Source organism: Labeo rohita, chromosome 23, assembly GCF_022985175.1.
Source record: "Labeo rohita strain BAU-BD-2019 chromosome 23, IGBB_LRoh.1.0, whole genome shotgun sequence".
Classification (NCBI taxonomy): Eukaryota; Metazoa; Chordata; class Actinopteri; order Cypriniformes; family Cyprinidae; genus Labeo; species Labeo rohita.
Window position 1 is genome coordinate 17,302,240 of NC_066891.1, and position 253,634 is coordinate 17,555,873.

A 253,634-nucleotide genomic window follows, 5' to 3' on the forward strand; every position below is an offset into this window, starting at 1 on the left:
CTTTTGAGTTTGTATTCTTTGTGTTAGCTAATCTTGACACTCCTGTGTAGGTGTAGGTGGAATTAATCACAATTAATGAATAAGAAAATGTGTGATTAATTAGTTGATTTTTTTAATCAGTTGACAGCACTAATATTTAGTAATGTTTTTAATCAGATGTTTGAACTCTTATTCTGACGCCACCCATTGATTGCAGCAGATCTGTTGGTGAGCAAGTGATGTAAAGTAACATTTTCCCAAATCAGTTCCAATGAAAAAACAAACTCATCTACATCTGGGATGTCCTGAGGGTGAGTAATTTCTAGCAAACTTTCTTTATTGGATGGACTATTCCTTTAACATGACTACGACTGTAAATGATTAATTATTATTGCCAAAGATTGCTCACATTAGTGCCATTTAGTGGTATTCTTCAGATGTATCACAAGGTATTTTTATGGTATATTTGTGATGAGCAAACATAGACAATTATTAAAATCATTAAGAATATTTTTGTGCCACACGTAGCATTTAATACCAAACAGCAATGCAAACACAGTTTATACGTTTTGACTAAAAACTTGTTTTCAATGTTTATACTTACAGAGAGAACATAGTTGTAGAATAAACATACTTTTAATAACCCCCAAACCTTTTCTTTAAATGGGTAGTTCACCAACCCAAAAATTGTTATGCAATCTTTTACTTATCCCCATGACATTACAAGCATGCCCTGATGAAAATTAACTGTGCTTTAATAAACCCCCCCCCCACCCCCCAAAAAAACATGGTTACTATAGTCAAACCATGGTAGTCACAAAACCATACAATAACCATAGTTTAACCATGGTATTTGTAGTAAAACTCGGGTTATACAAACAGTAATCAATTCGCCATAAAACCATTGACTTTTGCTTTTCTGCTGAACATAAAAGAAGATATTTTGAGAAATGTCTCAATTTTTCTGTCAAGTCAATGGTAACCAAAACTGTTACTAGCCAGTGTTATTACAGAGAGAAATACTGCCATCTTTTGGTAGTGAGAATAATTGTGGCTTTTTGCGTTTTAATATTTTAAACACTTTTATGTGACATTTCCGCTAAGCATTGATCTAAACAGAAACTAAACAAAAAATGACACATTCCTCTATTGCGGTTTGGTTTATTTGATTTATTTCCAACTATAAATTGATTATTTAGAAAAAGTAGGATACCCAGCAAGGACATGTCTTGGCACTTTTTTCTTGGATTTTATAATACAATTTCTGTGACATACTGAACAAAACCATATCTCATCTTTTAGGAAGTTTAAAAAAATTCAAAATACTAAGCACATCTATTAAAAAAATAGCAATGCTTTAGTAAACCTGAACCTATTTACATCCTCTGGATGAATGGCTCTATGTCAGTCTATGCCATGTTAAATGAAAACACTCTTATACATAAAAATAGATATATTTTTTACATAAGAAATATTAGAAGCCTGTTTCATACATAATGCCTAGCAATATGTGAAATAAATAGACAGGATGTGAACAATTATTGCACTTTTGCAAAATGAACAATATACTAAATTCTCAGCATCACACAAACATCAAACATTATGCACAATTCTAAAATATAATTCTTTATATCATAGTATAACAAATATATTAGTTGGGTTAATTTACTGAAGGTCAGAATAAGATTTGTCTGATTTGGAAAAATATTAAACCTCATAATATACGGAGACCCTAATTCAGACTTCTGAAAATGTAAATTTTAAATGTAAAAAACATTTTTTGAGGTTGTATTCTTTGTGTTAGCTAATCTTGACACTCCTTGGTAAAGCTACAGTTCAAGTATTGATAAAAACATATTATAATCTGACACCATAATGTTGCAATATGCATTTCTGATATCATTATACTTCATATAACGAGACATATTATATCAGAACTCCTCATGTGTTGACTGGACAATAGCAAAACTGTTAAAATGATTAAAAGTGCCAGTCTAAAAGAAAACCCCCCACCAAAAAAACCCAACATATTTAAATTGAATTGTGCGAACTGAATCATTCAAATGATCTAATAGTACACAAATGTACAATAATCTTCTTCATATGCATGTAAACATGCAGTAATTGTGATTATTATTTTTAGATACTACTCTCCATTTCAGAATGCGAAAACATTCTACGTACAATGGGAAAGTTCAAAATGGAATACTAAAATCCTGCATACTGCATGCTACATCATACTGTACACTACATATTATTGTAAAAATATAATATGTAAAAAGTAATAGTACAGTATGTAAAAAAACATTTATAATAGTATGCAGTATGCAAAAAAAAGTTTTTTAAATTGTAGTATGGTACATTGTTATCAAATTGTCGCATATTTTACATTAGAGAGAGTTGTCTGGTTACGATTTACAATGTTTAATACAATTTCGTACATAAATATTCACTTTTTGTCAGTCCAGTAACATAATAAGTAATTCAGAAGTAATCAGAAGTAGCATGTACTGGTCAAATATTGCACAATTTGGCAAAAGTAGTAAGTCATTTGAGTATTCAATGCAGTCAGTAAATATGCATACTAGTGTTGTCAAAAATATCGATTTTTCAATAAATATCGATACTGCAATATCTGAAACAGTTTCAATCATAGGCGGTTTCAAAACTCCTCTGTAGTATCGATACACTGATACCAGCTGTAAATTCACTTCATGAAGTCAGTGAGTGTTTGAAATAACGGCCACGTTCACACAGCAACAGAATACGGTTGTCAATACCGTATGAGTCCTTAATACGGTTACGTTCACACACAGTACGGTTATTTATGGGTGTGACAACCGCATTCTATAACCGAACTCACACCCGTAAATTTTCAGAACTCACAACCACATTCTTGGAACACACGCGCTGTGTGAACGGAACAGAACTGGACAACTAGTTGTCCGTCACGTCATTGAGTGCGTCTACCGTGTGCTGCGTGGTTTAATTTGTGGTTTCGGTAACTTACAGTGACGGAGAAATGGGCTGTGTGTCATCTGAAAGTTTATATCCAGTCTCCACCGGAGCCGCTCCCTCCCGCCAGTTTTGTATCCTGCGCTCGGTTCAAATGCTCCGCCCTCCACTCAAATTTAAAAGCTGCTGTCGGTTGATGATAATTTGATGGATGAACTCGCAGCTCGATAGGACTCTTGTCGTCAGAAAGCGGTAAGACTTTCAGGCTGCGTCCGAAGGCTCTAAAAGGCAGGGAGGCATCAAGGCACGTCCGAATACAAATTCGATTTCACTTCCTGTCTTCGGAGGTACCTTCTGATCGAATTTTGAAGGCAGCGTAGACGTATCCTTCGCTGCCTTCGATATCCCACAATTCTGTGCGTTCCATTCCGTGAGCGAAAAAAATAAAGATGGCATCTGAACGTCAGTTTGTGTGTAAATGTATATTTCTGACTAACTTTTTGCACTTTTGATGTTATTTCTAGCGAGAAATCAATATTATAGTATCTAAATATTTGTTTTGTTATCATCAAAACTCATTCTATTTTGTTGTAGATCATTAAACCGTTACGCTGCCTCAGAAGCCTGTCTGAAATCAGTTTTATGAGATGCCTTCGTGCAAAAACGTGGCCTGCAAAGTCACTAACTGATAAGTCAGCTGTCTAGGCTTTCGGACACAGCCTCAGTTTTACGGACGTCGCCATCTTTGATATTGCTTTGGTCTCTGTCGCTATGGTTACTAGTAAGGAATACGGGCTTGACTTCCGTTGCATGTAATACAGACAGTATTTGAAAAGCGACTGCTAGCTGCTGTGTGAACGGGACATTTTGAGAGTTACACCTGTAAGTAAATGCGGTTGTCAGTCCCAAAAACTGACAGTGTGAACGTGACCATTATTTCACAGTATTCTGTCCTGTATTAAAGGCTATGTTGCATTACTCATAATGGTATACAGCAATCCATAATGGTCACACCACCCTATTCTGGGTAATAAAATAGCAAAAATAATACTTGTTTTTAAAAAACATTTGAAGTAAACATGCAAATCCTTAAGCTTTTCTCCAGTGTACAGTGTAAGTTTTTCTCCAATGTTTTACCACCTCAAGAAGTTTTCATTATTGTAACAATATAGCTCATTGTCAAGTTAGAAATTCCAGTATCGTGACAACACTAGTGCATAGTGAACACTGCATAACCTACAGCAATCCTAGTAGGAGTAATATAGTAGTTTGCCATTGTGAACATACCCACCGTGCTATATCCAAAGACACTCACTTGGTTAGTCTACAGCATTACTGTATAAACGTGACGTAGCGCTCAGAGCTGGGAATCTGCCCCCAGTGTGTTCAGATCATCTCGGGTATATTTCTCTGCCCCTGAGCGGAAGCTCGCCGAGATCTCTTCAAATGTCCGGCCTTTGGTCTCAGGAACTTTAAAGTAGGTGAAGACGAAGAATATCAGCAGGAGGACAGTGAAGATGATGAAAACGTATGGGCCTGTCAGTTCCTATGAAGGGAAAAACCTGTATTAGAACCAATGTGATAAAAAAGAGAAATGAAAGAAGAGTTAATGTTTTCATACCTCAACATACTGGAAGCACATTCCCACCAAGAAGTTAGCAAACCAGTTGGAGAAACCAGCAACAGCGATGGCAGAAGGCCGGGGACCTTGACTGAAGAGTTCTGCTACAATGAACCATGGGATCGGGCCTGGTCCGATCTCGAAAAATGCCACAAAACTAAAGATGGCTACGATGCTGACATACGACATCCATTTCACTTGATCCTGCAAAGGATGATTAGTGAATATACACCATTAAACATCAAACAGAAATATAGTGCATCAAAGTAAGCATATACATACTAGTAGCGCCATAGCGATGGTCATGAGAACAGAAGACACAGCCATTCCCATCAGCCCAACAAGATGTAGTGATCTTCGACCAGCTCGTTCCACAATGAACAGCTAAATTAGAGCAAGATAAAAGCATTTTTATCCAAAACACTGTCATGAGCCTTAACAAAGGACAAATGCTCTTACTGACTTACCGACACAACTGTGAATGCTGTGTTTACAACTCCAGCACCAATGGTGGCATAGACCGGCTCAGGCACTCCTGCTTTCTCAAATATACCAGTGGAGTAATAAAAAACCTGGAAGATACAATTACATGCCCTTCAAAATCGTTGAACATCAACAGGTGCAACATTGGCCTACTGACTAGCTTTGTAATGCATTTATTTATATTAGCTGGGACAAATTAGTTGTAGATGCAAATAAGCATCTCATTAAAAAGCTTTCTCATTTATTCTCATCCATGTGAAAAAAAGCTAAATAAAACCCTAAAACACAGTTTAAAACAAAACTTTATTATTTGTAAGGATAGTAGCAGTAGCAGCTGTAATAAATATGCACACTGCCGGTCAAACGTGAAATTTAATTATTTTGTAAAAAGCCTCTTGTCTTATGCTCACCAAGGCTATATTTATTTGATGAAAAATAGAGTAAAAACAGTAATATTGTGAAATATTTAGAGCCACGTAGCGCTGAAACCCTATTGTATTTGCTGAAATGGCCAAGAATCAGCTATCTCTACATAAAACTGATTGTGCAGACCAAACCGTAAGTCATAGAAACTTGAAAATTGGAGGGATGGTAGTACTCACGGGCCTCATAGGTGCGCTACAGTGATCAAAAGTACGAAATCACTTAACCGTTCGTCGTAGGCTCAAGTGTTTGTGAAATTTTGGGCTATTTTGGATTTTTTGAAAAACTTGCGTACACTGTAAAAAGTTTTCACCAGTTTCAACTTAACTTAAGTTCAGCAGCTGCCTTAAAATTTTAAGTGAAGTCAACTTAAAACTACAAGTCATTTTAAGTTATTACCATAAAATGAGTTAAAACGACTTGTACTTTTACATTGATTTACTCAGAACACTTATGTAAAAAGCTCAATCTGAGAATAAAAAAATTGCAGAGTTTGGCCACTTGGTGCCACTATAAGAGGGGAAAAATTGCTATAACTACTAATTTGTCTTATCAACATGAAAATTGGTAAGCACGATCTTGGTCGAAAGCACCACAGTTGACTATAAGGACATTCACGTATCTCAAAAAACATGGCCGCCATTGGCCATAAATTTTGAGGTCAATAATTACCAAAAAAATTGGAAATTTGCCATTTGGAAATTTACCATTTGGGAAGCTATAATGCCTAAACGAAATCTCAAAACTTCAAGAAACTAGGTGAGCACATGCAACAGGTGATTCTAAAAAAGCCTGCAAAGTTTTTTTGCAAAAATGTAGGTGGTTATAAGCTTGCTAAATAATATGTAAATTCTTTTTCATATGTGCTTAAATGCGTTTAAGCACTTGAACCCTGGTAATTGGTGCTTTCAGCTATATTATTACAATTTAAAATGTGTATATATATACAATTCTATGTATTAATTTTTGCTTTACATAAAATAATGATAATAATTTTTTATCAGTAACAATAAAAATTATTATAATTTGATGGATAAGTAGATCGATGGATTGCCAATTAAATACTAGATAAAGAAATCAAGGAAACGTACAGCATTGATACCAGAGAACTGCTGGGAGAGCTGCAGCATGATGGCAATGAAAATGGGCTGACGGTAGAGCAATGAGCGGAAGAGCTCAGGGATGGTGACCGTCTTCTCCCTCATCATCTGCCTGCTCTCCTCCCTCATCTCCTGCATGTCTGCAGCCACATCCTCAGTGCCACGGAGCTTCTTCAGCACTGTGGAAATGAGTTAGTTAGCCAGACTGTTGAAACCCTAGACAACATCTTAACTTAGTATTAAAAACTCACCACTCTTGGCTTTGGCCTCCTCATTCTGGTTGATGAGGAGGTAGCGTGGGCTTTCAGGGCAGAAGGGCAGCAGTGCACACTGGAGTACAGCTGGGATGAAAGTAAAGCCAAGCAGGAAGGGCCACATTGTAGGGGTCCCCATGATTTCTTTAATACCAAAAATCTACAGAACAAAGCAAAAGTTCCCATCTATACAATGTAAAAGTCTTAATGATTACTAAAGGTGGTCTCATAGTAAAAGAAACACTTGAATTAACCTGTGCTATGAGGATGCCAATGACAATGCCAAGCTGATGAAGTGTCCCCAGTGCCCCACGTAATGAAGTTGGGGCGATTTCTCCTACATACATTGGTACAAAGCCTGTGGACAGGCCAGAGTAAAGCCCCACAATGAAGCGTCCGATAATAAGCATCTCCCAGGATTCGGCCAGCTTGGAAAAGCCCATTAATGCGGCAGCTATGAAGGCCAGAATATTAACAATGAGCATCGAGTTCCTCCTGTTAAAAGATCAGAAAGACAGAAAGAGAAAGTTTAAAAACAGTGAATTCAGGATAAAAGTGCACCATTTGTAAACTTCTGATTGGACAGTCAAGTTACCTGCCAAAGCGGTTTACAAAGAGCCCAACCGAAAAGGAGCCGAAAATGCCACCTACAGAGAAAATGGCCACCGATACAGACCAAAGTGTTGTTAGAGTGGTTGACGGCATGTAATCCGAGTACCTCTTATACCACGTCTCATTATAGAAAGCCTCGATGGTCTATGAGAGAAAAAACATACTCTTTAGGTTTTCATTTCAGATTTCTTTTAAGTCAAGAGTCAGCAGTTCTACATTGCATCAGCAGAGGGAGCAGTACTCCATACTGGCTGCAGCCTCAGAACAGACTGCATTAGATTGCTGCTTAATTAAGCTTGATTAAGTTAATCATCAAACGTACAAAACTGCAACAGGCTTACAATTTAGATTAAGCTTCGGCTTATTGTTGCAAACAGTTTTGTCCTCAGTATATATGAAACAAAAAAGAAATAAAATATTAATAGATTATTCAAATCTCTTCACTCACAAACATTACACTGAACATGTGAACTACCAAAAATCTTAATATCACAGTAGTACTTTACAGTAATGATGTCCTTACCATCCTTAACTTTTGACTTTCTCTCTTATCCTATTAAAAGACTATATTTAAACTATGGCACATGATCTCCACTCTATATATAGAGTTCTCTCAAGCATATGTGGGATTTATCCAGACCCCCTAGTTGATGTGACGTATTAAGAGGTCAAGGTCATTTATTCATTCATCATTAATGGCGAAAAAACACATATTTGTGGCAAACTACATGCAAGTCTAATACCTTTTTTATTACTTTATGTAATAACAGTAATCTTTTTGCCTTACTTTGTACTTTCCCTATTATGGACAGTAAGAAAGGCTGTTATAAGAATCTCTTCTGAAGAGTTTTTGTAGTGCTGGTCTATTATTAGCACGCTCTGCGCGTGTGAAGCATATCTTAATAGTCCATGCAAGAAGTCAGCATATTGTAATAGGCTATGCAAAAAAGAGGATTAATACGGCATACAGTTTACAGCTAATCTAAAATTAGATGCATTACATAATATACAAACATCAACAATACTATAATAATTGGAAAATAACCATTTAAGCGCTTATATATGACAAATCGTGTGTCGTGTCTGTTGTTACACATCTAAAATTGTTCACCTTCTGTGGGGCATTGATGACTCCTGTGTTGTAGCCAAACTGCAAGGAGCCGATCACAGCAGTCCCAACAGCCATCATCAGCTGAAGCGTCAACTGCTGTAAAGGTAAAAGAACAACATTTGAGTTAAACTAGAAAGAAATATTTTAATTTGGTTCTCAATAACTAGTTCAGTCCTTCTGATTTTTAAGGAACAATATAAAGATAAATTCCTGTTTATGCTAAAATATAGAAGCCTGTTTCTGCCACAGAATTTAAAAAAAAACTGAAAAGGTAAAAATATAGCAGAAATAAACTTTCTGAGAAGAAACGTCTGAAATGTGAGCTATAAACTCACAAACGTAAGAAAAAAATCTGTGGCAGAAACAAAATAAAAATTGCAGATGTAAACTCAAATGCAAACTGAGAAAATGAAATGCAGAAATGAGAAAACTACAAAAAGAAAATGAAGTCAAAATTGTGAAACGTAAACTTGGAATTCTAAAAACATAAGGTTTAAATTTAGATTTGTGATGTGTATTCATAATTGTGAGCAAAAAGTCAGAATTTCAAGAAAACATTGTGAAATACAAAGTTGCAATTATCATCTATCTATCTATCTATCTATCTATCTATTTTTCCATACTAATTTGATTAGATATTATATGCAGGGGAGTTTCAAGGTTGTGTAATAAATGTGCAGTTTTTCACTAAGTCAGTGATACAATAGTCAATTCAATATGGCACTTGCATTCCTTTCACAGCTTTACCGTATGATTTAAAAAAAAAAAGTCATTTTGACTTTTTTTTCTAACCAGCTTGTGAACAATGGTTCAGTTTATTCCACAGATCTGTGAACCCATTATGCAGCAACATGTAAGATGCTGAATGAGGGAAACCCAGTTGATTATCAAGCATGATCCTATTACCGATCCGGCAGCACCTGAACCAACTCACGCACATGTACCACGACTACTCCAGCCTCTTATTCCAATCCACTCAAACAACCACACGTTTTTACGTAACAGGCTCAACAGGCCTTCAAACGATAAACAACGACTTCATCGTGAGCACTAGCACGTAGGGCCAGATTAACTATAGACAATACTGCTAACCCCGGCATGTGATTTCATACGTGCTCCTAAGCATTCTTTCCCTTTATTATATATATTTAGACCTGAGTTTGATCTCAGCCGGAGTAAAACTTTACGAATGTGTAGTAAAAAGCCAAAACCTACAAACTAAAAGTGTTGAGAATATAGGCCTGAATATTATCTTGGGAATCCAACCCTCTACCTGTCATAGTTAGGTAGCAAACACTAGTTATTCTCAAGCTTAAAAGGGTTACATCAGTAGCCTTTTAATAGTGTTTTAATCTGCCCCCCTGCCTGTTGAAGAAACGCTGTGTTTTAACAAACATTCCCTGTAAGAGCCAGTAACTGTTATGGCAGGTTTGCTCTGAGACAATTGTGCCCTCTGGCTGTCATGGTCTGTGCAGCTCTAACCCAACCACAGCCTGTAGCACGTGTGTTTACATGTAACACTTAAACCTTGTTAAATATTATGTAACCCAGGTTAATACATAGAATTAATAGCAGTTGCAATCAGTGTTGGGGAAAGTTACAATATTGCAGTACTCCCTAAAAAAGTAACTAATTATGCTACTTAGTTACTTTTTATGGAAAGTAATGTGTTACGTTACTTTTGCGTTACTTTTACATTACTTTTTAAATCTGGGCAGTGCTTGCTTGTTTGTTTTTAATATAAAAAGTTCTATTTTTGGCAAATGTAAAAGCCCTTTCATACCAAAAAGTGAAATAAGCCTCAGGCTGAAGGAAAAGTAAATTAAATGTCTATACACAGAAAGCAGAAGAAAGTTCAACACACTTCAGCAATAAAAGAAAATGAAGCACAAATGTTAGTTAATCTTAAGTAAATTTTGCTTATTAGTATGCAAAAAAAAAAAAGAAAAAAAAAAGAAATCAGTTAAATTGGATCATCGAAGGTCAGCAGCAAAGACAGTGGTTAATAAAATTGGATTAAATACATAAAAGATATTTGTGTAGTTATTTAACATTTAATTATTGCAGGTTTGCATATTTAAACAAATAAATTGATGTGATTCACTGAGTAACACTGGCCTCAAGTCCTAGGAGAAGCTTAACATTCCTAATGACATGAACATATAGAAAATTAATAAGCAATGCAAGGTCCACTGAGCCACTGAATCAAAGTGGTTTAGACTTCAAAGGCTTTACAGCAGGGAGTCTTAATAATCTCAATTTATGAGCACTGCACTTCTAGCTCCCGGTTATTATAAACCAAATTTTATTGTTCTACAAAATCAGTTCGTTATAACACACATGCATATACATTATATTGACTGATTAATTTGACAGTTTTGGTGAGGAAATTTTTCTAATAGACAGATACAATAAAACATACAAAAAAACAGGTATCTAATCTTAAAGTGTCTCAAATGTGAGAAGTGTCTCAAAATAGGTTTTCTTTTATTCTGTAAATACTAATTATGCTAAGTATTGTATCTATTCTTCCTTTGTGTCCTTAACTAACCCTGCAGCTGTCTGGTTCTCCTATTCAGAAGAGGCTGTGATCACTTTTTTTTTTGTTTAGCCACTATCTCTTTCTCTCTTTCATCACTTTACTTTCCTGGCAAACAAGATAAATGAGATTTATGTCAATGACACAAAGTGTTAATGTAAATACTCTGTTTCTCCTCTAAACCTCTATGTAAGGCTGTGGTCTGAGAGGTCTTATTAGAAGGTTTTACCACATATTTGCATTACTTAAGGGTTTAACTCTGATGACAGGAGATCTTTGTTGCTGGAGACAAAAATAGGTTTTGTTTGATGAATGATAGATACATACATACATACACTTTCACTATTTGTTTAGGTACAGTTGCATACAGACCTTAGTTTAAAAATCTAATGAGAGTTAAAGAGTTTTACCAGTTCTGTCAGTCAAAATGAAGTGTTTTTTTTTTGACCACTCGAGTCACTACTCAAACAAGAACTTTATTTTTCCTAAATGACATAAGGCAAAACTAGTTTTGCTTTCTTGAATATTTTAAGTGTTCAATTTATACTCCTGAGGTACTACTGACAAACTATCACTACACTTGAGCTATAAAGCAGGCAATATGACATTACCTTTTTATTAGACTCCATGGTGGCAGATTAAAATGCTTTTTTTTTTTAAAAAAAAAAAAAGTATCGAATAATTATTTTCTTCTTTTCGTTGTGATGTAAAAACTGCAGTCCTGAAATCCACTCAACAAAACGAAAATATTACAGTTTTAAAATCCACAATGTATCATCCAATTTGTCATGTTTAAAGATGCCTTCATGTCTTCTTTTAGTCTATCTTGTATCGTCTTGAGTCTGTCAGGTGCGTTCAGAGAACTGCCATCAGTGGAGTAAAGCGCTTAATATAAACTCTCAAACACAGGCTGTGATTGGCTGTTGCTTAGTTACCTCAGTCCGAATGGCGATGTGTACACAGGCATGTTCGGAAATGCGCGCCACGATTGGCTGCACGTATTCTATAGAGTGACGTAAATGCGTCGACTTTTAATCGTTGTAATCTGGACATACCTGAGAGCGTGTTTCTAGATATCCATATATAATATGCATATAACGTATACATATATAAACAAACGACTAGTCAAACTGACTTAAGCATCCACTTGATCATTTTTTTTTATTTGAGTAATAAATGTAAGAAACAGCATTAAAAGCTGTGTGACAACGCTATCCACTCAAAAGGAAAAATATAATTGTTTATTAATAATTATTAATAATAATTATTAGTAATTTAAATGTGTCTATAATGACTGAGAGACTAAAAGAATAATTTAAATATTTAAATCCTGATGTTGACCAATTACACTAAGAATAATTTCTATAACTGCCCTTTTTGATTTTTATAATGTATAATTCTTTTTATAATTTCAAGTACACCAACAATGCTGATCAAATATGCCATAATTGACAAATAATTCAATGTATCCTAACTGAAACGAACGTAATCCTATAATATCCAGCATTTTCAAAACATCATGTTGATCTGAAAGATTCGGCTGTCTATAATAAAATTTAAATGATTAAATGCAGGAACAGGTTTGGTAATTTGGCAGTGCCGGTAGCTTTGTCATCGTTGTTTCATCCTGACACCATATCCTTAGCCTTTGTTCTTCACAGTAGGAAAGAGTCCGGTAAAATTGTATTCAAAAGAAAAAAAAAATCTTTCATTGTCTTCATTTCATATAAAAGGACTTTTCCTCAAAAAGAAAGGAAAGTTTCTGTTGACGTTGGTTCCTTAGGATTAAATAAATTTTCTTTGATAGGCACCGTAAACAATAACATACAAATGCTGGATCAAAGACAGGGTGGGTTTGGTGGGTGTCTGTAAGTTGGTATTGTTCATAAATCAAAGATGTGTCTATGCCATGGCTTATTTATTGCCTTGAATGTCATTTTCTTTTTTTAAAAAACTGTAAAAATACTGTAAAAATATATTGATGATTCTAAGATTCATTTAATAGGCCTACAGTGGAACGTGTTGGTCCACACATGACTGAGCCTGTGAAAGTTTGTATATATAGGCCACTACACGCTTATCTCTAGGCTATTTCTGAATGGGAGACTTATCAATGAGTGTTATTGTTTGCATGGCTATGATTGCCAACACCTCTCACTTGACAGCAGCGAACTGAACAGGATCAAAAGAAAAGGTCATTCGTTCTGCATAAATCATTTAAAATAAAATGAAAAAATGTTGTCATGTTAGCTAAAAATGAGTCATGTGGTGACATCTAAATTGACTGTTTTTTATAATTATCAACATTTATATCTAATTGAAGTCAAAACAATACTATTATTATGACTAAATCAACCAGACTATAGATTACACCAACAAAAGTCGTTTTTAGAAGGTCAACTTAGGTGGACTTAACGACTTAAGGTAACAATTAATGGTTGGCATGACATTTTCCTGTGAAGGATGAGTTTAAGGACATGATACTGTAATCCTCAGGTCATGTGACCTCTTGAGCTGAAACATGGCTCCATGCATCACTCTCTCTGACTCACCTTCGCATGACTGGAAATTCAATCCCGCCTCAGCTTTATAAGCGTCACACCTGAGCACGACAATCACAATGGCATTGTCTGATCACATGACTGTTTCACATTTAAGTGACTTTTAAATAATTAAATACTAAAATACAGCAGGTAGGCTACATTGGATTTAAGGGACTTTGTAGTAATTTTCTTGCTATGCTTAGGTAATCAGTGTTTTTAAACCCTGGGTTAAGTGTTTCACACTTGTGATTTTGAAAATGGGTTATTAAAATGTATTTTTAGAAACTTACATCACCGTTTGGTCAGTTACCTGGATACGCGGCCATATTAGCAATACTCGGATGTAAACAACAGCATGGATTGCATGGTTAATGTACTACTAAATACATTGTTCTGTAAAAACATGTGGAAGCTGCACAATATTTTGACAAACCTAAGTTAATAGGTGGTAAAGATATGTACGAGCAGTATTAATTAAGATATTAGCATAATATTTTACCTACCTGACTGGAAATGGTAAGAACAAACAAGAATGCTGTCAGGATTCTTGCACTGGAAATCCAGATTCAGTTTGGTCAACCACAAACGCCTTTTGTTCCTCAGTTTTTTGCACTCTCATCCTTGATTTATTATAACTTTTGGCAGTCTGTATTACTCCAAATGTTTTTCCAAGTCTGACTGATTAATACAGCCCATAACATGACAATAATTGACCATTTTCAGCAGCAATAATCAGCAAAATATGCTGTTTTGTTCGGTTCAGTGGCATTGTTTACATTCAGTGCTGCCAATATGGCCGATTGATGATGCGTTGTGAAAATCCTCTATTGGAGTAACCAATAAAGGAACCAATTATGGTCCAAAAATTCTATATTTATGGTACCATAAGCATATATATAGCAATGCAAGCCATTATTTATACAGGTCACAAGCTATGTTCATCCAGTCAATGATATTGACACCACAAATACACGAATGGACCTTTCTCACATTTCCGGGTTTCTCAAGTCGTCATAGTTGGGTAAAATCCTAGAGCAGTAAATGGGAGAGTACCACAAATATATTTTTTTGCATTCCTATTTGCTCAAATAGCAAAAGAAAAACTACACAATAGTGTTTTCACGACTTTCCATCAAAGGAAAAAAATTGAGCTAGACTGATATCGGCAGTCAAAAGAGAACAATGTCAAATTTACCGTCCCTCCCACAGACGCGGCATGAGAAACACCCTTGCATAGCGTTAACTAGTTTTTTTTGTAACTTGATGAAAAGGTGATATAATACAAAGTATAATGTTATAAATGTACATACATATTTTTAAAAATCAAGATATAAAAAACTGTAAAGGATTTATGATGATGATGACCGTTGAAACACGTCATTACAGGCTTGTGAAAAGGGTCCACTGGAACATTAAACAGCGGATTTTAATGTACACTTAAAGACCACCTATTATGCTTCTTTTTATAAGATGTTATGTAAATCTCAGGTGTCCCCAGAATGTGTCTGTGAAGTTTGAGCTCAAAATATGCCACAGATCATTTACTACATCATTTTGAAAATGCCTATATTGAGTGCAAGCAGAAACATGCTGTTTTCATGCATGTCTCTTTAAACGCAAATGAGCTGCTGCTCCCTGCCCCCTTTTCCAGAATAGGACTGTGCCTTGCAGCTAATACCTTAGATTCTCTGCTAAAAAACATGTTTGTTTTGGTTATTTTGTTTAAGCCATATTAGTTTACACTTCTGATTTACAGATTTCTGAAAGCACACATCCAAAGTAGAGGCTGACATTTTTTCGGGAATCCCGCGGGATGGGAAACAAAATCACTAATAATCACGGGATTGGGACGGGATAGAAAAAAATGGCAGTGGGAGTGGGCGGGACTGGGAATCGTAACGCTATGAAACCCAACTTTATACACAAATATACCTTTTATATAAATAAACTATATTGTAATTTTGAACTTAATTCTAGTTGACCTGTCTCTTTATGCTCTTATTCTGTATGCTTTGGTGTGGCAGGTTAAGCACGGACAGATCGTTAATGACTGGTAATCAGCAGGACATCCAAACGCTCACCTATCATTCATCGACCATATGGCTTTTCATCTGAAAGATGTATGTAGTAGCAACTTTACATGGCCGCTCAATCTAATGTTAACCTAATAAAAAAATTTGCGCTACTGAAGTGTCAGTGCGAGTGTGGAAGCTGAAACGTGTGTTTGCATGAATGATTTACATGAAATTTAATGTGTGTGCAATGCACACTGTGCATTTGTTTAAGATGGCTTTCAGTTCAATAAAAAAACCCTAAATTTTGCATTTTCATTAATGCAACTAATTAATTCAACTAATGTAAAAAAATGTTACGGGCATACTGTGATCTGTACTGTATTCTTTATTGTAACTGGCAGATTCCAGCCAAAAAAACATAATATGGGAGTGGGAGGGAATGGGAGTCATTCTTCCGGGATTGGGGCGGGACGGGATTTTCTCCCAGATTTTTCGTGGGATTGGGATGGGATGGGATTTTTTTTTGTGGGAGTAGGACGGGAGAGGTTTGAAAATCCACTCCCGTGTCACCCTCTAATCCGAAGCACACACACAGAAAGCGGTTGTCACAGGGCATGTGAGTACCAGGGTTGCCAGATTTTCACAACAAAACCCACCAAATTGCTACTCAAAACTAGCCCATAAAAAGGCCAAGTGCATTTTGAGAGCGGTTCCCTATTAAAAATTGCATTCCGGGAGGTAAAATACACATTTTTTGGCGGGGTTAGCATTCCAAGAGCTAAATATTACGTTATTGGGGTTGCTTCAACCCGCGTACATGGAAAACAACCCATGGCAACAGTGTTAAAGTAGCCCGATTTGGCAACAGTTGTGAGTACTAAACTAAGTTCTATTTCATGTCTTATTGCGCTTAAACTGTCAAATACACACAAGTTTATGTTAAAAACACACAAGAGTTACAAAAACAGTCGGTTATGTCTGTGACGGTAAACATCTAGGAAAGAAATGTTTTATATTAGATCTGTGTGGCAGCAGTGTAATACACAGTAAATAAATCAATAAATCCACTGCTCTTTTGTCTTCTCTGAGGCTGGGACTCTAAATAATGTTCTGTGCTTGTCTGTGCAGTCAAAAACCGCATAAGGTCATAAGGTCTTGGTAGTGCCTTATTATCATAAGGTCTTGCAACTCAAGTGTTTATTTAAATCCAGATGATATTTCAGTTTCAAAGAGCCCTTTGAAACATTGTGAATCTGACATGGGTAGACACAAGCACTGGTTTTGGGTCAGCCAGTTCACAAAGTTCAAACGGAGACAGCCATTGTCTGAGCAAAGCTTGACCAATCTGATCAAGCGAGCGTCCACATCACCATCTCTTTTTGTGTCCTCATCTCGGTCATTTTCATTATCTACAGTGACACTGTCATTGAGGTTCCTGGCACTGAATGAAAGAGCACCTTCTTGTGGATTAAATGGAAACTTTTACACTAACAATGATGGAACAATATGACTCAGACTAATAGAGAGGCCCATTCCAACTATATTGGTGAGCAGCCTCGTGTTTCTCCATGAGTAGCGCTGTACCCTCTTTTGCATGTGGTCCAATTAGAGACATGTCCTGTCTGGCCTATGAAATCTGTCAAACAGATAATGAACCATTTACAAAGCATTCATTTGGAGCCTGCGGGCAACTCGAAAGCCCCTGTGCAATGGGCAGAAGCCCCACTTCAGCCACAAGTTTGAATATCTACCTTGGTGGCCTGGATCAGTTGCAATGGCCCAGTAGTAGGTCTAAATGAAAGTGCTTTTTGTTTTGGACTTTAAACTGAAGGATTTGGATTAGGGTTAAAATCATTAATCCTTTTGAATATGCAGGATTACAGTAAATATCATATTAGGAGAGTCTTAAAAATGTGCATGCACCAAAAATGCAGATCTACCAAACAACATATAGAGGGTTTGCAATTACGATTTGGTCAGTTACCCGAATGTGCGGCCATACTGGTGATACTCACTCGGATTTAAACAACAGCATGGATTGCATGGTTAATGTACTACTGAATATGTCGTTCTGCTAATTTATGCTGCCTAAACCACGGAAATAAATGTGTGGAAGCTGCTAAATCATATAGAGAAGGACATAGTAAGCATGAAAGGGCGCAATATTTTGACAAACTAAAGTTAATAGGTAGTAAAGATGCGTAGAAGAAGTATTAATTAAGATATTTTCCCCTACCTGACCGGAAATGATAAGAACAAACATAAATGTTGTCAAGATTCTTACCCTGGAAATCCTAGTTCAGTTTGGCCAAACACAAATGCCTTTTGTTCCTCAGACAGTTTTTTTGCACTCTTATTCTTTATTTGTTATAACTTTTGGCAGTCTGTAGTACTCCAAATGTTTGTCCCGGTATGACCGATTAGTACAGCCCAAAACATGACAATAATTGACCATTTTCAACAGCTATAATCAGCAAAACGTGCAAGTTTCATTTGGTTCAGTGGCGTTGTTTATGTTTAGCGCCGTCAATATGGCCGATTGTGAAAACACTCTATAGTGTAGTTTGCATATTATGTTCAGTTCCCAAGGACTGTAAAAAATTACAGGTTTAACAAGGTTTCAGATACAAATTTGATGTTTTGGTTACAATTTTTTGGATTATACAAAGTAAACGTCCACTGGGAAGACTGGAAGAGTGATACAAATCATCCCACAAAAGACAAAAATATGATTAATTTGAGTATAATCGTCTATGACACAACTTCAATGAGAATATACTGTATTTAAGTGTGTATTTTACATAAGTCTTAAACTTACTATACATTACATTTAACATTACATTACACTTACTATACTATACATTCAGTTTACAAAATATATCATATTAAGAGTCAGATGACATACAGGGTTAAATAAAAGTGCTTAAAGACAACTCATGTATACACTACAAGTGTATGTTCACTTCATAATTAAACATTTTATGTAAAGGTACTGTTTACTGTTAACTCTTCATCTGGGTGGGACTGTTTGACGGAGGAAGTACGCAACAAGGGACAGATTACGTCTCCCCATCTATTGTTACAGAGAGAGTCTCGCCGGTCTAGCCATTGAGCTTCAGTCTCTTATTCGTAAGGAATAATATTTTGTACAAGAACCCTGCTGAGAAGAGGAGACAGAGAACAAAGCGACAACAAAAACTGGACTCGGAGATGTCAGGACTCCCCTCGAGCCTGGGGAATAACTGGTGACAAGGCAATGTTGTTCTTCCTCTTGGTAAGCACACATGCAAAAATAAACGCTGCTGTTCACATTCTAATAGACTAAACAAGCCTTCCTATGACTACCTCAGTCACAAAAAGACAGTATTTTTCGACTAAATAGGTAATTATAGGTGACTGTACTTATATAGCACTGTGTAATTCTGCCCTCTAGTGAACTTGAATGGGTAACTGCTACGAATTTGTTGGAGTGGGCAGTTAGTATAGATTTAAAGGTCCGAGTAAATTTTTTTTTTTCATTGTAAAAAAAATAAATCAAATGTTTTTTAAACGAATAAACAATTCTCACAAAATTCTTAAGGACTAAATACCTTAAATAACTGTAACCGTTATTGTTTATAGTAATCAAGTATTGTGTCACAAGAGCTGATTTCACTTGAGCAGTAATCACATGATTACTTTGAAACGTTCTAAAATAGAACTTCCTTTTTTGTGCAATGATGCGAAGTAATTTTTCCTTATTTACACTACCGAATGTGTCATCATTTCTTGTGTAACCAAAGCCATTTGAAAAATAGTAATCCAAAACAATCTGATATGGGTTGTGTGAGTTTTGACATACTGACTAAATGTGCCTCACATGTATTCAGACTTAATGGCTGTAATTTGGCTCAAATCTTTTATTTTATATTTATTACTTAATTTAACTTGATAATATGAACCCATGAAAATTGCCATGTCGCTTTATGCAGTTAAAAAAAAAACACTAATGGAAATTGTAGATTTTTCTATACACTTTATAAATTAAACATATTAGTTTTAATCGTGATTGACAGGAAAACCATGATGTTACGTCAGCTACACAAATATGGAAAGCGTTTGACCAATAGGATTTCAGAAGTTGACGCTAGTTGCTAACCGCACCTTGTATCATAGTAACATCTGAGGATGCGTTTGTCATTCTGTTTGCATATTGTAGTTATCTGTTGGAAGCTGCCTCGACCAAGTTAAGTAAATTAACAGACAGTGCATTCACCTTAAAGCGATTATCAGTGTAGGGATGTCCCGACCGTCTAACGTGAATATTTACAGTACCAGATTCTGGTAAGATTGCAGTTTGTGTTCAGTGGCGTCGAAAACAAAAGTAATTGTACCACAGTATCACTGGATGTTCAGGGCTATTAGTCGACACAATGTCAACACGAGCAAAACAGGTTTGGCAACTTACCTAAATAATTCAATATCATGTAGCCGTTTTGCAAATCCACTAAAAGTAAAATACCTGCTAAAATGTTTTGTTGTGTATTATCATTTATAAGTCGGCCTATAGTAGCCTATAACATGGAAAGATGTAATCAGAAATTTTAATAAGCTATTGTACTGTGTGATAACTAATTTGATAGCTTTTCCCCCACTAGTAAGAACTAAGGTGCTGATAGGAAATCTGTTTGCAGGAGGTACTGTAGGTGTCTCTAGTAGAACGAATATATTTACATTCTATTCATTCTGTTGACATATTTTTGTGAATATTATTACAGTTCTTTTTGCTGTCTTCCCTGGTGGCTTTGCATGCGGAATACTCTGGTGGGTTGGACATTTTTTCTTTTCACTTGCATGTGTCCATGTTACATTTATGATTAAACATTAAGGAATCAGTGGGAGATAATCATCACTATTCAAAGCTTCACAAAAGTACTGCAAAGTATTTGTAAACACCTAGTATAATCACAGTCACATGAGCAAAGTATAATTTTCTCTTGTTGTTTTCTTTCCCTACAGGGGATCACAGTTTGGTCATATATGTGATGTTTGCTCCTGGACATCAATATTTACCAAAATACTCATCATATGGCATGCTTGATGATTACAAAGTGTTTACCTATGACAGCACCTCTGATGAATTTTCACATCCATTTGGCCAACTGGAAACTCTGACCACTGTCTGGAGAGATCTTAGCGATTGCACAAACTTTAAAACGGGTTATTTCAATCTGTTTTCAAGATATGCAAATTTAACCCTGGGGTTGAAAGGTAGGTTTGGATTTCTCTTACTGGTTCTACAAGTAGTCTAAAACTATAAGCCAGAGGAAAATAAATATATAAGTACTTATTATACTAAAAAAGTATTAGTAAAAGTTTATACACATTTTGACTGATACGATTTTATGTTGTAAAAATGTGCATTGTATGAGGGTGATATTGACGTATGCTGTAGACACGTTATTGCAAATAGAATAAACGATAATGTTCCGCATAATCTCTATAGATGTCTAAGAATTTGCTACTTCAGTACACCAAGGCATCTATCCACTCATTTTAAACCTGATGTTTTAAACAGTAGGTGGCGTAGTGGCCTTGTGAGACAGCACCAGTCTTATCTGACAGCTATTAGGATTAAATGAGCATTTTTACTCATTTATTTTCATCTTATTTATTAAAACACTTTTGTAGCAATATTAATAAAATGACAAAATAATGATTATGTAAGGAAAATAAGCACAGAAATGTATGTTGATATTGCATAACCGTCATATGGAAGCCCATTTTCCACTCAATAATAATAAAACATTTTTTTTATTGCAACACTTTGTTACAATTTTGACTTTTTTTCTCAGAATTGTGAGACATAAACTCGTAACTGCAAGTTATAAAGTCACTTTTTTCTCAGAATTGCATGATATAAACTCACAATTGTGAGACAGTCAGAATAATGAGATAAAAACTCGCAATTCTGACTTTTTTTCTCGCAAATGTGAGTTTGTATCTTGCTATTCGGACTTTATAACTCACAATTGCGAGTTTTTATCATGCAATTCTGAGAAAAAGTCAGAGTTGCGAGTTTGTATCCCACAATTCTGACTTCATAACTCACATTTGCAAGTTTGTGTCACACAATTTTGAGAAAAAAAGAGAATTATGAAAATGTAATTGTAAGAATAAAACTCAGAATTCTGAGATGAAAAGTCGGAATTACCTTTTTTTATTCAGTGGCAGAACCCTTCAAATTTTTCAACAGTAAATAAAAAAAAGTAAAATAAAATAACTGTTTAAGGTCACAGTATGGTTGTCATACAAGAATTATAAAGCTGGAAACCCAGTGTTATCTAATTTAGTTCTCCATTGTAGTATATAATACTATATTGCATAGTAGAAATGAAAAAGATTGCTAAAATGACTCCAATTCTAATAAAATGACGATTTCGTATTTTCAGGTCCACTCTTGCAGTTAATGTATGGCTGTCAGCTGAGTCATAATGAAACGTCAAGTGGGCTGTATCATTTTTCAGTCAATGGAGAGTATAGTCTCTCTGTGGATATGGACAACCCCGAATGGTACTCATATTTGCCACAAGATCTGGACATTAAGAATATTCTAGACAGGTTTGAGCTCTGGAATCATAATAATCTCATATACATTCATCGTGATTGTGTTCCTCGACTCAAGAAGTTCTATGAACACAGTAGACCAATACTTGACCAGAGAGGCAAGTGCATTTGTGCATGTTTAAATGTATGCAGTGTTGTTGTTTACAGATATTCATGCATCCAACCAGGTTATATACAGCTTGATAAACCAGTTTTACATTTAAACAAGAACATATTGTACTCAGCCTAATTTATTTATGTAATCTTGTTGATTGTGTTTTATCTGTGCTTACAGTTCCCCCTAAAGCTGTGATCAGTTATAAGCGTTCTGGAGCTCTCAACTGTGTGGTGACGGGGTTTTACCCTAAAGATATCACTGTGGAGTGGATGGTTAATGGACAGCCAGCCTTAGATGGGATATCAACAGGCCTCCTGCCAAATCATGACCAAACGTATCAAATTCAGGTGTCAATTCTGTTATCTGACGCTACACACAACTACTCCTGTCAAATAAACCACAGCAGTCTTCCAGAGCCGATGGTCCTAACATGGGGTAAGAATAGATCTTAGGGGAAGATTTTAAAGGGAACCATGGGTATTAAGACTTACATTGCTTAATATAACATAAATTATCTCTTACTGAAATATCTAGTAAAAAACCCATGAAAGATTTACGCTAATTAAAAAATCCACATGGTTTGATACATATTTTGGACTGTGCAGGGCGCCATTATTGCGATTATGTGAAATGGTTACACTCGGTGAGCTACTAGCACAACCTGTTGCTCATTTTACTGCAACAAAACTCGGAATACACAACTTGGAAAATAAAATTCTGATACAATGCCACATTGTGTGGCTTTCGGTTGTAATTTTCAGTCAAAGGGCAACAAGAGAAGTAAGTCTTCACTGCTTTTTCCTAGTGCTAAGAAGAGGAGAAAAGAATGGGAAGATGAATAAAACTTCATCTTTGACCCATGTCTTTGTTTTCTCCACTTTAGCCCTGATGCCTTTGAGGCTTTTAGTAGACCACAGCTACTGAAAGAGCTTACAAACGGCAGAAACAAGAAACGCTAGATGCCATCCTGGAAGGACGTAAATATGCAGACGCTTGTCACGACGCCGCAGCCACTGAATTTTTTTCACACGGATTTCACTCGATATCTAGGGGCATTTAGACTAGTGGTTAAAATCGATTGTACGGTATTTTTAAGTCTACACTTATATCCATCGCCACCTCAGTAGCTCAGTAGCTGTGGCCATCGTATCAGTATTTTATTTTCCAATTTGTGTTTCAGTAAAAATAGCAACAGGTAAAAAAAAAAAAAAAAAACATTTCACATCACTGAAATAATGGCACACCCATAGTCCAAAATATGTATAAACGTAAAATAACGTCAATCTTTTATGGGTTTTCTACTACATATATCAGTAAAAGACATCATTTATTTTATATTAAGCCATACAAGTCTTATTACCCCGGATTCACTTTAAAGAAAAAAATCTTTAATTTATATAAAATAAGCATGCAGTTTGTTATGCATGATTGACATCAATATGAATTGACCTTTCTGCTGCTTTCCCTCATAAACAGATGCTTCCTCAAGTATGACTGATGAAAAAACTTCTCTGCACATTGGTTTTATTGCAGGACTTATTGCTATGTTTCTACTAATAGTAGTTCTTATGTGTTTCATATTGAAGCGTGTAATTTGGAAAAAAAATGTATATTTGTAATTTGTCTTTTCTTCCACTGTCATCCTTAAGACTTGCTGAATAAAGCTGCTATACATATGATATTTATATGATCAACCTTATATTTATATATGAATTTTTTATTTTCTAATTTATTATATAGTTTTGTTACTTTATTGTTGTTTATGTTACATGAGATTCATGATGACGATCTCTTTCTTAAAGGGATAGTTCACCCAAAAATAAATTCACTGTTATTAATTACTCACCCTAATATTGTTCCAAACCCATAAGACCTTCATTCATCTTCGGAACACAAATTAAGATATTTTTGATGAATCCGAGAGCTTTTTGACCCTGTTTAGACAGCTACGCATCTGACACATTCAAGGCTCAGAAAGGTAGTAAGGACATCATTAGTCGAACTCTACATGGAAGAGAAGAAATTGTTGAATAAATCATTATTTATGTTTTCTTTGTGCACAAAAAGTATTCTCATAGCTTCATAAAATTAAGGTTGAACCACTGATGTCACATGAACTATTTTAACAATGTCCTCACTATCCTTCTGGGCCTTGAACGTGTCAGTTGCGTTGCTGTCTATGCAGGGTCAGAAAGCTCTCGGATTTCATCAAAAATATCTTAAGTTTAAGATTTAATCTAACTTCTGTTCTATTAGAGTATCTTGTGTCTCTGACTGGAGCATGTCAAATTAGTTTGTTCCATTAACTGCAGTGTCACTGCTCTTGCACATTACAGAAAATGCATGAAAGGCTTCGGATCATGTGATTTAAAATCATCTGGGATAGAAATGTAAACATCAGTTGATGTGAGATGCCAAGCACTGATCATGTTTCAACCAAAGACCACTCAGACTACAGCAATAAAACTGAAAACTGCATGGAAATATTATGATAACAGGCTGGCCTGGGAGTATCGTTTGAAAGCTACAAAGCACATGCAGTCCTATCTAATAATCTGATTAAACCTCAAGCAGCACTTCCGTCCAGACCACTTTAGCACACTCAACACAAGATGGAAAGGGAAACCCTGCTTTAATCAACTTCTCTGCTTAGTTAAAAACACTACAAATGTTCAAGAGCGCCTGCAGGAAAAATCTTTTTATATATATTTATCTGTTTTCACCCAAAAAAGCATTAGGCACTTACATTTTTTAATAGGAAAAATTAACACACTTTTAATTTTTTGAGGCCTCTGTATAGTCCTGCATACACTAATATGGCCAGATATGCACAAAATAAATATAAAATGTATAGGTTTATAAACCATTAGCACAAAAATAGTATATATGTTTACACAAACAATTCTAAATCAAAATGTTGTTCGTAGTTAAATTAGCTTTTAATCAAATTACGAAGATGCTGTAAATAAGACTTACCTGTTTGCTGCTATCACTCGGCCTAACCAGGCTGGTGGTCTCGCTAGGTTTGGTCTTGTCTGTGGCGGTCATGCTGACGAGTGAAAGAGAGAGAGAAGGACACAGAATGAGAAGCAGCTGTCTGCTCCTCCAGCACAAAGGAAAAACACAAGCCACAACCCACATCTCATTCATCACATACATGAAAACACCCCCATTACATGCTTCTCATCACCTGATGCCTCTTTCAGCAACTGAGCAAATATCCATGTCATCAGCTTTTGACCACCATCTTAACAAATCACGCTGGAAGGACTCACAGATTGTTATTACACACATACAGTACTGTCTAATTCAAGCTACTGGAAGTTTCTGCACCTTGCCTATTCTGATCACAGGTTACCGTGACAACAAAATCTGCAAAAAATCTGTGTGTAGTTAAAAAGAAAACAAAAATAAAAAATCTGTTGAAAAACGAATAATGTTCGAAAAGTACTAGTGGATTTCCCAGGCATTTCTTTCAAACATAAAACACTACATAGTGCAATGCATAATTTAAAAAACGGGACCATGCAACAGTTTGGATCTGAATATAATAATAATACTGAGTTATAATATTTTGTTTAAATATGTTTATAATAAATGAACAAGGGTTTTATTTAGGTATTTATTTATTTTATTATCAGTTATTGATCATTTATTCTTCTAGCATTGTGTGTACTTTATATTTACCCGTGTCTTTAATGTAGTTGTTGAGTGTTTGATTGTCTATTGTGTTTTTGATATATGTACCATACTGGATTATGGATTATGGGATGAATGAAGTATTATCTAATCTAATCTATTATCTAATTGTGCTGCTTAATATTTTTGTAGAAACTGCATTCTAAAAAACACTGGGTTAAAAACAACCCAATTTAGGGTTATATTTAACCTGAGGGCTGGGTAAATACTGGACAGAACACACTGGGTTAATATTAGCCAGCAAACTGGGTTGCTTATTTAACCCAGCATAATGGGCTGATTATTTTTTACTATAATATCTTATATTTTACCTGATAAATGAATTAATATACATATATATTCACGTAATTATTTACGTCATATTTACAGTGTAGTGTATTTTGTATTGTTTTCTTGTAGGACATACATACTAGCGTATGTTTTTTACTTCATACATGAATTAATATATACAGAATAACTTATTCATATTTAGTCATATTTACAGTATAGGATATTTTATATCGTTTTAATGCATAGGAGATACATACTACCTATATTTAAACTTGTTTAACAAACATTAGAAGTAAAAATTAAGCATTTAGAAGTAATTCACTCCAGTCTCTGTCCTGTTTCCACCGTAACGGCATTGGTTCGCATTGGTGCCTGAGTTGGAATCGTGTTCGGCAGGGAACTGCTAACTTAAGACCGCCGCCCTGTGTTTCATTCATAGCCGAAATATGCTGTGACCGACTTCATAACCTGTACATAAACAAACAGAAAACATCTCTGGTGACATATTTTAACATCCAGAGTATTTATATTCTGTATTTTTATGAATAAAATCACTTATTTTATGCAAGGCATCTGGCCTTTCCATCAAGTGAAAATACAGATGCGACACTTGTTTAGGTGACTAACACTGCATCTCTTCATGTTGCTTTGCATAAAATTGAACGATATACTGCACACTAACAATTACGTAGGTGTACACAAACCTGTATTTTACCAAATTGATGGCACTTTCTGTCTCCTGAAGAGAGTGCAAAAAACTACCTAAACAATGGGTTGTAACTGGGTAATAAAAACTACCCAAACACAGAAGAAATAACCCAAGAGTTTTTTTTAATAAATATATTGACCGTCACTTTTGATCAATTTAATGCATCCTTGCTGAATAATAGTATTCATTTGTTCAAAAAGATTGTACTGAACCTAAACTTTTGAATGGTAAACAAGCAAACAAACAAATACTTTTCACTAAAAGTAACACATGAAAATGAAAAATCTACCATTTAGAAATCTAAAAAAAAATAGTAGTAATGATAGTAAAATTGAATTTAATAACCTGAACATTTACCTATGGCATTAATACAGCAATTCGCTTTTATTATTACAATCTATTGACAGCCATACAGTTTTAAGGTTTGTGATTTCTCTTAAGGATACATGTCGTGTTAACATACATGTAAATATGTGACCCTGGAACACAAAACCAGGGTCAATTTTTAAAAATCATAAAATCATAATTATCATAATAAATAAGCTTTTAATTGATGTATGGTTTGTTAGGATGTGACAATATTTGGCCAAGATACAACTCTGGAATCTGAGAGTGAAAAAAAATGATAAAATAAATATATAAAAATACTGAAAAAAATCGAAGTTCTTAGCAACGCACATCAATAATCAAAAATTATATTTTTAATTATTTACGGTAGGAAATTCTAAATATCTTCATGGAGCATGATCTTTACTTAATATCCTAATGATTTTTTGGCATTTTGACCCATACAATGTATTGTTGACTACTGCTACAACAAATATACATATGCTACTTATGACTGGTTTTGTGGTCCAGGGTCACATATGGCCACAAAACTAGTCTTAAGTTGCTGGGGTATATTTGTAGCAATAGCCAAAAAATACATTGCATGGGTCAAAATTATTGATTTTTCGTTTATGCCAAAAATCATTAGGAAATTAAGTACAGATCATGTTTCATGAAGATGTTTTGTAAAATTCTTACTGTAAATATATCAAAACTTTTTGATTAGTAATATGCATTAGTAAAAGCTTCATTTGGACAACTTCAAAGGTGATTTTCTCAATATTTGGATTTTTCTGCACCCTCAGATTCCATATATTCAAATAATTGTATCTCGGCCAAATACTGTCTTATCCTAACAAACCATACATCAATGGAAAGCTTATTTGTTCAGCTTTCAGATGAAGTATAAAGCTCAATTTCGAAAATATGTGACCCTTATGACTGGTTTTGTGGTCCAGGGTCACATCTATCTATCTATCTATCTATATATACACTACCGTTCAAAAGTTTGGGGTCAGTAAGACTTGTAATAGTCTTTAAAGAAGTCTCTTATGCTCATCAAGGCTGCATTTATTTGATTAAAAATATAGAAAAAAAACAGTAATATTGCAAAATGTTTTTACAATATAAAATAATGTTTTTTATTTTAACATACTTTAAAATAGAATTTATTCCTGTGATGAAAAGCTGAATTTTTATCAGCTGTTACTCCAGTCTTAAGTGTCACATGATCCTTCAGAAATCATTCTAATATGTGGATTTATTTATTTTTCAGGATTCTTTCATGAATAACAAGTTTAAGTACAATGTTTATTCAAAATATAAATATTTTATAACAATGTAAATTATTTATTATTAACTATTAACTTAATACATCCTTGGTGAATAAAAGTATTAATTTCTTAAAAAAAAAAATAAAGAAAAAAATAAACAATAAAAAGGTACTGACCCCAAACTTTTGAACGGTAGTGTATATGTATGAAATATGTAGCTATATAAATAAACCAAATATAAATAAAATATAACACCAGGCCATTCCTACACTGAAATGAACTTTCTGTTTTTAAAAGGGGTATGTGCAGAATAATTTGTGAAATAGTCATCCATTTTAAATACATTTGTAAACATCCACAAAGGCTAATGCTTGTACTGTGCTGTCCTATGACGTAAACTTTCACTAACTCGCCAGTAGATGGAAGCAGTAAAACACTAAGTTTGACATGTCTCTTCGCTATATTTATCTGTGTTGCACATGTTGAACGGCTTTCGAGTGTATGTGCGCTAATCCAAAAAGAATCCAAAGAAGTAGAGCAAATACCTCAGGGATATTCCTGTACTTATCATTAATATTTCAGTGGGAAAGCCTTGCATAATGGATCATGTTGATGGTAATTGTGTGTGATGTCATACAAACATTGATTATGACCTCTGAACCTTTGCGGTGTTCACTGCAGGAGATGAAAATGTTCTTTCCAGTGCAAGCCGGACTGACAGCATTAACCACAAATAACCTGTAAAACACACTGCACAGTATGAAAACATTAAATATATTAACTGGATATAAAAATCAGTTCTGCTATTACAAATGTTAATGTCTGTCTCCAGGGATGAGAATGAGCAGTAGGCTGTTCATGGCATGTGTGGGGCATGTGTGTGGATGGACAGGCAGCAGTCTGCCCCCATTCAGAGGAGGTGAGTGATTTACAGCTCAACACAAGGCAGATGGATGGGAAAGGGGTGGGCGTCTCGTATATATGGGGGCAATTACAGTGACGCTGAGGCTTTTATGGCTGATAAGGAACAGCGCTGAGTGGGAGTGAGCTCTTTTTCACCCCCTGACAACAGCTTTGTAAAGTGTGATGAATCCTGCTAATCCAGTATCAGTCTGTTCTGGAAATTGAAATGGGATGTTCTCATTACCCGGATACACAGATTGTTTTTCAACTCAGTGCTTCCTTCACTGTTTTCTTGTGGGAATCTTGCAACATCGGATGGTCGGGTGAATTCCTATGAAAATGACCAATCAGTGCCTTGTTGGATATTTTAAGAAGGAATGTTCTTGTGTGGTGGCAGCAATGACGTCAGTGCTGTTCATGTTGGTTCATATCAGCCATATATAGTGGATTCAGGTCACTGCATTGGCCTACGCTCTTTAATCCGTAAATGGATTTATGAGGAACCATCTCCTATTGCATCAGTGACATATTTTACATTAAAATGTTATGACAAGCTTAATGCTAATCAGTCACACATCAGGTTTCATCATGCGCCACTTTAATTTGATTAAGCGTATGAGTCTTTTGATAACTCTTTCTTACAAGAAACACTGTATACATATCTCTGTGTTTTCAATATTTAGATTTAGATTTAATTTATTTAAATAGATAGACAGATAGATTGATAGTCACATCGTGGTAAACTTGTCTTGTTGCTATGAAATCTAATTATGTTTATAAATGTACAAGCAAATGTCAGATTAACTTTTAATTTTTCAAAACGAATATTTACTGGACTGAAGCAACCAACACCGAATCAATGAAATTCAAATGACAAATTATTATACATTTTTACAACAGCAACAACTGAATTTGCTTGTAAACTTGTAAACAAAACATAGTTGACCCAGGGATCATTCGTTTTCAAAGAGTTTCACTACAAACGGCCCACGATCAAAACAAAGTTCAACAAATAAAACTACTGCATAACATATTAATAAGACATAATACACAACTGTGACCACACCTGACGAACTCACATTTGAATAGTATGGTCATGCAAACTTAGTTGCCTCGGCAAGTTCAAATGATATTTAAATAAAACGTGCCTGAAAACCTCAAACAATGTACTGCTATGACAAACCACTACTAACTCAGGTCTGATTTACATTTAGGGAAAAGGCTAAAATATCCGGATTGATTTCCTTGTTATAGTAGACTCCAAAATGATTTGAATTTCCATTTTTTCTTATGTTCTTGGCAGGTGTTTTCTATGGAAGTCTGTTTCCCTCACTGAATAAAAATTAAAAAGGGTTGTGACTTTTTATCTCACAATTGCACGTTTACAAGTTTAGAAGTTTGAGATATAAACTCGCAGTTGCAAGTTATAAAGTCTGAATTGCTAGATGTAAAGTCACAATTCTGGCTTTCATAATTGTGATATAAACCCACAATTGCAAGAAATAAAGTCAGAATTGCGAGATAAAATTTTAAATTCTTACTTTATAACACAATTGCAAGTTTGTATCTCGAAATTCATACTTTTTCTTGTAATTCTGACTTTTTTTTCAGAATTGTGAGATATAAACTCGCACTTGCGAGTTATAAAGTCCAATTTTGAAAGAAAAAAAGATGTATATGTTATCAGAATTCTGACTTAACTCGCAATTGTGTGTTATAAAGTCAGAATTGCGAGATAGCCTATAAACTAAAAATTCTATTTTTAAAATTTAATTTGACTTTTTTCTTAGAATTGCGAGTTCTGCAGTTTTGACTATAACTCACAATTGCAAGTTTCTATCTCGCAATAGTGAGAAAAAAGGTCAGAATTGTGAGATACTAAACTAAAAATTCTGACAAAAAAGTTACAATTTTATTTTATTTTATAACTTTACTTCTCAGAATTTATTTATGTCTTGCAGCTCTGACTTTATAACTCACACTTATCACACAATTATGAGAAAAAAGTCAGAATTGCGGGTTTATATCTCACAGTTCTGACTTTATTTCTCAGAATTGTTGAATTGAGTTTATAGCAGTTTTATAACTTTATAACACAATTGTGTGTTTATATCAAAATTTTGAGAAAAAAGTCAGAATTGCAAGTTTGTATCTCACAATTCTGACTTTATAACTTGGACTTGCAAGTTTATATCACACAATTCTGGGGAAAAAAGTCAGAATTGCGAGTTTATATCTCACAATTTTGACTTTATTTCTCAGAATTACGACTTTACGTCTCGCAGTTCTGACTTTATAACTCGCAGTTTTGAGTTTATATCACAATTCCGGGTAAAAGGGTCGAAATTGCGAGATATAAACTTGCAATTCTAAGAAAAAAAATCTGAATCGTGTGTTCATATCTCGCAAATCTGACATTATTTCTAAGAATTCTGAGTTTATGTCTCGCAGTTCTGACTCGCACTTGTGAGTTTCTATCACAATTTTGTAAAAAAAAAAAAAAAATTGTAATTCTGACTTTATAACTTACAATTGCGAGTGTATATCTCGCAATTTTGACTTTATTTCTCAGAATTGCAAGTTTATGTCTCGCAGTTCTGACTTTATAACTCGCAGTTGTGAGTTTATATCACAGTTCTGGGTAAAAAGGTGAGAATTACAATTCTGACTTTATAACTCACAGTTGTGAGTTTATATCTCGCAATTCTGACCTTTTTTCCTGGAATTGTTATATACACTCACAACTGCGAGTTATAAAGTCAGAAATGCGAGACATAAACATAAATCGTGCATTTTTATCTCGCAAATCTGACATTATTTATAAAAATTGTGAGTTTATGTTTGGCAGTTCTGACTTTATAACTCGCAGTTTTGAGTTTATATCACAATTCCGGGTAAAAAGGTCAGAATTGCGAGATATAAACTCACAATTCTAAGAAAAAAAGTCAGAATTGTGTGTTAATATCTCGTTTTTCTGACTTTATAACTCACATAATTTTTTTCTATCACAGTTTTTTTTTAAAAAAGTCAATTCTGACAATTCTGACTTTATAACTCACAATTGCGAGTGTATATCTCGCAATTCTGACCTTTTTTACTGGAATTGTGATATAAACTCACAACTGCGAGTTATAAAGTCAGAAATGCGAGTTTATGTCTCGCAGTTCTATCTTTATAACTCACAAGTTAGTTGCTAATGCAAATCAAGTACAAAGCAAGACTTCATATGGCTAGACCACATAGCAAGAATTAGATCAACAAGTCCGGTAGTGTATACACTTCCTCAACCACAAGTCAACTAAATAACGTGTTTTCAATCTGGGGTCCAGGGCAAGAGAGTGCTATTTGGAAAAATGTATAAAGTAAAACCCAGGTACGCATATGCGTGTTTAATTTTTAATTGCAACTGTCACTTGTAGCTTGCTCACTAGTTGAATGACCCCATTTTCTGTTCTTTCCTGTTACATTATAGCTGCTTTGAAACCATGTGTTATTAAAATTACTATGCAAATACATTTGAATTGAAAATCGTATACTGGGTTGAAAAGTTTAAATATTTGTATATGACAGCATGAATGTGAAAATAAAATTTAAATAAGCAAATATTTACTAGATAACATCAAATAACACTGATCATTTCAAACTACAACATGTTGTCTGTTTCAAACTGTTCATGTTATCTGAGTTAAAAACACTGATATATTTCCCTGTTTGAAATGGTTCTCACCTCTACTAAAACATAAAACACTGTACAGGCTCATTACGGGATAACGATCTCCTCTCTCTCTCTCTCTCACACACACACACACACGTACACATACAGACATAACAGAAGCATAAGGAACTTATTATCAGAGCAGAAAATAGCACAATCACCCCCTTCATTCTCCCGCCTGTCCTCTGACCTGTTTAATTATGTCAACGCTGCTTATGCACCTGTGTGTCCCAGACTATTACACCTCCCATCACTTAGCGGCTTTTAGTATCGTAGCATCCTGTTCCACATCCAGACACTTTATTGCCTCACGCCACAACCGAAACAACCCACTGTTTGAATCACCCTTGAGCGAGAGCGGCGCAAACGCGTACTCGAGGTGTTCAGCATTCAGCCATGATTGCTGTTTAATGCTCTTTGTTGAGGTGGGCTCGTAAAAGTCAGGGTCAAGCAACAGAGGTGTGCTGTAAGCTTCCACCCCCCACCGCCTCTAATGAGACACAGAGACTTAATAAGATGGAGGATAGTGCACACATGCAGACAGGACATTAGCACGCTGTTGTTAGACTACAATTCCTCCCTCTGCTCACCGCAGAGGCTGAACTGCATTCTCACAGCATCTATGACAGGAGACATGCATTGCTGCTTCACACTTTTTGCATTTATACCCTTTATACCCTTTGTGGCACCACTTTTGCATTGCCATTCATTTAGTTTTAAAGTTTTTCATATTAAAAGTATTTGCAACCCTAAATATGTTTTTTACTATACAGTATGTATTTATTTACCTTGATTTTTATTAGAATTTTGATAGCAAAAACACATGCATTGGTGCATTTACAAGCTTTTGTGTGACATACTACAGTATTTACAACCCTAAATATGGGCTTTTTATTATATTATATTCTTCTGTATATGGTATTTAATCACTCTGAATATGCTAAATCAATCCTTTTATATTATATTCTTTTATATATTTTATGTATGTATTTTGAATATGCAAACTGAGGGTCTGATTTTCATTATTAGAATTTTGATAGAAAAAAAGACTGCATTCTTGCTTCACTTTTTTGCACTGAAACCTTCTTTGTGATATAATTTTTTGCATTTTCATTCACATATTGCAGTATTTAAATGCAGGCTTTTAGTTATCCTATACTCTTCTATATGTATTATATATTTATTTTGAATATGCAACCTGAATTTTGATAGCAAAATGCATTTTTTTATATTCACCCTTTTTGTGAACAGTATTTGTAAACGTAAATATTGGATTTATTAATCTATACTCTTCTATACAGTATGTATATATTTACTGTTATTTTCAGTGTTAGAATTTTGATAGCAAAAACACATGCATTGCCTTTTGCATTTACAACCTTTTTGTGGCAACATTTTTTATTGACATATTACAGTATTTACAACCCTAAATATGGGATTTAATTATATTGTACTCATCTGTATATGGTATATAATTACTCTAAATATACAAAATCAAGGTCTCCATTTTTGCATTTTCATTCACATATTACAGTATTTACCCTAAATGTATATTTTTCATTATACTATTATACTGTATTATTCTTTATAATTAATGTATTTATTTTGAATATGCAAACTGAGGGTCTGATTTTCAAAATTAAGATTTGATCACAAAAGACATGCATTCTCTTTGTGACAATGTTTGCATTTTCATTCATATATTAAAGTATTTACAATCTTAAATGTGGAGTTTATATTATCCTATTATATTATATTCTTCTATATATTTTATGTATTTATTTTGCATATGCATAATATATATTTATCTTGCATTCTTGCTTCACATTTTTTGCATTTCCACCCTTTTTGTAGCACAATTTTTGCATTTTCATTTACATATTACAGTATTTATGACCCTAAATGTGAGCTTTTTATTATACTATATTCTTCTATATATTTTCTATATTTATTTTGAATATGCAAAGTAAAGGTCTGACTTTCACAATTAGAATTTGATTGCAAAAGTCATGCATTCTTGTTATTTTATTTTATTTTTTTTTTTTTGGCATTTAAACCCTCTTTGTGACATGACATCATTTTTGTATTTTCATTCATATATTACAGTATTTTTGACCCTAAATGTGGGGTTTTTATTATCCTGTTATATTCTTCTCTCTCTCTCTCTCTCTCTCTCTCTCTATATATATAGAATATTTCACATTATGTACGTCCCTAAATGTGGGATTTTTATTATACTTTTATACTATATTCTTCTAAATATTTTATATATTTATTTTGAATAAGCAAACTCAGGGTATGATTTTTAAAAAACAGAATTTAGTTGCAAAAGACATGCATTCTTGTTCACTTTTTTTTTTTTTTTTTTTTTTTTTGCATTTGCATTTGCAACCCTAAATGTGGTTATATAAATATATATATATATAGTTTTAGTTTGCATATAAAAATAGAAAAGACATGCATTCTTGCTTCACATTTTTTATATTAGCACCCTTTTATTTACATATTATAGTATTTACAGCTCTAAAAATTGGCTTTTTATTATACTATTATATGATACTCTTCTATATATTTTATATATATTTTTTGAATATGCAAACTGAGGGCGTGATTTTAATATTAGAATTTTGATAGCTAAAAGAAATGCATTCTTGTTTACATTTTTTGCATTTAAACACTCTTTGTGACATTTTTGTCACATTTTCACTGACGTATTATAGTATTTACGACCCTAAATGTGGGATTTTTATTATCCTGTTATACTATAATCTCAAAAATACATGCATTCCTGCATTTTTTTGCATTTAAAAACTCTATGTGATATCTTTTTTGCATTTTCATTCACATTTTACAGTATTTACAATCCTAAATGTGGGCTTTTAATTAAACTATACTTTATACTATACTTTGATTATGCATACTAATAGTCTGATACTAAATGTTTGATAGCAAAAATGGGTGCATTAACAGACCACATGTATCACAACCCTGTCAAAGGCTTTCTATAAGAGAGCGAAACAAGAGAGAAGAGAAGGGAGGAGCTAGAGGTGGATCATACCGAATCCAGAGCAGCCTATTGGTGCTTTGAAGTCACATGGTTGCTTTAGGAATGCTAATTCATGCTGTATTTTTTTCTCCTCCTCTGTGCCTGGTGTAGTCTGTGCCTGTCGGATAGAGCAGACCTCAGACATGGTGTAGGATATCAGGAAAGGAACAAGCGATTGAAGTTGAGACGAGGCCTGTGTTGAGGGTATGTAAAGCTTTATTAAGATGTGCTGTTGTTTTTGGCTTCATATGTGACTGTAAATGTCACTTGCGCAGGAAGCCCTACTTATATTTATATGTGTCTCTTTAGGCTTAGTGTCTTATATCAACAGTATGTGTGGTCTGTATGTTAAATAGAGTGCATAAATGCACGTATGCCTGTGCATGTCCGTCTCGGCACAATGAAAGCTGTTTACTTTGGAGAATTCCACCACATGTCTCCACTGCTTTCGGTACGGCTACTAACATCAGAGAGACCGACACAGATTGACAGATATTTTCTAGGCGGGCTTGAAGAACTTGAGACCCTCCTTTCATTATTTACTCACCCTCCTGTATGATTATCTCTAATAATGTTGTTTTATCCATACAATCAAAGTCAGAGGGGTCCAGTGTTGTTTTGGACACCATTGACTTTCATTGTATGGACAGAAATGTTAACATTCTTTAAAATGTCTTGAGTGAATTATTCCTTTAATGTGTCAACCTGATAAAATCAATAACTCAATATTGTCAATACAACATGCATTATGACTGAAGTATTTACGCTAAGCTGAAGGCGAATGATTTATGTGGACATGCAACATCATTTGCGATGTTTTAAGGATTATCGATGAGTTTGCTCTGCACACATGTACACAAGAAGCTTTTAGACCTCTCGTAAGACTAAATGGAGACAATGCATTCCCCGACAGGGGAGTGTTGCACTAGTAGACTGACTGATTGACAGCTAGTGCTGATACAATTCATTTAACCTATCGCCTCTCAAATAACAAGACCATCTGCACTCTTTCGGTACATGCTAGTTTGACCCAACGCTCTGTAAACAAAGCCGACGCTTGTGTGTAATCTCGATAGTGTCATCTTATGAATTTGACACTGAACATCTGGACAATTAATGTGGGGTAGCTTCATATGTGATATACATATGATTTCTTGTGCAGTCGTGCTGTAGAGTGAAGGAAGCAATAGTTAGTCGTTCATTTATTTCATGTTGTCGTGTAGTATTAAGGTAGCCTACTTCTAGGTTATTGCAGATGAATCAAGCAAAGCTTGTTGCTCTCCAACCGCCAATGGGCAGGTCACTTCTGTACGGTAATTGGGGTAAGACCCTCATGTTTTACACTTGCCTTTCCTGTGTCATGGGCCTCACAATGAGCTTGAGTAGTTCACCCTCACCCTCAGGTCACTTTAATAATCAATCAAACTGGAGGGACACAACTCCGGTCCCCCTTAAAGCACCAGGAAATGAGGGGCTTGCCGAGTAGCACGAGAGGCTCCTGCAGTAAAGAGAGAAATGACAGAATGGAATTAGCATTTAGCAATGCCTACATGCTAAAATACAGTCAACATATGAGGCAAAGAACCAAGTTTTGGCCTACAATCTGCTACTTGGAGATGTACATCACAATACAAAAGAAAAGATCTGTCGATACTTCCATTTCATTGCAACTTCTAGGCTCCCTGAAGATCTGGAAACACTTAAGTGTATTGAGAGTTTCTTCAAAATATGAGTTTCTGTACTCTTTCTAAAGCAGTTGAAGGATTACTGCAATGTTCTAGAAGAAATTTCAGTTGAGTCCAGTTGACTAGGAATTTTTCCATCTTGCTTCTCCAGTAGAGCAAATCCCTCCTGCACAACTCACAGAGCACTAAACACGATTGCTTTCACTTTTTTTTTTAACAGTCGGCAGTTCAGTTTAGGCCATATATCACATGTTGGTGATGGTTCTTTAGAGGGAAGAGGCACATGCAGTGACCCCTTGATCTCTAATGAGCTATACAGGACTCAGTAATACACATTATGTGCCATCTAGTAGTGAGATCCATCTCCAGTGATGAAAGCAGTGAGAAACAGTAACAGATGAGCTGAGATGTTTTCATACAGTGCTGTCCAAGCCCTCATGAAGATGAGACGCAGACTCAGCGAATGAACGCATTCACCTCAGCGCTCACCATGACATTCTTCTGTCATGGCTGATGACGCTCCCGTGTGACTCAACCATTAACACAAACTCAAAACAGACCGTATGTCAGGGCGCTCTCTTTCTTTTCTGACAGTTTCTGATGCTTATCTGATGTTTAGATACGTACACAGCTCTTCTCCCCTGTCTTTCCAGAGAATGACAAGTTTTGTCCTCAGAGAAATATTTGCAGAATGGGTGCATGCTTGTAATGGCCTGGTTCAAGAGTCAAAAACTGCCTAAAGTGATTAATGAAATTGAGCGCTGCACCAGCATGACTCACTGATAATTCTCAGTCGTTGAGTTCAGAAGGTCAGTACTACTAAATCTTAAAATATTTGCAACAACAAAGCCTTGTTATACTAGAGAGGTGTATTTTTCGTTATTTTCAATTGAATTAATTAAGTTTGAAAACACTTTGTATTCTATAAATACATTCTTTGTATTCTACTTTGTAAACAAAAAGTTAACATTGAGTAACTTGCACTTTAAGCACAATATGGCAGACATTTTCCTAAGTGAAGAACAGCATATTTCTTTTTTTTAAATTCTTATTTGTAAGTAATTAAATAAATACATTTGTATCCAAAAGAGAGGGAAAACAGAGAAAATGAATTACATATACATATACATATATATACATGTACATATACATACATATATATATATATATATATATATATACATATATCACTCACCTATAAATATACAGTATATGTCTTGTAAGATTCAAAATGTTAATATTAATCTACTTTTGATAATAAAAAAAAATGTTCTAAATGAAATCAAAGCAGGATAATTGTTTGCTTGCACACAGACACAATCTTTGTGTTTAAACAAATTGGTTGAGTAAATGATTCAATGACTTACTCATAACAATAGTCACTTCTTTAGTTCCTGAATTAATTGATTTGTTTGAATAAATTGACTGAATGAATGATTTATTGACTCACTCATAAGGATGCAGAGAGTCAGCAAAAGAGTTGCTGTCAAACAATTAATCACAATTAATCACATCCCAAATAAAAGTTTTTTACATAATATGTGTGTGTGTATACTGTGTATATTTATTGTGTATATAAATACACACACACATACAGTTGATATTTTGAAAATATTTACATGCATTTACACGTCTATATTTATATTCATAAAATTCATATTATATCTAAATATTTTTAATATATAAACATATTTTCCTAAATATATACATCTGTGTGTATTCATATACACATAATATTAATTACATAGTACACATACATATGTAAACAAAATCTTTCATTTTGGATGAGATTAATCACAGTTAATTGTTTGACAGCACTAGTTTGAACGAATTGGTTGAGCAAATAATTCAGACTCACTCATAACAGTAGTCACTTGCTGAGTTTCTAAATTAATCGATTTGTTTGAACGAAATGGCTGAATAAATGATTCAGTGATACACTCATAAAGATGCAGAGAGTCTGCAAAAGTGTCAGTGTGTTTGAACGAATTGGTTGAGTGAATGATTCAGTGACTCACTCATAACAATAGGCACTTGTTTATTTCCTGAATGAATCAACTTGTTTGAACAAAAAATGAATGAATGATTCAGTGACTCATTCATAAAGATGCAGAGAGTCAGCAAAAGACTCAGTGTTTGATCGAATTGGTTGAGTAAATGATTCGGTGACTTTGATGACTTTTTAAAAACAATCGTTCTGTCGTGTCAACTTTCAGAAGATTTTAGCATGGTAACGGATATGATAATGCTAATGTATTTGGTCTCAGCAGAATAGATCTGCTACGCTGCTGAATTGCTACTGCTGTTGGATATTGCTGTTGTTGTAGATTATTGCTGCTGCTGCAAAACAAGTACAAGAACATGCTACTGCAAATACATTCACCATTACAGGCCTGTGAGTATTTAAGACATACTGTTGCTGCACAAATAGCATATATGGTAACCCAAAGCAGATCTATTCAGGTGGAGCTGGGGAGGTGGAGGGTTTCAGAGGAACTCTGATCTACACGGAACCGTGTAGTGAATTCTAACCAGCCATTTTAATGTAATGCAGCAAGCTTATTGGCTGTGTATGCAACATGAACCAGTCAGCTTGTGCCAAGTAGTTTGCTGTGAATAGCATGAGTTTGCATTAACAATCCATCTAGAGATTCATGAGAGAACTTGGAATTCACTTGTTTAGATCCTGAATGAATCAGTGTGTTTGAACGAATTGGTTGAATGTATCCTACTGGTGTAGCAATGCAACCTGCAGAAAGAGTCACTGAAATATCTAAAAATCAAACGATTCAGTGACTTATAACAACAGTCACTTGTTTAGTTCCTGAATTAATTTGTGCATTGAACAAAATCCCCACCACTAATACACAGACTGATCATCTGTCCAGAATGCACTAGCGTAGACAAGCGGAGTGATACAAACACAAAAACTCACAGTGATCAGCACTCTGGTAACGCCTCTGGACCAATTAAATTTGAGAACCGGAACTAACTAATGTATAATGAGTGAACAGTTTTCTCAATATGCACAGGTCTCACTTTCCTGGCAAAGGGGGCATTTTTTCCCCAATGTAAAGCCAACCGGCATCTGAATGTGAATGTGTGAGAGCTGCTGACAGCCTGTAGTAACTGTTTGAGAGTGTATGAAGTGAGTGCAGACAACTCTCTCTTTCCCTCCACTGCTGCCTGGACAGATGAAAGTGATTCTAGCCTGCCTCTGAGCTCCATACCCAGGTGTTCTCTGTCCTCCTCTCTCTCTCACTCAGCTCTCCGGGCTCAGCAGCCGACAGCTACACAGCTGCTTGACATAAATCTCCTTTTTCTTTCCTTTTTTTTGGAGAAGCAAAGCTTAAGGCATTAATGATTTGGTTCCTCACCAGCAAGGGCAGCAACCACTGATACTTGGCCTATATTCCAACCTGTTTATCTTTAACTTGACTGGCTCGTATTATTAGGGTTATATATGTAAAAACATCCACATATAAATATTTTCCTTCTGTGGATGTTGACTTTGGGATTTCCCCAAAACGCCGAAATACAGTCCATTTCCTCCTCTGCATATCTAAAATAAGATATAATGTACAGTCAGTAGGTCAGTATTGCAACAAAACATCTTAACAGGGTGATCAGTCATTATTCCACATTAGAAAGCTACTTAATAAAATACATTTATGAACATAAAATACTGATTTTTTCGGACAACGGTCAAATATACAGTTTAGTGGTCATGGCTTGTTCGGTAAGAAATATCATGATGTTATTTTTTCTTTAAGTGCTAAATCCCACACAAAGGAGTAAAGCCCTAAAGTGGCACATTTGTCAATCAAGAGTCTTTAATTAAAATTGACACTGTCAGTTCTTATCAGATTTTGGAGGTTTTATCACTCGGGTTAATGGATTTTTTGAATGTTACATCTTTAGACATTGTTAGACAAATTAGAGTGACAAAGCTTCTTAAGACACATGAAAGCTTCATAGTTGAGGTTTTCAATATTTACAGTCACTTTTCATTTCTTGTGTTACACTTCAGGCTTTCCACCTTAGGACTGAAGTAAATCAAAGATCAGAGAATCTGTTTAACTCAGAGGGCTTAAATTACATACAGGATCTGTCATCTCTTCCTCCCCGTTTGCTAAGTACTGTCTGACAGCTTCACGCTTAGAGAATGTGGCTATGACAGGTGGTTGTGTTTCACAAGAACAAGGTTTGCTCAGGTGTTTTATTTATGTGTACAACTGGGAAACTACCAGTCACCATTTGCTTTGAAACTTAACCTCCACTAAAAGTATTTTATGTACCATTTCTAACTGGAAAAGAGCCAGTTTAACACTGAAAATGTGTTACTTAGTTCCAAAAAACATTTGTTTAAACAACATTTCAATCAGTGTAACAGCTGCATTGGCTGAGTTTGGGACAGGGCTGTCTGTTTATTTGGTCAACAGAGTGCAACAGGCCTTGCTTCTGGAAGTTCTTAAGATATATAAGCCATAAAAGATGTAAGTGGCCTTGGTTCAGAAATATTTTTAGGAGATATAAGCCATGAGTCCAACCAGACAACTGTGAGGTATCACAATATTACAAACTTTGATTTGAAGCAAAATCAGTGGCTTAACGGCTTTAATAACTAAAATAACTACATTCCCATGAAGCATTGAGAATGGCAAAATCAAATTAAAAACCCTAAATTTAAAACTATTGATTTAAAGATGCTGATTTTATATGTAGAAACAACATTTTATGTTTATTATATACATACGTCGTGGTACTCTCGTGAATAGGTGTCAAAGGTTGACAGAAGAGAAGAAATGATTGAATAAAGTCATTATTTTTCATTTCTTTAAACACAAAAAATATTCCCGTAGCTTCATAACATTACAGTTGAACCACTGATGACACATGGACAATTTTATTGATGTCCTTACTACCTTTCTTGGCCTTGAACGTGTCAGTTGTGTTGCTGTCTATTCAGGGTCAGAAAGCTCTTGGATTTCATCAAAAATATCTTAATTTGTGTTCCAAAGTTGAACAAAGGCCTTATGGGTTTAGTACGACATGAATTTTCATTTTTGGGTGAGCTATCCCTTTAGCAATCTCATATATAACAGGAGGTCTGTCTTTAATGGTTTGTTGTTAAAATTCAGTTCCCTTATTGAGAAAATAAAATTGGAAAATTTATTTTTTTTACCTCAAGAACCCAACTCCTGCACTCTATGGCAGATGGGGTTAGTGTTTAAGAAATCTGTTTGAAACAATCATATTTCTAGTCATGCCAGCGGCAAAAATGACACAATTCAGCTTTAAATATTGCTACTCAAAGAGAAAGTGCAAACTGATTTTCACCTGTGCTGTTCAGGTTCTGTCAGTAATAACTCATTGGATGGAAGGCTTTGAGGTGCTTTGTAAATTCTCTGGGGCATCTGTGTATCTGATTCCTTCCCTGTGGTAATGTAGTTTTATGGCTCTGGGAGTTTGCACAGAGAAGGCCACGTGTGCTGCTGGCTGCAGTCTTTTTACGCCGAGACAAAAGGGAAGAATACGGCCTGAAAAGCTCTCACTCTTTTGGCAGGAAGACGGTAATTTATAGTCCCAGTGTGAGAGCATCTTTGAGCTGGACTACTGACTCGATTTAGACAAACCAATCATTTCACGTTTCATTTAAAAGGATAGTTCACTCCAAAAATGTCTCATGTCACTTATTTACTCACCTTCATGTTTTTTGAATCCGATTTGATTTTCCTTTTTGTGTAAAGTTTAAGTGAACGGTGCCCATAGTTGTCTAATGTTTCACACCACTATTTTTTAGTAAAAATTACTTAAATTTGAATGTTTTTCTAACACAAATCTATCACATGGTTTCAGATATATATTGTACAAGTTGTGCAGAGTAATTTTGTTAAACTTTTATGGTGTTTTTTGAAGTTTTTTTTACAAACCTCCCTTTAAATTTTCATCTCCTTTTATGAAATCATACATGTTTCAAACATTCAGACTAAATAATGACAATTTTCAGTTCTGATTAAACTGTCCCTTTCAAAAACAAAACTTATGTTTATTTCCATATTACCAGAATGTATATTTTTATTTTCACTTACACCGTGTCACCTCATAATCCAGAAAAGGCACAAATTTAATAGGCTATAGTCATCTATCAGATTTAGGCATGCCTCAGGAACAGCTCAGGCCTCCCAAGAGTGCTGTTTAAATGTTTTAAAGTGGTTTTGTGCAACCAAAGTCTTTATTTTTTTTGATTGAGACATCATAATGAGATGGTGCTAACGATTGTGTGCCTGGGAGGCCTGCGTTGTTATAGCGAGGAAATGCGTTACTGATGTTCAAATTCAGGTTATTTCACGCTTGGACTCCACGTGATAATCAGAAATGATACACCTCCAGTTTGTGAGCAGTCGGCTGAATAAAACAACAGCAAAAAAGCCAAAACCATGCTACTGTTCCAATTTATCTGGCTCTGTGAGCACCTAATTTATATGTTAATGGCTCCATCTTAAATGATAGCTTTGAATGCGCAGAATTCCAAATCATTGTGAAATTGCACCGCATACTTGGCATTCCCATTCAGTTGCTGATGATAAGGTAGCTCTATGTTTAAACCGGACTATTTAAATATGCAAACACACGTTCTGGATATTAATTTCCCCTTTCATTTACATGCAACGTGGGCACCCTGATTTCTTTCAGCTGCCTGGATATTTGCATGTGCAAAATTCTGGCTTCTATGTTCAAATCCCCTCTGGTTTTGATGCCATAGAAGAAACATTTTGGGTTCTTCAGAGAACCTTTTAAGTTCTTAAAAGAACCATTTTTTTCATAGTGTGAAGAGCACTCTGCTATGAAGACCTTTTGTGTAAGGTTGTACAACTGTAAGGTTGTACACTCCTAAAAATAAAGGTTCTTTATTGGCATCAGTGGTTCTATGAAGAACCTTGAACATCCATGGAACCTTTCAAATGCAGAAAAGGTTCCATGGATGTTAGATTAGATTTTTAATGTTCTTCAAAATGGTTATTTTAGGAACTGTTCACTGAAAGGTTCTTCTATGGCATCACTTTTGTTTCTCGAGGAAAAAATTTCAGGAATTATCTCCATTTAGTGGACTTCAGTGGTGCCCCTAAGTTTGAACTTGCAAAATGTAGTTTAAATGCAGCTTCAAAGGTCTACAAACGATCCCAGCCGAGGAAGAAAGGTCTTATCTAGTAAAACGCTCAGTCATTTTCGAAAACAAATTGACAATTTATATACATTTAAACGCTTGTCTTGTCTAAGTCTGTGTGAACTCTGTTTTTTCCGGTTCGATACGGCCAATACCGTTAGGGTATGTCGAAAAATTCCCATCTTGTTTTCTTCCCCAACTTCAAAATCGTCCTACATCGCTGCAGAAGTACCGACCCAGTGTTTACAAAGTGAAGAAAACAAGACAAGAGTTTTTCGACATACCCTAACTGTATTGACCTGGATTACACAGACTACGCATGTGCATCGCAGAGAGGAAACAAGACGAGCATTTGAGGTTAAAAGGTATATAAATTGTCAATTTGTTTCAAAAATGATTGATCGTTTCGCTAGATAAGACCCTTCTTCCTTGGCTGGGATCATTTATAGCCCTTTGAAGCTGCATTTAAACTGCATTTTGGAAGTTCAAACTTGGGGGCACCATTGAAGTCCACTATATGGAGATAATTCCTGAAATGTTTTCCTCAAAAAAACATAATTTCTTATCAACTGAATAAAGACACGAACATCTTGGATAACAAGGGGGTGAGTAAATTATCTGTACATCCTTCTTCTGAAAGTGAACTTCTCCTTTAAAGGTTCTTCATGGGACCATCAATGCCATTAAAGAACCTTTATTTTTTAAAGGTGGGTCATGCAAACTACAGTACTTCTAAAAATACTGGTGATAGCTGCCAGACAGAGAAACCCCCTTCTGTCGGGCTCTTCACACTGATACCAAGGCGACTGGGGGTCATATTTCATGCTTTCTCAGTTCAACAACGATGTGGCCCTCGCAGACAAAGCCGGCAGTTTTATGGTGGATCTTAAGGAAATGAGGGCCACAAATCTCCTCTGCCTGGTTGCCACATAGAGGGAATGTGCTAACGTGGAGAATGATGGATACCAGAGAAGAGAGAGTTCTGGCAGGACAGATCAATGGCTTGTCAAAGTTAAGATAAATTTCTCACTTTGAACTATTTTGCGGTGGCTTTGTTGAATCACTGTATGTGATTGAGATAAATGAAGAAATAGAAGAGAATGTTATTGACTCACGCATGTTAGAGGATCTGCGCTCTCTATTTGTTCCAGCTCCTCATGTCTCTGATTTATGACAAGTATTGATGTATGCTCAACAGGCACATTGTTAAACAACATGTTTCGTCAAGGTGCTTCGCTGCAGTGAAATCTTTTTGAATGATATAAGCTCCATTGAATTTGACAGAATGAATTTCCAGAGTGTCAGATCTCGAGGTGACAAAACGTCTGACATATCCATTAACTGTAGAAGCTCCTAATTGCTTTACTGTTTACTCACACTTGGCCAAAGGTGTCAAAACTGACAACAAGCATCCTGTGGCGAAGCTAATATCCTGAGAGACTGTTAGTTTAACTAGCAGAGTGGTGAGCATGACATGTTAATTTCAGGTCTAATTTTAGTTTAAATGTGATTAGTTGTGTTAGATTATGTGATTACATGTGAATATACTACATTTAATTCATGCTAAGCTTACTACAAATACATTTACATATTTATGTATTTAATAAAAATACCCTGTAATTGTACTTTAGGTATACTAAACTGGTATAATTAAACTCTGCTAAATTGGAACAACTAATTTTGTACTTAATGGACTTTAATGGTGCAAAAGTAGTGCTGAAGTACAACTAAAGATTGTGCTAAAGCTGAACTATTGCAAGTATACTTTAGGTACTCTAAATATCTTGCATTTAAAGACAAATATTATTCAAAGACCATACAATACTTACCTAATAGTGACATAAAAACACAATTTGAGGCATAATATTAAGAAATGTGCATTGTGCACAAGTAGTACTCCAAATGAAGTTTAATTAAAATTTTGGTAACACTTTACAATAAGGTGTCATTTGTTAACATTAGTTGATGTATTAACTAACATGAACAAACAATGAACAATACATTTAATAAAGTATTTATTAATCTTTGTTAACATTAGTTAATAAAAAAAACAGATGTTTATGTTAGTTCACAGTGTATTAACAAATGTAACAAACACAACTTGTGATTTTAATAATGTATTAAATGTTGAAATTAAGATTAATAAATGCTGTAGAAATATTGTTCATTCTTAGTTCATGTTCACTAAAGTATTAACTAATGTAAACTAATGAAACCTTATTGAAAATTGTTACCATCATTTTTATATCAGTATATCATATCAGTATATTTTTATATATTACATAATTTTTATAAGTCTCGAGCGATATGTCATTAAATATGTTATTTTTTTTACCAGGGACCACTTTGGTTTATCAATTAATAACATTACAAAAAATCTAAAACAATATTACACACAGTAAAAATACATTATGCATTAATAACATTATTTAACGCATTGGTTACCATTAACTAACTATTAATAATTTTGTATACCATTTATTAATCTAGGTTATGTTTAAATATACTTTTGTTCATTATTAATTCATGTGCACTCATAATACATGAACAAATGCTGGATTTTATGTTTTTATAATAATTTTTCATTTTACATTAACTAATAGTTAATTTATATTAATATTAAAATACGTTGTCTAATAATATATGTCTAATATTATATATACACAGCAAATATACACAGTAAAATTTAAATATTTTTAAAGTTTCATATGCTCATCAAGACTGTACCTATTTGTTCAAAAATACAGAAAAAATATAATATAGTGAAATTTATATTGCAATTTAAAATAACAGTTCTCTATTTTAATATACTTTAAAATGTAATTTATTCCTGTGATGCAAATCTGAATTTTCATACATTTTCAGCATGATTTATAATCAATCATTTGGATTCTTTGATAAATAAAAAGTTAAAAAGAACAGTGTTTATTCAAAACAGACATTTTGTGTTACAATATACACTATTATTTAAAAGTTTGGGGTCAGTACATTGTTTTTCCTTCTTCTTTTTTTTAAAGAAATTAATACTTTTATTCAGCAAGGATGTGTTAAATGGAAAAAAGTGAAAGTAAAGACTGTTAAAAAAAAATATATATTTTGAATAAATGCTTTTTTTTACCTTTTACTCATCAAAGAATCAAAGAACAAGGGTATCACAGTTTCCAAAGAAATATTAAGCAGCACAAAAATTTCAACACCGATCATAAATCAGCATATAACAGTGATTTCTGAAGGATCATGTGACACTGAAGACTGGAGTAATGGCTGATGAAAATTCAGCGCTGCGTCATAGAAATACATTATATTTTAAAGTATATTAAAGTATATCTATCTATCTACACACACAGCCATAGTCTCTTAATTAATATGAGCTCACAAAAGCTAATGCATAATACATTATATATACAGCAAAATGTTGTTTAAAATTCAAGTATGTAACACTGCAGGACATGTGAATACATATTAATTAATTCTCTTCAGCCAAGCTGTCAATTTATGACATGGCAAATGCATGACAATACACACAACTGGTTTTAGCAGTTACTCAACATCTTTTGATTGCCAGGTTGCTGTGATCCTAGCGGACTGGTTTAACCTGGCTGTGGCCTGTCCAGACAGGCGCAGCTTGGATGTCTCATCCATCTGCAGTCATTCACCCTGAGGGTTTAGCCCTGATTGTTTGATGTGGCCTCTGCATTGTGCTGATAACCCATCTCTACCCGAACGCCTCAAACCTAACCTCGTCTTTTACAACTCCGGCTCGTTCATGCTAATCCTATTTGTATTGCTCAGTGCAGACTTTGCATCCTAGTTGCTACAGCAAAAGCACTTTGGTCTCCAATGAGTCTAACTCAATTTGGTGAGAGGGTTTTGCGGGAAGGACTCTCGGATGATGATGGCACTAGACGTTCGGTTAGCTACAGAGCTGTGTGGTGAGGAGGTCTCTAATGCAGACTGGAGAGCAAATTGAGTAGAATAATGTGTAGTGTGTTGTGTTAGCCAATAAAATAATGAGAAGAGAGGAGAGAGGGGGAGAACGACAAAGAGGGGACGAGTCTCCCTTTCAAGGTAATGGGGAATGGACTGTATTAAGCTTTTATATGTCCTTGAAAGATTCCACATCTAATGGAAGGTTAAGTGGGATCAAACAAATTCCACAAATGTATTCTGATGACTTCAACATCTAGGATTATAATAGAAAATCTCGCTGTTGTACCATGTTATGACTGCTTTTCTCTTAGCGTGCACCCCAGAAAATTTTAGGTCTGTCTGAACGTGTTAGACACATTACAGCAGGTGTATTGTACTACAGAAGAGGATCTCTTCCATTTGGTTTAGTTAGTCTAGCTGTTCTTCGGCTGAGTAAAGGAAGTGAGGCCAGGTCTATTTTGATCAACAAGTGTCCTCCCAGCCCCCCAAGAAGAAAAAGCCCAGCTCATTTCCCCCTGCGGCAGCCTTTGATGTGTGTTTGTATAATGACATTATTGGGTCCCAGTCATCTGTGATGGGAGGAGTTTTGGTTCAGAGAAGAGTCAGAGTTTGGATTCTGCTTGCTGCTAGTTGTATCCTGTCACAAGCTGTGTTGGAAGCTGTCAGATTGTCTGAGTGAGTACAGTGCAACTGATTTGGTTTTGGCCTGTGGACTGTTTACAACATTTTAAAGTTTGAGTTTAGATAGTAATTTTATGCTTTACAAACATGAGTTAATGAATCAGCTGTAGTTAAAACAAGTGTGGAATGTTCCCAGCTAATAATTGTATGTGCTTGTGTCTCCCACCTTTTGCTGTATCTCGCACATGTCACACATTCTAAAACATAGCACTTTTAAAACATGCTTAACTTTTAAAAAATGAGACGTTAATCAGTTCCTCTGCCTCTGAATGTACCTTTCAGTTTTTTTTTTCAAAAACAAAAGTTCCACCTTACATTATTTCTAATAATATTCTATCTTTATTTTAAATATTTTGCATTATGAAAGTGTTGCGAGTGCCATTTCATGTTGACGTTTAATGTTTAAGAAACTCCATGAACTTTCATAGTATTAATTTTCTCTGACATGTTTTATATGTTATTAGAAGATGCTATTAGCAGTAAATTTGATTCTTTTGTGATTTTTTGCAAGGATTTTTTTCTATTTTACTGCCCTGCTTCTCGCACTTTTAAATGCAACGTATATACGTATTGAACAGTCCCTAACATTCTCAATAAGTTTAAATATATATATATATATATATAAATAAATGTTTAAGGCCTTTTTAGGAATGCTTTTAAAAATTGAATGTTTAATGTTCACAGAACTTTCAGAAATAATAATGTTAAGTGGACAGCCATGTAATTAAAATTATATATATGAATAAATATGAAAATTATATATATAAGTTATATATATGAGTTATATATGAAGTTTTTAGACAGTAAGATTTTTAATGTTTTTAAAGAAGTCTTTTCTGCTCACAAAGCCTGCATTTATTTGATCCTAAATACAGCAATATTTTTACTATTTAAAATAACTGTTTTTTATTTGAATATATTTTAAAATGTAATTTATTCCTGTGATCAAAGCTACATTTTCAGTATCTTTACTCCAGTCTGCAGTGTCACGTGATCCTTCAGAAATCATTCCAATATGCTGATTTGCTGATCAAGAAGATTGTTTATTATTATTATCAATATTTAAAACAGTTGATTTTTTGATTAATAGAAAGCTTTTGTAACATTATACACAATACCATTCACACTTGTAGGCAGTATAATTTTAATTGGGGGGGTGCTTCAAATGGATCAAAAGTGATAATAAAGTCATTTCTAATGATACAAAAGATTTCCATTTCAGATAAATGCTGTTCTTCTGAACTTTCTATTCATCAAGGAAACCTGAAAAAAATGTTTTTTTAACATAACAATAATATTAATAATAATAAAAAATGTTTTGAGCAGCAAATCAGAATATTAATAAATCCAGGCTTGTTGAGCAGAACAGACTTTAAAAAAAAAAATGTTGAAAATCTCACTGACCAAAAAACTTTTGACTGGTAGCGTACAGTGCTGGGTGGTAACTGTTTACGTAATCACATTCCAAAAACGTAATACTTGTTATTAGAGTATGTTACATTTTAAAATGCTTGTAAGCAGATTACAGCTGCTTTTTATGGATTACATGATTACACGTTATTCACACAATGACACACAATGGTAAATTATTCAAAGTTAATTGATTCTGGAAGTCTGGAAAAAAATATTTCAAACCTGGAAGACTTTGGGCATGTCGTTTCACGTTTATTAATGTGCGTTTCATGCAGGGATTCCCAAACATTTTTGTCACCCCTTAAAATAAAATATTTAACAACTCATTTACATGTTTTCTGATGTTGGTTGATGGTCACATTGACTTGCAGGTAAACAAAAAAAAAAAAAAAATATATATATATATATATATATATATACTTATAGATATATAAAATATATGTTTTTTTCCTCTTTGCTTTTTAAGATCAATATGGTATGTTTAATGGTAAGTTTCAAACAAGTTTGATAAAAAGTAATCTAAAAGTCCTTTAAAAAGTACTCAGATTACATTACCTAAAATAGGTAATTAGATTCTGTTACTAATTCGTTTTCATCATGTAATCTATAATCAGTAACAGACTACAATTTGTAAGTAATCTATCCATCTCTCTCTCACTATATGTATATGTATATATAGGGACATTATAAAGACATGTATGTCTTTGAAATGTTTTAACTGCAGGTGGTACATTAACTCAATAATGTGGTTATTTTTATATCAAACTAAAAAATATTTTTTAACACTGAAAGAATGTTCACTCTCAGAAAACAGGTACAAAAGCTGTCAGCAGGCTAGTACTTTTTCAAAAGTTACACTCTGTACCTTATTAACCCCTAAAGGGTTTATATTAGTCCCAAAAAAGTTAAATATAGTACCTAAATGGAACATATCTGTATCTTTTTAAAAGGTACTGCCCCAGTGACAGATTTTGTATATTTTTTTTCTGAAAATGTAATCCAAGAATGTTTTGTTTTTACTGAACACTAACCACAGTTTTGAAAATGCAATCTATCTGTCATTCAAAATGCACCCTTTTTTGGCATACTATGCGTCATCTCATGTATGACTACCTCTAAATGAGAAAAATCACTATTTCAAGTGTGACGTTATCAAATGCAATCAAAAGACACAAAAGCAGTTTTACCTGAGTGGAAATGAAAGCATTAATCCTGCTTTCAGCATGTTATAGAGCCTGTTGATACATCTCTTTTGGTCTATGAGATCCCCAGATGGATCAAAGCCTGGGACTGCCTCTGGTGCTGTTGTCATGACTGCGTTATGTTGTTCCAGCCGATCAGTCTTCACATTTGTTCAGAGCTACTGGAGCTGGCGTGGGCACGTGGATCATAAATGAACTGAGGCCTGCAATTGTGAAAGGTGTTAGAGTTAGGCAGTCAAGAACCGCAAAGCGTTCAACAAACTGTGTAGCTGTCACTTTCAGTGAGAATTCAAAATAAGAGGATTTAGTGGTGAAAAGGACCTGTCTGCACGGATTAAATCGTGATCCTGTCAGATGGGACTCAGTGGATTTTAATACACAGCAAAGATTACTGAAAACAGGTTAAAGTCTGATTGGTTCAATGCTGATTTCCCCTCAGGGTAGCAGAGAGCTCGGTTATTTGGAGATTCATTTGAATGAATCTGTTCGTAGCTTTGGAAGTAGCATGTAAAATAGAAGTTAGCAGCCACAGGGTGAAAATAATTAATGTTTTTTTTCAGTATTATGACCAGAAATGTAAAATCACACATTCCTTTAAAATTTGTAATGAAACTATTGTGCTAATGATATAATTTGTGATTTAAAAAATTAATTTCCATTTACAAAACAAATGCATAAACTTGAACGTATGTGTAAATATGTGTACACAAACACATACAGGTTTCACTCAGCAGCGGATTACGGTTTGTAGTTTTCTGGCCTGTTCACATCAAGTACTATAACGATAACTATAAAGTTTTTAAGAATTAAAATTCTGTGAGAATAAGGAAAGTTCACAACACAAACATAGAGGGTTTGCACTTACATCACGATTTGGTCAGTTACCTGGGTGCATGGTCATACTGGCCATACTCTGATGTTAACAATAGCACGCTTAATGTACTACTTAATACGTTGTTCTACTCATTTATGCTGTCTAAACCACAGAAAAAATGTGTGGAAGCTGCTAAATCATATAGAGAAGGACTTAGTAAGCAGGAATGGGCGTGATATTTTGACAAACTAAATGAAATAGGTGGTAAAGATACATACAAGAAGTATTAATTAAGATATTAGCCTAATATTTTACCTACCTGACCAGAAATGATAAGAACAAACATGAATTTTGTCACAATTCTTGCCCTGAAAATCCTGTTTCAGTTTGGCCAACCACAAACGCCTTTTGTTGACAGTTTTTTGGACTCTTCTCCTTGATTTGTTATAACTTTTGGCAGTCTATAGTACTCCAAATGTTTTCCCGGTCCGACTGATTATTACAGCCCAAAACATTACAATAATTGACCATTTTCAACTCCAATAATCAGCAAAATATGAGTTTCATTTGATTCCATGCCATTGTTTACGTTCAGTGCCGCCAATATTTCCAATAGATGGTGTGTCGTGAAAACACTCTGGCCCTGTCCCAAATGGTACACTTCATGTGCACTTTCTGTCTTGTGGACTTACAATGGCCGCCGTGTACACGTGTCCGTTAAGTCCACCAGACAGTAGGGCAGGGTCCTCAAACCCTGCTCCTGGAGAGCTACCATCTTGCACATTTCAGCTCCAACCACACTCAAACACACCTAAACCAGCTAATCAAGGTATTCAGGGTCACTTGATAATTGCAGTTAAAAATAGCTGTACAGTAAAAAATAGCTGGACATCTATGAGACTGGATGCCACACCCATAAAATGTACAAATGTCCGCACCCACTCTTATGGAAAAATGAGGTGAATACTGTAATGTATTGACACAGAACAACAATATTGTTGTAGTCACTTTCAAAACTTTTGCTTTCACCTTATGAACCATTGAACCTTATGAAAACATTAAAAGCCAATCAGAATGAAAGAACTCAGCATTTAAAGCTGCACAGGATTAGGGATGGAACGGTTTGATGATAAATCATGATAATATTCCCCTCAGTATTACCGTTTTAAATTTGAATTATCATTAAAACCGTATTCGATCGCTATTTGAACAACTAATAGTGAATACTATCCAGCATTAAGCAAAGTTTAAATAACAGTCTCGTGTGCGCACAGCAAGCAGAGTAGTTTTTTTTTTGTGTGAAAGCATGGCGGAAATCTGGACGGTTTTAAAAAGGTGCTGAGGGAATTATCCAAATCAATATATGAATGAACTAATTAAATGGATGTACCTCTGAATGTTCTGACTGTCTTCAGAAATATTTAATGGCATTTTTTTTTTTATCTTCGCTCCATGTAATACCTAATAAAGTAGTGTTCTTAATCTCATTGCTGCTTTGTCCACGGTGACGGAGGTTACGGGAAACAGCTGTAATTCCGCTTGTCCATAAGCGCCACCTAGTGTCAGAGAGTGGATTTACAAAGACTTACATTTACATTCAGTCTGTGTGCAGTTTATGTGATCTTTACCATTTTCTGAAACCTTTTCAAAGCTTTATTTGAACATTTCGATAAACTGTGTTATTAGATAAACTGTTGTCAGCCATGTTGTCATTTAAAATCCGGACATCACTGGTAATGTTTTAGTGTTTATGCAAACATTTGTTGTTTGTTGGTTTTAAATATAAAATTTGGTGAAACGATTTATGTGTCAGTACTTTTTGAACAATTCAAGCACATTTTAACAACACCGTGATAATACTGATAATTTTGGTCACTATAATCGTGATGAGAAATTTTCATACCGTTACATCTCTACACAGGATAAACAAAATGCTATCTTGAGCTGGTGTGACCCTGCTGGAAAATCCAGCATATGCTGGTAGGTATGTTTTGATGCTGGTTTAAGCTGGTCCTTTGCTGGTTTATGCTGGTCCTTGACCAGCAACATGACCAGCAAAAACCAGCAAAGGACCAGCTTAAACCAGCAAAGGACCAGCTTAAACCAGCATCAAAACCTACCTAACCAGCATTCCAGCATCAAAACATACTTACCAGCATATGCTGTTTTTTTCACCAGGGGAATGCTAATATAGCTATCGTTCTTTGTGTGAACAAGTCTAAACCCCTCAATACAGTTACGTCCACACACACTCGGTGAGAAACTAAAGTGACAACCACATTGTATAACCGAATTGACATCTTTACATTTTTTAAAATTCACAAATGCAGTTTCAGTAAAACCTGTGCTGTAAACACAACCGCACCAGACAACTAGTTACATGTCACGTCATAAAATGCATTTTGGGTTAGTGTTGAGTGCTTCATGTGTGGTTAACTCACATAGACGGAAAAATACATTGTATCATCCGAATTAGATCAGGTCGCTGTCCTTGGCTGCTCCCATAAGTGTTGTCGTCCAAATGCTAATAAAATGCACTGAACGTAGTAAATTAAGTTTTTATAAATTTAACTCGCGGCAGCGCCATCATACTTACTTAAGGCATTGTTGATAGGTTATTGTGAGAATCGAAAAGAGAAGTCACACCAGTTATTTGTTCATACAGTAGTGGCTCCGATATAAATTGTATGAACAGGACAGTTTGAGAATCACACCCTATGGTGTAATTTTGTCTTAAAAAGTGATGGGGACATTGTTATGTGGTACTTTTTTATTACATCTGCTTTAAACATTCATAATACAACCTAAAATGACAAAATATTGTAACTCCATAAATAATATTTAAGTGCTTTTATGAGCAGAAGCAACAAAATTGACTTGGTGGAGACGTCCCGTCCATCCTATCCTCAAATTATGATCATACCTGCTATTAAATGTGACCCTGCACCACAAAACCAGTTTGAAATTGAGATTTATACATCATCTGAAAGCTGAATAAATAAGCTTTCCATTGATGTATGGGACAATATTTGGCCGAGATATAACTATTTAAAAATCTGGGGGAAATAAGTATATCATATATCGCCTTTAAAGTTGTCCAAGTGAAGTTCTTAGCAATGAATATTACTAATCAAAAATTAAGTTTTGATATATTTACTGTAGGAAATTTACAAAATACTGGAACATGATCTTTACTTAATATATTAATGATTTTTGGCATAAAAGAAAAATGGATCATTTTGACCCATACACTGTATTTTTGGCTACTTGAACAAATATAACCATGCTACTTGGTCCAGGGTCACAAATATGGTTGTCCATCCCAAACACTGACTGAACAGAGACCACAGTGGAACTACATCCAGCAGAAGTGATCTGTGCACAGTATGTGTATGTTTTACAACCCCAAAATATAAGATGCTGTCAAGCTCAGAATCTTTTCACAATGACATGTACTACTCACTGTCAGTGGTGTAAAAATAGCTTCCAGTGATGGACATGTTGCTGTTCTGTCTTTTTCAGCTGGAGGGGAGTGTGAAGGATCGATAGTAACCGTGGATCGGGCACAGGCAGGCGGAGGCCCCCCATGGAGAAGGAGAAGGAGCAGGGCAACGTGGCCTCCAGTGCCAGTGTTACCACCCCCAGCACCACCTCAGCCTCCACCGGCAGCAACACTACAACAAACCCCTCCAGTAGACAGCAGGCTGTGCCTCAGATATCAGTCTATGGAGGAATCACAGACAGACAGACCGTTCAGGTAGAAATAAATCAGCAGACTGCAAGTCCCCATAAATTGCATTATCTTCTGGCGCCATCTACAGGCCATATGCAGCAAGTACTTCTAAAATTAATCATTATTGTGGTGTTCTTTTTAGTCACTTGTGTTTAGTGTTGTTTATTTAGTAACACAGTATTTAAAAAAATATTGCCATAAAATAGATCCTTAACTATCCTGAATGATAGTCCAGAAGTGAATGAGAGAGAGTCAACAGCTGACCAGCAGTGATTGGCTGCACAGAACAGGATCTCTGATGTCAGCTGAATTTGAATGCTAGTATGTGTAACACTGAGCACATGGTCAGTAAGGGTCCAGCTGGATTTACTCAAGAGAGCTCAACATTTGGCCGTTCACAGGGTAAAATCAGTTTTTCTTTTGGCAATACATACATTGTTAAACACGTTATTCTCTAAGAGACGGTAAGCCACACAATCTTCTTTCTTAAAAATACTGTGAATGTTTTGACCATTTATTTGTTTTAGGATATCTCTCCTATCTGACTTAAGAAACAATAATGAATACACTTTATAATAAGGTTCATTAGTTAACATTAGTTAAATACATTAGTTAACGTGAACAAAGAATGAACAATAATTCTACAGCATTTATTCATTTTAGTTAATGTTAATTTCAGCATTTATTAATGCATTATTAAAATCACAGGTTGTGTTTGTTAACATTAGTTTTAATGCAGTGTGAACTAACATGAACAAACAATGAACGACTATTTTGAACTAACATTAACAAAGATTTATAAATAGTGTAATAAATGTATTGTTTATTGCACGTTTATGTTAGTTAATACATTATTGTTAACAAATGACACCTTAAAGAGTTACCACAATAATGTATTTATGTTTTTAGTTTGTCTTTCTATATTTCCTCAAATTAACCTCTCTTTAAATACACTGCAGAAATTAAAATTGTTATATATTATATCATATTAATAGCTTTATTTTAAAACATTCGTTTAAAATATTACTATTATAAAACACTTAATTTAACACTTTGGTAACAATAAAACTCTCCTTGTTAACATTAGTAATTGCATTAGCTAACATTAACCATTTTACAGCATTTTTAAAATCTTTATTAATGTTAATAGAAAAATGATTGTTCATGTTAGTTCACGGTGTATTAACTCTGATTTTAGATCTTTTGATTTTAGATGTGTTTTTATAAATGTTAAAATGAAGATGAACTAAGATTAATAAATGCTGTAGAAGTATAGTTGTTAGTTCTTGTTAAATAATGTAGTTAAATAATATTAACATATGAAGTCTTATTAAACAGTGTTACCATAATTATTAAATAATTATTTTTTAAATAATATAATTAATTAAAGATGAGATAAGAACACATATACAAGTGGAAAACAAGACAAAATACTGATTAAATTGTAAGAACTATTATCTGTTGCTGAGTGGTATGGCCAAAAAAAGTCCAAAAGTCCATACTAATAATTATGACACATTTTTATTTCTTTCAAGTTTAAAGTTAGATTTTTGCACTTATAGTGAAAGCTGTAGAAACCAGACCATTATTTGTGGTTTTAAACTACTTTTTATGGTCAGAACATGACAAACATGTCACATTCTTGAATTCTTTACACTTTTCCAATTCATTCATTTATTAATATACATTTAGTATAAATGCACAAGCACTCTAGCTTAATCACAAAAAATACTGTAATTATATTACTCATTTAGTACATCTGCATTAATAATATAATAAAATTTGATATGAATATATCACAATACTATGGCGCAGTTAGTGTTACTACAATAAATCCATGGTAAATTATGGTGATTTGTAGATTGAAAAGCCTTCGGACTGTATCTTTGCTCACAGCATTTCTCCTGTTTGTCAGCGCTGTTTCATCCAGCTTTAAACTAGTTTAAGTCACTGAGTTATTTGTGTTCATCACTGAATTCAAGCGCTTCAAACTGGATCTCACAGCGCTGTTTAGTGGTCGTGTTATTCCCGACGCTTATCAGGGAATATGGAAGGCCAAATGGTTCAAAAACACGTGAATTTTAATATCTCAAAAACACGTAAAACATGCATATTTAATGCATATTGTATTTTACAACACACACAATACATGTTAAATCCACATATTTTATTTATTTGATATGTTATAATTCACATGTTTTTGAACCATTTGGCCTTCCATAACCGAGTAAACGCATCTGTAGTAAACTTGCTGTTTAAACTTTGAGTCGAGTGGATAAACAGTCTGTGTGGTGGGCTTCATATGAGTAGTGCTGTTTCGTTCTTCTTTTGGTGCATAAACACTGCAGTGAACATTTATCGAACTCTGGTTATCATTTTATTAAGGAAAATTCTATCACAATAATAACTCTTATTGTTTTATCGCTCAGCTACACCAACCTTCGTTTATTTGTTTAGTAAATACTTTTATCCAAATGAAAAAAAAGTCAATAATTTAAGTGAAAGCCCAAACTGAGAAAAAAAAAATAAAAACAGTGGTTCTGTTATTATTTTCATAATTAAAAAAGGTGTATAGCCTATCCAGTGGTTGACAGTCCAGTGATTGCCCTGAGGACGCTGTGTACACATCATGTTACCTTAGCTGCAAAGGGAATGTAGTCATGCTGTCAGGCTGCTGTGATGGATGGCAGTGACCCCACATGCCATATCAGTGCACCCAGCGACCCTCTGTGTTCACTCTGGTCCTTCTTTCTGCATAGAACATTATGTGCTGGTTACACATTATACAACACGAATTGTTTTTCTTTACGCCTCTGCGGTGTGAAATACACCATGAATAATATATCCCCTAAAGGACTTAGAGGGCAGAATAATATTCACATGTTCATTTAATAATCCCATCCCGTCTCATCTTACTCAGGTCATCCAGCAGGCCTTGAACAGGCAGCCCAGCACGGCGGCAGCTCAGTATCTACAGCAGATGTATGCAGCTCAACAACAACACCTCATGCTACAGACCGCAGCACTACAGCAACAGCACCTGAGTCTGGCTGCAGTGCAGCAGGTGGGCGCACACGTCAAGAGACAGCTCGGACAAGATTTTTCTTGTTCGTCTCGCCTCAAGGTGTTTCATTCGGAAAGATGAAAGAAATAGTCTGTTCAGTGATCACTCAACATGTTAATGAAAGGGAAAATGTGCATGCACAAGCATGCTTTAGTGCTTTACTGTATGGGAAAACAGTGAGGTAGTGGTTAAAACACAATACTGTGTGACAGTAAAAGCACATAAGATCTAAAGAAAATCACTCAGGGCTCTTTATGAATTGTGCAGTCAGTAACTCATGTACAGGGTCATTCATCTCTTGTGACAAGTATTGATGTGGGATCCTTTGCAATGCCCAGAGGCATGTTTTGTAACATTTAACAAAAATCTGCTCTGGCAAAGCCACATCCTGTGGATATTTGAGAAAAACAAGAGGAACAAGCATTATTTAACAGCTAAGGAACAATATGATTTATATTTTTGGCCAGCGTGTCAAGCATAATTATTTGTTCAATGGCTTATTGCTGTGAATTAAAGTAATAGCGTAGAAATAAGCCATTGTTAAGCAAGTGACTTACTATTTGATTTAAATTCATTTTTATATTTTTAACCAGCTTTTCAATATTTATACTATCATACACATTTTATTAAATCTTTAAAGGAACACAAACCAGTTATTACAAAAAAACATCTCAGAACTCATCAAACCCATTGCTAGTACTGAGGTTTGTGCTTCTATTTTTAAACTAAAAAATACTTTTTTTTACATCTTACAATCTTTACTTTTTTTCTCAATTGCATGATACAAACTCGCAATTCTGATTTTTTTTAGAATTGTGATATATAAACTCGCAATTCTATTTTTTTTCTCAGAGTTTCATGATATAAACTCACAATTGTGAGAAACGAAATCAGAATTGCCATATATAAACTCAATTCTGACTTCTTTTCTCAGAATTGCGAGATGCAAATTTGAATTTGCGAGAAAAAGAAATCAGATTTGTGAGTTTTTATCTTACAATTCTGAGAAAAAAGTCAGAATTGTGACTATATCTTGCAATTCTGACTTTATAACTCACAACTGCGAGTTTATATCTCACAAAAAAAATTTCTGAATTGTGAGATCACATTGAAACTCACATTTGCGAGAAAAAAAGTCAGAATTATGAGTTTTCCTCTTACAATTCTGAGTAAAAGTCTGACTTTATAACTTGCAATTGCAAGTTTGTCAAGTAATTCTGACTTTATAACTCAGAATTACGAATTTATGTCTCACAATTCTGAGAAAAAAATTCTGAACTGCAAGATACAAACTCACATTTATGAGAAAAAAAGTCAGACTTGTGAGTTTATATCTCACAATTCTGACTTTAACTTACAATTGCAAGTTTATATCTCACGATTCTGAGAAAAAAATTCAGTGAAAGTGAAAAAAAGTGAAAGTAGTATTGCGAGTCACGCAATTCTGAGAAAAAAAGAATTGTGAGATAAAAAGTCACAATAAAATAATTTTATTTTTTATTGGCAGAAACAGGCTTCCATAAGATTGAGAACACTGGAGTATAAAAATGATTACCAATCTGAACAATATTTCAAAGCAAGCATGTTTTGTTTAAAACATTTTGATTAGAGAAATGGAAAAACAACGAAACACCTTTAATGTTTCTTAATAAATTGCAGATGTTCATGTTAGTTAGTTAGAAGTGCACATGGTTAAAATAGTAATATTCACTCAAACCAAAACTAGAGAAAAGATTTAAAATTCACTTCTGTGTTAATTTTGTATTTAAAACAGTTTATGTAAATTTGATGGACACATGAAAATGTACTGCTGAATATTAAAAATGACTTAATACCTACACTAAACAATATGGTGGTAAGACAATTTTGACTCAGAAATTGCTAGTAAATTTTACAAATAATAACAAAGAAATGGCAAGTAAAACATTAAAAACATAAAAATGAACAATTAACAATTAAACATAAAAATGTTAAAGTATTTTCTGGTAAAACATACTCAAATAACCATTGTTTTATTTACAGTTTAAACTTATCATTTGTTTGGAAGCAATTAACTAATAATGACTCTTTTTGGAGATTAAAAATATTTCGCAAAACGGAAATCTCTTTTGGCAAGCTGAACGTATTGTGTGGTTGTAGTGTTGAGTGGCAGGCTGCTGTGGGAATGAGGGATCCATTTCCTGCCTCTCTCTCTCTTCCCTTCTCTCTTGCTCTGTGCTGTTGTTATTGATTAATGAGTGCTGGGTTTGACTTGTGACCCGTCTCTGTGTCTTTCCTTCTTTTACCATCTCTCTCTCTTTCTCTCTGGCATTCATTCATTCCCTATAGGCTAGTATAGTGGCAGGAAGACAAAGCTGTAGTCAGAATGGCACTACATCCCAGCAGACTGTGGCCTCCCAAACCACTGTAAGTATTATTAAACCTGACACTGACATCTTACTCAACAAGTCTCCAGTGCTACAGTGCTTATTGTGATAATTTGTAATGTTTTGGTTAAGATTATGATTTATTGTTTCGACTACACAGCTTTCAGAAAATAAGAAGCATATGTTGTTAAGATTTTTCCTTGTTGAAACAGATAAACCTTGCCACATCTCCAGCGGCAGCTCATTTGATCAGTCGCGCCCAGAGCGGGAGCTCTGTTCCAGTCTGCATTGCCCAACAGGCCGTGCTTCTGGGAAACTCCTCCACACCCACACTCACCGCCAGCCAAGCACAGATGTATTTACGAGCGCAAATGGTAAATCCTCTAACACACACGCAACCACATGTACAAATGTGATTTCTAAATAAAGACATACACTTCTTTTGTTTTTTTTTACATACTCTGCCATTCAAAAGTTTGGGATCAGTAAGATTTCTTATGCTCATTCAGGCTGCATTTAAAAAACAGAAAAATCAGTAATATTGTGAAGTATTATTTCAATGTGAATATATTTTAAAATGTAATTTAATCCTGTGATGCAAAGATGAACTTTCAGCATCGTAATACTCCAGTTTTCAGTTTTACATGATCCTTCAGAAATCATTATAATATGCTGATTATTACCAATGTTGAAAACAGTTGTGCTGCTTAATATTTTGTTGGAACCTGTGATATTTTTTTCAGAATTCTTCAATAAATGAAACGTTAAAAAACAGCATTTATTTTAAATACAAATCTTTTGCAACAATATCAACTACTGTTTGAAAATCTATGGTCACTAAATGTTTATTCTTTTTGTTTTTGAAAGAAATTAATACTTTTATTTACCAAGGATGTGTTAAATTGATAAAAAGTGATAGCAAAGGGTTATATTGTTAGAAAAGATTTCTATTTTGAATAAATGCTGTTCTTGTAACTTTTTATTCATCAAAGAATCCTGAAAAAATAATTACAGGTTTCAAAAAATATTAAGCAGCACAACAGTTTCCAACACTGATAATAAAAGTAATAAATCAGAATATTAGAATGATTTCTGAAGGATCATGTGACACCAAAGACTGGAGTAATGATGCTGAAAATTCAGGTTTGTATCACAGGAATAAATTATATTTTAAAATATTTTTAAAAAGAAAACCAGTATTTTAAACTGTAATAATATTTCACAATATTACTGTTTTTTTCTGTATTTTTGATCAAGTACATACAGCCGTGATGAGCATAAGAGACTTCTTTTAAAAAAAACATTAAAAATCTTACCGATCCCAAACTTTTGAACGACAGTGTAATTCTTATTATAATGACCACAGATTAAACATAACCCATTATTTTATTTTATTTTATTTTATTACACAGCACGACCCGTTTCCAACATTGACAATAAAATTAATAAATCAACATATTACAATGATTTCTGAAAGATCATGTGACACAGAAGACTGGAGAAATGATGCTGAAAATTCAGCTTTGCACCACAAGAATAAATTTTATTTTAAAATATATTAAAACAGAAAACCAGTATTTTAAACTGCAATAATATATTTTACAATATTACTGTTTTTTTTCTGTATAAGTACAAGTAAATGCAGCCTTAATGAGCATAAGATAATTCATTAAAAAAATATAACAATCTGATCGGCAGTGTAATTCTTATTATAATGAACACCGATTATTTTTTTTAATTAATTTTATTTTATTTTATTAAGATTTAATTTAAGAAACTACAAATATTTAAATATTTCTTAAATATGGTAATATAAGAAATTACAATATTTCCAAAAGACTTGTTTTGATTCAAATATTTTCATTAGAGAAATGGGGAAAAAAGAAAAGACACTTTTATATTTATTAATAATAAAAATAATCCCGGTTTTCATGTTAGTAAAATGGCAGCATCCGCTCAAATCAAAAGTAGTAAAATTATTTGAAAATCAGCCTACATTCATTCAATCATGAGCTTCCTCTTAAAAAAAAAAAAGTTTATATTTTACTTAATATATGAAATAAGAATAATAAAATATGTGCCCAAAAGGAGATTTAGTCATATTTAGCTAACCTCTGGTGGTAAATTTGGCACCGAAGTATAGCCATAGTACCCATACACCCTGTGTTGAATTGTGGAGTGATCCCATTTCAAATCTTATATATAAATGCATCATTTTGGTCCCCTAATGGCTGCGTTCACTGTAGTGTGGGTTATACAGATATGCCGAGTCAAATGCACTGTTACTAGACAGTCTCCTCCAAGATTTGCTCATGAATAAATAGTAATTTTCTTGAAAATGGAAAAAAGCAATTGGTATCTGACTTTATTATACAGTGTCCTGCTTTTACTTCGTCTCCTGAATTGTCTGTGTGTGTGTGTAGTATTCATACTTGCCATCTTACAACATCTTTTTCATTTGGCCTTAAATAGTAAACGTGGCACAGCTGCAGATCTTTCGAAAAACCCATTAAGGATGCTGACGAAAATGTTTTCGCTGGCACATCAACTCTATTTCTCAAATACAGGTTTTGGCTAGGAACTGATTAGCAGTAAATGAGCTGTTTGAGATCTGCCAGAATTTGAAATGCAGTTCTTTCAGCACTGTAACAGCTGAAATGGCTCAAGTGCTCTCTCTGATGTCAAACCTGATAGCCTGCTATTTGTTATATAAATGTGACTCATACATTAGTATAAAGCAGCCATTTTTGGTGTGATTTCCAGGCACAGCAAACCAATCTTGTGCAAGTAGCGAGAAGCCTAGGACGAGCCGTTCCTTTGTCCCCTCAGCTTATCTTCACCCCAGCTGCCTCCGTCACCGCAGTTCAGCCGGAGGCCTCTGCGCTGTCAATCAACACGCCGCCCACCAGCGCACAGGTAACCCTAGCTTGACTTACATCTATAACAAAGTATGCTGTTTTTTGGATGCCCCACCAAAGACATTTCTGTCTTTTTCTGTTTAGGTGCAAAACTTGGCAGTTCGTGGCCAGCAGGGGGCGCTGACATCCTCACTCTCCCAGTCTCAGTTACAAAGCCTGAGTTTGAAACAGTCCCCCGGGGCATCAGCGACTAGCCAAGCAGTGGCCCGGCTCAAGAGTCCTGGAGCTGAGCCAAACTCTCAGGGAGCTGCTGCAAAGAGCAGCCCTGCAGAAACGTCCTCAGACACTGTGGGAAAAAATGACAAAACCAGTGACCTCACAACAAGGGAGCTTAACGTGTGTCCCAGTGTGACCTCAGTGGCGGGCCATCCTCTCATCAGCACAGGTAAGTCCGGTTGCCGTCTTAACACGCGTGCAGCGAGAGGAGGATCCAGTGAAAGTGTAGCTTCTCAATTGTCTTACTAATGGAGAAGTGAAAGCAACAAGAAAAGCTCAAGTGCGAGGGACATCTGGCCTTGAGCATTAAACGGGTGTCGGGTTGCTGTGGCAGCGATCTTAAGGAGCACACTGGGCGGCAGTGTTTCACGATAACACACCTGCTATGTGCGTATTTGTGGCTGGTGGGATTCTCTATTTGTTTGCGCCCCCCAAAGCCAAGCTTCTGTGAAAGGATATCCTTTATCACTGAGACAGATGCACAGCCTTTTTGGTGCAATGACACTATTTCCCCTACATACCGGTAAAGTGAGATGCTTGTAAACTGACACCTGAATTACTGACATTCAATAAGCGATATACATTAACAATATATTCAATATAAGCAATTAGTGAGTCATTATACCCATGGATGCACAATATATTGGTGTCATATCAGTTACTGTCTGATATTAGAGATATTTTTGTTCAGTTTTTTACATGATACATTTAGATGGCAATTGTTTGCAGTCATCTAACTCTTATATATCAGGTTATATTAGAATATCAGATGCCTAAATTAATTTTTTAGTCTTTGAAATGATTGATCTGTTTTTAATGTTTTGATTATAATTTATTTTGATTAAATGTGACGCTGTACCTTAAAACCACTCATAGGATAGGACAATATTTGTCCAAGATATAACTATTCGAAAATCTGGAATCTGAGAGTGAAAAAAAAAAAAATCAAATTACTGAGAAAATTGCCTTTAAAGTTTTTTTACTCACTAAAATTGTCCACATGAAGTTTTTAGCAATGCATATTACTAATCAAAAATTACATTTGTATATTTACAGTTGACAATTTACAAAATATCTTGATAGAACATGCTCTTAATATCCTAATAATTTTTGGCATAAAAATAAAAAAAACAATCATTTTGACCCATACAGTGTATTGGCTATTGCGACAAATATATTCATGCTACTTATGACTGTTTTTGTGGTCCAGGGTCACAAATAGTATATTATATTAATGTCATAGACTTTTAGACCCAACCTTATCCTGATTTTCACTGCATAAAAAGACCAAACCTGAACACTGGTCTGCTAGGGGTGTACAGTTGTCTACGATAATATTGTAATCGTTGTTTAAACGGAATGTGATTTGTATGGAAGCCTATTTCTGCCACTAAATAAAAAAATTAAGACGGTAAGTGCAAATTTTATCTTACAATTCTGACTTTTTTCTCAGAATATAAACTCAAAATTGAGTTATAATGCCAGAATTATGAGATATAAACTCGAAATTCTAAGAAATAAAGTCAGAATAAATTTGCAATTCTGAGACACTCAGAATGTCGAGATATAAACTCACAATTCTGACTTTTTTTCTCAGAAATCTCACAATTCTGACTTTATAGCTCGCAATTGCGAGTTTATATCTCCCAATTCTGAGAAAAATTGTGAGAATAAAGTCAGAATTGTTAGATATAAACTCGTAACTGAGAAAAAAGTCAGAATTATGAGATAAAAAACTCAGATTTGCAGGAAAAATATTTTGAGAAAATAATTCTGAGGATAAAAGGTCAGAACTGTCAGAAAAAAAATTCGCAATAACCTTTTTTTTTTTTTTTTATGTAGTGGCAGAAACGGTCTTCCATAGATTTGACATTATCAAGTATATCTAATCAACGCATAGATGTAGGTTAGACTACTGCTATTTCAGTGCGTGATTTAGTCTATTAAAATACATTTATAATTCCCCCCCCAAATTCAAGATAACAGGGGCAAAATGCCCCCGTATGACTTTTATATGTCTTTTATATTTATATCATCCAATAGAGTTATTAGATTACAGTTTATTCTCCAAATATCAGTACAATATGATATTGATTTTATAAAACAGTCCAATAAACAAGAAGTTAATATTAATTGACTTACATTTTAGACACAAATTCCTGTTTTTGCTCTAAACAAAGCAAACACAGTCACTGGAAGCCAAATTGACCAATTAATCATTTCAAATACTGAACATTTAAAAAAAAAAACAAAAAAAAACATCAAAACATTATTAATGCATTTGTAACTGCAGGTTAACTGCAGTCATGTCCTACTATTTAAATTTATTGATTCAATTTAATAATTTGACACAAAAGGGCTTTGTACACTCTAAGAAAAGTCCATAAAAATACAACCCAATGTATCGTGTTAATATGAAGGGATTTTCCGTATGGATTTTCAGTGGTTTTTTTACCTGTATTTGAATTATTCATTGTGTTGTGTTTCAGCGTTTTCTGTAAACTTAATAGAAAACATCCTGGAAATTTTCTGCCAGGATTTTTCCTTTTTTTAAATGATGGTTGTGTAATGAAAAACATACAAGATCTAAGCAAGTTAAATTAAAACCAGTTAAAAAAAATGCATCTTGAAAACCACTGTGCTCTGTTTTATTTGAATCCTTTTTCGAACCCAAAAGTACGTCCTGTGTAGACCCACGAAAGACACTTTTTTTAAACGTTACATAAAGATTTACTTGTTGTTCTTACATTTCTTGTCCATTAATCTCATAACACAGTATCCGTCACGGGCGTATTAATAGCAACAAGCCACACTCAGTACAAGCTAACCCTTCAGCAAACCATTTCAATCCGATACAAATGGAAACCACAAGCCGGCTAATGTGTTATTTGTGGGTGTGGGTTTCTGTGCATGTGGTAAGGTCCTGACCATTTCCTGTCATGAAAGCTTAACACAGAGGGTTCAAGCACCAATATACACACAGAAATGCTAGAGACAAACCAACTGGAGCCTTGAAAAAAGTCAGTACTTACTGGCAACACCAGCCATTAGTGTATTTTCCTTTACACACTTGTTGCTTAAATGAGTTTCATGTACCTACAAATAACATTATGATAAACAAACTCAGCTCTGTTTAAGCATCTGCTCAGTTCTAGTAGTTACTAAAATAAGACCTGTTATTATGGTATATTTTGGTGGAAATTCTATATTTAGAGAGGAAATGTCTATGGAGAAACCAATTGGTAAATGTAAATGGTGTGTTCAATGGCTCACTCTCCCATTGCCCATGTTTTCTTCATAAGGAATTCATTAGACTAAAAAAGCCAGGAGCATGAACCTCAAAGTATTTGGACCACAACTGGAGAGAAACCTAAGTAAAACCAGTCATTTCTTAGAAATGACCACTGCAGAATTGAAGTGTTGGGTCTCCATGAAGCATTTTGATCAAGGTTGGACTCTCAGATTCTTTGATCAGCTTTTCCTTCAGAGACCAATAACATCTGTACATGGGCAGAGGAATGCCACCACCTTTACTTCACTAAAATCAATAGTCAGAGAAAAAGTTTAAATTGTTTATGTGGCCATTGGCATGCCCTAGACCAGGATTCCTCAAATCCTGAGAGTTCAGCTCCAACCCTAATCAAAGAAACCTGAGCAAGCTAATCAAAGTCTTCAGAATTACTAAAAAAGACTGGTAGGGGAGCTTAATCAGGGTTTGGGCTAAATTTAGGAACGCTGTTCTAGACTGACGTCTAACGATAACGATAATTATCGCAATATAAATTTCCTTGATAAAACGATAACAAGAGTTCGCTAAATGTTTAATATAACATTTCTGCGTCAAAAGCAGAACAAAACAGCATTCCTCATTAATCCATGCCACGTGGACCATTTATCCGCTCTGATAAATCCAAATGAACACTTGAATTCAGCAAGGAATTAACTCTTTGATTTAAACTAGTTTAAAGGAACACTCCACTTTTTTTGAAAATGGGCTCATTTTCCAACTCCCCTAGAGTTAAACAGTCGAGTTTTACCGTTTTTGAATCCATTCAGCCGATCTCCGGGTCTGGCGGTAGCACTTTTAGCATAGCTTAGCATAGATCATTGAATCAGATTAGACCGTTAGCATCTCGCTCAAAAATGACAGAAGAGCTTCGATATTTTTCCTATTTAAAACTTGACTTTTGTGTAGTTACATCGTGTACTAAGATCGACCAAAATGAAAAGTTGTGATTTTCTAGGTCGGTATGGCTAGGAACTATACTCTTATTCTGCCGTAATAATGGGTAACTTTCATCAACATAACCAACATGACCACCTGCTTGCACAGGGAGACTATTTTTAGGCGCTGTGTGATATCATTGCGCCTGCTGCATCCATGGTACAGCAGCAAAGTTTCTTGATTATTATGCCGGAATAATCTATACTAGCCCAATCACGTTTCAGGGGCTAAATATTGTGTTAGCTGAAAAACAACCTGCAGCAAAAGTGGAAAAAGTAGCCCAATTTTGTGGGAAAACTGTGGACTTGGCAACACTTGTTATATGGAAATAAACACGGAGGACATAAAGTAAATGATTATGTGTTTATTTATCGTGTGGTCTTCTGTGGAAGCTAGTGAAATTATGTGCAGGCAATATGAAAAATAAAGACAAGGATGTGACAGAAGAGAGCAGTTTTTCGAAACCTAAATGATACAAGCCGTCATTTTGCTTGTATATGGGCCATTCTACAGAAGTTGTAAACGTCATGAAAAAAACTTGTATGTATGCAGACGATATCCATGGTACACATTTCTAGCAGTTAATTCTCATTTTCAGAAAGTTTTGGATATTTGTCCTCTCCCCAAATTTGTCACTACCAAAACACAGCCATAATAATTTAATTAGAAGGGTTATACTGACCTATTAAGATTTAACTTACATCTACATTGAAAATATAATTTTTTGCTATTTTATTTATTTATTTTTTGTGAAATCAATAATTACATTTTCAACAATATTTCAAGTGCAATTCATGAAATTAGTTGTATTTTGAATCCAATTTTTCTTTGTAAAAGGCAAAAAGTTGATCATACTGATTTCAAAGTTAAGGATTCATTAGTTTAAATATACATTGAAACAAAAACTATTATAACATGCCATGTTTCAGTAGTAACTGCACAGTTTTGGTAGTGACAGTAATGCTTTGGTAGCGACGACATCACATTACAGAATTTTAACTTGCATACTAAAACACTACTAAAACATAAAATTTGGTTTATTTCCCCTAAATATAAGGATTATGTGTTCCTTTTTGTCACTACAGAAACTATGACAATTTTATAGGACAAGTGACATCAAAATGTGGGACATTTTTTTTTCTTCACAAAAAAATACAAATTATTTTAATATTATTTCCTTAAGTTAAAATTTAGTGGTTAGGGTTCGGGACAGCCATCTCCCAATTGAAAGTACCCAATAAATTATGATTTTATATATGTTAAGCTTACTAATATTTTAAATATTATTGTGGGTTTCAATAGATAATAGAAGAATCTTAGTAAAAATCTAAGATTTGAATACTTGCTTTTTAAATGTGTTTTTTTGGTTGTGGGACAGCAGTTTGGACCAATTCTGTAGAATGGCCGATATTGGGTTGTCACTGTAATGAGTTCTGACACATCACTGTACATCCACTGACTATCTTTCGCAACTCTCTTGATAATTTCGGGTATGTCAAATCTGTGAAGTGACTCTCATGAGCACAGAATTGTGATGAATGTTGATCTAGAGTGATGTAAAAGTCGCATGAATTTTGATATGACTGTTCACACTGTGGTCGCGTTACACAACTTCTGACCTGCATCGGATTTAGTACCACATATGAAAGTGCACAAATCGAAACTGAAAAGATCAGATTTCATGTGGTTTGTGCTGTTCACACTGTCATGACAAAAACAGATCTTAGTCACATGAGCAAAAACAATCAGATTTGAGCCACATTTGCCAGCAGTGTGAACGTAGCCTATTAAACTGAATTGAACTAACACTAAACTGACTTAAACTGAATATCAACAATTGTCTTCTGTAGAGTTGTTTAATAGCAGAGGTGAGCACTTCATAATTAATGAACTTTGCAAAATTGACAGTTAATACAATAATTGCGCTGAATAATGAAACTATTGTCTTTTTAGAACTTTTTCACTGTAGTTGTATTCATTTTATAACTAAACAACAGCAATACTGTTATTTTCTTATTACTGTGAAGCTGCTTTGAAACAATCTATCAATAAACAAAACGACTCAGTTTTTACAAAGAAACCATTCTTGCTCAAAATTTGTTTTTATAAAGTTGAAAATTCTTGAAAAGGCAAGCATGTGAGACACTAAAAACATCAAAAACGCTTGTCTAGTACACATTTACATGAAAAAACCCTGTATATTTGACTGCAGGCGTGAATGAAATTGTTTCCGTTTTTACTTGTGTTTGAAGTAGCATGCAGTATTGAAGCCGGGGAAATGCTATTCTTTAGCACTTATCCCTCAAAGGCCAGGAAGTGTGGCAGACGTTTCTTTTTTTGTCATATTAAACTGGGCTGAGAAAGGCCACCAGTTAATTATTTATCAACATGGGTGGAACTTAAACCAGAATGTGGTCTTCAGTACTCAAAGAAAGGCCTGCATCTGTTGTTGCTATTCTATGAATGCTTTGAACTTAACAGGCTGCCGGAGGAGTGTGCGAATATGACACACTATCTAATATTGTGTTCATTTTAACACTATCAGAACAGCACAAAGATGATACCAAACACACTCCCACTACCTTTGAACAGACTCTCTGTTTGTATGGAGGACTTTGATATCAAGACCATTAACGTTTGATCGCTTGCCTATCACAAGTTGTTTCTTCTTTGAAGCAAAGCATGGCATGAGAATTATATTTTCTTGAGTAATAATGATTATCGGTCTTGAGTATTTAGTGACAGACACAAATGTTGTCCTCCATTGTTCAGTCTAACAGATTGTCTTACCAACCAAATTATACAATTGCATAAGCCAATGTCAGGCTGCTCACAAACAGAGCAATATTAAAAGTGCCATATTGTTTACGCTCTTCAGGACTGGAACCAAGATTTTCAAATGACTCACAGCACATTAAAGGTCCTGCACAAACTGGGTTGACATTCCTCTGAGTTTCCACAGCACAAGCTGTCAGAGTATGTCTAACTGAAGGTTACTTGGAGCCATCTGATTCATCCGGGTCATATGGTGCTTCACGAATGGATGAGTTGAGCTATGCTTTATACACCTTACATTTGACATTCCAGATCAGAATCTGAACTCAGCCAAATGAACCCATTAACCTCAAGTCTGCAAGACAAACTTGCTAGAACAATGAAAAAATCCTTGGCGAATCTCACAAGCATTACATTTAGGATGTAGTGCTATATAGTCTTAAAGGGTTAGTTCTCTCAAAAATGAAATTCTGTCATTAATTCCTCACCCTCATGTCGTTCCGAACCCGTAAGACCTTCGTTCATCTTCGCAAAACAAGTTTCTGAAAAAGTTTTGATAAAATCCGAGAGCTTTCTGACCCTGCAGCAAGACTACCACGTTCAAGGCAAAGAAAGGTAGTAAGGAAATTGTTAAAATACAGTTGAAGTCAAAAGTTTACATACACCTTGTAGAATCTGCAAAATGTTAATTATTTTACCAAAATAACAGGGATCATACAAAATGCATGTTTTTATTTAGTACTGACCTGAATAAGATATTTCACATAAAAGATAGTTTGCAAGAGAAAGTAATAGTTGAATTTATAAAAATGACCTGTTCAAATGCTTACACACACTTGAATACTGTGTTGTTACCTGAATGATCCACAGCTTTTTTGTTTCGTGATAGTTGTTCATGTCGTGAACAGTTAACTGCCCGCTGTTCTTCACAAATCCTTCAGATCCCACATATTCTTTGGTTTTACAGCATTTTTGTGTATTTGAACCCTTTCCAAAAATGACTGTATGATTTTGAGATCCATCTTTTTACTTTGAGGACAACTGAGGGACTCATAGGACAACAGAAGGTTCAAACACTTGGACTCATTGAGATGCATTTTAAAAACTTTTTGAATTTGAAGATCATGGTAAATTTAACTTATTTTGTCTTCTGGGAAACATGTAAGTATCTTTTAGCTTCTGAAAAGCAGTACTAAATGAAAAAAATATATTTAGGCAAAATAAGAAAAATATACACGTCTTCGTTCTGTTCAAAAGTTTTCACCCCCCGGCTCTTAATGCATTGTTTTTCTTCTGAAGCATCAGTGAGCATTTGAACCTTCTGTAATAGTTGCATCCTCAGTTGTCGTCAGTGTGAAAAGATGGATCTCGAAATCATACAGTCTTTGTTGGAAAAGGTTCAAATATACAAAATGCTGAAAAACCAAAGAATCTGTGGGACCTAAAGATTTTTGTAAAGAACAGTGGGCAGATTAACTGTTCAGGACAAACAGGGACTCATGAACAACTATCACTAAACAAAACAAACAAAAAAAACCCCACAGCTGTGGATCATTCAGGTAACGACACAGTATTCAAGTGTATATAAACTTTTGAATGGTTAATTTTTATAAATTCAACTATTATTTTCTCTTGTGGACTATATGCAAACATCTTTTATGTGAAATATCTTATTCAGGCCAGTACTAAATTTAAAAAATAACATGCTTTTTTGTATGATCCCTCCTATATTGGTTAAATAATTAACATGTTGCTAATTTTGCATGGTGTATGTAAACTTTTGACTTCAACTGTAGTCGATGTCACATCAGACTGACATGGAAAAGAAGAAATTATTGAATAAAATTGTTATTTTTGTTTTCTTTGTGCACAAAAAGTATTGTCGTAGCTTCATTACGGTTGTACCACTGATGTCACAAAATGTTCTTTGGAGAACCCAGAATGGCTCTTCTATTGCATCTCTATGAAAACTACTGCAGGCGTAAAAAAAATCTATAGTGTATCTGGTTTATCGTGTGTTTCTCTGAAACTGAAACATCAACCATATGTGATTGTCTTTTGTTATATTTTTTCCAGCATATACCCAAATTCAGACCCATCAGCTGCTCCAGCAGCACAAGCAGCAGTTTGTGATACAGCAGCAGCCTCAGATACTGCAGAGAAGTCAAGCACAGCTTTTAGAGGCTGCCACCATTCATCCTCACACGGTGCAAGCTGTAGCCATTCAGCCTGCCCTGCCAGCTCAGCCCCAGCAGTGTCCAATCCCTTTGCTGCCCAAAGTGCCTGTCACCTGCCAACAAGCTACCATCTTTCATTCTACTACTGTGAGTCAGCAGGCACTTGCCCAGAATGGACAGGCATCCATGCTGAGCCAGAGCAAAGCAGCACCTCTACAGCTCACCGCAGTTAATGTCCAGATCCAGCCAGTTCAAACTCAAGTAAGTGGACTTGATTTGTATGTATCCTAACTGTGTTAGTTTCACTTATTTGCTCCTGTTCTGACCTGTTCTGATGTCAATTCCAGCTGGGACTAGCCACACAGGATGTGTCCGATAAGGACACCCCTGTTGATCTCGACCCGCAGCTGCTATCCATACCAACACAAGTGCCAACCCAGACAGAACAATCCCAATCGGTCAAACAAAGTCAAGTGACAGAAAACACAGAAGGTACTGATTATTTTGTTTTTACATTGCTTCATCTTTATTTCCCATCTGTTTATTTTGTTAGTTGTGTATTGTTTAATGTTTTTTAATTGAACAATCCCTGCAAGCATTATTAGTGTTTTGATTAAATCTTATATAAGCCAAGTTTCCCTCTGTTTTAATGTAATCATAATGAATATTGGATAAATATATGTAGGATGAATATATTTAGTATATCAAATAAAACAGCTTTAGCAGTTGAAAATCAAACTTTTGAATAATTTTAAATACCACAGGGGCGTTTCCTCTGAGGAGGCAAGGTAGGCAGTGTCTCCTCAAAAAATTGGATGAGACAAAAATTCATTACCAAAAATTAAAACTGTCCAACAGCTACACCAGCAGGTAAAGTTACAGTCTCTCTCGCCTCCCCCTGAGCCCATTGAGTTTTAACAGATGCCCTAAAGTTTGCAGTGGGTTTGTTGGGGAGTAACTGAGAATGAATGAGGGAAAGTCATGTGAGAGGAGGCAATGTCTCCATCACTATTTGATTGGCTATGACTGGTTATGTTCGGCTGTGATTGGTTCATGTGATAAATCCCGCCTCTTGTGTTCGTGCGCCTTCTGCATTCGCGTTTCTGTCTGAATAAACAATATAATGGCGTTAATGGGAAGACTTATTTTTAAAAAAGTAAGTAAACAAGATATAACCACTTTGTCAAATCAAAATCAAACTTCAAATGGCCTGAAAATATGGTCTGTGGGTTTTTTTTAAGTGAGCAATCAGTTTTTTTTTTAAATTAAAGGTACATCTCCGTGTATATGACCAGTGTTTACTGAGCTCTGATGACTAATGATCTCTGATGACTAATGAAAATAAGTTTATTATTTATCAGTTCATAAATAAAATATGTGTTTAAATAAAATATTTTTTTGAAATTGTTACTGCCTTGAGATATTAAATGTAAAATGCTTAAAAACAATAAACTGATTAAATTTATACTTGGTTTTATACATCTAGTTAAATAAATAAATAATACTACCAGTCAAAAGTTTTTGAACAGTAAGATTTTAATTGTTTTTAAAGAAGTCTCTGCTGCTCACCAAGCTTGCATTTATTTGATCCAAAGTACAGCAATAACAGTAAAATTTAAAATTTAAAATAAATGTTTTCTATTTGAATATATTTTAAAATGTAATTTATTCCTGTGAGTTCAAAGCTGAATTTTAGCATCATTACTCCAGTCACATGATCCTTCAGAAATCATTCTGATATTCTGATTTGCTGCTCAAAAAACATTTATTATCATTATTACGTTGAAAACAGCTGAGTATAATTTATTCAGGTTTCTTTGATGAATAGAAAGTTAAGAAGAACAGCATTTATCTGAAATAAAAATTAAAGCGTCCTAGCTAAATAAAATTTCTTTCCCAAAAAAAAAATGTTTTTGAATAGCATAGTGTATAATGTTACAAAATGTTTGGAGAGCCGAAGAGAATTAATTAAAACACATTAAAAATCTTACTGTTAAAAAACATTTAACCGGTAGTGTATATATCACACTATAAAACACAAATATGATAAATCTAAAACAGGAGGCATGAAATATTAGAACTATTTTGGTCACATCCAGCTATAATGACTGCAAAGCCAAGAGCAAAGACTCTTGCAGCAGTCTTGACCTTGCCAGACACAGAGAGCCTACTACGTCACCACCATCTGTAGGTTTGCCAGTCACAAAACACAAAGGCCAACAACGCAAGCTCTCCCCTCAAGCGGAAGAGTAGATCTGTCACACCCCCAGTGTCTATTGTCTGGTCGCTGCACTTGCGAGAGTGTGACAGCTTCTGCTATAATTAGGGGTGAGGGTCTGAGCTCCGCTGTTCTCGGTGGGACGTGAGAATAAAGGTGGACGCACTCTGGCTGTCTGGCAGGTGTGTCGGAGGCCTAACCTCAGACGTTAAATTATGAATGATGATAAACTGCTCTTTTATGAACGGAAATGGCTTGAGGCATCAAAGCACTTGAATCGTAAATCATGTCATGTTTTTAATTGTATCATGCTGACTTCAGATAATTTCACGGCGCATTCATAAAAGTTTTAACATGTCTTTTGTCTTAGATCAAAAGCATTTAGTGGTTTTTCATGAGTGGGACTAAAAAGCATGTACTTTGATTGGGTATTTCCATTCTAGATGGGTTAGTCTCACGGAATTGATCAAAGTGGGATAAGTCTTCTATTTATAGCAGAAAACTACCCAGCTAACAAAAAATTGTTGTAAGACTCCATTGTGTTTGACTCCCAGCTGCTGAATGTGGCACATGAGTGGTGTTGTATATCTTACGAACTATACATGCACCCTAGGTCCCTGAGGAACTCAAGACCCCTCTTATCGAAACATTTGTGTCTGCTCTAAATGTGATATAATCTTGCAGCTAATGCAGGGTGGACACATACAATAGTGTAGATTTGCAATTTTACTTTCTGACGTTTAATTCACGAAGTGGAGTTTTAATACATGTTTATACTATAAATAAAAGTCTGCGATCATAAGCAGGTTTTGCATTTATAAAACAGTGTAATTCTCTTTGAAGTCCATGTGAAGCAGAAGTTGTAACCGACTTCAGTATTGTAACGTCAGTGAAACTGAATATTGCATGAGAAAAAATAAAGAACGGGGCTTGATTTTAGCACACCTCCTTGCAATCTCTAGCTCACAGCAGACTGACGGTTAAAGAGGAGTGGTTAAATTTTAAGATTTTGACTAAAGATTATGAAGACAAACAATTTTTTTCCTGTGGATTCATTTGCATGGATCAATTGTTTCAAAAGTTTCAATGTGCTCTGTTCCACTAATACAAAAAAATTGGCATAGGTTTGAACCCTGCGTGTATAAACTAAAAATTATAGTACCATAGCTATATCATTGGGATACTAGTATCTCTACACTGTAAACAATAAAAAACACAATTTGTTGAGTCAGCTTAAAATAATTTGTTACCCTGCTGCCTTAAAATTTTAAGTTCAGTCAACTAAAATAAGTTTATTCAACTTGAAATATTAAGTTGTGCTAAGTAACAACTTAGATATTTGTGTTTGCTAAACTTAACAGATGGGTAAGTATCTCAGCTGCCTTAAAATTTTACGTTGATTCAACTCAAATACAGTGCCCTCCACTAATATTGGCACCCTAGGTAAATATGAGCAAAGACGGCTATGAAAATAATTCTGCCTTGTTTATCTTTATGATCTTACATTCAAAAAATTCACAAAATGCTAACCTTTCATTGAAGTAAAACAATTAAAAGTGGGGGGGGAAACTTACATTATGAAATAAATGGTTTTCTCATGTTGGGCACAATTATTGGCACCCTTAGAAATTATAATGAGTAAAATATCTCTGAAATATATTCCCATTCATATTTGCATTTATTTAGCACACTAGAATGACTAGGAGTATGATATTGTCCAGCAATAACTTCCTGTTTCACAGGATTATAAATATGAGAAGCACAAAGGCCAAATTTCCTTAATCATCCATCACAAGGAATAAAACCAAATAATATTGTTCTGATGTGCAGAACAAGATTGTTGAGCTTTACAGAATAGAAAGTGGCTGTAAGAAAAGAGCTAAGGGATTGAAAATCCCAATTTCCATCATTAGGACAATAATTAAGAATTCCAATCAACTAAAGATGTTACAAATCTGCCTGGAAAAGGATGCGTGTCTATATCGTCCTAATGCATGGTGAGGAGGAGAGTTTAAGTGTCCAAAGACTCTCCAAGGATCACAGTAGGAGAATTGCAGAGATAAGTTGAGTCTTGGGGTCAAAAGACTAAAAAAAGACTAAAAAAAAATTCAAACTGCCCCTATGTCACCACATGTTGTTCAGGAGGGTTTTAAGAAAAATCCTCCTTGCTTGTCCAAAAACAAACTCCAGCATATTCAGTTGTCAGACACAACTTGAATTTCAGATGGGAATGGCTTCTGTGGTCAGATGAAACTAAAAAAAAAGAGCTTTCTGGAAGCAAACACTCAAGATAGGTTTGGTACAAAAAGTACCCCATGTCCACGGTTAAATATACTGCTGTATCTTTAATGTTGTGGGCTTATTTTCCTGCCAGAGGTCCTGGACATCTTGTTCAGATACATGGCATCATGGATTCTAGCAAATACCAACAGATAAAAAATGTAAACCTGACTGCATCTGTTAGAAGTTCTATAATGAGCTGTGGTTGGATCTTCCATCAGAACAATGATCTAAATCAAACATCGAAATCAACACAAAAATGTGTCACTGAGCATAAAATGAAGCTTCTGCCATGGCCTAACCTGAACCCTATAGAAAATGCGTGAGGTGAACTGAAGAGAAGAAGCACCAGCATGGAGCTGGGAAACTAAAGGATCTGAAGAGTTTCTGTTTGAAGGAATAGTCTCTGATCTCTTGTCAGATGTTCTCCAAACTCTTTGGCATTAAAGGAGAAAACTCAGAGCTGTCATCCTGAATAAAGGACGTCGCAATAATTGGGTGCCAATAATTGTGGTCAACATGAACTACAGAAAAGCATTTATTTCATAATGAGATTTTCCCCCTGCTTTCCATGGTTTTACTTAAATGATAGGTTAGAATATTGTGAATTTTCTGAATGTAAGATCATAAAGATAAACAAAGCAGAATTATTTTCATAGCCGTCTTTGCTCATATTTACCTAGGGTGCCAATATTAGTGGAGGGCACTGTATCTAAGCTGTCACTTAGTATAATTTAACATTTCAAGTTGAATACAGTTGAAACATTTTTTGAGTTGACTGAACTTAAAATTTTAAGGCAGCCAGGTTACAAATTATTTTAAGTTGACTCAATAAATTGTTTTTTACTGTGTATACTGTATATGGTCCACTCTATGGAAAACTGTTGTCCCACAACCAAAAAAAGCATTTAAGTATTCAAATTTTAGATGTTTACTAAGATTTTTTTATTACCTTTTGAAACCCACAATAATATTTAAAATATCAGTAAGCTAAATATATATGAAATCATCAATTATTTTGTACTTTCAGTTGGGAGGTGGCTGTCCTGAACCCTAACACCAAAATTTCAACTTATGAAAATGATATTGAAATCATTTTTGCATTTTAATCCATTCTTGTTTTTAAAAATATCTTTTTGATTTTGTTAGTTCAGATAAAATATTTATTTTGTATCTTTGTAAATTATGAAACTTTATGTAAAAAAATCTGTCCCACATTTTCACGTCACTACCGAAACAGTGTATGTTTTAGTCCATTGGCTGAGACTGTTTTTAACTACACCCCTACATTTATGATCAAGAAATATTCATGTGTCCCCCTCTTGTGTGAGTAGATAGTTCTTATCATTTTGAGGTAAAGGTGTTTAAAAGTATGAAAATTCTGTTGGTACGTTTATCAAATGTCACTACCGAATACAATGTTTTTATAATTAATTATAATTATAACTTTTTTGGGAGTTATTCCATTACATTTAGTTTTTATATGTGTACAACTGCTCAGAACTGCCTTTTACAAAGAAAAATTGGATTCAAAATACAACAAATCTCATAAATCACTTATATCACAAAAATATTGTTACAATTGTAAGTGTTATTGATTTACCTCTGAAAACTTTTTAATAAAATAGAAAAGCTAACTCTTAATAGGCCAATATAACCCTTCTTATTAAATTATATTTTACTGTGTTTCAGTAGTGACAAATTTGGGGAGAGCACAAATATTCCAATACTTTATGAAAATACAAAATAAGAATTAACTACACAATTACTAATAATGTGTACCTTCGATATTATACAATTTGCATACATTTGTGGAAAAATACTTTTTTTTCAAGGCATTTCCAACTATTTTCCAGCTACACTTCGTAAAATTACCTCGTATCTCAAAAAAGTCACTGTTTTCCATTTTCAATCTTATTTTATGTAAAAATATTAACTTTGACAGTCTAATAAAGTAATATTTCAAGAAAGAGATCATTTAGATTTAGATATTGCTTCCTGTTCATTCATTACAGTATAAATGAGAAAATAAAGTCGAACATACTGCAATGTGGCATTCAATGCTGCTAAAGTAGTATGAGTAGTATGCTAGTATGCTATTCCAAAGACAGACATGGAGTACTAGATGCTCTTTCTCTGCCTACGTGCGCCTCTGTCATGGAGCCGCTCACAAGTTTCAGCCAATCACGGAACGGCTCTGTGCTAAATACGACCTGCTATTGGACAGAATTCCAAGCGTGTGTGACCAATCGCAGCTGCGCAATGTTTCCTATTCAGTTCCCCCATACAAAGAGGATTACAGAGTGCGGCCCCGTTGCTCACATTGAGGGAATCGGTTAGAACAAACAAATCCACGCACACAAAAAAGTTTGGATCGGATCATTTGCTGTCCTGCTTTGTATATAACACCAGTGGATTATGGAAGTGTACTCGGAAGCGTTGGAATGCTAAATTCACTTTAGTGTTTTCCTCGTTTGGCGTTTCAAAGTGTAAGTAAAGTGCGTGAGCGGAACAAAGGCGTGTGCTGTTGACAATCACCAGGACGCCTGTGCGTGAGCGTTTGTCTGAGTGTGAAACCCTGCCAAATGTTCGGGATATAAAGTTACAAAGTTCCTCGCTACTTGTTCTGGGACGGAGGGGTGCGACTTGGTCTTTAATATGCCGAGATGTGGTTTGCATGCGAGTGTGAGTGTTTTGAACCGTCTTGAGGAAGCATGGGAATAGTGCTGCTACAGTACAAGCGTAACATTTGGCAGTTTTTCGAAACGGGTAGTGCTAAACAAACTTCTGCTTTTGATCTGGACATTTTTAGGTAGTATTAATAACAGTCGTGTAGCACTTCATAAATCTGTTTACGGTGTGGAGACATTACGGATTAGATAGAAATAACCTGGTGAGTAAGCAGGTGGCTTGAATATGTTTTATTCCAGTTTAACGCGATTGGATGTGAGCAAATAATTAGAGAGTTGTTTATAAATGTGTCATGATTATACATTACAGTGCGCATTAACTCCAACCTTTCACACGTTTTATAAAAACCTTAAGTGACCTATGAGAGTGTCATGGAATACCGTGAATGAGTCGTTCATTTGAGTCGGGTGTTTTCGATGAATCCGTAGAACCGGTTCATAAAACCGTTCTGAACGATTTGAGCACGAACAGTATTGAAGCGTTCGGTGCGGTTAACCAATAACGAGCACTGTAAATGTTTATTACGCATTTCTATAACAGTTTCATCAACCGGCGAAATAGGGTTAATTTTAATAAAACGTACAGAAATGTATTCCTTACAGAAATGTAAATTTCACCATTGTTTTAATGTGCAGATCTAGAGTTTCGAAATCACTAAATTATCAGAACATACTGAAAATGAGACATGAAATCACTATAAACCCCATTATTATTAAAACTTGCTAAATGTAGTAAACTACACGGTGGTATATACCCACACGGGTGTTAAAATGCCACGGCGAGATGTCACGGGGCACGCCATGACGGAACTACGTAAAATTATCACTGAGCCGAATCTTTGAAACGAGCTGTTCTAAAGAACCGATTCGCGGAAATGAGTCGGACCTGCCGTCGGTGTTATGATGTTTCTGATGGATGCCGTTGTGCTTGTGGTCAGCAGGCAGAGTGAATGTGAAGGCAGGTGTGAGTTCACCTCCAGCCATGACCTCTGGCAGCGGCAATAATGCGCCCACGGTGACCGGCAGCGCTCCGCAAAATGGCGAGAGTAAACCGCCACCACAGGCGGTAGTGAAGCCCCAGATCCTAACGCATGTCATCGAGGGATTCGTGATTCAGGAGGGAGCCGAGCCTTTTCCCGTGAGTGCTGGTTGTGTCAGTCCAGTGTTTTGTTTACGTTTGCTGAAATCTGTTTTGGGGTCTCTCATGATAATTTAGTAAAACTATAGAGTTTCAACTACATTTAAGAGATGGTTTTCTTTATTATGCTTATTGCTTAGATATTGTCACTTGTGAAACTAACTTATTTGTGTTAGAAACAGTTGCAGCTGCTCTGTTTGTAATAAAGTAGCAAAAGTAAAAATGTTGTTACAATAGTAAAACGTTTTAGGTATTTTAAACATTACATTCTCTTGCTAGTAATGTTTTGACATCTAAAGTTGGTGGTCATTTTGTCATTTACTAACCCTCATGCCATACAAAACCCATATGACTGATTTTCTGTGAAGTTTTGAATAATGTGCTGATCGTTCATTTTGCATTTAATTACAATCAGTCAGACTGAAGCTGTCAAACCTAAACACACACACACATTTGTAAAATACTGCAAAAATAATTGGAATGTAGTATTCTGTGGACTTTTTAATAATACTTCTGTCACATTTTGTAGCTTGATAGCCCAAGTCCTCATACAAAAATATTTTTAAATATAAATTTTGTCTTTCACAGTAAAAAAAAAAAAAAAGTCATATGGGCTTTGGGTAAACTATTGCTTTAAAATAAAGTCATTGTTAATTAAAAGAGGCACACTTCCCTCTAGTGGACAATGTACCACAGTCATAACTTACACCTGCAGACTTTGTTAGAAGTTTCAAAAGCATTGAGCAAGCACATATCCCATACATGGGTACATTTGAGCATGCTATATATGTCCTTGTGTATTAAACAATGTTTTAATAAACACCTTGTGGCTCTATCCAGGTGGAACGTCCGTCCTTGTTGATTGAGAATTTAAAGAAGCAGAAGCAGCATCAGGCTTATTCAGACCTTGATAAGCGGTCTCAGACCTTTCAAAATGCAGACTCTGAGATGGAGGATCTTTCACAGCAAGGTAAAGGTCACGGCTGAAATGCACCACATGACTCTTGCCACAATTTACAGTATGGACAAGATTCATCTAGTTGCTAAAAGTTAGAGGTAGTCTGCCGATGAGTTGACCGATTTCACAGAAAATCACATAGTGTATGTTGGGCACAGACTCATAATTCCATTCAGTTGGACAACCATGTTTGATATTTTGAACACCTATTATTTTCATCTGTCATGTGTCTACGACAATCTAATGTTTTGTTGTAAGTTAGTGTTTGGATTGAATTGAAAGTCTCTTAGCATGTGATCCTCAGTCGTTTAGTGTCTGATGCCTACTTTCTGCATAAACGTTTACAAAGTGACCAAAAATGTGATGCCTGATGTTTAGTTCACTTCCAGAATAAAACTTTCCTGATAATTTGCTCACCCCAAATGTCATCCAAGATGTTCATGTCTTTATTTTTCAGTTGAAAAGATTAAGGTTTTTGAATGAAAACATTCCAGTATTTTTCTCCATATAGTGGACTTCAATGGTAGCCAACAGGTTGTAAACACAGGTTGGTACTTCTACCCAGTCTTGCGTGACCTTTCTAACGTGACTATGTAATGCATAAAGTCAAGCTAGTGCAAGACGAGCATTTGTGGTTAAAAAGTATAGAAATTTACATTTTGACACATTGTTTTGCTAGATAAGACCCTTATTCCTTGACTGGGATGGTGTTGAGCCCTTTGAAGCTGCAGTGAAACTGCAATTTGGACCTTTAACCCGTTGATCCCCATTGAAGTGTACTATATGGTGAAAAATACTGGAATGTTTTCCTCCAAAACCTTAATTTCTTTTCAACTGAAAAAAGACAGACATAAACATCTTGGATGACATAGGGGGGATGAATAATTTATCAGGAATTTTTTATTCTGAAAATGAACTAATCTTTTAAAATCTGTTCAGATTGTGTAGTGTATTCCATCCTTGATGGATCACTGATGCTCAGACTGTTATCCAATCAGCCATGTAAATTCTTTCATAGAGCGGAGTAATCAAAATGCCGAGCCAATGCTGTCATGTGAATTCTGTGGGAGTGTAGACTTCGCATATAACTTCAAGAGATCCAAGAGGTTTTGTTCTACGGTGTGTGCAAAGAGGTATGTGGATCTTTCTGTACCGTATAAATTATTTTAGACTTGTTCGAGTGGATGTTTGACTTGCTTGTCTTCTCTACCAGGTATAATGTTGGATGCACAAAGCGAATGGGACTTTTCCCAAGAAAATCAACCTCGGAGAACCCAAAGAAACAGAAAGCCTCCAACGCCAATCATCACAACAGCAGCACGGAAGTCAGGAAAAGGGTAATCGCGGTTTTTTCCGGTCTCGTTGCAGTATCCCATTAGGTTTGTCTATGCAGAAATGTGCTTAGTTGTCTCCCTTGCCTTCTCTCGTAGAATCCAAGCGCTCAAACAAACATGGGGGCGTCTTTGTTATCCCCACATCCATCTCATCCAAGTCATGGTGAGTCTAGTCAGTGCTCAGACATGTCCAGCTTCGAAGAGCCCATTTCACCACTGTCCAACTCAAGCTTTGGAGCCCAGAGGCTTCAGAACGAGGAAAGATTTGATCACAGTAGAGAGCTTCCTCTGCTGACGCAGCACTTCCTGGCCAGCGACCCCACCAAGTGGAACGTCGAGGATGTCTATGAATTCATCTGCTCTCTACCAGGTAGTTACCATAATGTTCCAATGCTTTTTTTTTTGGAGTCACAAGTGTTTAAAAGTCACTAAAAATCTCTTTCGCACCAGGCTGCCAGGAGATCGCCGAAGAGTTTCGCTCTCAGGAGATCGACGGCCAAGCCTTGATGCTCCTCAAAGAGGATCATCTCATGAGCACCATGAACATCAAACTGGGCCCAGCACTGAAAATCTTTGCCCGCATCAGTATGCTCAAGGACTCGTAGCCTTTCCCACAGCATTATCTAACTTGGAATGGACTTCCAACACCTCTGCACTGGTTTCCTCATCCCATTGTGGCTTTGGGTACTGGGGATTGCTGCTCCTCAAAACCACAAACTTGTGTATAGTTCTCGTCACAGTCAAACGGTTTCATCCCTAAAGCATGATGATGTGACTCGATTGCGAATTTCTCGTGTGTTCAGCTGTGCCAGGTCTGGGAGGGGGCGACAATCCATCATGTCAGGAAGACAAGCACAAGTACTTTACCATTTGTGCAAACAAATGTTCATCATATGGTAGCATGGAAACAGGTTTACAGTTTATTTACTGTTTTGAACTGGACTTTGTGGTTTGTGACATTGTTGTAGTTCTGGTTCTCATTGTCACAGCAACATGTGATGTTTGGTTAGCTAAGGAAAACTTTGTACCTTTAGCCTTGCAATGTGCCATCATTTGTAGGTAGTAAACTGTTCAGGTTTCTTCATCTCACAGGATGTTTGTCAGCTCACATGCAGTTGCATCAGATTTTGTACTCAAATGTTGCATTTTTGACACAGGGATAACTGGAAATAAAACTTTCTCCAAGACGTGCCTAATATTTTCTAAATAGCCCAAAGATGACTCAAACGTTCATGTTTTTATGTTTAAGTGAAGGCATTTCCAAAACACATTTCCCAGCATTCAGTTTTAAGGACTGCCAGAAGTATCATTCTACATTTAAGTTCACAACCCATTTTGGTATGATCTAATGAATTGGGATCATTTCTCATAAATCACTGTTATCCCAAGCATTAATATGTGCACTCATGTTTGGAAAGCAAGTGCAGCTTGTGTCTCTATTTTTACATTCATCATTTGATCAAATTTCTGTATTTATTGAGAGCAAGTCTCTGATTCTGTTTTATATTTGAAAATAAAACTGAGAAAACACTGTTGTCATATGATTGTTTTTCTATCAAATCAAAGCCTGATCCTCATAACGTAGATTAAAGATGAATTTTAAAAGCTTTGAAACAATATGGTTGTTCGTGTAATTTAAAGAGATAGTTCACCCAAAAATGATGATTCTGTAAATAATAACTCGCCCTCATGTCATTTAAAACCCGTAAGACCTTCACTCATCTTTAAAACAATTTAAGATATTTTTGATGAAATACTAGAGATTTCTCAGCCTGAATAGACAGCAATGCAACTGACACCATCAAGGTCCAGAGATGTAGTAAGAACATAGTTAAAATAGTCCATGTGACATCAGTGCTTCAACTGTAATTGTATGAAGCTACGAGAATACTTTGTGTGCGCAAAGAAAACAAAACAACTTTATTCAATAATTTCTTTTCTTCAGTGGCAGCATTTATTAGGCAGAATTTTCATTTTTGAGTGAACTATTCCTTTAAGTACCACAACTTTTGCTGATGCCTTTAAGTCTTCCTAGGAGGTTCGTAGTTGGGAAGTCTAAGCAGTGTTGCCAGATTGGGCGGGTTGCCGCCCAATTGGGCTTCTTTTGATCGACTTGGACCGGAGAATAACGCATTGGGCGGGTAGACAAAATTTGGGCTGCTTTAAAACAACTAAAAGCCGCCCAATCAGCTGCTTTTTTCTTCGCTTTTATCTTTAGTCATGTTATTTTAATATGTTCGAGCTCAAACTATCACAGTAAAAAAATGTGTAGTGCAGTCATCAACATAATTTAACAGAGACCTGTCAATCAATTTACCATATTTTATGTTGGTGAGATGTGATGACTCCTGAGTGATGGGGTTTTGGCGCTATAAAGGGCAAGATTTTGAATGTGCAGCTATATATTCATTCATTCATTTTATTTGAGTGATTGCGATGGCAAAGTGGCCTAAATATAAGTTACACGATAAAAAGTTTTAGAGTGACTTAAATCTCACAACGTGGATTACACGTAGTGAGAGATGAATAGAAGATTTCTAAGTATAACTGTAACTGAAATAAGAGAACAGTTGAATGATTTAATAAAATCAAAACTGAATATGGGGACTATACGATGCTGTCCTGCATCAGAACATCTTTTAAACAGTCCAGACTACTCTGGTATACTTGGCATTGACAGCTGCTGGACTTGAACAGTTTTAACTGTGCAAAGTTCTGCGTGATGTTCTAAAATGTGTACTTTATGAAATACGTGCTGTAGTTCTGTCTGAAGATAAAGCACAAGACAACGGTAAGCACATTATTGTTGTTAATTGTTATTACTATTATTAAAATATTTCTGGGCATTTTAAGCATATTTTCTGACTCCCTTTAATGCATTTGCCCTGTTTTGATCCATATTCCTGTGAAACTGATTTATCTTTATTTTATTTTGTCATCTTTATTTTTTTTAAGGAGATAAAAATGGTCCTTATCAACCTTGATTGACATGGCAATAAAATTCCATCACATTATTTTGGCAGTAAAAATTTTGGGCTGGTTTTTGTTGAAGTGGGCGGGTTTTGGTGAGCTTTTGGGCTGGAAATCGTCAACCCGATCTGGCAACACTGAGTCTAAGGTGCATTCAAGTCACTTTGCCAGAGCAAGATGGCGGAGCATCGGATCATTTTTTTTTCTTCATTCAATTTATTACGTTCTTGTAAAAAGAATATATTAACATATATTACCATATTTGCACATACTATGGCATTTTGTACATGGAACTTAGTATTACTGCAAATCATAAAAGTAATATTTTATTCATTTCAAATTTACCGCCAATACAGACGCTGCATTCACTGCGTATCACTGACAAGCTTCCTACTCGAAAACCGTTTCCCATGTAACGTTAACTTTGTGGTGGCGTTCGTGTGGCGTTAAACACGTTAATGCGAAACTATAAAACTATAATAGAATTATAGTTTTAAATGAAACTCATACTGCTTTTAGAGAGCGGTGTACACAATAATCAACTTACTTACCTGTCCGTCGTCGAATCTCTTCAGGTTCTGTGTTCTGTGCAAAAGTTTGCGTTCGTTTTCTCTTTCGGTCTTTCAGTCTTTTGGCTTCTGACCTTTCTTGATGTCAATAATGTCGAAATGTCAAAAAGAAGTTGTTCCACTGCCTAATTATCGTCTCCCAACTCCGCAACGCCACTAAAGTATCTACGAACGTGGCAGCCAATCAGCGTACGGATTTTCTCGACGTTTTCACCGCGGGTCACGTTATTTCAACGTGGCGACATGCACTATTAAACAAAGAAAACTATTTTGAATACAATCATATCATATACAATTGAGGTCAAAAGTTTACATACACCTTGCAAAATGTTAATTATTTTACTAAAATATGAGGGATCATACAAAATCCATGTTATTCTTTTTATTTAGTACTGACCTGAATAAGATATTTCACATAAAAGATATTTATATGTAGTCCATAAGAGAAAATTAATAGTGGCATTTATAAAAATGACCCAAAAGTTCAAAAGTTTGCATACACGTGATTCTAATTTAAGGTAAATTAAATTTAGTCTTCTGGAATAGAAGTGTCTTCTGTAGCTTCTAGATTTGGGGGGGTTATTTGGGTTAAATAAGACAAATGTGCACATCTTCTTTCTGTTCAAAAGTTTACACCCCTGGTTCTTAATGCATCGTTTTCCCTTCTGAAGCATCAGTGAGCGTTTGAACCTTCTGTAATAGTTGCATATGAGTCCCTCAGATGTCATCAGTGTTAAAAGATGGATCTCAAAATCATACAGTCATTGCTGGAAAGGGCTCAAATACACGAAAATTTGAAAATAATTTGTGGGATGTGAAGGATTTTTTTTGAAGAACAGCAGGCAGTTTAACTGTTCAGGACAAACTCATGAACAGCTATCACTAAACAAAAAAACAGCTGTGGATAATTCAGGTATCAATACAGTATTAGGAATTAGTTAATGTAAACTTTTAATGTAAACAGGGTACTTTTTTTTTTTTTTTTTTTATATATATAATTTAACTATTATTTTCTCTTGTGGACTATATGTAAATATCTTTTATGTGAAATATCTTATTCAGGTCAGTACTAAATAAAAAATAACATGCATTTTGTATGATCTCTTATTTTGGTAAACATTTTGCAGATTGTGCAAGGTGTATGTAAACTTATGACCTCAACTGTAAATGCACATTCAGATGAGTCTAAACAAAAATGCAAATTTTTAAATTAAATTAGCACTAAACTATTAACTGCACCTTTTGCTGTGATATCAATCATAATTTTTTTGCCTTTTACAAGTTGAAATCAGGTAGAATCAGTCAAAGCACAGTTAATTTCAGATGTCATGTGCATTAAGTTATTATGAACTAACAAGGAACAACAATTTAAGGTCAACATTTAAGGTGGAAGACATTGATCATAATACATTAAACCTGAATTAATCAACGTACATTAAAAAAATTAAATAAATGCTGTAAAAGTTTTAGTTTGTGATTCCTAATACATTAACCAATGTTAAAAAATTAAATCTTATTGTAAAACATTAGTTATTGTTTGATTTTGCAATTTACTTCACTACTGTACTTTTCTCTTTTTTTTTTAAAGATTTATTTTTGGCCTTTTTTTATGATAGGACAGACCATACAGGTCCTCGGGCCTGGATTCGAACTCAGGACGCCCGTAGCGCAACAGCGCTGCATGTCGACACACTGCCCACAAGGCTATCAAAGTTTTATAATGTAACAAGTTTTCTTTGGCAAATAAATGGAGATCTTTAGAGGTTTCTGTTCATCAAAGAATCCTAAAAAAATATTACGGTTTCCACTAAAATATTAAAAAAAAAAAAAAAAAAAAATTGTTTCTGGAGCGGCAAATCAGCATATTAGAATGATTTCTGGATCATGTGACACTGAAGACTGTAGTAAAGATGTTGAAGATTCAGCTTTTGTCATCACAGGAAAAAGTTACATTTTAAAATGTATTAACACAGAAACATTTTAATAATTGTATTATTTCAGAATATTACTGTTGTTACTGTATGATCAAATAAATGCAGCCTTAGTAAGTATAAGAGACTTTTTTTCAAAAATGTAAAAAAAAAAAAAAAATCGTTCAGACCTCAAACTTTTGAACATATAATATTCATTTGACTCGTCTCACAAAGCCAGCAAGGCCTCTCTGACAACACCTTAGAAAATGCACACCACCACCACGGTTTTGTACTTTTATGAATCTTTTTTGTCTTTAATTTATTTACAAGCTTTAAATTTGCTCTATCAGTATGAAGAATAACAAGCACTTTAGGTTCAGCAACATCTCCTTAGTGGTTTGTACACGTCACCATCTGCTCGTTGGCGTCCGTTCTGAGCTCTCGTCATGTGATCCCAGCAGTCCCCTGAATGCATAGTTCCTGCAAGTTTCTGCCGGATTAAATGTTTCACAAAGAGCAAGCTAAAGCAGAGGAACATTTGGTATGGTTATTGAGATAATAACCTTAAACATGTACTAAACACTTCAGTACTGATGTACTAAACGCAGACCAGGTCTTCTCTGTGCTCACCCAACAAAAACGTTTTGAAAATCACGGAAGTCGTTTAATAATTGTTATTGTCATTATATTAATAATAAAATTATTATCATTATTTCTCTATCCACCGATAACCGCCGCGACTGCCCGCAAATGTTAAATACCCTTTTGTTTACGCTGTTCTTAAAAAATAAATTAACGAGTCTGAACTTATGTTTGTTTCATTGTTGCATGTTTGTATTATTAAAGTCCTCTTAAAAAGTAACAAAAGGAAAAAAAAAATAAAAAACTTAAATGCAACATTTCTATAAATAATACATTTTTTAGTGCTCCAGCAATTGTAAGTCGTCATAGGGTCGCTGTATGTCAGTGAACCGTACCATTCCAAATCTTGCTGTGCTCCATCCGTCCGTCCTGATGCATAATGTGTTGCTTATGTTACATTTTAATTTGATGCAGTTATTGTTTCAGCGACTACTGTCTTTTCAGAACTAGTTGGCAAATGTGTCCGTTTGTCCCCTCGTCAATTGTCCTCCGACTCCTCCTCTGCCTCGCGCAGCCACGTGAAGAAGGCGGTGACTGACTTCAGGGCTACACCTTTGCCCTGCTGTTCAGCCGGGTCTTTACTGACCTCCCACTTATAGAAAGCATCTTCAGATATCACATCCTCATCATACAAACAGTCAAAGAACATCCGGAGCAAATCTGCAAATTAAAAAAAAAAGAAAAATCTATTAGTGATTAGTCAAAATGAGTTTAAATGGGAATGTAAAAGGTTTTACTCACTAGCAGGCTGGTCCAGTTTTACTATCAATGCTTGAAGTGCGTAAAGTGCTTGCAACTGTCTCTCTGTGTCTGAGTTAAGGTACTTGTGTAATACAGGCAATCTCCTCTGGATTATGGACAAGTCCACTTTGTATGAGGAGCCCTCAGCTGCAGATAGAAGACATAAGATTGGAGTACTTGACATTTGAAACTACCACATAGAAGGCAAACACAACATACTACGTTTCTGTGCAACAGCAAGTTAAAGTGCTAAAATTTGCATAACTGTATCTGCACTAGTATCCAATTACAAACAACTGTCTCTGGGTGAATCATCTCACAAAATAAGGTGCTTTCCCACCATGTAGTTTTAGGAACTAGCTAGCAGGGTGGTTCCTAGAGTAGCAATTTCTCACTTGGGCCATTTTCCTGGTTGCATTCGCACCAGCAGCAGGAACTCTGAAGCGGCCGATAGTAATGGACATTCACAGGTTCATTTTTAAGAGGTATTAGCAAAACAACAAAGCTACTGCTTTTCACTGAACTTATGTAATTACCCATCGTACATTATGATATAGCTTGGTTCGTTGGTCCGTTGGATCGGATTGCTTTCTCACTACAACCGAACCTCTCCAGAGTTCGTTTAACATCGAGTCGAGACCACCTCGTTCAGGCAATCTCGGACCGATTGTTTTGCAAACGAACTGAACTAAGGGGGGAAACACGCCAGGTTTAGAAACAAGAAGCAAATGTGAAAGCACCCTATAACAACTTACAGTGTTATCATTGAGGCTGAGAAAAAAAACAATGCTGCAGACAACAGGTAGCTAAATGCTATAATTATCACTGTTTTCAGTGTCTGTGGAGTGAATATTTTTATACGGCTTATTAAAAATGCCAGGTAGCCAATGTCACTGGTAGTTCCTATAAAACTGTTTTAGACTCTACTCTGAAATAGAAGCAAATTTAGTTCCCCAAAATTAGTTTCTAGAACTAAACACGTTCCTAGTTCCTGTGGTGCGAACACGCCGAAAAGCAGGTATTTCCACCAATAGTTCTAGTAACTATGAAAAGGTTTCCAAAGTATTCATTTTATAGTATAAAGGTATTTTTTTAATCCTAATTTGATGTACATAACATAATAATATTACATACATTTGTATTTATTTATTGAATTTGTCTTTATTTAGTTTTAAACCCTTTTGTAATTTGTTAATTTATGTTATGTTATTTATTTATTTAGATTTTTGTACAATTATGCCTAATGTGGGAAAATTAAAAGAAAAATGAAACGTTATATTTTTCACAAATATTATTTGCGTATAACAACTATTAGCTGTTGGAAATCCTAAAAACCCTCAATACAACATAAGTAGAGTAATTTTTGCAATGGAAATTCTGAAAATTCTGTCGTCATTGATTACTCACCCATGGACTATTTTAAAATAGTTCATTTCCAGAACAAAAATTTACAGATAATTTACTTTATCATCCAAGATGTTCATGTCTTTCTTCAATCGTAAAGAAGTTATGTTTCTTGAGGAAAACATTTCAGGAATTATCTCCATATAGTGGACTTCAATGGTGCCCCCAAGTTTGAACGTCCAAAATGCAGCTTCAAAAGGCTCTAAACGATCCCAGCCGAGGAATAAGTGTCTTATCTAGCAAAACAATGAGTCATTTTCTAAAAAATTACAATTTAAATATTTTTAACCTCAAATGCGCATCGCAGAGATGAGACAAGATGAGCATGCGTGCTCTGTGTAATCCGGGTCAATACAGTTAGGGTGGGTCGAAAAACTTCCATCTTGTTTTATTCTTCAACTTCAAAATCGTCCTGCATCGCTGTTTTACCTTTTTTTTGTAAAGGCCTTTGATCTTTGCATGTTCATTTTGTAAACACTTCTGCAACGACGTAGGATGATTTTGACGCAGACCCAGACAAGACAAGCATTTAAGGTTAAAAAGTATAAATTGTCAATTTGTTTTGAAAATGACCAATTGTTTTGCTAGATAAGACCCATTTAGAGCCATTTGAAGCTGCACTGAAACGGCATTTTGGAAGTTAAAACTTTGGGGCACCACTGAAGTCCACTATATGGAGAGATTTCCTGAAATGTTTTCCTCAAGAAACAATTTCGCATCGACTGAAGAAAGAAAGAGTGAGAGGGAGAAGTAAATTATCTGTAAATTTTTGTTCTGGAAGTGAACTACTCCTTTAATTTGTGTTCTGAAGACGAACGAAGGTCTTGTGATTTAGAACAACAAGAGGGTGAGTAATTAATGACAGAATTTTCAGTTTTGTCTGAACTATCCCTTTAATATAATATAATATAATTTTGGGATTAAACGTTACACTCCACTACCCAAAACAGCTTTTCTGTTGTTATTGTGTAAAAGAAAACACTAAGCCACTTACTTTTCACTGCTGCCTTGCACACAGCAGTCATTAAAGCTCTGAGGAAAGGAGGTGAACTCATTTCTGATTCATCTAGATTGGCCTGTAATACATCACCACACATCAATGACAAGATCACTCCCATCCTTTAATAAAACAAGCCTAAAAAGCTGGTTGTAAATCTACCTCAACCCAGTCGAAGATTCGTTCATCACCAGCCATGTCCTCAAGTAGTAGTTTTTCAAGTTGCTTGTTCAGTTCCTCAGGCGAGAGTGTTCTCTTAGAGACAGCCTCGGTCGGGTTTGAGCCGTCAGAAAGCGTGAAGTCTAGTTTCTGTTGAAAGGTCAAATTATAAATTGAAGTCGTTCAGCTGATTAAAGGCACAATATGTACGTTTTCGCCACTAGAGGGCGCATATTCAAAACAAACAAGAAACAAAGGCGTAGTTTGAGGACATCGTGATTAAGTGTGGAATCAGGGGAGTTGTCTTCATCCCCACAGCCGATGCAATCCGACAGGACTCAGGCAAAAATCGTGTTCACTGATGAGCTAATGTATTAAAAGTTTATTAAGGTCACTGTAGTATGAAGTAGGATGGGGAGCCTCATGGAAAGTCATGGAAGCGTCATACTAGATACATTTGAATGTGTTAAAAGTTCTGTTATAATGCTTGCGTTCATCACTTGTCTAATAAAATGCATAAAATATTAAAGCGTCTTTGGGTTTTCCATGTTTTCTACAAAATAAAACACTGTAAATGAAGGCTTACATGTTCTGTGATGAAGCTGTGCACATCCTCTGTTTCAGGTATAAAATCTGCCCAGCTCAACTCAGAGTCCCTCCATAATGATCCCACTTTCCTATGGCTCTGCAAACACACAATCCATTCATTTCCATTATCCTTCACACTAACGAACGTTACAAACAAAATGTTTGTTTACAGTCTTTCAGCTTACCATTTGTTTGCATAGAAGGTGCAATATTTCAGAAAATAATATCCCAGCTCTTCCCACAGGGAGTAATGGTTTGCTAAATTCACTGCAGACACAAAACAAGCAAATAAAACTTGTGCACAAGCAATTACTAAAGCGGATGAGTTCTATGAATCCAATAACACTATAATAATTACCTGCTGGGTAAAAACTCACCTAAATAATTCTCTCATAGAGATTCCCCCCTCTTGAAGCACAGGGGTCACCAGCTCTGCAAGGTACAGCCATATATGGGGAATATCAATGGCCATATCATCTGCGAATTCAAGAGTTTCAGAGAACCTGGAGGGAAGGAACACATGTATTAAAGGAGAAGTTCACTTCCAGAGCAAAATGTACAGATAATGTATTCACCAGTGGGGCATCCAAGATGTTCATGTCTTTCTTTCTTCAGTTGTAAAGAAATTATGTTTTTTTGAGGAAAACATTTCAGGATTTTCTATGGTGCCCAAAGATTGAGCTTCCAAGATGCAGTTTAAATGCGGCTTCAAACGATCCCAAATGTGGTTGTTAACAATCCCAGCCAAGAAAGAAGGGTCTTATCTAATGAAGTGATCGGTTATTTTCATTAAAAAAAATACAGTTTAAATGCTTTTTAACCTCAAACGCTCGTCTTGTCTTGCTGTGCCTGAACTCTGTGTATTCTGGTTGAAGACAGTTAGGGTATGTCGAAAAACTACCATCGTATTTTCTCCCTCGCCTTCAAAAATCATTTCAAAATCATCCTACATCGCTACAGAAGTGCCGACCCAGTCTTCGCAAAGTGAGCATGCAACAAAAAAGGCAATACAGCGATATAGGACGGTTTTGAAGTTGTGGGAGAACATGAGATGGGAGTTTTTCGACATACCCTAACTGTATTGAACCGGAAAAAAACAGAGTTCAGGCACAGCAAGACAAGACGAGCGTTTGACATTAAAAAGTATATAAATTGTATTTTTTTGTGAAAATAACAGATCGTTTTGCTAGATAAGACCCTTCTTCCTTAGCTGGGATCATTTACAACTGCATCTGGGATCGTTTGAAGCTGCATTTAAACTGCATTTTGGAAGTTCAAACTCGGGGCACCATTGAAGTCCACTATATGGACAAAAATCCTGAAATGTCTTCCTCAAAAAACAATTTTTTTACGACTGAAAAAAGACGTGAATATCTTGGATGACAAGGAGGTGAGTACATTATCTGTAATTTTTTGTTCTGTAAATGAACTTCTTTAAAATCCCAGAATGAAATGCAACCAATACTTGTTTGCAACAGAACTCAACAGCACACATAACATTATAAGAATCTGTTAGCTTTCTTCTGCATTTCTGCAAGTACTGTGATCTCACCCTTTAAAGAACTGAAGTTTGTGGAGGATTCCAGCCTGAAGGAGCTGGAAGAGCAGCTGACCCATGTGGTCTCGCGTGATCTGACTCCTCTCCAGCGTGGACTCCACACCCACCCGCACAAACACGTAGAGCATAGCAGGTTGCTCCAGTTCCTCCACACACTGCAATGCCTCCTGCATCACAAGTATACTATGCTTAGAAAACTCTTTACTGACATTCTGGACTGGGTGGTATATAAAATATTACAAACCTTGTAATCATTAATGTGCAAAAACTCATCAATAATAGACTTGGACCGTCTCTCCATGTCCTCTTCTGTTAACGTAGGCTTATCTGGAGAGGGTCCTGACAGTACTTCAAGTTTAACAGCTGCAATGAGAAACAGCCTTTAATGTTGGGTTTTTCTTATGTATTTCACCATAACCAGCATCACTATAATGTATGCAAGGGGATCCATGCGGCTCACCAGACTCCCTGGATTGGCTACGCTCCAGTCTGCTTTTGTCTGCAGTGCTGGCGGGCAGCTTGGGCGTGTCTGAGGCATTCGAGTCTCTGCGGGACACTTCCTGGACCGACTCCTCAGGAGCCTCCTTATTGCTGCTACCCAAAGAGATGGGCCCTGTCCGAGCAGGACCCGCACTCAATGGTTTGTCATTACGTTCTCGTCCTGAGCTTCCTCGACTGAGAAATTCACAAAAAAAAAAAAACAAAAACAGACATTTACAAATCTCCAAATGTAAAAGCGGTTTTCTTCAATTTGTTACAAATGAAACAATATTTTCATTTAAAAATGAGCTAAAATGTTTATTATTTAATTTATATAATGTATTATATGTTTATTTGAACATATTTTAGAATTAGAATTATTTAAATATTATTTAATTATAAAAATGTAAATTTTTTTAACATTATAAGCTATCCATTGATGTATGGTTTGTTAGGATAGGACAAATTACAAAATCTGGAATCTGAGGGTCAAAAAAAAAATTTTCTATTGAGAAAATACCCTTTAAAGTTGTTTAAATGAAGTACTTAGCAGTGCATATTAACAATACAAAATTAAGTTTTGATATATTTATGGAAGAAAATTGAACATGAGCATGATCTTTACTTAATATCCTAATAATTTTGGCATTAAAAAAAATTATAATTTTGACCCAAACAATGCATTTTTGACTATTTCTACAAATATACCCATGCTACTTATGACTGGTTTTGTGGTCCATGGTCACATATTATAAAAGGGCGGCACAGAATGTGTGCTATGAGTGAGGTGTCGTTAACAAAGGAATATTTCTTGCATTCAGAAGTATGTCCAATGCGTATTTACATAAATAAAATATTGCTAAACACAGATGAAATGCAACAACTTCTTTTCAATGACTATATTTTACATGTGTACTAGGGGTGGAGCCGAACCCGAATACAGTATTCGGAAAGGCACAAATAGCGTGCTTTTTACAAATACTTATTTCGAACAAATACTTAAAAAAAAAATTTGTATTCGGGAACAAGAAAAACTTTATATCAAAAAGCTGCGTTTCCTCATGAGACCGCAGTGCATGCCCACATGAGTGAGTGAGTGAGTGAGTGACAATCAGGAGTCGGAGGGGTTGGGGGCAGGGCTCGAAATTGCGACCGTTTTGGTCGCATATGCTCCCAAAATTTAATCTGCGCGACCTCAAAATATATTCGGAAGCATTTGTGCGAGTGCAAGAAAGTATTGTGGTGCGACTTGTTTTTATTTCTTTACAAAACTTTCGCTAGCCTAATACTGCCCAGAATGCTGTGAGCTGATACAGTGACAGTTTCGCCGTTCTCTCCAACATTACATAACTAACTAAACTTGATCTTTACATTCTTAACTCTAATGCAGAATTTAGATATTAGTCGTCAATCACTCCCTGTCACTGACACTGCGCTCTGCTGAAACTCGGAACCGGAGCCGTTTTTTCTCTCTTAACCAACCTCTGTTCCAGATTTGCACAAACTACATTGCAATTAGGGGTGTGTGATATGACGATTTTTGATTGTGGAGAATTAAAATGTCTCCACAATCTGCTTTTGAAGAAATATACTATATTTTGTGCTACAGCGCACGTTCTGGCATACATTCACATCAAATGATAACTCCACTCACGCAGGGGCGTAATTTCCACTGGGGACACACTTTTCAAAATCCCGTTTGTGTCCCACCACTTTTAAATAGTTTTGTTAAATTAATGTCTTGTATTGTGGAATGGACGCTCAGCACCGCAGAGAGTTTAGCGCCATCGTTAAAACGAAACCGAAAGTAAAACGCGCGCGCGCATTCAAAAGCAATTTTAATACCCCACGTTTAGAGAGCGACTCCCCAGTTCACCTTAGCATAGCTTCCCGTCACTCATTAACTTAGTTGAAACTCCTCACATGGATTTGGGCAACCAAATAGAAAAGAGTGTGGCTGCTGCTGAGCCATCTCTTGGTCCTCCACCAGCCAAAAAAAGTGTGTAGAAGTGTAACGCAAAAAAAATGGATTTTTACGCCTATATATTTTGAATTTTACTCGAATACAAATACAAATACAAATACTTTTCCCCCTCAACAAATACAAATACAGATACAAATACCGGCTGCTTTGCACACCCCTAATGTGTACAGTACCTGCTGAGAACTCTCCTGGCATCAAAATCTGGGGATGTGGAGGATATTGAGGAGGTGGGGGGCGCTGAGGGTTGCAGGGGTGAGTAACGATTCAAACTGGCACTGGGACGAGAGACATCTAAAAGAAAAAAAATGCAATATAGCGAAAAAATAGAAGGATATTGATATTACATTAGTAAAGAGTATAGAGCCAGAAAATCTTGCATAAACTATAAAACAACCGGAATTGACGATGCCAGCAGCCCACGTCTGACTGCAACAGTCTTTCTTTACCTGACTCACTGGCCTTGGCTCCAGCCCCTCCACTGCTGCCCTTCATCCAATTCACCTGAGCTCTTGGTCCCAGCTGTATCTTCTCATCTATTGTTGGCTGAAGAAAGCACACACAAAAAAGGGGTTTTAGTAAAATCATATTACATTTTCTCATGCATTTATATAGATCAGTGTACTTAATTTTGGTCCTGGGGACCTACGACTTGATTCAAATCAGCAGCTCATCAGCAGAGACCTTCATGAACTGAACATTGTCTGTAAGAAACTGTAAAAAATGCACTGCAGATCCCCAGAATAACAACTAAGAATCAATGAGATACTAAAATGCTACTACACAAGCAAACAGAAGAACCATCAGGTGGGGCTGTTGAGTTAAATAGTCGATTAGCATATTTATAAACACTGCAGAAAAATCTTTTTTTTTAATCAATATTTTTGACTTATTTCATGTTAAAACATTTTTAACACTATTAAGCCTCATTAAATATTGTTATAGTTATGCTTACAACAAGAGATCTGCCAATAGGGCTAGAAAGGTCTAGTTCTACAGGATCTTCCGTTAAGACCAATTAGTTGAATAGTGTTTCACAAAATATGAAAATATGTTTATTAGAGCGTCAGAGCCAGAAGAATTGTTTTAATTACTTTAATATTATATTAGTAATATATAATATTTTAATACTAATAATATTTCAATGTTTTACAATTATTATTATTTTAATTTCAAAAACGATAAAAAAAAAATGTATTAATAATAATTACAAAAGTTGACATCGTATGCAAAATGCACTTTTACATGGTCTTTGCATATAAATTTGTCTTTGCAGTATGTGGACACAACCACCCTACAATGATAAAAATCCATTCACTCTTTTTATTTTAATCCCCAAAAAAACTCAATTATCAAGCTGCTTTGATTTTCTGATCAGTATGACATCATATTGCTCAGGCCCCGCCCACTACCTCTGATGGACTGTCCAGTATTTGCATATTTCTGCCATTTGTATGCCGTTTTCTCCGTACTCAAGCATGCTGTAGCTACAGTGTGTCATAAGCAATTGTTTTGTAGCTGGATGTAAAAGTGAACATGAACATTTTCATTTTCTCCTGACTTAATTTTGTTTTTGATGGTAGTGTGTCAACGAATACACAAAAAAACGGAAGAGAGGGGCGGGGTTGAGCAGTAGCTCATTATCATTTAAAGAGACATGCACCGAAACGGGTCGCTGTGAACAGAACTGTTTTTTACAAGGTAATAAGGGTGTTGTTTTACATGACCATTGAGGACTTTTAACAAAAGTATGTTGCAGACATTTCACGAAGACCCTAAAGAATCATACCAACTTGTGGAAAATGGGCATGCCTCCTTTAATATACATTTTTAATACACTGCCCTCCAAAAGTTTGGAAACACCCCTGGCAAAGTGGACGATATCAGAATAAATCCTTATCATTTTTTTGGTGCAAATACATTAAAGTAACTTGACATTATCATTGAAGAAAATAATAATTTTCATTTTGATTACATCATAATGGCAATATACACATGTCAAAGTCAGACATGCCCCTTTGCCAGCTGTGATGCCTGGTTACTGGTTTAAACTTGGCCCGGGTTTTTAAAAGATTTTTGGGTCAGCACACTTTAATAGCTTCAACAATTGATTGCCAATTAAGTTTAGAATACAATGAATTTAAGCCCAGATTATGCAGAGCTGTAATAGCTGCTAATGGTGGATATTTTGATAAACTGTTTATGTAATAAAATATGTTTTCGTAGTTTGTGTTGTCCCTTGCCCCAGTGCAAAATTGTCACAAATTAAACAGGATTCATGCCAATATTGTCCAAAACCCCACTTTTCTAGGGCGTTTCCAAAATTTTGGAGGGCAGTGTACATACTTTAAAGCAGCACACTGCACAATCAATGACATGTAGCAAGGTGTAGCTTGCGCAACCTCCGTAAGTGTGATTCAGCTGATAAGATCAATTGTTTACATACAAATGCGGTTTTCTCACTTCTAAACAGATCATGGGGGAGTATGAAAAAAATGCAGAACTGCATATATAGAATCTGTTTTTCTAAAACTCAGTTATGTTAGCCATCTCAAGACGTGACTAAAAAGAAAATGTGTTTTTAATTTGACATCTGGACTTTACCTTTGAGATCTTGGGAATCTTAGCGGGGTCTATTGTTCTGCTGTTCTTAGTCATAGGCACAGTGCTCCAGGTCTCCTCTCTCTGCACCACTGCAACATGAACAGAAAGAACAGTTGGAACAGAGTACAGCTGCTTCATCAGAGAGTGAAAGGAAAGGAGGCCCACAGGACTGAGTAAGCTGTAAAGAGGATTAGCCTATAGCAGAAGTCTCTTTCTGACCTGGTCTCCTCTTGTTGTCCTTGGACAGCAGTTGCTGGTGAACCTTCCTCTGTTCCTCCTGCTCTTCCAACTTTGCCTCTTTATGGATCTGCTCGATGGTCTTAGGGCCAAGGTCAGCTCTCCGAGATACCCAATTGTGCTGAAATGCGGGAAGAAAAAAACGTCCTCACACTATATGAAGTTCCAGCATTAATTTTTTTAACAAAATCCACTGTCATCCAATTTTTTTCGACTATGGGGGGTGGGGGGTGCCACTATTTCGATGAATTTCTCCGCACATGGAGTCTAAACGCTACAGACATCGAGTGAAATCTGCGTCAAGAAACTCCTTCAGTGGCTGCGGCATCATGACAAGCGTCAGCATGTTTACATCCTACCAGAATGGCATCTAGTGTTTTTTTGTGTCTGCCATTTGTAAGCTCTTTAAGTAGATGTGGCCTACCAAAAGCCTCAAAGCCATCAGGGCTAAAGTGGAGAGAACAAAGACGCTGATCTTTAGGAAATTTTATTCCTCCACAGGCTTCTTCCAATTTTTTTCTCCTCTTGTTAATTGCTAGGAAAGTAGTGAAGACTTACATCACTTCTCTTGTTGTCCTTCGACTGAAAATTACAACCAAAAGCCGCACAATGTGGCATCGTATGAGTATTTTATTTTCCAAGTTGTGGTAAAAATAGCAAAAGCTAGCACCAGTAGCTCACAGAGTGCAACCATTTTACATCATCGAAATAATGGTGCCGCCAAGTCTTTTTACCCAGGGTTTCCTTTAAACATTATATCGCAGATGAACTTGACAAACTAAACATGTTTCAGTTTAAGCTTTTTTTAGTAGTAGTTAATTAATTCCCTCAGAAGTGACATAATGACACAATCTTGTACATGTGTCTTCATTTTTTGAGTTTCAAATCAAACTCACACTTTTTGTAGCACAGGTTACTGTGAGGTTCCTTTGATCACTGTTCTAAAACAAACGTATAACTCACCAATCGCAGGTCAATAACATCCTGCAGCATGAACCGAATACGTGATGAAGTTTTTCTCTCCTTTACTATCTTCTCCATCTGGTTAAAGTACTGATCCATTCGTGGCTAAAAAGGAATAAGAAGAACCATCTGTAAGATTCCCAAGCTTTAAAAAAAAAAAAAAAAGACTTGAAAACATCAATATACCCCCACAGACATTTTTTTTGCTGTAATCAACTGACACTTGCCTTTAATTAAAGTAAAAGTTCAACTAATGACACAAGGGTGAGTAAACTGTGACAGAATCCACATTTTTGGATGAACTATCCATTCAAGTGCATTAGGCACCACCCTCACAGTCAAGTTCTCAGCTGAATCCGAAGTGAGTTTTGGAAGCATAGCACATTAAAAATGAGTCATTTGGGATGCATTTCCAAACAGCCGATGACATAGATGAGGCCAAAGAATACTAGTTTATGCAGAACTCCACCACTGCAGTGCAAAGAGTGGCCAACACATAGATTTCTTTGAAATATATGAAATAAAATTCTCGATTTTTTACGTTTTTTAGCTTGTCAACTTAAAAATGTAACTACAACATGATTCAAGTAACTTTAAGCCTCTAGTTAAAGAAAATTCTATTCCAAGTGCAGCACACATGAAGGTGTCAACGATGTAAATGTTAAACAAATCTTTTCTTTGCAGAAAAGATGCATGAAGTACAACTAGATCTTGTACAAACTTGTCTTATACATATTATATGTTAAGAAATAATACGAGAAAAAAGCTCTAAGAAAAATCTCAAAAGTCAAGGTAACTCACACTAAAAATGACTAAAGGTATTAACTATAATTGTTCTGTAAAAACAATGAGCAGCAGCTTTCAGCCTGTCACCATGATGCAAACATGAAATATCAGACATACAGCAGTAGTTCTTCACAGGTTTTTTTTATTCTACTGTGCTGCTTTTCCATTGTTTATTCTATGTAAACATGGACGTGTTTTGACTGTTGCACTCACCTCACTTGGGGTGTCTCATGCATGAAACGGCATTATAAAAACATGGCGCTCAAGTTAAAAGAAGTTCACTCCCATCTTCTTGGATGTTTTTCCTATCCCACTGCCTGCCTAGCATCTTTGTCAATACAAAAGCGTATTCTGTGTGAATGGCGCCTAGCGAAATGAGCGCGTCACATTTGAGTGGTTAATCACATGCGCCAACATGCGGTTGGTAGCCATTTCTCTTTACTGTTATCATTGGCATATAGTCAAAGTGTGTACTTCTAATGTTTGGTAATATTTCTATTTGAAATCATGATTCCTCACTTTCAAAAAAAAAAAAAAAAAAAATTAATGGCAAAACATTAAATTTGAATTAATCGATAAAGCAAGAGCAAAGCAATAAGCAAGAGTGTCTATTCATTTGGGCTGTAGCAGCAATTAACAGATTTAGAAGGACAGTTGTTCTTAATGCCCAATATAGAGGACATCCCTCCGATTAGGATAAACCGCTGACCTTAGCTTTCTCAAAGTCCAGGTCCTTGCCAATAGTTGTGAGCAGCCTGCACAGGCACTCCAGTGACTCCTCATCGTGGTTTTTCAGCAACTTCACCACGCAGTCGTGCATGATGGCCTCTGTCAGCATCCGCAGCTTGAAGAGCTCACCGATGAACTTGATGTTGCCAATGGAGCGTCTGCGGGCCTTATCTTTCGCCTCTTCCAGTTCCTCCTGCAGCCTCTCCCGCTCGCTAGCCTGAGAGTGAGAATAAGAGAGAGAAGTCAGAAATGATCCCTGTGTACCCATTGCAGTTAGATTTGCATTTTTGCTTCTAAAGAATAGAAGCATCCAGACTACAACTGGAGATTCTAAATTCTAATTCTAAAAAAAATTAGGAGCACCTTCTAATCAATAATCAAATTCTGATCAAATATTAGCCTTCCCATTACAAGATGATTTACAGGAAATTTTGATTTTACCTTTGTAATGGCATTTAACCCTTTAACTGTCACTCCCTATCTTGAACATAGACATGAAAAAGCACTGTCCAAAGTTAAATTTTAAGAATTCATGAACAAAAACATTTTCTAATATGAATTTTATGTACAATTTCCATGGTAATGCAATGTCTGATTTTAAAATGGCTTTCAAGGGATGAATTTTGAGATTTTAAGTTTTCAGTTGATATATAATTTCTTAAGATTTCTATTGCGTGACAGGGAAAAAGACAACATAGAATGTCTTTTTGTGACAAAGGTCAGAACTCCTGTTATGACGTAGATTTTTAAGGTGCACTCTTGTCATAAATATATTACTTTTTCTACATCATTTGTAACACAAAACAGTGGTAAAATATCTATTTAGGAGTCTTAGACCTTTCCAACGATGTACAGTTTGTCATGATTAGATTAGGATTTATTTGTAATATGGTGAAGTAAACGTAGGCGTCCCACAGAGCGGACGGTAACAGTTAAAGGGTTAACTAAAACTAAAATCTTTTGTCAAATTCAAAAAATTATATTTATAAGGCTTTTTTTACATTTCTAATTAAAACAACAGAATAAAACAAGTAAAATAAGAAGTTACCAATCAAATGAAATCAGTAAAAAAAAAAAAAAAAAAAAAAATGTACTACCGAGGTGGCACAAAGGAACACAAAAGTGGCTGGTAGGTGTATTTTCAGATGGTTTAATGAGGCTCAGCGGTCGCATGAGTGCAATGAAATTCATAACTTCACGTTGAGGTTAATGTTTTATATATAAAATTTTGAATATAGAAATACTAAATGATTTAAATAACAGAAAAGATACTTTAAAATGAAAGTAAAACTGCCAGTAGGTGGTGGCAAGTCACTGAATCATTCATTGAATTAACGAACGGCTGATTCATTTAGGAACGAAGCAAGTGACTGTCTTTATGAATGGGTAACTGAATCAGATTAGTTTAAAAATGCACATTCATGCATAAACAAAACAACGCTGTGTTTGAATGGAGATGCTCAGCTGTTACTTTGTTTGAAACAATTTTCGTTGACAAAATAGAGCAAAATCAGGCAATAGTGTTCAGACAATGCAAGTCACTTAATATTAACTTCTTGTTTAGTGAACTGTTGTATTAAATCAATATCATTTGCAAACTCCCTTAATCAATAAATCTTTCTTTCTCTTTCGTTCATCGAGATCTTCCATTATAATCAATGCAGCTCATCCCCAGACAGTTTATATGTAATACTTATCCAGAAATGGATAAATATTAATTCAGCTGTTAAAAATAAATAAAGAAACAGTGTAGGAGAGTGGTTATTACGTGCAAACAATAGGAAACAATATATCTGCGCAGTGTGCAGTGGAAAAAAGTCTAATCTGAAGCTTGTGACAAACGCGAACATCAACCCGATCACTTTATTTAGCGTTCACGTAAACACTACATTCAGATTCATCAATCGGAATCAACTCAACCAAAAATTGTGCATGTAAATGTAGTTGTGCTCAAGGAATCAACATGTGTCTGTGATGCATTACTCACCGCTGCAAAAACACGTTGTAAGTACGTTAGAAACCTTTGAAGCTCCCCTCAAAACAAGCACAAATATGCTGATAGGGTCATTTGTACTGATGCTCTTAAATATTTTTTTCATAGTCGCACGCAGTAGTTCTTAGTCACAAATGCATTGCTTCTCCATAGGTTCATGCAGGGCTGCGCAATGTGCGCATCAGCTCGCATGCTAAGATTTTTCCTCGCACTACACCATCTCCACCCCAATCATTAATGCCGTTTAATTTCGTCTTTGACTGCGCGTATAGGAATATTTTTGAAATAGCACCATTCTACTAAATAAAAATTATTTCAAAATTATTTCAAGCACTTTCAAGGACCTATATTGGTTTTCAAGTAGCTTCCAGGCCTTGAATCCATGAGTCTGATATTCAGGTACTTTCAGGTACTTTTAAGAAGTGTGGGAACCCTGATGTATAAGACACGTTTGTACAAGACGCACAAGATAAGACAAGTTTGTACAAGTAGCTGTGGTTCATGCATCTTTCCTGCAAAGATATTTAACAAGTGATTTATCACTTGTTTATGTGTGGTGCATTTATGTGTGGTGGAATAGAAATAGAAATTTTCTACAACTAGAGGGTTAATAAAGAAAAAGTTACTTGAATCATGTTGTAGTTACACTTTCAAGCTGACTAAACGTTTGACTAGTCAAATGCTTTGAAAAAAAAATGTATGAGTGTGATGTAATTTTTTTTGCCATATCGCCCATCACAAGTGTCAGTCTTCAGTGCGTGATCACGAAAGTACCACAATGCATACGTGCGCATTCCTCTGCTTGTAAACAAGGCACAACGCATCCGGGTTCTACATCAGAACGCCGGCTCCTGCATCATTTTTTGTTTTCTTTCCGTACAAAAAGTATTCTTGTAACTTCATAAAATCCACTGATGTCACATGGACTATTTTATTGATGTCCTTACCACCTTTTTGGGCCTTAAACATGTCTGTTGCATCTGTGGAGGGTCAAGAAAGCTCTCGGATTTCGTCAAAAATATCTTCATTTGTGCTCCGAACTTACAATACTAATAAACGTATAATTGTAAGAAACCTGAACCTTCTCACAACATGTGTTATTTACACCGTTTACAGCATCTTGGCAATTTGAATAACCTGTGATATATTTAAGAACAGTTTTAGTGTTGCTTACTGAGGTAGCTGCCTCCAGCTCCCTGTGTTTCTTCTCGAAGGCATCGTCATCCACCTTGTCCTTCTCAAACTCCTTCTGACAGCGATTCAGAAGCAGCTTCCGGAAATTCACAGTGCTGTTGGGCTTATCCGTCATGGGCACTTTTAACTACAAACAAAGCATGTGATCGATTTAGACGTGCACTCCCCAAACTAAACACACTCAGATTCCAATCTCCATTTGCTCCTAATATCACAAATAAACATTTAAATAATTCATCACTGATCTACTAAACTTGTATATCATTAATCATTTTAAACAGACCCCATTTTCCAGACCCCCGGAAAATCTGACTCACCATGGCCAGACAGCTGCACATATTGCCATAGGCCACAGAGAAGCTGGGTTCATCAATGGCTTTTTCAAAAACCAGGTCTATGACACCCTTAAGTCGCTCCTCTGTGTCGATGGTGAGGTCAGTCACCTGCTTCATCAGCTGGTTGAACATCTGTGGCGTCAATTTGTTGAGAATACTACGCACTTTTCGGAAAAGCTCCTGTAAAAATATCAGTGAACATATTGTTGAATGTCCTCCAAGGCTCCATTTCCCCTCCATATTAGAGAAAGTAATGATGTAATAAATTATTCAATCATAGCTGAACATCTGGATACCACAGCTTTATTTGTACTGCAAAATAAGGCTGTCGGAAATGTGTATTTGGTTCCTGATGGAGTGTAGGAAGACCTGAGTTCTCTGGGCATCTGGATCTTCAACGGCACTGTCCCGCTTCATGCCAGGTTTCCAGGCGTTCTCTGTTGTCCTCAGCTGCACCTCATCATTCACAGACACGTTTGTGATGATCTTGCGTCCAGGTGGTCGACGCAGGCCAACATTCAACAGCTGAGGGAACAGAAATAATCATATACTACAGAAATAGTCATATAGTGTTTCTAAGAGCATATGTAAAGAATTATAAATTGAAAATGCTTTTATATGTATGTGAAATATCAGACTTTAATTATTTGTATATTTTCGTAAAAGCTCACTCCAGCGAAGGTAAATCGAAAATGCTTTAATTTGTGTATGAATATAATAAATCGTAACTAAATTAAACATAGAGGAGTCCCTAACAATTGATTTACTGTAGTAATTAAGACAAAACTTCATATTATTTTTTGCATGAGTGTGAGAATAAGAAAGTTGGGACAAACCGGTGCTCCCCTGCCTCCTGGAATTTGTCTGCCAAAATCCGCAAATGCTGGCGTGAAGTCCGGGCCTCTGGAAATCACACGTGGGTCTACGGGCCGCATGGGCAGCTTATTTTGGTTAATCTGTTCAGTGAGGCAGAAACATATTAGGCTTCTCTTAAAGAACCACTTACTGCTCTGTACAAGAGCAGTAATGAGTTTTACAAGGATTTTACAGAAGGCCGAAATCAGGTTACAATATCCCTTTATTCCCATAGTAGCCAATTTAATGGGGCGGTGCAAATTAATTATGGTGCAAGAGAAATTTCAATGGGAATTTTCAATTATTAACTTTAATAGATGTTACTTTGAAAACCATGATATATATGTTCAAACTAGGGCTGTCACAATGTAATGTGTTCATATAGTATAAGTAGAGAAGCCATTGTGTGTGGAATAGTTCACCCAAAAATGAAAATTCATTAATTACTCACCCTCATGCCGTTCCGTACCTGTAACACCTTCGTTCATTTTGGAACACAAATTAAGATATTTTTGATGAAATCTGTGCTTTCTGACCCTGCATAGTCAGCAACACAACTGGTATGTTCAAGGCCCAGAAAGGTAGTAAGATCATCAATAAAATAGTCCATGTGACACAGTGGTTCAACCGAAATGTTATGAAACTACAAGAATATTTTTGTGCGCGAACAAAACAAAAGCAATGACTTTATTCAACGATTTCTTCTTTTCCATGTCAGTCTTCAACACGCATTCACAAGAATGCCAAGACGTGGAAGTAGTGTTAATTTCGGTAACAAAATCTATGTTCGTCAACTAGGTTTTTTCCCCTGACTAAAACGAGACGATGACGAAACGATAGTAAGGTCATTAAACGATAACATGCAAAGTTATTTGCATGTTATTTGCACGGTTACCAGATATCAAGAGTTCAGATTCCCCAAACAGAGCTTTTATGTTAACTGGTTACTCTGTCCGGCTTTTGCTTTATGCAATCTGGCAACCATTCATATGCGCTCTCTCTCTGCGGAGGCGCCATGATCTGAAAACACAGACATACAATATTGTACAAGTAAGCTGGAGTTCAGCGATCTCCATTTGAATATTCTGCTTAAATGAAAGTGTCATTTAGCCTTTAGCAAAAAAGACTTTTTTTGCCATCGTTTTAAAACAGAAACATTAAGGCAATTTAGAATTATTGGAATTACTATTAGGAATTTCTCTGTTATAATATTTGAGAGTAGATTTTTGTTAGCCCAGTTTTCATAACATAGACAGGGCGAGTCTAAAGTATTTTTATGTTTATTATGTTTATTTAGTCTGTACACTAGATGAATTTGATATTCGATTGATTTGTGCTTATTGGTGAAAGAGCAACTTCTAACAGAACGTAAAAATAAATTTCCCAAATGAAAACAATCATTGCAATTAAAACTGAGCAAAATAATATTTTTTTTTATTTTAATCATTATACAGCAAGATGAAAATATGACGAAAATGTTTACTTTTTCACTGACTAAAGCCACTAGACTAAAGTGCTCAGATATTTAGTCGACTAAAACTTGACTTGACTTTATGGTTGAACCACTGATGTCACATGGACTATTTTAATGATGTCCTTACTACCTTTCTGGGCCTTGAACGTGTCAGTTGCATTGCTGTCGATGCAGGGTCAGAAAGCTTTTGGATCTCATAAAAAATATCTTAATTTGTGTTGCGATGATGAACGAAGGTCTTATGGGTTTGGAATGACATGAGGGTGAAAAACTAATGACAGAATTTTCATTTTTGGGTGAACTATACCTTTAGGCTTTTTAATGAACTGTCTGTGTTATATTGACTGACCTTATCTAGAACAACATCAGAAATAGGAGGAAGCCCCTCTGGTTTCTGTACACATGCAGGCATGAATTGGAAGCCCAACAGGAAGTCTCTGTCGTACTGCTTCTTGCCATTCTTCTCTGCAGGCTCTGCAGAAGAACAAAAGCTTTCAGTGGTAAAACCTGGCTGATACACATGCGGGAAACTAAAGAAGGTTGTAGAGACATGGCCTTACGTGGCACTGCTTTGATCAACGGCTCTTTGACTGCAGGCGGGTGGATGCTGTCACTGCTTTCGGTTTCAGAGGCGTGTTCAGCCCCGTTTCTCAGAGGCTCTACTTCCTGTTCTCCGTTCTCCTCAAGCACAGCTCCTGCTGATGGCCTCCTCTCCACCTCCACAGGAGGAGGACTGGGGCTCTCTGTAGCAGGTTCCATAGGGAGCTGATCCATGTCCTCCTACCAAACACACACACATTTTAAGCCAAACTTAAACTGGTTTCAATATAAGCAAGTGGATTTGTCAAATCACGTTAAAATTCTTGAAAAACAACACAAAGCTGCCAATATGAATGGCATGTTGAGACAAATAAAAAGAAAAACTGGTCTCTCTGTGTGTGTGTGTGTGTGTGCGTGTGTGCGTGCAGTGCCTCCTCAAAATATGGGATAAGAAAGAAAAATAGTAGAAAAATAAAACAACACCAATATTACAAAATATAACATTAAAAAGTGTTAAAAATCATTTATTTTTCTTAAAGTAAATCTGTCCAACAGCAACACCAGCAGGTAAAGTTACAGGGGGAGTCCGCATCTCTCTCGCCTCCCCTGAGCACACTGAGTTTTAACAGACTCCCTAAAGTGTGCAGTGAGTTTGGTGGGGTGTAATTGAGAATGAATGGGGAAAGTCATGTGAGAGGAAGCAATGCCTCCATCACGATATGACTGGATATGACTGGCTATGCAAATAAAACCTAGTTGCATTAATATAATGGATCCAAAAAAACATATGCACACAGGGTTCGCACAGACACTGTAAAATTAAATTTCAGGACTTTCAAGGACTTTTCAAGCACGCCTTTTGATTTCCAAGGACTTCAATCAGAGATCTCACTTACTGAATGATGTATTTTAATTCAAATTCTAAAAAAATAGAAATAAATAAAAAATATACTAATAAAAAAATGGCAAAAATAAAGTGAAGCACATGCAATGTATTACTACTAAAGTATTACAAACTAAACCATGGTTAGTTTTCTTGTTTTTGGTTATGTTTTTATAACTGTACTGCCTTGATGGTTTGATGTTTTCTACTGTTTATGAAAAAAAAAGATTTGTGAAATCGCTCTGAAATCTTGATATGAAACAAATGATTCGCGAACCCACACCGTAGTCCCGATCTGAATTAAATGATTCGCGCTCGGTGCTCCGAAGTTCCGATCTAAAGCAAAAGATTTGCGAACCCACTCTGAATTTCTGAACAAAATCAAATGATTCGCGATCGATAGTCTGAAGTTCCAATCTAAAGCAAAATATTTGTGATCCACACTCTGAATTCCCAATCTGAATAAAGATTTGTGAACTATCATTTCAAATCAGCACTCGACGCATGTATCGCAAAATGTTTTACATCGGGATTTCAAATTGCATATTGCGAATCATTTGATTTGAATCATTCAATTCGCTGAAAGATTCACAAATCCATCCCGGTCTAAATCAAATGATTTGTGATGCGCATTCGGAAGTCCAGACCTGAATCAAATAATTTGCGATACGCAGATTTCTAATCTAAATCAAATGATTCGCAATACGCAATTTGAAGTCCCGATCTGATACTAACTGCGTTCGGATCGCTTCAAAACAGTGAATCGTTTTGTGATGCAATGGTTTAACCGAATTAGTTTCAAAGTGCTCTGTTTCACCCATAATTACATGCTTTTTAAAATCATTAGAAGTGATGTTGAAATTCGAAAATGAATGGCTCTTATAATTTGATCTGTCTTTTGCTAATGAATCGCTTGAAATGAATGAACTAAGTCACAAGTTTGAATCAATCAGAGCAGTTCCAGCGTAAATGACTCAACTGATTTGGTTCATCTTTTACTCTTTTTGCATCTTCAGCCATGTTTACAATCAACTGTTTCTATTATTTCTGACATTAACTAAAATAAGCAAATAAGCACTTATTTCATAGATACATTGTCTTTCAATAATTCAAGCACTTTTCAAGTACCTCTTTGGGAATATTGCTATTTTCAAGGGTTTTCTATATCTTAAATTTCAAAAAGTCAAATTCAAGTACTTCAAGCACTTTAAACACCTTGTACACACCCTGTGCGCAATTATTTTACCTCTTTGTCTGGACACTGATCTTGCCCTACAGGCATGTCCTCTTTTGGCTTCTTCCAGGTCTTTGGTGCACTAGATGTAGCTGTACAAAGAAAAGACTTGTGTTACTCGACCAACCCCCACAACAGGGAAATTCATCTTCGGTGTATATTCCAACTGCTCACCTTGACTTGAGCTTTTTCTGGACTGCAAGAAGGGCTCGCCTCTCTTGTCCGGCAAGGCCTCGATCTCCTTCCCTGTTTCTTTGAGCTCTGCTCCTGTAGAGGGTCTCTTGGCTAACCCTGCAGAAACCTGACTTGGATGTGTGAGGCCTGGAGGAGGAGCAGGAGTGGTGGAGATAGCAGCAGTAGTTGAGGTGGAGAGGGATGGGGCGACGGGACATCCAGTGCTGTCCTCAGCAGGAGGCGAGGGACTATCCGCCTTTCCCCCCGCAGACTCGGCCTCCAGCACCGGTGTGATGGGCCTGGGCTCCGGGCTGGGGGACTGGGGCACGCTGGAAGTAGGCAGCAACTGAGAGACTTCCCTGGGTTGGGATTCCAAGTCTTCACTCAAGGGAGCAGCATCGGTGTCCGTCAGCCCATTGATGGCCTTTTCAGGCTGGGCCGGGGACGTAGACAGGCTCTGAGGTGAGGGCTGCTCTGAGGGGGATTTGTCCGGCTCAGAGCTTTCGGGTTCTGGTGTGATAGCTTTAGTGGGGCCAGGCTCAGCTGATGGGCTCGGGGAGTCTGCTGACTCCACTGTTGAGGCAGGTACGGAAGGAGTCGGGGCTGTAGCTACACTTGAGGCCGTTTCTGGGCCAGAGGGGGGAAGCTCGGTTTTCTGTGGGGGAGAGGGCGCTTGGACTGGGCTGCTCAGATCTCTTCTCTCCAATGGAGTCTCTGGCTGCCGCAATCCTGGAGATGCAGATCTTTGCGAGGCAAACTCTTGTTTTGGCTTGTCATCTAGAGCCATAAAGTGAAATGCATTAGAGCTATATAAACAGACAGAGTAGGGTACTTAAAAAATAAACATCGTGATAAAATCCTGATAATATGGAAATTATAGTATTTCACAGTTTGGCTTTGGTGACAACAATCATATATGTGACCCTGGACCACAAAACCAGTCTGAAGTAGCACGGGTATATTTGTAGCAATAGCCAAATTACATTGTATTTGGTATCTGGTTTTGTCCACAAAACTAGACATAAGGGTCAATATTTTGAAACTGAGATTTTATTTGTCCAAGAAAATCTATTTGAAAATAGAATTGTTTTTTTTGTTTTTTTTTTGAGGGTGCAAAAAAAACAAAAAAAAACAAAAGAACTATCACTATATCACTAATCAAAAATTAAGTTTTGATATATTTATGGTAGGAAATGTACAAAATATCTTAATGGAACATGATCTTTACTTAATATCCTAATGATCTTTGGCATAAAAGATAAAGTAATCATTCTGACCTATACAATGTATTGTTGGATATTGCGTCAAATATTACATATCTTATATTACATATTGTCAAATATAATAAAATAATATATATACACACATATAATATAAAAGGAAAGCAACAACAACATGAAAGTGAAAATGTTAAGCTTTTTAAATAATTACTTAAAATTATTTAAAATTTTATTATTCAAATAATTATTTAATTTAAATAATATTAATTAAAAAATTAAATACATATTAAGAATACACATTAAATCGAAAAATGAATTAATGAATAACAAAATATATTTTCTGTGATTTTGTTGGCAATATAAAAGTAAACCACTTAATGAAAGTCCTGATCTTAAGCTAAATGAAATTAAATAGAAAAATATATAAATTAATAAATGAATAACACAAATTAATAAATGAATGTAATGTATTTACAGTGATTATGTTGGCAATATAAAATTAAACATGAAATGCACTAATAAAACATGACAGTGAAACTTTTTCATGTGTTAGTTAAAAATTAAATACTAAAAACTGAATAAATAGATTAATAATTAAATAACAGTGTATTTGGAATTCTTTTCAGTAATTAAATAAAACAAAAAAATAACACAAAATAAACCTAAAATATAAATTAAACAATATTTGATATTTATTTAAATAAATAAATAGTTGAATTAATGAATGAACGAATAAATAAATAAATAAATACAGTAATAATGTAATAAGTAACATCAAGAAAGTGGTGATCTTAAAGTCCTAAGGCCGCGTGTCCACCAAAGCGTATTTTTTTAGCGTTGCATTTTTTTTAAAACACCACATCTGTTTCGCGCTGAGCATTCAGGTGTTTTTTTCTCAGCACTAAGAATTGAAGAATGTTCAACTTTGAGTAAAACGCTGTGCTCATCACACTTCTAGTCAGCTAACCAATCACAGTGGAGGAGGGGCGGGACTAATACCGATCACCCCGCTAATACTACGAACAACAATAGACAAGTTAAAATAGCTTGTCTCCGAGTACTTATGTATTTAACAGACTGAATTGCCAGACCACTATAAGTTTGTTATGAAAAATAATGCTTGGAGAAACATTTCATTTGTGATGTGTCTGCTAATACTTCAGCAGATATTCTGTATCATAGCAACTACAGCGTCTCAATGGGAAAAAATGCTCACATATATAAGCACTCACAGCTGGGCATTTTCAGCTGGCTACAAACGCTTTGGTGAACAAGCAGCCTAATATCTGCTAAATAAATAAATAACCCCATGCACAAATGTATTTTTATTTGTGCAGTATATGCTTTTGATTTGACCTTTTACATAACCTCAGAAACATTAATAGGCTGAAGAATAGATCAGTGGTTCTCAACTGGTTTTGCTTCAGGGCCCAGATTTTACACTGGACATGAAATGCAAAAACATTTTACAGCTAAAAATAGTTGGACGCAGATGAGACCACAAGCCAGACCCATTTACAAATGCCCGGCCAACTCAAAGTAATAAGGTGGATTATTTGCATTTAGGATTGTTTATTCCCTGCTGTCTATGACTCTCAGGTCTCTCAGGACCCACCAGTTGAGGACCGCTGCTCTGAACCTGCAGTGAGAAGGTGACAACCGCAGCAAAGCCTGACCTGCTTTCAAGTCGATGGTTGCAGGAGGGAGTTGGGCGCTGTCCACGTTATACACGACTTGCCCGTGATCCGCTACCTGGCTGGTCAGCTGCTGGGATTTGAGGTAGAAAATGTGAGGATAATGAGGGTGTGGACATAAAAACTAGCAACAGAGAGACACAAGGCAAAAGCACATATGCAGCACACAGACAGAGCAGGAAAAGCAGAAAAACAAAAAGAATGGAGAAGAGAGAGGGAGGGGCAGAAATGAACGAAACATGGGGAGGAAAAGAGGAAAGAGAGCAGAGGAGAGACGAACACTGTTAACGTTCAGGGAGAGAAGACAGAGGAAGTGTCAAAACATAGTGAGTAGAGCTGCACGATAAATCGCACGCAATATCAAATGCGCATCTTGTCAGTAAAGCTGGTTCTGTAATCGGTAGTAAATCTCCATCACATGTGTGCTTTCAGATAGAGCAGCGTTTATTACACAGAGCCGTTGTTCATCGACAAGCTGCGCGAAACCACACAGACGATATCAGATTTGTGCAGACTGTCAGTGAACAACGGCTCTGTGTAGTAAACGCTTCTCTATCTGAAAGCACACACGTGATGGAGATTTACTACTGATTACAGAACCAGCTTTACTGACAAGACGTGCACTGGATATCGCATGTGATTTATCGTGCAGCCCTAATAGTGAGTGCTCCATCTACAGGGACAGTGCCTTAGATTAGGGGGTTTTAAACCTAAAAAAAAAGCTATATATTTTTTGTACACAGCTGTTCAAATGTTTGGAATCTGTAAGATTTTTTGTTTTTTAAATTAGTGTTTTATGTATTTTACAATGTAAAATAATGTTTTTCTATTTTAATATACATTAAAATCTAATTTATTCCTGTGGTCAAAACTGAATATTCAGCATCATTACTCCAGTATTCAGTGTCACATGATCCTTCAAAAATCATTCTAATATGCTGATTTATTATCAGTGCTGGAAACAGCTGTGCTGCTTAATATTTTTTCTGGAATCTCTACAGCGTTCTTTGATGAATAAAAGGTTAAAAAGAACAGCATTTATTTAAATTTTTTAAATTATTTATTTTTCTAACAGTATACACTACTGTTCAAAAGTTTGGGGTCAATACATTTTTAGTCTTTTTTTTTTTTTAAAGAAATTAATACTTTTATTCAGTAAGGATGCGTTAAATTGATAAAAAGTGATAGCGAAGACTTATATTGTTAGAAAAAACTCATATTTTCAATAAATGCTGTTCTTTTTAACTTTTAATTCAAAGAATTCTGAAAAAAAAAAAAAAAAGTATTACAGGTTCCAAAAAAATATTTGGCAGCACCACTGTTGCCAACATTTATAATTCTAATAATAAATCAGCATATTAGAATGATTTCTGAAGGATCATGTGATGCTTAAGACTAATAATAGCCATCACAGAATCACAGAAATATATTTTAAAGTATATTAAAATAGAGTATATTAAATCATATATATATATATATATATATATATATATATATATTTTTTTTTTATTATTATTAACAGTATTTATTTTTTTATTTATTATATTACCAGTATACCCTTCATGTACACACTATGAATTATTTAATTCATATTTATGTAGTGAGCAAGCTAAAGGTGATAATAATACTCTTTTTATATGTCTTATTTTTAACATATATATTATTAACAAACTCAAATGTTTGGGGTTGGTAAGATTTAAAAAAAAAAATTTATGATCAATAATGATCATAAAATTAAATGTTTAATTATCATCATGGAACATAATCTTTACTTCTTTACATAAAATGCCAAATTTAATTTAAAATGTATTTAATGATTAATGCTTTCTAATTTTAATATTTTAAAATGTATATTACTTCATTAATTTAGTCTTCAGTGTCACATGATCCTTAGAAATTAGAAATCATTCTAATATGCTGATTTGGTGCTCTAGAAAAATTTCTTATTATTATCAGTGTTGAAAACAGTTTGCTGCTTAATATTTTTTGTGGAAACCATGATAAATACATATTTTTTCATGGATTCTTTGATAAAGTTTTTTTTTTTTTTTTTTTTTTTTGTAATAATGAGAATGTTTTTAGTAAATCTTTTGATCAATTTAATGTGTCCTTACTGAATCAAAGTATTAATTTCTTTACAATTCTACAAGTATTTTTTTATTTCTTCCTGTAAAAAAATACATTTTGTAAATTCTGTGGATCTTAATTTGAAAATCCGTTTTATATTAGGCACAGAGAGGACAAGAGATATTCTAGAGTGTGTAGATGAGGAGTCACTGTAAAGGGAACACACAGGGATCAGGATGACACAAACAATCATGAGGCAGAACTACAACTACAACACGACAGAATGGGCAAGACTGAAATTTCGTACAAATTTAAAAATACACGTTTATAGACTTTTGCTTCTATAGGAAAAAAGTTTCAAGACTATTCAAAGTTCCTCCTCAAGTGCACAGCATAAAATTAGTGGTTTGTGGGTAAAAGATCAAACTCTTAAGTAAAGTTCCTGACCCACTGACATAAGCTGTGGCTTTAGATAAGAAGATAAACTCCTGATTATAATGGAATGGAAACTTTGGCAGTGCGGCAACGTCAGTAAGTGGGGTTGCTATGGTGTTCAGACTAGATTTTACCATGTTGCTATGCAGTTGCTAGGGTGTTCTGGATGGTTGCTTACTGGCTGATGTCTAAAGAGCTCATTTCCAAGGTACGTACATTACATTACAAACACTACTGAGCTAAATCTGTATGTGTGCATGATTTGGTCTATGTGATTGGCCGTCTTACCTGTGGAGGTGTAGGAGTGGAGGAGGGCCGTCCCACAGGTGGGGTTGGGTTCCGACTTCCGCCCACCCCTGATAATATCTCGTCTGTCACATCCTTGCCGCCCTGGTTGGGGTCTCGGATGCGGATCTTGGAGGACAATAAAGAGACAGAGAATTAAATGATAAAGCATCAGAAGCATCATTTACTACTTTTTTAGGATTGCAAATGTTGTTAATAACATGTGAATTACATCTGAGTTTTTCAATAAACATTTCCTCAAGGCATTATGGATTCTAGTCTACGAACTGCTATAATGTACGCAATGATGATACTCACTGTTTTCTTTTCCCTCTTAGCAGGTGGAGGTTGCTGCGGTGTAGGCACTATAATGGATGGAGATGGTGTGTACATGGGCTGCCCAGGATAGTAAGGAGGTCCTGCTGCTCACAAAACACACCAAAGTTATTAAAGATTCATTCACACCAAAAATATATATATATATACACACACACACACATTTATTATTACTAATTAATCAATTAATAGTATAACAAAGCCTAATTTTTTGTATATGCTGAAAAACAATTTCAGTGTTCTTCTTAATGTTCAATATATATGCAAATTAAAGGCAATGAACACAAATATAAATTCATTAAAATAGACTATGCTATGCATTTTGTGCAAAAAGTTTAAAATATAATTAATTTAACAACAAACTTATGCCAATTATATAACTATTTACAATTATACACTACCAGTCAAAAGTTTTTGAACAGTAAGATTTTTAATGTTTTTAAAGTCTCTTCTGCTCACCAAGCCTGCATTTATTTAATCCAAAGTACAGCAAAAACTGTAAAGTTTTTAAATATTTTTACTATTTAAAATAACTGTTTTCTATTTTAATATATTTTAAAATGTAATTTATTCCTGTGATCAAAGCTGAATTTTTAGCATCATTACTCCAGTCACATGATCCTTCAGAAATCATTCTAATATTCTGATTTGCTACTCAAAAAAACATTTATTATTATTATTATTATTATGAAAGTTTTTTTTTAAGGTTTCTTTGATGAATAGAAAGTTCAGAAGAACAGCATTTATCTGAAATAGAAATATTTTGTAATGTTATAAATGTCTTTATCACTTCGGATCAATTTAAAGAATCCTTGCTAAATAAAAGTATTAATTTCTTAATTAATTAATCATTTCTTTCCCAAAAAAAAGTATACTGACTCCAAGCTTTTGAATGGTATAGTGTATAATGTAACAAAAGCTTTTTAGTTCTTTATATTTTTCTTTATATCTTTATATTCATCAAAGAATCCTGAAAAAAATTTACTCAACTGTTTTAAATACTGATAATAATAACAATAATAATAAAAATGTTTCTTGAACAGCAAATCAGCATATTAGAATGATTTCTGAAGGATCATGTAACACAAAAAAAATGTCTGATGTAATGATGCTGAAAATTTAGCTTTGTTCACAGGAATAAATTACATTTTAAAATATATTCAAATAGAAAACAGCTTTTTTAAATAATAAAAATATTTCAGAATGTTACTGTTTTGGTGTACTTCAGATCAAATAAATGCAGGCTTGGTGAGCAGAAGAGACTTTAAAAATATTAAAAATCTTACTGTTTGAAAACTTTTGACTGGTAGTGTATAGTTGTTGCAGCAAAGGCGAAAACTGCATAAAAGTATATTAACACAACTCACAATCATATGCCACATTTTTTTTTATTTTCTGATAATTTGTCAGCTACTGAAATTGTGAAACCAAAAAAGAAAAAATCTAACTAATTAACCAGAACCTAATGAGTATGTCCAACCTTTACATCAGCATGATAAATCTTAAAATACTGTTTTTCATTCTAAAAATGTGGACTGTACAACATTAACAGTTAAGTAAACATCAATTCAATCCAAGTCAGCAGACTCCATGAGAAAGTCAACAGCAATCCACAGGTGGCCAGCAAGGCAGGAAGGAGCTCACCATAAGGAGCAGGGAAGTCCCCTGGACTGGGTCCAGCATAAAAGGTACTAGGTCCAGTGGGCTGGACTGGGTACTGCTGAGGAGGCCCAACATATGGAGGAGCACTGTGACGGTACTGTAGAATCACACACGACAAACAAATGTAAATCAACCGGACCAAGCTCAGTTATGTAATTTGTACATAAACAACACAACAAACATAATCCAGTACATTAAAACATCCTGATGTAAACACACGGTCCAGATATAGTAAGTGTAATGTGATTCCAGTCTGGAGTCTTGTGCTGTCTGACCTGAGGGATATAGTACTGAGGTGTCTGTGGGGAATGGAAGGGCATGTGAGCCATGGTCATCATGATGGGCTGATTGGGGGAGTAGACCGCTGCTGTGGGGGTCTGAGACGTGGGCCGAATGGGAGGGTTGTTGCTTGGAATGGTGGGCCGCGCCGTTTGCATCTGCGTCCTCTGGAAAAACTAAGGAGAGAGAGAAGGGATCAGTTATGTGGATCATCTTTGAAAACTCTGGCAAACTAATAAGTGTAACAAGTGTATTTAAGAAGTCATCGGAAGAAGCCCACTAAAGTAGTAAACACATATTTGTACAACTATTTATATAAAAGCATGCAAGAAACAAAAACATATCGTTCTAAACAACATGCACTTAAAACAATACAGATGTACTAAGATTTCTGTTATAATGGTTTCATAATCACAGTAAGGTATTTGCGGTTTTTCATTTCAACTCCGAACACAACCAGTAAACTAAAGCAGCTTATTTGCTACATTTTGAAGAGAACGTTCTATTAATAAGTCCCTCTAATAGACCTGTTGACACAAGCATCTCACACTTGTTACTATGTACCGATGCCAAACAACAACAGTGAATCATTATTTTTCATCCAAACAAACTGACAACTGGTTTCTCACTGAATCAGTGCATTAACTGTTGCAGAACTATGTGAGTCATAATGGCCACGTACACACCGCGGCTAAATACGGCTGTCACTCCTATTCTGGGTGCTTAATTATGTTTTCTACACAAAGGTTACATTGTTACATTTTAGGAGTGACAACCACATTTAAACAATTATCCTTGTGTGTGTGTGTAAATGTGTAAATCAGAAATCATTCCAGAAAATGCTTGTTGCCTCCATATTTTGATTTTAAGTTTAGCTATTTTTGAAAAATATACCTCTGTTCAAAAGTTTGGGGTCAGGAAGAATGAAAAAAATTATTCAGCAAATATACAATATAATTGATCAAAAGTGAATATAAATATGTATTAAGCAGCACAACTGTTTTCAACACTCATAACCAGGGCTCTCCAGTGCAACCATTTCAGTCGCATTTGCTGACCCCATCAGCATATTTGCATATCTGTGCATCTCCATTCAAACACAGCTGTGTTTCATTTACGAATGAATGTGCGTTTTTAAACAAATCTAATGAGTCAATGAATCAAATGCCCATTAATAAAGACAGTTACTTGAATCACGTGAATCTGCCGTTCGAATGAATCAAATGAATGAATGATTCAGTAATAAAATGAATGACCTGCCGCCACCTACGGCACATTACGTTTAATTTTTAAAGCATATTTTTAGTTATTTAAATCGTTTAATATTTCTATATTCAAATTTTTATATTTAAAACATTAATCTCATCATCAATTTATGAATTTAACTGCACTCTTGCCACCTCTGAGCCTCATTAAACGTCTGAAAATACACTTATGGCCACTTTTGAGTTCTTCTGTGCCACCTCTGTAGTACAAATTAATTTTAAGTTAATACTGATTTCATTTGATTGGTAACTTATTCTTCTTATTCTATGTGTTTCTATTCTTTAATTAAACATTTTAAAAAGCTTATAAACATTTTTTGATGACATAAAAGATGACATAATTTTTGGCTAATTTTTAATCAGATATTTTGATTATTGATTTGAAGGTACTCCTAAAAATAAAAGTAAGTGTAGAGCCCTGATAACAACAGTAAAAGTTTCTTAAGCACTAAATCAGCATATCAGAATGATCATGTGACACTGAAGACTGCACTGTAAAAAACTATTTGACTCAACTTAAAATAATATGATACCTGGCTGCCTAAAAATTTTAAGTTCAGTCGACTCAAATAAGTTTAGTCAACTTGAAATGTAAATTTGTACTAAGTGACAACTTAGACATTTGAGTTGATTCAACCTGAAATTTTAAGGCAGCTGGGTAACTTACCATTTTTTAAGTTTAACAAACCAAATTTTTGTTAAGTCAACTCAAATATCTAACTTGTCACTTAGTGCAACTTAACATTTCAAGTTGACTAAACTTATTTAGAGTTGACTGAAGTTAAAATTGAGGCAGCAGGGTAACAAATTATTTTACATTGACTCAACAAATTGCCTTTTTTTTGTTTGTTTGTTTGTTTGTTTGTTTTTCACAGTGTGGAGTAATGATGCTGAAAACTCAGCTTTGCCATCACAGAAATAAACTACATTTTAAAATATATTCAAATAGAAAAGAACTGTATTCATTTAATAATATCTCTTTGGTGAGAATAGGTGAAATCTTTTAAAAAATATTAAAAAAAGCTTTCCAACCCCAAACGCTTTAACATATTAACATCCCGTTTAATAACCATCAGACCATAATAAATTTACAGCTGTGAGCTAAATTGTTGCTATATGATTATCTTTTCATAATTTCTATTAGATAACAGCATTTGCGAAATTAATAAATGTAAACGAACATTCTCTGCGACTGACTGATCCAACAGAAACCCTTAATTAAAAAAAAAAGCCAAACATTTACAATGTCTGACTCAGCATGCCCTAAAGCGCAGTGAATTACAGTGATGAGAAAAGGATTCTAATTATTAAGTGACTGGGAAAAGCCTGTCAGAGGTAAACAGTCTTGAACTCTCTGATGCTGACAGTAAACCAAAACACACAGTAATTGGAGACTGTGGGTGTGGCCAGTCGAGCAGAGTTCCCTTAAGGACAGTCAGCATGCTGTTCTCTGTACACAGACAGTAGCTGTACTATCTGCAGATGCATCATTACTCTAACTGCCACAGATGATCGGGAGCCAGCAGCTCTACCTACACAGGCAGCATTTTAAGGCATCATAGGCACACTTTCAATAAAAAGGCTGGCAACATGGCGATGTCTTTTAAGATACCTTCTTTTGGCCAAGAACCACATGCACCCTTCTAAGAGAAGAAAATCCCAAAACGCATTGTGACAAGCTCAGTAAGATATTTCCATCCAAGATGGCAGATGAACAAAGGGAAATGTAAAATACACATAGCCTATATTCTATTAAATGAAAAACACAATCTATTCAATGATGCACTGCAATGAAAATTCTTAATGAATCTAAAATAAATGGTTTTCATGCAGTGTCTGCAAAATGCTCTCCACTTGAAAGCTAAAAGAATGATTATGTATATGAAAAATATTGAAATGAAGGGCTTTACTAGTCAATCTCAGTAAGTACACTCTAAAAAAAATACTGGCTTCAGCCTCTTGGGTCATTTTATCGGGTTATCATTTATATTTTTACCCAGGTGCTGGGTAGTTTTTCTGCACTCTAAAAATTGCTGGGTTATTTTTTAACCCAAATGCTGGGTTCAGCCTGTTGGGTCATTTTATTGGGTAATGTTTTATATTTTACCCAGGTGCTGGGTAGTTTTTCTGCACTCTAAAAAAATGCTGGGTTATGTTTTTAACCCAAATGCTGGGTTCAGCCTGTTGGGTCATTTTATTGGGTTATCATTTATATTTTTACCCAGGTGCTGGGTAGTTTTTCTGCACTCTAAAAATTGCTGGGTTATTTTTTAACCCAAATGCTGGGTTCAGCCTATTGGGTCATTTTATTGGGTAATGTTTTATATTTTACCCAGGTGCTGGGTAGTTTTTCTGCACTCTAAAAAAATGCTGGGTTATGTTTTTAACCCAAATGCTGGGTTCAGCCTGTTGGGTCATTTTATTGGGTTATCATTTATATTTTTACCCAGGTGCTGGGTAGTTTTTCTGCACTCTAAAAATTGCTGGGTTATGTTTGAACCCAAATGCTGGGTTCAGCCAGCTGGGTCATTTAATTGGGTTATTTTTAATATTTTTACCCAGGTGCTAGGTAGTTTTTCTGTAACTAAGCTGCTGGGTAATTTTGAACAGGTTATTTCTTTTCTACCCAAGTGCTGGGTTGAGCCAGTGAGAGCGTGGGCCTTTTGAGTCCTTTACAGAAAAGATCGGTCCTCAGCGCCACAGATTTGGTGCACTTCTTTAGCGAAATAAAGGTTTGTATACATTTTATTTCATTTATAAAGTCTTTATTGCATTGTAAATTATAATATTTTATGCAACGCAACATACAAGGACGAAATGTCAGTCAGCTGCATCGGCAGCGGTCGTTTTGCATGATGGAAATGCCTTTTGCCTTGGATAACATACAGTAAACTGATTTTATTCTTTATAATACTGATTTTAATTCGATTAATTAAGCTACAAGTGATATGCGAGGCGGCAGTCTGAGGTTCGTACTTTCCCCGGCAAACAGCAGCCCATCACCGGCTCAGATTTCGGCAACACATCGGCGCGAGAATTACACTGTAAAAAACTATTTGTTGAGTCAACTTAAAATAATTTGTTACCTGGCTGCCTTTAAAATTTTGACTAAACTTATTTGAGTTGACTGAACTTAAAATGGTAAAACAGAAGGGTAACAAATTATTTTAAGTTGACTCAATAAATTGTTTTTTTTTTTTTTTTTTTTTTTTTTTTTTTTTTTTTACAGTGTAAATTTTTTTTCAGTGAAAATTGATTGCAGAATGGTTGAATAGACTAATTAAAATGCTTTTCATTATTAAAAAGTGTTAAACAAGTTTAAATGTATGTTTTATTGTAAATTATGCTGTATAAATCATGCCCAAATAAACTGTTTCTCTTATATTTTTGTCCATGGGTCTTGCTTAATAATAAACGTTCATCTTTTGATTATTGCTGTTGCCTCTAGAATTCTAAGTGTGATTTTTAATTTCCAGCTCATTTTAAGCCTACAATATAATAATTTTTAAACAATAGTTTAACTAAAACAACCCAGCTTGTTGGGTAAAAACATTTAACCCAACCAGCTGGGTCAAAATAACCCAGCTTGTGTTCTTTCCAATATTTATCCCATTTAAAGCACTTTTTTTTTTTTTGCACAAAATGACCAACAACAGTTGTAGTCAGTTTTACAGATACCGTCTTCTTAGTGGAAAGACTATAAAGATAACACAACAAGCTGTAATTTAAGAACTTTTTCCAAGTCTAAATGTAATCATTTGCCTCTAATTTAGACTGCTTTTTAAGTAAATTTCCATGTCTGGCCTGAAACTACTATTAACATAATAGTTATGCGGTCCACAACACTGCGGTCCATCCATTTTATTCAGAAGAATGAGTTCCTGACAGTCTCAATGCCATATCACATTATTAAGTTAACATTACGAGCTTAGAGATTATTTTAATATCACGTTGCTAAGCGGCTTATTTTTTTTAAAACATAAATTGTAAGGACAAAGTGGGACAGACCTTTTTCTGACCGTTCTGTGATGTAGAGACAAAAATGCTTTGCTGTTAATGATAATACTAAAAGCTGCTCTTTAATTAAATGATACCGTCCAGTTTTAGACAACAACCTGCATATTAACGCAATACTCTTTCATCACATCATTAAATTACTTCATAATTTATTCCTTTTATGGTAAAATATGATTAATGAAGGTTCTTAGGTCACGTGTGACAGCTTGTAACAGCAGTTTATGGTTCATAAACGATGCCTACTTAAATATTAAAAAGTGACAACTTCAGGATCTACAGAACCATGAGTCAAAAGTAAATTTACAGTAATGTAAACTTCAGAAACATTACAAAAAACTTTTGAATGGTTTTGAATGTTTGAAATTAACCTTCGAGAAAACAATTCAGCTCACCAGTGTTTTGCTTTTTCAGCACAAGCATATCAATCCCCAAAATACTGGGTTATTTGAATCTTTTTTTTTTTTTTTTGGTGCATAATGTCTTGCAGTGTCATTTTTCCTCATTGTACTTGTCAACCATATGTTTTATTTAAAACAATTTAATTGAATCTTTTTTAATTGTATTTATGACTATTGGTGCAATAAAAACCCACCATCAGTAAACATGTCACTAATTTCGCTGAAGACATTAACGCTGTTAGAAATGTCTAACAGCTGAAAAGCAGCATGAAATTCCTTCCATAACAGTCCCACAGAGTCTCAATGTCTGCATTTTTGCAGTAATGTTTTCTAGAGCATTACAACATTGCAGAGCAGTGAATCCACCCGTCAACAACAAGTTCCAACAGGAAGCAATCAATGCATATAGAAAGAAACACCGATCAACATGCAAACCTAACAAATTAAATGTACAGCAAGCACTTTAAAATCAATCAGAACAACATGAACGTATACAGAGAAGAGGTAAACTGAAATGGAGGATTCTGCTGTCTTTGGGGTGGGTAGCTGCAGTGCAGTTGACTGGGCAGGGAAGTAGGAAGATGATGTTGAAAGAGAAACAGAGGACTTCATGCCATGCATTTTCCTCAAGACTGCAAATTACCTGAATGGGTCTGAATCCTCCCTTGAATATTGAAGCAGGAAAGAGAGAGAAGCTAATGGGATAATGCACTAATTGGTATGGAGGGATAGAGAGAGACTAACACACACACTTAAGGAGAGATCTGCAGTACAGAGCATGCAAAGAGCCTTTCCTTCAGGGAAAGCCATTTACAAAACAAGAGGGCACTATGCCGTGCTTTTTAGGTAGCCAAGTGACATCATCTTTATGTGGAAACACACAAGAAATGGGACCTGAAATCCGCTAACCCTCACAGATGCTCACAATGAACTGTTAAAACAGATGAAAGATAAATAGTCTCGAACAGAAGCAAGTCCCTGTGACAATATTTGTAGAGACAAAAGTTCAATGCTCACTGTAGGTGGGATAAATCACAGGATAATAATTCAGGCAAGGATCAAAACACCCAGATGAAGACACGGTGATAGTGTTAAATGCATATGGAGGTACAAGAAAATGTGACAGAAATATCTTTAAAAAAAAATACAATTAAGATTTAAAATATAAAACTATTTCACAATATATTGCATAATTCATTATTTATTTAAAGATTAGTATTATTTAAAGGGATAGTTCACTCAAAAATGAAAATTACTACATGATTTACTCACCTTCAAACCATGGTGAATGTAACTTTCTGCTTTCAGACAAATACAATCGAACTTACATTAAAAAATGTTGTGGCTCTTCTAAGCTTTATAACGGCAGTGAATGACTGGTGAGATTTTGAAGATCAATAAAGTGCATCCATCCATCATAAAAAGTACTCCACATGGCTCCGGGGTTAAAAAAGGCCTTCTGAAGCCAATCAATGTGTTTGTGTGAGAAAAACAGGCATATTTAAAACTTTATAAACCGTAGTCTCTAGCTTCCACTAACTGTCGTACACACGTTCACAAGAGAGTGGATGACACAGGACGTAGGCAAACGTGGAAGCGCAGTGGAAAGAGCAAAACAAAAACACCAGTCACAAAGTAGAAATACTGTAAAGAAAAATGTTAGATTTCAATATAAGGCAAGAGAAGACCGGTTTTCCTTTGCTATAAACAAAACTTGGTTCTTGTGAGATTAGCATATTATCACTTTATTGGACTTAAAAATCTCAACAGCCATTCACTGCCATTATAAAGCTGGGAAGCGCCAGGAAATTTTTTAATATAACTCAGATTGTATTTGTCTGAAAGTAGAAAGTCATATACAGTGGAGATGCACCGATTGCAAATTTCTTGGCCGATTCAGATATCCGATTTTTTCTAAATGTGACCTGCTGATACTGATTTTTGCAGATTCCGATTTTCTTTCTAAGAGCTATAATTGAGAGCATATATAAACAAAAATGATCTGTCATTTTCAATGCAATATATATATTAAAATTTATTAAACATTACAATTCCCTAAATCTGGACTAAGTTACAGATATTCTCTATAAATGCATCTACTCTGCAAAATTTCAAATTCATAAATAATTTTTTAAGATTAATGTTTAAAATTTTTTTAACCATACTAATAAGAAATGTTGGGAAAAATGCAATGATACTTATACTACCAGTAGGTGGCAGTCACTTTGTCATTCATTCAACCGATTTGTTCAAACAGCAGATTCATTTAGAAAGGAGGCAAGTGTCTTTTATGAATGGGTTTCTGAATCATTGACTCACCTGTTTTGTTCAAAAGCGCAGATTCATTTAGTTACGAAACTGCTATGCTGCTCGGAGACACAGAGTAGTTCTCCTCTGGCTTTGATTGGAACTATTTTCGTCAGCGATATTGAGCAAAAGCAGTCAAAATTGTGTCTAAAATGTACGTTACTTAATTTTATCTTCTTGTTTATTGTCTATTGTATAAAAATCACTGTCACAACGCAATTGCGATATTCTGATTAAACATCTTGGTTGTGCAATGCTGCGTACCTAAAACATATATTATAATATTTTTTTCTCATTTGTTTTGATTTCTGCACGAGTCTCTCTCACATACCCACTCAGGCTGCGTAAGCCTTATCTGGCATGACATAAATACAGTCGCCGTAAGTGTGACGTCAAAATGGACCAGCTCGGAATCTGCAGACTGACCAACTGGTCAGCGGTTCAGGCCGATCGTGCGAAAAATCATCTAATTCCGGTTCCTTGCCCGGTCGATTGGTGCATTTCTAAAATACAGCTAGGATGGCTTGTAGGTGAGTAAATCATGGATTAATTTTCTTTTTGGGTGAACAATCCCTATAAAGCAGAGGTCCCCAACCACTGTGTCGCAACCCACTACCGGGCTGTGGAAAAAATTTCAACCGTTCTGGGGAAAATTTGTATAGATATGATGCTCTGTTATTTACTATGCGTAAATGATTGCTCTATTCTGTACTTTCTTTGTATGCGATTGATATGGAGTAACAATTTGATGATTTCATGTTAAATTAGTAAATAAAAGATTGCTTTGATCTGTCATATAATCTATTAGGGCTTAAATGGATCCCAGTTGATCCGTGATAGTAAGAACCAGGTCCAGACCCCAACGTTCAGCATGTGATTTGCAGATTAATTTGCCAATTTACACGTTTACACAACAGCCATTTAAAACCACAGGAAGAAGAAATGAAACAGAACTCAATTCATTACTTACTCTCTGTTCTTGCACACACCCAAAGCGTGCACAAGCACAGAGACTTGTTTCAGACAGTGCGGCATACAGAGTTGATTCCTCTGATGTCTCCCCGCATTTAATATACGGACGGGGTTTGCGGTTACGTTGCAATATTGGAAGTATTTCTGTTTTAAACCATGAAGGCGAGTCAACGGATATCACACAAGAAACGTGAAAACTTTGTGCATTAGTTATGCCAGTGAACGTCTTAACTTCAGTCAATTCACTATACAGAAAGCGAAAGTAAAAAAAAAAGTGACAAGGTTTTCTAATGTTGCATTAACGGCACACATTCTCTCAGAGACGACAAGAGACGAATCTACTTCAACATATGCCGATAACAATATCTAAAATAACTGACTAAAATATATAATTAAATAGATAATAACTGTCTAAAATATAACCCCCTCCCCAGAAAATTCTGTTATAAAGGAATATAAAAAGATAAAAAAAATATATACTTTTTTTATATAATTTTTCAAGGTGAGACTTTCGGTCAGTGTTTTACATTTCAGGCTGTTCCTCACACAAAGCTACTATATGACTTGAATTCTTCTTCTACTTAGATGTTTCATGGAAGAAAGCAAGCAAAATAGGATTGGAATGGCATGAATTTTCTTATTGTTGGATATACTATCTCTTCAAAACCACGGGTTTCTTTAAGTAAATCATTTAGGTTATAGTGGGTTATAAAACAAGTTGGGATTCCTTTTATTACACAGTGAATGTTCACTTGGCACTAAGAAAAATAACCTTTAGCCTAAATTCTGACCTTAACTTAATGTTTACATGGTCTTAAGATTCAGATGTCAATTAAAAGGTCATTACTGTGGAGTCAGGCAGAATTATACATCCAATATTTCTTGGTGATCTTCAAAGTTTAATCGAATTACACAAACAATTCTAAACTGCATATGCTGCTGAACAGTTTGTTCCCTGACGTTTATTTTTGAATGTGTGTGTTTCTGTCTATGAGTCAAAACTGCTTATAGGGACAGATAGGGTGACCCCTGAATGTAGTAGATCATGTAGCTGGTCATTGTTCGCTCTTTTTTTATTAATCCATGTCACTCTAGACTTGTATGATTTTTTCTGCCTCAGACAAAATGCCGTCTGATTAAATTGATTGCTGACAATCACTGAGGAATCCATATAAAAATGTAAAATTCAGCAAAAAATAAAATCACAATGCATTACAATAATGGATCACTGTTTTATCAATTATTAGTGTCACTTATAAGACAACTTATTGCAAGTCATCTCAAAAAGTTACATTTTGTCATCATTTAGTCACATCATGTAATTTCAAACCCATATGAATTACTTCCTTCTATGAAACACAAAATAAGACATTTTATAGAGTGCTGGGTTCTAAGTGTGTGGTTATACTTTTTATATGTAGGTACATGTAGGTCTGTATATAGTTTGCGTGACACAGATTTTGCCACCAGAGTAGCACACGCACACTGTACACACACCATTCATTTTTTGTAACTGTGCATACATAGTACGTAAAGGTCACACATGCGTATTTAGTTTTTTTGCACTAATCAGTTAAACCACAAGGTGGCAACACTGATCCAGGCTATTGTTTCACAGCCGCATTGACAATCGCTGGTGTTACAGAATTACGAGAGAGCCGCAACTTTAGTTTAAAAGTGTACAAATGCATGTTACCGGTTATAACTTCTGGAAAGATATACAGCAGATGCTGTACAAAGATGAATCTTTCTACAGTGCACGTGTCGACCGCCTGCATTCATGCGTGCGATCTAATGGACAATACTTTGAAAGACTATGCGTCCCGTTGTGTGCATACTCTAGTGCATGCGTGAAAGAAACGTATATTTGGGCCTTTAGTGTTCACACTGTCATGGGGTCATGAACTGCCTTTTTTATTATTTTCTGTCTTTTTTCCATTTTCTGTCCTGTTCTTAACCCCCCCTCATCAGAACGCTCTGTTTGAATAGGTGTGGTGGATTATATACTTGGAAAAAAACGCCCACTGGTATGATTGGCTAACAGTTGTGTATGTTTGACAGCCTACATTCCTCATAGATGGACATTGATGTGATTAAGATCAAAAACGCATAGATACTCAGTACATGTCAAATGATCCGTAATTACAGACACGTAATAAAGCAAACGTTACTCGCACTTGTGTGGTGCGAAATTACTGTCGGATCCAATAGTCGCACAACCTCGTCTTTTAGATTCAGTCTTTCTGAAAACTGCATCGAATTGTTCCTTGTTTGTAAACGAATCCACGGTAAAATGAACTGAACAAAGGACCAAGTTGAGGTGGTCTGGATCTTCAGTAAAAATAAAGTTGATCCACTCTTTCTTAATGTTGCAATTAGAAGAAATGTGATGCAAAGAACTTTGTTTTTCCACAACTTGGCACTGCACAGTGTCTTCTTGTATTCAGAGCCATCTTTTATCGTTTGGTTTCTAAGTAGACCTGCATTCGCCTCTTGTTATTTACGCTACATGCACGATTTGGTGGGCGGGACTAAACAGGCAGTGATGTAAGCAGGTGTTGATCTTCTTCTGCAGAGGTGGTGTTTAACCACACTATTACATCATGAAGTGGCTCATTCCACAACGTGTCATTTTGACAGTTTGGCTTCAATATAAGCTGTTTTTACACTAACAAGAAAGTTTTGAGTTTTGAAACTTCCAGGATGTTTTTATACTACAATGAGCTCTTATATGTAAAAAATAATTTTCAGTTCATGACTCCTTTAACATCAAATCTAAAGATACAAAACAAAGGCACTAGGATACAGTCACAACCTGACTGGACAGCTTTTGCAAGCTTAGCAAACATCCAAAACGATGTTGTGTGCTGGGCTAAATGTACTTGTTGTTTGTTTGTACATACTGTATGGTGGTATTTGTACTAGCTTATAACTCATGAGGAGCTTACAAAACAGCGGCAGAGTTTACACTTATTCAAATAATCTGTGCTAACAGAGTGATCGCACCAGTTTGTTTTAATCAAACCAAACCTACCAAGTGTAAACATGTCCTTAATAACAGTGGACCCTACTGAAAAAACACTAGATGCTCCTTTAGTGTTGCACAGAAGGAATAAAGTCATACAGGTTTGGAACAACAGGGAGGTGAGTAAATGATGACAATTTTTTATTTTGGGGTGAACTATCCTTTCAAATATGTGCAGGTTGAATTCATTGTTGTAGTGTTTGTTCGCTATTAAACTCACAGGCCCCAGGACTATTTTGTAATGAAGGGCCCACTAAAACACAATGCCTTAGATTAGTGCAAAAATTATTTTTTTTAAAGGTGTTTTCACACTTGTAGCTCGGTTTGCTTGGTTCATTCGGTCTGGACCAAAAAGGAAAATTATACATTTGGTCCTGATCTGCTTAGCGTTTACACTGGCATTTTTGACAGCGAACCTAAAGGCGTACTGATATGTTCAAAACCTGATTGGTCGAGTTGAATGACGTATATTTTTTGTGACGGAACTCACTGAATAGCAGTGCTGTGTGTCTATTACATCAAAGTACCCATTCACTGGCTACGTTTACCAAATAATCCATTTGTAATCAGATTGACGGCTCCATTGGACTGAAAAGCCTTCATGTAAACACCTTAATCAATCCGACTGATTTCGATCGGATTGAAGGGGGTGGTTTATTCCGTTTCTAATACGATTGAGAGTGCATGTAAACGCTCGATCGGATTGAAAATCGAAACTGAAAGGACTGCGCATGTGCAATGACGCAGAAATAGCGTAATGATGCATGACACACGGAAGTAGCGTTTCTACCTTTTGAATAAATGTGTTGTATAAATGCATGTCCTGTCATTAGAAAACTCTCCTTGCACTCTGCAACTATGGAGCAGGACAACCTCCCCACCAGTCCTTATTTCAGACTGTCATCCACAGGCAACCCGTTTTGGGCATGGGGAGGGGCACTTTTACTGCATCATAATTAATAGCAGTGGTTTATGTGTATATTTATTCAGAAATTTATAAATATTAATTCTCCTATTAGAAACATATAACAGTCTAGGAGAGTGGTTATTATGTGCAAACAGTGAGAAAGTTGTGCAGTGTACGCATGTTAAAAAAAAAACAATCAATTCCGATTTGAAGCTTGTGACATGAACGCGCACATCAACCCAATCACTTTATTTAGTGTTCATGTAAACACTACATTCAGATTCATTAATCAGAATGAATTCAGTCAATTGAAACAAAAATTGTGCATGCTAACGTAGCAACTGATCAATCTGCTCAGTGCCACTTTAAGTCGAATATACCTAATGCCGTCTGTTGGACTAAGCTTGCTCAATGTTTCATGTACATGATTTTGTTTTCACTACCTGCGAACTCACAAAGAGCTCATAAAAGGCACTTTACCTCCTCGTGGCTCTATGTTTTCCCTCTACCCATTTTGTTTTGGATACACCGCTTGTTTCCTGCATGTCGCATAGTGTCTCGTCTTGTCATTGCTTCCTGTTTTTGGTTCGTCTAGAAGTATCTGGTCCATGTCGTGTACATATTTCATTCGGAACGAGACTGGTCTCAGTCCGCTTGTTTGGTGCACACCAGGGTTCGGATGGCAGCGTTTACACTTACTCAAATGAACCGCACTAACAGAGCAATCGCACCAGAATTCATTTTAATTGAACCGAACATGACACATGTGAACACACCCATGATTATTAAAATAATTTTTACCATTTTTACCATGTTCCTTGAGGTTAATTTATAATGTTAATATAGTAAAAAAAAAAAAAAACTAAACAAAAGCAAACAGAAAATGATTGTTTTCAACTCGTTCTGGCTCTCTGTCTGAAATGATACGTTTTTAGGGAGCGGCTTCTTTAAAGGATTTATTTTCAGAATAAAAAATTCCTGATAATTTACTCACCCCCAGTCTTTCTCTTTCAGTCAAAAAGAAATTAAGGTTTTTGAGAAAAACATTCCAGGATTTTTCTCTATATAGTGGACTTCAATGGGACCCAACAGGTTGACCTGCAGTTTCAATGCAGCTTCAAAAGACTCTACACAATCACAGCCTAGGAATAAGGTTCTAGTCTAGCGAAATGATCAGTCATTTTTATATACATTTGAAATCTATATATATTTTAAGCACAAATGCTTGTCTTGCACTAGCTCAACTTCACGCATTGTGTAATCATGTTGGAAAAGTCACGCGTGGTTAGTTCTTCGTCTGTGTACTCTGGTTTTAAAAAAAAAAAAAAAAAAAAAAAAAACTCCATCTAATTTTCTCCCCCAACTTCAAAATCATCCGACGTCACAGTTTTTTTTTTTGTAAAGGGCGTTTGGCTTTCTTTGTATGTTTGCTTTGTAAACACTGGGTCGGTACTGCTGCCAATGTCACGCGTGACTTTTCCAATGTAACTACGTAACGCGTAAAGTCGAGCTAGTGCAAGATGAGCATTTTTATTTTTTTTAGAAAATGACTGATTGTTTTGCTACGTAAGACCATTATTCCTTGGCTGGGATCGTGTACAGCCCTTTGAAGCTACCCACTGAAGTCCACTATATGGAGAAAAATCCTGGAATGTTAAATTTCTTTTCGACTAAAGAAAGAAAGACATGAACATCTTAGATGACATGGGGGCGAGTAAATTATCAGGAAATTTTTATTCTGGAAGTGAAACAGTCCTTTAAAGCTAACGTCAAAGCTTATGGTCTTAAAGTCAAAAGTTTGCCATTGTGGACAGTTTTAAGGACCGTGTCAACATTTCCAGTTCTCGTTTCTGAATGCATTGAAGCTAAAAACAATCTCTCTGAATGATCACAATGAACAGGATCAATGCGTCACGTTAATCTAAGAAATCTTATGAGGTGTGAGACAGGAGGCCATGCATTTGTGTACATTACCTGGTGATGGGTAGGACGAGGCCCAGGGGCAAACTGATTGAAGGCAAAGAGTGGCATGGCAGAGGGGGAGAATCAGAGAGAAAGAAAGAAGCGAGAGGTAAGAATGATCACCAACAAACACATAAACCACAAGCTGTGCATGGCATATGCAGCGCACTTCCCGAGAGGAAGCAATGACGCAAGGCATGTTATATGTACCATATACACAGCACCAACTAATGACCACAAACCACATTATAAACAACAACAGCATAGCACTCAGTAGAAAGGAAGCATTTCTAACAGAAGTCTGAATTGAAAAGATGACATGGAATCACAGGCACTCACCGGGCGGCTCTGAGGCTGTGCGTTCATTGGTTGGGTTGGCGGAGAGTAGACCAGAGAGGTCGTGCCGGCATTCTGCCCCGGTGTGTACGGAGACTGCAGAGTCACGGGGTCCCAGAGAGGTCGTGGAAGAACAACCACCGGCAGAGAAGGAAAAACAGCGGTTAGGATGGATGTAAGTTTTACTCTCTCTGATAAAATCCCTACAGCTGAGTGAACGCGTGCTGCGTGAGTGTGGGTGACAGAGTGAGTGTGTCCACTCCCTGCCGCTGCAAACACTGCGGTCTGCTGACACTGACAAATCTGCCATCTCTCAACGCTGCCTTCAAGGCAGAGAAAGGGAGAGAGAAATAGAGGCGTAGTCCTGAGCAGACGTGAGTGGGCGCAAATGGAGTGTTTGCGTGCCACTGGGTTGGGGATATATTGAACTACACAGGATGACAGAACAGTTGCTTTCATTCAAAGCAACTTACTGTACATTTATTTTGCCGTCAGTCTGCCTTGCTCAAAGGGGAAGAATGGTGATGGCATGTGGGTTGTCCAGAGTGGGGTTTGAACCTAAAATCTTCATGAAATGATTAAAAATATGATTGGCCAAAAGCTATTTTTTGTATTATATGTAGTGGGCAACCAGTATGAATTTTAATGGCTGATGCAGATGCAAATATTTATTTACTTATAATTTATTTTTGGCATTTTTATGCAAAGAGGGAGAAAAAGGGGTTGGGATCGGGAAAGGGCCACCAGCCTGGGCTCAAACTCGGGACGCCTAAAGCGAAACAGTTCTATATGTCAGTGTACTGCCTACAAGGCAAATATTTATTTAGCAAATGGTACTCCAGCAAATAATTACACTGCATTCAAGCTATATATTTTATGAATTCATGAATTCCCTTGAAAACAAACCCATAACAATGGCATTGTCAGCATCATGCGCTGCTGTTTGAATGTTATACATTAAAGATTGCTACTTTTATTGAGCAAGGGTGCATTAAATTGATCAAAAGTGACAGCAAAGACATTTACAATGTAACAAAATGATTTCTATTTCAAGCAAATGCTGATCTTTTAAACAAAGGATTTTTATCACTGTTTCCACAAAACATTAAGAAGCACAAAGTGTGAATACACTGAAAATACAAAATATTATTTGAGGACCAAATCAGAATATTAGAATGATTTCTGAAGGATCCTGTGACCCTGAAGACTAGAGTAATGATGCTGAAAAATCCACTTTACCATCATCGGAATAAAGTTCACCCAAATATGAAAATTCTGTCATTAATTACTCACCCTCATGCCATTCCACACCTATTAAACCTTCACTCATGTTCAATTACAAATTAAGATATTTTTGATGAAATACTAGAGCTTTCGAACCTGCATTAACAGCAACACAACTGTTCAAGGACATCGTTAATATAGTCCATGTGACATCAGTGGTTCAACCGAAATTTTATGAATAGGGGTGGGAATCTTTTGGTACCTCACAATTTGATTTAAATCGATTCTTAGGATCACGATTTGATTTAAAATCGATTCATGATTTTTTTATTTTTATTCACGATTCACAATTTTTCATCAAATTTTTTGTGCACACTGGACATCAAATGCACCAGGATTTTAATACAAAAACACACCAGTCTATAGTATGAATAGTCCTGACTCAAGAAATCAGTGTTTCCTATTAACTATTATAAATCAAAAATATTTTACACTTCCCATTCGGGATGTCCCCGAATCTGATCAATGTTCAGAAAGGAAATGACATACTATGAAACACCTGGGAGGAAAAAATATATTTCAGTACTTTTTCTCACAATTATATCATTGGGTAATTAAACTGTATATAAATTGCGGGCATCAAGAAGCCATTATTAATATGCAGGGCATTGAAAAGGGCTTTTGAATGTGCGCTTGCGTTTTACTTTCACTTTCGAGATCTGTGATCACATGATCACATAAGGCCTCCTTACTGCATATTTTACTTAGATGTTTGTCAGTGCTGCTCAGGATCTTTGCCATCATCCTATCAGTCATCTCTCCTTACTCTGTGGTAGGTAAAACATACATTCTACTCTAATGTACTCTAACATAACAGGCTACTGCTAGCAAGTGGCTAACCATGTCCCTTTAGTGGCTCCATAGAACGCGCTATTTGTTTTCTGTGCCTCTCCGAATATGTATTCACTATCTGGGCACATCCCTATTTCCAATAATAACAAAAAATTAATAATTAATATAATATTTTTCTAAACACTTGCCCTCACTGATAATGGGGTAGGATGCATTTGTTTTTCCTTCTCCATGGCTGTTGCTGTTTGTTCCAACAACTTCATGCTTTTAGACTAGAAAAGTGATTTTTAAAATTTGCGAAGATGCGAATCGCTAGAAGACTGAATCGCGGTTTATATGTGAATCGATTTTTTCCCCCACGCCTACCCGTAAGACCTTCGTTCATCTATTGAACACAAATAAAGAGATTTTTGATGAAATCCGAGAACTTTCTGACCCTGCATAGACAGGAACGCAACTGACCCAGAAAGGTAGTAAGGACACTGTTAAAATAGTCTTGCATGAACGTGTGTTGAAGACACGGAAGAGAAGAAATTATTGCGTAAACACGCTATTTGTGTTTTCTTTGTGCACAAAAAGTATTCTCGTAGCTTAATAAAATTACGTTTGAACCACTGATGCCACATGGACTATTTTAACAATGTCCTTACTACCTTTCTGGGCCTTGAACATGTCAGTATTACTGTCTATACAGGGTCAGACAGCTCTTGGATTTCAACTAAAATGCCTTAATTTGTGTTCCGAAGATGAACAAAGGTTTTCCGGCTTTGAAACGACAGGAGGGTGAGTACTTAATGACAGAGTTTTCATTTTTGGTTGAATTCATTAACTGATTCATCAAAAGAGTCAGCTCAGAAGAGCCAGTCATTCATAAATCAGACAAGACTGATCAAGCTGTATGTTTTTGCATGCAGCCAGAACAATTCTGATTGTCTTCAATGATTCATTAATTGTATCATGACAAGATTCAATGCTTAGCATCTTATTCCACCTTTTGAGTGTTGCACTTGTTATCTAGAACCAGTGCCACCCACATGAAAAAACCTCATCTGTGTTCATTATTCGATACCCACTGGTTACAAAACCTGACAGCAGTAATCTGACCTCAAACCATTAGATATCTCTATCCACCTTTGACATCTACAAACCTCACTGGTTCATCTTCTGCACTGACATGCACAGGTTTTGATAAAGGAAAGGGTAGATGCGTAATTAAGGTTTAGCCTCTGGAGCACTCTTAGCCTATTAATAGGCGGTCGCGCTGGCAGTGCGGTGCAGGCGTGGAGTGGGAATGTGAGCGCTGGTCTCAGACAGATAACAAGCTTGAGAACAGCTGAGTCACCCTGACAGACTTTCTATTCCTGTGGCAGAGTCAGCCAGGCACAGCGTGCGTGTGCGCGAGCGGCTGTGTGTGTGTTTGCGTGACAAAGTGTGAGTTCGGCGGACCTCTACACACCCACGGACACTGGTAATGAGCATACTTACACAATGACACGCACGAAATCTTCCCTGCAGGCTAATTATGATAGAGAACATCCGGCATACCCAGATATGCCAGGTCTCTATCAAATATTAACAATATACACTATTGCAAAGCACATCACCGCAGAGCAAGGAGTCTAGCTGAACTGGTACGACTATATGTCAAGCATCGTCTTAGTTTGCCAGCTTTATTTAATCATCACAGTAAGACGCACTGCTTTCTGTTTGACAGCCAGCACAGCAGGTTCCCAAAGATTATGTAAACTTACAATCCTATCTGCTCAGGTCTCAAACAGATTTTTGCTGAGTGCAAAAAAGCATCAAATCTGCCTTAACTCAAGCGAACACACTAGGCTTTATATCCGGTCTAAGAAATCAGTGTTATTACAGAACAGAAATGATCTAACACAGAAATCAATTACTATCACATGTGATAGGAAATCTTTGACATCTGCATCCAATTATGTGTAATGACCTCTAAAGACCTTCTATCTGTGTGTAATGTGTCTGTAAGAAACAAGACAACCAAACATTGATGTGCTGATTAACGGTGGCAGGCATTAGGGCTGGACAATGTAGCTAAAAATGGGCTTAAAAAACATTTTTTAATCAAAGGAACCATCATTTTGACCAAAGTTTCAATGTTTTGGTGAAATGGACATTCAGCGGAAGTACAGAAATCTCTTTGCTTTCGTTAAAAATCTTAATTTGTGTTTCAAAGATGAATGTACGTCTTATGGGTTGAAATGAGTAAATGAGTAAATAATTACATAATTTTGATTTTTGTATGGATAGTAAACTATCCAATTAATTGCAGTAAAATCTCTGCAGGTGTCAGAATGGTGCTTACTTTTATTTATATTCTAATAGTATGACAAATATTCAATATATTGCCCAGCCCTACTCAGCATATAAAGAAACACATGTGACCCAGGACCACAAAACCAGTCAAGAGGGTCAATTTATTGAAATTTTGATTTTTAGAATAATCTGAAATGAATGTATGGGTTGTTCTGGAATCTGGAATCTGAGGGTGCAAAAAAAAAAAAAAAAATCTAAATATTGATCAAATCACCTTTAAAGTTGTCCAAATTAAGTTCTTAGCAAAAATTAAGTTTTGATATATTTACAGTAGGAAATTTACAAAATATCTTAATGGAACATGATCTCTACTTAACATCCTAATGAAAAATCGATAATTTTGACCCATACAGTGTATTTTTGGCTATTGCTACAAATATACCCGTGCTACTTATGACTGGTTTTGTTCTCCAGGGTCACATATAAAGACACAGTCAGACAGACAGACAGACAGTAAGACTCAGGCAGTTGTGCGGGTGCACTCACCCCTCCTCCTGCCTCCCAGCCTTTAGGATGACCATAGAAATGCGCAGTGGATACTGTTGAAACTGATACCTGAGAGAGTCCAGGGGAGGAGGCGTGACCTGGCGGTGTGGCCGCTAGGTTAGGGTGTCCCTTGCTGATTTCATATAGGGCGCCAGGGGGTCTCTGTACCTGAGAAAACAAGAGGAAAACTGTGTCAACACTGAAGAGTCAGACAAAACGATCAGTACTGTTTTTAAAGTCAACATAAAATGACATTCGCAAACCCCGTATACTTTTGTAACATGAGATGGGGGACGCTTGAAACTGGTTGAACTGAAAATACCAGAAGAGACTTACAAGTTAGTTTTGAAAATGAAGCTTGGTGGCCAAGAAGTGATGTATGAAGGCCAAGGTTCACTCTCATTACATCACAAAATCTCTTTATTTACAGTTGTTGTAATTTTCTGTACATTAATGTGTAGCACAATCTAAGATGTCCATGTCTTTCTTTCTTCAGCTGAAAGAAATTAAGGTTTTTGAGGAAAACATTCAAGGATTTTTCTCTATATAGTGGATTTCAATGGGAGCCAGCGTGCTGAAGGTTCAAACTGCCGTTTCAATGCAGTTTCAAAGGGGAGATCTCTATAGTGCGACCATTTTAGTCTCATTTGCGACTGAAAACTACCGCATGCAACTATGAAAAATATTTAAGAGCACCAGTGCGACTGACCCGGCACTTCAAAGGTTTCTATGTGTTTTTGCAGCATTGCGTAATTTATCCCAAACATTTCTCACAAATCCTTTCATAAAGCGTAGAGAGAGTGTAAATAAGAGATTCATTGTGCAGTGCAGGGAGCTTTGTTGATTATAATGGAACTTTTTAGGATCACAATGAAATAAGATGAGTGATAGCTTTTAATGATTTTTAAGGGAATTTGTAAATGAGATATTGATTTAATAAACAAGAAGTTAATATTAAGTGCCTTACATTGTCTGACTATAACACTATTGCCTGATTTTGCTCTATCTCATCGTCAAAAATAGTTTGAAACAAGTCACAACGTTTTTCGATTCAATTTCCCACTCATAAAGAGAGTCACTTGCTTTTTTCCTGATTGAATCAGCTGTTTAAACGAATCAAATGAATGAAATTAATTTAAATCAGTGACTTGCCGCCACCTACTGACAGTTTCATTTTTAAGGTATCTTTACAGTTATTTCCGCATTTGTGGTTAAAAAGTATATACAATTTTATTTGTTTTAGAAAATGACCAATCATTTGCTAGACAAGACCCTTCTTCCTCGGCTGGGATTCTTTCTTCCTCAGTGGAGCGCTAACAGGTTGAAGGTAACCTGTTAGCGCTCCACTGAGGAAGAAAGAATCCCAGCCGAGGAAGAAGGGTCTTATCTAGCGAAACGATCGGTTATTTTCATAAAAATAATACAATTTAAATACTTTTTAACCTGAAACGCTCGTCTTGCCTTGCTCTCCCTGAACTCTGTGTAATCTGGCTCAAGACAGTTAGGGTATGTCGAAAAACTCTGATCGTATTTTCTCCCTCAACTTCAAAAATCATTTCAAAATCATCCTACGTCGCTGCAGAACTACCGACCCAGTCTTTGCAAAGTGAACATTCAAAGAAGATCAAACACCCTTGGCAAAAAAAGGTAAAACAGCGATATAGGACAATTTTGAAGTTGAGGGAGAACATGAGATGGGAGTTTTTCGACATACCCTAACTGTCATGAACCAGAAAAAAACAGTCCAGGCAGAGCATTTGATAGGGGTCTTTTGTTTTCTTTAGGAATCCTGTAAGCACTTTATTTTTTTATTGATATTAAGCAGATGTAATTCTTAAGTTCAGATAAAAATGATCTGACATGGTTACAATTGTAAACTTAAATTGTAAAGCAGGGTCTAAAATATATATGGTCTGTTTATAAAAGCTTACATTTTATACATTTAATAACTAAAGAATCTTGCAAGCACTTTATTTTCCCCCATTACACTGTAAAAAATAAAAAACACAATTTGTTGAGTCAGCTTAAAATAATTTGTTACCCTGCTGCCTTAAAATTTTAAGTTCAGTCAACTAAAATAAGTTTAGTCAACTTGAAATGTTACGTTGTACTAAGTAACAACTTAGATATTTGTGTCTGCTAAACTTAACAGATGGGTAAGTAACCCAGCTGCCTTAAAATTTTAAGTTGATTCAACTCAAATATCTAAGTTGTCACTTAGTATAATGTAACATTTCAAGTTGAATAAACTTTGAGTTAACTGAAATTAAAATTTTAAGGCAGCCAGGTTACAAATTATTTTAAGTTGACTCAACAAATTGCTTTTTTTTTTTTTACAGTGTACTGGTACTGCACAAAAAGTGATTCAATAACATTGAATGGTTTGCATATGGTGGTGTTTTCTTAATTACAGCTTTCCTAAAAGTATGTCCTATTCATAAAATAAGAAATATCCCAATATATCTCCTTGTTTACAATATTGCAATGTATCGCAACATATCGTATCACAACCCTTGTATCGTGATATGTATCATATTGCCAGATTCATGGCAATACACAGCCCTAGCATTTGACATTAAAAAGTATATAAATTGTATTATTTTTATGAAAATAACTGATTGTTACACTAGATAAGACCCTTCTTTCTGGGATTCTTTACAACCACATTTGGGATCGTTTGAAGCCGCATTTAAACTGCATTTTGGAAGTTCAAAATCAGGGCACCATATCAGTCCATTATATGGAGAAAAATGCTGAAATGTTTTCCTCAAAAAACAATTTCTTTACGACTGAAAAAGAAAGACATGAACATCTTGGATGACAAAGGGGTGAGTACATGATATGTGAATCTTTGTTTTGGAAGTGAACTTCTCCTTTAAGAGAAGTTACACCACCATCCCAAAAGTTTTTTGTTTTGTTTATTTGATTAATATAATTTACAATAACAGTTTTCTAATATATTTTAAAACAATTTATTTCTATGTCAAAGCTGATTTTTTTTTTTAAATGTCAGTAAAATTATAAATGTCTTTATTGCCACTTTTGGCCAATTAAATGTGTCCTTGCTAAATAGAAGTATTCATATTAAAAAAAAAAAAACTTAAAAATCCAAAGTTTTGAACAGTAGTGTACATTATCTGCAACAGCAACACAAAAACAAAGGCTATTTGGCTATTTGTTAACATTGTTCCCGCTCATAGTCTTAATGTCATCAAACAAATAAGGAAGTCATCAGGCAGCTTCATCTGGTTTCAGATTATATTACATTTTGATGCAAGACAAAAACTGATGAATCATGCTCAGTAGTACCAGAAACACGCATTAAGGAAGTAAATCCTTTTAAATGCTTTAAACTTAACGCCATAGTTTGAGGCAGCTTTCCCCATGGTCGAATTAACTGTGAACAAAGCCTAAACAGTGCAGGCTTTATTCTTGTGTACTCTATACTAAATCTTAAGGTCCAGTTATTTCTATTACAACAAGCCTGGTCTGTTTACATGTAGATAGCAATCAGCTACCGTATGAAACTCTCCTGTGAATACTCATTACAGCAGTGGCAGCAGCAGTTACGGTCTGTTATTGTGGCTTATACAGGCGTATGAGAGAATGCAGTGTCATTGCCAGTTCTCCCTGGATTTTTAAAGTTGCTGCTGTAATTATAAATTGTAAATGCGGGCCAGAAACTGATAATGAGATTAACTTGGTGGTTGCACGGCGAGAGACTGCAGCCCGAGCTACTCCATAACTCATTAAAGAGAACAAGAAACCCGCAGTCCTGTCGGTTTCCTCACAGATCAAAGGCTTTAAACAGAAAAACGGCCAGTGTGTACCTACTGTGAGGGCTAAAGAACGGGCATCTGCAAGCCAGACGTGTTCATCTGGAAGCTTGCAGACAAACAAACACCTCTGACTCGGTCGTACAGCATGTGTATTCAATGACAATTAGTCAATTTGAACTAAACACCTGAAATTTCACATGACCGGCTTGCTGGTTTTCCCAGGCAACATCAGCAGGTGGAGAATGACCCACTTATTTGCAGAGATTACGCAGCTTACCCAGCAGCCTGGGCTTTTCCAGGGTGGGGTGTTTCTGTGCTGAGAAGGGGCGGGTGAGATCACACACGAAGCCCTATGGCTCGCAAAACGAGGGGCTTTCTGACCCAACACAGGAAGCAGGAACAGGAGAAAGACCAGCTCAGCAGAAAAAAAAAAAGCACCCCACCCGTTCACTTCCCTCACTACTGTACTGTTCAAACATCATCAGTCCTGCTTGCTCAACCTCACGTCAGTCCAGCCTGCTGTCAGAAATCAGTTTTCTTATTAACGGGTAATATTTGAATTCTGGGGCAAATTTCTAATATAAAACACCTAGCATGCCCTCCTTTTGTGTCAAATATTTTAAAGTCATACTATACTAGACTGGCCTAGAACAGAATATTACATTTAAAAAATGCTGGGTTAATTTTAACCCAAATGCAGGGTTCAGCCTGTCGGGTCATTTTATTAGGTTGTTTCTAACATTTTTACCCAGGTGCTGGATAGTTTATCTGCACTCTAAAAATGTTGGGTTATTTTTTCTTTAACCTAAATGCTGGGTTCTGCTTGTTAGGTCATTTTATTGGGTTATTTACATTTTTTTCCCAAGTGCTGGGTAGATTTTCTGCACTCTAAAAATGCTGGGTTAATTTATTTTTTTTACCCAACTGCTTGGTTGAGCCTGTCTCCAATGAAACAACCCAGCTGTTAAGTTATTGTCAAAGCGCAGGGTTTGTGTGTACTCTACAGCGGTTCTGAGCACCACCGATTTGGTGCACTTCTTTAGCAAAATAAAGGTTTTATTTTGTTTATAAAGCCTTTACACTGCTGTAGTTTTTAATATTTTATGCATCGCAATATACAAGGACGAGATGTCAGACAGCTGCGTCAGCAGCGTTCGTAATTTGCATGATGGAAACACCTTTTGCCTTGCATATAACAAACTGATTTTATGCGTAAAATATGTTCTCTTATCTCAGTACTGTTTGTTTATGGGCTGGTTATGGAGTCAGTCAAGGCAGCTTTCAGCTACGAGTAAAACGGGATTTAGCACTATTTCAATGAAAAGTTATTAAAGAGAACGGTTAAATACACTTAACTTTAAATGCGAATGTTACATTTTTATTTCTAAAATGCTTGCTAAACAAGTTTAAATGTTTGTAATGTTGTAAGCTATGCTGTATTCAGCCAAATAAATTCAATTTGTCATATATTTCTGTCCATGGGTGTTCTTGCTTAATAATAAATGTTCATCTTTTGATTAGTGCTGTTGCCTCCAGATTTCTGTGTTTGATTTTTAATTTCCAGCCCATCTTAATTCAGCAATGTAATAAATTTTAAACAATAGCTAACCAACTTGGTCAAAATAACCCAGCATGTGTTCTGTCCAATATTTACCCAGCGCCGAGTTGCCAAATAACCCAAGTTGGGTTGTTTTTAACCCTGCAGAGTTTAGGAAAAATATTAAATGTTACATATCTGAGGAAATTTTGGCCAATTTTTCTAACCACACAACATCCATGCCTGACTTTCTGTGGTATTTTTTATTTCACAACGAATCTGGAAGATGCTACGTCATGCGAGAGACTGATTTAAATTTAAACTCAACATCTGAAACACACAGACATAGAGTACTTTGTTATATGTTAAAAATAACATACTTTTCTATTATTATATTTTATTATTAAATTTTTTCATTATTGGTGCTATATAAATACACATATTAGTGCTCTCAATTTCATTATATTTGTGTTTAAAAAAAAAAAAAAAAAAAATACTATGATTAATGTCATGCTTCTCCCTATTTCCAGTGGTGGAATATACACTACCACTGAAATGTTTGGGGTCAGTAAATTTTTTTTTTTATACTTTTATTCAACAAGGATTTTCAAAAATGTATATTTAGCATATGTTGAGAAAAACACAATGGAAAATATGCAAATTATCTAATTACCTTATTTTACTAAGTTATATTGGTTACCTGTTTTGCTTGACAGATACATACAAATCATCTTTTTTTTCTGCTGGCCCAACTGGGCCAGATGGTTTGATTTTTGTGTGTTCTGCCAATATTTTCACTGGTCCAATTAAAAATATATATATTTAGCAACAAACAATTTCAATTGTTGAAGTGGTAAAATTAAATGATTGCTTGATTTATTTTATTTTATTTTAGTTTAGTTTAGTTTTTTATTTTTAAAGAAGTCTCTTACTCTAACCCAGACTGCATTTATTTGAACAAAAATACAGTAATATTGTGAATTTATTGTTATAATTCAAAAAGTTTTCCTGTGATGGCAAAGCTGAATTTTTACTTAATTGGATTCCAGTAATCTTAATTATTAAGAAAGCAATTTCAGCCAATTTTTTGGAAGTAAAACAAATTTCTGAAAGCTGAGGATGCATAATTTATTTGATGATTGTCAATCATCATTTCCAAAATGAGTGGAAACATTTAGAAGCATCTCTGAACTCTACTCTGCACATAACACGTTGATCGCAAAAACCAATAAGAAAAAGAAGACCACCTTATCCAACATATTCTTCAATGTGGAAGTAAGCTTATGGGCGAGACCTGCGGTTCATTAGCCATTATAGGGAAATAATGAGAAGAATAACAATGTGTCGTAAATGGTAAAACCGTTTGCACTACAAACCAGTGTATTCATAATTAAGATACATTCAACTAATATGTTAAGACACCCCAATCTGCAATATCATGCAGCAAAACGAGTTGTTTTGTACAGCTATAAATAGCTGGACATGGATGAGACCAGATGCCAAACCCATAAAATTTACAAATGACCGCACCCACTCTTACGGGAAAAATAAGGTGGATTGAAAGAGAGAAATGAGAAACACATTCCATTTCTGGAGCTCTCCTGAATCATTACATAGCTACAGCAATAAACAGCTTCCACCAGTACACATGGTGGTCCACATGTTGATGATAACTCAAATGCACTGTGGTTAGGAGTCAAATAATTCAAAGTTTCAAGACATCTGTGGGGACAGAGGAGTGGTCTGATCCCCAGTTAGTGTCTTATCATTCAACGTATGAAAATGTTCTTCCGTATATCATACTTTTAAAGGGGTCATCGGAGGTCCATTTTCCACAAGTTGATATGATTCTTTAGCGTCTTAATGAAAAGTCTATAATATACTTTGGTTGAAAATTCTCAATGGTTGTGTAAAACAACACCCTTTTTACCTTGTCAAAATGAGCTCTGCAAAAATCAACCAATTCTGAGGGATTGTTCCTTTAAATGCAAATGAGACCTACTCGCCCCGTCCCTCTCTTCTCTCTGTGGAGTGACGAGCTGCTCTCAGAGATAGTATACTTTAGCCGCATTGAGTGCATTTAGCGTGTATACAGTGTTTCCCCTGCCATTATATTAGGGGGGCAGCCCGCCCCCCTTAAAGCTCAAATAAACTTTATTTTCTATATAGCGCCAGTTCACAACAGAAGTCATTTAAGGTTACCTTTTGCTATAGAACAGCTCTTGTTCTTTTATTAAACAAACCAAATAGTCTTATGTTATTTATCTTATTTACACAACGGCATGTCATTTCCTCTACGTGGACGCACATCTACAAGTTCTCCGTGAGTACGCGGACGGGACTGCAGAGTCCATTCATAAAAACGGATTTACTCTATAGAGCAATGCCACAGTAATGCCACAGAATTCGTCAATTTTTGGATGAATAAAGCAAAAGTAGATCTCTCACTTAATTCGAATTGCAATATGGACTAGTATAGGTAAATATTAAAACGCAAAATACGGTTTAAATATGAATCCTCCATGTTCCGCTTGGCTCTGTATGAATGAATGGTGGAGACGCGGTTTTGTTTACTAGACAAATAGTGAAGCACACGTGACGCTCGCGGTGATTTTCGGCCTTTGGGTCTCATTATATGACGACATAAACACATAAACTTAATCTCCAGAGCTCTCCAGAGTCACTTCATGTGAATTTTACAGTTTCATCTGAGAAAATTAGCATCATATCATAGTGTATACACACAAAAACTAACCAGCAACCTGTCAAAATAAAAGTATGGTTTAACATGTAACAGAAATGTATTAGTCTTGTATTACTTTTGTACAGTATAATGTAGGTGTTTATATATTCCTATTTCTGGCAAATTTAATTAAAACAATTAAATGCTAAAAAAAAAAAAAAATATTACAACAAGAGTTTGTAGAAAAAAAATTCTACAATTATTATAAAAAATGTAAACAGAATATTAACACAATTTTTCTTCCATGTATTAATTTTAACAGAAAAACCTCTGTTTGTTTGGCAACAAATAAAAGGGTGTAATTTTACTTTCATTAAAAATAAATAAATGTTTAATGCCTTCAATTAATTATTAGAAAAATTAAAACACAAGAATTTCTGAAAAAAAAGAAAAAAAGAAAACGATTGTAGAGCCCTATTGTTCAAAATGTTGAAATTTAGATTTTTGGACTTATTTTTTCACTGAAATAAACGTACAGAGAGTAAAGTAACTGTTACCGAAAAAAGTACCATACCGTACTATTGGTACAAAAACACTGGTTTAGCTGCGAAACTTGCTAACTAGCACGTTATTAGGAAAGGTGATTGCAGAGACTCACAAAAAAACCCTTACACTCACTTCTGCTGTAAGTGAAGCTGGATCACGAATGATTTGCGCGAACACAGACGCATTTATGTAGATCAGGAGGCGCATTCCCTTCACAAACAAACCTTATCCACTGCATCTTCAGCGGCTCAGATGTCGGGAGTAAATGATGACCACTATGTTCATTATTACGTCCAGCAACACAACACCTCAATCGCTCAATCGGAGATATTCTTGTCTAACTTACATCCCTGCTCCAGCATCAAAACAATGGAGGTTGGACTGTTACAGCTGATCTGAGGTAAGACGCTCATGTCAATCAACTGTTGTGGGAGCGGCCTCTGTCGGTGTGACTCCACACCAACAGGCATCTGAGAATGGATCGATTTGAAAAAGGGGATGTTATTTTTACAGATTAATTACTGCATGGATTTTTATCATTATAGGGTAGATTTGTAAATACACTGCCAACACACACTAATGTTCAAACAACATGTAAAAGTGAACTTTGCATCCGATGACCCCTTTAAGAACCAGTTGTGTATTCTTTAAAAATGACTGCAATAAAACGATCATTTAAGGTGAAGCTGCCTGATGACTGGTTTGTGCCTAGATGTAAAAGTCAGCGAAGAAGGTGAATAGAGCACTCAACTCACACTGTAGACAGCAGTGACGGGCTGTGTGAAGATTCGGTCATCCACGGGCACTCTTGGCATCCTAGAGGGGATATTAAGGAAAACTCTGGGGCAGAAAGTACTTAAGGCCAAACACAGCAACAAGGTGGGAAAACACACATGATGCATAAAGGAAACAGTTCAAGCGCAGTGACATCAGAATGAAAAGAGCTGACAGAATCAAGCAGGTCACATTTATCCACACGCAAATGAGCTAATTAGCTTGTTGACTAAGTTAATTGCTCACCTGTTTTGTTTGACAGGTGTACAAATCATCCTCTCTTTTTTTGCTGGCCCAACTGGGCCACAGGCTCACATTTGTACGTGTCCTGGCAATATTAAAAATATGAAACTTTGGGATCAGTAAGATTCAGTGTTTTTTAAGTCTTTTATGCTCATCGAGGCTGCATTTATGTGATCAAAAATAAAGAAAAATGTAATTTTGCTAAATGTGATTACAATATAAAATAATGGTTTATATTTTAATATACTTAAAAACATCATTTATTCCTGTGATGCAAAGCTGAATTTTCATCAGCCATTACTCCAGTCTTAAGTGTCACATGATCCTTCAGAAATTATTATAATATGCTGATTTATTAGTAGAATTATCTATGCTGGCAACAGTTGTGCTGCCAAATATTTTTTTTGTGATACTGTGATACCTTTTTGAGGATTCTTTGATGAATAAAAAGTTAAAAAGAACAGTATCCATTTTAAAATATAAATCTTTTCTAACAATATAAGTCTTTCTTTCACTTTTTAATCAATTTAACACATTTTTGTTGAATGAATAGTAATTTCTTTAAAAAAAAAAAGGGTGAACAAAAATGCACTGACCCCAAACTTCTGAACGGTAGTGTATATTGTTAGCAAAGATTTCTATTTTAAATAAATGCTTTTCTTTTTAACTTTTTATGCTAAGAATCCTGAAAAAAAGTATAACAAGTTCCAAAAAAATATTAAACAGCACAGCAACTGTTCCCAGCAGTGATGATAAATCAGCATGTTGGAATGATTTTTGAAGGATCATGCGACACTGAATACTGGAGTAAAGATGCTAAAAATTCAGCTTTGATTAAAGGAATAAATTCGATTTTAATGTATATTAAAACAGAAAAACTTTATTTTACATTGTAATAATATTTCACAATATTTAACACTGTTGGGGTCAATGGTTTTATTTGTATTTTTTTTTTTTTATTTTTTTTTTTAAAAAGTCTCTTATTCTCATCCAGGCTGTATTTATTTAAAACAAAAAAACAGTAATATTGTACATTTATTAATACAGTTTAAAAATGTTTTCCTGTGATGGTCAAGCTGAGTTTTCAGCAGTCATAACTCCAGCTATTAGCGTCTAATGATCCTACAGAAATCATTCTATTATTAATTGGTGCTCAAGAAATATTTTTCATATTATCATCAATTCTGAAAACAGTTGTGCTGTTTAATATTTTTGTGAATGATATTTCTGTTCTTTGATGAACAGAATGTTCAAAGGAACTTTTTTTAAAAATATATTTTTTTATTGAAATTTTTGCTGGTAACAATGTTAAAGTTTTTACTGTCAGTTTTGATCAATTTAACGCATCCTTGCTGAATAAAAGTACTAAGCCTTTAAAAAAGAAAATAATAATAATAATAATAATAATAATAATATATATATATATATATATATATATTTTTTTTTTTTTTTTTTAATCTCTTACAGACCCCAAACTATTGAACTGTATCGAACACACGTTCAACACATTCTAAGTGATATCTATCACAAATCTTCTATACAGGCAGATAACTTCACCTTGTAATGTTTAAAAGAACAAAAATTTACAGATAATTTTCACCCCCTTGTCATCCAAGATATTTGTGTCTTTCTTTTTTCAGTTGATAAGAAACTGTTTCTTGAGGAAAAACTTTTTTCTTCATATAATGGACTTCAATGGTGCCCCCAAAGTTTGAACTTCCAAAAAAAGTACATAAATTGTCAATTTGTTTCGAAAATGACCGATCGTTTCGTTAGATAAGACCCTTCTTCCTCAGCTGGGATCATTTAGAGCCATTTGAAGCTGCATTTAAACTGCATTTCGGAAGTTTAAACTTGGGGGCACCATTGAAGTCCACTATATGGAGAACATTCCTGAAATGCGTTTCCTCAAGAAACAATTTCTTATCAACTGAAGAAAGAAAGACATGAAAATCTTGGATGACAAGGGGGTGAATAAATTATCTGTACATTTTTTATTAATTAAAACATTTGCAATAGGCCAAATATATCATTTTAATTAGCGCATATCACTTTTACTCTGATTTTTATACGATTACGAATTAAACATCAGACTTAAACAACTTTAGATTTTTAAATTAGTCAAATTAACACAATCCTGTTGCTCAAACAGTAGATCATGGTGCTAGCAACACCAAGATCACGGGTTTGATTCATAACGAAAGTGGGAACTAATAAAATATGTACCTTGTTAAACCGAACGTAATGTGAATATGCTATTCAGTACATCAAAGAAAAACAAATGTTTAGGTTTGCAAGGCTTAAAAAAACCCCACACAATTAGCAAACGTAATGACAATGCAGTTCTAGGCCCAACATCTAGCCATCAACTTACTAATATCTAGTCAACACACTTGCCCTGTGAAACCCTCACTGTAAAGCCCTGCTCTCCTTTCCACATGTGTCTTTACAAAGAAGTGAACATTCTGAAAGAAACCTGTATTACTCATGTTGCAGTGTTATTTTCCCTGCTCCTCTAAAGCTAGCATGGGGTCCGACACACAGGGGCTGAGTGGCACAAACTGGAATTCACGTTGTTGTGAAGACATGTCGGCTCTCATCAGCGTTAACAACCTCCAGCCACACCGGAAACACGATGCAAACTTTACATAACCGTGCTCAAAACTGTCCTCAAAATTCCTCCATGTATCAACCATACTTTAATAGACAAGGTCTTTTAAATGATGGAGCCATGTGTGATACCTCAAAGAAAACAGGTTCTCGCACATCAGCTGCAACAAGGTTATACACAAGAAGCTGATTGTGTATTAAGATGCCGCTGGACTACAGAGGATGGAGATGCGTCTTCCATCTCCAGCCCGGCAGCAGAACCGTGCCGCCTCAGTTCTGTCTGTACAACCAGGCTATTGTTAAGAGGGCGGGGAAACCCTTCCTCCTCCACTGCACCACAGGCACATACACACAGAGAGAGTTCAAACAGAGATAATGTACAGTTTACTGTAACCGGGGTAAAACAACAGCTGGTAGTTACTCATTTTAACTTTCCCTTGGCGCCCTGCCATGAAACTTTCAGAGTAATCTCAAGCTCCAAAACCACGTCACCCTTTTACAGCCACAGATTCAACCGGTTTGTAGGTTACAGATTATTTTTAGTGCTACAGTCTCGTTTACTTTACATATACGTTTGCCATGACACAGCAATCGCAGTTGTTTTTTTGTGTTGTTATAGCAGATAATTCTCAGCTAGGAAGTGTTTGCAAATAGATTTCCTGTCAATGAACAAGTAAATGAAACCAGTCCACTGGGAATGCGTTTTTTTACACAGCCTAGTCAAAAAAAGAAACAGAAAGCATTAACTGTAAATGCATTTAGGGAATCTCCCACAATAATTAAAATGCCCTAGAGAATGCCTTCATTGAGACTGTATTGTTATGCATTGTTAGCACTATTTTCCCATGTACACGTAGTCTAATTTCATCTTTAACTCTGTTATTGGAGCTCCCAAAAACAATTAGATAGATTTAAGTGAGTCTGCAAATGTCAGACCAACATGTCAAGATATTTACTTGCTTATGACTAGTTGAGGTTACAGTACACGTCAGAAAGCTACCCTGTAAACCCACACAAACAGCAAGTCAAACAGCAACTTGTTTGTCCAGGAACCAAGATGCTGACAGCGGGACACGGACTGTTACAACAGAGGCGCGTTGAGCTTCAGATCCATAAAGTATCATCAACAAGACATTGAGGGCAAGCAAAAGTATGACAGTTTATCTATGTGGGAAAACATAACCTGAACGCTGTTCAGTCCATTCTACCTTACTGTAAGGAAGAGATGCTTTCATACAGCTTACCAACATGTGAAACAATCTTAAAGTTACAATTCAATCAAAAATTAAAATTATATCATCATTTATTCACCCTCAAGTTGTCTTTCTTCTGTTGAATGCAAAAGGAGATATTCTAAGAAATGTTGGAAACTAAACCAACTAGTTAGCAGTTGATGGTAGCCATTGACTTAAATAGTATTTTAACTTGAGAGTAAATGAAGACAGAATTTTATTTTTGGGGGTGAAAGAGTTCTTTAATTTAAGGTTGTTATTTTATGCATTTGTCAAGTTTGAGATTTTGGGATATTTTGCTTAAACAACATCTTCTTTCAGACTAATGGGGAAAGAAAACCCTAAATAAAAAAACATTTAAGTTGTGTGTTATGAGCTGTCATTTAAATTGCACTATTGAACACATAATATTATGCATTAAAAGGGATAATAATAGGCTGTTTTATAAAAATAAATAAATAAATAAAAAATCTCATGCACTGAACCAGAACCACTTCAACAGCACTTATACAGACCAAACTTTACAGTTTCATTATACAGAGGAGCTCATATGTAACCCTGCACCACAAAACAAGTCTTAAGTCAAAATTATTGATTTTTCTTTTATGCCAAAAAATCATTAGGATATTAAGTAAAGATCATGTTCCATGAAGATATTTTGTAAATTTCATAACGTAAATATATCAAAAGGTAATTTTCGATTAGTAATATGCATTGCTAAGAACTTAATTTGGACAACTTTAAAGGGCGATTTTCTCAATATTTTGACAAAGTTTTTTTTGCACCCTCAGATTCCAGATTTTCAAATATTGTCCTATCCTGACAAAAAAAAGATCTTACATAGCTTATTTATTCAGCTTTCAGATTATGTATTCATTTCAATTTCTAAAAACTGACCCTTATGACTGGTTTTGTGGTCCAGGGTCACATATATAATTTGCCTGATTTATATAACATTTAAAAAAATTATTGTGTTGTTGTTGACATGAGCTGCGTTTCCATTACCCTTCAAGATGCGCAAATTTAAATTGCGAATTGAAAATACGCCTAAAGGAAACGAGTTTTCGCAAAAACTCCCGTATAGCGCAAAAAAGTTTTTACGCTCGCATGAGGTGGTTTTTCCGACAATTCGAAAAAGGAGTATTTCGCAAAACAGCAATAGAAACTGCTTTTTCGCATTTACAGATCACATGGCATATGTAAAAAGTAATATGATCATTCTTCAATGTACTATAAACTGCAAGAAACGCTTCATACGTAGCCGCTCTCACGTATAAGGGGCTTTCCCTGATATTAATGCTTGGTCTATGTACCCTAACGGCTCCGACACGGTCACCGGAGCTGATGTTGTTTATACCAGCAGCGTCGCACACGTTTCTGAAGCGGCGCTACTTCTGTAAGGAGACACGCAAATCCCAACTCTTTCGATTGTATAAAGCCAAAATCCTTTGCCATGACTTATCGTGACAGGGACAAAATTACGTTTTAGTCGCATAACATCGGTTAATGGAAACGTTTAATTTCGCATTTACTTTTTTATCGACATTTATAAAATATCGCCAAAGTTTTGCGTAAATCTGTAATGGAAACGCGCCTAGTGTTGACAGTATTGGTCTGATTTATTTTCTGAGTGATACTCCCAACACCCTCTTATATGTCAACTAAATTAAACAAGAATTTTTATCCCGGCTTTAATTAAATGCCTCATCTGCATAATGAAACAACATTTCCGAAACTTGTAAAACAAAACACGTACTGTGTCTTAATTATACACTAGAATTAATCAACAAGGTAGGTGTGGTATTATCTATTTTACCCAAGTTACATGTGGTGCAATGGCTTATAGGAATAGCTCATCCAATAAATAAATAAACATCTGTCATAATTTACTAACTCTCATGAGATTTTTAGTCAGTATGACAATCTCAGTCACCACTCCGTGTCAGTGTATTGAAACAGATGCAATGAAAGTGAGTGGTGACAGCAGCTGTCATTCTGGCTAACACTTCTTACATGTTTCGCAGAGGAAATTCTGTTCACTGGTTTAAAACATCATGAAGAGTAAGTAAATCATGACACATTTACGGAAATGTTATTTAAATGCGCTCTTATCTTTCATGCGAAACGAAACAGAGAGCTAGCTTTAGCACTGTCACCCCGGTCCGGGTGGATCAGCCCAAACCGGCTGCGGATTGACAGCTAGGCTTTTGACAGCCAGCCAGCCACATGAACACTGTTACTATACTACTAGCACCATATGTACAAGAAACAAAACCGGAATTAAGCCACAATCAAACGTATAGTTTTACTATGCTGACACACTGTTAGCCGGTACCCATTACAACACACTCCAACGCTGTCAAAACCTAGTGACCCGCCTGCCTAGACAGCAGTTTCGGGCACCATATCAACATTCAATCAAATGCCCATGATGTTTAAAAAAGCTGTCCAGGTAGGCAACTCGCTAGGATTTAAAACACAACCACAGATACAGATTTGTTATGGAGGAAGATGCTTTAAGAGAAGGATACGGTGGCACTGGCGGAGGCTGTTGAGCCACCGGCGTCCGCAGCTGATTCGAGGGTGACGGCCCGGTTCCAGGTCCACTTCCAGCGGCGGCAGCAGCGGCTGGTTTCGGCACCGCTTTCGGCGGCAAACTCATCGCAAATAAAAAAAAACAAACGCACGGCTTTCCAGATATTTACAATAATAAATGAGCTAGCGGCTAAACTGTGCACGTAAGAAAAAATATTGCTGGCGAGTTACGTCAACACCGGGCCTTTTAGGAGCAGGTTGCCGGTGTCTGAGCGGATAGAAAAGCTTGAGCTAACAGGCTAGCTAGCTTATTGATAGAATAGCAGGCTAAAGTTAGCCAGCTAGCGCTTATTGTGGTTTATCTTCATTGCTGAAGGTTGGGGGGCTGTTCCCCCTCCCCGGCCGGGGTTTCCGAGGATCTAGTTGGCCTCTTCTTGCCAGGGCGATCTTGACAGGTGAGCCCCCTTTGGAAAATAAATAACACTTTGTTTACAAATGCTCTTTGACGAGAGTATCTCCACGGAGTGTGATGATTCCGTTCAACATGGCGCTGTGGCCGCCTCCAGCAGTCCTACAGGACCGACCTTTCGTTTTACTTCGGCTGTTTTCGTAACACTTCGGCGAGTGGAATTTTCAACGAGTGTATACGGAAGTACGGAATGCGCTATCCGGAACTCATAACCTACTTGGATGTCAGCCAAGGATATGATAATAAACGCTGTATCAGTCAAAAAGACTGGCTTTAGATAAAAACTTGCGGTTTAAATGTCATCGCCGTTTGTATATATAAAATACGCAAATCGTTCCGTGTTTATGGAGAGGTTTGACCTCGATTTGTGATGTTACAGTGACATCTTGCGTCCATAGCTAAACACGCAGTTCAGTTCATGAAAAATGCGAAAAACTTAACTGAGACTAGTCTCTATCTACAATATAGTTATCATAGCGCAGTAATAATTTATCAGTTAAAAACTCTCGCTTATAACCAAACACACTTTCACACTTGTGCACATAAAGGGAATAGCCTGACTCACTGTCAATCAATTAGTGACCTTTTTATTAGTATAAATGTATTAAAGTTAAAGCTATTCTTTTCTTTTGTCTAATCTTACATGATGCATGTAATTGCTGGAGGATTTCAGAATTAAGATGAAAAACATTCACTTAAATATTCTGATGGACGCTTTAAGGATGAGGAGGATGTCACTCATGTATTGCTCTGCTTGGTCTAAAGTGTTTTATTTGTCCTAATTTGAAAGATTTTAAAAGACCTTAGTGACACTGCATCCTTTGTTATGATAAATTGTAAGATTATTTACAGTTTTGTACACTTTTATTGTGCTGGATAACAGAAAGATACAGTACAATATTCAGTTGCTCAGTTTATGATTACTTGTGAACTGTCCTCTAACATATTGATTTTTTGGAGATTTGTAGGTCAACAGTGATGCACAGCTTGATTTTCTTCCCAGTTGTCAGTGTCCTCAAGAAATTGATTTCCAAGAAACAATGACCGCGGATTAGAGCCAGTGTTTATCTCAGCAAGACCATATGTTAGCTCAAATGTTCAGGCCTTTGATAGACTTTGTGTGCACAACTAAATGCATTTTTAATAATAATAATTGGTAAGTTACAATTCATTTCTTAAGCATATCCCGTTTTCCTACATTGTACAGTGCAACAGTTATTCTATATTCGAATGTTTTGCAAGCATTCTGATTAAGTTATAAAACATTCTGAAAATGTTCTCTTAATGTTTAAAATGTACAGTTTAAAAAATAGTACAGCAGTCTCACCAAACCTGCATTTATTCGATTTGAAGTACAGAAAAAAAAACAGTAAAATTCTGCAATATTTGTACTATTTAAAATAACTGTTTTCTATTTGAATATATTTTGAAATGTAATTTATTCCTTACTCCAGTCACATGATCCTTCAGAAATTGTTCTAATATGCTGATTTGCTGCTCCAAAAACATTTATTATTATTGTTATTATTATGTTGAAAACAGTTTTGTCATTTCTATAGATCAATTTAAGGCATTCTTGCTAAATAAAAGTATTCATTTCTATCATTTCTTTCACCAGAAAAGGATTTTTGAAGGATCATGTGACACTGAAGACTGGAGTAGTGATGCTGGAAATTTAGCTTTGATCACAGGAATAATTATATTTCAAAATATATTTAAATATAAAACAGTTATTTTAACTTGTAAAATATTTTACAATTTTACTGTTTTTGCTGTACTTTGGATCAAATAAATGCAGGCTTGATGAGTAAAACAGACTACATATATATAATTTACTTGATTAATATATATATATATATATATATATATATATATTGTTAAGTATATGTATTTCATTTAGGTTAGTGCATATACAGTACTGCGTAAGAGTATACAGATTTTAAAAAGCAAAAAAAAAAAAAATTATATATATATATATTTTTTTTTACTTGATTAATATATATATATATATTGTTAAGTATATTTATTTTATTTAGGTTAGTGCATATACAGTACTGCATAAGAGTATACAGATTTTAAAAACCAACATTTACATTATCAGTAAAAATCAAGATGCTAAAATAAGGCCTGTTCACACTAAAAGGCAATAACTATGAAGAAAAATGTAACAGTGATTGTATTAACGTCCACATCAACTCAAAAGTAACTGTCAAAAGTAACATTCTATTAATCACACTCTGCAGTTTTGTCATCTACATCCTTAAATGCTAGAGTCAGGTGGAGTCTGATTGGTTGTCGATATTTTTAGTGTTCATCAGCTGGAAAAAATAGTTCTGAAAGTCATTCAAATTACATTGTTTCTCTGTGTCAATATCATTTCATTTGTGTTATGGATTTCCTTTTTCTCATAAAATTAGAATGCTTACAAATTTTATAGTTATTGTTATAGTTATTATCCTTGGTGTGAACGGGCCTTTACACTGGTTTGCGTTCAAAGACAAATAAAATGTTTAAAACCAAGATATTAGTATTAGAGCTGATCAAGATCACACAAAATTGGGTGCTTCAGAAACTGATAAAAGGTGCAAATGCTTAGAAAAGGCACACACTTTACTTTTAATTAAGACATGCAGTTCAAGCTTCTCAAAAAACACGCAAATGAATGAACGGTGTGTCAATTGTACCGATATTCCTCTGAAAAAGGGAAAACAATAATGCAGCAGGAGATACTGTACATAAAAAATAACATTTTTAGAATGTTCAAAATAAAAATAAGAAGAAAAAGTATTCTACATATATGTTCAGCTCTTATCTTAAGACAAATGTATATTGGAATCTACACAAGCTTAGGTTGAAGTTCCTCAGAATTTGACACTTTCATCAAAAAGAGCACCTTAACAACTCAATGTTCGAATGATTCTTCAACTGCTGAAAATCGGCTTGCGAGGTATCCGTGTGACTTTATACGTGTTTAACCCAGGGACATCAAAACCTGGCGAGAGCCCCTTTTTGTTAAAGATGTAAAAATTAAAAAGCTGCCCATCCTGAGATTCAAGAGACACCGAAGCAGTGTTAACTTTCAGCTGACAGGGGTACTCCTCCTCAAACACCACCCTGAACACCCTATCCTGCAAATAATTGAGTTTTAATCTTCTGTACTTCATAGGAACCATTGTGTCTACTTGAGGTCCAAACTGCTCCAAAGACAGCACCTCATCTGCATCTGCTTTAATCTCATAGAACGTTATGTTGCCATAAGTAAAGTAACCCATGTAGGGAACAGGGTCTGGAGGAGGGATGAGAACACGAGGTGCATTTTTAAAGGCACTTTCCATGGCAGGAATGAGTGAACTGTAGACTTTAGCCACTAGATCCTCATCTTCAGGTTTGGTTCCAGCCATCAAGATGACCAATCCGAGCTTCAAGCGAGGAATTAGTGAGATTGAGGCCGAATAACCATCCAGATCTCCATCTTTACGGATTACGTCATAGCCTAACTGTTCACTGACCTCCCACGGCGTGCCAGTTTGATCAGCAAAGTAACTACTTTCACAGCGAAACAGAGGAGTTAGCATGGTTTTAAGGGTGTCGGGTTGGAGAACCGGGTGGTAGTATGCGCCCAGAAGCATCATCACCAGTTTAGCCATGTCTGCAGGTGTTGAATACATTTGACCTGACGGTCTATACCAGCCAAGGTCATAGAGAGGTGCGGGACGCCCGCTTGAGTAAACTCCAATCGCCATGCGGCTTTCTATTTGAGAGGTGATTTCAAATCCAGTATCCTCCATTCCCAACGGCTGTAGGATACTTTCAGACACCCATCGTTGATAATCCATCCCCGCTACCTTTTCTGCCATCACGTGGGCTAGTAGGGAGAAGGCCAGGTTGCTGTAGTGGCATCTGAGGACAGAAGAAGACTAGAATTACTTCCTCTAGGGAGAATCCACAAGTGCATTCATTGCAACTGCTGTTGTCAATTATTTACACCTCCTCTCATTCATTAAACATCGTCTCAATACAAGTTTGAAGAAGGAAATATACTATCTTTGTACTAGCTTACTTGGTTCCAGGGTCAGCCACGAGGACATCATCTTGTAATAAATCCACAGCAGTCTGAGTGCTGCCTTTCCATAGTAAAGTAGTCGCCCTGAGTCGTCTGGGTAAACCTATAAAACATAAAAATATAATGCAATTAAGTGTACCAAAATAATCAGTACCACTATTTCTGGTACATTACATAAACATCAGCTTGGGGTAAGCTGAGTACAGTATGTTAGTGTTTATATTCTTCGTGTTTAATCCTTGACTAGAGGCAAACCCACTTGTCAGGCAACGGAGATGATCAGGGAAGCCGTGGAAAGTCTTAGCCTAAAAACAGTTGATCTAATTACAGGTTTCACCTTTTTTATTTTTACAGCGCTAATTATATACATGCTAATCATCCATTACTGATCTAAACACCATGTTGAGGTCATAGGCTGTGGTCCTCACCTGACAGCTGACTGGCCATCCTTCTCAGGGTAACTGAGGAGATGTGGACTTGAGCTTCTCTACTGCTTATGCCGTCAGAGATGGACTTGAGGTCATGATCCCTTCTTTTCCCCAGTGGGTTTTTTATGGTGAAGTTCTTAACATACTTCCCCAGAGGGTCATCCAGGGAACCCACTTTACCATCCTCCCAAAGTTTGTACAGCATCAATGTGGGGAAGATTTTGGACAGGCTTGCAATTCTTTGGTGATAAAACCATATCAAACAACAAAGAAGCACATTAGTAAAGGAGCCATAAGTATAAGTGTATAATGCTAAATATTTATAATGTAAGTAAAAGACATTACATATTGTTTAGCAAGCCTGTAACCACCTAAATGAACCCTTTAAGTGTCACCACATTACAAATAAATCCTAATCTAATCATGACAAACTATACATCGTTGGAAAGGTCTAAGACTCCTAAATAGATATTTTACCATATTTTTTGTGTTACAAATTATGTAGGAAAAGTAATAGATTAATATATATTTCAAGAGTGCAACTTAAAAAAATCTACATCTTAACATGACTTTCTTTGTTGCCTTTTTCCCTATTACAATTTAGAAATCATAAGAAATAATATATTAGTTCAAAACTTAAAATCTCAAAATGCATCCTTTGAAAGGCATTTTAAAATCAGACATTGCATTAGCACAGAAAATGTACATCAAAAATCATATTACAAAATGTTTTCATTCATGAATTATAAAACTTTAAGTATGGGTACTGCATTTTTATGTCTGTGTTCAAACATGGGAGTGACAGTTAAAGGGTTAATGACTGGAAAAAAAGCATTTTTGCCAAGTACAGGTCATTTGACATATGATTTTTCTTTAATTTTTATGCGCCACCTATGGTCAGATCTCCTTAAAACTTAGCATGCTTGTTTAGAATCACATGTCGCATGTGCTCACCAGGTTTTGTGAAGTTTTGAGTTTTTCCTTTAGGATTTATAGGATTTTGGGTAAATTTGGACAGGCCCCTTTTCTAAACGACTCCGTTATAGTTTCCCAAAGGGTAAATTTCAAATTTTTTTGGATAATTATTGACCTAGAGAGTCCAGAGAATTGTACTGCAGTGTTGTTTTTCCCAGATTGAGTGGAAAACCTAGGACTAGTTCACAAAAGTAGGTTTTTTACATGTTCTTAGTCATTTAACAAACGATTTGATTGACAGCAGTGGTTTTAGAGGCAAAGTTGTCCGGAATGAGTTCTATCATATGGTATGAATATTGCATGTTTGTGTGAAAAAACATGCAATGTGCACTCATTTACAGCCAAAAATGCAATATTACCCCCCAGTGGCTTATTTCTTTCAAATTTCTCACAGACTTTGGGGCCGTGAATCAAACAGGCCCACCGAGTTTCGTTCCGATCAGCCTTCGTTAACCTTGTCTAATAGGTGCTAAAATTTCATCTGCCAATTACGGCCTTGTTTTTTGAGATACACAAATGTCCTTGTAGACACTTGTGGCATTTTGACAGTAAAACTGTCAGTACTGCTATTTTGTCGGAGTAATGTTTAATAATGACAGTAACAGAAGCGTTTGACAGTAATGTGAAGCTCACACATCACATTCAATCCAACAGCTAGAATCATCTGGTGGATTCCCTTGACCAACTGAACCTGATGTGTTTGGAAATCACTTGCCCTTGCGCTATTGTTTGAACTCCTATTAAAATTTTGACAGAGGAAAATTCACAGAACAACCATAACGTGACCTCACCTTTAAACTTGTAATCTAACTTTTGCTTTTACTTAAACATAGTTTTGTGCGTGTGTATTAGGGGTTGCCAGGTTTTCATCGCTACTCAAAACTAGCCCAAAACTAGGCCAATCTCTTTTGGGGGGATCCCGTGGTTATTGTGTTTCTCGAGGTAAAGTACACGGGTTTCAACACGCAGACATAAAAAACGACTCGCAGCAACAGTTTTAAAGTAGCCCAAATTCCGTGGTAAAACCACAGACTTGGCAACACTTGTCAGGTCTGCGTAACAAAATCAGCTCTATTGCTACTAAAAAACAAAATTATCCGATTCTAAGTGTGCAAAGCTACAATCACCCACCTGTAAATGGTGTACTCATTAGTTGGAGGAGATGTAGGGTCACTTCCATTCCGTCTCCCAAAGTTACCATTCCACAATACAGAATCATTAAATATTACAATGGCAGAGATGGCTGGCAGTCTTGTAGCATCAATTCTGGTCCTCAGAAGCGCATCCACCTAGAGTAAATCATATGTGTAATAGTTATCAAAATTATTTTTCATTATCAGACAATTCTAATTCATTCAGATATCCAGTCTTGAAAAAATGACTTTGATTTTCTCATCATTTGACTTCAGCGGTCTGACCTTGTCCAAGGCTTCCATGAGGACAGGTATCGGGTGCTCCAATGGCACAGGCTCAGGGAAACGTGGGCACATCTTCTCCTCTTTCACTTCTTTTTCAAATTTTACATCCACTGCAATGTAAAAAGATCATTTGTTGGCTATGACAAATATGCGTAAACATATTAATGCCTGAATCACTCATATGTCATGTATCATTATACAATATAGTGCATTAGACATGAAATGGAACATGTGGTGGGTGTTCAGTCCATAATCATGTATTTTACACAAAGTTGTTTTTCCCTTCCCCCCCAGTGATAATCAGGCTTTACAGCACACAGTAATCTACAAGCCACTATGTCGAGCTCTGGGTAATCCATAGACTACTCTTGCAAACGATTAATTAAACACAAGAAGATCGAAAAGCCAAATGTTAGGATGTTCCCTGATGCTGTAAGTGCTGTCTAGGCATTTCTAACCATTAAGTTAAAATAAAACCCAACAACAGCCAAAAACAAGAACCAGATATGCTATTTGTGAGAGCAAAATGCATCTTTGATTATAAATGTACATTTGCCATTCATTCACAGAAGTTTGATGGCCAGCTTTTTTAATTTGGATCATTTTACCTGGTTTTGCTTTGGGAAGCCTGTACTGCCAAATGAAACAGCCCGTCATTACAAAAGAGAGCAGCAGAAAGAAGACCATTCCTAACTTGGTCCATTTCACTTTCATCTTTGCAGTCTGGCGGTCTCCTTTTTTGGCAGGCTTAATGAGAAAGGACAGTTTCATAGACAAAACCTTCTGAACTTCATATGAAGGCTAGTCACATCATATATATATACTGTAATATTTTTAAAAGAAGAGCATGATTTAAAAAACAAACAGCATTTATATACTGCTCATTGATTCCACTGTTTTTCTACTGTAATGTATAATATTATCAGGATAAATGATGAATTGTCTTACCCCAGAGTTTACTCCTTTAAAATAAAATCAGAGATCCGTATGATCCTGCCACAACTGTGTAACTGTTAGGTCTGTCCATGCAGAGGCTTGTTCAGAAACATTCAAAGTGGAATTCTATTAAAGCTGCTAACATAGAGACATAACCAGAGCTTACTAGCCACTCACCAGCCATGCTTTAATCTTAACAATAAACCGTGCACTGACTTCTCAGCATCCTCTCGGCCAACTGCAGGCCTGCACGTCATAATCTGAAGATATCCTTCTTTAAAGCCTCACTCCTGATCTTTACACATCTATTCTGTTCATTCAGTTTAGGTTTATAGATCGCTTTTTTTTTTAAATATGTATTTTTTAATTTTATGTTTGTTTAAACTTTTCAAAAATCCTGGGCCCTCACTTATCAACAGTGCATACACACAGATGTGTGCATAATGAGTACGTTTTCAGGTTACTTATTTTTAGGTAATGTATTCTGACTACTTTTTAGATGACTTTTATCTAACTTGTTTTAAACTTACCATGAACGTACCATATTGATATACAAGAGCAAAGAGAAAGACAATGTATTCCTTTTTTTCACATCACAAAATGCATTAAACATTACATTAAACCAGGGTTTCAAACTGTTCTTAATGCAAAAAACTGCAGTAGGTGTCTGAGTTGATAAAAAGCTAATCATTAATTAAGCACTGATAAATATTTAATTTGTTTATCTGTCAATGTCACCATTAAGCGACATCGAACCGTAAACATGTAAATGTGCTGTTAAATTATTCAAATATTAATTTCCTCAGAGATATTTCAAGAAAATATTAATGTCAAAGCAGTTTTGGCTGACAAAAATGTTTGGGAATTGGAGAATAACTTGAATGAATGATTTACTGCCATTGTGTGAATAATATGTAATCATGTAATCCATAAAAAGTAACTGTAATTTGATTATGAACATTATAAAATGTAGCATGCTCTAATTATGAGTACTTAATTTTTGGAATCTGATTTTAAATGTTTAATCACATTTTAAATCAAATTCAAATGTGTTTTATGCTAAATATTGTAGAATATATATGTATTTATTTTCCCCAAAAATATACTTTATACACACACACACACACACACACACACATAAATATATATATATATATATATATATATATATGAAAATAATATGTGAAATATATTTGTTTAGGTAAATATTATTAATTAATACTATAAATAATAATATAAAATCATGCAATATATAATATTAATAAAATAAATATAATAAATATTGTAATATATTTTATTCAAAACATTTGGAATCTGATTAATGCAGATGTAATAAGTTAATACCCAGCTCTGATAATATAATATAATATAATATAATATAATATAATATAATATAATATAATATAATAATTTTTAGTTTACATTTGTAAAATTAATATTAGTTTAATATTAATTAATTAATTAATATTAGATATATTAAATAAATGTTGAACATAAAATGCTGTTAGTCAACTATGCAGAGCACCATTTGCACAATACGCTATTTGTCTTAATAAATTAGTATAAAAGCCTATTATTTATCTTATTTTGAGAAAGTTATATGTTTCATATTTCATTTCTTACAAAAAAAAAGTTTTTACATGGCAAATGTACCACATTCATGAAACACAATATGAATAGTTGTCACAAGAGGGCAGCAAATTCTATTGTATTATTTTTTTTAAATTATTTTTTTTGTTTTTCCCTAAATCTCCATCAGAGAGCAAGCCACAACAGTCAGAATGACAGTTCAAAAGAAATATCTGTAAATAAAAACAAAATTGCATATGTCTCTATAAAAGTAATTGAATCGGCTTGTTGACACAATATCAGATACATTGCATCGCTTTCGTGCCTGGGAGCCAGTTCAATAATGAATCAGGCGTGAAGTGGATATCATTGCCATAAAAAGCGAATTATTGACTGGTAGCCATTTGCTTGACTGAACTGCTTATTTGATCTTGTCCTCCTGGTTTTAAAGCATGGCAGAAAGCTGCTCCCCAGATCCCTGCCCTCGAGCTCCATGACTAAACCGATAGTAAGATCAATACCATCAGCCTGTCTGCACAAGCTGTGACTGCTTGATGGTGAATTTATTGGGCCCACACGATCCCATATCTAATAACATAAACATATGTCAAGCTGTTAATTATACCTGACAAAATCAATTGTGTGTCACCTAAATGTAGTAGCGTGAGATGGGGAAGAGTTTATGCACTGCCTGCTAGCTACACAGACGGTTATGTTATTTTCATTCATTTTTCACACATTTTTTGAGCCCATACTTTGATGACTTTCCCCAATACCGAATACTTGGGGCGCTGTCAACTGATACCGTCCTACTATTTTCAGAGCCTAATTCACGGAGGACTGGGTGCGTGCTCCAGATATTAAATTACTCATGATATATTCGCTCGTCCTCCAGGCCTTGTTCATCTTAAGAAAAACTCTGCTAAGTCCTGGAAATGTCAAAGAGAGCAAATCTGAGTCACCTCTGTGAACAAGGTCAATTTTTCCAATTTAGAGCAGCAGGATTAGAAAGCCAGACGCGTATCAGTGCATGTTACTATCAGAAGCCATCAAAATGGCACGGTGGGGCGTCATGTTTGTTTCTGCACTCACAAAAGAGAGGATTTTGTGGGTCTGTGCTCTCATGGGAGAGTTTGGAGCAAGACGCACTGACCCTGTTTAAGGGTCGCTGACCTTCTTTGAGCTCGTTTAGTTTCAGACTTTAGTGCTGAATCACTGATACAAACAGTAATGTGATTGTACTGATCATGCAGAACTTTACATTTGTACAGATAGTATTAAATCTTTGTGTTGAATATTTAAATATGTTAATTAAATATTGTATTCATAATAACATTTGTAATTTTTTTTAATTTTGAAAATTGTTTTCTATACATGTATATTTGTATGTGTATGTGTTTTATGTGTAACGTGTGTATAATTTTAAATTTAAATATTCATCGTTGAATACTTTGAAATATCTATCTATCCATCTATCTATCTGTCTGTCTGTCTGTCTGTCTGTCTGTCTACGTGTGTGTGTGTGGTAAATATCGCAAAATATATATGAAGACAACTGTATATAAATTATATATTATTTTATTTATAATTATATATTAATATATTATTTTACTTATATATTTATATATAGAATATTCAAAATAAAATATTTCATTTGGAAAGATTTTATTATATAATTGTATTCCACATATTTATAAATTATGTATGATTTTAAAAATATATTTTTGCAATTATTATATATTCATTATTTTATTTTTACAAAAAGTATGCTTGATATACATATATAATTTAGAAATAAATTATATATAATTTTTATTTCATTAAATATGTTGAACATTTTTATTATATATTTGTATTCTACATTTGTATGTGTATTTATTTCATATATAAAAATACATATTATTTTATGTGTATGTGTATGTATTTCATGAATAAAATACATACAAATATATTTTACTAATATATTAAATATAATTGCATATATATTTATAATAAATATAAATAAATACACAAATATATAATACAAATATATTTATTATATTAAATATATATTTGTATTTTTAAGTAAATATTACATTTTAAATGTGTTTTATGCTAAATACTGTAGAATATATGAATACAACTTATATAAAATTTGTAAAATATATATTTTAGTATACAAATATGAATTTATTAAATTTATGTATTATTTATGATGTATTATTTATGATGTATTTATTTTTCCCAAACATATGCTTTATACACACACATACACACACACACACCTACACACATATATATGAAAATAATATGTGAAATATATTTGTTTAGGTAAATATTATTAATGAATACTATAAATAATAATATAAAATCACATAATATATAATATTAATAAAATAAATATAATAAATATTGTAATATATTTTACTCAAAACACTATAAAATATATGAATATGAATGTATATAAATTATAGATATATTTTTACAATTATTTTTTAAGATACATTTACATATGTATTTATTAAACATTTTATTTTACAAAAAGAAAAAAAGGTTTTCCAACATAAATAAATTGAATAAATACAATAAAATATAATATTTATTGTTGTATCTATTTGTTGTTTTAGCAAAATACTTTATGGGAGTATTTGTTTAACTTTACACATATATAAAAGCATAGATTTTTTTTAAAAAAAAAAAAAAAATAAATAAATATATTTAATAAATATATAAAGAGCTGTGCTAAAATAATGAATACATGAATAAATAAATTATTTATTGTTTTTATTTATGCTATATAATAAAAGCATTTTTTGTATATATATATATATATACACATATATATGGGAGTATTTATTAAACATTTAATTTCTTACAAAAATCTATGCTTTTATATAGCATAAATAAATACTATATTTATAATAAATATGATGATATCTATCTATCTATCTATCTATCTATCATTTTATTTTATTTATAATTTTAGCAAAATTCGTTATGGGAGTGTTCATCTAGTAGTAAACTGGCTCATCTCCATCCCTGTCATGCTATGACTGAACACGGGAGCTTGACAGACACATGGTAACTTTCCAGTAATCACTTACACAGATGAGTGGAAGTAAAGAGAAAACACTGTAGGCATATTTCCAAGGGTCACAAAAAAAAAAAAAAATGAAACGAAAATTTCCATAAAACCCAGTGAAATGTAATTAATAAAAATTAAGAAGCAAAATGTAGCATTTTACTCACCATTCACGACAAAAATAAGCTATTTTCCAGTATTATGACTGTAATTACAGAGTGCAACTATATAATCTCACTGCTCTCTTGTATACCTTGTTAGCTTAAATGAGGACCTTTTGTTCTCTCATTAAAAGCACACCCACATGCACTTTAAAACTGTCGTATAATCAATTGGTTTAAAAGTGCTTCACGCTCTTGTATTAATAAAAGTGATACATATATATAACAGTCAGTGATATGAGCCAGAGTAAAAACCAGTTTCATGGTTCAAATCATGACCCACAAGTCAAGACAGATTAGACCTGATTGGGTTGTTGGTGCCATATGTGACCTACAATCTGCGCTCTGCTAGCATTAGTAGACAGGAGGGTCGCCAATCTCCCTGGGCAAAGGTTTCCATGGAAACGACCCCTGGATTCTCTAGTCTGCCGTTTTGCAGTCCTCACTCATCTTGAGGCTGAATTATCCTAGATTCCTTTATGTCAGTTCCATATTCTTCTGCTCTATTTCCTCCCTCTCTAGGCCTCTCTCTCTCTCTTTCGCCAACTCTCAGTCTCTCTCGTTCCTGTAGTCTCTCCCTCTCTTTCTCTCGCTAAGAGCTCTGTTGTGTGCTGTTTGGAATTTCACAGAAATGTGTATAATCATGCTCTATTTTTAATGAGTCATTACGATTTTCCTGTTCGGTTGTGTGTTTTTAGGTACAAGAAAATGACTTCCGTGTCAGTGATTTACAATCTGTATTCATTTTATTCGCTCTTACTGCAAGGATGTTTTTAAGTTTTTTTTTTTTTTTTACTGTAACCATGCTAATATCTTCACTATTCCAGATGATCCAGTGTGACTGGGAGTCTAATAATCCATGTATGAGGGCTGGAGTACTAATAGAGGTTCTCACATGGGAGTCAAAGATCACGAGCGGCGGCGTTGAGAAACGAGGCCATTTGTCTTCTTCACACCAGCCCCTTGTGTGATCTGTCAGCTCTGTAATCTTCAAAACGATCAAATTGCAAGTGACTCAAGGGATTAGAGAACTATTTGATAGACGATCACATGCATTACTTTATCTGTTTAACCCCCCTGCACTTAGACAGCACATTTTTCACCCAAACTCCAGGGGGCACTGTTGGTATAGTATGAATTTATATAGTGTCATTGATCAACCAAGTGCATTTCGGGCTAATTACTTGGCTTGTGTATCCAAAAGAAGAATGCTATTAATTTAAAATGTCGAAATAAATGATTATTTCTTTGATTTAAGTGCCGCAGTGCACAGTGTCTTTTGTGTGACTTTGTTATTTATTAGTTATAGGTCTTTTAATACTTATTTAATGACTAACGATATAGATTATCCTCTTGCCAGTTGCTAACATATTAAAATATATTTTAATTAAAATTTTAGATCTTAATATGCTAACAGCATTTTCCCCCCTAAATTTAATTCAGATCATTTTTCCAGTTTTAAGAATTTTTATGTGAATAAAATGTAACATTTTATTTTAAGTATTATTATTAATTATTATTAATAATAGTATTATTAGTATTATATAGTATTATTATTAATTTAATAATATTAATATTTTCTAATTAAAGTAAATTAATGCATATTTTAATTTTACAAATATGGTTTAGCTCTTAGTATGCTAATTCATTTTTATTTTCTTTAAAATTTTATTTAGGTTAGATATTTTTTTCAGTTTTAAGATTTCTGTTTGAATAAAATGTAACGTTTTATTTTAAGTATTATTATTTGATTCATTAATATTAATATTTTCAAATGAAAGTAAATGAATAAATGTAAAATAAAAAAGTATTTCAATTTAAATAATATAATATAATATGATATAATATAATATAATAGTATTTAACTTATTAATAATTTTAAATGAAATAAATTAATACATTTAAAATATAATTTAGATAATAATATAATATAATATAATATAATTTGTAGTGTTATTATCTTGCAGACACTAATGATTTCTATCCATAAAATATATATTTTAATTTTATAAATATGGTTTAGCTCTTAGTATGCCAATAACATTAAAAAAAAAAAATTTGATTCAGATAATTTTTCCAGTTTTAAGAATTTTATGTGAATAAAATGTAACATTTTATTTTAAGTATTATTATTGAAATTATTAATATGAATATTTTCAAATTAAAGTAAATTAATAAATGTGAAATGCATTTCGATTTAAATAATACAATATAAAAAACTATATAATATTCACATATTCACATAATAATATATATTAATTTTGAAAATATGGTTTAGATCTTAGTATGCTAACAGCTTTTTAAATTATTTAATTCAGATTTTTTCCAGTTTTAAGAATTTTGTTTAAATAAAATGTAGTAGTATTATTTAATTTAGGAATATTAATATTTTGAAATAAAAGTAAATTAATAAATGTAAAATGTAATGTAATATATGTTTATTTAAATAATAATATAATATAATATAATATAATAGTATTTACCTTAATAATGAATAATTTTAAATTAAATTAAATTATAATAAATTAAATTAAATTAAAATATAATTTTGATAATTTACTAATATAATATAATATAATATGATATAATATAATATAATATGATATAATATAATATAATATAATATATATAATAGTATTTACCTTAATAATGAATAATTTTAAATAAAGTTAAATTAATACATTTAAAATATAATTTTGATAATTTACTAATATAATATAATATAATATAATATGATATAATATAATATAATAGTATTTACCTTAATAATGAATCATTTTAAATAAAGTTAAATTAATACATTTAAAATATAATTTTGATAATTTACTAATATAATATAATATAATATAATATAATATAATATATTTATTAATAATGAATAATTTTAAATTAAATTAAATTAATGCATTTAAAATATAATTTTGATAATTTACTAATATAATATAATATAATATAATATAATATAATATAATATGATATAATATAATATAATAGTATTTACCTTAATAATGAATCATTTTAAATAAAGTTAAATTAATACATTTAAAATATAATTTTGATAATTTACTAATATAATATAATATAATATAATATAATATAATATAATAGTATTTACCTTAATAATGAATAATTTTAAATTAAATTAAATTAATGCATTTAAAATATAATTTTGATAATTTACTAATATAATATAATATAATATAATATAATATAATATAATATAATATAATATAATATAATAGTATTTACCTTAATAATGAATCATTTTAAATAAAGTTAAATTAATACATTTAAAATATAATTTAGATAATTTACTAATATAATATAATATAATATAATATAACATAATATAATTGTTATTATCTTGCAGACACTAGTGATTATCAGGGTACTGAGCATCTCTCTTGTCATACACTGATTCCCGCCCCCTCGTCTGCGTTTCATTGGTTTCGTCCAAACTTGCTTTAGTTCTTCCAGTCCGATGGGGTTTATTCGAGTGCTTGTGATCATAGTGTGTTCACAGATGGCCTGCCGGACAAGTTTTCAATGAATATTCTAGGTCTTTACAGTCAAATGCCCAAATTTACGGCAATTATGGATATAATTCGTTTGTTATGGATAATACGGATTGTGTGGGCTGTTGAAGGTAAGAGCATGTGTCTGTCTCAAGCGTGCGTGCTTTGAAATGTCTGTTACTTTTTACGCTACATGATGCTGATAATATTGATCAAATTAAGATGATACTTCTTTGAATAAAACGGCGAATACTAGTTGTTTTACGGTCATGTCATATTATCTCAAGTTAAAGGCGTCCGTTTTCATTAAAGTGCACCGAAAACAGGTGCACTGCAACTGTCTGTGGATATAAATGAGTTGAAATGGCTCAACTGTTATTCTCCATTTACATCAACACAATACAAACTGTTCAATTAGAGCAAAAGTTAAAAGAATTCTTTACTAAAAAAATAAATTCTTTCATCATTTACTCACCCTAATGTTGTTAAAAACCCGCACGACTTTCTGTGTAACACAAAAGAAGATGTTAGGCAGTCTATTCCATTCACTTTCATCAAAGTAAATGGTGACTGAGCCTCATTCTGCCTTACATCTCCTTTTGTGCTTCACAAAAGAAAGAAAGTCATACAGATTTGGAACAGAACAAGGGTATAAATGATGTCTCTTTAAGCAGCATATTCAAGTCTCCCAGTCTCTCTCACAAGATGATCTTTAGTAACATTTGAGAACACATAGGCTCAAACCTAGTGAGCTGTCTAGTAACTAGACTAGTAAGAATGCAAATAGGTGCCTAATAGTGCCCAGAATGCTGTCTAGCTAGGTTTTGAAAGCCATAGAGTAGTATTATGACTGAAAATCTAGTAGATTTTATCTGTCAAGCTCTAGTCTGTCTGTTAGTACACGTGGGCCATTGTCTCAAATCTCTGCCTGGAGATCTGCATCAGCACCTCATCACCACCTGAGACCTTCAGGAGAGCTGCAAGGACCTTCATTTTTTTTTAAGTCCACAGTGAAGTCTGTTTTTAATAAATGATGAAAAACAGGAGCGAAATTACGACCGCAGAAGTCTTTGAAATCGTTTAGATTTTCATTAGAAGTCATTAGAATCTAGAAGTTCTTCCTGTACCCTTTATATTTTTGAGTAGGTCCTTGTTTGTATGGTGGACCTGTTGCAACAAGACATGGGAGGAATAGTTACACATTTTTTTGAGCATGATTTTATCAGTGATATCGTCATCTTATTCTTAATCACTCTTATTATTCACTCTTAAAAATAAATGTTCCAAAAGGAGGTTTGTGATGCCGTTGAAGAACCATTTGGATTCCACAAAGAACCTTACAGGGTTCGTACAAGGTGCTTAAAGTGCTTGAAGCACTTGAGTTTGTCTTTTTAAAATTTAAATCCTGAAAAATCCTTGAAAATAGCAATATTTCTGAACAGTTATTTAAAAAGTGCTTAATTATTAAAAGAAAATGTATTTGAGAAAGTGTTCAGTTTTTTCCAATAAGCACATATCTTTTCACACAGTTAAATTCATCTTTTTTTTTTATTGCCTTTTTCAGTTAATGTCATAAAACTACCCAAATCAGTTAAACCATTGCATTGCAAAATTATTCACTGTTTCGATCAGATTTCGTATCGCGGATCATTTGATTCAGTTTGGGACTTCAAATCGGTAATCGCTAATCATTTAACCCCCCTTAATCTTTTCATCGAGACTTCGGAGCAGGTTTGCAAATCAGTTAACTAAGATTGGAAATTTGTGTATTGTGAATCATTTGGTTTAGATCTGAAATTCGCATATCGTGAATGATTTGATTCAGTTTGGAACTTCGAAACACGTATTGCGAATCATTTGCTTTAGATTGGAACTTTGTGTATCGTGAATCATTTGAAGCTACTTCGAAGTGGGTTTGTGAATCTTTTGCTTTAGATCGGAACCTAGGAGCGTGGATCGCGATTCATTTAATTCAGATCGAGACATCGGAGCGGGTTTTTAAATCATTCCGAGAAATGAATGATTTGCGATCCGCGCTCTGAGTCCTGTTCTGAAATAATGTTTCGCAAATCATTATTCAGATCAGGACTTCGAAGCGGGTTCGCAAATATTTGTCTTTAGAGCAGAACCTAACAGCGTGAATCTCGATTCATTTGATTCAGATCGGGACTTCGAAATGCATATCACGAATCATTTGATTTACATCAAAACTTCGCATATCATGAATCATTTGATTCAAACCTGGACTTTGGAGTGGGTTTTTAAATCATTCTGCAAAATGAATGATTTGCGATCCACGCTTCGAGTCCTGATCTGAAATGATTGTTCGCGAATAATTATTCAGATCGGGACTTCGAAACGGGTTTGTGAATATTTTGCTTTAGATTGGAACCTTTGAGCACGTATTATGAATCATTTGTTTTCAGATCAGGATTTCGGAGCACTTTCACAAATCCTTTTTGCTCATTTTTTTTTTTTTTTTAAAAACTAGTGGAAAACATCAAACCATAAGTGAGATCTCTAACTGAAGTCCTTGAAAATCAAAAAAGCAGTGCTTGGAAAAAGTCTTTGAAAGTCTGGAATTTCATTTTACAGCATCTGTACGAACCCTGCTTTCAGTAAACCGTTTCGTTGTGAAGAGCTAAATAAAGTAAAGAACATTTTTCCACTATAAATAATGTGCAGTTGAAAGCCATCCGTAAAGGACGTTAAAGGTTCTCCATGGAGCCAGGTGCCAGCGGAGAACCTTTAGTGATTAATTCATATTTGTTACTTGCTGTATGGAAATTTCTGTTGTATGGAAAGTTGTGCTTTGTCTATTATGCTATTCCAATGATAAACCATCAGTTTATAGTGATTCACTATAAACAGTGCATACATGACGCTTAGCCATACCCTGAAAACACACCATCCATTCCTGTTTGTTTGGTTTGTCTGATGGATGTGTGGAATAAAAGCTCATTTATCACACCTCGGAGCAGATACAGATCTTGGGAGTGAAATAATTGTTTACAGTATCAAGACACGCATGACTTAGGCTGCGACTAAGGACTTGGATATTTCCTCAAGTGAGTGAGAATGTGTGTGTGAATTAGACCCGGCTTTGACTAATCTAATGAATCCGTCCTGTTTCAATTTTGTTCGCTGGGTTCTTCGTTTGCCCAGGGGCAGTGAGTAAATGATTTGCTGTAATGTGAAGAAAATACATGGCTGGACTGCCACTTAAGCTCCCGTTCTGTTTTGTTCTGTCAATCATGTTGCAAGCTATAATGACAGGACTGTGCAGGGAAAACCAGACCCCCTCAGCTTTTGTAGAGAAATAGTGTGCATAAATTATAGTAGTAATGCGTTAGTGGCTGTTTGTTCTGTTAGAAATACACTATTTATAGTTTCCACAAGATTTACTAGTGAATCTGACCCATACTGTATACTATATATTGTATATCACTAGTTTTTTGGTTACACTTTACAGTAGGGTTTATTGGTTAACTACATTAGACTAACAGCATTTAATAATCTTAATGTTAATGTTCAGCATTTACTAACACATTATTAAAATTACAAGTTGTGTTTCTTAACATTAATTAATGCATTTTGAACTAACTTGAATAAACAATGAACAACTGTATTTTTATAACATTAACAAAGATTAATAAATAGTGTAATAAATATTCATTGTTTGTTCAAGTTAATGCATTAACTAATGTTAACAAATGACACCTTATTGTAACCATTGTATTGTACAGTTACCAGTTATTTTACTGATGTTTTTAAAGTGCTATTAATTTATTCAAAAGCACATTAAAAATGCCATACATACATCCAATGATTTGAATACATGTCTTCAAGTTTATTTCAGGTTGTAAAATGTCATTTGTCACTCCCACATTATTATAATATATTATATAATAATATGTAATTGTATATTACATTATAAATAACAAAAACTAAACCATATATTTTTTTTAAGATAAAATAATAAATGGCAACTTAAATAAAATATATATTTTTTAAACCTTTGTGTGTGTGTGTGTAACCTATTTTATTTTAGCTTGACGTTAAGGAAACATTTCTCATTTTTATTTACCTTAATGTAGTAAAATAAACTAAAACACGTATAATTAAATTATAATTAATTAAATACGTATAATTTTAAAATTGTTAAAATTATACGTATTTAAGTAAAAAATGATTAAAAATACAAAAAAAAATTACAAAGCTTTAACTTATTTTATTTTAGCCTGATGCTAAGGAAACATTTCTCATTTTCATTTACTGTGATATACTAAAATAAACTGAAACTGAAATAAAATTAACAAAAATATACATATTTAAATAAAAATTCCAAAAAATGCAACAAAATTACAAAAACAATTGCACTTATTTTATTTTAGCTGGATGCTAAAGAAACATTTCTCCTTTTCATTTACCTTGATGTACTAAAATAGACTAAAACTGAAATAAAATTCTACATATTTAAATAAAAATGAACAAAAATGCAAATTACAAAAAATGTAAATAAGATGGAAATGAAAAATATTAACAAAATTATTATATTAGAAATATTAACAAAAACTATAATAGTATCACAGTGTTACTGGAATAACAATGTTCCACAAAATTGAATGGAAATTGGGAATTATTATTATCATTATTACCTTGGGGAACAACTGACTGATAAATAAAGATTAAGACGTTTACTCATCTGTATTCAGAGTGTAGCAGGAGTGTTACGTTTTATATAATGGCTACATTACATTTTTAGTCAGATATTTTATTCATTATGATATGACCAAGACTGCTCTAAGATCGTTTCCTTTCTTTACTGTGGACCCTCTTAACAACTTTTTTTAATATACAAAGCAGTCATGTATCCCAGAAAGCACTTGGGTTCAATGGTTTGATCATGTGACGTGTGTCATGCAGACCTCAGTACTTGCTGCACTCCCCCCGTCCCTCTTTATTAGGACTAAGACCTGCCTCTGGCCTCTGCGACATCTTTCCGAGCCTTTACATAAGCACGGCAAACCTGACCAATTTCAGTCATGTCAGACAGCGGCCTGTCAGCTTTGCACAGCGACAGACCGAACAAACAGTCTCTGAATCGATGAATTTATGGCTGATGGGAAACTGGGAGTTTCCATATGGCCTGTGATGAAATGACAAGATTTTGTCCACAGGCTTCTGAAGGGGTCAAAATGGTGAAATTATCAGGTATCCAAGAGGGACTTGCCATCTGCTTGACAATTTAATTATCCATCTGTCTCTCTGTCTTGTTGAGTGATCATTTTGAATAAAATGAGGTGAAATGGATTGTCCTCTTAATGTTAATTATCAGCCAGTTTGATGAGTGCCGTCATATTGATTTAAATCCATGCTATTTTTACAGAGATGAGGGTACAAAACAAATTTGGTTTGTAAACACTCAGAATCTCATTTAACAAAATGTCAAAGTGTCAGCTGTTATAGAGGAGCAATATCTCTCTAACTACCACACATACGTGGGCAGGCAGAGTCCATTTTTTTAATGGAGAGCAGGGTACAGTGGTCAGTATGAAGAGTTTAAAGTAGCAATCCATCCATTTTATGAACGTTTTAATGTTGTTTAGAACAAGAAAATAAGTGGCACACAGGACAAGATGATACTCTGTAGCTTCTCTCCAAAGTTGAAAAGTACAGTAATGCAGTACTATTAATACTGAAATCCTCAATTTCATAGTCAATAATTAAAGGAGAAGTTCATTTCTAGAATGAAATTTCCTGATAATTAATTCACCCCATGTCATCCAAGATGTTCATATCTTTCTTTCTTCAGTCAAAAAGAAATTACGTTTTTTTTTTTTCTCCGTATAGTGGACTTCAATGGGAATCAACGGGCTGAAGGTTCAAATTGCAGTTTCATTGCAGCTTCAAAGGGTCACACGATCCCAGCCAAAGAATAAGGGTCTTATCTAGCAAAACGATTGGTCATTTTCTTAAAAAAATAAAAATGTATACTTTTTAACCACAAATGCTTGTCTTGCACTAGACGTGTATGCATAGCTGCAGGAACTAGGGGTGCTGAGGGTGCTGCAGCACCTCCACCGCAGGGCCGGGTCCCTCGATCATCCTCAAGATACTTTTGTGATAGTTTTGTGATTAATTATGAATTAAACTGACCAGAAATATAGCGCAGTAAAATTGTTCTTTCTTTCCCTACATCTCTCCCTGACTGACAGAATTTTATCTGAAATGTTCACACCATATTACCAGAATTTTAGATTCTGACTTGTATAAACTGTTCACATCCTCCAAATCCAAATTATTAATTGCGATTAATTGCATACAAAATAAAATTTTGAGTTTGCCTAATATGTGTGTGTGTACTGTGTATAATTATTATGTAATGTACATATAAATACAAGCACATTCATGTATAAATTTAAGTATATGTATTTATTATCATTGTTATAGAATTTATATTGTATATAAATAAAAATGTTTTGTACATAAATGACATATTTCACATTAATTTGTGTGTACTTATATATACATAATAATTACACACAGTACACACACATATATTAGGCAAACTCAGACTTTTTTGTATGCGATTAATCGTTTGACAGCCCTGTTTTTATTAGCCATTTTCTGAAGCTTAATTTCTTTTTGACTGAAGAAAGAAAGACACGAACATCTTGGATGACATGGGGTGAGTAAATTATCAGGAAATTACATTCTGGAAATGAACTTCTCCTTTAATTACTGACTATGAAATCTGAGGATTTCAGTATCAATAGTACTGCATTATTGTACTTTTCAACTTTGGAGAGAAGCTACGGAGTATCATCTTGTCCTGTGTGCTGCTTATTTTCTTGTCCTAAACAACATTAAAAACATTCATATAATGGATGGTGTAGGGCAAAAAACTTCAGCTCATTTTCTCTCGATTTCAAAATCATCTGACATCATGGTTTTACCTTTTTTTTGTAAAGGGTGTTTGATTTTCTTTGCGCGTTCGCTTTGTAAACAGCAGGTCGGTACTTATGCCTACATTACGTTGTGTGATTTACATAAGGTGTGAGGTCGAGCTAGTGCAAGATGAGCATTTGTGCTTAAAAGTATAGAAATTTGTATTTTTCTTAGAAAAGGACTGTTTCGCTAGATAAGATAGTTTTGCTTCGCTACTTTTATGAAATAAGCGCATCCACATTGTGATTAAGTGACACGAAAGATGCGCTGACCTCAGATACAGGATGTTATTTAGCTTCGCTACTGAAGATGGTCATTATCAGGGAATCAATAATAAACAGACCTTGGAATGTCACCGCTGACCAATCAGAATCAAGCATTTCAGAGAGTCGTTGAGTGCATCAGTTGGGTTCCGGAAATAAAATGGCGTTTTTTTACTCCGCAGAGAAATAGATTTTTAAAGATAACTTAGAAACCTTTAAAGGTATAGTTCATCCAAAAATATTAAAAAAAGTCATTAATTACTCTCCTACATGTCGTTCCAAACCTGTAAGACCTTCGTTCATAATCAGAACACAAACCTGCATAGACAGCTGTGCAACTGACATGTTCAAGGCCCAGAAAGGTAGTAAGGACATCATTAAAATGGTCCATGTGACATCAGTGGTTCAACCATAATGTTATGAAGCTACAAGAATGTTTTTTGTGCACAAAGAAAACAAAAATAACAACAATTTATGTTCTTCCGTATCAGTCTTTGCTGGCTATGCAGGGACAGAAAGCTTTTGGATGTCATAAAAAATATCTTAATTTGTTTTCTGAAGATGAACGAAGGTTATACAGGTTTGGACCGACATGAGGGTGAGTAATTACTGACAGAATTTTAATTTTTAGGTGAACTACCTCTTTAAGTACACAGTCTTGTACCTTTGTCTCTCTCTTTTTTTTTTTTTTTTTTTTTGCTTCAAATTTATACTGTTGTGATTCATATCATAGCTGGTTGTCTTGCTCTTGACTTCTAGCACTTTAACAAAGATGTTTTAAAATCCCTATGGGAAAAACAAATGTCAGAAATGTCAGGGTGATAGAACCGTCCTGATATCATAATAAAGAAAAATGCCTGATTAAAAAAAATAAATACCTTAGGGGTTTGGCAAAAGTTTTAAAAATGCACATTAAACGCGTAACATTTTTCTTCTACTTGCCATGAACTTTTTAATTTGACATTAGCCCGAATAGCCCTAACGCTGATAAATTGAGTCCAGCGGTTTCTTTGATGCACTTATCTGATGAAGATTTATTTGAGCATGTGGCATTATTCTGCATTATTGTGTTGTTGTTTATTTGATGAAGATTTATTTGAGCACATGGCATTATTGTGTTTGTGCTTATTTGATTAAGATCTATTGGATCATATGGTACATTAAGCATTTCACACCAGTCAGATCTGCATGCTACCCAAGCTGAAAAGATGTTCATCTTCCTACTGCAGAAAAAGAAAATGTTTATGGCAGTCGACACAGAGAATAGATATACAGTACAATAAGTGCAATGTAAATCAGCCCATGTGCCCGATAGGGCTCAAACCTGGCTCACCCACTATACTCACAGGTGTCTAATGGACTGTGTGGACTAAACTGATATTTTTCTTGAAAATGAATCTGGATATAAATTGTAGTCATTAACCCAAAAGCTTTACATTCCGAAGTGAACTAAATGAAAAGAGAAGAGAGATCCCTGAGCTAAAGAATCTCTATTCAGAGTGATTAAAAATCAGATGAAAAGTTAATTTGCTCCCATAGCCTGAAGCTGCTAATTTACTCTGATATCCACCAAGGATCTGATTCGCAAATGGATTGTTGTTGAGTGATCGTCAGTTTTCAGTCAAAACCTTCTCAACTGGAACCATTTGGAATCATTTTTAACCATGTTCTGTATTCGTTTCTTGATTTTAAGATTATAGACATTCATCTACTCTCTAATCTTTTTAAATGGAGAGAATTTGCCTCAAGACGTCATTTCTGTGTTCTGTGTATAATTATGTTCTGTGTAAGCTTCATTATGTGATCTCCATCATTTTCGTGTATTGAAATGATTATGAATGGACATCCCAGATAATAAGCTGATGTTGCATAATCATAATATCCTCAATGGTAACGGACGCAGATGCAGTCAATACACGGTGGTTTTGCCTTCAGAGCAGAAGCGCTCTTATTCCTCAGAGAGCTGACATAAAATATTGAACTTCAAAAAGCTCATGACCTACTTCTCCACTATCCTCGATTTTCAAACTATGATTATCTGAAAACACAAGAGTGCATGTTTGGTTTAAGATCATTTGATTGCTCGGTGTATAAGTTACTGTAGTCTTTTTAATGATTGTCACCTCAATGGAAAACATGTATGCATAGTCATAGTCTTGTGATGCTTCTTACAACGTCCACCTCCTCATACATTAGTCATGCAGACTGTATTTGCATCTGGTGTATTTATGGAGTAGATTATTTTCAAATTAGTGTGTTTCCCATTAGTAATTCATGAATGTAGTCTTTCTGCATCTCCATTTGGGCTCACATTTGACTTAATCATTAAATATGCACTTCTGTTCAAAAGTTTGGAGTCAGTAAGATTTAAAAAAAAAAAAAAAAAAAAAAAAGAATACTGTTGTTCAGCAATTTAGTTTAGTGACACTAAACTACAGAAGCCTGTTTTCACCATTGAATAAAAATACAAAAGGTAATTGTAATTGAAAGGTGATATGAACTCGCACATCTGACTTTTTTCTCAGAATTGTGTGATATAAACTTCTCATTGCAAATTGTAAAGTCAGAATTGTGGGATATAAACTTACAATTCAGACATTTTTCTCAGAATTTTGGCTTTTTAACAAACAATTCTGACTTATTTACTCAGAATTGAGTGATATAAATTGACAATTGCGAGTTATAAAGTCAGAATTGTGAGATTTAAAAAGTCGCAATTGCTTTTTTTATTTTTTATTCAGTGGTGGAAATGGACTTCCATAGTTTATACATCCATAATTCTCATTTTATTTCTTGCATTATATTGTTTATATCATGCAGTTGTGACTTTTTTTTCACAGTTATGAGTTTATTTAATGCAGTTCTGACTTTATCTCCCAATTGTGAGTTAATATCATGCAATTCTGAGAAAAGTTATATTGTGAAATTATATCTTGCAATTCTGATTTTGAAATCACAATTACGAATTTATATCATGCAATTCTGACTTTATTTGTCACAATTATGAGTTTATATCATGCAATTCTGAGAAAAGTCATAATTGTGAGTTTATATCACACAATTCTTTCTTTATTTCTGGCCATTGTGTCACACAAGCTGAATTTTCATTAGTCATTACTTCAGTCTTCAGGGACACATGATCCTTAAAAAAATCATTCTAGTATGTTGATTTGTTGCTCAAGAATAATTTCTTAGTATTATCAGTCCGGAAAATGATTCCAAATGATATAACTTGACAATTGTGAGTTATAAAGTCAGAATTGTGAGATAAAAAGTCGCAGTTGCCTTTTTTATTTTTTATTCAGTGGTGGAAATGGGCTTCCATAGTTCATACATCCATAATTTTCATTTTATTTCTTGCAAGAGTTTATATCATGCAGTTCTGACTTTTTTTTTTTTTACAGTTATGAGTTTATATAATGCATTTCTGATATTTTTTTTTTTTTGCAGTTGTGAGTTTATATAATGTAATTCTGACATTTTTTTTCGCAGTTGTGAGTTTATTTAATGCAATTCTGACTTTATCTGTGAGTTTATATCATGCAATTTTGACTTTATTTCTCGCAATTGTGAGTTTATATCATGCAATTCTGAGAAAAGTCATATTGTGAATTTATATCTTGCAATTCTGATTTTGAAGTCACAAATACAAATTTATATCATGCAGTTCTGACTTTGTCACAATTGTGAGTTTATATCATGCAATTCTGAGAAAAGTCAGTAGTGAGTTTATATCTTGCAACTTGACTTTATAACTCAAAATTGCTAGAAAATAATTGTGAGATAAAAAGTCGCAATAACCTTTTTTTAATTCAGTGGCAGAAATGGGCTTCCTTAATAAACAAATCAACATACTAGAATGATTTTTTTTTTTTAAAGGATCATGTGTCCCTGAAGACTGAAGTAATGACTGAAAATTCAGCTTGTGTGACAGAAATAAATGACATTCTAAAATGGAAAAAATTATTTTAAATTAGAATAAAATTTTTACTTTATTTTTACTCTATTTTACCGTACAAAAGCATGAGAAATGCATGGTAGTGTATGCAAGCAGGGTCGAAATTAACTCTCAGAAATCTCAAAACATGATTGGGTTTGGCCTGTAAATTAAACTCAGCAGTTGGCCTGTAACTTTATTGGAAATGGCCAAATTGCATGGGCCGGATTGAACGAATGATAATCTGACCCTCACTGATATGTGACATGAGTGATTCAAGTGAAAGACTAACCGTCTACTAAAACATCTGTCACAACCTCTATGAACTCTTCCTTCAGTGGAAATTTCAGTGGGGCTTTATCTAGGAAGTTTTTCTTTTTTAGAACCGACCTGCGCTGTTCGTCACAAAAAATCCCATTGTTACAGGGATAAAAATCAATAATGCAAAATACACTTCAATGGCCTATAGATTTTTCTAATGCACCCACCATTGGCAGGTGTGGTTAATTTTGGCCTCTGAATACAAGTGGTCTGCTTCAGGGTGTTTTTTTCAGCTCCTGGCCCACATTGCCATGGAGATGAGAGTTGTAAATTGGGAAAGCAGGGGATTAGTGTTGGGTCTGTAAACTGTGAGCAGGCTGCTCCACTGACCCACTGCTCATTCAGCGCCATCACATTTGGCTCCTGTCTGCAAATGTTAGACGGTCACATAGCAGAGATATGCAGGGGTTTATATGAAAAACGTCCCCATGACGTCTGCTCAAAATCCTGACATAACAGAGTGAGACAAATCCCTTGTTGGACTGCAGCAAATGTTTTATTGCCACTGTACCACAGACTTGTTTCATCGATAGCTTTTGTAGGTCAGTAAATCCCAATTCTGTATCCAACAATGGATTAAGGAGGAAAATACTTGTTTGATTTCTAAAAGGCATAGTACCCCCCCAAATAAATATTTTGTCATTGTTTACTCACCGTCATGCTGTTTCAAACATTTGAGTTTCTTTTGTAGAAAAGGACTTTCTACAAAAGGTCACAGTTTTTTTTTGTTTTGTTTTTTGGTAACACTTCTCAGAATTGCATGATTTAAACTCGCAATTCTGAGAAATAAAGTCAGAATTGTTTATATATTGTATATTAAAGTCAGAAGAGTTTATATCTTGCATTTGTGTTAAGAGTTAAGTCTGAGAACATATCAGTTATTTTTTTCACCTTAAAATTGAACTTTATGACTTGCGAGTTTGTCTCACAATTCTAAGAAAAAAAGTGAAATTGTGAGTAAAAAATCCAAATTGTGTGATATAAACTTGCATTTATGAGAAAAAAAGGCAGAGACTCGCAATTCTGACTTTTTTTTTGCAATTGTGAGTTTATATCACACAATTCTAAGAAAAAAAAAGTCATAATTTTGAGTTTATATCTCACAATTCTGACTTTATAACTCATAATTGCAAGTTTATATCACACGATTCTGACTTCATTTCTCGCAGTTGTGAGTTTATGTCACAATTCTGACTTTATAACTCACAATTGCAAGTTTGTATTGCAATTCTGAAGAAAAAAAGGTAAAAAAAAAAAAATTGAGAGAGAAAAAGTCACAGTAACCTTTTTGTAATTTAGTGGCAGAAACTGGCTTCCGTAGCCAAACACATTTGTAAAGTTACAAAAGATTTCTATTTTACAACATTTACAACGATTTCAACATTTATACTGATTAATAAATGCTGTAAAAATATATTGTTCGTTGTTACTTCATGTTGGCTAATGCATTAATTAGTGGTTACAAATGAGACCTTACTGTTATTTTTTTTATTTATTTTTTATTTTTGTTAAATTAAAGTCCAGTGTTGTTTTGGTCCCCATTGGCTTTCATTGTATGGAAAAAAACAATTGGAAACTTCTTCCAAACAATGTTGTTATTGTTATCTAAAGCTTAATTTAATGTAAATGATAAAATATAAATAGTTAAATATAAAAAGTAATTGAAATGAAATAAAAAAATAAAAATAAAAATAACAAATTAAGATATGAATTAGATGGAAAAACTCGAAGAAAATCAGAATTGTTGCATTGTCAGCTAAATGTTTAAGTCTTAAAGTAATCTTTAATGTTTAGATTAATTTTTGACAAAAACTTGACATTTATTTAAACATAAATTAAACATAAATAACAGTAAAAATTATATTGAATGTTATATGGTGCATATATTTAGCAAAATGCTCCTCTAGAGTTCATTTTTCTCGCTTACTAACCAGTTTATGGTCAAAATCTCGAAGAGAATTGTCAACTAAATGTTTAAATACAAAAAAAAATTGCTAAAGCTAAAACTGAATTAAAAATTAATAGTAATTAAAACAGCTAAATAAAAACTTAAAATATAAAGAATAATACTAAAAAATCTAAATAGTATTGTACTATAATTGCATAAAAATAATTCAAAAATAACACTGTCAGATATATATTCTTTTTACGGCTGTCAAACAATTAATCGTGATTAATCGCATAAAAAAAAAAGTTTGAGTTTGCCTAATATATGTGTGTGTACTGTGTGTAATTATTATGTGTGTATATATAAATACAAACACATTCATGTATATATTTAATAGTATGTATTTAAGTATATGTATTTATTGTAATTTTTATATAATTTATATTATAAATAAATAAAAATATTTTGTTACATAAATAACATATTACTCTTAAATATATACATTAATTTATATATACACAATAAGGAAAATGTATGCATGTGTATATATATTATATATGTATGTAATAATTACACAGCCAAACTCAAACTTTTATTTTGTATGCGATTAATTGCGATTTAATCGTTTGACAGCCCTAATTCTTTTCTTCTATTCTTCAAGAAACCACATGAGGGAAGGTGAGTAATGGATGACCGAATGTTTATTTTTGGGTGAGCTGTTGCTTTAGGTTTACTGTGAAACCACAAAAGCATTTCCTTCCTTCTATATGTCAGACTTGTCATCGGTTGCAGACTGGTGCTATTGTTCTTTTGAAGACTGATTGTGAATTTACACACTCAGACACACTGCGGCAGTCCCCGTGGTCTAGTGAATGTTTTAGCATCCCACCCACAGGTTGACTGACATATCTGGAGCACAGAGGATCAATGCACTCTGTCCTGTTTCTGGATGCGGGATTCTGAACATGTCCTCACACTAGTTCACACGTTCACAGTGTGTCATAGCTGTTCACTGTAGGACATGGAAGCTATTGATCAGTTTAGAATATCTGTTACAATCAGCACTGTTTGAATCCATCGTGTATGGGACGCATGCTGTTTCTGTTGCATAATCATGTTTACGGATACTTTTTTCTTTTTTGAGTTACAGGAACAACACTCAAGCTACATGTACGTGAACTACACAAGTTTGGTCAGATGTTTTTGCTTTAATGAGATACCATCTGTGCAGATGAATCACATGATCAATATCACATTTATTTGATTAGTGATCAAGCTAGATTCATTTTAGGTCAACATTTGTTTTTTCCATTTATTTCCAGGGTAAAATTAGATTTCAAATCCCTGATTTTCAAAAGTGGTCTCAGACTTTTGGATCCCGGTGTCAGTAACTTAAGCAGTGTATAATATCAGCGTTGCATGTGTTTATGTGTGCGTGTGTCAGCAATATTTGATATAATGGAATGGATGACTGTAGGGATCTGCATAGTTTGTGAGGGGTTGTGTATCGTGTATGATCAAAGCTTGATTTAATTAACTCTGCATTAATTTTTCATTATGTTTCAAAGGAAATGCGTGTGCTTCTTCCATCTAAATAAAACAGACAAAACCAGCGTTGGAGATCAGGACAATAAAAAGCATCATGAAATGAGAATATACTGTATATCATATATCAAAGGACTTAAAGGAGAAGTTCACTTCCAGAACAAATTTACAGATAATGTACTCACCCCGTTGTCATCCAAAATGTTTGTGTGTTTCTTCAGCTGTAAAGAAATTATGTTTTTTGAGTTAAACATTTCAGGATTTTTCTCCATATAATGGACTGATATGGTGCCCCGATTTTGAACTTCCAAAATGCAGTTTAAATGCGGCTTCAAACGATCCCAAATGCAAATGTAAACAATCCCAGCCGAGGAAGAAGGGGCTTATCTAGCGAACGATGTTCGGTTAACGCGACCTCTGCACAGTACACACACGTATAGCATGTAAACAAACTTTTATTTTGGATGCGATTAATTGCGATGAATCATTTGACAGCCCTACTTAAAATAATAACAATGAGGCAATAATAATTAGTTCAAATTAAGTGTCAAAGGCAAGTAATCATATGGGTTTATTGAGGAAATTGTTAAAATACATATTGTATTATAAACAATAGAGCCAATGTACATTACGCATTAAAACAAATGCCTGCAGAGGGTGCCAGTGACAATTGATTGATGCATTGTTTTGTACTGCATGATCTAATCATTGTTTAATATTGACTAAACAACATTTAATTCAAATGTTCACTTGATCTTTATTATTTGTCCATTTCTCTATGATAGAAAAGCTACAGCCACTGTCATTTCTTGAATGTGCACATCAAAATGTGTAAGCTCATAGTGAAGGTTTAAACTTCTATTACGAAATCGTGATGAACAGTTAGCATATTGAGAAAGATGATCGTGTATTCTCCAGTGTTTGTGTAGGTTTATAAATTATTTACCTTACAAATTTGTTGCGTTCCCAGATGAACGTTATAATAAACCCAAACTCACAACATGCAGAGATGAAGTTTGAGACGCTCCACACATGTAAAAGATAACGGTTATTTAGCAGCATTTATTGTGAACAGAGCGGCTTTGGGATGCCTATGTAACCTGCACGCAATGTAAATAATTAAAAACATATATAAAAGCTACATTTGATGTATTTATTTAATTGAATCATATCGTTTGTGAGTTCTCAGTAACATTATGCTGTATTATGATTTTTAATGGGTTTAACATGTGGAATGTGCCACGTCCGGTATTTTGCCGATTACTTGACATTGGCAAAATGCAATCAAGGATTCTTAAAGGGTTACTCCACCCCAAAATGAAAATTTTGTCATTAATCACTCGTTCGTCTTTGGAACACAATTCAAGATATTTTGGATGAAAACTGGGCTTGTTACTGTCCCATTGACTTGCCAAGTAAATATCACTGTCAAAGCCCAGAAAAGTATGAAAGATGTCGTCAAAATAGTCCATCAGCCATCAGTGGTTCAACCACAGTTTTACGAAGCTATGAGAATACTTTTTGTATGGAAAGAAAACAAAAATAACGATTTTATTCAACAATTTGTCTCCTCTGTGTCACTGTAGCGCCATTTTGGAGAGTATCCGCTGGGCGCAAACAGCGTATTTGTTGAATAAAGTTGTTATTTTTGTTTTCTTTGCGTACAAAAAGTATTCTTGTAGCTTCATAAAATTGTTCTTGAACCACTGACGGCAGATTGACTATTTTAACGACGTCTTTCTTTAATATTTTTCTGGGCCTTGACAGTGGTATTTACTTGGCATTCAATGGGACAGTCACAAACCTCCCGGTTTTCATCCAAAATATCTTAAATTGTGTCCTGAAGATGAACGAAGCTTTTACGGGTTTGGAACGACATGGGGGTAAGTGATTAATGACAAAATTTTCATTTTGGGCTGGAGTAACCCTTTAAAATGGTATACTCAAATAGAATCGTTGCAGCCCTAGTCTACATCATATTAACAGTTCCCGGTTCCTGGATAAACAAAATGATTTTCAATTCAGTGAGAGAGCTGTTTGATTCACTGGTTGAGTGAGTGTCATTCAAACTGCTGAAGGTGCGGTCACATTTACCATTGTTTGGCGACATTTTCACAGATGAAATCCAGTCATTCCAATAAGAATCTGTGCAATCTGGAATTTCTTGTTAAAAGATTTCCCCTTGCAGATTCTGCGTCAGGTTTAAGTTTATCATGCAAATTCGCCTTGTTGACCACAGAAGCTGTTTGGTATGAAAATTATTTTGGTGTGAACAATGCTTTATGAATCACAGCTCTCTTGACAATGGACTTTTTTGCCTGCAAATAAATTTTGCAAATGCGATTCCACCTTAACTTGCCAAAACTGTGTTGTTCAGCAGAAAGTTGCTTGGTTTGAAAGTGACTTCCGATGGTGCTTTATGCATCACAACTCTATTAACAATGGCCAGCGGACTTTATCAACAAAAAATTGCTAAAATGTGAATAATGTGACGGCATCTTAACTCGCTGAAGCTGTTTTGTAAATCTTTTTGATTTGGTTTTTAAACAAAACTGGAAAGTACGAATCATGTGTTAGTGAATCAGACAGCTCATTCTGTGTTCGCCATTATGTACCGAAAACAATGTTGCATATTTATAACCAGATTATAATTTTGACGAAACCGCATACTGACACTGTCTTTTTTTTTAGTTCCATTCTGGAGCCCTCTATATCAGTAAGTTCTAGATGTGTCTCAGCCAGGTCTTTTTATACAATCTCGTACGTCCCATAGCATGGAAATGCGAAGGAACAGTGCAGCCATAAAAAACATTAACCATAGCTCATACAGTCGAATCTCAAGAGCACCATCAAAAGAGCAAATTAGACTTGAAGTATTCAGCTTCTCAGCCTCTGTTAAACGAAGTGGTGTTTACAGAGCAAGTTCAGATTTGTTACCAATAGTGTTTTCCAGTTTCTCCACTTAAAGTTTCACTGTTGATACTTTCTTACTCATAATAACGCCAAGAGCGAAGATTCTGTGTTTATCATGTTCGTGCATTTGACAGAAAAATCAACATTGCTTAATCCTCCCTGCTTGCTGTGATGTTGTGGCATTATTTATGGGTATTTTAAGATTTATTCGTCTCCATTTAAATGCCATGCCATGATGCATATAAAAGTACATGTTTATAGATAACATAAGGAGCCAAAGAGAGTGATTTGGTATGAGGACGATGAGGTTCTGTGGATTTAGGGTGCGTGCTTGTGTTCACCGCGTTGGCACGGCTCAGCATGTGCAAACTGGGTGATGAAATGAATAAATAAAAAATGTGGGACTGAAAGTTGTGCCTTGGCACGCTGACCTAAAATCCAGTGAAGACTCGCCATGTTTCCCGTGGGATTAATCCAGTGTGGCATACAGAGTGTAGCGCAGCCTGTAAGGATTATATGTACTGGACTTGGGCTCCCGCTGCCCTACTTTTCATTAAAATATAGAGAGAGAGAGGGAGAGAGAGAGATTGCATGAATGCCTGGACAGATGGAGTGGGGGTTTGTTAAACAGTGCACCAAGTACTGGGAAATGCTACAACTTTCTCTTTCAACGCACAGACAGTTGTAAACGTACTGGTTTTGATTATATTGTTGCACGGATGTTTTACTTGAATGCACAATGCCGTATTAGCAATCGTGTTTTGTGCTTTTTTTGTTTGACCCGTGGGCTTATGAAGTCTAAGAGGATTGTTTGTTTCCTCTTGTATTTTCCTCCCAGCCTCATCATATTCTCACATTCACAGCACTAAACACACAGCGATGGTGCTGTTCCTGAGAGAAATATCTTTGGTTGCCCCTGAGCTGCAGAAGCTGCTGAAATATAAATGAGACACTTAATGGCTGAGGCTGTATCGAGCCTGTGTTTACAGGGATCCCAGGATTGTGTGTCACGGGGCTTCTGGCTTCGATCTCAGGAAGTCCTCTTGCCACTTGCCAAATCCCAATTCATAAATGCCACGGGGAGTCTGTGTGTCACACTGGATGTGTTTATGTAGCCTTGACTGAGCCCCATATGCCCTGGCAGGACCCCGTGTGTGATCATCCCTCAAGACTTGAAAAATGCTCAGTCACTTTTCTTATATACATGAAAATAAACCACTATACACCATACTACAGCTTTGGACAGATGGTTGTACTCTAACTTTTCTAAATATTTGGGAAAAAAAGTTTCCTGTCTCCATTCTGAATGTTTCAGGCAGTTGGCTTATGGGATTTTAAGATTAAGACCCTATAAAATCAAAATGTGTGAGGTTTCGTGACTTTAAGTTTGTTTTGAGGCTGATTATAAGTGTAAAGGCATAACTCACCCAAAAATGAAAATTCTGTCATTAATTACTCACCCTGATGTCGTTCCAATCCTGTAAGACCTTTGTTCATCTTCAGATTAAACCATTTGTTTTCATTTTTTGAGTGAACTATCCCTTTAAAACTTGTTAATATTATAATATATAAATATAAACCTCTTAATAGTATAATATATTTACATAGTATGTGGGTGGGTGGGATATCTGTATGAAGATTAAAATGAACAAACAATTGAAACAAATTAAACAATTGCTAAACGAATATGGGACACCCTTAGCATCTCGGTCACAGTCCAAAACTGTCATTCATCAAGTGCCAAATGATTAAAAATCACAGTCATTGGCAAGTACCTATGTGAAACAGTGTTACTTGCCAGTTGGTCATTACTGTTTATGAATTCTAACAAATCATAGCTGTGAAAAGCCATTATGGCTTTTAAAATCACAAAGGCTGTAATGTAATTGAATAAATATCTTATGTGCTGCAGAACTGCATAGCTTAGTGCAGCGCTGTGTTCTTTTACACTCGAACAGATCCACAGTTTTCAGTATCTTGGAATGGCTCAGTTGAGAGTAAATGACTCCCCACCTGAACTGTATCTCTGCAAGTGTTGTGAGTTTGGGTGCATTCGAAAACACAAATTTGTAATAAGACATTTTTGTAAATGCGCAGTCGTGGCCTAATGGTTAGAGAGTCTGACAAAGGTCGTGGGTTCGAGTCTCAGGTCTGGCACGGATTGTAGGTGGGGGGAGTGAATGTCCAGCGCTCTCTTCCACCCTCAGTACCTCAACTGAGGTGAGACCCTTGAGCAAGGCCAACTTGAGCAACACCCAACTTTTCCCCAGGTGCCACAGCAAAAATGGCTGTCCACTGCTCCGGATGTGTGTTCACAGTTTGTGTGTGTGTGTTTGTTTGTTCACTACTCACTGCTGTGTGTGTGTGTACTTGGATGGGTGAAATGCAGAGCACAAGTTTCGAGTATGGAGCACCATACTTGGCCACATGTCCTTTCTTTTCCCTTTTTTTCTTTTCCTTTCCTAAATCCATTGTCAACACATAAGAAGCAGTGTTGGCAAGTACGCGGATTTCCTGCGGAATTAAGCTTCTTTAACACTGTTGCCACTGGTGGTTTTTCATGTCCACGGGTTGAAGTGACCCCAATAACGTGATATTTAGCCCCTGGAAGCCCCTGGCGACTGGGCTAGTTTTGAGTAGCAATTTGGCAGGTTTTGTTGTGAAAACCTGGCAACCCTGATGAGAAGCCCGAGAAACCCTGTGGTTTTCCACCAAAATACAAGCTTTGTGATAAAATGCATCAACACTGAGAAAATGTTACTTGTTAAGAAGTGTTAGTTTTTTTTTCCATTGATATTGGGAAATATATTCATGGATAGGGGTGGGCAATATGACCAGAACCTTATATTAAGGTAACAATATATGACAATATAGTTTTTGTTTTTTTTTTTGCTTTAAATAAGGTCTTTATGATATCAACATTTTTGATACCATAGAAATGTCGTAGTTTTTGTCACCAGTGTTAATATTACAAAAAAGCTAATACTAGCCTAAATAAGAAAAAACAAAATCAAGCTCACTGAAGACAAGTAAACAGTGATTAAATAAGAATAAGAAACTAATTGCAAACAATAAAGGACAAAAAAACTACAGTAGAAAAAAAAATAAGAAATGCTATGTAGGTTGTATAAAGTAATCAAATGAATGCAAACACTGCATATTCTTCACTGTGTAAATTAAATATATATTCAAGTTACAAAAGTGATCAAGAGCAGTGAGAGATTTTCTTTCTATTGTTGTTTAACTTGATTGACAGACAGTGGGAATATTAGACTGCTGTCACTTTAAGAGCTGCCCGGATTTGGTATGCTGTTACACGTTTTTTTCTGTCTCAGCTGTTTGCTTTCACTTAAGACCTCTCTTTCGCTGCTGATTGTGTTTCAGCAGCTTAAAATCACTTGGTTTTTAAACCACAATGCTTAAAAATGTGTGCAAATGATGCATTTTGTGACCACGAAGCACAAAAACAACACATGGGCACGTAACCGAAATAGAGACGGTATTCAAAAATCTGTACCTGTTGACAAATTTCTAAAAGCTAATCATGTCTACCAGTATATTTTCATTTCCCTTATGTTTATATTTAGATAAAGTTAATCTTATAAAAACACTAATAATTAAATAACACTTAAATGGAATCTTCAGGCAATTTCAAAATTAATATATTTTTTTTATACCGCACATTATAATATTAAGATGCCTAAATTCACTTTTTGTTTTTTTTTTATATTTATTTATTTAGACAAACTATTTTTATATTGGCCATAAAGTGAAAATAATCGTCTGCTTGGTGATTTCAGCAAGCTGTTTAATATCAGTGCATTTCTAATTTGTTCGCTTGTATTTTGCTTCCTTAGGCCAGCTTCAAAGCCCTACAACAAATCTTTTGCACTAAAACCTCTCTAGAGCCTCATTATACTGATTTTTGCCGTATGCAGAAAGCATTTGTACCTGGCTAAATAATTGAAAATGTCAGATCAGAGTCACATTTCTGAACTATTTTGTCCTATTTGCCATATTGAGCAGAAAGGCACCCTCTGTCATCCGGGGCAATTACGAACTAGATGTGACGGGAAGCAGATGTTAGAACATGGTGTGATCTATCATCTGTGATGGATAACACTTCCAATCCAGTAATGGCCGTTTGTAACATTTGATTAACAATAAGAGTCAAAAATAGCGAGCTATTACCGCTGTGAAATGGGCAACTGTTATTCTGCATCTCAGCATGAGTCATCCTTCATTTAACATTCAGAAAAGCTATCCATTATGCATCATAATTACTGTTAAGAGACTTGAGGAACAATGACCTCACGAATGCTCAAACGTGCGGTAAAAGGCTCTTAGCGGCAGCGTTTTAAACTTACAGGTTTTTGACGTGTCTTTCTTTTCAGATGTGTTGATGGACTCCACGACGGCAACGGCAGAGCTGGGCTGGACGATATATCCATCATTGGGGGTGAGCCTTACTGAAATAATTTAGATGATCAGACTGAGCATAAATGAATAATTCAGCGCACAAATTCTGCGTGACTCATGTGGTGCAGAAATAGAAGTTGAATGCATTCCAAATTAGATTATTTTTAATGTAATCCAAGCCATTTGTCTCATTTCTGCACATTTTTACCTTAGATGTCATAATGTGTCTGTAATGGTGCGAAACCACGAATGAATGTTCCATAAATATGCAAATAGCACGAAAAGCATGCTTTTATTACTTCGAAGCGCATATTGCTTATTCAACCATTATTGTCTGTGCTTCTGCCCCAGTGGGAAGAGGTGAGTGGCTACGACGAGAACATGAACACCATCCGCACCTACCAGGTGTGCAACGTCTTCAACGCCAACCAGAACAACTGGGTGCGCACCAAATACATCCAGCGGCGGGGAGCCCAGCGGATCCACGTGGAGATGAAGTTCTCCGTGCGAGACTGCAGCAGCATCCCAAACGTCACCGGCTCTTGCAAGGAGACTTTTAATCTGTACTACTTTGAGTATGACAAGGACGTAGCCTCCAAGGTGTTTCCCGCCTGGATGGAGAACCCTTGGATCAAGGTGGACACCATTGCGGCCGACGAGAGTTTCTCCCAGGTGGACCTTGGCGGCCGTGTGATGAAGATCAACACGGAAATACGCAGCTTCGGGCCGGTGTCCCGTAAAGGCTTCTACTTGGCCTTTCAGGATTACGGAGCATGCATGTCGCTCATCGCCGTGAAGGTTTTCTATCGCAAATGCCCCCGAGTTATTCGGAATGGGGCCATCTTTGAGGAGACCTTGTCGGGTGCGGAGAGCACCTCTCTGGTGTCCGCCCGGGGCACTTGTGTACCTAATGGAGAGGAAGTGGATGTTCCCATTAAACTGTACTGCAATGGAGATGGGGAGTGGCTGGTACCTATCGGGCGCTGCGTGTGCAAGGCCGGGTATGAGTCTGTGGACAACGGGACCATGTGTAGAGGTGAGTTTTGGTTCTTATTTAGTGTTGCTTACTGAGTATTTTAAATACTTTGATCTGCACTTAAATGCACACTAGCAGTCAAAACATTTTTTTTATGTGTTTTAAAGAAGGCGTTTATTTGAAGTACAGCAAAAACAGTAACATTTTGAAATATTTTTACTATTTAAAATAACTGCGTTCTATTTGAATTTATTTCAAAATGTAATTTATTTTTGTGATCAAATCTAAATTTTCAGCATGATTACTTCAGTGTCACACGATTCTTCAGATATCATTCTAATATGCTGTTTTGCTGTTCAAGAAACGTTATTATTATTATTAGCAATATTTAAGACAGTTGATTTTTTTTTTCAGAATTCTTTGAATAGAAAGATCCAAAGATCAGCATTTTTCTGAAATAAAAAGCTTTTGTAATATTATACACTACACCATTTAAAAGCTTTGAGTCAGTGTAATTTTTTTTGGCAAAGAAATGATAGAAAAGTAATACTTTTATTTAGCAAGGATGCTTTAAATTGATCAAAAGTGATGATGAAGTCATTTATAATGTTACAAAAGTTTTCTATTTCAGATCAGTGCTGTTCTTCCAAACTTTTTGTTCATCAAAGGAACCCAAAAACTGCTCAGCTATTTTCAACAACAATAATAATAACAATAATTAATGTTTTTTGAGCAGCAAGTCAGAATATTAGAATTATTTCCGAAGGATCATGTGACTGGTGTAATGATGCTAAAAATTCAGCTTTGCAATCACAGAAATAAATTACATTTTAAAATATATTCAAATAGAAAGCAGTTATTTTAAATAGTAAATATATTTCAGAATTTTACTGTTTTTGCTGTACTTTGGATCAAGTAAATGCAGGCTCGGTGAGCAGAAGAGACTTCTTTAAAAAGACATTAAAAATCTTACTGTTCAAAAACTTTTGACTGGTAGTGTATGGTCCACCAAAAACTGAGAATGTCTTATTTGTTCACCCTCATGACATTATAAACCCATATTCTCTTATTTTTTTGAGACTGTAAGACTTCAAAAAGAACAAAAAGTATCATAAAAATACTTCATACACTCATGCACTGTATTCCATGTATTTTGAAGCTGTATGATTTCTGTTAGACCACAATATAAATCATTACTTATCCATTATTTTTTACTCTCAGAGCAAATATGGCATCTATAATGTATTTTGGATGTCAATAACATCAAAATTCATTGTGACTTCAAACTTGTACCATAGGCATCATATTTGAAAGCTGCGGTTGAAGATGATCTGTGTATATGAAGACTTACATTTTGGTTTGTTCATCATAAAAAGCTATAGTGTGTGGCTGTAGGGCCCGTTGCACAAAAATCTTCTTAAAGGGATAGTTTACCAAAAAATGAAAATTCTGTCTTTAATTACTCACCCTCATGTCGTTCTAAACCTGTAAGACCTTTGTTCATCTTCAGAATACAAATTAAGATATTTTTGATTAAATCCGAGAGCTTTCTGACCCTGCATAGACTGCAACGCAACTGACATGTTCAAGGCCCAAAAAGGTAGTAAGGAAATCATTAAAATAGTCCATGTGTCCACAAAAAATAACATCTTTTCTCATGAACATGTGGTGAAGACTGACACGGAAGAGAAGAAATTGTTAAACAAAGTTGTCATTTTAGTTTTTATGTGTGCACAAAAAGTATTCTCATAGCTTTATAACATTACGGTTGAACCACTGATGTCACATGGACTATTTTAACGACGTTCTTACTACCTTTCTGGGCCTTGAACGTGTCAGTTGCATTGCTGTCTGTGCAGAGTCAGAAAGCTCTTGGATTTAATCAAAAATATCTTCATTTGTGTTTGGAAGATAAACAAAAATCTTACAGGTTTGTTAATGACAGAATTTTCATTTTTGGGTGAACTCTCCCTTTAAAGAAGTAGTTAAGAAATGTCTTTAAACATTCTTTTCAGGAATTCAGATTCTTACTAAGTTTTCTTTTTAGAACAAAGATAAGGAAAAAGAAAACATTCTTAAGCAATGTAATGTTCCTGACTTATTCTTAAATTATGCTAACTTATTCTTAGCAGAAAATAGCAGAATCTTATTAAGAATTTTTGTTTATCCATCTCAGAAGATATGAAATATTGAGCCGTACAGACTTCATGCTGCTTTATAGTACTTTTACATCCTTTTTGGAGCTAGACAGCAGCACACGTCTATCTTTAAAAGCTATTTTTGTGTCTAATGAAGAGAGTATCAAAATGAGAGTTTGAAAGCGCATTAAGCCGAGTAATTAATAATTCAATATCAATTTCATTTTTGGATGAACTTCTTTAAAGCCTGCCAATCTCATCCTTGTCTGGTCTGGTTTTAACGGCTCACTAAAAAGCGAAACGGTTGTTGTTACTTAGGGAGCAATTTCCAGCAGATCTGACCCTTAAAAAGGACGTTCGTAGGTGTAACTGGATGTTGTCAGATTGATTTAGACGTTACCACACGAAGCGCATTTTTAGGTGGCCTGACAAAACATTTTTTACACTGCCGGATGCCAGCGATGATAAATAAATAATGAATAGCCTCAGATTTCTGCACCCACCTAAAATGCAATGAAAAAGCAATCCATCGCCAAATTAAGAAAAAGCCTGCGTGTAGATTTACGGTCGTTTCACGCAATGACGTCCTTTCTGAATGCACACGCGCATGTGTCTTACTATTGAGAGCTGCCCTGCAGGTAGAAAACATTCACTGGCCTTATCCTTATGAAAGCCAGTTGAAAGACATTGGGCCATTGTGTCCTCCAGCCTGTGTCCGTCCACGTGCAGCGGTTTCCTTACAGTGTTATTTCAAATGTGCGCATGCACACAAGCACTGACCCTTAAAACTGTTTTTATAACATTCGATTTTGCCGTTATTCTTGCATCACTCGACAAGGAAGCAGCTCTCTGTGTCTCAGAACAAGGGAGCCGTAATGAATAGAAATCCTCCAGTCAGTTGTAACGCGGCGTTGATAGGATGGAATGAATAGAGGGATTTGGGTATAAAAAGGTTTTTTTTTCGCCCTCGCTCAGCACTCGGCAGATATGATTACATTCGAGGAGAGCAGGGCGGCGATGAGGGAACGATTTTGGCAGGGTTCTCCCGGGTACTGTTGACAGAATCTAAATTACTAATATCCCCCCATCTGGAGCAGCTGATGGATGGAAATCGGCAATATCCTGGGTGAGCACAAGGCAGAGCGTCTCTTTTATTTCCCCTGGTGTTAATCCTCGTCGCTGCCACCACTTTAATGACACTCCTAATTGACTAATTTGGAGTGCGCAGGGGGAGTTGGGTGGACGCTTCGACGCTGCTCTCCCTGGCGAGTCCATTCAGAAATCAAGCACAACTAATGAATCCCCCTGTGGTTGTTAACCAAGGGCTGCATGTAGACAAATGGATTTATGAGTTCCATTTTCTGTCTCTAAAGAAAATATGCAGTAGCAGTACTCATTAAAGCCAAGTAGAGACATAATGGTCTAATTGATAGCGAGCTTGACGTGTAATTCTCTTATACTGTAATGTTACTGGAACAATGGCACAGCGCTGCATGCTTCAGGTCAATGCGACTTCAAAAGCCCTACGTGAGTGGTTTCATCTCAGTGGCTGTGTGTGTGTGTTTTTTTAAGGCCTTCCAGTGACCAACAATAAGGATTTTGTCTGCTGGCTTAGTTGGACTCAGGCTAGTAGTTTTGTACTTGCCTTGCCAATAGTTCTAATGGCTCCACCTCATAAAATGATAACTTTTAGTTATATTTTTTAATCATTGGTTTTGATTTTTTTTTTTTTTCCCCCTTAATGAAATAAATAAATTAAAACCAAATACATCTTTATTCAGTTTGCTCAACAATAAGGAGATTTGTCTTTTCCTTTGACTTAGCCAGTAGTTATTTATTTTAATATAATATTTATTTTTTATTGCATTTTTAAAATAAATGAGCAGTTTATCTGTTTTGTTTTAACTGAGTTGTATCTAATGCTGGCTGCCTGGCCCCAATATATGAATTAATTTAATTTAATTTAATTTTATAAATATTTTATTTTATTTTATTTTATTTTAAATTATTACAACAATTTAAATGAAATGAAATTTTTAACAAAGGTGCTTTACAAAAAAAAAATGTACACACACACACACACACACACACACACACACACACACACACACATATATATATATATATATACACACATATGCATATACATATACATATACATATAAAAAAAAATTCACACGCACACACACACACACATATATAAACAATTTTTTTGTATTTTTTTGTATTTAATAAAAAATAAACTTTTTATTTATTTTTTTATATTTTGTTATTTTTATATTGCATTTGTTTAAATTTGCCTCATTTCTTTTTTGGTTTTTCAAAAATTTACATCATGTATAAAATGAATTTGCAATAATATATTTGTTGTTTGTTTATTTGTTTTAACTGACTTACATCTAATTCTGATTTCAGTATATAAAATTCTATTTTATTTTATTTTATTTTTTTATTATTTTTTAATTTTATTTATCTATCTATCTATCTATCTGTCTATCTATCTATCTATCTATCTATCTATTTGTCTATTTATTTGTTTATTGTGTTAATTAAAATAGCACATTTTATTTAAATAAATAAAACGTTTGTATGAAAAATATATTTAAATTATATTTTTTATAAAAAAGTATAATTAAAACTGTACAATGTTTATTTTTAAGTATTCATTTATTAATTTTTATGCATGTATAAATTTAAATAAAGATTTATTTATTTTTTTTTTTTTTTTTTTTGGCTAAAATGCACACATTCGATAGTTTAGTAGGTTTTTGAGCAACAGTAGCTATAAATTACACTAACCCAAAACTCTCTCACACTGGCCCTGGGCCATCGGGCCGTTCTCTTTTTTTTTTTTTTTTTTTTTTTTTTGAGCCCTGTCAAATATTTAGCCTATTGAAACATGACTAACCATCCTCATGAAAGGAAGTACGGGAACAGCTTGCGAAATATCATTTGTACGTGTCTTGTGCCAGGAACGCCTCTCCTCTCCATAGCCAAGAGCTGAAACTCACCCACACCTCAAGTAATTATAGTGGTAGCACTAATTCAGTTAATCCAGCTGACATTCTGACCCTCTCTGTTCTTCTCTGGAGATCTTCTTCAGTCCTCTCCATGTGGTTTCTGATGGATATTATTGACTGGCCTTCTAGATTGCATTTCATAAGTAATTACATAGGCCTTCAAGTACAGTCTCTGCTTGTTTTAACCTTTAATGATTATAAATAGCGAAATTCAACCGGACGGTGTTGGCCGCAGATGAATTACCTCTACTGTATGGAGCTGGATTGTGGCCAATCCCTCAAGCCTAGCCCGCCTGCGTCTCCAAACAAGATAAATGTCGGCTGATTTTGCTTAGATTGTGTTATGGCCAATCAATACATTCCTCCATGGACAGCTTCAGTGTGCATTTGTTTCAGTATGTTGACCTTTCAATTAGAAGTAATGGTTTTGTTATCTTGTTATCTTTGAATATAATATTTTATTATCTAGAGACTACCTTAGGCCTGAACCACAGTTTTTGATTTGTTAGAGTAACCTCAAAGCTAAAAGCTTACAGTAAATCAAGGCTGTGTATTCTTAATTATGTAAATGCAATGTATCTGAAGTGTTGCATTTGCTAATCTTTCACGGTCACTGTTGAGGGCCTCTCGGTGACCTTTGTGCAATGCTGCCACTGTTTAAAAGCTCCAGTTTCATGTATTTACGCTGGATAATGTGTTCAGATGGGCACGATAGATCATAATGTACCAACACTCTCTGTTTTCAGCACACTGGGGTCACAGTCTCAATTTTACTTCAACCTTCACCCTGCAGATGTTTTTCCTGCCTTACAGAGAGCTATGGATTGCTATAAACAGATTTTTCTGACTCATTGTGAGTATTCAAATGACTTGTATAAAGTAGATCTTGCTAATGAAAACATCCAGTGTTGCCTGATTCACTAACAAATGACTATTATGAGGCGGATATTTGTAGAGGATCAGCAGCATACACTGATTATTTGTGATCTTCACTTGAGAAATGAGCGGTGTTGCCGGTGTGATCTTAATCATGAACAAATTACTCTTATGAGCCAGTTGTTTTTATGAATTAAAAACATACAGTGCGACCAGTATAGCACAATATGAGCCTGTACTTTTCTAGTTAATAAAAATACTGAGGGATCAACATAGCCTGATTCACAAACAAATTATTCTTATCAGTTGGTTCTTTTACTGTGGTACAGGGGCAGAAATTAACAAGGGCTTGTGGAAAAAAATGCCGCCAAAATAAACAAACATTACCCATACATTCGACACAAAGAGGCAAACAATGGCCCTGCACAATTACACCACATATTACGGCTGTCATGATTAAAATGAAATGTGAAAATGACTTGTATTTAGATTTACTTACACTGCATCAGATTGCCTTTATGCGCTGTTTTATGCAGCGTTTAGTCTTATAACCAATCAAATGCGTTTCTGTTGAACTTAGGAATGCTGACCAATCAGAGGCACTTAGATTAGCGGAAAATGCTGGAGCTGTTGTTGCGAATTCATAAACGACACAGTGCAGATACAGTGTAAATAAAAAATTGCTTTCGTAGCTTTAGTGATAATAATGGGAGTTTTTGCATAATTTGTGCTTAGACTTGGTTAAAGGGATAGTTCACCCAAAAATGAAAATTTGATGTTTATCTGACACAAACGAAGATTTTTAACTCAAACCGTTGCAGTCTGTCAGTCATATAATGGCAGTCAGTGGCTACCAAATCTTTGAGAATAAAAAACATACACAAACAAAACCAAATTAAACCCCGCGACTCGTGACAGACTGCAACGGTTTGAGTTAAAAAAATCTTCATTTGTGTTCTACTGAAGAAACAAAGTCACCTACATCTTGGATGTCCTGGGGGTAAGCAGATAAACATCACATTTTCATTTTTGGGTGAACTATCCCTAACGTCATGGGCCGACATGTTTGTCTATGTAGTCAGAATGTGATTTGCCCAAGACGAAACAAACACGTTTTGTTTTCTATATCGATATTAATAGTCATTAATAAAATATAAAGACCAATAATCTATACAATAATGATTTTATCATAAAATTGCAGCCCTATGAGCTCCTGTTTTTATATGTATAATTTAGATACAATTTTAAACAGTCTATTGTTACTGACAATAGTTTACAATATTGATTGAAGTAATTGGGTAAATGCAAAAATTTGACATTTAAAGACAACATTTGTTTTTTTATAATAATAAATAAAAAAATAAGTTTTTATTTTTAATACATTTTTAAAAAAATAATAATTTTTCAAAAATAAAAATAACTTTTCCATGTAATGGAATATACTCAAAAAATGTAATATGCAGTATACTCAAATGAACTGAATAAAAACTGTATCGAACCAGTGATATTTTAGTATTATTTATATATTATTGTAGTCAATGGTGCATATAAGTGGTGCACATGTGTGACCAAAATAAAAAAAATGCACTGGATAGAAGTTCAGACCACTCATTTGCATACTGACAAGGTTGATGGCTGTTAATGTTAATGCACAGTCGCCGTTTTAAGATCGACTAACTGTAATATTGTATAAGATTTCCAAGATTTGCGAACTAAAAACATAAGTCTGTTTCAAAGCAAAACGCAGTGTACAGACTTTCTTGCCAGCAACCAAAAATAAAAAATAAAACTTTGCTGATTTTAGAAAAAAAAAGAAATAAAACATGTAAATATTAGCCTATTTTTAAAATGTACTGTAAAATAATTGTACTTTTATTTAATATTTGTTTTATTTTAAAATATAATAGTATTGTTGAACTTTATTATTTTGTTAATCATTTCATTTTAGTTAATAATAAACAAAATAAATAAAGTGCAATAATACTGTTATTGCTATTATTGTTTTATTTTTATAGTTAAATTTAATGAGTCAAACTATGTACAGTGTGAGCACCAAACCAAATCTCAAGGTGCTTTCATGAGAACCAGACCGAAAAATTTACGTGCACCCTTTGTTATAATATTGATAAATATTTTGTACTATAATAGTGTATTAATATTTTTAATTTCCATTTTATTTTCCATTTTAAGTTTCCAATGAAATTTTAGTTTGTTTTACCAAATTTATGTATGAATTTGAAGTTTAGTTTTACTAATTTGAGTACTTCTAACATATTTTATTTTACGGAAATATTTCTGACAGAGGACACTCCTCCAGCGTTTGAGAGCAGAGTTCCAGATTTTGATATGGCGGGTTTTTTATCATTCACATTTGGCTGGGTGATTAACAATACATTTTTCTTTGGTGTGACAAACTCAGAACACATTTGATATTGCTTTACACAGACTTTAACAAGACTGAATCGAATAAGAAAATCAGTATGGATACCCAGCCCTATATATAGATAACAGATAATAGATCACTTAGGCTTCTTCAGTGTCATCACATTGGAAATGGTTCTAGAATATCAAGCATATGACACATTCACCGTGACACGGGGTATTGTATATGTCTCTATGTAATTATATATGGCAGTGAGACTGCGCTGTGAATGTGGGGTCTGGAAAGTCCCAAGAAGAAGCGTGTTATTCGGCATGGCAGTAAAGAAGGGTGCTGGAGCTTGTCTCCTGAACTGACTTTATCAGGTACAGCTCTCTAATCCAATCTCAGCAGCACATTGCTGCAGGGAGGTCGTCTGCTACCTTATTTGTTCCTGTGACACAGGATGTATTTCAATTTGTTTCACCACAGCACTGAATGTAAAGAGACTGCAGTCTGAGATATACAGAAACCACACACATACAATATCTGCATATTTTAGTTGCACAGCGACAGATGCTATAGATGTATCTCTCGCCCTTGGGTTGCAGGGTTATGTTACTGTCCATAGATACTAAATCAAAAGCTTTAGCCTTTGAAAAATATATCTTATATTTCTTCAGAAGGGTAAGTGGTCATGCAAGGCTGGCTTATTAAAGGAGAAGTCCACTTCCAAAACAAAGATTCACATTTAATGTACTCACCCCCTTGTCATCCAAGATGTTCATGTCTTCCTTTCTTCAGTCGTAAAGAAATTGTTTTTTGAGGAAAACATTTCAGCAATTTTCTCCATATAATGGACTGATATGGTGCCCTGATTTTGAACTTTCAAAATGCAGTTTAAATTAGGGATGTCCAGATCCGATCACGTGGTTTCAGACTCGATCGGAATCGGACGTTACCTCCCGATCAGGACTCGAATATATATGTATATATTTTTTTAACACACCTATAGTTATGCGGTGGCACAGAGTTAGGGGCTGTTCACATATCGTGCCTAAAAACGCGTGGAAAACGCTAGGCGCACCGATTTTTCCTCCTTTCCAAAGCGCTCTGTAGCTTGCGCTCCCGTGGCATCTGCCGTTGCTAAGCGACCATGACCCGCACTCTCAATGAAGAGGCAGAAGTTTCATCAAAGGACAAACGGATTTCCAGCACTAAAAATGGCTTGCTGTAGCTCTGCTACTAAATTTATTAAAAAATGTCCAGCTATGATTAGTTGTTTCTCCAACTTGGCTGAGCTTTCAGTGTTGTTACGGGAAAGGATGGAGCTAATTGGTTGAATCTCGTCACATGACCCGTGGTGCGCTTGCAGCATTCTGAAAAGTTGAGATGTTTTCATCTCGATGCAGTGCAGACGTGCCTGAAGAAACCAAACGCGTTTCACCGCCTGCACGTCGCGACCGCGTCGCTTCCGTTATAAGTGCGGCTGCTGCACGTCTACATTTGAAATAACGAACTTGAGCGCGCAAAAGAGGCGATATGTGAACTTGATTGTTCAAGCCACCTCACAGAAGTGCTCTGTTTGTTAACAGAGTTGTTGAATATTAAAATAAGGACTCGAGGGCAAAAAAAACCTGATCGGGACATCCCTAGTTTAAATGAGGCTTCAAATGATCCCAAATGCGGTTGTAAACGATCCCAGCTGAGGAAGAAGGGTCTTATCTAGTGAAACAATCGGTTATTTTTTATTAAAAAAATACAATTTAAATACTATTTTAATCTCATACGCCCATCTTGTCTTTCTCTCCCTAAACTCTGGGTATCTGGCTCAAGACAGTTAGGGTATGTCGAAAAACTCCAATCGTATTTTCTTCCTCGACCTCAAAAATAATTTCAAAATCATCCTACGTTGCTGCAGAAGAACCGACCCAGTCTTTGCAAAGTGAACATGCAAAGAAGATCAAACACCCTTAACAAAAAAAGGTAAAACAGTGATATAGGACGATTTCAAAGTTGAGGGAGAACATGAGAGAATATGAGTTTTTTCGACATACCCTGTCACGAACCGGAACAAAAACAGTCCAGGCAGAGTAAGACAAGGCGAACGTTTGTCATTAAAAAGTATATAAATTGTATTATTTATATTAAAATAACCAATCGTTAGGCTAGATAAGACCCTTCTTTCTCGGCTGGGATCGTTTACAACAATGGAGAAAAATCCTGAAATGTTTTCCTCAAAAAACATAATTTCTTCACAACTAAAGAAAGAAAGACATGAACATCTTGGATGACAAGGGGTTGAGTAAATAATTTGTAAATTGTTCGTTCTGGAAGTGGACTTCTCCTTTAATCCACAGCTTTTGTTTTCCGTCATGTACAGTAGTGGATTATTGAGGATTTGTTTGGATTACTTCGTCATTGTGTATCTCACAAAACGTGGATATTAGTGAGTTTACTGATAAGGACTGACTATTTCTTCACTGCCGTTTTTGTTTAGCTAAAAATGCAGATGATGATAATAGGATGGTTTCATTGTGTGGTGAGAGGTGCAGCTGCTGAGATACAGATGTTTCACTAGAAACTGACTTGTAACTAGAGCTGGATGAATAGTTATGCAAATGATGATGATGATTGTTGTTAATTGTCCTACTAGGCCAGATTGTATCAACTCTTTGATCTTTCTCCTTGCTGTGAAAAACCTCCATGTGTCCTGATCCACTCTAATTTCCATTATTTAGATTTATATGTAAGGCAAATTTGACTCTGGTCTGTTGAGTTAATAGAATATAACTCACCCCCCGAGGTGTTGTGGACGTTACACCTCGGGTGTGCCTTATTTTTTAGTAATTCAATGAAGTGGAGTCAATTATTCCACTTGTACTACGGTTACCACACCTCAAAACATTGTTCAGATGACGTATTTCAAGACTTTTGAGATGTTCTCATCCTTAAAACACTCTTATATAGGATTAGTTTCTTTTGCATCTCATCCCACGCTTATATTGCTAATTCCAAAGTGTCATTTTAGAGCTAGTAACGGAGGCTTGAGCCACTGATAGCAGACTAATGCAGTTAATAATGAATTTAAATAAGAGAGAGAGATTAATTAAGCATGTCACCTAATCTGTCACTCAACAGTATTCAGCAGCAAAAAACAAGTCTCTACTAATACTACTAAGACGAAACTGTGAGTTTATATGCTTCAAGAACAGTGCCGTTATTATCTAGCTAGTGAGAAATGACGTGGCTTTTAGGTTGGTAAAATATTTATTGATAAAATCGTCGAAGCAGTGCTGAAAACATGTTTCTGTGCAAGTGTACACTACCAAAAAAGTTTTTGAACAGGAAGATTTTAATGTTTTTTTTTTTTTTGTTTTTTTTTAAATAAGTCTCTTCTGCTCACCAAGCCTGTATTTATTTGATCCGAAGTACAGCAAAAAATCACTATTTAAAATAACTGTTTTCTATTTGAATATATTTTCAAATGTAATTTATTTTAAATCTTACTGTTCAAAAATCTTTTGACTGGTAGTGCAAGTTTGAAAGTCATGGAATTTTAAAACAGCAATTTACAGGCCTGGAAAAGTTTTGGAAAATTCATGGAAATGTATTTCACAAATCTCAGTATAATAGAATTGTATGTAATCATGTCCAGAATTTTGGTGTTGGATTGTGCATTTACTATAGTGTGCATGTAGTTTTACTAATTCTTGCAGCTTTGGTGTTTAAAATAAGGGAAATTCCTGCACAGATTTATTCAATATAACATGTAGGTTAGATGAGTAAATAAATCCACACAGAATGTCAGATTAAATCAGTCATTTGAAAACCACGTGAATGATTCAGCTATACCTATCTTCTCGTTTTTACTCTCTCAAAGTTGCTTCACATTGGCGCATCTTGTCTACACTAGAAGAGCTGCTGCATGCTGCAATACAAGAATTTCGCTCACGTTTCGGGACAGTTAAAGGTGGCGCATCAATAAAATCAGACATTTTCTGTGTTTAAGTGCTATTGGGGCCCCAAAGCATCTACCAACCCAGAAAATGTGAAAAAGAACAATCCACTAATGTTTTGATGAAGCCTTTTTCTGCAAGCATGTGAAAAAATGTACATGACGTAGAAAGGGGATCTGATTATAATATTATTGTCCCTTAATCTGCACGTTACCACCCACGGCGCCGCCATTTTGTTTTCGCAAGCGACAACAGTGTATCCGTTCTAATGTCAAGTTCAAGCAAAGCATGCTAAGAACACTATTTAGTGTCCCAGCCTCAGTGGATTTATTAATTTATTTACTGTATATTACGCTGCTGCCACACAGATCTGATATAAACATGCAATTTCTTTCCCAGCTGTTTACGTTCACGACTGTATTTGTAACTCATGTTTTTATTACATAAACGTGTGTGTATTTGACAGTTTAAGTGCTATAAGACATGAAAGAGAACTTGGTTTACTGCTCACATGCCGTTTGACAGCTGTGCAAAAGACAATCAGACCAAACAGATGTTTCTGAGGCACAAGCTGTAAAGGCACAGCCTTATTCTGGAAAAGGGGGCGGGGAGAAGCAGCAGCTTATTTGCATTTAAAGAGACATGCACGAAAACGGCGTGTTTCTGCTTCCACTCAAAATGCGCATTTTTTAAAATGGCATAAATGATCCGTGGAGTATTTTGAGCTGAAACTTCACAGACACATTCTGGGATTTGAGACTTATATTACATCTTGTAAAAAGGGGCATAATAGGTCACCTTTAGGTTTTTTTTAAATGTATAATGGGTATTGCAGTGTATGTAGCTGAGAAAAGTGCCATATGGTTGATTAAAAATGTACTGACAGGGATTCAGGACAAACCTTTTAGTCTGTCTCTGTTCAAGTTATTTTATTTATTTGTTAAGCCTTTTCTTAGACATGTGGACGTCAACAGAGCTGTCTTGAATGATGTTTCATAGTTCAAATACACAACTCATAATCATTCCTTATATATCTGTGCTTATTGGGATTAAATGCTGTAAGATTTTTATGATGCAACTGAATGAAAATGCCTTGTGTGTTGTACTTTTTTTTTTGGTGTGTATGTCACTTGTTTGTCATTAGCTTATGTCAGCATTCAGCGTGGTTTGTTCAGAGGCTTTCAAGGCAGAAGTGCTTCGCGTGTATTGGACTGTGCATTGAAGCGCACTGTTTTTCAGCTGACCTTTGTGTCTAAAGATGTTAGGCTTACGATAAGGGCAAGTCAGAGTTTTAGCTCTCTGAGTGTGTTGCTCGTTGCACTAAAGTCAAAACGTTGTCATGAAAAAAAGTTATTTTTTGACAACACCTTTTTTTTATGGTCTATACCAGTCGGTACAAATATTAAGCTTACTGTTAACAGCGAGTACAAATTGTCCACAATCAGTTCCTGTTCCGTCTGAGAGACATGAAAACCTGCATGGAGATAAAAGATGAGGCTTCAGTGGAGCACGGGGTTAATCAATGCTGAGAGCTGGATGTCCACACCGGAGCTGCCTGGCCCTCGTCTCTTTGATGGGAAGCAGGTGTCCTGTTGTCATCGATGAGGGGCTCATTGATCAAAGGCCCTTCAGGAGTCCAGTGCTCATCCATCAGACTCCAGCAGCCAGGCAATGTCACAGAAACCAGGACTGTCAGTGCCTCTCTTCCTCGCACATCACCATGAAAGAAAACGCCTCACTGGCCAGGCAAAAAAAGTCAAGTAGGAGGGCTTTTTTGTTCCCTTTTCTATGTAGGCCCATACACAGAACTTGTTTCTTTTACCACAATATGCCACTTCTAGAGGGCAATGTACCAGTAGACACAATTAACCAGTAGAAATTTGTCAGATGATGGAAAATTTTTGACAATCGTCTCTATTGCGGTTACACGCTCATGTGACATTGCTGAGCTGCATGGTCACAAAAACTTTGTAGCGCACATTTTTAAGCATTGCAGTTTAAAGAGCAGGCCCTATGGTATTTTAAAGTGTTTAATATTGTATTGGAGTCTCCTACGACAGGTATAAGTGCATCTAAGGTAAGAAAACATTGATAGTCATTTCTCAATGATTTCAAAACAATTTATTTGATCAGTTCAGACATTTGAAAAATGTCTTTACTAATAGCGAAACTGTAAGTTCATATGCTTCAAGAACAGAGCCGTTATTACCTAGCTAGTAAATGATGTGGCTTTTAAGCTGGTAAACTTACTGATAAAATCGTCAAAGCAGCATTGACAACATGTTTCTGTGCATCTAAGGTCAGAAAATATTGATTAATTTTCTGAGAATATAAATTTGTACGTAGTCATTTCTCAGTGACTTTAAAATGATTTGTTCGATTAGTTCTGAGCGTAAGGTCTGTAAACCCCTCCCTTCCATAAGCCTACTATGCTCTGATTGGTCAGCTGGCCAAGTCTGTTGTTATTGGTACAGAGAGGAGTACTCGAGCATGTATAGGTGCCATAGGTTTTTAATGTCCGCGGGTTGAAGCAACCCCAATAAAGTTATATTTAGCCCCCGGAATGCAATTTACCAGGGGAACCCCAACAAAAAAAAAAAGAACCCCCTCGAAACGTGATTGGGCTAGTTTAGGGCTAGGTTTAAGTAGCAGTTGGGCAGGCTTTGTTGTGAAAACCTGAACACCCTGGCTACAATTGACAAAGCATGCACCAAAACAATAATATTGTGCAATAATATTGTTAAAATAACGACATAAAAACATTTGAACACTTATGCAAGCGAATTGTGCTCACAGCTAAAGTTTAGCTGCTAAACTGTAAACACTTCACAAAACAATAACCGTGGATAAGTAATTAGAACAATGACAGTCTACATGAATCCAAAAATTCATAGGAAACAGTGGGTTCAGAACAATTTCAGTAATATTGTGGTTTTTCTGGAAACCTAAAGCTCTACTAGGTATAAATCACATATTAGCACAAACAACTTGATATTTTGAGCACTCACTTGAAAATGTTCACATAACGTATCAATCGTACTTACAGGTTGTGGTTCGGAGATGCTTGGTAGTCCAAATAAAAAAACAACGATGATAAAAGCCAAGAGTAGAGAAGCAGTCTTTGGTAAAATGACAAGCACAACAAAAGGTTTGTGCTGTGGTATCGTGGAAAAATTTATTTGAATCACTGATTCTTCACATCATTATCATCTTTCGGCAATGAAAACACGCTTTGACAGCACAGTGCACTGTATCTTCTGGACAGGATGTAAACACACTAACTAGCAAAAGTGTTTGTGGGCAGGTCAGAGTGTTTGTATTTATGCGGGCAAGCGGGATTATGCTAATGTGTTACCTTAGTGATGTATATCGGTAACAGGAAGAAGATTCGAAAATATAATGACTCGTTACGGCGGATCTGAGTCGACTTTTTCTTTTGAGAGACGATATCTTTATCATGCACTTGTTTAATTAAAGGAGAAGTTCCAGAACAACAATTCACAAATAATTTACTCACCCCCTTGTCATCCAAGATGTTCATGTCGTTCTGTCTTCAGTCGTGAAGAAATTGTTTTTTTGAGGAAAACATTTCAGGATTTTTCTCCATATAATGGACTTCATTGGTGCCCTGATTTTCAACTCCCAAAATGTAGTTTAAATGCAGCTTCAAAGGGCTCTAAATGATTCCAGCCAAGGAAGAAGGGTCTTATCTAACAAAACGATCTGTCATCTTTTTCTGAAAATAAAAATTTGTAGACTTTTTAAGCACAAAAGCTTGTGTAGCACAGGCTCTGGAATGCGCGTTCACGTACTATTGAATCACGTCGAAAGGTCACACAGAACGTAGGCAGAACCACAGACCCAGTGTTTACAATGTGAACGCGCAAACACTAAGAAAGTGCAACTGAGTGAAACGCTGTTTACAAACAAAAAGGTACAACGATGTCGGACGATTCTGAAGTTGTAGGAGAAAATAACATTCGACATACTCAACCTCTTTGAGCCGGAGTACGTAGACGATGAACTTGTGGTGATTCAAAGACGTGATTTGTAATAGTGATGGGAAGTTCAGATCATTTTACCGACTCGGACCTCTGACTCTCGTTCAGCAAAATGAACGAATCTTTTTTCGAGTCATTTTGTTCATTTTAGCAAAATCAGCATCATGTGACAGCCCCATAAGATGAACGAACGACTCAAAAAACCAGAAGACTCGAAACAGGTGAACTAATTCCAGTACAGAACCTAATAGGATGTTGTGCATGCGCGACTGAACGAATCACTCCCCGAGACGACTCGTTCTTCTCGAGTCACATTAAAGGTTCATTCAAAATGAACGAATCGCTCAAGAACGACCCGTGGACGCGCATCACAGAACCTGTGCTACAGGAGCTTTTGTGCTTAAAAAGTATACAAATTTTTGTTTTTCGAAAACAATGACCAATCGTTTCGCTAGATAAGACCCTTCTTCCACGGCTGGGATTGTTTAGAACCTTTGAAGCTGCATTTAAACTGCGTTTTGGAAGTTCAAATTCGGGCATCAATGAAGTCCATTATATGCAGAAAAATCCTGAAATGTTATCCTCAAAAACCATAATTTCTTTACGACTGAAGACAGAAAGACATGAACATCTTGGATGACAAGGGGGTGAGTACATTATTTGTTAATTGCTGTTCTGGAAGTGGACTTCTCCTTTAACGACTTTGCAGACTGTTTACATTTAAAGTTAGCTACATTATATCTGCAAAAAATATATTTTTCGAAAACCCATATGACCTGCTCTTTAAAAATAAGTGATTTCAAGCTGTTGTAACACAATCTGCAGTGAAAGAGGACTCATTTCACTATATGTGCTCTCTGAGAGACTGTCAGAAAGCCGCAGTGAAGACGGTGCTCATAGAGCGCAGGAGTATTGTTATTACACAGTTATTTTGGCGCTTTATAGGCCTTGAACGGTTAAATACACAAACTTTTGTGTCAGAATGCTCGCCTTTGCAAGTATCCTCAAACACAGTAATTTAGGTCTTAAGTGAAAGTAAACAGCCATGAAAGAAAACACATGTGTAACAGCATATTGGATCCAGGCAGCTCTTAAAGTGACAGCAGTCTAATATTCCTGCTGTCTTTTATTCATGTTACTCAAACAACAAAAGAGAGAAAATCTCTCACTGCTCTTGACTAAATCACTTTTGTGACTTTAACACTAAGAAAAATTCTAACTAAATTACCCCACTAACTCCTACTCTTTCCAGATAAACTATTCAAGTGTATTTTTTTTTATAATGCAGTATATACTGCAGAAAATCTAAACACAATGTCAGTTTTTTACTATATCGTGCAGCCCTAATATGAATGGTGATTATACATGTGGACAAGATTTGGACATGCTGCACAGTGTCACAGACATAATTTGGAAAAGTCAGAGGCCTTCAGCGTATCAAACCACAGCTAATTGACCTACATGGGGATGTAAATGGTGCTTAAAACAGGCTGGCCGTCGTCGTTTCTGTTCACACATTGGCACACCTGCTTAAATGAGTGACAAAAGGCCCGTGCGGGGGGCACAGAGAAATAGGGCATGTGAGGTCTCTGTTGTGCAGCTGTGAAATGGGGCTGAAACCCAAACTCAGCCAACGGCCGTCTGATTGGAACGGGCTGCTGTTGAAATGGGATTTCATCCATTTTTCTTCTTTCTTTTTCATCTGTCTTCTCAACCAGACATATAAAAAAAAGGATTTATCGTAAAATCAAACATCAGCTTACTGAACCAGTTTCGTAAAGGCATTAGCATAAAAAAATTAGCCTTATGTAGTATGTGGGTGGTTGACATTTAGGGATGATTATTTAGGGAGGGAATGTAGAGAACAAGACAAGAAAATTATATAGTTTGCACATACCCGTGGCTACTTAGAAAAGTGTGATAATTGGGCTTTTTCATTTTTTTTTAACTAACATAGCTTGTTTTAACACAGCAGGACATTAGTAACAACTAACTTTTTGAACACAGAAAAAATAGCTAATATGTTGTTAGGGAACTATTTTAAGATGTGCTTTGTAGGAATCTCCTATTGAAAACCCATATTAGTTGTCCATCAATCTCAATATTGAGAGCACACATGTCCTGTCTATGGTGGTTATGGCCATAATCATTGACATGGAGCATAAGACATATTGCAGTAAGTGTTTCATAAAGTTAGCATACAAATATGACGCATAGCAACAGTGCTTTTTATATAACGTTGACCAAAAACATTAATGCATATTCGTGCATGGATTAGACCATAGATCTGTAGCTCTAAAAATAGGCCGTGTCATGAAAAAGTTACAAGGCAAAAGTCTCCTCCTCGCTTCCAACGTCCTTCAGAGATGTTATCTGTTCTTCCTGGCTGAGCAAGGACTGCTTCCCCATAAAAAGTAATATATACAGATCATGAAAAATATGGTGTCACGTCATTTTATTTTGTATTTTTGGGCTAAATCACTTTAACCTAATATTGGTGTGTATAATCCTTAATAATTTTATGCCTTTGCAAATGATTTTATCCAAGCAACTTGCATTGCATTCAAGGTATGCATTTTATCGATCGTTTTATTCATATTGGTATGTTGCTATGTATAAATTATGACAAGAATTATGATTAAATGTTATTATTATTTTTATTTTTTATTATTTGTAATTAATGTATGTAAATGTATTTTTTTTTATTTAATAATAATTGTTATTATTATAATTAATTGTTTTTGTTTTAGAATTAAATATTTTGTATTTATTATTTTTGTAATTAATTATTTTATTTATTAATTATTAATTATTATTATTATTTATTATAATTAATTGTTTTTGTTCTATTATTAGTAGTAGTAGTAGTAGTAGTAGTACTAGTAATTAAATAATTTGTAATTGATTTATTTTCATTTATTTTTAAAATATTTTATAAATAAATATTTTTGATTACAATTTTGTTTTTATTAGGATTACATTACTCAATATTTGTAACATTATTACTAAAATAATAATAATAATAATTGTTTTTGTTGTAGAATTAAATATTTTGCTATTACTATTTGTAATTATTTATTATTATTATTATTATTATTATTATTAATCATTATTATTAGTTGTATTTGTTTTATTATCAGTAGTAGTAGTAGTAGTAGAAGTAGTAATTAAATCATTTGTAATTAATTTTAATTTATTTTTAAATATTTCATCATTAAATATTTTTGATTAAATATAGTTTTTATTGGGATTAAATTACTCAATATTTGTAAAATATCACAATAATAATAATAATAGTTTTTTGTTGTACTATTTGTTTTTTTTTATTATTATTATTATTATTATTATCATTAATCATTTTTGTTTTGAATATTTTGCATTTATAGTAGTAGTAGTAGTAGTAGTTGTTGTTGTTGTTGTTGTTGTAATTAAATAATTTGTACTTATATTTAAAAATAAATGTAAATAAATTTTTACGATTAAATAGTTTTAATTAAAATGTTGTTATTAGGGTTATTATTAAAATTAAATGATTCAATATTATCAATGACAACAAAAACACAACAACAATAATAACAATAATAATAATAGTAATAATAATGTTTGTTTTAGAATTAATATTTTGCATTATTATTATTATTATTTGTTATAAAATTAAATATTTTGCATTTATTATTATTAGTAGTAGTAGCAGCAGTAGTAGTATTTGTAATTAAATAATTTGTAATTAATTAATTTACATTTATTTTTAAACATTTTATAATGAAATATTTTTAATTAAAATATAATCGTTATTAGGATTCATATTAAATCTGAATTACTATCAAAAACAACACGATAATAATAATAATAAACTATTATTATTATTATTATTATTATTATTATTATTATTTAGTTTATCAAATTAAATATTTAGAATCGTAACTATTTTTTAAATGTTATCGTTATGATGATATATTTAAATTACAAAAATATTATAAACAACAACTTTTGTTTATTTATTCATTCATTCATTCATTCATTCAATTAATTATTTATCTATTTGGTTATTTAGACCTCTTTTTCTACTATAAAAAATAAAGAAAAATCATGTTTGGAACATGGATGAGCAAATAGTGACAGACCTTTAATTTTTGAATAAACCATCTCTTTTTTTTTATGCTGTTAAGGCTGACACAAAACACTGGCAACAAATGCTGCATAATACTGCTAATCTTCTCTTTTTACTATCTCTGCAATAACAGTAACTCTCCAACAGTATATTAATTCAGCATTTTATCAATTTCCTATTATCTAGTTTGACACAAGATGCATCAGCTTTGACTCTGCATGCTGACCCGAGGGGAGACACACTGCTTTGATTAATGTATATTTAACCGCTTAATGTGTTTTTGTATAGGCAAAGGACAAGATTAGCATTATTGACTTGTTGCAAACAGTTAGGAGGTTAGTGAGCAGCCACCCTGAATTGATTAATCACTCTGGACCGTTGTTTGGATAAAGCTGTTTACTTTTTTCTGAAGCGTATTTACCTTTGTCATTATTTATCAAGCCTCTGGATCGTCGTATGAGCGCTTGCACAATCCATACTGAAGATCCACCACTGAAATGCCCCAACTGAAACACTCATCACTGTCAGATCAGCTGCATTGTTCGCCGCTGCCGTGCGTTTTCTGCTCGCTCTGTCCCCAGCAGTGCAGCTGAGTGACACATTCAGATACGGTTGACAACCTCACAAAAGGAACATAGAGCATCTTAGATGCATGATGTTGACACCACACAGTAAGATCTGGTCCGGGTGTCATAACGTCACATAAAAGAGCTTGTTCTATGAATATGGGGGTCTTTGTCTCAGGTAGAGGTTAGCAGATGGAGCTGACACCATTAATATTTACAACTCTAAATGAAATGAATACATTTGGACTGTCAGTCACGGCACAATGGAGGCAGTCAGCAGAAAAAAGCTCCCTGGAGAGCAGAGGCTGAGGCGTCTGTGAGCACTGAAATATTAACACCAAATACTATGAATGAATAAAACAAAATCACTCTCGGAGGGAAATAGCTTTGCAGGTAAACTAGGAGTGTTAAGGGGTTTTTTTGCCCTTTTCGGTAGTACTAACGCACTGAGCATTGAAAATGTAAATATGTTTTTGCATTTGTCATATAGTAGGGCTCTGTGCGGGAATAGTGTGACTAAAATCAATATTCGGGGAGGTAACAAACCTTGGAGCGAGCCTGAAAGCTTTTTGTGTCTCTCTCTACTTCCTACATTTATCAGTGACACATGCAAAGAGCTGATGTGCACAAAATTGCGTAAATTGGATCAGAAAAATAAAGCTCACAAAGAAAATCAATCTACGCTGGCACTTCTGAGAGCTCCTGTGCTGTGGTCACAATGAAGCAATTGAGGTGTGTTTTTGTCTGTGGGTATCAGGTGCTAGTTGGGAGAGTCCTGTCATAATGCTTAGAAAAGGACTGACAGAAAATGCTTTATTTAATAGAATACGGTTGTTTGCTTTTTGCTGTCATACATTTGCTGCCATATTGGAGTATTTCCAGCATGTAGGCTAATGTTTACACATATTTATACGTTTGAATGTCAAAATGTGCAATATGAATTAGTGCTGCTGGTTGATATACCGGTTCAAATGGTAAACAGATTTGAAACGCACACAGTATGAAATTTTAAGTGGCAAAGCAACATAGACAGCGTCGTGAATTGAGAATAGATCACTGTTAACTGCATACAGTTCTGACTAATGGTTAGAGAACTATTAATGACACACAGCTAATTCTTTAATAGCGTTCCCAGTGATAAAGAATCCCAGTCATGATTCGTAACTGCTCTTTTAGAAATGTGATAAAACAAAAGACTTTTTGAAGATATGAAGGATGAAGTACTATACTATGGGTACTCGAGATTAACATGAGATTGGGTGAAACTGTGTGTGTTATGCCCCGTTTAACTGAGCAAAAGGCGCTGAAGACGAATGCGAAGAGGAGAAAATACTGTTGCAGGTGGATCAGCTTATTACAGAAACCCTTTTCCACCACTAAATAAAAATGAAAAAAGTAATTGTGACTTTTTTTTCTCACAATTCTGACTTTTTCTCACCATTGCGAGTTTACTTCTCGCTACTCTGACTGTTTTTCTCAGAATTGGGAGATATAAACATCGGTCTTTTTTTTCCCCCTCAATATTGAACTTTATAACTTGCAATTTATATTTCACAATTCTGAAAAAAAAGTCAGAACTGTAAGAAAAAAGTCAGAATTGCAAGGTTTTTATTGTACAGTTCTTGTACAGTTTCTCTCAGTTGTGAGTTTATATCATGCAGTTATGACTGTGTTTTTATCACAATTCTGAGAAAAAAAGTCTAAATGGGAGAAAAAAGTCAGAACTGCAAGGTTTTTATCTCGCAATTCTGACTTTATAACTCACAATTATGAGTTTATATTCAACAATTCTGAGAAAAAAGTCAGAGTTGGGAGAAAAAATCACAATTACGAGGTTTTTATTGCACAATTCTGAATATTTCTCTCAATCGTGAGTTTATATCACGCAATTATGACTGTATAATTCGCGATTGCGAGTTTTTATCACAGTTCTGAAAAGTCAGAATTGTGAGTTTTTATCTCACAATTCTGACTTTATTTCTCATAATTGTGAGTTTATATCACGCAATTCTGAAAAAAAAAGTTGGAATTGTGAGTGGTGATTTTATATCTTGCAATTCTATGGGATTATTTTTGTGCCAATAAGAATGAACGTAACTTTGTAAAACTGAACGTAACTTTCCAAGAAATGATCAAAAATATGCCACTGCAAAAGAAGAAAAACACAATGAAAATGAAAAAATGAACTCAGTCGCACGAATTTAACATGCTCTTCAAATATGCTTCATTCTTTGTTAATGATTTTCAAAGAATCGTTTTCGCGAATCATGGATTCTGAATGCGTTGCCACAGCTTTCGCTTATGCTTCGCAAATTTTCGTTTGCTGTTTTGGCACAAACCTCTCGTGGGGGCGGGCTTAACAGCAATCTACTCTGATTGGCTAATGAGCTTTTGATGGACAGTTGCTCTCTGACCTGGAATCACAGACGGTGACGTCAGTGGCGCGCATATTGCGGTGTGCAATACGTCGTGCTTTGTTTATATTAAGTATTAATGTTATTAGTATTTCACCTACGGTCGTCTCTTAGTTTCTAAAGATGAGCTCCCAGGAGAGACACAGAGCGGCATCATCTTCCACCTCAGCTTGTCCCTCAGGGCAGCTTGAAGTAAGTTCGTGTTGCTAAAGTAACGTTAATCCATAACATCGATAAAAGTTTTATTCATGTACAGTGTGCAACAGTTCTGATAGTTTCTATTAACAAAGCACGACGTATTGCACACCGCAACAACTTTCCAATATGCGCGCCACTGATATCTGATATCTTATATCTCACAATTCGGAGAAAAAAAGTCAGAATTGGCTATTTGTATCACGCAATTCTGCGAAAAAAATTAGAAATGTGAGATAAAAGGTTGCAATAACCTTTTTTATTTTTTATTCAGTGGCAAAAACGGGCTTCCATAGCTAATTTTTTACAATGCACAAATTATTGGAAGAAAATCCCAAATATTGAATTGGGAGTGGGGGGGTTTATATGAGGGCAACTGACCGTCTTCAGGAGAGTTTAGATGGAATTTCCTTTTCATCTTACCTCTGTATAATGCATGTTAATGTAGTATTTAAAAGCACAGAGTTGTTTTGTTTACAGAGGTAAGCAAGGAAATGTTGTATCATTGCCGTCCTAAGCTAAGGCCAGACCATTCTGTTTTCGCTTTAAATTTTGAAATCATACAATTTAATTTACATCAAAAACTGCTCATACTATATGTAGCATGTTTGTTTCATGTATTCTGATTCATATAAAGACACAGTCTGGGAAAGAAAAAAAAACAAAAAAAAAACATGATAAACTGTCAAACAACCAGAATCCTAAAAAAAAAAGGTTGAACAGATTTTTGGTCAAACTGCCCAGCACCAGGGTTGCCAGGTTTTCACAACGAAACCGGTCCAATTGCTATTCAGAACTAGCCGCGTTTCAAGGGGGGTCCCCCAGTAAAAATCGCATCCTGGGGATTACATTTATTTATTTATTTTTTTTAGCGGGGCTCCCCTGGTACCGTTCCCATTCAAGGGGCTAAATATGACATTATTGCAGTCTCTTCAACTTCAACTCCCTTGACTTTTTTTTCTCTCTATTGCATGATACAATCTTGCACTTATAATTATATATATATATATATATATATATATATATATATACAAACCCACAATTCTGACTCTTTTTCAGAATTGAGAGTTTATATCTCGCAATTGACTTTTTTTCACAGAATTGCTTATAACTCGCAATTGTGTTTATATCCTGCAAATCTGACTTTATAACTTCCAGTTGTGAGTTTATATCATGTAATTCTGAGGAAAAAAGTCAGAATTGTGGGGTAAAAATTCACAATAACCTTTTTTGATTTGATTTTTTTTTTTTATTATTATTATTCAGTGGCGGAAATGGGCTACATAAATTCTGCACATTTATTTGTAAATGTGTAACAATTTATATGTAAACTTGTAACATTTTACATACTGTCAGTACTCTATTACTAATAAAATTATGTTGGCAAAAATGAGTAAGGCCCCTTCTCATTTAAATCCAACACAGACTGGTGAGTGTTTAATGTTGTGGCCAGAACTCATTTTCCATAGACACAACAAAAAAGATCAGTTTTTGTTATTTAAATGAGCCTGTCAGTATTTTAAGGAGTTGTTTTCTTCTCCCTGGACTGTACACCCTAAATGTCCTTCAACTCAGTCTGGCTGTGGCCCATAATTATTCAGATTCCAGACATTAGTGATGATAAAGGCATGAAAGAGACTGTTAATGACTCGACTCTCTAGAGCTTCCTTCGCTTTATTCTTGTGGTTCATGTTCAGATCTCTCAAGCATGTGTCTTGGCCGGTCGCCCCTCGGATTACACGACTAGTTTGGGCGCTGCTTGGCCGCGTTGACTCTCTGGGTATACGGAGGGGCCGGATTCCTGTCTTAGTGCCTCCCAGGCTCCGTCCTGTCCTGCTGGGTAATCCCGGCCGTCTCATAAGAATTCAAGATTAATCTCAATCTTCTGTTGCGCTCAGCCGTGGTGATGAAAGTATGGGAGAGTTCCCTCACACAACGGTGGGAATTAATGACCTTGTCTGAGGATGAAAGCAAGATGTTGATGTGAGCTAATACATGCTACAGCTGTTGTCATTGCTCTGGAAAAATGTACAGTACGAGGCTTCAGTGACTTCAGCGGTATAAGGAGCTCTAAGTGCATTAGTGTTCAACTTGCTCAAGCTGTTGCGTCTTCACGTTTTATGAAGACATATGCTGTTGGACATATGTTAGACATATGCACTTGCGCATTTCTAGACCAAACATTGCATATCACGCTATGAAAACAGTTTCTTGATCTGTGTCGTTTCAGTGAAATATCTAAACGTGACAAATTAACTTGAGAACAAAGTATCCCATTGTATCCCCAAAAGTATCCCAAGCATCCCACAGAAAAAACTCGCAGATGAGGTGAGAAAAATATGTATATTTAAGATGTATTTTAAATATCTTGTTTTAAAGTGTTTTTTTTTGTGAAAAGTAAGATTTAAAAAATGCCTGTCTAAAGGATCAGAGCAGAAAATTTACTCACCCTCAGCCCATTTAACATCTGAACAGATTTTGAAAAACGTAGCATTTCGTCACTTGTTCACCAGCGGGTCCTCTGCGGTGAATGGGTGCCGTCAGAGTGAGAGTCCAAACAGCTGATAAAAACATCACAACTGCCTTAGTCACAACAATAACTTGCCTTGTTAAATTAGTGCCTCACAGCATTTTGTTTAACGTTTGTGCAGTTCCTATTCATCTGGACAGTATTAATTCATTAAATGATGAACATTAGAAGAGCATCATAACTGGGCGTGTATCCAGACGTGAAGTGTAGACCTAGCACATTTTGACGTTTTAAGAGCCGGTTAAGGTATTTCTGCAACTTGGCACTCTGCAGAATGTGGTGTTTTGACATAGATAATGTTTTTTGTTTATGCTTGTTAGTTTCTCATAATTCATTTACTGTATCGAGTGCAACAGCGCAAACAGCATGTGCAAATAAAAGATTCTGTTAGTGGGTATAATTGATTTTTGGTGGACTTCCTGCTAAGTGTTAACAAGCTTCCAGAGGCATCAGTGGAGGCTCACTGTGGATATTGTTTATACATTCTTGAAATGAGCTCTTCATAGTTGTGTTTACTGACAATTCTGCTCTGGGTAGCCGTTCCACTGCGGCTCATCACATGCTGTCTGGCTGCTTGTGAGCGTACCTTCACTGTAGGATATTTCAGGTTCCTGTAGTGTGACAGTGAGGAGGTTGCGTAAGGGAAGGCGTTGAAAATATGAGATTATTTATTTAGCTTTATTTATTAAAGGAGAAGTCCACTTCCAGAACAACAATTTACAGATAATGTACTCACCCCCTTGTCATCCAAGATGTTCATGTCTTTCTTTCTTCTGTCATAAAGAAATTGTTTTTTGAGGAAAACATTTCTGTATTTTTCTCCGTATAATGGACTGATATGGTGCCCCGAGTTTGAACTTCCAAAATGCAGTTTAAATGCAGCTTCAAACGATCCCAAATGCGGTTGTAAACAATCCCAGCTGAGGAAGAAGAGTCTTATCTAGCGAAACAATCAGTTATTTTCTTAAAAATAATACAATTTACATACTCGTCTTGTCTTGTTCTTCCCGACCACTGTTATTTTCTGGTTCATGACAGTATGTCGAAAAACTCCAATCTCATGTTCTCCCTCAACTTCATCGTCCTATATCACTGTTTTACCGTTTTTGTTAAGGGTGTTTGATCTTCTTTGCATGTTCACTTCGCAAAGACTGGGTCAGTGCTTCTGCATCGATGTAGGATGATTTTGAAATGATTTTTGAAGTTGAGGGAGAAAATATGATGGGAGTTTTTTTTGACATACCCTAACTGTCTTGAGCCAGAATACACAGAGTTCAGGGAGAGCAAGACAAGACGAGCATTTGACATTCAACAACATTTATTGTTTGAATACAGTAATAAAATGGACAGAATTTGAAATCTAAGACTTTCTTTCATATCAAAAGTAACAAAGCCCAAAGCTTATTCCGATTTATTGGATGGAAGATGTGCTAAAAAAACAGGCTAGACTAATCGATTCTTGGGATTTATTGGTAAAAATGGAAGATGTGGGGCTAGCAAAAAGATGGCTCGCAAAGACTCAAACACAAAATGCCGACTTTTAATCGTTGATGTTCGAAGAAAAAGCTCATTACCTTAGTAACTTCTTAAATTCTTCATTCACCTTGATATGGAGATGACAGGCAGTACAGCACAGATGAGTTCAGTCCTTCACCCCCATTAAACAAGTGAACTCCCCTGTGTGAATCCTGAGATGAGTTCAGCAGGTTGACGCGGCACCTCTAATGGATATTAATGTCTCTCCAACCGCCTGCTTTGCCAAGGAGGGTTACAGACACATCTGTGGCCTCAAGTTGGCCAAGAAAATTGTTGGAGAGGGCTTACAAAAGACTGCATCCATATCTTATACTGCATGAAATTATGTCTGTCAATGAAAAAGGCCCGTGATGTCAGTCTCAGCATTGTCTGAGGAAGAATGGACCTTTTTCTTTCCTGCAGATTTAATTTCCTCACTGTCAACCGCTGTGATCTCAGGCTGTGGTTTTTGAGCTGAGCAGCTTGTTTATGAAGCAAAAAAGTGTGTGCAGATGGAGTCGTATAGCGTAAGCTTGATTCATCCTACTGATTGATGAAGATGCAAAAAGCTTTTTACCACGAAAGCGTCCAAATAAAGCTTACTTGCAGGTTAGTCATTGGCATTTAGTTGTCATGTTTTGAAGGCATTTATTGTTGATTGAGTTAAAGAACGATTGATGTTTCTGTTTTTTTTGAATGAATCATTTAAAGTAAACGAATCGTTCTCATTTAGTCACCGTGCGCTGACTCACAGGTCTCTCCTTTTTAAACGTGTGACTACTTTGATGGCTTCTCCTACTTTTGAAGACTGACTGTAGCGTGAGCCAATAGCATTCGAGTGTGGACTGTGAAGCGTTGTTTCATTGGTTGGCCCTACTGAACGCATGCACTGTGTTTCGAGTCTGAACGAGACTCTGAGTGGAACCACTGAACAAACTAGGGCATCTCGTTAGTAAGCGAAATGAACAAATTAGGACGTGTTGTTTGTGAATGAGTTGGCGTTTTCGAGTTTAAACAAGACTCCAACTGGGACGTGGCGTCCGTGGATGAGACTCTGCTGAATGAAAGGGGGCATATTGTTCATTTAGAGCGAAATATGAATCAATCTTGGGTGGAAAATGGTAAAAATGATTGATGATACACAAATGATACAAGGATGGTTTTTGAAACCAAATTAATTTAAGAATTATTGTCTTTTTCTATAGCTTGATACATCGATATAACCATCCTTTTAATAAAGGATAAGACACTCTTGTGTGAATGATTCTGTCAATAAGTCAATAAGACTCAATAAGTCACCCCCTACTGGTAATGATGCCATCTAAAAGAGCAGTTACAAATTTTTGCATGCAATTCTACTGTTCGCTATTAATAATATAGTGATGTATGAAGCTCCTCTCACACAGAAATCACTTTCAAATCAGGTGGCATTCTGCTGGTTAATGCGGCAAATTCACATGAAACTGGTGAAAACTGCATGGGGAAATGTTTCATGCTCACGCTAAATATCTGTTGAAAACAGCTGGATTTCACTTAGTGTTAATTTTGTCAGCCATTTTTAATTTAGTCAAAATTAAAGTAAAAATATTTGTTACTATCATGTTTAGTCAACCTTTTCCTGTTTTTGTTTAGTCAGTTTTAGTCACATTTTCGTCATGCTTTATAATGGTTAAACTGATAAAAAAAAAAATCCTCAAAATTATAATTGTAATGAGTGTTGTCATTTAAGAAATGTATTTATGCATTTCATGTATTGCATTTTTACCAGCAAGCACAAATCAATAGAAAGTCGACTTGTGGTTCATTTGACCTTATCTGTTGTACTAATTTACTTTAGGCTATTTATATTAATATCAAAGGTTTATGCACTCTGTAAACTGGTAAAACATACCAAAAATATTGTAACTGTAAAATTCTTAATAGTAATTCCAAAAATTCCAAATTGCAATAATGTTTCTCTAATAAAACAACAGCGGTTGAGTAAGTGCATTTATATAGCAACGACAATTACAAACAATATGACCCTGGACCACAAAACCAGTTTTAAATATACTCATCCCCTTGTCATCCAAGAGGTTTATGTCTTTCTTCAGTCGTAAAGAAATTGTTTTTTGAGGAAAACATTTCAGGATTTTTCTCCATATAATGGGCTGCTATAGTGCCCTGATTTTGAACTTCTAAAATGCAGTTTAAATTCGGCTTCAAACGATCCCAGATGCGGTTGTAAATGATCCCAGCCAAGGAAGAAGGGTCTTATCTAGGGAAACGATCGGTTATTTTCATTTAAAAAAATACAATTTAAATACTTTTTAATTTTAAACGCTCGTCTTGTCTTGCTCTCCCTGAACTCTGTGTATTCTGGCTCAAGACAGTTGGGGTATGTCGAAAAACTCAGATCATATTTTGTCCCTCAACTTCAAAAATTATTTTAGAATCATCCTACATCACTGCAGAAGTACCGACCCAGTCTATGCAAAGTGAACACGCAAAGAAGATCGAACACCCTTAACAAAAAAGGTAAAACAGCGGTAGGACGATTTTGAAGTTGAAGGAGAAAATACAATCTGAGTTTTTCGACATACCCTAACTGTCTTGAGCCCGAATACGCAGAGTTCAGGCAGAACAAGACAAGAGGAGCATTTGACATTAAAAAGTATATAAATTGTATTATTTTTTTAAAGAAAATAACTGATCGTTTCACTAGGTGAGACCCTTTTTCCTCAGCTGGGATCGTTTACAACTGCATTTGGGATCGTTTGAAGCTGCATTTAAACTGCATTTTGGAAGTTCAAACTTGGGGCACCATATCAGTCCATTATATGGAGAAAAATCCTGAAATGTTTTTTCTCAAAAAACATCATTTCTTTTTTTAAGACTGAAGAAAGAAAGACATGAACATCTTGGATGACAAGGGGGGTGAGTACATTACATGTGAATTGTTGTTCTGGAAGTGAACTTCTTGCCAGATTTGCAAAAATAAGCAAAACACAGAGCACAAAATGTATCTTTTTAAAAGAAAAGCTCTGATTTAGGGCTTTGAACTCTTGATATCTGGCAACTGCACACATGAAAGCTCGTGTAGCAGAGCCGTGTACAGCAGTCCACTTTTTTTAAAATGAAAATATAAAGAGATTTTGGTAAAGTTTTATTTTTTTGAATGCATTTTAATATTGTCAGCGATATTGCATGTTGACATAGTCACACTTATCATTTTTTTTTACCTCGTTTTAGTCCTGGGAAAAGAAAAGCTTGCCAATGAACATTTTTCGTCATAGTTTTCGTTGACAAAATTAACACTAATTTCACTAAGCAAGTAACTGCGCCTTAAAGAGTTAGTTCACCCAACAAATGAAAATTCTGCCATTAATTACTCACCCTCATGTCGTTCCAAACCCGTAAGACCTTCGTTCATCTTCAGAACACAAATTAAGATATTTTTGATAAAAACCGAGAGCACTCAAGGCCCAGAAAGGTAGTAAGAACACTGATTAAAATAGTCCATGTGACATCAGTGGTTCAACTGTAATTTTATGAAGCTACAAGAATAGTTTTTGTGCAAGAAAGAAAACAGTAACTACTTTATTCAACAATTTCGTCTCTTCCATGTCAATTTCCGATACGGAAAAGTTCATGAAAGTACCACGACACATTCTAACGTAGAATCTGGATGTGCTGTGCCTTGTTTACAAGCAGAGGAAGATGCACATTGTAGAGAAAAGTTTATAAATATGTCTAAAGATTTCGACAGAAAGGATGACTTGCAATTTTTTGCCCAAAAGGTTGAACCACTAAAAATGTCAGCTGAACATGTCCACCGCTTGAACGTGTCAGTTGTGTTGCTGTCTATGGAGGGTCTGAAAGCTCTCAGATTTCATCAAAAATATCTTAATTTGTGTTCCGAAGATGAACGAAGGTCTCAAAGGTTTGGAACGACATGAGGGTGAGTAATAATGACAGAATTTTCATTTTTGGGTGATCCTTTTAACACAGTCATTACAAAGACTTGTTCACTGAATCAAAATCACCACCAGTCACAACTTATAACAGCATCTCCAAACAGAATTGCAAATGACAGGTTTTCAAACAGGTTTGCCAAACACTCCCCTCCTCTTCTATTGGTCAGCTAAACAGATATCCCCACCCCCAAACTCATGTCATTGGATGAGGTTTATTAGGCTTGTCTAGATTCTCAAACACACAGACCTACAGCTTTAAGAGGATAAGAAAGAAAGTGTTTTAACATTGAAAAAATGACACACCTTTAAATTAGCGAGTTTGTGTTTAAGAGGCAAGAAAATGTCTTTCAACAAAGGATAAACTGTTATACTGAAGCAATAAAATGTTTACTGTAATTTCCCTGTTGTAAAATGCGGCTCATAAAAAAGCACAACTGCTCACAGGAATGAAGATAAACAGATCGGTAAGATTATAAAAATTGTGCGGTGCCACAAAGGTCTTTAATCAATTTCTCCCAGAATTCCATTAGCACCTGCTTAAATACTCCAGTCATGTACAGTACACGGCGCACACATCTAATATGTCGTCGGGATATTGTTCTGCTGTCGTTCTTCCTCTCACACGGCGCAGTCTCTATTGTGGAGCCCTGTGGTACCACAGATTTAATTCCACTCCTGTACACTGTCACTCACACCCACTCTGCCTCATTCAGCTGTAACCAACACCTCATTCACCGCGTCCAGCGCTCTAACTCACTCTGATGTGTGAGCGTGGAAGCCTTATATTCCTTCTGGCAGAAAGAGAATGTTCTGTCATCAATCATAGGCTGAGAGCGCCAGCCAAGAGTAATGTTTTACTGTCAAAGCCATTTGGGGTATTAGGCTAATAGAATGAGTTTCATTGTACTTCCTAGAACACACTTTGCTCTTGGTAAGTGTTGATTGCTTTGCACCTGCAGATGATATGTGACACATATTACATTTACCCTCGATCTTTGATTTATTTCCAGGCGGAGTCAGTGGGCTATTTCTGTGTGGGACAAACGTTTGTATTATTATGAGCATTGAGGTTATTTTGGCCGACGGGCAAGACGTGGCAGCTGTTGACCAATTTGGTGCGAGCAAATAAAGGATGCTGTCTGTCTTGCAGTCTGTGAGTTCTGGTTTTGTCAAAACGCTGCGTGAATTTAACATATCATTCTGCAGTCGCATGACTCGGTGGTGTGGTTCTTGTTTTTAAAGGAGAAGTCCACTTCCAGAACAACAATTCACAAATAATTTACTCACCCCGTTGTCTTGAGGAAAGCATATCAGGATTTTTCTTCATATAATGGACTTCAATTGTGCCCCCGATTTTGAGCTTCCAAAATGTAGTTTAAATGCAGCTTTGAAGGCTCTAAACGATCCCAGCCGAGGAAGAAGGGTCTTATCTAGTGAAACGATCTGTCATTTTTTTTGGAAAATAAAAATTTGTATACTTTTTAAGCACAAAAGCTCGTGTAGCACAGGTTCTGGGATGCGCGTTCACAACGTACTATTGAATCATGTCGAAAGGTCATGCCGAACGTAGGCAGAACTACAGACCCAATGTTTACAAAGCGAATGCGCAAAGACTAAGAAAGTGCAAGTAAGTCAAACGCGGTTTACAGACAAAAAGGTACGTGTTGGACGATTCTGAAGTTGTAGGAGAAAATACTCTACCTTTTTTTAGCCAGAGTACACAGACGATGATTCGTAGTAGTGGATTTGTAGTAGTGATGGGAAGTTCGGATCATTTTATCGACTCGGACCTTTGAGTCTCGTTCTGCAAAATGAACGAATCTTTTTTCGAGTCATTTAGTTAATTTTAGCAAAATCAGCGTCACGTGACAGACCCATAAGATGAACGAACGACTCGAAAAACCCGAAGACTCGAAACAGGTGAACTAATTCCAGTACAGAACCTAATAGGATGTTGCGCATACGCGACTGAATGAATCAAAATTCGTTCGAAATGAACGAATCGTTTAAGAACGACCCGTGGACGCGCATCCAAGAGCCTGTGCTACGCGAGCTTTTGTGCTTAAAAAGTATACAGATTTTTATTTTTCGAAAAAATGACAGATCATTTCGCTAGATAAGACCCTTCTTCCTTGGCTGGGATCGTTTAGAGCCCTTTGAAGCTGCATTTAAACTACATTTTGGAAGTTCAAATTCGGGGACACAATTGAAGTGCATTCTATGAAGAAAAATCCTGAAATGTTTTCCTCAAAAACCATAATTTCTTTACGACTGAAGACAGAAAGACATGAACATCTTGGGGGTGAGTAAATTATTTGTAAATTGTTGTTTTGGAAGTGGACTTCTCCTTTAAGTATGTTCTAAATTATAAATATGGTAACGTCCTGGTTCACCAGAGAGAGTCCTGGTTTCAGGACATATGTCCAGACTGCTCACTAAAAATGTAAATAGCTAGGATCAGTAACTTATAAATAAAGGGATAGTTCATCCAAAAATTCACATGCTGATGATATTCTGAACAAAATGTACAGGTACGGTTTCCAAAAAATAGTAAGCAGCAAACCTGTTCAACAATGATAAATGTTTCTTGAGCAGCAAATCAGAATTAAATGATTTCTGAAGGATTATGTGACATTGAATCCTAGAGTAATGATGCTGAAATTGAGTTTTGTCATCACAGGAATAAATTATATGTTTAAATCTTGCTGAATTTTGAATGGATCATTAAATATAGTGATGCTAACATCATGTTCTTGGGCATGTAACGTGTGAAAACCAATGAGGCCAGACATTAGATGGTGTTTGATATATCAGTTATATGGATTCGTTTCATGAATTCTTTTTAGAGCTTGAAAGTTATAGGCTATTGACTTTCTTAATATAGACAAAAACAGCTGAAAAGTGATCCAAATGATCCTTCTAGCTACCTTCTCTGATATTGTTTGTGATTCTCAACAGGATGACACTTGTTTATTTAAATAGCACTTTTCATAATATGTATTGTTTCAAAGTTGCTTTAAAGAAAAAGTCTTGATGTTTTCTATTTTAATACTTTCAGCAAATCACTTTGCAAGAACGGTTGTCAAAACAATAATTTCACGCACTAGCTGCTGCTCCCCGTCCTAATCTCAATGCAGGCAGATTGTCATGTTAGCTAGCAAGCTGGAGTAATAGCCAAAAACGCATAGAATTACATTTTATTAATTTTTTTTTTTTTTCTTTTTTTTTTTTTTAATTATTATTCAGTGAAATACATGTGTGCAAATGTTTAGGATCTGTAAGATTTTTAATGTTTTTTAAAGAAGTCTTTTATGCTCAGTAATACTGTGAAATATTATTACAATTTAAAATAACAGTGTTCTATTTTAATATCCTTTAAAATATAATTTATTCCTGTGATCAAACCTGAATTTTTTTATCAGCCATTACTCCAGTCTTAAGTGTCACATGATCCTTCAGAAATCATTCTAATATGCTGATTTATTATCAATGTTAAAAACAGTTTTTGCTGATTTAATATGTTTTGGAAGCTATGATACTTTTTTCATAATATTTTGATAAATAAAAAGTGAAAAATAAGAGCATTTACTTTTATTCAAGGACATATAGAAGACTTATGTTGTTAGAAAAAAATCTATTTTTAATAAATGCTGTTATTCTCAACTTTTTTTATTAATCAAATTCTGTAAAAAAAACAAAGTTTCAAAAATATTAAGCAGCACAACCATCACTGAAAATGCAAAGAAGCTGATGGTAACTGACTATCATATCAGCATATTAAAATGATTTTTGAAGGATCATGAGACACTGAAGACTGGAGTAATGGCTGATGAAAATTCAGTTTTATATGAAAGGAACAAATTATATTTTAAAGTATATTAAAATAAAAAACCCTTATTTCAATTTGTAATAATATTTCACAATTTTTTTTTTTTTTTTTTTTTTTTTGTTATTTAGTGTACATTTCGATTCCGTTCAGAAAGTGGGAAACTGAATAAAATGTGACAGAGATTATAGAAGACGACTGAAACACTAGGCATAAACTAATCTAATATGTGACCCTGGACCACAAAACCAGTCATTAAGGTTTAAAATTGAGTTTTATACATTATCTGAAAGCTAAATAAGCTTTCCATTGATGTATCGTTTGTTACAAAAAAAAAATAAAAAAATAAAAATCAAACTCTTAAAAAAATCGCCTTCAAAGCTGTCCAAATTAAGTTCTTTGCAATGCATATTACAAACCCAAAATTAAATTTTAATAAATTTACGGTAGGAAATGTACAAAATATCTTCATGGAACGTGATCTTTACTTATATCCTAATGATTTTTGGCATAAAATAAGTATCGATAATTTTGACCCATACGATGTATAGGGCCCTATGAAATCTGTTTTATTTTTTTCCATATTCCGTTTTTTCGGTTCAAATCCTTTTTAATGGTTAAATTACATTTTGTTAATCAAAGAGCATATCTAATTAATTAAAATCATTACACTTATACAATTTCACACCAATTTAATAAAGGTTTAGCAAAAACAACATGTTTAGGGCCTTATGAAATGTTTTATTTTTTCTCACCATATGTTGCTATCAAATTCTGTGTTTTAGCTTGTCTAATTATTTGAATGCACTTAATTTATTCTAATTTATTCTTAAAATAGCCTTACGAAAGTTTTTTTTTACCCTCAGAAATTCTGTGTTGTGTATTAAAAATGTTCTGGTTATCAAATGAAGGCATACTAGTAGTAGTAAAATATTTCTGGCACAGTGTCTTCAAGTTAAACCGGACTTTTATTTTGACGTGTTGCTATGTCTACCTTTGCATTTCTGTGTGTGTATAATACGATGCTAGTTTTCCTAAAATGGAACGGTCAAATGCTGAATTCACAGAGCGTCACTCACACTTCAGTGTGTGTAGTGAACAAAACCGCTCGTCTGCTCCATTCATTAAAACAGAGACATGCAGGATTCACATTTAAATGGTATTTTTGCGGCATAATATTTACAGATACTAGTTCATACTGAGGTTTGATTTAAGTGTAATGACCTACTTTTGATTAATTCATTCAAACTTTGACAAATTCCATGACATTCCACGTTATTCAGTAAATTCTGTTTTTATGACTGGATTCCGCGATTCCGTCCGCGCAGTTTTGTGATCCAGGGTCACATATATAATACAAACTGAATACGTTTTAAGGCATTTACTTATGTTTTGAGAACATCTTTTAAAACTGCTGTTATTCCTCTATTGCTGCTTTTTTCCCCCTTCTTCTTTGATTTCAAGAGTGGGTGGGCGCCCTGTATTTCCTGATTTGAAAGTTAAAAAGTTGCTCTATTTATAAACTGTATACATTATCATGTAAACATCTTTTTTTGTCAAGACAGATTTGTTGTAAAGCAGATTATAAATCATAATCAAAACCTAAACATCCAGTTCAGACCTTATTAAAATGAAGCTTTTAAAAAGTAATTAAATTCTTCATTTAAAAAAAGAATAGTCTGAATAGCACAAGCACATTTGCATACTGTTTTCAGTAAAACTAGGCAGCAGTGGAAAAACTGTGCTGTGATTTAACAAGGTCTTTGTTAGTTTATTCCACAGATATATCTGAGTGCCATTCGGCTCTTTGTATGCCAAACAAAAGATTATCAGTGCGAGACCAAGCTTCAAAACTGCACTGGAGGCCCATCAGAAGGCATTATGAGGGCTTTTGCTTCCTGCGTTTCCCTTTGATGCCAAACAGAAATATAAAGATGGCTGTTTTATAAGAAAATGTGCTTAATGTGGGGAGGCAGTAATGAGATTTAGTGATAATAATGAGCTCCAGACGTTTACATATGTGTGATCCACCTTTAAACATGCTTATCAAATCAGTTCGAATGACTGATTTACCACTGACTGTAGTCTCTTTCTGCTTTTCTTTTTGCAGCATGTCCTTCTGGGTCCTTTAAAGCATCTCAAGGGGACCAGCAATGTCTCCAGTGTCCCATCAACAGCCGCACCACTAACGAGGGCGCAACCAACTGTGTGTGCCGCGGTGGATACTACCGTGCGGACTCTGACCCTCTACGGATGCCCTGTACCAGTATGTCATTCTCTTATGCTATTTTATGTCATTTACGGTGCTTTTGACTGTCTTTTTTGAAAATCAGACAGCCTTTGATGTGGTCCACACAAACATCTAGTCAATTTTGATCATCATCAAAGCACTCAGAAATAGGATTTTCTCAGTACAGATGGTAAGAAATAAGGATGCATGATGTTCCATATTGGTTCTCGGCTGATATTAGAAGTTTTCTTTTAATTATGTGTACTTACTGCTAATTAGATTTTTTTTTCTTCATTAATATTTAATTGTGCTGCTGCTTTAATTGTGATTCAACTGTAGTATTTAAATAATTACTTTTTTTACACAAAAATAGTTTAGAATTTTAATATCCAAAATGTATTGATTATAGTATATAAAATGACAATAATGATCAACTTAGCAGTGAATGTTTTCATGTGTTTTTTGTAATGTATTTTTTGTTTATTATTATTTAATTAATAATAATAAGATATTGTTTAATAATAATTAATAATAGTTTATTAATAATAGTAATACAAATATGTATTATTGTTGTTATTATTATTATTATTATTATATAACAATAATAATTTATTAGGAATTATTATCATTACTTTTATTATATATATATATATATATATATATATAAAATAACTATAGTTATTATTAATAATTAATAATAATTATTCTTATTATAATAATTTTAACACTGATATTATTACTATTATTTATATAAATTATTTACATTTTACATAACAATAATAAAAATAAATATTTGTTGTGGTTGTTGTTGTTAAATCTTTAATAGCTAACAATAATAATAATAATTATTATTATTGTTATTGTTCTTCTTCTTCTTCTTATTATTATTATTATTATATATACAAATTTAATAATAGAAAAAAGATAGAGCACTGAATGTTTTTTGTTTGTTTTCTGTAATGTATTTTTTGTATGTTATTTTTTAATAATAATAAGAAGAAGAAATATTGTTTAAATATTATAATTATAATAATTTATTAATAATAGTAATGCAAATATCTATTATTATTATTATTATTATATAATAACAATAATAACTTATTAAGAATTATTGTCATTACTTATATATAATTGAATAATAATAACTTGTTATTATTAATAATTAATGATAAGAATTTGAATAATTATGCTTATTATAATAATTTTAACACTGATATTACTATTATAAAATATTTACATTTTACATAACAATAATAAAATAAATAAGTTGTTGTTGTCGTTATTAAATCTAATAATAATAATAATAATAATAATAATAATAATTGAAGACATATTAGACCTCAGCAGTTTAAGCTACAATTTACATAATAATAACAAAAATATTAATGTTGTTATTGTTGTTATTAAATCTTTAATAAATAAATATTAATATGCCATCACATAATAGATCTCAGCAAATTTATTAAGCCACAATTGACTTTTATTAAGCTACAATTCACTACAATTTACTTGAAGTCTTTTCATAATAATAATAGTTGTTGTTGTTGTTGTTGTTGTTGTTGTTGTTGTTGTTGTTGTTGTTGTTGTTAGTAGTAGTAGTAGTAGTAGTAGTAGTCGTAATTTATTATTTATTTATTATTTATTCTTATTAACCAGAATAGGGATAATTATTATATTTAATAAAATAGTAGAAATAATAACAATAATAATAATTTTAGCACTGATATTATTACTACTATTATATAATATTAATAATAATAGTAAAGCTGATATGATTACTGTTATCAATTATATTTAAAATATTTATGGAATAATAATAATTATAAAATATTATTGTTGTTATTAAAACTTTAATTAATAAATAATAATAATAATAATATATCATGACATAATAGACCAGTGTTTTAAGCTACAGTTTACACTGCAAGGCAGTTTTTAATGCGCAGGTTTAGATACATATATGACAATTCATTGAATTGAAATGATACTGTATTGTTGTTGCAGTAAACTGTACAGTAGTATCAGCTTTGATCACAGAGTACCGGTTATTTTGACATCCCTACTTAGAAACATCAATTACTTCAGCGCTGGAAGCTCATATTGTACATATTCTTGAAATCTTTTGTCTTTTCACTTTTTCATGGGGTTGCCCTTTTTAGAGCTTCAGTTAAGTGCAGCAAAAAGAAAACGAGTGTGTAACTCACTGAACATTCATTCAGTGCTGTAACTCAGTGAGCAGCGAGAACATTCTTCCCTTTCACTCTTGTTTTACATTACAATGAACCACTTCTCTTTTCATCTCTTGTCATTACCCATTATGAAATTATTACTTTAATGTGGCTTGCTAGAAAGCAGAGATTACTTTGATCCTGTGTCTTTTTTTAACAACACTGATAATAGGCTAATGAATAAGTGAGAATCAGATCATAAAGACACAAGATGGAGCACTTAAAATGTGCTCGAGTCAGCAGACTGTGAGGGGAAAAAGCCATGGGACGGGACGCGTAAAGTTGCTTAAGATCACGTAGGCCTAATTTAGAGACCATTTACTGTAGGTGGGCTATTGCTGTGACTTGATAATGAGATTAAACGTTGTCTAATTCAAAGGGTTTACATACTTTTCCTTGCAACTTTACACCAAGAATCTATTCCTAGGCTGGATTTAATTAAACTCCTGTCCCGATAAGACCTGTACTTGCTGATGAGGCAGCGTGGTTTGACTTTCCACAGCGGTTCCGTCAGCGCCCCAGAGAGTGATTTCTAGCGTGAACGAGACGTCCCTGCGGCTGGAGTGGGATCCGCCGAAGGAGAGCGGAGGCCGGGAGGACGTGGTCTATAACATCATCTGCAAGAGCTGCGGTTCGGGTCGAGGGGCCTGCACTCGCTGCGGTGACAACGTGCAGTTCGTGCCCCGTCAACTGGGCCTGACCGATCCGCGGGTCCACATCAGTGACCTGCTGGCCCACACGCAGTACACGTTTGAGATCCAGGCTGTGAATGGAGTGTCAGACCAGAGCCCCTATTCACCTCAGTTCACCGCTGTCAACATCACCACCAACCAGGCCGGTAAGATAACAGCAAACACAGGTTACCGTTTGAGACATCGCAGATGATGTTCTTACTCAAAATATTTTTAACTTGCCGGGGGCTGGATTTGACCTTGAATTATATGTGCTTTCGTGTTACCTGGCAACTTTTCTTCAGTTTAGTGTAAGGATAAATTGTATTTATTGTAAGACTTGTTCAGGGATTTATAAATGTTTTTATGTTACAGACCTCCAAAAATGTTTATCCCCTTCTTAAAACACGAAAATAGCTAAATATTTAAATGTGTAAAGAGCTGTTGATATTTTATATAATAAATAGTATATGTATAAATTATGTATAAAACTAAATATTTAATATAATATGTTAGTATAATATAATTATTTATGATATTATAGAATATATGAGGTAGTTCATTTTATATAACATTACTATTGTATTATGCTGTATTGTACTATATGTGTGTGTGTATTTTTATATATGAATATTTATAAATATTTAGTTTGTTTTTCAAATATTTGAAATTTGTTTCCAATTTATCTGGAAACTATATAATTATAATTAGATTAGAATATGTTATAGTTTCTTTTAAATTATATGGCTATGGTATTTTACTATATATAATATATATTTATTTAAAAAAATGAATAATAAAATTATTTATTTTACAAAAACATATTTTTATTTTTTTTATATTTATAATAATTTTATATATTTTCTAAGTATATATTATTAATTAATTAATTTAAAAATATATTATTATTTTTTAATATTTGTTGTTATTATGATTTTAATTAATGGAAAATATTTTAAAAATATCTGGAATTTCTGAAATTGATCTGGAAACTAAACAATTAAAATGAGATTAGAATATATTATAGTTTATTTTAAATTATATCGCTGCGGTATTATACTATACATTATATATGTATTAAAAATATTAATACATACATAACATAATTAATTAAAAATATAATAATTTTATATTTTTTATATTTATAATAATTGTATATATTTTAAAAAAATGTATATTATACATTATAATATTATATTAATAATATTAATTAAATATTCTATTATTATTCTTGTTATTATTATTTTAATTATTGGAAAATAATTATTGGAAAAAATGTTTGTTAAATATCTGCAATTTCTGAAATTGATCTGGAAACTGTGTAATTATAATTATAATAGAATAGTTTATTTTAAATTATAATGATATGGTATTATACTATACATTTATATATTTAAATAATTAATTTTAAATAAACGGAAAAGACTTAAAATATCTGCAATTTCTGGAATTGATCTTGAAACTGTGTAATTATAATTGGAATTGAATATATTATATTTATTTAAAATGTATTTATTTATTTTAAATTATATTGCTATGGTATTATACTATTAATTATATATTTATTAAAAAATATTAAATAAAAAAAATAAAATAATATTTTTATATTTTTTAATGTATAAAATTGTATATATTTTTGAAAAATATATTGTTAATTAATTTAAAATATATTATTATTATTATTTTTATTTTTATTTATTGTATTTATTAATTTGTTTACATTTTTATGAAAGAAACACCACCTAAGAATTGTGTCTAATTGTAGTCAGTTGATGCCAAAACCAGCGTAACTATTTACAGCCTCTTTAAAACAATTAGTTGACTAGTTGTCTATTCAGGCCACCCATCGGCTTGGTTTTGAAAATACGCAATCACCAGATTGTAGTTACACTCTAGTATCTCTGTGAGTCTCACTGTTCATGTTGCCAAGTTTTTTTTTCTTTCCTGACCGAAAGCTGCTTTGAGTGTCTTCAGTTTTATAGGACACCGTCATGAAAGTGATGTGTTTGCATCTTTTTATCTTCACCTGATCAGATTTCTCACATTCCCTCAATTTTTACCCGAGAACTGAAAGCTAGTCCACAACACTGGTCATATTGCTCTGTACAGGGATTTTAAATGCCAGTCAAAAAGAGCCAGTTCAAAAGGAACATAATAGTGTTTAATAGAGCATTTTAATGAGAGCCGTGCCCCCGGCTGTGCTGCAGTGAACTCGCTGGCCCTATCACTGGAGGCTGGGGCTCCACCGGTGTGCCTGTCAGTCCACATTACCGCTTCACTGCTGCCATTAAAAGACAAAAATCCACCTCACACCACCCGCATCCCCCCCAAACACTGAGAGAGGGACAATGCCAGGACCAGCTGCTCAGCCAGAGCCCAAGCGTGAGCTCAACAGCTACGGGTTTACACAGCGCTCAAGAACTATAAACGTCCTCCCACACTCGGGGATTTATTAATAATGTTGCTCTGAGAAACTAGCTAATGGTTTGATGTGTGCATCAAACAGGCAAAAACAGTATAAGAAAATGAGCTTTTTATTATTGTTGTTAGAAATGGATATTTAGCATCAGGGAAGAGTTGATGTTAAAACAAAAACATGTTTCTTACTACCATAAGAACCTCCGTTTTAAAAACATTAGGCCTATAGGTATTCCCATTAATGTTTTCAAATCTTTAATACTTTGTTTTAAGCGGCGATCAACGAGGAAATTACTTTGTCATTTGCCGCAGTGGAAATTCTTGTGGAGGAAGGAATGATTCGGAGATTCATTTCAGATGGAAATGCTCGTAATCTGTTCCTCTTATTCTCCTCCAGAATACCGCAAGGACGTATGAATTTATGTTTTTCACTGAGAGAGTACTACTTGTATTTCTCATAAATTGCAGTCAAAGAGAGCAGCGGAATGATGAAGTACCACTTACTGCAGACTCTTTGGAAAACCGATCACCTCATCAAACCAAGAGAACTTATTTTCATATGTAATGACTTGCTCTGTTTTATAGACGCATACCTGTGGTGGATTCTCTCCAGAGGTACTAGAGTTTCTTGAACTTTAGAAAACTGCATTTCCTTGACAACATTATGGTGTTAAAGAAACCGTGGCTGCTTCGAATAAACAAGATTCAAACGCTAACGGCATTTTTGTCGTTGCCGTTCCATTCTGTTCGTTTTATATAGGCCACGTTCACACAGCAGCAGAATAAAGTTGTCAGTCCCGTATTGGAGTCCTTAATACGGTTACGTTCACACACAGTGCGGTTATTTACGAGCGTGATGACCGCATTCTATAACCGAACTCACACCCGTAAATTTTCAGGACTCACAACCGCATTCTCTGAAAACTCACTCTGTGTGAACGTGAACGGAAACGGACTGGACAACTAGTTGTCTGTGTCTACGGTGTATTGCAGGGCTTTATGTGCTGTTTCCGTAACTTACAGTGCCAGAAATACGTGTGTGTTTGTCCTGTCCATTTTTTAATGCTTCTGTTGGTTAATGACAACCCCCCCCACCTTCCTAGCGATGCCACTGAGTATTCGAGACACTACTGTATGTTGATGTGTGAGTGGGACATTTCGAGGCTCACACTCGTAACTAAATGCAATTGTCAGTCCTAGAAAGTGACAGTGTGAACTAGGGCTGAGTAAAAATATTGTTTTCTCAATTTTAATCATCCACTTCCAAAACAAAGATTCACATATAATATACTCACCCCCTTGTCATCCAAGATGTTCATGTCTTTCTTTAGATTTTTCTCCATGTAATGGGCTGATATGGTGCCCCAATTTTGAACTTCCAACATGCAGTTTAAATTCGGCTTCAAACGATCCCAAATGCAGTTGTAAACGATCCCAGCTAAGAAAGAAGGGTCTTATCTAGCGAAACGATCGGTTATTTTTGTTAAAAAATACAGTTTAAATACTTTTTAATCTCAAACTCTTCTCTTGTCTTTGTCTCCATTAACTCTGTGTACTCTGGCTCAAGACAGTTAGGGTATGTCGAAAAACTCCAATCGTATTTTCTCCCTCAACTTCATCCTACATCACTGCAGAAGTACCGACACAGTCTTCGCAACGTGAACATGCGAAGAAGATCAAACACCCTTAACAAAAAAGGTAAAACAGTGATATAAGATGATTTCAAAGTTGTGGGAGAACATGAGATGGGAGTTTTTCGACATACCCTAACTGTCATGAACCGGAACAAAAACAGTCCAAGCAGAGCAAGACTAGATGAGCGTTTGGCATTAAAAAGTATATAAATTGTATTTTTTTTAATTAAATGAAAATAACTGATCGTTTCACTAGGTGAGTCCCTTCTTCCTCGGCTGGGATTTGGGATCGTTTGAAGCCGCATTTAAACTGCATTTTGGAAGCTCAGAATCGGGGCACCATATTAGTCTATTATATGGAGAAAAATGCTGAAATTTTTTCTTCAAAAAACATAATTTCTTTACGACTGAAGAAAGAAAGACATGAACATCTTGGATGACAAAGGGGTGAGTAAATTATATGCAAATTGTTGTTCTGGAAGTGGACTTCTCCTTTAAATCACAAAAATCGATTATTGTAGCATGTTTTCATATAAAGAACGGAACATAGTGCGCGTCCTATCCAGGAAATCGCAATAAGCTTTGTGCTTTGTTACTTTTGAAATGAAACAAAGTCTCAGATTTTACCTCAGTTAAAGAGAAGCACACATGAACTAATCATCTCCTCCGCTTTACGTTTTAGCACGAAATAAGCACAAATAAAAATCCGAAGGTATGTTAAAAAAAAATAGTTCAACTTACTAAAATCCGTTTTTGTCTCATGTAATTGCTCATTCGTGCATATTTAATGTATGTTATAAATCCATCAGGTTTTATGACAGCCACCATTTACATGTTTATATTTTGAAAAACAAATTGAGATAGAAATATGATTATGTAATTGTAAAGTTAATATTACAACTTTATTATTATAAAAACTTGTATATTTAGGAGTTTTCATATGTAGCGGTTATTATTAATGTACAATATTATAGCAATGTAGTACAAGCTGACTTTAATGTATATTTTACAGCAGTAGTTGAGAGATTTTTTTTTCCTTTAGAAATTTTGCCATGTACTGTACCTGATGTATATCCAAAACAATCAATCAATATCAGAATCAAATTGCAAGCTTTTGAATAGAAATCAAATTGAATCATGAAATTTGTGTCAAAACCCAGCCCTAGTGTAAACATAGCCATATACTACTATTCAAAAATTTTGAGTTAATACATTTTTATTAATTGTTTTATTTTAGCAAGGACACATTAAAATGGATAAAAAAGTGATGTGAAGACACTTATGTTACAAAAGATTTCTATTTCAAATAAATACTTTTTAAGCAGCACAACTGTTTTCAATATTATAATAAGAGATGTTTCTTGAGCACCAAATTAGCATATTAGAATGATTTCTGAAGGATCATGTGACACTGAAGACTGAAAATTCCGCTTTGCTGTTATAGAATAAAAAAGGCTTCAGAAAGAACCAAAAAATACCATAAAAGTGGTCTTCTTAAGTCTTAAATGGATAGTGGATAGTTCACCCAAAAATTATAACTTCTATCATTTATTACTCACCCATGTCGTTCCAAACCTGTAAGACCTTTGTTCATCCTCAGAACACAAATGAAGGTATTTTTGATGAAATCCAAGAGCTTTCTGACCCTGCATAGACAGCAATGCAACTGACACGTTCGAGACCCAGAAAGGTAGTAAGGACATCGTTAAAATACTCCACGTGACATGGTTCAACTTTAATTTTATGAAGCTACGAGAATACTTTTTGTGCGCAAAGAAAACAAAAATAACGACTTCCTTCAACAATTTCAACATCTCGCCGCACATTCACAAGAGTACCTAGACGATTTTAAACAGAAACAGAACAGAAAGCTCTCAGATTTCATAAAAAATTTCTTAATCTGTGTTCCAAAGATAAACAAAGGTCTTACGGGTTTGGAACGACATGAGGGTGAGTAATTAATGACAGAATTTTTATTTCTGGGTAAACTATCCCTTTAAGCCATATGGTAGTTTGTGTGAGTGAAAGACTTGAAATTTGAGTAAAAAATCTTGCTGGTCATCATTTTGCATTGCATGGGAAAAGAACAGCTTGAACATTCCATGAAACGTCTGTGTTTGTTTTGCTTCGCTGAAAAAAAGTCAGTCATACAGTTTTTAAAAGACACGAGTGTGAAGAATTTGACATTGGTTTGTATTTAATATTTTCCCAAAGTGTCATTAACAACAAATTATGGGGGTTAAAAAGTTACGTGCGCCTGAGGAATAGATTTTTGTGATTGTTTGAAACGGTTCGTCTTCCTATTTGGAGTGTTAGTCTAATCACATCTGTCTTTCCTAGTGTTGTTTGGATGAATCTCTCCAACGTACACAATGGCACGCTCAACTTCTCAACAATCCCATTCTCCTCACACACCATCCTATCATTCAGTGTAGTAAATCAAGACACAGGGCCTGTTCTCCCCATTGAAACTAACGCATGGAAAAACACTAAATCAAAGAACAGGATCGAAGTTTACAGAGAAACTAAATAGCACAAGACATTTTTTTACACAACGTTGTGTGCTTAATATTCCTGAGCTCTGATCGGCAACAGAGAAAGCATAACAACCTGAGGCCTCGAACTCTGAGCGATCAACCATCAACTTTATGCCAACAATAAATGTAATGTATAAAAGTCTTTCTTTGGGCTTAACAGCCTTAATTATACAGAGATGGCATACGCGAAAGAGTATCAGTGTCGTTTATTTGACCAATTCATTTTGAAAAAAAGTCTTAAAATGCTCAGATATTGTCTTACCTATTATATTTTATCACGCTTGTCTAGGGAACCAGTATTTGGCGTATAAACAGAATCACTTTCCTCCATACAAACCCAAGCAAGCATGCCAGGAGCAAACCTCATATACTCCGCCACCCCGCTGCTACAGCAGAACCCTGTTTAAGGCATCGATTGGCTTTAAGGCAACGTGATTTGTTTGATCTTTAAACCACAAGTGCAGTTTTACCAGCAGCCATCGTGTTTGCCAGCTTTCACGCTTGTCTTTTTGCCTCTTTAAGCTTGTAAATGATAATGAAGTGTTACATGGGCTTCCAGAGTCTTTCTTTTAGTAGTCAGCCTGAAGCTGCACTTGATATAATGGCTCCTCTATATCCAAAACTGCACGGGTGCCAGAGGACTGAGTGCAACGCAGTGGCCGGTTAGCATGGGAGCTGCAGAACTGTAGACATTATAGCTGATATTTGTTGGAAATGCTGTTGCAGTACTTTCCAGATGTCAAAAAAGTGAACTCTCTAGATTCATTTTCTAAACCAAGGGTTCTTTGAAAGAATCCCCACACATACGCACCAAGGCAACATTTATTTGATCCAAAATACAATAAAAGCAGTAATATTATGAAATATAATTATATTTTTTTCTGTTTTAAAATGCAATTTATTTCTGTGATGCAAAACTGAATTTTCAGCATCATTACTCCAGTCTTCAGTGTCACACGATACTTCAGAAATCATTCTAATATGCTGATTTAATGCTCATTAAACTTTTTTTAATAATGACAATGTTGAAAACAGTTGTGCCGATTAATATTTTTGTTAAAAAACTGACACTTTTTCAAGACCAAATTATGAAAGTTCAAAATAACAGAATTTATTTGAAATGGACATCTTTTGTAATATTAGAACAGTCTTTACTGTCAATTGAATACTTCTTTTCTGAAAAACTGTATGTGTAACATAACCTACATTAGATTTTTTTATGATAAATTTGAATGAATTAATAGTTTCTAGTTTTAATAAGCTGTTAAGGATTATGCAATGTATTTTAATGTTCTCAATGAAAATATTTTTTACTTAGAGGCCTTGGCTTGGCTTGAGATTCTTTGTTGTGATCTAAACTCAGTCAGGATTGAAAACCTTTATTATATAAACTTATTTTTCATGAAAAGATTCTCATGTGGACTCCTACACTTTGTCTCCAGCTATATATATTTCTCTTTTAATTTCCCTTTTTTTATCGCCCTCTCTACAGCTCCATCTGCTGTGTCAATCATGCATCAGGTCAGCCGAACCGTGGACAGTATCACATTGTCCTGGTCCCAGCCGGACCAGCCCAATGGAGTCATTTTGGACTATGAGCTGCAATATTATGAGAAGGTAATAAGTCATCTAATACAAAAATATTGAAAATTAATTGCTATTCTCTTAAAAACATTCAATGAAGTGAAGAGGTGTACTTTCAATAAAAAATAATATTTTAAATTAGTTACGTTCTTATACAAGCTTAAATCAAGATTAATTTAATTAAGATTGGAATTTGAGCTCAGTGATTGTGATTTTAATTTAATCAAGAACTAAATTAAATACACTACGTGAATAACATATAACACTTCAAATCAATTTCCAGTGTGTCTGTGAAGTTTTGGATTTCTGTACATCCTGTTATGCTAGTGAAATGATTAATGTAGTCCCAACAAAATGTATTAAGTAAACTTCCATTTTGCTACTTTAAATTAAAGGTTTAGTTCACTTCCAGAACAAAAATTCCCTGATAATTTAATAATAATAATGATAATTCCCTAATACATCCAAGATGTTCTTGTCTTTCTTTCTTCAGTTGAAAAGAAATGAAGGTTTTTGAGGAAAACGTTCCAGGATTTTTCTCCATATAGTGGACTTCAATGGGGACCAACGGGCTGAAGGTCCAAATTGCAGTTTCAATGCAGCTTCGAAGGGCTCTACATGATCCCAGCCAAGGAATAAGGGTCTTATCTAGAGAAACAATCGGTCATTTTCTAAAAAAAAAAAACAAAATGAACATTTATATACATTAAAAAGTATATAACTTAACATTTTTTAGAAAATCACCAATTGTTTCACTAGACAAGACTTATTCCTTGGCTGGGATTGTGTAGAGCCCTTTGAAGCTGCATTTAAGCTGCAGTTTGGACCTTCAACCTGTTAGGAACCATTGAAGTCCACTATGTGGAGAAAAGTCCTGGATGTTTTCCACAAAAACCTTCATTTCTTTTCAACTGAAGAAAGAAAGACATGAACATCTTGGATGACATAGGGTGAGTAAATTATCAGGACATTTTTATTCTGGAAGTGAACTAAACCTTTAACTATTTGCAATGAAATTGAATTCTGATTTAAAAAGTTGAAAAATTGTGTTGCATTAGCATAATTTTAATTAACTAAATTAGTCAAGCAGCAAAACCAAAGGAAGTGAAACTAAATCATTGACATTTCTTCTAAAATCTGGACCATTTTATTATTCTAAACATGACTTTAATTGCTTCTGTATGGATTTTATTGTCTGATCTTTGGTTCAAATATAGAATATGGCAGAGTCGAACTCCTCTCTAATGCGGAGTCAGACTAACACGGCAGTCGTCCGCGGACTGAAGCCGGGTACCATCTACGTGTTCCAGGTGCGGGCCAGAACAGTGGCGGGCTTTGGACGTTTAAGTGGGAAGATGTACTTCCAAACAATGACTGAAGGTACTGGACTTTAACACATTGATTTTGCATTTCTGCTTTCCTAATTAATAATCTGATTATTTTTTTACAAGTCAGGTGGCAGAGTCTTGCAAAAACTGCTTTCCAGTCAGTGCCTTTAATCTAAGTCTGTTGGGCCACAGTTTTTGATCAGTGTGCCAAGGGCAAAGCCAGAAATGTGAGCCAGTGGCCAGGCCATCGCAGCATGCTGCTTGTTCTCAATACTAATCGGAGACGTAGCTATGTTCACTTTGACGAAAATGGAAACATTTGACAGCGGGGAGCACTTTGCTACTTGGAAACAGATTTGTGTTTATCAGGCATTAGAATATTCTGTGGCATGTCTGACAAAATTCAGAAAGTGGCTGTTGACAAATTATTATTAAAATGTCACACATGTAAAACGTGTTGACAGTCAATCGCTCAAGTGTTGACAGTCAATCAGAATCAAGAATTTAACAATACTGTGATGATAAATGTGGCAACAAAAATATTTCAGTTTTCTGTATACACTATTAATTAAAAGTTTGGGGTCAGTAAAGTTTTTGAAAGAAAGATGCGTTAAATTGATCAAAAGTGACAGTGAAAGCATTTAGAATGTTACAAAAGATTCCTATTTCAAATAAATGCTGTTCTTTTGAACATTCTATTCATTGCAGAACAACAGGAAAACTCGCTCTCCACAAAAATATTAAGCAGCACAACTACTTTTAACATTGACAATAATAAAATGTTTTTTGAGCACCTGATTAGCATATTAAAGTTAGGATCATGTGACACTGAAAACTTCCAGATCAAAAATGTACAGATAATGTACTCACCACCATGTCATCCAAGATGTTCATGTCTTTATTTCTTCAGTCGTAAAGAAATAGTTTTTTGAGGAAAATATTTTAGAATTTGTCTCCATATAGTGGACCTCTATGGCGCCCCGAATTTTGAACGTCCGAAATGCAGTTTAAATGCAGCTTCAAAGGGCTCTAAACGATCCCAGCCGAGGAAGAAGGGTCTTATCTAGCGAAACTATCGATTATGTTCTTAAAAAAAAAAAAAAATGACAATTTAAATAGTTTTTAACCTCAAACGCTCATCTTGTCTCATCTGCCTGAACTCTGTTTTTTCCGGTTCATGACAGTTAGGGTATGTCGAAAAACTCCCATCTTATTTTCTCCTCCAACATTAAAATCATCCTACATCGCTGCAGAGGTACCGACCCAGTGTTTACAAAGTGGACATGCAAAGAAGATCAAACACCCTTGACAAAAAAGGTAAAACAGTGATGTAGGACAATTTTGACGTTGGAGGAGAAAATGAGATGGAAGTTTTTCGACATACCCTAACTGTCTTGAACCGGAAAGAAACAAAGTTCAGGCAGACAAGACAAGACGAGCGTTTGAGGTTAAAAAGTATTTTTTTTTAGAAAAAAAAACAATTGTTTTGCTAGATAAGACCCTTTTTTCTCAACTGGGGTCATTTAGAGCCCTTTGAAGCTGCTTTTAAACGGCATTTTGGACATTTAAAATCAGAGGCACCATTGAAGTCCATTACATGGAGAAAAATCCTGAAATGTTTTCCTTAAAAAAACATAATTTCTTTACGCCTGAAGAAAGAAAGACATGAATGACAAGAGGGTGAGTACATTATCTGTCATTTTTTTGTTCTGGAAGTGAACTTCTCTTTTAAATTGTAGTATTTTGTGTAAGTGTATCTTGTCTTTCTGCCAAGAAACTAGATTGATGAATGCCTCTGTAAATTTTAAATGACATTCTTAATATTTAAAGTCTTGTTCTTTTGGAAAATCTGAAATGTCCTTGGCTATAGCATTTACTGCAGGTCTACTAAACCTACAAGCACTTTGGAATTTTTTATGAACATTTTTAAAAATCACAAAAGCTGATCTGATTTTGTGTCTACCATGTTTACATTTGAAGAGGAGTATAACTCCAGCCTGCAGGAGAAACTGCCCCTCATAATTGGATCTGCTGCTGCTGGTGTTGTTTTTCTCATCGCTGTGGTTGTGCTCGTTATTGTCTGTAATCGGTGAGTCTGTTGGTTGCCATGATCTGGAATAGATTAAACTGAACAGATGTTTGAGTTCCTCTTTCTCTTATAAACTAAGAAAGTGTTTAAAAATAGCCCCATTTTTTCTTCTTTTCCTGTTGGGGTCTCATCAGGAGAGGCAGTGACAGGCCCGAATCTGAATACACTGACAAGCTTCAGCATTATACAAGCGGCCACAGTGAGTAAACCATTCGGTGTCTTTATAATATTTCATTTGGGGTTCTAATATTTACTTGATCTTTTTAAACAAGACTCAAGTCAATGAATGAAAACAGCAGACTGCTGCACAGCACACATAAACATAACATTATAACCCCAGCACATCGTTACTTACAATTTGAAGATTTTACCACACAATATGGTATTGATAAAATGTGCTAGTTGACTCAGCAAGTGCTGTACATGCAGAAATTATAATTCATTTTACTTCATTTCCCCAAAAGTGCTTGCATGCTCAGAATACTCTCACTTTATTATTTAGTTTGTTTCCCATATGATTCTGCATCATTTGTATTACAATATTGACAAATAATTTAATTAGATAAATCATTTAAATACACTGATTTTTGAGATATGGGGAAAAACCTTTAAAAAATTGTTTTAGTTGTGAAAATATAAATGCAGTTATAATATAATATAATATAATAATATAATATAATTGCGCTAAAAAATAAAATAAAATGAGCATGTGCATTTGTGTTAGATTTGTGATTTTATTTTGTCCCATCCCGTTTTTTAAGTACAGTATAGGCGATATATTTTTGTTGCGTACACTGCAGCTCCTGTTTCTCTTTCCAAGTGTCTCCAGGAATGAAGATCTACATTGATCCTTTCACATATGAGGATCCCAATGAGGCAGTGCGTGAATTCGCCAAGGAAATAGACGTGACCTGTGTGAAAATCGAGCAAGTCATTGGCGCAGGTGAATGCCACTGTTCCCGTAAATTAGAAATATTTTAATATGCATAGATTTAAATTGCATAGAGTGCTGATTTGCAGTCTAACCATCATCTTTGCATCTCATCTAGTTAGTCGAGTGCATATAAGCAAATCAAGCGTTAATTAGAAAGCAGCTGCAATCTAGCAAAAGCCTGGAGCTTTTAATGTGTTCACACCTTTAATTATTGTTAAAGGAGCAACAAAGTTTTAGTAAACCAGGCTGCTAATTTAATTATTTTCATCTAATTGAATTATAAATTACATTTCCTGAGGTGTTATCAATTGGTCTTAATGGGTGAACTATTTTAGGTGAGTTTGGAGAGGTGTGTAGCGGTAATCTCAGGCTTCCTGGGAAGAGGGAGATTCTGGTGGCTATTAAGACTTTGAAGTCAGGCTACACTGAGAAGCAGCGGCGGGACTTTCTGAGCGAGGCCAGCATCATGGGGCAGTTTGACCATCCTAATATCATCCACTTGGAAGGAGTGGTGACCAAGAGCACTCCGGTAATGATCATCACTGAATTTATGGAGAACGGATCACTGGATTCCTTCCTCCGGGTAAGTTTTAGTGTTGCTGCAAGAAAATAGCAACAGCAACATTAAAAGGAGACTTAAGTTGTTTTGGACTTAGTGACACCTAGCGGTGTGGAGCAGTATCATGAAAAATGTTTTTTAAGCTACTGATGCCATTTTAGAAACACTCCGTTTTTACAGTTTTACAGCTATTTGTTTCACAAGTAAAGTTGTGCAGTGGCAGTAAAATTCAGCCTTTCATGTAATCCCAACATGGCTGCCATCAAGAAGTGACCCGCTCTATGTAAAATATAATAGATTTTATTAGCACAATGTTATGGCTAGATTACTCATTTACTCTTTTATTACTATTGCTTATTAAACCAATATTTACACTACAGTTCAAATGTTTGAGATCAGTTAAGATTTTTTGTTTGTTTGAAAAAAGTATTTTATATCTACCAAGGCTACATTTGATTGGAGCACAAAATACAGTAAAAAGTAAGATTATGAAATATAATAACGATAATTGTAAAATATATCAAAATAGAAAATGTAAATAGTAATAATTATTTTAAATGAAATGATTCATTTAGTTTTTTAAATAATTTTAAATAATTATTATTATTATTATTATTAAAATATTTGTAAAATGTATAAAAATAGACTATTTTAATAATAATAATAATAATTTTCAATTGAATTATTTTAAAAATTATTTATCATTATTATTATTATTATTATTATTGTTATATCATTAGTAGTAGTATTTAAAATATATATAAAAATAATAGTAATTATTTTAATTTCAATTATTCAATTATTTTTAAATTATTTTAAGTAATACTACTACTACTACTACTACTACTAATAATAATAATAATAATTATTATTATTGTTTAAAATAATTGTAAAATATATCAAAATAGAAAATGTAAATAATAATAATAATTTTAAATTCAGGTATTCAATCATTTTTAAATTGTTATTATTTAAAATAATTGCAAAATATGTACAAATAAAAAATGTAAATAATAATTATTTTAAATTCTGTTATTCAATCTTTTTTATTATTATTATTATTATTATTATTATTATTTAAAATAATTGTAAAATATAAAAAAATGGAAAAAAATGTAAATAATAATTATTTTATAATTATTTTTTATTCATTTGTAATTATTTTAAATAATAATAATTTATTATTATTATTATTATTATTATTATCATTATCATTATAAAATTCTATTTTGATATATTTTAAATTTTAATTTTTTCCTGTGATAGCAAAGCTGAATTTTCAGCATCATTAATCCAGTCTTCAGTGTCACATGATCCTTCAAAAATCATTCTAATATACTGATTTCATGCTTAAAAAACATTTATTATTATCAAAGTTGAAAAGAGTTCTTATATTTTCGAAAACATGAAACTGAATGGAAAGTTTAAAAGAAATTGAAACTGAAATCTTTTGTGACATAAATATCCTTACTATTAGTTAAATGCATCCTTGCTGAATAAAAATAGTATTTCTAAAACCCAAGAAATAAATAAAACCCAAACTTTTGAAGTGTAGTGGGTTATTAAAGTGCAAAAAACTACCATTAATTAGGTTGCATGTGCCATTTAATCAGGATTTTTTGTAAAAATACACAACATTTCTAGAGTTTTCCTCCTCATATAAATTGTTTTACATGCTACATTGGGTTTAAACTTAGATTTTTGGCACCTACTGTAATTTACACAACAACATTTTGGCCCACACATTTTCCTAAAACCAATTTAGTTCAGCTTTGTATGATGGCACTTGTCTTTGTGCTGCTTTTAACCGACCCAGGATCCCATTGGACAGGGCCCAGATGTGTCTGCCGAGAGGCACAGCTGGACTAAACTCCAGATGTTTCGCCACAAGATTGTGACACAGGCTCACAGAACAAAGATGTTTTGTTAGAAAGGCTGATTTTAAAATGTTAGAAATGCTTTTCTTTTTTAGTGTAGAAAAGAAACGTGTGTCCCCTGTATTAAACGCATAATTTGATTATATTTTAATACATTTCATATGTCTGTATTCTCCATGTCCTTTTAGCAAAACGATGGCCAGTTCACTGTCATTCAGTTGGTTGGCATGCTGCGTGGCATCGCAGCCGGCATGAAATACCTCTGTGACATGAACTACGTACATCGCGATCTGGCTGCCCGCAACATCCTGGTTAACAGCAATCTAGTCTGCAAGGTATCCGATTTTGGGCTTTCCCGCTTTCTGGAAGATGACACGTCAGATCCTACATACACAAGCGCCCTGGTGAGTGTGTTTAAAGGGTTACGTGGCCTGATGCTATGTGGCGCTTCATGCTAATGAAATATTTCTAACTGAATTCAATGTCCTCAAAGGGAGGGAAAATTCCAATACGATGGACTGCTCCCGAGGCCATTCAATACAGAAAGTTCACGTCCTCAAGTGATGTGTGGAGCTATGGGATCGTAATGTGGGAGGTCATGTCCTATGGAGAGCGGCCATACTGGGACATGAGCAATCAAGACGTACGAATCAATTCTTTTATGATTACATAGTCATATTGATGATTACTGATTATAGTTTCCGTCAAGCTTCTTTTATAAAGAGCTGGATGAGGATGTCCCCTAGTGGACAAACAATGTCATTAAACACATTCAAGAACGTGTAATCAAATGTGTCTTGTATTGGCAAGTATAACATGTTTAATAAGTAATTTATCGTCCTGTCAATCCAGGTAATAAATGCAATCGAGCAGGATTATAGGTTACCTCCTCCTATGGACTGTCCAAATGCACTGCACCAACTAATGTTGGACTGCTGGCAGAAGGACAGAAACAACCGTCCAAAATTCAATCAGATTGTTAACACTCTGG

General features: G+C 34.9%; 6 protein-coding genes across 23 annotated transcripts in view; 3 read left to right on the plus strand and 3 right to left on the minus strand.

Annotated features, from left to right (window-relative positions):
• Window positions 1-3,266: 3,266 nt before the first annotated feature.
• Window positions 3,267-25,406, minus strand: slc2a1a (solute carrier family 2 member 1a). Of its 2 annotated transcripts, none has more exons than XM_051096536.1 (10): window positions 25,315-25,406; window positions 8,539-8,634; window positions 7,411-7,571; window positions 7,070-7,310; window positions 6,813-6,975; window positions 6,553-6,740; window positions 5,023-5,127; window positions 4,838-4,939; window positions 4,556-4,759; window positions 3,267-4,480 (listed from the first exon to the last, which is right to left on the minus strand). In XM_051096536.1, the coding sequence occupies exons 1-10, from the start codon at window positions 25,384-25,386 to the stop codon at window positions 4,292-4,294; spliced, it is 1,521 nt and encodes a 506-aa protein (XP_050952493.1). In that variant the 5' UTR covers window positions 25,387-25,406; the 3' UTR covers window positions 3,267-4,291. The 2 variants fall into 2 exon arrangements, with proteins under 2 accessions (XP_050952493.1, XP_050952494.1); XM_051096537.1 differs by lacking the exon at window positions 25,315-25,406 and adding an exon at window positions 11,689-11,952.
• On the plus strand, window positions 19,433-24,096 carry LOC127154757 (hereditary hemochromatosis protein homolog). Of its 4 annotated transcripts, none has more exons than XM_051096539.1 (6): window positions 19,433-20,068; window positions 20,393-20,438; window positions 20,634-20,885; window positions 22,067-22,339; window positions 22,516-22,773; window positions 23,815-24,096. In XM_051096539.1, the coding sequence occupies exons 1-6, from the start codon at window positions 20,048-20,050 to the stop codon at window positions 23,955-23,957; spliced, it is 993 nt and encodes a 330-aa protein (XP_050952496.1). In that variant the 5' UTR covers window positions 19,433-20,047; the 3' UTR covers window positions 23,958-24,096. The 4 variants fall into 4 exon arrangements, with proteins under 4 accessions (XP_050952496.1, XP_050952497.1, XP_050952498.1 ...); XM_051096540.1 differs by having other exon boundaries at window positions 19,433-20,311; window positions 23,815-24,095; XM_051096541.1 differs by having other exon boundaries at window positions 19,433-19,958; window positions 23,815-24,095.
• Window positions 25,407-36,358: 10,952 nt separating the features above from the next.
• On the plus strand, window positions 36,359-86,797 carry phc2a (polyhomeotic homolog 2a (Drosophila)). Of its 6 annotated transcripts, none has more exons than XM_051096515.1 (15): window positions 36,359-36,485; window positions 56,697-56,931; window positions 59,828-59,971; window positions 62,300-62,377; window positions 62,550-62,711; window positions 65,101-65,253; window positions 65,340-65,640; window positions 74,548-74,909; window positions 74,996-75,140; window positions 82,775-82,974; window positions 83,815-83,944; window positions 84,951-85,065; window positions 85,146-85,269; window positions 85,363-85,636; window positions 85,717-86,797. In XM_051096515.1, the coding sequence occupies exons 2-15, from the start codon at window positions 56,761-56,763 to the stop codon at window positions 85,869-85,871; spliced, it is 2,514 nt and encodes an 837-aa protein (XP_050952472.1). In that variant the 5' UTR covers window positions 36,359-36,485; window positions 56,697-56,760; the 3' UTR covers window positions 85,872-86,797. The 6 variants fall into 6 exon arrangements, with proteins under 6 accessions (XP_050952472.1, XP_050952473.1, XP_050952474.1 ...); XM_051096516.1 differs by having other exon boundaries at window positions 82,778-82,974; XM_051096517.1 differs by lacking the exons at window positions 36,359-36,485; window positions 56,697-56,931 and adding an exon at window positions 57,207-57,309.
• Window positions 86,798-91,500: 4,703 nt separating this feature from the next.
• On the minus strand, window positions 91,501-157,863 carry eif4g3b (eukaryotic translation initiation factor 4 gamma, 3b). Of its 8 annotated transcripts, none has more exons than XM_051096506.1 (35): window positions 157,277-157,863; window positions 150,642-150,702; window positions 141,342-141,509; window positions 136,440-136,532; window positions 136,113-136,145; window positions 127,571-127,591; window positions 121,244-121,423; window positions 120,951-121,065; window positions 119,289-119,392; window positions 118,974-119,099; window positions 116,166-116,307; window positions 113,270-114,046; window positions 113,108-113,187; window positions 110,999-111,218; window positions 110,788-110,912; window positions 108,946-109,065; window positions 108,479-108,634; window positions 108,092-108,289; window positions 107,755-107,901; window positions 104,568-104,804; window positions 103,073-103,177; window positions 102,092-102,230; window positions 101,873-101,961; window positions 99,718-99,814; window positions 99,445-99,562; window positions 97,268-97,482; window positions 97,052-97,170; window positions 96,802-96,974; window positions 95,627-95,752; window positions 95,435-95,516; window positions 95,248-95,346; window positions 94,665-94,811; window positions 94,500-94,581; window positions 92,102-92,248; window positions 91,501-92,020 (listed from the first exon to the last, which is right to left on the minus strand). In XM_051096506.1, exons 1-35 carry the CDS (start codon window positions 157,405-157,407, stop codon window positions 91,839-91,841), a joined length of 5,154 nt encoding a protein of 1,717 aa, XP_050952463.1. In that variant the 5' UTR covers window positions 157,408-157,863; the 3' UTR covers window positions 91,501-91,838. The 8 variants fall into 8 exon arrangements, with proteins under 8 accessions (XP_050952463.1, XP_050952468.1, XP_050952465.1 ...); XM_051096511.1 differs by having other exon boundaries at window positions 141,411-141,509; window positions 150,642-150,726; XM_051096508.1 differs by having other exon boundaries at window positions 116,166-116,253; window positions 150,642-150,726.
• A 2,140-nt stretch (window positions 157,864-160,003) lies between these two features.
• On the minus strand, window positions 160,004-165,732 carry lactbl1a (lactamase, beta-like 1a). The gene is made up of 7 exons (XM_051096535.1): window positions 165,582-165,732; window positions 165,242-165,380; window positions 164,634-164,743; window positions 164,347-164,504; window positions 162,241-162,479; window positions 161,810-161,915; window positions 160,004-161,649 (listed from the first exon to the last, which is right to left on the minus strand). The coding sequence occupies exons 2-7, from the start codon at window positions 165,345-165,347 to the stop codon at window positions 160,671-160,673; spliced, it is 1,698 nt and encodes a 565-aa protein (XP_050952492.1). The 5' UTR covers window positions 165,348-165,380; window positions 165,582-165,732; the 3' UTR covers window positions 160,004-160,670.
• An 8,110-nt stretch (window positions 165,733-173,842) lies between these two features.
• The window catches only part of ephb2a (eph receptor B2a), an 86,774-nt gene continuing 6,982 nt past the window's right edge, over window positions 173,843-253,634 (plus strand). The window contains exons 1-14 of one of the 2 annotated variants that reach the window (XM_051096513.1): window positions 173,843-174,006; window positions 196,088-196,152; window positions 196,464-197,148; window positions 234,665-234,820; window positions 237,515-237,850; window positions 245,765-245,889; window positions 247,074-247,236; window positions 249,165-249,273; window positions 249,408-249,472; window positions 250,094-250,216; window positions 250,543-250,790; window positions 252,832-253,047; window positions 253,137-253,286; window positions 253,496-253,634. The exon at window positions 253,496-253,634 is cut by the window's right edge and continues 55 nt beyond it. In XM_051096513.1, the coding sequence (XP_050952470.1) occupies window positions 173,907-174,006; window positions 196,088-196,152; window positions 196,464-197,148; window positions 234,665-234,820; window positions 237,515-237,850; window positions 245,765-245,889; window positions 247,074-247,236; window positions 249,165-249,273; window positions 249,408-249,472; window positions 250,094-250,216; window positions 250,543-250,790; window positions 252,832-253,047; window positions 253,137-253,286; window positions 253,496-253,634 (2,680 nt within the window). In that variant the 5' untranslated portion in view covers window positions 173,843-173,906. The remainder of the gene's footprint in view (window positions 174,007-196,087; window positions 196,153-196,463; window positions 197,149-234,664; window positions 234,821-237,514; window positions 237,851-245,764; window positions 245,890-247,073; window positions 247,237-249,164; window positions 249,274-249,407; window positions 249,473-250,093; window positions 250,217-250,542; window positions 250,791-252,831; window positions 253,048-253,136; window positions 253,287-253,495) is intronic. The other variant, XM_051096514.1, reaches the window with a different exon arrangement.

Excerpts from the sequence above, each read along its gene's own strand:
- LOC127154757 (XM_051096539.1), top strand. The coding sequence starts at position 20,048 with ATGTCAACACGAGCAAAACAG. Across the intron at positions 20,069-20,392 it reads TGTCAACACGAGCAAAACAG|TTCTTTTTGCTGTCTTCCCT; the intron begins GTTTGGCAACTT and ends ATATTATTACAG. Across the intron at positions 22,340-22,515 it reads ACCAATACTTGACCAGAGAG|TTCCCCCTAAAGCTGTGATC; the intron begins GCAAGTGCATTT and ends CTGTGCTTACAG.
- slc2a1a (XM_051096536.1), bottom strand. The coding sequence starts at position 25,386 with ATGACCGCCACAGACAAGACCAAACCTAGCGAGACCACCAGCCTGGTT. Across the intron at positions 4,940-5,022 it reads CAGCATTCACAGTTGTGTCG|CTGTTCATTGTGGAACGAGC; the intron begins GTAAGTCAGTAA and ends GCTCTAATTTAG. Across the intron at positions 4,481-4,555 it reads TGTGCTTCCAGTATGTTGAG|GAACTGACAGGCCCATACGT; the intron begins GTATGAAAACAT and ends TTCCCTTCATAG.
- phc2a (XM_051096515.1), top strand. The coding sequence starts at position 56,761 with ATGGAGAAGGAGAAGGAGCAGGGCAACGTGGCCTCCAGTGCCAGTGTT. Across the intron at positions 62,712-65,100 it reads TGTATTTACGAGCGCAAATG|GCACAGCAAACCAATCTTGT; the intron begins GTAAATCCTCTA and ends TGTGATTTCCAG. Across the intron at positions 83,945-84,950 it reads GGAGGATCTTTCACAGCAAG|AGCGGAGTAATCAAAATGCC; the intron begins GTAAAGGTCACG and ends ATTCTTTCATAG.
- eif4g3b (XM_051096504.1), bottom strand. The coding sequence starts at position 157,407 with ATGAGTTTGCCGCCGAAAGCGGTGCCGAAACCAGCCGCTGCTGCCGCC. Across the intron at positions 111,219-113,107 it reads ATCAGTGTCCAGACAAAGAG|GAGGACATGGATCAGCTCCC; the intron begins GTAAAATAATTG and ends TGTGTTTGGTAG. Across the intron at positions 95,753-96,801 it reads AAACTTCAGTTCTTTAAAGG|GTTCTCTGAAACTCTTGAAT; the intron begins GTGAGATCACAG and ends CCTTCCCTCCAG.
- lactbl1a (XM_051096535.1), bottom strand. The coding sequence starts at position 165,347 with ATGAAAGTGAAATGGACCAAGTTAGGAATGGTCTTCTTTCTGCTGCTC. Across the intron at positions 161,916-162,240 it reads GATGGCCAGTCAGCTGTCAG|GTTTACCCAGACGACTCAGG; the intron begins GTGAGGACCACA and ends TATGTTTTATAG. Across the intron at positions 161,650-161,809 it reads GTGGCTGACCCTGGAACCAA|ATGCCACTACAGCAACCTGG; the intron begins GTAAGCTAGTAC and ends TTCTGTCCTCAG.